The following is a 282,788-nucleotide window of genomic DNA, read 5'->3' as shown; positions in this document are numbered from 1 at the left end:
AATTGAATCATGTTTATAGTACTTCGTTCGTATCGCAATCAGGCCTAAAATTGTAACTTATGTGAGCGTTGAATCACGAAACGTTCCACCAGAGTGATGTATTCTACTGATTTACCACCAAGCAATGGTTACATATCTGGGCTTGTATTGAAGTGCTGAGATGTGAAAAACCCTTTGCGAAAACCGTTTTGCAAGATTTTGAGTTGTTTTCAAGAAATACATCGTTTTATCCCTTTTGATTTGGCTATTTTAAACAAGCAGCTATCCCTACATTAGCCCCAGGATAGCTGACGCAATAAAACTCATCTTATTGTTATCGATGGGCATCTAGCAAGTTTCTTCAGTAAGATATGTGAAGACTGAAGACTAGTTCTGAACTTTGCTTGTTCATAAATTGTCAGTGTTTGATTTTGATAAAAATATACTTTACCGCATCTAAGACTTTGTTGGTGTCGTTTGTATTGTTGCTGTTTTTAAAGAAAATCTACAAAGGGCTTATAATGATTGTCATGATGTTGCTGTCGTCATGAATGCTTTTTTAACACTGGTTAAACATTAAAAGACAAAAAAACACTGTTTTAGAAGGATGACACGTAGGCCATTTGTTTCAACTTTTCCATGGGCTGCCAATATATTAGTGATAAAACCAATATATTCTGCAGATACATATTGATATGCGGGTGGTGCATACAGTTGCATTATACAGAGAACCAACACATCATTCATGATTAGAAATGAGAGGTGTTAATTGGCTCTTGCAGCTGTTGCAACACATTTTTGTTACTGTATGGTTTCGGAATTATTTTTCCACGATGTGTCGTTTAAAGTTTAGTGTCCAATATATTTTGTTTTTGAAAGTAATGCATTCACTGAAAGCGAGTTTGTAACGTTTTATGTAGTCGGTACTGTCTATTTATCTCAGATCTTGCTTGCTCAAGGCGTTTAGTGTTCAATTTGCAGACAATTTACAAAACTTGGAACGTGTAAAATTGTAGCATTGAAATGCTTGTGTTTGTGTAACGAATTAACAGATATGTATTATTCTAGTAAAACACGTTCAGCTTAATATTGAGAAATGTACCTTCGAGAGTATCGAGCCAGTAGAAGATGACTGGTCATACGCTTAGCTGAATATTGCAGAATGTATGTTCGAGCTATTTAGGTCTGTGGTAGATGAGTTGCCATGCATCTACTCTTCTCTTTTATAATAGCACTTACGACAAAAGCTTACAAATAGCCAAGCAAGAAACACACACTCCATCGAAGGCAGAACATAGGCTGACTAATAAAAGAAGAAGAAAAAGAATACACAAGATGTATGCATTTTAGTTATTGTGAAGACAAACATGATTGTATTTATTTGCAGTATATAACTTGTTTATTCCATGATGTTGCGCAAATGTAGTCCTTACTAGGAAAGGGGTACGCTTACAATCATCACAGTTCAAGACAGTTTCTATTTTCGTTTTGGGTCGTGGTCCTACACCGAATAAAGTTAAAAGGCATTAATGGGATTCTCAAGGTAACGTTCTCATGATGTGAGGCCAACAAGGGACTCCAACTCGACCAAAAAGCTAATATAAAGGGTAATGTTAATGTCACTGAAAGTCAGAATCCGCTAGTCATTTGGGTAGTATAAAATATTGAAAAAATCTCGGTCAATCAAAAGATTCTTCGTTTGGTCACGATGGTTTAAATGGAAAAAAACATGGTCGAAGAATTGTAGTTAGCTCGGTGTTTAGCGTACCTACCTAATAAAACACTGGTCATTGATTCAAGCCCATATGCACCAAGCGCATTTGCTATACCCCAATCTATGGGGAATGTGGGCATATGTAGTTGACTATGTCCATTCAACCGTCGCTCTATTCGTCCGTCCGCCCGTTCTTCGCAATAGCTTGTGTCGGGCGTTACTTTGATGAATATTAACCGAGTGTTAATACTTTACAGGAGGGTTATACAGTTTCTGAAGTTGTGCATAGGTATACAATAATACAATGGGACAAGCCCAGTAGTCGAAAATTAAAACAAATCCCTGTTTATGGGCACAAGGCAAGGGCCAAAACGACAATAAACTATAGACACAAACATATTAACATTACATACACAACTAAAACACCCATAACAAACTTACATCACACACCCAAATACAAACACCACAAACAAACCATAACCTCATCAAAATTGCTTTACGGCAAATCTATTTTAGATTTGATTGCATGTGAAGATGCGCACCTAGGAGTCAAGGTCATTGTCACTGTTACTTAAATAGAAAAATGCGATTTTTACGTTATAACTTGCTTGAATTTAAATTAAACAATATTTGAAAAGGTAGTATTTAGGTATATATTTGAGATAGAACGTTCATTATTGCCTGTTTATGCCCCATGTCTTTTGTTTTGCTACTGGTATTAATATTTTGATGCAAATTCAATAATGAACCTTGCTTTTATGACAAAAGTGGGAAGTGGATACGTCTGCGTCCTATTGTTAAAGTTCTTGGTTGAAGCTATGTACTATCGTCCCTCAGGAATCACGTTTTCTTAGACAACTTATGCATGTAGACTGACAACCAAGACTACATGTACATGTTCTTTATATTCAAAGAAGTCTGAGACATGGCATAGCTCAAACATCGAGACGCTGTTTAAAGGGTCATACTCGGATTTGACGAGTTCATTAGTTATATTCAAAAATAAAACAAAAAAACATTTGGCTTCACAAACACTTTTAGCCAACTAGCTTTGTTTAAACGTATTTTCAAATCAAAAAGAAAAAAGCACACACATTCAAGTGTGCACATATTCCGCTACAATTATGATTATAATTTAATTCCTTATTTTTGTTTCTTATATATATATATATATATATTATACTATTTATTCAGGTTATACTCTTAGGAATTTGTTAAAATGACATTTTATTAATTTTAATTATTTTTTGTTAATTTTTGAACAATATTAATGGACTGAAGGGCAACATTTAAAAAAAAAATATATCATAGGACTGATGAGCCATATTTCAGTGACCAAGCTATGTGACGATCACCTGTGGTTGAATGCTGCACAGTTTCCAGCATTTGCTGGTTGGGTAAGATTTTCACATCACATGTTGATGTTCAGGTCGATTGTTTTGCCAGTGTCATTATTATTCATAATGATGCGACTTTATGGGCGAGTGATTGTTGTGGTCGGCTGTTGGTGATCTATTGATAAGATACTGAAACAGTTTTTGTGCTTTTCCTCTGGCATTGCAGAATATAGAAAAGAAATTCGTTTTCGCGCTCACATGACCACCTGACTGTAGATAAAAATCACGTGGTCTACTATCCTAATAAACCAAAATTTACACGGCACCTTGTTATTGGGCCGATTTGTATGCAAGTGACAGGATAAATTACATTATATATCAAAGTGGTATTCGTCTTTCAATTAATTGCATGCTATAAACATCCTTTCTTCACAAGGGATACAGCTTTGACGCTCTGCCGGTTTCAATAGACAGCTAATAAGATGAAAGAAGTAACCTAGACATTTAAACAGTTAATTACATAGGTTACAATTTAGAATACTGGAAAACAAAGGAAACAATATATTTAAAGAAAGTGCTGTATGGTGAATTTTCAATTTTCAATTCTGAATCACACAAACGTTGTTTAAAAATACAAACAAAACCATTTACGTTACCAACACCCTAGGCTAGCCATACTTCATAAAATCCTAATGATGACAATAAATGTTGAAATAATGTTACCAACGACTTTTTATGTGAAAGCAAATCCGCATCAGATTTTTAAAAACGTCGAAAATAATATTACAATATTTCATGTCGTCACTAGTTGCAATCTTTAACCATTACTCTACAATTCTGATATATCTGTTGTAAGATAAATCAAAACTACTGAGTACACCATAAACACAATCATTTTGTGAACAAATTTTAATCTTAAAAATGCGTTTGCAATACTGTGTATGAACACGTTCGATGTTATTTGCTGTTTACATTTAGATAAGTTTACATTCATAAGACAACCCCAAACTTTACTAGAGTAATTCAAAATGGGTAAAATCAGCTCGTCAAAAAGATCGAGGCGATGATTTACGCTAACATTAGCAAAATTGTATAAATATTTGTTAAGTTTTAAAACAGTTTTTTTGTGCTTGACCAGCACAGAGTTACTTCTGTATTATTTAAAGAACCAAACGAGAAAAATACCCCACCTAAATATGACAGAGATCTGACGTTCCTCGTTAAAGGTAAACTTTAGATTCCTTGGCAAAATACAACCCTTTCTGAAAACAATTATATTAGTTTTCTGAACATTTATTTTGAGTTTACATCTACGCCAATAATTATATAATTATAAATACATGTAGGAATGATATATACATATTTAATAGTTGGAATAATTTTTAAGCGACGTTTTATGGTCGAACATTTTGGTGGAATCACCAATATATTGCCCTCCACAGTAAAGATGAAACAAATCAATTTGTCTTATATTTTGTGATGTACTGTTACAATGTTGTAAGAAGTACGCGGGTAATTTTTATAATGCGTTTACGGTTAGATTACACAAAATTTTAAATGCAATGTTATCCTTGTTGTGAAACTGACTTTTAGTTATTTGCATTACTCACCCCCCCCCCCCCAAAAAAAAACAAAACAACAACAAGAGCTTTGCATGCAGACACCAATAGTCGACTGTTAGTAAAATCATTTTCGGCCTCATAACTTAAGAGTAAGAATAAGTGTTACTTTTTGAATTCAGTTATAGCAATAGACTTTAACTGTTTTAATCAGTATTCAAAATATTGTCCTGACGCCACCAACACCACCATAGCTACAATGCATGAAGGGCAAGCCCTTGGGATATTTTTTGTTAGAAAAGGCAACAAAACAAAAAAACAACAACACAGTCTTAAATCCGGGGAAGTATTTTTTTTATCCCAAACCTTATTTCAATTGCAATTTATTTCAGCTTAACAAACAAAAAAGAATACAATATGTCAACACTAGACATGCTGCAACGACACAACATGCCTACATGTCTTCATATTACTTCAGTTTCTTACGCGTACGTTTTTCAGAGATAGGGGCGAAAACATGCTCTATTCAAAGGGGCGTGCCTTGTAAGTAAACACAACTGAGTTTTACTTCAATAAACGTTATCCTTTATTTGGAAATCTTTCTGAAAATTGATAATTTAATTTCCATAAAAAAACTCTAAATAAACAAAAGCATATACATATTTACAAATGTAAGAATAAAAATGAGTGTCTTTTGTCTTCCAATACTTATGTGAAAAAATACAGAAACAATCTCAGTAGCCAAAAGTTTAAACATAAACCCCGTTTAATGGCACTGGGTAAACGCCACAGACATACAACACAAAAACAAAAATACAAACAAGAAAGATCAACAGCACAAAACTCCACAAACAGCACAGTGCATATATACTATATAAAAAGACTAGGTATGTTTATGAAGGATTGTTAGCGCCTTGGAACGGTCAGTGAAATGTAAATTTACGCGTATTTAAATTAGGCAAGCGAAGTATTAATGAATTGACGTGTGTTGTTATTAAATGCATTTGTTGGATGCCCAACGATTTCGGTATAGGAATCATTTTTATTGCGAACGCTATGATGAAAATCTTAATGGTAGCCTAAAAACATTTTTGTTCTTTCTTAAACTTGAAAAACAGGTGCGATAAATCAATAGAAACATCAACTTGGTTTGACCTTTATTTTCTATATTTTGAATATTGACTGAATTGAGTGCCATGAATGTAGAAATACAAAAATAATAGGAACACTTCGTGAGCAATTTCATTTATTTTATTAAAATCTTTGATGAACAATACATGTTATTGTAAGTGTTACACACAAAGCCTTGCAAACACTATACGTTTCTTCAAAGTGGTCCGTCAAGAGCGTTCATGTTTTTCCCGCAAGTTCGTTTTAGAACCTGGCCTGTCTCCCGAATCCACTTGTTGGATACTGAAAATATAAAGCTAAGATCTTAAGTCCTTAACTATTTAGTATTTAAAATATTACATTTGAGGATTTTTTCATATACTTCGATTAGAAGTAATTTATGTATAATATACAGAAGATGTGTGACAAAAAAAAAACGAAATCCTTTTTTATTTTATTTTTATGATATCATTATATTAAATGCGCAACCCTACTCCATTTAGACCCAATAAGGACCGGGCATCCCGCGTGTTCGGTCCAATGGTCGTGCACTCCAGCTCTGTCAATGTTGTACCAGAACGCCGCGCCTCCCTGGTAAGAACCAACTCAGTTGTAAACAGAAGGTAAGACTTTAGGTTTATCTGAGTTTGCTATGCATATTTTCAAAGTACAATATTAATTTTTATGATTTGTCATTTGCTTTTTTCATCGACAAATATATAGAGGATACAGAACATGTACTTTCTCTGACGATAATTTAAATGCATCAATCTGGTTCATTTACGAAAAAAACAATATTTTATAATAGTCAGTGCTTATACTGCATCAGCACTGACAACATATTCAAATTGCAAGAAAGGGAAAAGGTACACAGTATTTGTAAAAAAAATATATCGTCTGTACGTTATGTTGTCTCCAAATGTTACCTTGACAACTGGAACTGTAATATTAAGCAACGTAAAAACCGTGTTCCCTCCAGCTTGCACATTGCTTAGCTAAAATTGAAAAATATGTACACCAACTGTAGCTGTCCTAGCATACCTTATGATGATTTAAAAATATGAATTATTGAAAAATGTGTTATAAACATGTATAACCATTATCAAATTAAATATCGCCCTTTGATGCTTTTATTCAATGTTCATATCAATTTATGGGAACAGCTCGAAGAATATAGAAATGCCATGATTTAGTAGTAAACTTGATCATCAATGACGTGTTTGTTTTATTTCCGATATTTATTTTTACATAGTATATCCATGTAGCAGTTCTTTCCCCACACAAGAGGTCGTACAGCGGGTAGCCCTTACTCTGTTCCTCGGGAAGGGGGCCGAAAGACAGCAGGGGCGTCTCCTGTTACATGTGAATATGAGTGTGAACACACATAATAAATACAATATGCAATGTCCGTCCAGTGTACATAGTGACACAGATTGACATGATATAAAATAACAGAGATGCGCTCTGTTACCATCTGCGATAACACACATACAATACAAGACAATATGTCCGTAAAATATACGAAGTGTCTCCTGTTTCATGTAGACATGATAGTGATTAACAGGAAAACGCCCTGGCCACACGTCAGTCATGACGGTTGCAAATGCCCTACATTATTTCTAACGACTGTACAGTATATTATAAATGCTAATGTGGTTAAAATTCTAATTTATGTCATAATGTTATTTTTAGTCTCAATGTTTTTTCTGATCATATTAAATTGTATTATAAATGATTCGCACACTTACAAGATAATCGTGATGATCAGTGTACATGCCACCTATTCCATAATTCAGAACCTGCAAAAGGCAATTATCAGTATTCATGGATATGCCAGTGATTTCTAACTGAATACCTATGTGAAAAACTACAGAAACAAGCTCAGTAGCAAAAAAATGGACATAAACCCGGTTTAATGAACTCAACAGACCGGATCGAGAGTGATGTACTAAGACAGAGGACCTTGGCAGCCACAAACACTTGGTAAACATGCGGCGAAACTTTTCTTAGACATCGCGAATAATTTGTCTATTGTCAATTTACCCATTTTTTTATCATTGTCACTTAACTTTTACCAGCCTTGGCTGTTGGGTCAGATAAATGCCATGATTTCGCTCACTTTTTTAATCACAACCGTTGACTGTACATACTATTTAAACATAAAACTGATTTTATGTAAATGTCAAGTTCTAATTTCAGGCAAGAAAAGGCAAACGAATATCAAGTTAAACTTTAAATCAAAACTAAAGTTAATCATGACTTACAGGCTCATACATTTCTAAAGCTGTAAATGGTTAATAAAATACTTATAAACTTGTTTCATGATTACAATAGCTTTAAAAATGCACCTTTCTTTGCAACGGTTGTTTTTGGAATGCCTAATGCACGAGCCAGGTGAGGAGCAGGGTATACGCTTTCATTAATTAATCACTAGTTTAGATGTTAAACATTCATGCAAAGCCTCGGGGCATACGGACCAGATGCATATGTAGCCATCCCGACCTTCTCGTAGCCAGGTTTTCGGTAATATTGCGTTCAATTACAATTCACTAGCGTTAGCCGGCGTTTAACATGCATGGAACGCATCGGTTCATACGGGCCAAGAGTTCCTGCGATCATTTGGACATTCTCGTAGCAAGGATCGGAACGTCATTGCTTTTAATTGCAATTCCATGTCGTTAACGGACATTTACAATACCTGGAATGACTCGGAGTCGGCACACGGGAGCAAGTGCTGCATGACGTTGAGGCCTGTTATCATCTGTATCCGCATACCGAGACGCTTGATAAGAGGATCCACTGTGTCCGCCATCCACGCCCTTTGCCATAGAAGCAAAAGTCTTGATTAACACTTTCCAAGTATAAATTAGTCTTAAATTATAAAGTACTTGTTAATTTTCATCAATCTGAAGAGTCATCTGACTTTTTTAGTAAATACATGACTTTCTTCTTCAAAGAACTCTTCACATTAGATGTTTAAACTGTTTATTTTATGTTTCGGAATTGTGTTGTGCAATGCAAAAGCGGGTTTGAAGGACAAAGAACCTAATGTGTCAAAATACCGATCGATTTATCTGCTTGTTCATGCTCAGATGTTTTTAAGAGCTTTGGGATTTTACGAATGTAGAGTAAAGTTCAAAACGATTTTGCATTCAAACACAAATGTAATACAAGAACAAAAATGCGTCTAGGCGCCAAAATAGTTGAAATATAAACAGCAACAGCGTATTGTGGCTTTATAAGGGTGTAACCCTTCTTTCAGTACCAAATATTCCTTTATTTTACATCCGAAATATGCGAAACAACTACTATTGAACGATTTTGGCTGTGGGCGTACAGAATAAAAGGATTTTGAGTTTCTCCAGGTAGCAAGGTCGATCATGATTCCAGCATACTTCGTCAAAGATTCCTGAATACCAAGTAGCAAAAATAAATATTTTAGCCTATATTGTTGTTTCTATTTTAATAAATATATTTTTGCATCCACGAAATTAAACTCTTTTTTGAAGTCCTTCTTATTCCAAAATATATCACCAAAAAGACATTGTTTTTTTAACAGCCAGACGCACATTATATTCATATTGTTTAACAATTAATTCGTAAAATGTTCATGCATTATGCTACCCAAGCTAGCAGACCCATGAGTTGCATTTGTGACTGGATCCGATTTCCAAGACGTAGTTTCAAAAACATAGATAGCGTTGTTAAGTTCGGAAACTTCAAAAGCTATGCTTACGTTTCACTGACTCGTACATCTCGCACTGTGCTCATAGACGATGAGACACGCGACTCTTTCATCTGAATTGAAAGTAACATATTCAAAATCATTTAAAACAACAGGCGCAAGTCTGAATAGCCTAAAATGTTATCAATGTCCCGTTAAATGGCACAAGGATCGAGGCAAATCAAACACACTGAAAACAAGTAACCAAACCTTGATGTAAAGGACTACACAACTTGAAATTATGTTTAAAGGCATTAGCGTCAAGGCCACAAAGACACTAAACGAGAAACATACAACACACAAATTACATGAATATCAACATATCGTTATTGGTGGATGTTGGGGCAACAAACTAAGTTAAACATGCAGTCATTTTTTTCATAACTGCAATATTTACTATAAGAAACTAAAAGCAAGCGTGGTGATATAGAGAGACGTGCCTTCATCAACAAACTGGTTCGAGTTTTGTTTATCACATAGATGGCTAAATAAGAACTGCACTAAATAATCTCAATTTTTTTTAAAAAATGGCAGCTATATATATATATATATATATATATATATATATATATATACACACACACACACACACAGGAGACAGGTATGTAGTTTGTCAGCGGTTAGTCAACTTCTTTCAACTATTGTTACATACCCTGATGACAGCAAGCTCTTTGAACTGTTCGATTTCTTCGTCAGATATCAAGTTGTAAAGGAGCGAAATGCGTGGTTTTAAATTAAGAATCTCTTCCTTGACACGGTGATAGGGCGTGGTTACCTGCCTGTAAAGACAGTACAACCTGGATGTAACACTCACGTCCTGGAAACAACGATGAAAAGTATGTTACTTTTATTCATTTATTTTTTTACAGCAATCTAGACATGAAGGCTATAAAGAATCTCTGATTTTATTAAACGCACCATTTGTTTGCATTGATAAGTATTAATGAGTTCCCCTTTCTTAATTGCTGCAATGGTAATTGTGAATGTGTTCCCCTTTCTTAATTGCTGCAATGGTAATTGTGAATGTGTTTCCGTTTCTTAATTGCTGCAATGGTAATTGTGAATGTGGTTCCGTTTCTTAATTGCTGCAATGGTAATTGTGAATGTGTTCCCCTTTCTTAATTGCTGCAATGGTAATTGTGAATGTGTTCCCTTTCTTAATTGCTGCAATGGTAATTGTGGATGTGTTCCCGTTTCCTAATTGCTGCAATGATAATTGTGAATGTGGTTCCGTTTCTTAATTGTTGCAATGGTAATTGTGAATGTGTTCCCCATTCTTAATTGCTGCAATTGTAATTGTGAATGTTGTTCCGTTTCTTGTTTGCTGCAATGGTAATTGTGAATGTGGTTCCGTTTCTTGTACCGATCGTCGGTAAGTTTCACTATTACACCGACAGAGAAAAGATACGACAAAAATCGTACGACGAAGGCGTAAAAAAACAACTCAAAGAGGCCAGGCAGGGGGTCGGTGTTCAGAGACCGCAACAGACCAGGGATGCCAGGAAAGCGTTATTTGATATCATCAAAGCCGAAGAATCAAACGGAAAAAATGTAAGGCTTGCTGGAAATAAACTTTACGTAAACGGCAACCTCTTCAAGACATACGTCAACGGGAAAGTATGCGATCCTCCACGTTACAACGCACAGGGCCAGAACTAGGGATGTCAGGAGAGTGATTTAAAGATCCTGTCATGGAATATTAATGGACATTCACGAAAATTAGCAGACCCAGACTTTCTTAATATATATTATTTATTTGAAACTTGGTTAGCGAATAACAACAAGATTAATTTAAACATTAAAGGATATCAAAGTGAACATTTATATGGTAATAAATCATTTAATACAAGGAAAGGAAAAGGAAAGGTAGATATAGCGGTGGTATTTCAATTTACTATAAAGACTGTTTAAGGAGTAAAATAAGCATTGTGAAGAAACATCAGTGCGGTATAATATGGGTTAAATTATGCAGTTCATTGTTTAAGTTTGATCATGATGTATACTTCTGTAACACATATATTTAACCGCAAGGTTCCACTGTTTTAAACCAAAATGATATAGATTTTTTCGATATTATTGAATCTGATATTGAAAGTTTTAAATCTCTTGGCAAAATATTTATTTCAGGTGATATGAACTCAAGAACAGCGGATTTATCCGACATATTAGATTTTGACAAATACATTGATTACGATGACAGCTATATGTCAAATATTGTTGATATTAAACCACGTGTCAATAGGGATCAAGTGATCGATTCGCACGGGCAACGTTTGATCGAGCTTTGTAAATCTACCTCGCTTCTTATTGGTAATGGTCGGTTACACAATGATAACGGCGACTTTACATTTCATTCACTAAATGGCTCGAGCACAGTGGATTTTTTTTAGATAAACATGATTTTGAATACATAAGTGACTTTAAGGTATTAGAACCGAATGAATTCTCGGATCATAATGGAATTAAAATACATTTACAACGTTATATTTACCAGCAGCCCGCGACTAATGTAAAAAATGCGGAACGAATTATTAAATGGGATGAGTCTAAGATAAATGCTTTCCACGATCTTCTTTTAAATAGAGAAAATGTCGAATCTATGCAAACTCTTACAGAGCGTATTGAAAACTACACTCCAGACGAAAATTTAGATAATATTGTTATACAGTTTACTGATCTCTTGCAAGAAAATGCATTGAATATTTTCGGTAAAACTCGTCGTAATTTTGATAAGAACATAACTAATCATGCAAAAAAGAAAAAAATGGTTTAACGAAGAATGTTACAGCGCTAGAAAACAATATACGATTGCAAGAAATGTGTTTTTAAAAAATAAAACAAACGAAAATAGACAACATTTTGTAAACACTAAAGCTAATTATAACCGAGTTAAGCGAAGAGAAAAGAATAAATTTAAAACTAGAGAAAAGAATACACTACGTAATTTAGCAACAAAACAACCAAGACAATTCTGGAAAAAGATCAAACAGCAATACAAAAGCAATAATAGTAATGCCGAAAATCTGAGTGTTGACGACTTATACTCTCATTTTGAGACCTTGTATGGTACTGAATCATATACTAATGCTGACAATGATACCCATAATCCGATTATTAATTATGACGACGAATTGGACATAGATATAAACTACGTTGAACTTAAACACGCCGTTTTTTCACAAAATAATAATAAAAGTTCGGGCAATGATAACTTAATCGCAGAAATTTTTAAACATTCTTTCGATCAAACATCTGGATTTCTACTCAAACTGTTTAATACTCTATTTAATAACGGCGAATATCCAAACTCATGGGGACTGGGCATAATTGTACCAATCTTCAAAGGGGGGGACATAGAGGATCCCAAAAACTACAGAGGAATCACTCTGATAAATATTATAGGAAAAATATATTCACAGGTACTATTAAATAGGCTCACAAAATGGTCAAAAGAACATGAAAAAAATGATAACGAATCAGTTTGGTTTTCAAAAGGGAAAGTCTACAGATGATTGTATTTTCATTTTACAGTCAATTATTTCTAAAACACTTAGCTCGAAAAAGAAATTGTATTGTGCGTTTTTAGATTATGAAAAATGTTTCGATAAAATAGATAGATTACATCTATGGCAAAAACTAATAAACGAAAATGTGAGTTCAAAAATGGTAAAGGCGCTTCAAGCTATGTATAGCGTTGTCAAATCTTGTGTACGGTATAATTCGAACACATCACGGTATTTTGAATCAAATATCGGTGTTAAACAAGGGGATCCAAGTTCCAGTCTAATGTTTTTATTTTTCGTGAACGACATTATAAATAATATTAACGCTGATATAGCTGGTATTTTTACAGCAAATGAAATCAAGATATTTTTGTTACTCTTTGCAGATGATGCGGTGTTATTCGCTCAAACACCAGAAGCATTACAGTCTATGTTAAATGACCTGGAAAATCCTTCAAATATTTGGGCATCCACTTCTTTAAAAATGGCAATTGGTTTAGAACACAAAAGCGACTAGCACAGCACGCTTCATACGCACTCCATAACTTATTTATCGTTTTCAACCAAATCGAGTTACGTTCAATTGATAAATGCAAACTATTCGACAGTCTTGTTTCACCAATTATTAACTATAGTGCAGAGGTATGGGGAAATCACGAATCTAAAAATATAGAAATAATCCATTGTAAATTTCTCCGAAAAATTTTAAACGTAAAAAAGTCGACCAATTTAGACGGATTATACGGTGAACTTGGGCGCTTCCCTATGATAATAGCTAGGCGATTAATAATGATAAAATATTGGATTAAAATATTAAAATCAAATAATGCGTTATTGGTAAATGCATATACATTTCTCAAGACTGACGCTGATAACAATAACATATATGGAGGCAAAAATTGGGCTAATCAAATTAAAGTAATATTAAACCAAATAGGTATGACAAACATCTGGCAAAATCAATACACTGCTGATATCAGCTTTGAATTAATTAAACAACGCATCGTCGATATATATAAGCAAACTTGGTAAATTGTTACTGTGTCTTTTTGTAACATGACACCTACTTACTTTCTTGAATGTTTGACCTCTCTGTAAATAATCTGTGTCTTCATTGTTCCATATTGTACTTTATTATATGGCTATAAATGTGCACATGCCGTTTAATGCTGAATAAAGATATGTTATGTTATGTTATGTTATGTTTGCTGCAATGGTAATTGTGAATGTGTTCCCCTTTCTTAATTGCTGCAATGGTAATTGTGAATGTGTTTCCGTTTCTTAATTGCTGCAATGGTAATTGTGAATGTGTTTCCGTTTCTTAATTGCTGCAATGGTAATTGTGAATCTGGTTCCCTTTCTTAATTGCTGCAATGGTAATTATGAATGTGGTTCCGTTTCTTGTTTGCTGCAATGGTAATTGTGAATGTATTCCACTTTCTTAATTGCTGCAATGGTAATTGTGAATGTGTTTCCGTTTCTTAATTGCTGCAATGGTAATTGTGAATGTGTTTCCGTTTCTTAATTGCTGCAATGGTAATTGTGAATGTGTTTCCGTTTCTTAATTGCTGCAATGGTAATTGTGAATGTGTTCCCCTTTCTTAATTGCTGCAATGGTAATTGTGAATGTTTTTCCGTTTCTTAATTGCTGCAATGGTAATTGTGAATGTGGTTCCGTTTCTTGTTTGCTGCAATGGTAATTGTGAATGTGGTTCCGTTTCTTAATTGCTGCAATGGTAATTGTGAATGTGTTCCCCTTTCTTAATTGCTGCAATGGTAATTGTGAATGTGTTTCCGTTTCTTAATTGCTGCAATGGTAATTGTGAATGTGGTTCCGTTTCTTGTTTGCTGCAATGGTAATTGTTACTGTGGTTCCGTTTCTTAATTGCTGCAATGGTAATTGTGAATGTGTTCCCCTTTCTTAATTGCTGCAATGGTAATTGTGAATGTGTTTCCGTTTCATAATTGCTGAATGGTAATTGTGAATGTGGTTCCGTTTCTTGTTTGCTGCAATGGTAATTGTGCATGTGGTTCCGTTTCTTGTTTGCTGCAATGGTAATTGTGAATTTGTTTCCCTCTCTTAATTGCTGCAATGGTAATTGTGAATGTGGTTCCGTTTCTTAATTGCTGCAATGGTAATTGTGAATGTGTTTCCGTTTCTTAATTGCTGCAATGGTAATTGTGAATGTGTTTCCCTTTCTTAATTGCTGCAATGGTAATTGTGAATGTGGTTCCGTTTCTTAATTGCTGCAATGGTAATTGTGAATGTGTTTCCGTTTCTTAATTGCTGCAATGGTAATTGTGAATGGTTTCCCTTTTTTAATTGCTGCAATGGTAATTGTGAATGTGGTTCCGTTTCTTAAATGCTGCAATGGTACTTGTGAATGTGTTTCCGTTTCTTAATTGCTGAATGGTAATTGTGAATGTGGTTCCGTTTCTTGTTTGCTGCAATGGTAATTGTGAATGTGGTTCCGTTTCTTGTTTGCTGCAATGGTAATTGTGAATGTGTTTCCCTTTCTTAATTTCTGCAATGGTAATTGTGAATGTGTTTCCCTTTCTTAATTGCTGCAATGGTAGTTGTGAATGTGGTTCCGTTTCTTAATTGTTGCAATGGTAATTGTGAATGTGTTCCCGTTTCTTAATTGCTGCAATGGTAATTGTGAATGTGTTCCCCTTTCTTAATTGCTGCAATGGTTATTGTGGATGTGTTCCCGTTTCCTAATTGCTGCAATGGTAATTGTGAATATGTTTCCGTTTCTTAATTGCTGCAATGGTAATTGTGAATGTGGTTCCCCTTTCTTAATTGCTGCAATGGTAATTGTGAATGTGTTCCCCTTTCTTAATTGCTGCAATGGTAATTGTGAATGTGTTCCCCTTTCTTAATTGCTGCAATGGTAATTGTGAATGTGGTTTGGTAATTGTGAATGTGGTTCCGTTTCTTAATTGCTGCAATGGTAATTGTGAATGTGGTTCCGTTTCTTAATTGCTGCAATGGTAATTGTGAATGTGTTCCCCTTTCTTAATTGCTGCAATGGTAATTTTGAATGTGTTTCCGTTTCTTAATTGCTGCAATGGCAATTGTGAATGTGGTTCCGTTTCTTAATTGCTGCAATGGTAATTGTGAATGTGGTTCCGTTTCTTGTTTGCTGCAATGGTAATTGTGAATGTGGTTCCGTTTCTTTTTTGCTGCAACAGCCATTGCATTTAGTTATTTAGAAAGTGCTTTCCTCTCTTTTTGAGCGCCATGGTTATTGCAATTAACATTGTTATTGTTAATTGTGGAAATGTTGCCAATTCTTCTTTTATTGCAACGATTATTTCATTGATGTGAAATGTGAATGCGTTGCCATTTTCTGTTGTATTGAAATGGATATGTGAATGTGTTGGCCTTGCGTATTTGTATGTAGTGATCATTGCATAAAATTTGTGTTTATTGTGAATGTGTTTGATTGCACTGAACATTTGAAGTTTCTTGCTTGACAGCAACGGTTATTGCAATGATGTGTATTGTGAATTTGTAAACCTGTCTCCTATGTTTACAGCAGTCATTAATAACATTGATGTTTGTTATGAATGACGTTTACTTTTTGGTTTGTATTGTACTTGTTTAAAGCCACAAAAAATATGTGGATAGACGTTCGGTTGTATACATTTTGAATTTTGACATAAACATATTAAATATATATATAAATATATAAACTGTTTAACCCATATGAATCATCACTCATACAATATGAATAAATATCTATCATCGCAAACCGAATTGTAGTACTTACGCGGAGACCTTCACCTCTGCATAATTTCATTCTATGGCTCTCTCTTGGAGTTATAGAGTCTTGCAGTGTAATATTTTCAGATGACTTCTCGGCCTCTTGAACTTTCATAGAATAATACTTCAGGTCACGTTCTACGCTTTTGCTGTATTCTAAAAATAATGGAAAAAACCCAGTATAGATCATATTTTAAAATATTAATATCTAATAGGTTATTTCCTACAGACAAAGTGTTAAAGTCCATTAATATCTATATTCAATTACATTCAACAAGAGTGAAAGGGTATTGTATAAGTTACCTTTTTGCAATTCGTTGGCAAGAAGGTCAACGGACTTCCATGGCATGCCGTACTAAAATTAATAAAAAGAGATTTAAAGTTAAGCAATACTATAAACCAAACAATGAAAAAGAGGATGACCATGTTTGAAGGCACAATGTCAAAGCCAAAAACTGAACGAGACACAGGGCTAACAAAACATCATAAAAATAGCACATATATAAAGACCATAGTCATTCCGCACATGCATTTAGGTTACCGCATTGGAAAGGTTAGTTAAACATGCAACAACGTTTTATACAAAAATATACACGTATACACAAGTCAGAAAAATATGTTGATCAAAATTAGAATGCAATGGTTAACTATGTAACGGTCCGCTGTAGGCGGCGGATGTGCGTTCATAGTATAACATTCCGTTATGGACGGAAGTACGTTCATAGTACGTATGTTTACTTGGTTGGTAATATGCAAAGCACGGGTTCTGTATGGATTGAGAATTAAATAATTTATTATATATAAAGACCAGCGGACCCCTTCAGGGTCGAGCATGCTTTTATCTGAAGGGTTCTGTTGGCCTTCTTATGCTCGCACGTTACAACTATAACATGGTTTCCCGTAACAGATATATCAATTATTTATGATTGATGTTGACTCAGCTTATTGTGAATATGAATCTATAAAATAATTGCAATGGGACCTTACAACTTGAGTGTTGTCCTCGAGCAAACATTTGATAGAGTAAATGTACATAACAGTAAGCCAACCCTCGAATAAGCAGACGTCAGCATATTCACAGCCCTTCTCCGCAAGACAGTGTCAGACCAAAGGTCTTCGTCCTCCTTTAGTGACGCCATTAACTGTTGAAGCCAAGTTATTTCTGCGTATAAATCCCCTCGTTCGCTTAGAGTGTTTGTTATGAAGAAAATGTCTTCTGCTGCCAAGGGTTGAGTAGTTGTGTTTGAAACACGTCCCCTGAAGAAAAGGAAAATATATCGATAAAATATCAGAGGTAATCTAGTTATTGCTGTAAGTCTATTAAAGAAACACATCACATTGGTTTATCCTGTTTTATCTGGGGGGGTTTCAACACGCACGCGTGCATGATAAAACACACGCACGCGCACACACGATAAATAAAAATAATTGATAACAGTAATCGCGTGACATTCGTAAGTTTGAGTTTCAAGCAATCGTAACTTCTCGATGTGCTCTAAGCACCGCGCCGTTTCGTGAAACAAAACTGAAACGAGTAAATATTTTCCCGGCTAAAATCATATAATACGATTTGACAGTAATACAAATATTCAGGTGGCGGATGCAACTTATTTGTGGAACAAGGCCAGGGAATATATTGTTACCTGAATAATTCTGTTAGGTTGAGATGATATGTCCTCCATAGGCGGACGAGAGCTATGGCCGCATGCTCGGCGTCGTCTTGAGTAACGTTTAACTCTTGCGTTCTTGACATGAGCATCTCCATGTCTTCAATGTACTCTTTCGGTATATGGATTAAAGCATATTGTATTTTCTATCTATTGTATGGTTACATTAATTGAACTGAGCTTTTGGTATATTACAGATCAAACTGTATTCTGATAAGATCTTACATACAATACCAATACATGGTAAGCAAAGTAATAGGTGCCGGAGTGACCATACATTTACTTCGATACCGTGTGCTTAATGACTCAAGCGTCAAATGCCAACACACAGGTAGCAGGCAGGCAAGAAACATGCAAGACAACTCGGGCAGTGAATTGGTTGAATTACATAAGTGGGAAGAAAACTAACCATGTGTAGGTAAAGATAGCTTTTAAGACAATATGTATTGTTCTATGGAATATAAACAGAGGAACTTATAATACTCTTTTCTCATTAATCCACTTAAAATCAGCGTGATATAAGCACGCATCAACAGCAAGATCAGCTTGTTGCTTTTCTTTTGCTGCCAAAAGCTCACTTCACGCACAACAACAAATATGTTCATACCGTGATTAAAACATTGTACAGGCTTGTTACAAAATGATGCGAATTACGCCTTACTCTTGCGGGGAGGGTTAAGCTCACATTCGTCACAGTTCATGATCGTTTCCACCTCCTTCCAGGTCGTGCTCCTACGGCGGATAAAGTCGAAGGCATCAATGGGATTCTCAAGGTAATTTTCCCGTGATGTGAGGTCAACAAGGGAGTCCAACTCGTCCAAAAAGCTACACATAAAAGGCAATGGTTTAGGTTGTAAAGGGTTGGTTTAAGTTGTGTTTTAGTTATATCAATGGTGTTTAAAACAGTATTAGCATGTGAAAAGCAGAATAAGTCAGAATTCTAAATGTCGATAGATAAATTGTTTAAGTATATTCAAAGTAAGGCATCTTTGAACAAATTTAGTTTTTTTGTTCGTCGGATCTTAGGGTGGTCTTTTGAGCGATGAGTGATATTAAAAATCACAAGACTGTTTTTCTACATAGTAATAATTTCCATAACACCCAGGTGCATGAATTTGAGTTTTATTGACTTGACTTTACTTTGTAGTGTATAGTGTGAGGTGTAAATAGATTGATGTCACGTGGCAGTGAAATTTTCGCGCCAAGCTGAACAGTATATGAGGACATTTTTAATCATAACAACTCGATTCTTTCTGAATAACCCTTTAAGTTGTTTTACGTAAAACGCATGTGTGTAAAACTTATCTTAAATTTAAAGTACGGTTAAAATATTGATCATTAAAGTTTCATTGATAAAAGAAAAATCGGGCATGAAAGAAAATGTATATGGATTTATTAACATAGGTGGAAGATTAAAAAATAAGTTTTTATTTTTTTCACGTTTGTATCTATGAATAAACATTTAAGCGTTAAATCCAAACAACTACAGTTTTGTTGATCATGGTGATTACTTTATACATAATACATTTCAAATACAACTATTGCAACAGCTTCAAATGCAATCACATATGCATATAGTTGGCGGATTGGAAATGCGTGAAAAGTAAACGAAAAGCCAAATACAAATATAAAATTATGTACTTAGTATTACATATATTGCATTAAATAAATTAGTTTTAAAGTTTTGGTTATTCTCAAGGCCCATAATTGAGCCCACGATACAAAACAAGAGCTGTCACAGAGACAACGCGCTCGACTATTCCGCCGCTTTTCATTGAAAGAATTGAATAGTTTTGGCGAAACATGCATGGATCATTGTATTACGTCTCAATTCAATAAATTAAGTAGTTGGTGAGACATTAACCTATATGTGCTTACATGCAAAACCTTGATCAAAATTTCTTAGTCGAATAATAAAGGGGCAAAATTATATTATATGCAAGAAAGAGTTATCTTGATTAATTCAGAAGGTAGAATGGCTGGGGGCCCTTGTATAAAGTTTCAATGCAATACATGTTGTATTTGCTGAGATATTAACGTAAATGTGGTTACATGCAAAACCTTACCCAGATTATTTTTTTTCGAATAAAAAGGGGCCATTATTTGAATTTAAGGCAAAATAGATTTATCTGCTTGGTTATATAAGTATATTGGATGGCTGAGTACCATTGTATAAAGTCTCAATGTAATACAGCAAGTAGTCGCTGAGATATTAGCCTATGTGTGCTTACATGAAAAACCTTAACCATAATTTTTAAGTCAAATAATAAAGCCCCATAACTTGCATTATATTCAAAAAAGTGTCATCTAACTTTATTGATTTAGTAGGTTAGATAGTTGGGAATACATATCTAAAGTTTCAATGCAATACATGATTATTTGCTGAGATATTGACTTAAATGTGGTAACATGCAAAACCTTAACCAGAATTTCTTAGTCGAATAATAAAGGGCAATTATTTTGCATTTAATGCAAACTATAGTTATCTCACTTGGTAAGTTTAGTAGGTTCGATGGTTGAGTACCATTGAATAAAGTCTCAAAGCAATACATCAAATGGTTGCTGAGATATTAATCTATGTCTGCTTACATGCAAAACCTTAACCAGAATTTCTAAGTCAAATAATAAAGGCCCATTATTTGCATTATATTTAAATTAGTGTTATCTAACTTTATTTATTAAGCAGGCTGGATAGTTGGGAATACATATCTAAAGTTTCAGTGCAATACATGATGCATTTGCTGAGATAATGACCAAAAGGTGCTTACATGCAAAACCAAAAGGTGTGACGCCAACGCCGATGCCGACACCGACGCGGACGCTTGGGTGAGTAATATAGTTCTCCTTATTATTCGAATAGTCGAGCTAAAAAGGGAAAAGTGCGTGCTGTAATGAAACAGCAAAACTCTCTGTGATGTTAAATGTTGATGTATTGTGATATTAGTATTCAATGTTAATTTATGTAAAGATAGTTACTAATACCATGTTGGATTTTTTTTCACTCAAATAACATCGGAATTTTCTAGAATTTGAATTTAAAATTAGAAGATTCAAGTTTTGTGTTTATATATTAAGAAAATTAACATCATGTATATACAAAAAACTTTCCAATATATCAGATGACATGAGTGTATTGACTATATACTCTGTGTGTTATTTTCATGCACTGAACAGGTCATTTACTTATGACATATTTACTTATCAATTTCACAGAAAACGGCAGTAAAATACAAACTCTTACAGGAACGTGACAAAATTTCCCTGAAAGTTGGACAGATAGCCATAGTAGTAGTTGGGATTTTATGGATACATATTATTTAATATCTAACAGATCTCTCATCCCAAAATCAAAAGTATATGGTTCATCTGTTGATCATGGCCAATCTGCATACCAAGTTTGATCATGGCCAATCTGCATACCAAGTTTGAGGTCTCTGTGCATTAGCGTTCTTTAGTTTTGATCGGAAACCATGGAGACGTACGGACAGACTACATACCGTCAATCGGGGGCCTAATAATCAATAAACAACACCTTCTGATTGAGTCCGGCACTTGCAGCTCCATGACGTCACTTTGCATGACGTAATTTCTCAGCATCTCGCGCATGCTTGCTTCAACTTCCGCCGCTCTCTGCATCCGCCATACAGAAGTGAAAATTGTGGCACACGTGCACGTCAAAAAAACAAGGAACACCTCAAATACGTTGAGAAACATTTTGAAGGAAATAAAAGTGTGAATTAAATATCAACTACAATTTAACTTCTAAAGTAAAATTTGAGAATTAAAATTTGCAAATTTACTGCAATATGTCATTAATTTTGATAAAACATTATCCAAGCTCAACTGTAATATAATAATCCGCAAAATATCATGCATCTAACACTTTGAGCAATTAAAAAAATACACGAAACGATGTATAGGGAGTACCTACATTTCATCCATAAATAACATATGGTGTAAGGACACTTCATCTGGGAAAATCAATATTAAAAAACGTAAGGTTATAATTAAGATTGCAACAGCTTGATCAGTTTATAATGAAACGGCATATTTATCTTTTGACCAAAGTTAGGTTCGAACGAAAATAAACGGGATGAAAGGAAAAATCATACACGTAGATTGAATGGTTAAAAGGCCATCTGTTCACAAATTCCATAAAAAAAGTAATCAAAACAGTATATGCGTGTTATATAATTAAAACCGCCAGGAGAACACCAATATTCCCATTTCGTATCACAGTTTTTGCCCTTCAATAGCGCCACTGCATAAGGTTTGTAGGCAATGTGTAAGCTGTCTGCATCCATCGTCCCTATCCATCGTCCGCATCCGCATTTTAAAACGGAAACTGTATCCATACGCTAATACATTGTTCTTGTACAGATATACTTTTATCCTGACGCTACAGTTTACTTAGAGAAAAAACACTTATTATATGTTTCACATCTGGCAGAATTCTGGTGATCAAATTCATCACCATTGGCTGAATTGTGGAAAAAAATCATCTTATTCAATATGGCCATATATTATATATATATATATATATATATATATATATATATATATATATATATATATATATATATATATATATATATATAATTTCAGCGTTATTGGTTAGAAAATTACCTTTCTGAAGTCGTGTTAACAGCAATAGTTTCTTAGTTCTTAGTCCAAAAATGCATGTAATATGTTATGTTATGATTAAGTTTCTGTGATATATGTTTAAGTGCTGCTTAATGTTAAAGCAGTTGATCTATGGATTAGGTATTACAAAATGTATGGTGAGTTTGTTTTAACTTGAATAATTATCATGTCTACTATTGGTTGAAGTTACAATTTGGCCATAGGGGTGTGGCCATTTTTCAACTGCATTATAACTATTGTTGTTGTTTTCTTTTTACCTCTGTTATTATGAATTCCAAGTGCCTTTTTTATGCCATAGGTATTATCATTGTCCTTGACAATGCGGCCATTGGGGTGTGGCCAACCAACAATGCATAATATTTTATTTAGCTTTCCTTACGTATTGTTCATATTGTTTTGCTAAATTTTTGCCATATTTTGCTTCACTGTTCACCTTTTTTGAAACTATTGTTATGTAGTCTCTACCATCCTGGCCATTGGGGTGTGGCCACGTTTGTTTCCATATTATTCATTCAGCCTTTTGTACATAGTTGGTAACACATCTCTTTTCGGTACTTGCACAGCCTCGCTTCCTTGGTTGGACGTGTTTGTGGGCGATTGCCGTCCAACTTTGTGATCGCTTTTTAAACTCTACAAACCTTTTTCCTAATTTAAAACTTAAAAAATAAATCCGTCTGGCAAAATCTATATCTGCCAGACATTTTCAACCATTTCGGAGTTACTCTTCCTTTTCCCTTTTGCCACAAATGAACTGCGGAAACTTGGCTGTGCAAATATAAAATCATACTTTATAAGCCATTTATAAAGTGGTTTATATTTGTGAGACATAATATTATTATAATTTTCTTCATTGTATGTTGGCCTTGGAGGTTGGAGATATCGCAACATAAATAAGTTTAATGTAACCGCACATTATTTAGTGCAACATAACCTCTGTCATAAATTAGCCTCGTTTTGGATGCGCAGCAGCGAAAACTTTTCAGAGAAGTTTTACAAATTTATTTTATCAACCGCGAACCACCCCTCCACCCTCCATGCTATTTTATCTAGTTCGCTTATATGTTGCATACATTTTATTGGGGGCGATTGCCGTCCAACTTTGTGATCGCTTTTTAAACTCTACAAACCTTTTTCTAATTTAATACTTAAAAAATAAATCCGTCTGGCAAAATCTATATCTGCCAGACATTTTCAACCATTTCGGAGTTACTCTTCCTTTTCCCTTTTGCCACAAATGAACTGCGGAAACTTGGCTGTGCAAATATAAATAATTATCAATCAATTAATCAAATGAGCTGTCGATACTTACGTGGTGCAGCAGTGCCCTGTGTTTACTTCTACACACATGCGTATGATTTCTATTTTATTTGATCATGTTATTAAACAGGCATACTTCGAAAATCGGAAAATGTGGTACAGTGAACACTTTTTACTGCAAGCTGGCTACGATTACGTTTCGATATTGTGCGAACTGTGGCGCCATGAGCTATTCTCCCCGGATCCGAGTCGGACTTCTGCATGTTCTGAGATCTGCTAGCTTTTTAAGTACACATCGTTGCTTTCACTCACACTAAGAACATTTTGGTCCATGGTGGCGCTGTCGAGTACGTTTTGAGGCCGGAGTAACATAAATATTTTGATTTGCAACACACATCTTAATTTGCGAGAATAGTGTTCATTGGAGCTGTATGTCTTTATTAAAGCCATGCACCGAGTTACGCCCGTAACATTTGTGGCATGCCTCCATATTCATTAAAATATACGTTTTTCCTTATATGGCTACCTTCATGTAATTAAAAAGCGTACAATCGTCCCAGGATTTCTTCGATGCACTGTTTTACACTGTGATATACATGCAGTTTAGTATCAGAACATGAACGAAAATTATTGCCATACCGCTGTCCATGCCTTCTGGGAGGTCTAAGGTCGCCATGTGGCGCAGCAATACTGGGCAATGAGGCGAAAATACGCCACATTCAAAAACCTGGCGCGTCTTAACTGCCACATGGAAAAAATCAGCAACGAAAATTTCTCATCAAGTTTACTCGTAGCTTTGCATTCGATATTTTTTATGTTTTATCTACCCAGATATTATCTCTCGGTTTAACTTCAGTACACGCATAATATTTTCATAACGCTTTTAAGGAATTTTGAATAAATGCCCTTTTTTCATTTAATCCACGTGTTAGTGCTTTCCCTTCATCCATACGAGTTCGACTGGAACCTGTTTTTCGTTCCAAGCTAACTTTGGTCAATACATAAATAACATTTCATGGACAAACATAAACTCACGTATAGACTTGGACAAAGTATATAATCTCTTGGAGCGTCACCATTTTAATACGGGATTTACCTTCATATCAATATCTATACTTTCAACCAATCAGTTCACTGCATCTCATCACGTGACGCGTTTAAACCAATGATATTGTTTTCAGTAGCCCATTCTCAGAAAAAACATTGGCTTGGGCGATAGCCTTGCCAAATTTCAAAGATTATTGTTCAACTCCTCCTTCTTGCCTCCACCTTGGTAATTGTATTATGAAGTATTATTATTTTATTTGCCCATGCCATTTTAGTCAAGAAATGTTAAACATATTTTAGTCAACATTGTATAACCTTTTTTATTTATGTCCGAACTCCATGGTTATTTTTATGGTGTACCGAATATGACAAGCATGTAATAAATTGATTTTTTTTTTTTTTGTAAACTTTATTCTCTTTATGGATTACCTTTTGTAACTTGGCGGTTTTATCCACCTAGATATGATATCTCGGTTTAACTGCATAATACGTGTATAATATTCTGATAACACTTTTTTGGAGTTTTTTTAATTAATGCCTTTTTTATTCTATTTTTATTCGAACCTTACTTTGGTCAATACAAAATATGCAAAAGTGTTCAAGCTTAATGAAAACTGTGCGCACGTTTGTCTCAGTAAATTGCACATTTAAAAATGGCTGACGCAGTTGAATTATAATTAGATAACTTGTTTAAACCAGTGAGTTTATCATGATTGTCATAATTGATCGTTATTTAATTCAATAAACCAGCATGAACCACGAACTCAATCACATTAAACTGATTTATTCTTCTTCTGTTCGTGTTTCGTGTTAATGGATCGACCCCCTTGCATCTGTACAAATGTATTGTAAAATATGTTTGCCGAAATTAAAACAGACATCACTCAATGGTTGCGGTACAGAGGCTAGCCAAAAAGGCAACGAGTATTGAAACTAGGAATTATAATTATCAACGACAACAGGACAACGGACGCTCGGTAAAGCTGCTTTTATCCTGGTTCAATGACAGTGTTAGAACTATCATTCATACTGGTCATTGTTGACATATTTGTGTTGACTTAAATGTCATGGACCGATGTATTGGTCAACAGGACGTTTTGTTGGCCATTTCAGGTCTTGTTTATATCACAGTTGAACGTGATGACGATGAATGTTTGAGCAAGTAAAAGTATCGTTGACCGATGTTTTGCTATTAAGTAACAGCTGATTCACACACCGCAAGTGTTCATCGCTCTTCTGATATTGCACATGTAGATCTGTTCATACACGTCGCACAACGCTGGAACATGGCGATGACATTGCAATGAAGTGACTTCACCAATAACACCACGGATAAGGCTAACACGCCGAACTCCACTGCCACGAGGTGCGATATTTTTTGTTTGAAAATTCAATTCGGTGGTCATGTCCAGCTTTCATAACTTTATTATATCCTCATACACAATTGCTGATAAGCCGCTTAAAGGATTCTGCTGAGAGAGCGGCAATGAACATGCAATGTATATCAATTATTGTGAGGAACTATTTCAGTTGACATTATGAACCTTTCCACTGGCGAATATGTCACAACCTTTGAATGGGTCATCCAGTCTCGTTTAGCCGACTTCACAAAACTTTTTTGCATTGCATAGATAATACCTGAAGTACAGTGATGATGTCAGCGATCTTATAGTAGCGTTCCAAAACGACAGGTCATTACCTCCAATCGCGTAAGTGTATGATATGTGCATACGTTGGAGACATTGGCGAGATCAATGAACTATCGAAGATCATGACATAACAAACCCTTGCCATGTTTTTTTATTCAGTAAAGACGATACATGTAATGCCCATTTGACGTCATTCGATAGGGTAATACCAATGCATTGGGGTGTTTTGACTTGACACACTGGTACTTGAACTATACCTATATTTGTATAAGCTCGACTGTTCCTTTTCTGTGAGAAAAGAATTGTTTGGCAGGATTGTAAGATACAAACCAATAATTTGGCCATCTTAAAATGTTTGACAAGTCGTTATTAAGAGCTGAAAAAGCTTCAGTAGTGCCGTCAACAATTGTGTTTTAATTGGTGTCATCAGTAAAGAGGCGACTATTGGCTTGGATTTCGGCATCGATGTCATTAATGTAGATAAGAAAACGAATTGAGGATTGTTCTACGCCGCTGTTGATATATTACCAGCTTGAATAAAAGTTTGAAACATTAACTTGTTGCTTACGGTATGATCGATATGAGACAAACAAGTTAAAACACGTCATTCAATACCAATAAAATAGAGTTTGAAAAGAAGACTTCGAAGCCATACTCTGCCAAAGTCTGTTGATGTTTTACAAAAGGCAGTGTTTTTTTCTTTACCTCCATTCAGTGCTCTACGGATATCGTCGTAAAAGTATGTGATTTGGTTCACGGTACAATAGCCTTTGATAAAGCTAGCCCGGAGATTTGTCAGAATGGTGTTTGAGTTCAGGTAGTTATACATATAACTGTGAACACAGCGTTAAATGAGTTTTCAGAAACAACTGAGAAAAGTGAAAAAGAATAATAATTGGGAGGATTTGATCGAACCGACTTGATTCATCATTTGAGTGTTTCCAAGAGGAGGCATCATGAACTGAACGTTGAACTAGTATTTTTTAGAAAAATGGTTCTGCTAATTCGTCTGCACCTTCTTAAAGTAACCTTAGACTAGCTATATATGGTTCGGTTGCCTTGGGAAGATCAATAAAAGATGTGCGTCATTTACGATGCAGATGTATGTGGTAATAGTAATTGATAAAGGGAGTGGTCGTAAATTGGCAATCAGCATTGGGTCGTGGCTAGTGTTGTTCCTTTAATCACGGTTTTAATCAATGTATGATTAGTTGATGAGTTCTGTTTGTTTATCAGTTATTTCGACAATTGGAATCATGTCTTTCCTTTTATACTGTCTGTGTTGATTTGTTCAATTACTTTATTTTCGTAGTCAGCCATAAAAGTTCGAGATTAAGATGCTCTTTCATTTAGTATTATTCTTGCTTTGATTCTTTGCCGTTTGTAACTTTAACCTTTTGATGCACTTTAGAACGTTTTTTTTTAATCCTTTTTACGAATTTCGTTGTTATTTGGTGTTTGTATTTGATCAGTTTAGGTTAATTAATTTCAGTTGAATCATTTGCCAGCACGCTGATGGATGGGTGAATTGATGGATGGATTGCAGTGATGAACTTCAGAGGAAATTGCAGATAAGGACTCATTAATTTTGTTTTATTACTTGAAAATTTACGATAAAGCCTTTTTCTGAATTAATTTATATATCCATTTATTGACATTATGTTACATGAACTACCAATGTTTTCAAAAATTCGTTGTATGCATTTGGTCCTCTTAGCTTTGTCACAGTGGTGATGGTTAAAACTGCACTCTCATAGATTTATCGTTCCGTCAACTTTTTTAATTTTTTGTCTTAGAATGAGACAATTTTTGCGTAAATATCTGCAAACCAGTGATAAAAGACTGCTGACAAAAGATCAGATTGCAGATTTTCATATTTTCGTTCGTAAATTAATGTTTTATGGCTTAAAGCGTTACTAACGGTTTAGGAAAAATGCAAAAAACATCAATTTTTGAACTTCAATAAAAAAAAATCTGCGATCTATTTTGTCAGCAGTCTTATATGACTGGTATCCATGCATTTCGCATAAATTTGCTCGTTCCAAGACAAAAAATAAAAAAGTTGTCAAAACTTTTAATCTGTCAGAGAGCAGCTTTAAGGGTTTCTGGCAACATGGGGCGGGTGCTATTCCAAGATATCATTATATAAGTAAATACAACGATTTTTACATATCCGAAAGTCAATTACACCATTCCGATTAATACGCCGACTGAAAAGTTTGGTCAACAAATTTCAGAAACTAACTCGCACAAACATCTTGGCTTGGTCCTTTCCAGTGACTGTACATGGCACGAGCACTTTGAGTACATTAGAAGTAAGGCCCTCAAACGCATATGCATCATGCGAAAGCTAAAATTCCGTTTGGACAGAAAATGTCTAGAAATTATCTATTTTTCATACATTCGCCCAATTCTTGAATATGCTGATACAGTGTGGGATAATTGTACAGACTATGAAAATCAAAGCACTGAAAGTGCTGAGGGACGGTACTGCTTAATGCTGGCAGCAGGAGAGTTACATCTGGTTGTATGAATGTCAGATGTGTGGAAAGAGGAGATTGAATCAGACCGTACAACTCTCCTAGTCTGGTATTTTTCTGTAGAAGAAAGATTCTTAAGTGGAAATTCAGGACCCGAGCTATGATTTAAAAAGGGCAGGGTGCAAGGTCAAACTGTGATCTTTTGATGTGCATTGAAAGAGCGCTAATGGGGCATTTGCAAGGGTCAATGTTCAAATATTATTGTGCATGTGTTGTAACTACTCTCAATACCAACACAAATGGTAAGGGTTGCTTTTATCTCAAATAAGTATCACAATTATGTTTCTGTATTATTTTTAAACTTTTTTTGAATTGACATTTAAAAATGATTTTGAATATCAAATAGAATTCATAATTATTGATGAAAGCTCTGCCTAACAAAAGGGCACAGTGGGGAATAGTAATACAGCAGCAAGGAGTCGGAAAATGGAAGCAGGCCTAGCTTAAGCATGGCAATGTTAAAAAAATGAGTAACAACTAATAGGCTATGATAACAACTATTTTGGCTTTGGTAAGAAGGAAACCACAAAACATGAACACTGAAGTACATACGGATATAAATTTTATTGATAGGTTGTAAATGTTTTTATGAATCTAAAAGGAAAAATGTAATACAAAATAGATTTAAATATTATTTATAAATGGCTGCTAATATAAGAGTATAGCTATTGGAGGTTCTTCATTAGCTGTAGCAGTTAAAATGCTGACAGTGGTGTATGCATATGATGTTGTTATCGTAGCTGGTTAAATTGACATATCAACAGTCAACCACACCTGTCATAGACCAATGCCTAAACACCAGCAGTCCAATTTCAGAAAAATAAGAACAAGCTATATGAAAAGGAACATTCTCTTTTGTGTGTTTTTATAGTTGGTCTATGATTTAATAAAAGTTATAATGCAGTTTTTTATTTCATAATCTGAATAGGTCTGAAATTGAGCCCAATTAACATTACATATAAAGTATGTCTTTATTTCTCCATAATTATCAATATTAAACCAGGGTCTATTGGATCAATTGGGGATGAACCAAAAGTACCAAAATCAGCAAGTTCAATTTTTCTTTAAAACAAGACTGAACTTATGAATAAGGGCTAGTACGAGGTCAAAAATGCAATTTTTTAAATGTAAAAATAAATATTTCTATCCCTGTCTCAGCTGTGTGTATACACTAAAGAATAGCATGTGGGGGTCCTGTGATTTTTACAAGACACACAAGCTATTTTCTAAAATAACTGGGATGTACTCGTCCAAAAACTCAATCAAAATGTACACTAAGATATAAATTCCATTAAAGTTTTGGACAGGTTTTTTTTTCATCTTGCAATGGTTTCATCTGGTGTCTAGTCCCTTGAAATGTATTTCAACCATGCCTGAATGACAGAAATCCAAGGTAAAGCTCTAGGAAATAATGGTGTAAGATGAAGGCTATATCAAAGGATGGATTTCTTTTAAAAGAATTGAAAAATAGTTTACCATTACAATTAACCAGTCTGTAGTGTTATATGAATCTATAATGAACTACTTTGGCGAAATGATAATGTACAAGTGATAGTGAAAGTAATGCAATTCATGGAAGATGCCGCAGCTGACAATTATCAAATAACATGAATGACAGGAAGAGTATATCCATTATCACACTCTTTTGAGCAGTCATTATTTACAATTGAACAAGAAGAAATTTACATAAAATGAGATTAGCAATGAATCATGAGTGAAGTAATAATGTGAAAACAATGAATCTAAATGATACACATAAAAACGCGATAACATTGTAGCAGAAAAAACATGCAATGAGTGAAAATGATTACAATATGTCAAAAATCATTTATTTATAGGTTAAGCAGTGCATTTGGTTGGGAGAAAATCTTATTTTTTTAAAGGCTGTAAACTGCAAAAAGGTTTGTCCAAAAATATTTTCATAGCCGTTGAAAAATGTTTGGAATATGTTTCCATAAGGGCATTAGGTTATTGTTATTTTAATTATCAATTTGGACATTCCTAGGCATCCATGAAGTAGAGCCTGTTTTTTAACAGTGATCAGACTTCAAACTTAGAAATGTTAATGAAACATATATAGACAATTGAAAGCACAAATGTCAAAGGCTTATTTTCCGAGTTATTATAAGACATTCGCAGTACCGTCCAAAAATGAATTTCAAAAGATTCAAAATGAGGCCGGTAGAATCGTCTGTGGGGCTACAAAGCTAGTATCTATTTCCGTTCTTCACAAGGAACTGAGCTGGCCTACTCTTTCAGAAAGACGACTCAATCACAAACTATGTCTCTTCTATAAAATGGACAACGGCCTTGTACCTGCGTATTTATCATCCCTTACACCCCAAACTGTTGGTTCTCAGAATTATCCACTACGCAATGCATCTAATACAAGAACGGTTATGTCACGTACTAGTTCTTAGTTTTCCTCTTTCCTTCCTTCTTCTGTACGTGCATGGAATGAACTTTCTCGGGATGTGCGGGACAGCCCTTCTATTGCTTCTTTCAAGAGATCTATTTCAAATCAATCTTCAGTCTGCCCTCCATACTATTACAACGGTAGCCGTCGCTTGCAGGTACTCCACGCTCGACTGCGTACTAGTTGTAGTGCCCTTAACTATCACCTATTTTGCAATCAAAGTGCTTAAAGCACTGATGGACTAGGGCTTCATTCAGGGGAATGTTGACAACCATGTTCTAAGCATTGAAAAAATCGGCTCACATCACAAGGGGTCACTGTTTTATGGGCTAGCTTAAACTTTAGACTAAAACTGCTTGCAAGCTGCAAAGGAAATTTGAAAAATCTAGTTAAGTGTGTGTAGAGTGAGGGGGTGGGGGGGGCTAAAGCGTTTCATCAGATAAAGTTATAGTTCTTTTGAATTTCTCCAAGTCGTTAAATCAGACTTGTACAAATTAATTTACGTGGTTGGCACACATACTTCTTTAATTTGATAAATTCCTTTTATATTTGCAGTTTCAGAGAAGATTTTCAATGATGTAATTATATACTATATAGAAAACCTGTCGCCTCTTTTTCAGGGGAACTTTAAACCACAGGGCCATACTTTAAACAATCTTTGTAAAAGACATCTACATTGTACACCTATGTCATACTGCATACACAATGCTATTAGAAAGTAGTTTTTATTTAAAACGTGAAGAATTAGTTTCTCCCTCTTAATTTGTGCTTGGTATTCAATTCATATAACATGTTACCATGATGACTTAGTGCTGTTGATAAATATTAGGCACTGCCTTCTGTCTCATGCTATTCATATAAATGCTGCAGACTTTTGTACATAGCAAAGCAAGTTGAGTAGACTAAGATGAGATGAATATCGTTTTGTATGAAATATTGAAATGATTTTTTAATACTTTGACCATCAAATTTCATAACATGGTATCAGCAGTTCATCACACTGCTAGTCAGAATGGAATACCAAACATAATTTTATTCTTTATTTTATACCCATCAGTAATCCACATGCAATACATATCACAAAATACTTTAACCCATATTCCGCTCCAGTGCAATACGGTCATATACCACTCTTGTGACGTCGGTACGCCGCTCTTCTATCTGCTGTTGTAGAACCGAGCGTTCACGACGTAAAGCATCCAGAGAGTCGTAAGAGGTCTCCTTCTTCTGAGTCAAATTCACAAGCTCCTATTGTATTTCCTTGTTCTCCTCCACTAGGGACTCAATGGCCTCTTGAACTTTTCGCGAAGCCTTTGTCTTCGGTCGAGCGCCATTTTCTGATGCCGCCATTTTTTTAGTCAAATACTGGATGTCTGGACGGGACGAAATTAAACTGAACAATGACCAGATCGGATTAACACCTAAGCGACTATGGGTGACTGCGCATAAAAGTAGTTCCCATAATTATAACATTTTAGGCTAAAATGTGGTAACTGCGTTTTGATCCGGATATGGCGGAATGTCATATTTGATTCTGGTAGTTTTTTGTAGATTTTGATTTTACTCGGCTTGTGCCTTGTGGTGTACGAATCTGCAAAAATCTACTTGAGTCGAATACAACTTCATGGATCAAAACGCAGTACTTATAACCCTATTATGTACATAGCCTGTTACCCCGTGGACAGAGCATCTTTAAGCCACAGGGCCATTGTAACTTTGAACAATCATTGTAAAAGACAACTACATACATGTACAAGATGCTTAAGGAAGTAGTTTGGAAAAAATTATAATTATTTTCTCCGTCTTAATTTGTATGCATTAGATAACTCAATAAATGCAGCAGTTGGCCATTCTTATATTGTCTTCTGTCACTGTCCTGATAGCTCCCTATCTCAATAGATGCAAAAGGTTGTAGGTTCATGATTCCCTGGTCCAATATGTCATACAAAAAGAAGATGGTGAATGTAGAATCAAGAAGCTTTCTTTTCAGGCACTCCAAATTTAATAGTACTGTAACATTTGGAGTGCCAAGAATTTGTAGGATTCCTAGGCAACAGGTATCAGGTGTTGCAGTACATTTGGCAAATACTTTTCACCCGTCCTTGTAAATCTAAAAAAGCTTTCATTTCGCAAAAGAAGTTCATATTACTAAATTAAGGTTGCTAAATCAGAGTTTGAATAATTCTGAAAACTAGATGTGCCTTTAATTGCAGCAATTTGAACTCCAACTCATAATGTCAATTAAGCTGGTTATGCAATACTGCAGTTCCTTGGTGTTGGGATTGCTTTATTTACTTGAATAAACAAACAGTTCTTGTGTTGGAAAGTACAATTTATTAACATGCATTTTTCTTGCCCTGACTCCATCCAAGCCTTAAATCTTAGATCAACATGTACTTGGGGCTATGTGTAATATCAGTGAGAACTATTAGTTATGTTAATTTTAGTGCCACTTATGATATTTCATTCCACATACAAAAACACTAACATATTCAAATCAATATCCTATGTTATGATAAAACCATTGCCAAGTTGGTAATTTGAAAAGACAAGAAATTATATCTGGTCAGGGTTTGACATAGTCTTTCTAGACAGCTGGGCTTGTTTTGCAGTTACTTTGAAAATCTTCAAAAGCTAAACTGAACAAGACTTGAGCAAAAAACTCACAATACCAAAAGGGGTTTTAAAGACTTATGAGATCATTCTCACATCACCTATACCATTAGCTCTTATCTACAAACTTAAGTCAACATAATAATTGATGTTTTACATAAATATTGCAATGAATAAAACATATTGCAATAAGTGCCAATAACATAGCAATCAAGTATGATCACTATAGGCCTAAACATGAAATTTCAACATTTTCCTGATAAACAATAAATAATTTTACTTAACTTAAATTTTCTCATTTTTTACACAAGCTGAAAAAATGGTCTCTTTTTGAATAGTTCACATATTTCATAGCTTTCATCATTCAAACTAACATTTCGCTTGTTATTTCAATATTCAATGATTTTGTAAACATTCATAAATGATGGTTAAAATTAACATTCATGCTAATCATGCCTACCAAAAGCACCTGACTGACCAATCAGTATCCAATTTTGGCAGGGATTATTGGTGGTTCATTGAAAGCAACCATGACCTCCCACAATCTGCACTGATCAACAGTAGTTAATGAATTTGTTTAATTGTTCTTATTTTCATAAACTTAGAAAACACAACTGCAGTGAATAAAATTTATTCCTCATCATTGAGAGAAAGTTTAGAGAAATGAATGAAGCCGAGTTACATCTAGTAGGATATCAAATCCTACAAATGTATTCATCATTTTTTATAACCATATTTAGTAAATGTTAAATTTTTGTATGTCTAAAAAGTTTCATTTTTTTGGTATATCAAAGAACACTTGTGTGTATAAATTTGATGATATTTTGTGATTCATTTAATTTCATTCCTGTTTCATTTAGTGTTCAATCCCAAGCTTTCTTGTTCACATTTAAGTGCAAGAAAAGTCACTGATCTGAATAAATTCATTATAATGTAAGGTCACATAAAAGATATATTGTGCTTTTTAAAAATAACATTTTTTCGTCTGTTTAAAAATATGTCAAATGAAGTGCATTGACATTTTATTATGAGTTTAAAGCTGCACTCTCATTTTGACAACTTTTTAAATGTTTTTCTTGGAACGACAATACCTAGTAATATTTTTTAATGGAAAAACACGAAATAACTGCTATTAATAAATCATTTGTAAACTATGGGGATCATCAGTAGTAAGTTTCAATGAATTAATTGTACACTTCGATACCAAGTTTATGTCAATTTTCTACAATTTTCTTTAAATTTTTGCTTTTTCATCATTAACTTAGTACAGCCCCTTTAAACTGATTTATCAAATATTTAATAGTAATGGTCTACAACCAATATTTGTTTTAATTATTCAGGTTTCAAACTGCATTGTGTATGCGATTGGAAAGGTAATCTTGAAAGCTCACTTAGTATAATTTTTACAAATAACATTCACCCTGCAAGGTACTCATATTTGGATGATACAAAAAGATTTGCACAGTCATTTATGTATATTTGCATTTATTGATAAAGGATACCTTTTTCAAATCTTTGAATTAGATTACAAAGTATAAGTTATATAAATAAATATTCATTCTTAACTTTATCTGAATACACAGGGTAATGCATCAGTCAATTGTAACCATGGCCCCGCCCCCCGGTCCCGGAAAAGCGGGGACTTTTACTTTCGGTCCAGCCAACCCCAGCTAAAATCCCCGACCTGCGGAGATAATCTGATGGTAAAGTCCCCACCAAATGCCCCGCACCCAAGGGACATTAGGTTAAGCCCCATCCACACTGTATTTTCCGGGAAGACCTGGCACTGCGGGGCCACCTTAAAGGTAAAAACATGGCCCATTTCGCCGGCTATCCCCGGTATACCCCCGGATGTGAGAGCCGTGGTTACAATTGACTGGTGGATAATGATACATAGTGATCCAAGCTCATGCCAAGATGATTTCTGGTCTGACATCGCGAGGTTAGATATTCCTAAGCATAAAAAAGCCTTGACAGCATTTGAGAAAGACTGATGTGAGATTAAATCTTCATTACTTTACTATTCCACAACATAAGGGATCTTTATTGAATATTTTGATTTTGTTCCCTAAACGCCACAAGTCAACTGATTTATTAATACAAATTCAATTATATCTCCACAATTTTCAGCACTGCATTGTTAAATAAAACTCAAAAGTTACACTTGTAAATTATTTAACCAAATACCTTTCCCTCAAATATTTCACAAATTTATATTGATCTATCAACAACAATACATCACCATACTGTATCTCTGACTGATTTTTGATTTTCATTCTTGGCAAAAACAAAAAGTGAGCACAAAGCATCTTCAGAAAAAGAACTTGTAAAGTATGCACCAGACAATTAATTGTAACCACGCCCCCCCCCCCCCGGATTTCCATCCAGCTAATCCCCGGTAAAATCCCTGCCCTGCGAGAACGAACTGGTGGTAAAATCCCGTGAATAACCCCACACCCCGGGGATCTAAGGTAAGAGCAATTTCCTGATATATTTTGAGGGAAGACAAAACCACCGCAATCACCAAGCATTGCGAGGACACTAGTTCTGGCTTCCATAACTGTTATGTTGACATTTATTTTTTTGATGTTTACAACACGTCCAAAAAGGTAATATATAATGTTCGCTGAAGTTATTTACCTGAAAGGTAAAAACACAGCCATTTTCCCTGGTATATCCCCGAGGGGGCCGTGGTAACAATTGACTGGTGCATTATATAAGAGAGGAAATCAAAATTGAGCATGCAAGATTGTTTTATCAATGGCGATGGTTTATCACAATGTCATGTACTTACACTGAGAGTGGCTCCAAGATTTTTCTATGCACATAGGTAAACAATCATCTTATTCACAGAGCTGTGTACATATCCATTCATTTGGCTTCATTTAGAATGAAACTTCATAAATAAGTTTGCGCATATTTGATATGTTTTTATCTCCATTTTGCAAAATTGAAATCACATGATTTTTTCAAACGAACTTGTATTGCTTGAAAATTAACGTGTCAAATTAAAAATGCTACCCACGGTAAGATGAAAATAAATCCGTTTGATGGTGGTAATCATTCAATGGCGGCTTTATTGATAAATTTCCTCAATAAAACACTATGAAATTCACATCATCAGCATCCGGAAGTAGTTATAACATGTCTGAATCATTCGGCCGCTCTGATCAGAGTAAAGTTTGAGGTCAATAAGTAGACTGGTACCCTGATTTACTTTTCCTCCAAAATGTATAGTTTTTAGTTAACATTAATAGTATTTGAACAATAAATACCAAAAATCATGTTGTATTTAAAAAAATTGCTAAGTGCCATGCGATGATTAGTTAAAAAAACTTTGTATCGAAAAGAAAATATCACGGAAACATGCAAATTATGTCGAAAAAAAGATCAGGGACCGACTTCGGAATACCAACATTGTATACAGGATAACACCACTTTTTTAAACCAACTTTCCTGGTTGTTTTCTACTTAGACCGCACGCTTTATTCGCTTTTAAAACGTATGAATTCACAAGACATTTCGAATGCGCGACGGGCACCACGGTTAGCTGATACTAATTTCTTTTCGGATAAAAGAGAAAGAGGGTACCAGTATATCAATACAGAGCATTGAACGGAAAAACTTCGATGCGTACTTTTCCAATATGTTCATATTCTTATTGCATATAATCTGACCGTATGCAAGAACATTCGTATGAATACATTACGTCAATGAACCCTCAGATGCGGCTTGAAAATGCAGACATCGCGGTTATGGCTATGAACTAGGCCACAAGTGCCCTAGTCCAAAAACATAATAATTTCTGCTCTATGCGAATGTGGGGAAGTTGAAAGTAGCACTCACTTCTTCCTGCATTGTCCCTTGTATACGGATATTCGACAAACTTTAATTCGTGATATGTCTAGAATCACACGTGTTGACATTGATATCATTCTCAACGGTGATCCCACCCTTAACAACGAGAGCAACTCAAAAATCTTCAGTTTTGTTCATAACTTCTTACAAAACTCGAAACGCTTTTGATTATGCTATATTCCCAGACTTGACCCTTTCTATCAAACGGTACAGGTACCCAACTATCATCAATCTAACTATCATCAAACTTACATATATTCTCGCTCTGTCTACTTTTGTTTTCTTCCATGCTCTCTTTTCTTCTTTTTGTTACCGAAATCATCATTTTTATACACTATTTCAAACGCATTCTTTCGTTCTCTTAATAATATTCTGCATATTTTCATTAACAACATATATACATGTAATTAAAATTGTCTAACCTTCTCATTACTCTGCATAACGTGTAACTTAATTCTCACGGAGAGAAACTTTATAAGCTATGCTTTCGTTTCAATCCGATTCAATATATTAATGCAAATACTTAAATTAGATTTAACGTGTATTATATGTATATATATATATATATATATATATATATATATATATATATATATATATATATATATATATATATATATATATATATAGATATATAAATATCTTGAATAAAATATGTTTAAATCAAAAGTTTGGTTCAGCTCGTCCATGATAATATTAAGGCAAGAAATGATGAATTTAAAGGCAAAAAATGATGAATTTGTCAGTAGACCATGTCTTAACTATTATAATAAATCGTTGTGAATGATGATCGAGAAGGTCGGTCTAACCAGTGTCAATGTTTTGCAAAACATCTTAAGCGTAACGAGCTTCCATATCTTATTGCAGATAGCTTTATTTCATACATAAACTTCCTTTCTCAAAATAAACAATAGTTAAACGTGATATCTTGAATCTAATTTCCTTTTTCAGTCTCAAAACTCTTTAAAGGGATAATATAACACAATTTATACCAAAACAAAAATAGTATGCTTAGCTTGATCATGTTATAAGGGACATAAGATCGTTAGAAAAAATTTGGCCGATGTATCTAGAAATTGGAGGCAGCTATAAGCATATTTGTGGGTCAGATTCCTTAACATGTATACATGTGTCGATATTAATGCTTGAAGTAACATGGGAATGGTTGGCTTTATCATTATGTGGGACACATGCATGGCGATAATTTTTAATGAAGTCGTATAAGTGATGATATGTCAAGAAAACACCGCTCCTTCTCAAAGTCTGTGTCACGGGTTGACCCGGTACATATACAGATTTCTCTATCAGTTGCATAGCCTGGTTACTGGTATATGAACATAGTTTTCCCACACATTTCGGTGGCTCAGCCGAAATTCCGGTATATGGATTTGTTTCATTCAGACTTTAGTTGTCTCAGCCGCTCAGCCGCTCAGCCGGACATGAGCATGTTTCTCTTTGACTTTACTTGTTTCAGTCGCACAACCGGATCACTGTTATAAAGATATCTTTCTTTCATTCTTTAGTTCTATCTGCCGCTCAGCCGAAACACCGGTACATGCGCATGTTTCTCTCAGACTTTACTTTTCTCAGTCGCTCAGCCAGAGCACCGGATCCTTGATATGTTTCTCTCAGACACTGGCACAGGATTTGAAATCTCAATCATTTAAAATAAAAATAAAAAGAATCTTCTAATTCCCAACTAAAAATTATGACACCAAAAATGTGAAAAAATATTGGATAATATTATTTTATAAATATGCATTGTTGTACAATATAGTATAATAAGTTAGTATCATATACAGTACAAAATGAATATTTATAAAAACAATGTCAATATTGTTTCGACATGTTTGGTTATATGGTATTTCTAGTTGGGAATTATAAGATGTTTTTATGTTAAAAAAATGATTGAGTTTGAAAATCCAGTGCCAGTGTCCAATAAATATATAGTTCAAAACTGTAAGAAAAAGTCATGTTGTATACAATTGATTTAATAATCATCAAAGGCGGCTCTGTCAAACAAGAGGGCACAGCATGGCAATAGAAAAAAGGCAGCAGGGTGTCGTCAAAGGGCAGCAGGGCTACCCCCCCCCCCCCATGAGTACATGAGTATATGTAATTGTAATAACTACCTTGCCACTAAATATATTCATGAGATGAATAAAACATGATTGATAAGAAGCATAATTTGTAAAACGTTCATATAATAATTTCCTGATTTTAACATCCTTATTGGCTGCACGTTTACTTGTTATTAATACGATGTCATGACACTATGACATGTCACATGTCATCAATATCATGTAGAACCTTGACATAATTTGTAAATTGTATTTGTTGGCATTGGATGTTGTTACATGTGAAACCTTTATAAATGTTATGTCATGGCATGTTATGTTTAACTAACACAGCCATTTAATGTGATTAATTTCTGAATTTGACCGATGTTTTTCATCATTTCGTCATTGCCGGTTGAAATATGTGGTGTTATGATTAAGCAACTTTCCCCTGATATGATATTAAGTTCCGTACTGCTTAGTTTTATCATTAAATGTTTTAGCAAGGTTTAATCATTTTCATTTTATCTGTGCTGATGTTGTTGTTGTTGTTGCTGTTGTCCTTGTATAAAATCGACGTATCGCCATGACCTTGTTTTCTGATTCGTCATTCCTCGTGGAAATCGTGCAAATCATATAAAATTTCTGGCTAATTTGAATGATTTTGATTTAAGTTATGCATGACGAAATCGCACAGGCGCTGATATTGTTGTTGTGGTTGTTGTTGCCTTTCGAAAATAATCGATGTACTGCCATAACCTAGTCATTTTATTCGTCATTTCTTTTGGAAAACAAAATGCTTGTCATCATGCAGATGTATTCGCATTCCGTATAGCTAGTAAAATCTCTCTGGTTCAAACATGTGTTGAGTTCTAAGGCAAGTCCCATCACTCTGGTTAAAACATTTGATGAGTTCTAAGGCAAGTCCCATCACTCTGGTTAAAACATTGGATGATTTCTAAGGCAAGTCCTATCTCTATGGTTAAAACATTTGTTGAGTCCTAAGGCAAGTCCTATCTCTCTGGTTCAAACATGTGTTGAGTTCTAAGGCAAGTCCTATCACTCTGGTTAAAACATTTGTTGGGTTCTAAGGCAAGTCCCATCACTCTGGTTAAAACATTTGTTGGGTTCTAAGGCAAGTCCCATCACACTGGTTAAAACATTTGTTGAGTTCTATCAATTTGATTAACCGAAAATACAGGAAATTATTTTGAAGCTAAAGGTTATAATACTACGCGTGGAAATAAAAATGCACTTTCATTTTGAAATGATATCGCTCCAGCGTCTTAAAATGTTTTAAATTGGAATGAGGCGTAAAATGTGTTTGTTTTATGATTCATGCCCCCCCAAAAAAGGAAGGTAAGAAGGATTTTTTTTTTACTTATTTTTCATATTAGGCAAGTTGTCTCTTGAGATCTTTCTGTTATTCAAATTAATAAATTATATGCTTATTATATAATAATTATAACACATATACAATCAGTATTTGCATTACTGATATTGTAAACAGCCGAAAAAGGACAAAAAATGAAACAAATGGGGAAAAAAATATATTCCTCATGATATCAAAAAGGTCGGTTGGGGCAAAGCAATAGGGAAAGTCGGGAAAACTGAAACAAACATTATTGTTTACGCCTAAGTGCATTTGAATAATGGTAGATCATTTGTCTTCATAGATTTCCTACCTGGCAGCAGACAAGGACGAGTTAGTTTCGAGTGTGTGAAATTACAAAGATTTCCTAAGTAACCTAAGTGAAGCTTATGTGTGCGAATGAAAACACGCATTCATGGCCCTTATTTTTAATACATCTTAAGATAAGCGCTAGCCTAAGCCAAGCTCATGTGTGTGAAATAAAACCGAAGAATTTCATGAAAGGTATTCCTGAAATGTTTTGTACTATTTTCTAATTTAAGCTACGTCAATACGGGGAGTGTCTTTGTGGATATATAAAAAAGACACCCATACCGCATTTAAACTTCGAGATAATGGGGTGGGGACTCACGTCCCCAGTGCACATGTATTAAAAACATAGCTTTATGTCTTCGACATTCAGACACTTAATGATATATATGAATATATACGATCGCCTAAGGAACCTTTTTGTGAGCTAGCTGATAGTCAGGAGTTATGATATCTGCGCCAAGAAGTGCATGAGTAATGGAATTGGCCATATCTCAACACAGACGGGGGGATACAGGTATCCGACGGTGCTTGTCAAAATGAAAATGAGGTTTCTACAAACTGATACACACAGACGTTATTCATATTGGAAAAACAAGCCCCACAGGTAAATAGAAGGACGAACAGACGGACACAAGATTGTACCCCCCCCCCCCCACATACGCACACTCGTCGCACCACGCACCCTGCGCACTGCATGCGTATCATCCTCTTGAGTCCAGAGTACTCTTTAAAACTTCATTGAAGAACGGCGTTACTGAATGGATAATATGATAGTTCACGCGAAAAGTAGGGTTAAACCTCTTTTCAATGACGTATTGAATTTCACTACACACACATTTCTCTTCAAGAAAAACAATGTGGTCATGGCCATAACATGGTAAAGTTCCTTTCAAGTTCAACTAGTGAACAAATAATTGTATTGGGTGATTTCATTATTAACCAAATAGCAACAAGTCTTTGTTTTTGTTCGTTCGTATTTTGGAATTCGATAAATTTTTACACCAACGCTTAATCATCGCGGTTTCTTTAAATGATCATTTTCAACATAATTATATAGCCTGGGTTACCTGCCCTTACCATTTCATTACCAATTAGTACTCTTGTTGTGCAGAATACGCTGGGAACCAGATTACATAATTATATTGCTATTGAATGGCCACCAGTCTTTTTACAGAGTCAATTAAAAAGTTGTTTTTGAGTTAAAGAGAGATTACAACTGAAATAAAAAAAGCATTATTTCTCAAATAACTTATTTTGTACGGAAATAATATATGAAAAGGCCAGAAACGGTTCAAATAATGCGCCAGTCAATTGTAACCACGCCCCCCCATGTCCGGGGGTATACCGGGAATAGCCGGGGAAAAGGGCCGTGTTTTTACCTTTCAGGTGTCCCCGCAGTGCCGGATGAATGCGGTGATTTTGTCTTCGCGTAAAATATAGCCGGGAATGGGCCTTGGGTGCGGGGGCATTTGGCGGGGATTTTACCATCAGTTCGTTCCCACAGGGCGGGGATTTTACCCGGGGTTGGCTGGACCGAAAGTCAAAGTCCCCGCTATTCCCCGGACCCGGGGGGGGGGGGGCGTGGTTACAATTGACTGGTGCATAACATCTCCAAAAAAATAGGGTAGGTAGCCAAGGCATAATTTTCGAATGTTCTTTTGAAGAACCGTAATTCTGAAAAAAGCCGACCTACATCAGGGTATAATACTTTGGTCAAATTTTATCATGTACATTCAAATAATTGCACATTTTTTAGGAAATTACAAAAAAACAAAAACAAATACGGTAAAACGTGAAGGGTCGGGAGAAAAAAGAGGAACGGTCGGGTTGGTGGAAGCAAACACTTGTTTTACTCTAAACTAGGAGTCAGTCATCGTTGAGGATATCACGTGATTTCTAATGCACTAGTCAATTGTAACAACGCCCCCCCCCCCAACCCACCGGGGATAGCGGGGGAAATAGGCCGTGTTTTTACCCTCCAGGTGGCCCCGAAGTGCCGAGTGAAAGCGGTGGTTTTGTTTTCGTGCCGAAAATAGCTGGTAATGGGCCTACATTAGGATGTCCCCGGGGATGCGGGGGCTTTTGGCGGGGATTTTACCAGCAGTTTGTCCCCACAGGGCGGAGATTTTACCGGGGAAACGCTGGACACTGGTTACAATTGACTGTTGCATAATGAATTCGATACAACACTGTAGATGTGTTCAACAGTTCTTGAAAGTGTGTGTCGGCAAAACAAAGAATAACACTGGACGAATAAAACTTGACGTTCATTACGTATAACACGCAAGGAATTACGACTCCATTGTTTATTTCAATATTGCGCTCCGATCGGTTTCGCGCGAGGTCATTTAACCAATGAAATACGACGTTACAAAAATCTGCAAGCCTATATTCAATACATTTCTTTAAGAAAAATATTCAATTGCAAAAGATAGCTTTAATTTTTAATCTTTATTAATATTTTAAAGGGACTCGCTCATGTTTGTTTTTTAAATGCCCTTTTCTGTATGACGAAATAAAGTGTGAAAAATCATTAGGATTGTTAAAACTAAGGTACTGACGGCTGGAAGTTTGAACCCTTTATTAAATGTTTAAATATGTTCAAATATTGTCTTTGAAGTCAACGATTTGAATAGCGTTATTAACGCCTTTCCATGGAAGGCTATAAGATTTACTTATCCTACTGCAGCAGCCAAATTTATAAAACGTTGATAGTTTGTCCACAGTTTATCTTTTGGCTATTTGACTCATTCAAACGATGCGATTGGTTAATAGCTATCATTGGATAAATATTGACCAATCAGTAAACATTTTGGATAAGTTTTACCAAACCAAAAACTTAACCGGTTTTATACAACTGAATGTGTATGAGTCTGAGTGGACGTCTGATTTTGTTGTCATTTTTTTTTCCTTGACTGTAAATCGGCGTTGGCTCGCTCCCTACTAAAACCAAATTATTTTTTATACTTTTTTAAGTTTACTTTTTTCTGAGAGAGTAGAATAGTTATAATTTAAGTGTTTTCAGATACGTTACCGGGAAAAAATAATTCTGAAACATGAGCGATTTCCTTTGAAACGTTAATATAGGTATTGATTGCAGTGTTTCTTGTGTTTATTCTGTATGAACGCAGTAGGGCAAGCGAGCAATTGACAAAGAAGCGTTTGCCAAAGCAACGCCTTTCCGCCTATCAAAAGGCCCGCCACTATTTACTTAAAAAGGGTGAAAACACTTAGAGCGTACATAGTACCACGCCCAAACACCCCTCATGGAGGGAATTATTATTACATGATTTAAGCATTATTATAAATTGAATCCTGTTTCTCAATAGTTTTGTGTATGCAAAAACGACAATTACATAGTTCAAACAACTTGTTATCAATTCAGAGTTTATAATTCACACAGAAATTTGTCAAAAGTTGCACTCTCAAATATTGATTGTTTTGGGATTGTTTTAGTTTTGTCTGAATTTTGTTTTTGTTGAATGAGCCATTTTTTTCGTAAATGTCTGAGATCAGTAATATAAAACTTCTGAGAAAAGAAGATCGCAGACCATCATTCATGTTCGAAAATTGATGTTCTGTTAAAAATGCAATTTTCGGCATTTTACCAAACAATTAAGATCTATTCTATTGTGAGTTATCTAACATTACTGAAATAAAGGCATAAGCCGATTCCGAGACAAAAAAGAGAGTCAACACTGTCATTAACTGACAATTTTGAGAGTGCAGCATTAAAGAAAACAATTTTGTTAACGTCACCTTCCTTAAACGTTCAAATATGTTATATTGTTCTGAAAGTTTCACGTACACACTTTAGTCCAAATAATTGTACGTTGACGGAATTTTTTTTAGATTTTTGATATGGCAAATCCTTCACGTACAAATTGTTTAGTATCAAAAGTGGGTAGTTGTTCCGATCGGGATTCCGGGTTAAAACATATAGCGTCTATAAAAAATAATAAAAACAAGAAATATTACCAGATAATGTTATTTTATATTAGTTCCGTACACAAAAATAAATATCAAACTTATAATTATGAGTTTGACGGCTTTTCTTCATTTCATTCTGTCAAATCATAACGATATATACATGAAGGGCACCTGCAAGGCTTCAGGGCACAGTTTTAAATCGCTCGGAACATTTCGGCAATGGCCGAGTTGTTACGATTGTATAAACGAGGTCTCTCTTGAAGCTTTGTCGGAGGAAGCCGAGTTATTACGATTGTATCGAGTTGTTCCCCTTCGCATAATTGCTGTCTGTGTCAGTCAACTTTCGTTTTATTGGAAAGGTAAACAACTTGTTTTAAGGCATTAAATGCTTGTTTAGTGCAAAATAACATGTCACTTACATGGTAAAATATGAATATAACTCTTTATGATCAATTTCAACCATAAAATACTTCACTTAAAACAATTTCAATATTTTTAAAACACCCCCGTTTTTTGCACATTCCCGTTTAGACGTTAGGGATTGGAAGAATCCCGTATAACACGTCTATTATTTTAGACTAGTACACACTTATGCTCTTCAGTTTTTGGATCAATGTTTCAGCTTCACTAGTTTTATTGAATTAAAGGGGCAAACCACGAAAAGTTCACCTTAAAATGTTTTACAACGATGTCGTTAACCGCATTGTTAACTTTAACAGAGTTCTGAACAATCGGCCCAAAGTTGAATTAATACGAATAAAAAAATCATAAGTCACGTGGTTTATTTCTTGATCACGTGCCAAAGTATGACATCTCTATACTCTCCATGTCTTCCTCTGTGATGGACCCGGATGCTAGGGACGTCCGCCTGGACCGGGACGCCACCGACGCGCTGTCGTCGGACATTGTCCGAGAGCGCATGGTACGTGTGAAATCATTGAAGTTCAGTTTGAACATGTTCCCAACACGTGTCGGGGTCATTTGTTTAAACTGGCGTCCCCAATTAATTTCCGACGATAAGAATGACGTTCTAACTTGCACGTAGCTGTCCGTTATTTCATCCTGTCCATCCATGACGACGATAATTTCGTAGTCCCCCTTTTCGAAATCTCGCCTATCAAACTCCCAAAATGGACTTTTATTGTCAATTCGATGTCTGTATATCCTTGGTCTAAAGAACAACCTAGATTTTACATGGCACGCGTCCAACTCCATGTCAAGTCTGCATTTTCCCGATCCATCCGGCAGGTTCATAACGCAGAACGCACTGACTTGAGGACCTATGACTTGTGATCTCTGCATATTTAATATTTGAACCTCGATGTAATAATTTCCGTCATTTTCAAACACACAAGCGACTTTGCTGATCAATACCGTATGTTTTCTTTTCTTTGGTTCTTGAAACTTAAAAAGAACCACTCCTGTTAAAACAGAAAGCAAGAAACTTCCAAGAATTGACTGTATCACTACGAGGGTTATCGCGAGTGGGCATTCCTCAGTGACGTATCGAGTGCCGTAACCAATCGTCGTCTGGGTTTCCATTGAAAACATAAACATCTCGATGAAATCGCTGACGTCATAAACACATGGCGGCATTTCCACGTGGAGTTCATCTTTAAGCATGTCACCGTGGGCTTCTGCCACGAGGAAATAAAATAATGCAAACACCAGCCAACTTAGAAGGAAACACGACAAAAAGATTGCACAAATCCAAACGAAATCCAGCTGCACTATGGAGAGAAAAACGTTCGGATAAAATATTTTTTTCGAGCTTGGGTGATTCAATGTCTTGATGGTTGTATCTCCATTTTTCTTTACAATTCTGTACTCCGACGGATGAGAACCATCGAAAACAGTAAAAAAGTCACGCACAGACTTCTTTCTTGTCCGAACTTTCATTTCTACGTCCTCCATTGTGACCTTTTGTCCGGCTTTTATACGTCCGTGGTGGCCGTATTCAACGTAATATTTATTATCCTGTCACTCGGCGGTATTCGTCATTTGTCATTTTAGCAAGTAAGTCTCGCTATACTGAGAACAATGTATCTGCAGAAGAGGTTACAATCCATCATACACAACTACATGTATTGAAGTGTTTTTGTTTATAAACTTAATTGCCTCTATTCTATATATAATTTATTACATTACATTCAAAATCAAATTTAGTAAATTCCTAGTTAAAGTATATTTTACGGCACGTTTTATCTACGTTTTATGAACGCTGTTTAACGTTTGACATCATTTAAGGTAAAAGTACAACGTTCAAGTGAATATATATAAGTGATCTCATTGTCCTGACTAGCCAGGGGCGTAGCTTCCTATAGGCCGCGCGAGTAGGCCGCGGCCTACACATTTTTCAGAAAAACCGAAAAAATAAAAATGCCAAATCTGCAATCAAAACTGAAGGCATAGGAGGGTGAGGGTCTAAGATATGAAATTCCGACAAATGCGCTTTAATATATTGGAAACCTGGTATTTCAAATATATCGTTTTCCTTTGCTCTAAATTTTCACACGACATTAACGTTCCGTATATAATTTATCGAACGTTGCATACCAGTAGACTGCGCGTTGACGCCTTACATTAAACAATTCCAATCGGCTTAGTATAAGTTTGCAGGCGCTTTATTATTTGAAATTGTAAACGGTCTGGTGCCAATATTGCCGAACATAGTCCTACGTATCCTGATTTAGATAGTCTCACTTTGACTTCAATAGATAAAGATACCATCATACAACATTAACTGCTAGAAGGAACTTGGCAATCATGCCTCCAGTACCAGTTTCCACCCGAGTGTCGAAACTATGATGGACACAGTTCAGGACATTGGATTCTTGTTCAATTTTTCAGCAAATCGTCTAGCAGCGTTTCAGGACGAGCTTTCTAGAGAAGTCGCAACGAAAGAGGAAATGAACCGGCGCACTAAGCTTCGCTCGTTATGTGAGACACGATGAATCAGTCGTGCGGACGCACTCGAAACGTTCCAAAATGCGTTCCTCGTAGTGGTCCACGCACTTGAAACTATTAATGAAGACGGAGACGAGAAGGCCGGCCAGTATTTGTCCGCTGTACTGCGCTTTGAATTCATTATCTCACTTGTAGTGGCGCAACACATTGGGTACTACCGTGAACCTGACAAAACTTCTTCAGAGGAAAGGCAATGATCTACTACACGCTGTTGAAGAAACAAACGTCATTTTCAAATTGTGCAATGACTGGAGGAGGGCTGATCCTGATGTGTAGAATGGACTGTACATGAAAGCAACGGATATAAGCTCAAGCTTCGACCTTCAACCATCAATGCCAAGAAAAGTTGGTCGACAGCAAAACAGGGCAAATCGTGAGGTGCAAACACCATCTGACTACTTCAGATTAACCTTTGTATAATGTCTTCAAAGACGGATACAGTGTACAACATGTATTGCCTCCAAAACTGGAAATTCTGCAGGACGACATGCTGCCATCAATTTATGCTGCTAAGGTCCCTGATCGCCACAAAATATTTGACCTTTTAAAAAAGAATGGAATGTGAGATGGAGCATCGCAGCCGCAAGTTTATCTAGACTACAAGAGACCACGAAGCAGACCAACAAGGACTTGTATCCTAGCATCCTAGAGTTTTGTTAATGATCCCGGAAAGTCAACTATGCTGTAGAAAGCGACATAATATATATATATATATATATATATATATATATATATATATATATATAATACGTACAAAAATAATTTAAGGTAAAGCATAATAATTTTGTTGCTCTCTTTAATGTTTTTACAACAACGAAATATACGCCAAAACGCACCTACAATCACCTAGCTAAGCAAATTTTCGGGGGGTGGGGAGCATGTCCCCGGGCCCCTAAAACGTGGCCTACACATATATATACGCCCCTGCTAGCCATTAGATGTTAATATTGTTTTTTGTCATTACGGACGTATGACTCCAATCTAATAAAAATGTCAGTTTAGACAGATCGTCCTTGGTTATCATGTATGACAAAAGTATATATCAAAATAGCATATCACCATTAAAGCACACGTGTTGTCGTAACGTCTCCGCTGTTACAAGCAAAACTTTCGTAGTGTTTCGCTCAGGTTTGATATACATTGAGTCATAGCTTTACTTGATAAATGCATGTCTAGAATTTGAATACATTTTAGTGTAAATTAAATTTCGAATGCAGGAGACTAATTGAGACTGTTCAATGTTCGATGTCGTTGTTTCGTAAGCGTGAACATTCGGTTAGGAGAACCTGAATCACTTGTAAATAAACTGTCATTTTTCATCAGGCAATAATGGGATGGCAAACGATTAAGGTAAGACTAGGACATACATGTTAATTAGTGTTTGGATGTATGACAAATGCGGTGACTGTTGTTTCATAAGAGTAGGTAAATATATACATTCGTACATATGTTGTCGAAAGTCAAGGGTGCCAGTTTAGTAACAAAGTGGATTTGCAAAAAAACAAAACACAATCATATAACTGAAAAGAGATATATTAATAAGCGTGGAGATAATATTCAATTTAATTCAATTCAATTTTGGTCTCAACAGTTTTAAATCAGGACAGTATTCTAGTGAATGGAAATAGTTGTTAAATAAAAGCCTTCCTGTCTGTTTTTTTCAGCAGGGTCTCTTGACGCTGGTTCATCGCGGCGGTGGCTCAGCGCGGAGCGACGGCACTGCGGGCAAACTGGCGGGAAGAAAGGGTCCGTCGCGTATAGTGAACAGGGAGGGCAAGCTGCAAATATGCCTCAACCAAATCTCCTTTGGCAAGCGTCGGCGGTACCTCCGGAGCCCTTTCACAACGTTACTGGATCTAAAGTGGCGATGGACCATCGTCATATTCATCGTAGGATTTATTATAAACGTGGCTGCTGTTCGCTGTGATTTATTACTTTATAGCAAAGAATAACGGTGACATAGAAAAGCACGGCGACGTAACTCATACACCGTGTCTAAGAAACGTTTATAGTTTCACGTCGGCGTTTCTCTTTTCTCTCGAATCCCAGCACACGATCGGCTACGGTTCACGTAGCCCGACGTCGGAGTGCAGCGGGGCGGTGTTGATGGTCTATGTACAGTTTATTGTCGGGGTGGCCGTGCAGTGTGTAACCGCCGGCCTCGTCGTCGCCAAGTTACAACTCGGCAAGCGAACGTCTAACGCTATCATCTTCAGCAAGCGCGCGTGCGTAGGGAAGTGCAATAACCACGTGTGCGTGATGGTCAGAATAGCTAACGCCGGAACCGCGGAACTCTTGAACGCCAAAGGTTCCGGCGTTATCATTGAAAGACATACTGAGCCGGAGACGGGTGGGGAAATTCTCTCGGAAACTGTCATAGAATTTGTTTCCGATAATGGGAGCAGCAACCTTAATCTCCTATGGCCAACTGTCATACACTGCCAAGTTAAAACGAACGAAGGAGCATTTATAAAAAGGCTCCAAAACGTAAGAACGGAGCTGATACTGATTATAGAAGGCGTCGTAAACGCCACTGGACAGAACGTTCAGCTAAGGACGTCGTACCTGCCCCATGAAATTGATGTCGGAAAACAGTTTATAGATATCAGTCCACAGCTGGTGCAGACCCCGGGAAACGGATCCTTCTATTATTCCGTGGAGTTTGAAGACTTTGATGTTATGGTAGCCGACGAACAGTGGGACTATAGTCTGTGGTCACCTAGAAATGCCTAAATGAATGATGACAATAACTGTCAGTTTATAATTTGTTTTCACTTATTAAAATATCTTGTAATTATAATACCTCTTGTAAGTTTGTAAATTGAATTGTTTTTTATGTTAATGTATATTTATTAACAAAACAATAATAGTAAGATATACAGTGAGTTCGGTATTTACGCTGTATACTGTGACCTCTGTAGAGAATATAATAGCGTATGTACATAAAAAGGCAATTGAAAAAAGTGAATTAAGGCTCTATTTTTCGTTGGATCTTGAATTCGGACATCACCCAAGCCACGAAAACCACGAACATTAATGTCCCACGAACGTTAATGATTTCACAGTACCTGGAATCATTAAAATGTTAACTTTTCCAGAGGAACCCGTGAGAAATTATCATGTGTCGTAGGTTATTTAATTTCATAATATTTTATTGCATGAGAACACATTTCATAATGACAATATCAATACAAATTTCAACACAATATTTAGATCGACATTATAAAATCAAGCATGCAAAGGGATTGGGCCACGAGTAATGCCAACATCAGTTACGGTCCTCTCCCGAAACGTCACATTCTATACCAAGCAAAGGTGTTTTATAAGCAAAACAAAACCAAACAATAAGAGTAATATCTAATGTATATTGCAATGTTTACGTGGAAAAAACCCGCATGATACTACTAGTATAATAGAAGTTGTAGAGAAAGACGTGTGAAAGAGAGATCGAGAGAAGATGAGCTCCTGATACCGATTGTTAAATTAGCTAAAACGTTGGGAAGTCTTAATAAAACGTTGAACTTCACTAAAGATCAGGACGTTGTCCTCTTCTGAAAGGTTGTTTAAACCATATAGCAGTTTATCTGTACTGAGCGGATGGAATTTTCGAGTATTTCTGAAGAGATTAAATCGCTGGTTGGTGAATAGTGAACACCGAAATAAGAAGTGTTCAGCATCTTCTTCTACATTGCAATTAATACATAGTGGAGAGTCTCGAAGGTGGTTGTTAAACAAGTCGGAATTTAGGTCACTGCAAAAGTTTCTAAGTCGCGCATGATATACCGAGAAGCGACGTTCTCCACAAGTATAATAAGATGGGATGGAGGTTTGTTTAAATTGATCTTTTAATTGACGCTTAAACATTGAGAGTGTTGGTGAGTGTCTTGTTTCTATATCTAGTGAATTCCACAATGACAAGGATGACAATGATTTCGAGGCGTCTATTCATTGTATTAAAATTTTCATTGTTTCTCAGATTATAAGGATTAGAATCATTGACAGTTTGTGGAAAGTGTGCTGATAAATACGACGGCAGTTCATCGTGGATACATTTGTAAACTAAAATTAACTTTTGCATTTTTCTTCTATCCGATAATGAAATCCAGCCGATTTCCTTAATTAATCTAGCGATTAAAACTGAACGTGTGAGACCAGTAACAATTCTTGCTGCTTCGTATTGCAGTTTTTCCAAGGGCTCCTTTTCATACATTGTACAACTATCCCAGACAACTGAGGCGTACTCTAGAATTGGGCTTAAATATGATATATAAATTTGATGAAGAGTTTTACGATGAAGTTTATATTTTAGGGCTTGCATAGAACCAAGAATTTTCCGGGCAGAACTAACGATTGAATCTATATGATGGTGCCATGTACCATCAGGACTCAACGCGACTCCTAAATGTTTGTGACAATCGCTAAGTATTAGCGGCGTAGTATCAAACAAGAGAGATGGCCGTTGCTGGTTAGTAAGTGAACAAAATATAGCTTCTGTTTTTAAGGGGTTGAATTGTACCAGCCATTGTCTAGACCAGTCGGAGATTTTCTGTAGATCGGTATTAATAGTAGTTTCTATGTCAGCTGTGTTAGAAGATGAAACGGCGAGAGAGTTGTCATCCGCAAAAGGCCTAGTTGTGCTCTCAAGGGTATCAGCTATATCGTTCACGTAAAGAAGAAAGAGAAGTGGACATAGAACATAGCCCTGTGGGACCCCAGCTGTGACGGGCTTAAAATTAGAGAAGGATGTACCTATGAACACTCTTTGAGACCTATTCAGTAGATAATGAGACAGCCATCTTAGAACATAGCCTGAAATTCCATATTTTTTTAGTTTAAAAATAAGGCCCCTGTGCCAAACCCTGTCAAAAGCCTTCGATATGTCGCAAAAAACAATGCTTGTATATTGTTTGTCGTTGAAAGATTTACAGATTTGGTAATATATATCTATTAGTTGATGAACCGTTGAGTGTCCGGGGATAAAACCCGACTGGTGCTTATAAATAAGATTGTTTTGATGCATATAATTGTAAATGTGTTTGAAAAGAATGCGTTCCATTACCTTTCCAACACAACTTATCAAAAATATCGGTCTATAGTTGGACAAGGATGTCTGATCACCCTTTTTATGCAATGGCATAACATTTGCGAGTTTCCATTTTGTAGGATATATACATTCTCGAATCGATCTATTAAAAAGAATGCAGAGTGAAATACAAACGGAAGGTGAGGTATTCTTTAGCATTCTATGACTAATTTCGTCAGGTCAACTAGCTTTATTAATATCAAGATTATCGAGGATGTCTTTTACTTCGGTTTCAATAATGTTGATGTGGCTTAGTACACTATTTGTCCTTATGTTTAAGTCTGGTAAAGGCACATTATCATCGACGATACTCGAAATTGAAACGGTTATGCTTCCTAAATGTTATTACCTCGTTAAATAATTATTTCTCAGAAATTGTACTTCAGTTTTACGTTACCGAAAAACGTTTAAATACATATTCGGACACCTTCGACAGACCAAATTTGTTACTCTGCATTCATGTTTATTATGCTATCATCCTTTTTCATTACCGGAAAAAAACAGGCAGATGTCCCCAGCAGTAGAGCACGTACCGCATATATATGTGAATGAGTAAAGTGTGATACACTCTTGTTTTTAAATAATCGTATACACGTTTTTCTTTTCAATCATAAATGAGGTTCCACTTCATTTACCAGCTCTTTGAAAACGAATGCATCGATAAAACCCTAATGTCTTTTTATACTTAGCACTAGTTGGAGTGCAATATGTGGCGTCAGTCGGGGTGAATCAGCGACCATGGAACATAAGTTGAACACAGTTGCTGCCACAAAGCAACAAACATTTATTTAAATCTGAATGTATTAACTAACGATCTTCGCTCGCCGATTTTTTTCTTCATTTCGCCAAAAAACATGTTATCCCTATATTATACACTGCAAGGGAAGTAACCGCTGTGTAGTTTGCCACTCTGTGTGTCCGATCGACTCAATTCGTGAATATTTTATTCTTTACCGAAAATTTCCGTGCCAAGGCCAAGGTCAAGGCCGTGACTCACGCTGTCCTTCCCGCGCCTTCACTTACTCTTACGGTCGGCAAGCTCAACCAATACACACTCAAAATGGCTAAACCAAACGTTTTCTTCGATATGTCTATCGGTGGTAAGCCCGCAGGAAGAATAGTCATGGAGGTAAGGCTTAAATTCTTCTCATATGTTTAACCGTCAATGTGAAAAGCTTCATATTATAAGAATAATCTAGAAATGCCGGCCGGCATTGGTCGCCATGTTTTTTTTCATTGATTGAACAAAACAGAAAAACGTGGGTTTTGATGTGACATTATGATACGAAGCAACATCATAAAAATGATAATTGTTTTCGTGTTTTGCTTTTTGTCGCGTAAAAGTATTTCGCTGAACTTGCAACTTCCGTGAAGGCGGAAGTTGAAAATGAATGTTGTATGTTTTCAGCTGATCTAAATTACCCTTCGGTTATTCTATAATGCTCATACGAAGTCTTACTACAGAGATGACAAAGTTTAGGTGAAGATATGGAAATAAAAAATGTAAAATTTGTGCTTTGCTGGACATTTTCATAAAAATAAAAATTAATTACAACATTAATTACATCCCCTTTACGCTGTTTGGGTCCGAAAGACTCACTAAATTTTCATGATTTTCGGTCTTCAAATCACTGATGATTAAATCAAAGAGCAACTGATAACAGCCTCATGGAAGCCAAGCTGGTTGACCATATTGGATACCTATACTTTCTGAAACTTGTATTGATTAAGACAATGGTCTACAGAGTTTTATTAAGTGGTGAAAGCAATCTTTGTCTCATAGTTGATACTTCTAGTTTCCAGGATTGTAGATTTTCACATAACACTAACTGGGCGCAGTATGAAATGCATACAACAAAGAAATAGAGTAATGCATACAACATAGGCAAAGAAGGGTTTTCACATTTGCATACAACATTCACAAAGAAGGATGTTGAGAAACGCATACAATATAGAATATGAGCAAAAATATTGACATTGAAATATAATTGTTTAAATCAATAAATTAGTATGTTTATGAGATTAGTCAAGTGAAAAATAGCTTATTCACTTTATTTTTGAATTTTGCTTTTAAAACTAAAACATAATTGATTTGTTTTTCAAACTTCTTGTTTTGTTTGAATAGGGAAAAGAACCTTATATGAAATCATTAAAATTGGTTTAATAGCTTGAAGGAAACAAAAAGTTTATGAAAACTTTGCAATTGGATGAAATAAAGATTGTATTCATTGTGTATTCTATATAAGCACATTTATGAAACAGAAACATATCATGTCACACTGCATGATTACAATACATCAGATATAAAATAAATAGATATAAATAATTTCTCATAAGTATAGTAAAGCACTTGGTACTTGATAAAAGACATACATGTATTTTCAAGAATTATTGTAAATTATATGTAACAATTATAAATTGTATCCAAAATGAACAACACATTTGCATAAATATATTATATAAAAAATGATAAATACAACAGAGAAGCATGTGGGATGTAAAGAGTTTACACATGATAAATGTACATTTATTTGTTTACTATACTGAGTAATTTTTTACTTAAATATTGCATGAAAAACATAGAAATTCTTTAGTGGTTGTTGAATTATCTGAAGGTGTGTTAACACAATATTTGTTGGTCTTGACGGGTGTGGTGAATTTGACATGCAGGCGAAATTGTTGGGTCCATTTTAAAATTATATTTCCACCGTTCTTCATCCTCATCGAAAAGTGGGAGACATTATATAGTATTACGTACTAAGTAAATGTTTTCTATATAAAATATGTGCTGCTTCCATATGTTTTAAAGAAAGCTTTTTGTAAAGTTTTTGTCATTAACAGTCAAATTAAGGTTGACCAGTAAGAAACATTTCTGAAACTGGTTCATTATAATTTCTTATGTTTTCAAGATATACAAAGCTGTCACATTTTTCTTTTTCTGGTAATGGTTCTATTTAAGGGATTTTATGAATTCAATTTGCCTCATACTTTAAATAAAAAAAATCTTTTTTTCCTGCTTTGGAGTCCTTGATGTTTAATGAGTAATTTTGGCGTTAATGCAGAGTAAAAAAAGGCTTTTTTGCTTTCCCGGAATTTTGTGTTTTAGTTTGGCGTTAAACTTAATGAGTTGTCTAGATTTACAAAATCATCGAAATCAATAAAGATTGAGATCACTTATCCAATAAAATTAAGGGTCACTTGTCCAGTAAAATACCAGTTATTGGAGATTACTTATGTGTATTGTCTGCCATAAGGTGTCCAAATGACATAATCATGATTAATTAATGACATAATCATGATTCATTTTATATTTTTTCATTTGTCACCTAACACCTATCTTTATGGCATCCCTTAAATGAACGATGTGTGAATAAAGAACAAACAAACGATTGCATAGCACCTGCTATCATGGATAATAGGAGTATTGTCTCAGAATTCTGGGGAGTTTATAATAAGGAAGTCAATAAATGAAATCAAAGGATTGTCACAAGACAGCATATAGGTCAATAAAGATTAAGATCAATACACAGAAGCTGAGTAAGATACACAGATCAGAAGAAGATAAAGTCAATAAACGAAATAAAAGTTTCTACAGATTCTACACATATGGGAAACACACAACTTTACGATTTTGAATCATTCATTTTAAATTGCTCCAGAAAATCGTATATTTGTTATTTCTCAACTCATTTTATTGGAAAGAAAACACTATAACACGATTTATCCAAGGACTTTGTCTTTACTTTCCCCGATTTCAAAGTCTTCATAAAAGAAATAATAAATTGTTTCTTTATAAATCTAGATTTAAACCATTAAACCAATTTTAATGATTTGAAATAAGTTTCTTTTCCCTATTCAAACAAAACAAGAAGTTTAAAAAACAATCAATTAGGTTTTTTTTCTAAAAGCAAAATTAAAAAATAAAGTGAATTAACTATTTTTCACTTGACTAAACTCATAAACATAATAATCTGATTTAAACAATAAAATTTCAATGTCAATATTTTTGTTCTTATTCTATGTTGTATGCGTTTCTCAACATCCTTCTTTGTGAATGTTGTATGCAAATGTGAAAACCCTTCTTTGCCTATGTTGTATGCGTTACACTATTTCTTTGTTGTATGCATTTCATACCAACCCCACTAACTGTAACAAGGGTTGAAGGTTGTATGAATGTATACTATTTAAATATGAGCACCAAAGGGAGGCGACCCCCATTTTATGCTTAGTGAGAAGCAGTACCGGGCAAGACTCAATAAAAGGGTTTTGTTTCCTTCTGAACTGACTTCCAGTCCAACTTTGAACATATGTACACAGTGATATTAAAAATTCTGTTTATAAATTTGTTACCATTCCAATGAATAACGGTGAACTTTTTCCGAGGATATTGACTTAAATAAATGATTAAACGTGAGATTCTTCAGAGGATATTGACATTATATTGGAACAAGTATATGCAGACTGCATAGAACTCTGAAATTGATCAAACTGTTCAGATATAGGTAAGTTTTGATTTTTTATATATTTTAATTGCCATTTTTTTGTACGATACATGGTGACATCTTTGTCTGTGTCATGCTTACGCTTCCAATCAATAACTTATTTACAATTTTGTTATCACATTTTGTGATGTCAAAAGTTGGTTTGCACATGGCTGAGGTCAGTAGATGACCTCTATTAATTTTTTAATCAAAGGTCATCAGAGACCTTGACTAAATATTAAATCCTTTCTACAGGCGACACATTAATGATGTGGAATTTTTGTTTGATATGTGTAAATGTAAATAATTTTTCTAATTTTTTCAACAATTCAATTTTCAAGATTTTGACATATATATCCTTTTTTCAAATTATGACACATGAGCACCTTGAAAGCAGAAAAGGTAACATTTAATTTACTCTCCTGACTGACTCAGTCTTTCAGTCTCGCCTTGTTTCTTGCACCTTTAAATTTTAAGATTACACTCGTATTCAAAATCAATACATACACATGTATAACAAACATAAATTTTGAGTGATAAGCATACGTGTGTATGTATTGATTTTGAATAAGAGTGTCACTAACTTTTTACTATATAATGCTTTTATGGAAAATGTTAATTGCTGATAACAAGATTGCAACTGAAAATGCAAAAAATATTATAAATACGAGTATGATTCGTGTGCGCTAAAAGATTGACTGTGTTCTACTACCGACTCTTAAGGTAGAAATTATTATTAGATCATGGATTTCAGAATTTTTAGAGAATAAGGCTGGGTCTCAACTGATTTGTACTAGTTTTACTTATGTGTTGAAAAAAAAGAGTTGTTTTTAGCTCGACTATTCGAAGAATAGGTGGGCTATGCTACTCACCTCGGCATCAGCATCCGGTTTAAGTTTTAGGGCAAGTTGGGATTTTCACTTAGTCCAATACCTTTCATTCAATTGAATAAATACTTCACACAGTTCTTCAGGGCCATCACATGATGAGGTTAGATAACTCCATATTATTCTTTACACAGATTATGGCCCCTGATTAACTATGAAACTTAGGTTAAAGTTTTAGGGCAGGTTAAAGTTTTAGGGCAAGTTGGGATTTTAATAAAAAAAACTTCTATACCTTTCATTCAATGCACTTAATAAAATTCAAAATTATTTACAACCATCTTACAACAAGAAACATAACTCCATTCTAACCCTGAATACAAATTATGTCCCTTGAATATTTTTTTTATTTTTATGCCCCCGAAGGTGGGCATATTAAAATCGCACCGTCTGTCCGTCCGTCCGTCTGGCTCTGTAACTTTCCCTTGTATGGACAGATTTTAAAATAACTTGCCACATGTGTTCCACATACCAAGGCGACGTGTCGCCTACAACGCGTCGCATGCAAAACCCGTGTCCCTACCTCAAAGGTCAAGGTCACACTTAGTTTTTTATTCACAATGGAGTGCTGCATATAAGGACATAGAGTATAGGTTGTCGTGTCCGGGCTGTAACTTTCTCTTGTGTGGACAGATTTTAAAATAACTTGCCACATGTGTTCCACATACGAAGACGACGTGTCGCGTGCAAGACCTGTGTCCCTACCTCAAAGGTCAAGGTCACACTTAGTGTTTATTTACAATGGAGTGCTGCATATAAGGACATAGAGTATAGGTTGTCGTGTCCTGGCTGTAACTTTCCCTTGTATGGACAGATTTTAAAATAACTTTCCACATGTGTTCCACATACCAAGACGACGTGTCGCCTGCAAGACCCGTGTCCCTACCTCAAAGGTCAAGGTCACTCTTAGTGTTTATTCACAATGGAGTGCTGCATTTAAGGACATAGAGTATAGGTTGTCGTGTCCGGGCTGTAACTTTCTCTTGCATGGACAGATTTTAAAATAACTTGCCACATGTGTTCCACATACCAAGGCGACGTGTTGCGTGCAAGACCCGTGTCCCTGCCTCAGAGGTCAAGGTCACACTTAGTGTTTATTCACAATGGAGTGCTGCATATAAGGACATAGAGTATAGGTTGTCGTGTCCGGGCTGAAACTTTCCCTTGTATGGACAGATTTTAGAATAACTTGCCAAATGTGTTCCACATACCAAGACGACGTGTCGCGTGCATAACCCGTGACCCTACCTCAAAGGTCAAGGTCACACTTAGTGTTTATTCACAATGGAGTGCTGCATATAAGGACATAGAGTTTAGGTTGTGGTGTCCGGGCTGTAACTTTCCCTTGTATGGACAGATTTTAAAATAACTTGCCACATGTGTTCCACATACCAAGACAATGTGTCGCGTGCAAGACCCGTGTCCCTACCTCAAAGGTCAAGGTCACACTTAGGTTGTCGTGTCAGGGCTGTTACTTTCCCTTGTATGGACAGATTTTAAAATAACTTGCTACATGTGTTCCACATACGAAGACGACGTGTCGTGTGCAAGACCCATGTCCCTACCTCTAAGGTGAAAGATACACTAAGTGTTTATTCACAAGGGAATTCTGAATATAAGGACATAACAGTGTAGGTATTTTTATATGTTCAGAGGCAATTTAAAATAACTTGCCATATGTATTTGACACGTAAAGGCAAGATCAACTTTTCATGTACTGACCTTGTTCGTAGGTCAATGTCACATTCGGGGGCATTCGTCACATACTGTGACAGCTCTTTTTAAAATTTCTTTTGACAGGCACATTTTTACATTTTTAACCAGTTTTTAACCAAGGGAAAACAAGGAGGGCTATTCTATATGGCCCTTGAATTTCTTTTATTATTTTTTATTTTATTTTAAATTCTTTTGAAAGGCATTTTTGTATACCACATCTTTACCACATTTTAATAATAGGAAATCAAGTTATTTGAATGACTTGCATCATTTTTCGGGTAGTGGAAGGGCAGCATCAAAGTCACCTTATGTATTGAATAATATTAGTAAGGTTTGACATAAATAGACCAAACTTGGTAATATTACATTGTTATTGTATTCACTTTTTAGCCAAAGCGGCGAAGTCGAGCGCGCTGTTTTACGACATCTCTTTTAATTTATGATTGTAGAGTTTGAATCCGATGTGAAAAAAGAATGTTTTGTGATTGTGAACTTTGGCCTTATGTTTCAAAAAAAGTGCTGGAGTTAAGAAAATGCCGACATAGGAATAAAGGTCCTGTTGTGATGAATAAAGAAGGAATGAACCATAGATGTTAGATTTGTTAAAAAAAAATTCAAAAATAGTTCATGAATAACATTTTGTTTTTGTGTTTTATTATTTGGAGGTCATACATCGGACTGGAGGAATTATGGATTCACATGTGGTGTCCACTAAGTTGTCCACACTTAACTTTTAGTAGCTTTTGTCCAATCTCCACACAACATGGACAATTTGTGCATTATTAGGATTATCTGGGCCAAGTTCAAAAACTTCAGAGTTAGAGTCCTTGCATTGCATGAACTACACAAACTTAATTGTTGGCACTACTACTTATGTCTAATGTCTACCAGAGTTGTAGCCCTTAATGGCTTTTATTACACAAACTTGGTTGTTCACGCTGTAATTTGGGCCTTTTTCTGATATCACCAAACTTGGCCTTTGAATTGCTTAAATTACACATACATAAAACTACCATAATTTTGATGGGCATATATTGTAAAAGTTCTTTCATTTGTCTATTTCAGCTGAGGGGTGATGTCTGCCCCAAAACAGCAGGTGAGAACAATTAGCATAATTCAGTGGTTTTTGTTACTGCCAAATTGCCAATGCCAAAAAATTTTAAGTAGAGCTATTTTACTTCTACTTAAATGTACAAATGGCATCTTTCTTGATTGTACTCCTTAGAACAGTGTTTGAAGCCTTAAACAATAATTATTATGCCCCCCCCCCCCCCCCCCCCCCCCCCCCCCCCTTCAAAGAAGAGGGGTACATTGCTTTGCTCATGTCGATGTCGGTCCGTCGGTAGATCAAAGCTTGACAAGTAGTCTAAGTGATAACTCAACAATACCTTGATTAATTGTCTTCAAACTTGACATGAAGATGGGGCCTGATCAGTAGATGACCCCTATTGATTTTAGGGGACATCAGGTCAAGGGTCAAGGTCACAGTGACCTTAAATGGTAAAAGGATTTTAAGCTTGTGATTTATCAACAATGGCTAGACCTATGGTCATCAAACTTGACATGGAGACGGGGCCTGACCAGTAGATGACCCCTATTGATATTAGGGGTCATCATGTCAAGGTCACAGTGAACTTTAATGATAAAATGGTGTCCGATTGGTAATTTGACAATGCCTGCACTCATGGCCCTCAATCTTGACTTGGAGGTTGGGTCTGACCAGTTGATGACCCCTATTGATTTTGGGGTTCATCGGGCCAAAGGTCAAGGTCACATTGACCTTGAATGTTAAAGTCCGAGTTATATCACACGACAATGCCTTCACCCATGGCCCTCAAACTGGACTTGGGAGGTTTGGCCTGACCAGTAGATGACCCCTTTTGATTTTGGGGGTCATCGTGCCAAAGGTCAAGGTCACATTGACCTTGAATCATAAAAGGTTGCCCGAGTGATAACTCGACAATGCCTGCACCTATGACCCTCAAACTTGTTTTGTAGGTTGGGTCTGACCAGTTGATGACCCCAGTTTATTTTGGGGGTCATCAGGTCAAAGGTCAAGGCCACAGTGACCTTTAACATGAAAAAGTTAAAGCATTTCCCAGTGATATCTGAAAGAAGCCTGGACCTATAATCGTCAAACTTGACTAGGGGGGTTGGGCCTGGCCTTTAGATGACCCCTTTTTAATTTAAGGGGTCAAAGGTCAAGGTCACAGTGACCTTGAACGCAAAAAGCTTGTCTGTGTGATAACTTGACACTGCCTGCACCCATGGTCCTAAAACTTGACTTGGTGGTCGATGCATATTTCATTCAATTGTCCAAATAATCCTGACAACATGGCGCTCAAAGGGGGAGGGGGCATAATGTTTGACAAACATCTCTTGTTTCAATAGTGTTACTTATGCTCTTTGGCAAAATAAGGTATGTTTTATTTGAATTTTCATATTAATTGATACATTTTCTCTAATTCGATCATTGATCATGGCTCTTTCGTAGCTCCCAAAGGTCTGACTTTATATACCAATATAGGCAGACCCATTTCCAAAGCCAAATTTACTTCCATTTTCCCCAATTTATCATTAAAAATCTCTATCTCAACCGCTCAAGTAAATTTGACTGGTTTCCAGGGACCCAAATAATGAATGAAACCAAAATACTGCATCCAAATGTCCTCAGATTTCTATGTTGATTTTGACCCAATTTCCATAAAGATTGTTACCAATGTGCAAACACACACCTGGCTAAAGTAATGGTATGTTCATAGTGAATGGAACTATACTAGAAAGAATGTTGCTTAACAGCAAGTATTATTGTGAAAAAGTAAGGTAAAAAAAGTCTGATTCACTGTTTGTCTCTGCAAGAACTAAAGTAGTACAACTCGGCCTCATTTAAATGTTGCCGATGGTGATGTTTCAATCTCTGTTTCTGTTGCAACATTTTCCCCCTGAAAAAATAGTAACACACAGTAGTCTCTTGTGAGAACAAACTCGTTAAGTTAATTCTGACAATCTAAAAAGCACAGAAATTCCATAACATTCAGATTTCCTACTCTTTGAACATTGTTCTTCAAACATTTTTGACTTCTGAAAGGCCAGATAAGTGAAGAAAGTTTTTTATGTATATATCAAAACGTACAAAAGGTTTATGAACATGAATGCCATAAAGTTTTGATGAAATGAGTATGTTCCTCTAATCTTAAAATTTTGAAAAAGTTTGTGTATCAATGAAATTCTGAAATTACTAAATCTACACACACATTTGGTCTATTTATTTGTTAGGCCTAAAAAAATAATACATTTGGTTCGGGTTACCCGACCCTACCTACGGAATAGGCGCCGACCCTAACGTTTTTATAGTCAGTTAGAAAAAAAAAATGAAAAACTAAAAAAAAAACTACAAAAAAATAAAATAAAATAAAAATTCTTTTTTTTTTTGCTTTTCAATATGTAGTTTAAAACCTTAATTGCTTATATAGAAGATAACTTTAACACCATTCTCCAATGATGAAAATGACATTCTTATATAAAGCCTAATAAAAAAAAAAAAAAAAAAGCCTACCTACCCTACCTATTTTTGAAAAGGATGTAACCCTAACCAAACAATTTTTTTTTTGGGCCTTATGAGTCTTTTCCAAAAATAGACAGAAAGGGGCACTGTTAATATTTTATCATTGCAACAAACATAAAGTAATGAGAAATCAAGTATTTTCACATATATATGAGAATATTATTTATTTTATCAATATTCAATAACCAATTGTAAACTAATTCTGAGGCTGAATTCATTAAGCATGTAAGTTTTAATTTAAGTAATATAAGCATTTTGGATAAGTTGAATTCAATGGAAACTAATGTTTTCACACCAAAATATTTGTTGTTTAAAATTCAAAACAATCACATAGTTGATAAATTTCACATATACCCTTATGATTACAGCCACTGATTCTTAACACCTGTTTGGACTGTTGGATGATTGTTGAATTTCAGAAAATTTCCGTGCCCTTTGTACTGGAGAGAAGGGGTTTGGTTTCCAGGGCTCCGCCTTTCACCGTGTGATTCCAGGCTTTATGTGCCAGGGTGGAGATTTCACACGTGGAAATGGCACTGGGGGCAAGAGCATCTATGGAGAAAAATTTGCTGACGAGAACTTCCAACTGAAGCACACTGGTCCAGGTAAGTGCATAAATAATAAAAAAAACTATGACAAGAGTTATCTCCCTTTAATCATAGAAATCACCTTTACCGTATTACACTATGCATAGGAAGCTAGCATAGAAAGGATGCAGGCAAAAAAATGGTGAGAAAACAGCTAAAACCCCTTAATACAGGAGATGGGACGCAGCGGAAAAATGTCAAAATTGGCGCTGAAAAATTTAGGCTGGTTAGGCATCTATAACATATCAGATAAAAAACTAAAGTTTTTTAATATTAGGTGTATTTTGATATCTTTCTTGTGTTCTTTGGTAATTATCTTCGTATTTCGGTGATTTAACTTATTTCGGTTAGACCATATATTTTTTTACTATTTTTGGGGATCTTGAAAATTGCAAAGGTCAATATGATACAAATAATAGCACAGGTAATAAACAACAGTTTCATTCTGTCATCCTGATTCGTCGTTGTCTGATGGTGTATCGTAAACAACAATGATATAAGTCTTATAGTATGCGTAAATGTTCTCAAAATGTCAACATCCTCAGCTAAGTATTAAAACACGTAAAGTGCGAACAAACAACCATACCATCGCAATAGTTCCAAAATGTTCCATAGATGTTTTTCTAATGACAGACAGTGGGTGTTTTTCACACCTTCACACATTTGAAAAAATGACAATAATGCTTCTTTTCGGTATGCACATTCCTTTAGGCCACAACAAATTGATCATTTGTTCAATGGATTTTGCCATATAAGTAGGAACGAGAGAGCGAAAAAAACAAACACTTTTTTTAATTCAGGCAATTCAAAGGTGAGGGCAAAGGGAACATAAATAATACATTTTAAATAAAGTTTATTTCTTACCAAATTTATCATACAATTACGTCAAGAAATGCTTTTTAATTGCAAACATAGGTTCTCAGTTATAAAAATTTATGAAAAGGTATCACATGAAAATCTGTCTCAATATTTAACAAATGGCAATAAGATCCAGTGCTTTACTATTAACTTCAATTTAAACGTGGATATATTGTAAAAACAACATTCCTCATAGTAACGTGCAATTATTGGAGGACCAAAAAGAAAACTATTGTATTCATTCCGTAACTTACTATCACAAAAAACATTTTAGACTAGTAAGAGTAATTTATCATTTGAGCATTTCCAAATATTGGGTCAGGTCTAAATTTGAAGCTCTTGAAGCACATGATAAAATTGTAGTGACCTTGACATTGCAGAAGATCGAAAATGTAAATTCAGAGAACAAGTGGATTTAATTGCTGGACAACATAATTGAAGCAGAATCAAACAAATCTGCAAATGTGGCACTGGTCATTATATTAGAGCAGGTGGTGGAATAAAGATGTTTCCCTTTCAAGAACTGGCCTTTACCACGAACCTATGGTTTATAGGTCTGTGCCTTGAAAAAGAATATCATGACAGCCTCCATAGCTTCAATGCCTGTAAGAAACAGGCCACTTTAATAACAGGCCACTTTACTACAAATCGATCAAAGAAAACAAGTGGATAAGAACTAAGAATTGAGAAAATTAAAACAGTCATTTTACTTTCCTCGTGTCAGTACAGGTTTTATTTTCTGATTTTACTGATAGTTTTTTAGCTCTACTGGCCAAAGGCCAGAAGAGCTTATGCGATTGTAATGTGTACGTAGTATGTGCGTCCGTGCATCTGTAAACAATTGCTTGTGAACACGATACAGTCTTCAGTTTTGATTGTATCTCGATGAAACTTGTACAGTATCTAGATATCCATTTGAGCTCGGTTCCTTTCGAAAACCAGCCAGATCCACCCATGCATGCCTAGATTATGGCCCTTGATAGTATAAAAAAATGCTATTGTGTAAACAATTGCTTGTGAACACGATACAGTCTTCAGTTTTGATTGTATCTCGATGAAACTTGTACCGTATCTAGATATCCATTAGAGCTCGGTTCCTTTCAAAAACCAGCCAGATCCGCCCATGCATGCCTAGATTATGGCCCTTGATAGTATAAAAAAATGCTATTGTGCAAACACTAGCTTGTGAACATGATACAGTCTTCAGTTTGATTGTATCTCGATGAAACTTGTACAGTATTTAGATATCCATTAGAGCTCGGTTCCTTTTGAAAACCAGCCAGATCCGACCATGCATGCCTAGATTATGGGCCTTGAAAGTATTAAAAAATCAGTTCGTTTGTAAACAATTGCTTGTGAACATGATACAGTCTTCAGTTTTGATTGTATCTCGATGAAACTTGTACAGTATTTAGATATCCATTACAACTCTGTTCCTTTTGAAAACCAGCCAGATTTGCCCATGCATGCCTGGATTATGGGTCTTGAAAGTATAAAAAAATGCTATTTTAAGCTATGTCTATTTTTAGCCAAGACTACATGAGCGAAGTCTATTTTTAGCCAAGTGTACATGTAAATGCGCAATTGCTTGTGAAGGTTTGTTCAAGTTATGCCCCTGGGATCATTACTGCCCCTCATTGTCCCTCAAGTGGTTGTTCAAATTATGCCTCTTGGGTCAAAACTGGCACTGCCTTGGGTGTCACAATTTTCCTATAGACTTATTTAAGAAATATTTTCAAAATCTTCTTGTTTCATACCACAAGGCCCATACCTTTGATATTTGTTGTGGAGCATCATATGATGCAATTGAAAACATTTGAAATAATGCCCCTTGGGCAAAAGCTGGCCCCACCCCTTTTGACTTGCTTATTAAGTTTTAAAGCTACAGTAATGAAATTTTGACCATGTGAACAGTTTTGCAAACAAGCATTAATGTTGTTCTCGGATGTCCTTGACTTTGACCTTTGACCGACTTTTTATTTTTAAGGCTACAGAAATGAAATTTTGACGATGAGTACAGTTTTAAAAGCAAATATTTCTTACCCTCAGATTACCTTTACTTGGCACATATTAGAATAGTTCATGCAACTAATCTGCTTACAACACTTCCTGTCCTCAGATGTTGAACGTGCAGCGTTTTCAGCTATCCAAAACACTAAAATGGAACTATATATTTGTTGCCTATTACTCAAATAGCCAGTAGAGCATAGGCCCTTTTGGGCCTCTTGTTTATACTGTACATGTATGTGTGATGTACTAGTTAATTGTAACCACGGCCCCACAAGGTCTGGGGAATATCGGGGACTTTGACTTTCGGACAAGCCAACCCCAGGTAAATCCCAACGCAGCCACCTGGAAGGTAAAAACACGAAACACGGCCCATTTCCCTTGCTATCCCCGATATACTCTTGGACTGGGGGGGGGGGGGGGGGGGTTACAATTGACTGGTGCTTTAATACAGACTGTTTCTAAAACATTTACAAGTCCTACTAATTTTATCTGTTTATTACAATTATATTAAAACTGAGAAATGCATTTTAGAATTTTTAGAATTTAAGAAATAAATCTGGGAGATGTTCAATTGTTGCAAGTCATGTGTCCATATATTTTTATATAATTTTTCTACTGAAAATCTGATTGAGTTATTATTTTACACTAAATTTTGAGTACAAAACAATGAATTACTTAAAAACACATAAATAATTATTGCCTTCGACGCTGTGAAACTGTTGTTGTTTACTGAAGACTATAATCCATTGACTATGACACTGATTTTCATTTAAAACGTGTATTTTACATTACGAAAATTGAAAGTAACCTGAAAATTAATACTGGAAATAAATAATTATGGTGCGTCCTGCAAAATATTCCCGGCAAAAAAGACTGTCAATAAATATTGGCTATTTTGCGGTTCCCCAGACCTGATTTTGTACTGACACGAGGAAAGTTTGCTCGGGAAGAATGTAAAGCATGGAAATGCCTTCAAAAAAAAGCGAAGTTAACGTTGCAGGTTTAAATTCTAAGTAAAAGAACTGAATAGAGGAAATTCAGAAGTAAACAAAAAAAATATGCACTGCTAAAGAGTATGTGCGGGCGCAAAAAAAGTATTTTTTTTTTTCGTTTTTTCGAATTTTAGGTGCTGCAAATCTGATGAACAAATCATCAATTTGTTGTGGCCTTATTATTATTTTAAAACAGTAACATGCAACAAAATATTTTTTTTAAATATCGAAACATTAAAATCGTGGACTTGAAAAAAAAAAATAAACTGATAAATTCCTAATACAATAGACAATATTCTTGGGTAAAAAAAGTGTGTCTTATGCATAGCATAATACGGTAATTGATCTTGATTTAATACTTCAGAAACAAAATTCAGTCAAAATGTGTAATCCATTTATAGATGCACTCTTTCTCTGAAATAAGATTTATCGCAATTAAAACAATTATTTTGATATACCAAAAAGATTGAACAAATGTTGAAAACATTGGTTCTTATGAAGACAGTGTCTGTATACCACTTGATAAATAACGTCATATATGCTACGTCGGAAGGCAAAAATTTGCTTAAAATGAAGACTTAAATTAAAGATAACTTCATTTTCAACACCATTTTAAATGAAACAAAGGGCAGTCTATGCGGCTTAAAGAGCCCTGCATTTGTTTTATTTCCGAAAGTTGATGAGGTCATTAGTTTCATCACTGACACTGACAAACCTGTTTCCAAAATAATGTTTTGACCGTGCTCCGTCAGAAAAGGTTAGTCGGAAGTGTTGTAAAAAACTACACTTGCAATCATATTCTGGTAAAATGCTGAAGGTTGGGCTCCGTAAGCAGTGTGACCTGCGCTATGTTTTATTCATGATGGTGAAGAAATAGTGAAGTCATCTTTGTTTAAAGTCTTTCATCAAATCAAAATATTGCCTTCTGATGTAGCATTTATGACGCAATTTATCACGTGGTATACACACACTGGAAGAAAACTGAGTTTAATTTGAAAGGAAAGTGCAGAAACACGGTTATTCTACCTTGTGAGATGATTGTATGTAAATCTTGAGCACCTGCCAATCAATCAATCTTGTTATTAGTAATTAATATTTTCCACAAATGCATTATTTAGTAAGTGGGTATAGGTTTATTATAAAAATTTGCTTGCTATACAAGTATTTGTATTGATTTTGAACAAGAGGGTCACTTTCAAGAAGAAACTGGGGTATAAATAGCCTGGCCTAAGGGAGCGATGTTATAAATTTCTACACACAATCCACTGGCTTAATCTCTGTAGTTCAGAACTTGTATACCCATGCATCACTAACATCTCCTCCATTTCCACAGGAATCCTGTCCATGGCCAATGCTGGACCAAACACAAATGGTTCCCAGTTTTTCCTGTGTACTGCAGCAACTGCATGGTAAGTAAACGGGAGTTTGAATTGCTTAAAGCTGCACTCTCATAGATTGACTGTTTTGACGAGTTTTTAATATTTTGTCTTGGAATGAGCCAAATTTTGTGTACCGTATTCCCTCGACTATAAGGTGATCCGCTTAATAAGACCACCCCCTAACTCTGCCCATGAAATCTGGTGTTTTTGTCTAGACTTGTTTAGTCGTTTTAATCCGATGTGATCTTATTGGGGGTGTCATCAACAGACAATAGCCTCTCAAAAAGGACACAGTACTGGTTTCTGCCCAGGAGAGTGATTCTATAAGCTATCAGCTTTCGTCACAATTGAGCTTAAATGAATTAGTATATATAAACCAAACAGACAATAGATCGGTCAGTCAAATACTGTATGTTGAATATTCCTGAATCTTTTTTTTCTGATTTTTTTTTCATAGCCCCTACTTTAAGGTACCTAATTTCTCTGTCTTGTAGTCCAGGAAATACGGTTTATTTCCGGGGTCCATTGATTTAAGACTGATGATAAAAGGTCAGATCACAGTTTTTAATATTTATGCTCTAAAAATGATGTTTTGTGATAAAGCTAAGTTTACAAACCTGCAACCAAGGTCCCTTTCAGGATTTTACTCTTTCCGATGTCCAGTTACAAAAAAACCTTGAATAAATTTGGCAGTTTTCCAAACAATTGAGATCTGTTCTATGTGTTATCCTTTATGACTCTTAGAGAGTGCAGCTTTAAAACTAGTTTGCAGTGGTTGGACCAGCCTTTTTAATATTACTCTAAATATTTTTATGATTAAAATAAGCACAAAAAAATCCCTGAAAATTAAGATCTTTCATAACTGTAAACTGGGGACAGGGCTGTAACTCAGCCCTAGGGGGATAGGTGTGCTTCCAAGGAAAAAATTCCCAGAAAAGGGAAATTCAAATACTTGCCGATATGTTTATTTAAAAACAAAACAACAGAGCTGTCACAGAAATGGCAAATACTAGCTCATACCAACTGGACACATGAATGGTAAACTGGTCTTGCATATAATCCTTCGATATGGCATAACTCTGTGGAAAACAATGTTATCTTCACATTTTGGGTTGTCTGTTATCACTGACATGCAATAGCTAACTTGAGCCTCAACTCGAAAACCATCTAAGATTTTCGAAACGAAAATTTGATCTCCATAGTTATGGAGAAATGCGAAATAATGGACCTGCTGCATTTGCGTCTTGAGAATGAAATGAACCAAAGACAATTAAATTGGAAATATTCATTTATTATCTTGTATATAGACACAATGTTTTTATTACAGTACATGTTTTACATGTTTTATTTTATTTGGTTTCTATCTTCTACAGGCTTGATGGCAAGCACGTCGTCTTCGGCCAAGTTACGGACGGCATGGATATCGTGAAGGCAATTGAGAAGGTTGGATCACAGAGTGGAAAAACCTCCCAAAAAGTGGTCATTGATAAATCTGGACAGCTTTAAACACGAACACCCCTTACAGCAGTCATAACAGGAACACATTTGCTGATAAATTCTATTCTCAACATAACCAGGAGCTGACTTGATCATATAGGTTGCAACTAATTAATCTCGATGTGTTCCTAAAATGTTGCACTTTTTATAATACTGTTTTGTCATTTTGTCAGTAAATTTAATATCACAATGACTTAAAGGGCTAAATACTCCACTGGAATTTCCAGTGCCACAGTGATGTGTTTTCATGCGCAATTTACATATTTTGCTTTAAATTGATATAGTCATTGAATCCAATAGTATGGTCGCTTGTTTATTTACATGTTAGACACGCATCCATTTTTTGTCAATGTTTTTTGAATATTTGTTCTTGATTGTGTTCTATCCAGTGCAAAGATCTAACTCTAAGGTTTGTATCATGAAATCTTGTTTTAACATCTTGAAGAAATAAATTGCTTATATAACACGTGTTTGTTTCAACTGCTTATTTTTTTCCAATGTTTTTCTGACCAATTTGGGGGTGGGGGTGAGATTCGGCCCAATTTCCAATGCTTAAAATAACTTTTTATGTCACATACTCGAAATGTGAAAATAAAGTTCCCTATTAATTCATTTATATTAAAAAAGAAATGCATAGCATAACTGTTTTTACATGAAAGTTTGGTATATACTTCAATAATCACACTGAATCAGATAGTTATACTTCATTTATCAAACTTAATCAGATACTGAAACCTTTATACTTTTTAAAGCGTTCTTGATCACTTCTAGGCAAAATTGGAATACCAAGTAATGCATTTACGCAATCAGAAAGACCCCAGACCCTATGCATATATTGCACTGCCAAATGGAGTACTACCTTTCATAAAATGACAAAAAATGGTTACTGTATACTATACAGTACTTTAGAAGGGCAAACCATCCCAACTTTTTCTGGAATATTAGCCTATTGGTCTAGAACTTTAGCCCCTATACCCAGTATTGGTCTAGCACCTTAGCCCCTTGACCCAATATTGGTCTAGCACCTTAGCCCTTTTAACCAGTATTGGTCTAGCAACTTAACCCCCTGACCCGGTATTGGTCTAGAACTTTAGCCCCTATACCCAGTATTGGTCTAGCACCTTAGCCCCTTGACCCAGTATTGGTCTGGATTCTTAGACCGTTTACCAAGTATTGGTCTAGCATCTTAGCCCCTTGACCCAGTATTGGTCTAGCATCTTAGCCCCTTGACCCAGTATTGGTCTAGCACATTAGCCCATTTACCCAGTATTGGTCTAGCACCTTAGCCCTTTTACCCAGTATTGGTCTAGCACCTAAGCCCTTTTTACCCAGTATTGGTCTAGCACCTTAGCCCTTTTACCCAGTATTGGTCTAGCCCTTTTGCCCAGTATTGGTCTAGCACCTTAGCCCTTTTACCCAGTATTGGTCTAGCACCTTGGCCCCATGACCCAGTATTGGTCTAACACCTTAGCCCTTTTACCCAGTATTGGTCTAGCACCTTGGCCCCATGACCCAGTATTGGTCTAGCACCTTAGGCCTTTTACCCAGTATTGGTCTAGCACCTTAGGCCTTTTACCCAGTATTGGTCTAGCACCTTAGGCCTTTTACCCAGTATTGGTCTAGCACCTTGGCCCCATGACCCAGTATTGGTCTAGCACCTTAGCCCTTTTACCCAGTATTGGTCTAGCACCTTGGCCCCATGACCCAGTATTGGTCTAGCACCTTAGCCCTTTTACCCAGTATTGGTCTAGCACCTTAGCCCTTTTTACCCAGTATTGGTCTAGCACCTTAGCCCTTTTACCCAGTATTGGTCTAGCACCTTAGGCCTTTTACCCAGTATTGGTCTAGCACCTTAGGCCTTTTACCCAGTATTGGTCTAGCACCTTTGCCCTTTTACCCAGTATTGGTCTAGCACCTTAGCCCTTTTACCCAGTATTGGTCTAGCACCTTAGCCCTTTTACCCAGTATTGGTCTAGCACCTTAGCCTTTTTACCAAGTATTGGTCTAGCACCTTGGCCCCATGACCCAGTATTGGTCTAACACCTTAGGCCTTTTACCCAGTATTGGTCTAGCACCTTAGCCCTTTTACCAAGTATTGGTCTAGCACCTTAGCCCCTATACCCAATATTGGTCTAGCACCTTGGCCCCATGACCCAGTATTGGTCTAGCACCTTAGCCCTTTTACCCAGTATTGGTCTAGCACCTTAGCCCTTTTATCCAGTATTGGTCTAGCACCTTGACCCCTTTGACAAGCATTGTACCTGAATCCCTTGTACTCCAACAGACTGGCTATTTTACAGGACTGACGATGAGCATTTTGTTGAAACCCCTGTATCCACCATTTTTCATTTTAGATTGAAGATCAAGAAGAGCTATCGCCATCAACTGTTTCATCTTAGTAGTCATGTTTGTGTAAATAGAATTGAAACTATGCTTTATTCTTGAAAAAAGCTTATATGTATGATCTTCGGACTCAAATCATGAACCGCTGCAAGGCATCACCCATCAACAGGGGTAATGTGATGTGTGTATTCACTTGGTTCACTGCAGGTATATGTATTACAATGGTGACCCATTCGTCTTCATCACAGACCAAAGCCATAATTATGGCCACTCCATAATTTCCCATGTCAAATGTGGAACAGATTGACACAAATATTGTGGGAGACATCTGTTATTGGTGCCAAAAAGAACAGTAGTTTTGCTTTTAATGGAATTGCAAACTTAACAGAATTATGAATCGGGCGCTTTCAAAATGTTTATTATTTTTTGCCCTACTCTCAATTATGAAGGCCAAACTGGGAAGTTGTTGGAGCCTGGGACCTTGAAGCAATACAATTGTATTGGAAAGTTGACCTATTCTCACATCTTCAAAGTCAAGGACCACAATTGAACTGAAATTTGGGAATCATTTGTGTAAATTTAGCTTCCTTCAGCATAGCATTCTCTGATAGTATGGACAAAGTTTTGACAAGATGTTGGGCTGATATCGACTCGCTGGTCTGACTGACCTTGAAATCAATGAGAGGGATGATACAATATTTGTCAAACTACAACTATGGATTGTGTTTTGGTCAAAGCAAAGAAATTCTGAATACAATTTCCTGATCGAATGGTGATTTTGATAAATTAAGTTGGTTATATTAAACATACATTATTATAAAGTAAGCTGATGTTTTAGAAATGCTGATCTAAACAGAGCCTCATCTCTTGGCCAGGTGCAAGTATTTTAATGTACTCCATGGGTAGAAAATTACATTCCATGGGTAGAAAATTACATTACATTTATGGGTAGAAAATTACATTACACTCCATGGGTAGAAAATTACATTACACTCCATGGGTAGAAAATTACATTCCATGGGTAGAAAATTACATTACACTCCATGGGTAGAAAATTACATTACATTCCATGGGTAGAAAATTACATTACACTCCATGGGTAGAAAATTACATTCCACTCCATGGGTAGAAAATTACATTCCATGGGTAGAAAATTACATTACATTACATTCCATGGGTAGAAAATTACATTACATTCCATGGGTAGAAAATTACATTTTTTGTGTGTGTTATTTTCACGTACCTCAAAAATTGATACCTCCATCATGCTCAAAGAAATATCCATGTGTTTGATGTAAGAAAATGTACATATCCATTTCCAGGGTGTGAGAAAAGTTAACTATAGTTGACTGGAGTTAACTATGCTGACCATCTTTGTTCCTATTTTTCAGCTTCGAGCTGATGTATGTCCCAGGACAGCTGGTAAGATATTAAAACCTTGTCATTTTCAACGGAACTCCTCGGCCATTTTCCATTGAAAGCAACCTCCCATGTATGCCGGTACATCAGTAAAAGTAGTTTATCCTTACTTTTTGGTTATTGGTCTCTTGAAAGCCTGATTTTGTATATATTCAAGTTTAAAATGATTGCCAGTGAAGTGAACTATTGCATATTAAATAATTAACATTCCCGAGTAAAGTCAATAATTTTAAAAGCTTAATTGAAATTATTCTGGTTCAATAACTCGTAATCCTTATCAATGTGTATGTTCTGTGTATGTTTGAATTTATTAGTGTTATCGTTGTTTTTGGCCATTTTGTTAACTATAACATCTGAACACTTTCGAGTTTGTAAATGACCTCAAAGGGGAAAATTGGTAAAAATTAACTGAACGCAAATAACGAGAGAAAGAAGAATAAAAACTCTCCGGTTGAAGAAATGATTGATAATGACCAAATACAAATGATTGTTGCCAAATTCAGGCCCAACCAATCAATTTCGATTATAATTGATCATCGGAACATATCCACTGATCACAAGTGATACCTTTTCATTGTCTTTGAAGTATTAGATTAACATCACATGTGTAAATGGTATCCTCCTTTTTCAGAGAACTTCCGTGCCCTTTGTACTGGAGAGAAGGGGTTTGGTTTCCAGGGCTCCTCCTTCCACCGTGTGATTCCAGGCTTTATGTGCCAGGGTGGAGATTTCACCAACCATAACGGCACTGGAGGAAAGAGCATCTATGGAAACAAGTTTGAGGATGAGAACTTCCAACTGAAGCACACTGGTCCAGGTAACTGTAGTTGCAAAAAAAAAAAAGAGATAAAAGTCAATCATAGTAATAGTCATTCTTTCAAGTGTTTGCCGTTTAAAATGACCTCCAACTCCACTATAATTGGGTTAATGATATGGTCCTTGTTTCAATAAGATATTTAAAGTGACACTCTTATGACGTCTCATAGGGCAGAAATACCGGTGTTTTCTGCACCTTTCTTTCAAATTAAACTCTGTGTGCTTCATAAGAATCAATTTTTGAAATTTATTAATCCTTTTTGGTTTATTTAAACCATTGTATTAATTGTGGTAAATCTTATTTGGGAGTAAGAGTGCATCTTGAATTCATCAACCCCACTCTGCTGAAGAGTGCTCATCGACACCTGTAAAGCGACACCTGTAAAGCGACACCTGTAAAGCAGATTTTAAGCAATACATGCCCTTACAATGTTTATGGCCCTGACAACTTTTATTGGAGTTACCCTGTGGTGTTACAACAGCAATATACATGTATACGGGTGACATTTGCCAGAAATAGCGCTATTTGCAAGAAAATGGTCTTGACAAAGCATATTCGGAAAAAAATGTAATAAAATTCTTTTTTTTCTTTTTGGGGATTATTACCCTAAAAAAACAATTATTTTTTTAAGGCTCAAGTGGAAATGCAGTGTACAGTAATCTTGGAGTTCTGGTATCTTTTCAAAGAAATATATTGCCATTTCTGTGTTTCTGCAGCATTCTTAGGTATTCATCTCTTGACAACTAAAGTTCTATTTGAAACGCAGTTTGCGCCCAAAATGGGTTTTGCATAGAAATTGATGAACTAAGAGCTTGATTATCTTTATTGAATAGAGGCCAAGATAATTTGTGAAGAAGTGGTTGTAAAAATGTTCAAGATAATTTGACCTAACAACTGTTTTTCCATTTCCACAGGAATCCTCTCCATGGCCAATGCTGGACCAAATACAAATGGTTCCCAGTTTTTCCTGTGTACTGCAGAAACTAACTGGTAAGTAAACAAGTTTTAATTCCTAAAAGATGCACCCACACGGATTGACTGTTTTGACAACTTTTTAATTTTAGGAAAAATATTTTGATTATTGACTACAAGCCGTTTATGAGTGTATCATACATTTTTAGCTCAACAGAGCACAAATAGCTCAAGCTGAGCTATTGTGATTGGTCTTTGTCCGTCGTCCTTCCGCGTGTCCATCCGTCCAACAACAACTGCTTAAAAAAACATCTCCTTTGAAACTTCCAGTCCAAATTCAATGAAACTTTACAGGAAGCTCCCTTGGATGACCCTCTACCAAAATACAACAAGGGGTCATGATTGATCAACAACAACAATAGCAACAACAACAAAATTGCTGACTTCCAGTTTTGCCTTAAAAAAAACATCTCCTCTGAAATGCCACTCCAAATTTTACAGGAAGCTTATTTTGGGCAACCATCTACAAAAATGCAACAAGGGTTCACGATTGATCAACAACAACAACAGCAACAACAACAAAATGGTTGACTTTCTGTTTTGCTTTAAAAAAATCTACTCTGAAACTACTAGTCCAAATTGAATGAAACTTTACAGGAAGCTTCCTTGGGTGACTTTCTACAAAAATGCAACAAGGGGTGACATTGATCAACAACAGCAACAACAACGAAATGGCCAACATCCTGTTTTGCTTTTAGAAAACATCTCCTCTAAAACTATGTGTCCAAAGTCAATGAAACTTTACAGGAAGCTTCCTTGGTGACCTTCTACTAAATACAACAAGGGGTGACGATTGATCAACAGCAACAACAAAAAATGGCCGACTTCCTGTGTTGCTTTAAAAAAACATCTCTTAATGAAACTACCTGTCCAAATACAATGAAACTTTACAGGAAGCTTTCTTGGATGACCCCTTTCAAAAATACTAGGGGGCCTCGATTGATCAACAACAACAGCAACAACAAAATGGCTGACTTCCTGTTTTGCTTGAATAAACATCTCCTCAGAAACTTCCAGGCCAAATTCAATAAAACTTTACAGGTAGCTTCATTACATGACACTTTACACATATAAAACAAGCATCGACATCAGTAAAGATATGTTTAAATTGCAACATTTTTATTAATGCTTTATCACAGAGTTGTGGCTTTTTGCTTAGGTGAGCGTTTTAGGGCCATCATGACCCTCTTGTTTACAATTGTCCTTGTTGATTTGCCACACTTTATTTTATCATACAAAAATAAGTGCATTTAACAAAAACATGAGCGAGTCCATTCAATCTACACATAGGCCATGTTGCTCTATGAAAATTTGGACTGAAAAAAGTTAAAATAATGTTCAGCTGATTGTCATCGCAACCAACATACTTTTTTTTGGGGGGAAAAAATACAGGTAAAATTATGAACGCTGGATAAGCGGTGTAAAATTTGTATTTTTTATCTCATTAAAATGACTTGGTAGCTCGTTTAAACGCAGTTTTTTTTTCGGTATTCTAGTAACATGACCTATTCCCGTGATATTGGGAATTTTCGCGTTCAAGTAATTACAAAGAATATAATGAACAACATTGGTATTTTCAACATAATATACACTGACTCCATTAACACCTTACATTGTTTAGTCCCTTGTTTTAACTCTTTGAAATAGTCAATTGTTTGATTAACAACTTCTCAAAAATTTCAAAGACAATAAAATGGACTTACCTTCCTCTTAAATTGGATAAAGAAATCAGCTATCTATTAAAAATGGTGACTTTCAGACTCGTGGAGAGAAAGGAATGAACAATGAATAAATAATTATTTTTAATTTCTTCCAATTTCCAAATAGTCAAATAAATCAATTAAAGTAAAAAAAGTAAAAACACCATCATTATAATAAATGAATACTTGGTCATTTCACCCAGTTGTCTACTTTCAGTTTCACTTCTCAGTTCTGTCATTTTCCGATATTGGCAATGAAGGTCAATGTCATGTATGTTAACATGTAGGTGAGGCATGACAAAGGACAGCATTGTCTATTAGTTATTTCAATCCCCTTCTGCACCAAATAATTTACTGTCAACTTTAAATAATTAATCTTTTTGTTGACAATGTGAAGAACTCTTAATTTGTTACATGCTCTCTGATTGGACAAAAAATATAGTTCAGCCAATGAAAATCCACCTTTCACCATGACCCGGATATTACATCATTGTATGTCTCTGTGAATAGACGCTTGCATGTAGGGGAAATAACTGATTTATTTATGTTTTCATTGTCTTTTTTTCTTGTCTTTTTTTTTTTTTTAAATCCAGATTGGGAATTTTTATTCAGAAATTGGGAAAAAAACTTGCCATTTGGGAACATGACCATATACAGGCTATAAATATTGCTGAAAAAAAAACCAACCTGTAATGAGGTACGAAGGTCATTTTAACGAGATACTCAAGTCGTCTAACAATAAGGTAATGCATTTAAACAACAATTTGCCAATTAGAGTAATTGCCCTTTAATTATAGAAAATTCATAGAAATTAAATAAAATCGATCTTGTCCGACCAATAACTTTAGGGCTATTCCAGTAAAACATAAAGCCCACGGGGGGAAGGCAATTATTTAAATAGTTTATGGGTGGGTGTCTTTTTTGGTAATTTGGACCCTAAAAGGGTTAATTTGCTTCTGCAGGGAGGTGGTATATTTTAAAAGTGCCTTCCCCCCAGGGGTTATATGTTTAAATGGAATAGCCCTTCGAAGCTTTTTCAAAATAGAAGTTTTTTTCAAATCATCAACAAGAATGTATATGGGAAGAATATCTGGAACAGGTTACATAACCAGCTATGTGGCCTCAGTCATTTAAAAGTTTTGACCCTTTATTGGCAGAAACTGTATTTACATAGTTCTCCCTAAATTAGGCTTAACCTTCCAACTATTTTGCAACAAACACTTTGTCATAAAAATAGATGGGCATGCTTTGTGACAGTTTTCTTTCATTTCTTTAGTTTAAAAAAAATAATATCATGCATTTACATGAAAAAAAGAAAATGTTTTAAAGAAATATCTATAATTTATTATTTGAACAGTAGTATAACTGCATCGTCCTGTCAGATGAAATTGTTAAGAAGTCTTATTTCAAATAATCGATAATAATTGATCATTGCCCCATTAGGTTTGTAAAATTGTCTAGTGGTTGTCTACCAAGTTTGTTCAAATTATGCCCCTGGGGTCAAAATTGGCCCACCCCTTGGGTTACAAGTTCACTATAAATACATTTTGTTAAAATCTGATAGTTATGTGGTTTACTCTTGAAGGAAGGGCAGCAAGTCTTGCTATATGGTCTCCCTTTCTGTTGGAGATGGCATATTGTCTTTTAAGTAACAAGGGAATATATTTTAAATTTTATTTAAGGAATGACTTGCGGGCTTGATGCCATTATCGGGGTATGAACGCAATTGGGCTGGTCAGAGTGTGTGGAGTCCGAAGGACTCCACTCGTACTTTGACCAGTCCAATTGCATTCATATCCCCGATAATGACATCAACCCCGCAATTCATTCCTTATATTTACACCAATAGTTCATTATTTCATTTGATAATTGTTAAAAAAATACTTCATTTCACTTAAAAAAACACTTTAGTTACATAGGTGAAAGTTTTCCGTATTAATACGGAATTCCGTACTTTCGGTCTTCTCAGGGGTCAGTTTTCTAAATCGTGTTAATCCGGGAAGTTTTTCGGGGGGTGGGGTGGAGGGGTTACCCCAAAACCCCATCATCAACATCGCGATCTACTCAAAATCAAGATAAAACAAAGTTAAATTTTCTGGTTTCCCAATTTCGTTCTATAAATAGCGTTGCCATAAGTGGTAAAATTTTGTCGGCGATATCAGCCGAACGTTTCCGAAAATAGTCGTTTCTTTTCGTAAAAAAGTATTGTCATTCCAATGTTCTCCGAATAACCTCGGCAGTTTCCGCTCCAACAAAAACTTAGATGGCGGAAAAAAGCCGGTTTTCGCCGAATATTTACGGTCAGTGGGTATCCTTTACGACTTTTACGACATACTGCAAATTGGAGGCAAAAATAAACAATGAAATCAATCGAAATACTGCTGTCGAAATTGAACAATGAAGTTTGTACCCCCAGGGTATAATACTACTGTAAAGAGCTTGAACAGCCTGCGAAAACAAATGGAGATGGCTATGGCTGTCAAAAGTCGATTCGAAGGGTGTGAAAGTGTCCGATTGGTAACTTGATAAAAATACAAAACACTATTCAATATTAATCTTTAATTGTATTCTGTTTTTCATTTTTTAACTTTTATTGAATGAGTTACAGAGTTAAATGAATTCTTGATTAATGAGCAAGAATTGAAGTATTGAGGGATGTTTCTGTCAGGGGCCTTATGTATATGTATGTTCACAAAAGCTGCCAGAAATATTATAAATATACAACATAGATTTGATTGATTAAAAGACAGGTTCTTTCTTAGCCATTCTGTAAATAGAACGACCCGACTGTAACCGGAAGCATTTTTCAAATGTCGTCACATAATGCGGGAAAAGATCAACCACTTGAAATCACTTTAAACGTAAAATTCAAACACTTATGGCAACAATACATTTAAAAGTTAAAAAATTCATACCTTCTAAAATGTTGATTTATATTTTATGGGACCTTCTGACACAATTGCCGAAAGGCAGTTCATTAAAGGAATGGAAGTTGAGGTGTAAATATAAATTCTTTAAGATAGTCACTTCTAAGGTAACTATTTTTCTTTATAAAGGTTAAAGTAATTATTATTTCTCTTTATTTTCTAGAAGAATTTCATTTTTTCCCAATGATGAATTTAATAACCAGACTTATCCATTGAACTACATGTAGACAATTGTAAGCTACAATCTTATCTTTAGCATTGATAGTGAATACACATTGTACAAGAAAAAATTGATGCATAACATCAAGCCAGCGCAATCAAATTAGAATAAAAACATGCATGTAGATAACCAAAAAATGGTTACTATTTCAATGATAATCTGCTTGGTATACATATCATATGTTCGAAGGACATTATGGTTGATAATATTGTTACATCAGTTTAAGCCTGGAATTATAGATATTATTTTTCTGAGCTAATCCTCTGGTACAAACTAAATTATACCAAAAATATACACACATTACTTGGAAAGAAATAAGAGGCATTGGTCTTAGACTAAAACATGAATTTCAAAAGCATGAAATTCACCTTTTATTTGTTGGCATGGGAAAACCCAGTTATGTGAATTCCGGGCTAAATATATGTTGTATTTTTGTTTTTGTGAACACATTCTACTCTTGAGTAAATAGAACGGGGATAAAAAATACTGAACATTCAGAGGGAATTATCTGGAGTTCATTCTTTCGAAAGACATTTTCAAAACAAACAATTAAGCTCAATGTTAATTTATTAAAAATCGCCTTTTTGCTGTCGCCAAGGGAGATAACTGCGTAGGAGGTTTAGAAACATAAAGGATATTGTAATAGTACCGTGTAACCATCTGTCAGGGGGTGGTATTTATAGAAACACCTCGGCCAGTATCTATTTGGAAGATTGCCGGAGATGGCCAAGTTATTATGATCGAGTTGGTATTTAAAATCAAAATTTTCAAAATGATCAGCAGGGCTATTATGATTTAGGGTTTCATTATCAATTAAAGTATTAAGTTTTATAAAACACACTTAACTTCATATTTTATCATGCAACATGGAAAATGTTGAAAGCATTATTCTGCAATTTATGAACTGGTCCCTAAGTTGGAATAATTCTCAAGTTATATCAAATGTAGTCGGGGCCCTTCTGTGTGCCGACTAATAAACAAGAATTTAATTCAAAGGTGTAGAAGGAATTCTATATTGTGGTAGATGTTATTTGTAGTAGCTATTGGCGTAATTTTATCAGAGTTTAAGGCAGTTTATTGATTTTATTGGATGGTGCAATGTCTGTCGTTTGTGTGTCTGTACTTAACACAATTGCTTGTGAACATCAAATTATGCCCATGAGGTAAAAACTGGCCACACACTGAGGTTTTCTTTGATCTTATATAAGGAATTCAAGAAAACCTTCTTGTCTGAAAGGGCTAGGCCCAGACCTTTGATAAATTGTTACAAATATCATATAGTGGTCCTCTTGTGCGAATTATGGCCCTTGGGTCATAGCCAGTCTCACCCTTTTTGACACACTGTCTGATTTTTGAAGCTACAGCAATAAAATTTGGACCATCTGTAGAGTTTTGAAAACAAATATCAATGTTGTCCTATAATGACCATGTCTGTGACCTTTTGACCTACTTTCTCAGTCTCACCCTTTTTGACACACTGTCTTATTTTTGAAGCTACAGTGATAAAATTTGGACCATCTGTAGAGTTTTGAAAACAAATATCAATGTTGTCCTATAATGACCATGTCTGTGACCTTTTGACCTACTTTTTGTTTTGAAGCTACAGCAAAGAGATTTGGGCCATGTTCACAATTTTGAAAACAAATATCAATGTTTTGTATGGTGGATCTTGACTGTTACCTTTTGATCTACTTACTTCTGAAGCTACAGCAGTGAACTATTGGTTATGTGTAGAGTTTTGAAAACAAATACAAATGTTGTCCTTGGATGACCATGACTGTGATCTTTTGACTTTGTTATTTTTCATGCTGTGGTTATGAAATTTAGACCATGTGTACAGATTTGAAAACAAATATCAATGCTGTGCGTGAATCACCTTAATTATAACTTTTTGAACTACTTTCTTATTTTTGAAGTCTTTGTTATGAATTTTTTACATGTGTACAGTTTTGAAAACAAATATCAATGCTGTGTGTGAATCACCTTCATTATAACTTTTTGAACTACTTTCTTATTTTTAAAGTCTCTGTTATGAAATTTTCAAACATGTGTTCAGTTTTGAAAACAAATATCAATATTGACATTGTCAGCTGATGTTTTTACCTATTTTCTTGTTTTTGAGGCTATAGTTTTGAAAGTTGGACCATATGTACAGCTTTGAGAACAAAATTAATATCAAGCTTTATTGATTACAAAAGTCTTTTTTTGTTTTACTGGAGTGAGTGATTTAGGGCCATCATGGCCCTCTTGTTTCTTTTTTTGATAAAAGGATTTCTGTACCAAACCAATCCATATCAGGGTATATCACTATTTTAGAAATTTCAAATATGAAGTTGTCAAATTTTAACATGTTCACTCCAAAAATGCACATCCTTTAAGAATTACGGAAAAAAAATCTTCACTTCGGCGATAAAACGGAGTAGGGTTGGGAGCAAAGAATAGGGTCGGTCGAGTTAGTCGAAACAAACAATTTCTTTTTTACACCTTACAAATGGAGTCCTTTGACTTCTGCAGTTTATTTGAAGCGGATAATGATAATCTCAAGCAAATAGTCAATGATTAATCATAGATTATACAGTAAAGATATTGGGTATTATACCTGATTGTGTTGATATTGTCAGTCTTTATTGGCAGCTTCTTAGCAATGAACGATGGTGTGCATTCTCTTACCAAAGAAGTCTTTGTCGTTACACATTTATGTTTGAAGTTACAAAATTAAAAATTTAAAAGAAAACCATCAGGCAGAAAATGAAGGGCTCATTCTTTTCTCTTTGCTTATTGACTTCCCTGTTGAATTACGCCAAGGAGAAGTTGATTTCGCTGACTTGAAAGCCCAAAAGAGAATTCTATGTAAATGTTGTGTGCGCATAGGGAACACACTATTCTGTGTGAAATTGTCTCACTTCTGCCCAATTTGACATATCCCTAAAATTTTACCCTAGTGTGAGCCCTTAGGGTAAATGTGTTGAGCATCATATTTGTATCACACTATGTTATCTGTCTTTTTCAGGCTGGATGGCAAGCATGTTGTTTTTGGCAAAGTTATTGAAGGCATGGATGTTGTGAAGAAGATTGAGGGAGTTGGATCGCAGAATGGGACAACCAGTGCAAAAGTGCTGATTCAGAATTCAGGACAGCTGTAAACAGTGTCTTTATATGCTTTGGACAGTACTATTAAATTAAAACATCTCCAATCATTTCCTTAAAAAAATCCTTCTTTAATTTATATTTCTCACTTAGTGTAGTGCTTGATAATGTCCAAAATGTTTAATTTTCATAGACTTGAATTATGATTCATACTTTTACTATTATATAAAAAGACACCTTTAATTATCATATAATTTTTGAACATTTTAAGAATCTCACTCGTAATCTTTTACTCAATTATTCCACAAACCAAGACATTTTCCATGTTTTCTGCTGGTCTTGTACATGACTTAACCTGTATGTTCAAAGCAGTGTTTGAAATATTAATGTACAAAAGTTGCTCTTTCATAATTAAAAAAAAAATGGCTTTAAAAAATTCTCCCTCTTTTTTAACTACTGGATAATTTAATATAGTGAACATCAATGTTGTTACCGATCATTGTTATGTGATATTACTGTTGTAACTGAAGTCCAGTGTTTAGGAAAAGAATATGTTTATTTAAAACGATTGTCAACCATAGTTTCATTTTTATACGCATTTTTTTACCAAAACAGATAATCATAGTTAAAGTTTTGTTCCATATACCATTTTGAGAATTAAAGAAGTTTTAGAACTTTAATTTTAATTGTGTTCTATTAAGTGCAAATGTGTCGAATCCAAGCAATTTGAAATGCTTTTTGTATTGTTTACTCACTGCTTCAAGGAATAAAATTTCTTCTAAACTTGTTGCTTTTATTTTCACTAGAAAGCAAATCTTCCATCTTTTTATCCCCTGCCAAAAGGCAAACAGAATTTTCTGGTAGTAATGAATGGTAGGCATGTGTTTGTGTGTGTGTATGGGCTATCATGTCCCATCATATATACAGATAGATCTTAATAAGAATAAGTGCATTGCAGTATTTTTTAGTTATTACCCTTCGTTGATTTTCATACTGATTTTTTGTTTGGATTTGAACTAGAAGTCTTCGTGGTATTGACTAATCTCCAACCAACAACCTCTAGAATTTTAGCATGCTGGTCAGTCTACCAACTGAGATAACAGTACTAGTTCATACTCTTACTAAGTGCTCAAACTAGGTCGAATCAGATCTTGCCGAGTGTAGAGGCCAGTTATGCACCAACACCGAGTTTTTCACTTCTGGTTAATGGTTACTAGACTGTTACGTAAAACTACAGTCACACTGAAGCTGGACACAACGCAGGGCACTCTAGATTAACACAAAACACCCCGGATTAATAGATATCTTAATCCTTGATGAAACTGAGTCGATTGTCGCTTGACATCGTAACCAGCTTGGACCCAACACAGCACCACAACAGATCAACACAGATAACCCTGGTACCACCACAGCATACATGAACCGTGTAATGTCCGGGGTGATCTGTTTCCCAACATGACATGCCAGATCACCCAGGATCAACACAGTGCCACTTCATACCCTCCCAGAACCAACACGGTCGCAACACAAACCGTCCTGGACTTCCCAGGATTGAAAACCTCCCATACGGAACCAAATGACCACGGCAATTGGATCAGACCCCCAATTCTGACAAATTTATGTCAGGGACGCTCTGCGACAGTCCATGAGGTCAGAGTGACTGGGGTATAAAGACAAATTAAAAAACATTTAAGTTTATTACCGTATATCTGATTTCAAAGCAAAATTAGAAATTATGTAAATTGGGGAGTATATGATGTTTCATGTGGGCCTTATATAGTAATATAAAGATGCTAGATCTACAGTTCTTTTAAATAAAATAGGGATTATACTATTTCAATGAAACAGTATCACTGAGCTGTGTTGCAGAAGACAAACTGAATCTAGTTTACTTTTACCTGTATTATTATGAAATAAACCAATCTCTTAACAATAACAAGTTGAACAAGCGGTCAATATTTCATCAAGGGGTACATCCTGACCAAGTTTAAACATAATCTGACCAATCATTACCATGATATGGTTCCCGACAAGATTTTTCTAAGATTTGACCTAGTGACCTAATCTTTGATCATATGTGACCCAGTTTTATATATATCCCAAGAGTTCATCAAGGAAAACATTTTGATAAAGTTTCATGAATATTTGACCATGTAAAATGCCTCTAGTTTGTTCCAAAGATTTTTCTAAGATTTGACTTAGTGACCTAGTTTTTGACACCATGTGACCCACTTTTACAAGTGGTCGAGATTTGATGAAGGGGAACATTTTCTGATCAATGCCTACCAAGATATGGTTCTGGAAGGACGGAATGACGGACAACGCCAAATAAATATCCCCCTCCTGAAACCTTTGTTTCGGCAGGGGATAATAATTAATCCAATATACTCTGACACAGTATCCTTTAATCTAGTGACCAATCCTCCAGCAATTGATTGCAGCCAGCAGGGGTGGACCTAGAGGGGGAAGGGAGGTCACAAGAGGCGGTGCCCACCCTAGTTGTCCGGCAAATGAACCCTAAAATCACTGAATTTTAATCTTAAATTGATACCCCTTAACATTTGAAATGCTGATTTACAATTATTAACATAGTATGTCCACTTAATAAGATGTATAAATGTAGTATTGAAGGGAATGAATGCATCAATAATTTTATATGTGTCCTTTCAATACCACAGTGAAATAAAGTTTTTAGTGGGTTTGATGGTTGTCCCACCCCCACCCCCACTCCCTGCCACCCCCACTCCCTGCCACCTTCCACCCCCACTCCCTGCCACCTCTACCCCCTGTTATGAATTACAGGACCCATTACTGGCCAGTTCAAATTTATCTTGTTGAAAGTTTTCCCTTGGAGTAGGATTTGTTATTTGTCATAGGTTTTGCCTTATATTTATGTTCCCCTTCATTTAAGACGGCTAAATTAAAAAGTAAACAATTACACTTTATCTTTTTTTATTTCGCAATGACAATACATAGCATGAAAAGTCAATAAATCACATAAAAAACATTTATTTTATAACAAATGTGACACAAGACAGCACAGAACGACAATTCATTACACAAAGTCAAGCACTCTACAACACAATAAACATGAAGTCAAACAATAAAGCACTTTTTCTTACAACATCATGAATTTTATGAGTTCTGGGAATTTGAGACTGTTTCATATACACTCGGTGTCTTTATTTGAACCACAGCAAGCAGATATTGGTCTTTTTGAAAATGTGACAGGAAACAGGAAATAAGACATCATAGCTTCCTGTGACTAAAAATAGAATGGCAGCTTCAGGGTGTAACCTGTTTTTAAGGTTCACAATATTTTTTAGGTCTTTTACGCTTCTTTTTGATGAATATTAGTCATATATTTAATACTATGCCAAAAACTTGTATTTAAGACTTATTCTACTTTCAATGGTTCATTTGTCAAAGTAATCTGCGTGTCACTGTATTTGTGTACAATAAAAAGATAAATGCATTTCCAAAACTTCAGACTTTTTTAGATGTATCTTGTAAATGTAATTCCCGTCAATTTATATGTTGGTATGCTTTTATGTTCTTAATGAGTAAACCTGCCACCACCTTCGAACATTGCAAAATGGGAAATATACACATGCATATTGACAATGTCAACATGTAGATCCAATCATTGAGGATGCGAAACAATACTTGTACGAGTATGTGAGGACTACTTTTTGTGCACTACGTCATCCAGGTTTGATTTCTTTGACAAGTAAAGAGTAGTATTTTTTGGGGGGTGCAATTTATTGCCTTCTAAAATGTCCATTTTTCTCAAAACTTTAAAAAGAATCCCCAATTTCATTAATGTAGATCATGTTAATGAATAAAAAAGCAATGAATTTTTTGAAATATAAACAAAATCTTGACAATTCTTACTCTTTCACAGCATAATGTATGCATATAAAAGTTAGAACTAGTATATTTACCATATATTATCTATTTGGGCCTGATTTTGTGTTTTTCCCAAAGTCAACTTTTTTTTCCCAATTTGCAAGGCACAGGCGGTAAAAATAATTTCCCAAAAAATTCACTGAAGAGCGACATTTACAATAGCAGGAGAAAAGCGGTTTTATACAAGTACCCGCAAGTACAGGTTTAAAATAAAATTTCCCATTTTCTTTAAAAAATCTTCAAATGCAACTTTTATATGTACATGTTGTATCAGCTACATGTACAAGCCATGTTTCGCAACCTCTTCATCATTTCTCTTTTTAAATAACCAATAAATTGTCCATATAGTAAATGCATACCGAGCACAAAATTATTCCACATGAAAAGAACTTATCACAGTTTAGGCATATACATGTATGTAAAATAAGATCTAAAGAATTTACATGAAGGATCAATTGAGAATGACCAAAACTACACATTACAATCCACAAAAATGATTCTAATCGATCACAACCTTGAATAAAGTGAAATGGGCTGCAAAAATGGTTCCTCCGGTGCGAATAGTGGACTTATAAGGTATTCGATATACAAATTAGACTTTGTCTTGCCTGGTCACCCCATGTAATTTTTGCATCTAAACAGGTATTGGTTACTGAATTCTAATAAATATAATAAATGATGAATAAACCCATAACAGATAATGCTATTGCAGTTTGTGTCATTTTTTTCTTTATTTCAACTAAAATGCAGGTCGAAAAAGAAGGGTATAATTTTTAAATACTCTTTTACTGATAAAAGCCTATCAATTTTTACCAAAATATTATGGCGTTACCATAAATCCCAAAATTTCCATAATTGTCATTTGATACGTTTATTCAACAAGTCCTATTAATTTTTAATCAAATTATAATGATGAATCTTGTTTATTTTCAATCACTTAACTGCCTCAACAGGAAATATTTTCGCCACCAAGCTCACATATGTACCATGAGTGTCTATGAAATCACCCTATGTCAAAAATTTACTATGACCAATAATCATGACAACGTCTTTTAATTGAATTTAATCTAAACAATACCGTAGTGCCTTTTTCATGAATTACTTTCGAACTCTGTTGGCTTGAACCTGCTTGGCGTTATTTCCTCATTGGCTCAAACTGGAGGTAAAGGACCAATTCCTTTCTACTGAAGGTAAGCATTCCCGCTCGGCTAGAATTTCTCGAGTGTCAAGGTATTTTTGCCAGCCCCTTGGAAGTTCAAGCCAACGAGGTTCGACTGTATGTGTTGTTTTTAAGTGAGAATTGACGACTGTCATAAAATGTGCAATGCTGATATCAAAGTCAACTTGGTTCTAAAATTAAAAGATCCCAACAAAAAAAATCCATTTACCAGAAATAAGCCAAAGATTACAAATACTTGATATTGCATGATTAAATATTCGTCCACTGTCAAATTATTCTATGGAATGGTTTCAACTAACTGCTCTAAGAAACATGTACATTTGAATACTGTAGATACATATTTGACTGAAATCAATGTGAAACTGATCTTGATACAAATAAAGTATCCGTTTCCAGCCAGAGAAGTTGATTTGAATCTTGTCCTTGTAGCTTACATAGGCTAGCTTAACTCAACAGTCCAAATCATTACACATTTAATGCATTTTTAAAACATAACTTGTATTGTATCAACAATTTAATGTTCACAAATTTGAAGTTTTATAAACCATCCATGATTCAGTATTTTTTGTTGCAAAACTGCAATTTTAATAGACTTGTTACTGGTAGACATAAGTTTTTAACATGCACGTTTCTTACACTAAAATCATATGAATTTCACTGATGTTGCCGAGCAAAGGAAACTACTACAAGCAACAAGCACAACAAGTGATAATGTTTGTGATGACATGAACGTTAGACACACAACGTTAAGCAGCCACATTTCATGGGCAAAATATAATAGAGTCGATCACAACAGGCGAATTGAATCCTTTCTGTATCCTCATTTTCACTGGTGAAATATAACAATTGAATAGAATCAATTGACTTCATCATATTCAGTAAAATGTACACATTGACAAATTAATCACAGCTTTTCATGTACCCCCCTCCACCCCTCTATCACACAGGTTCACAGTTCATAGCCAGTATGTGCAGCGAGCTGAAGCCATTTGGCATAAGAGGGCGTGGCAACGCTCCCTTGTTAGATCGACCATATCCCTCAAGCATGGCCAATCATCTCACACACGAGTACATGTTTCTGAACCATTGTGCACAGAGAGCTGAAGGGGTGTGGCAGCCCCACAACATTTGTGTGGGGCGTGTCCCTCGGGCAGGGCCTGACGTCATCTTAACATGGAGGAGGGTACCCATATGGGCTTCTCCTGCTCCGCGGTTATCACATTCTTGATTTGCTGAGACATTTCTGCTAGGTTACCACCTTGGATTGTAGCTGGAAATAGTTGAAAAACATTCTTCAATGTCACGGCACTTACAGATTTGTTTCTCTATGGAAAACCAAGGCTCTGTTAAAAAACTGTATAACTCAATTTTAAACTTTATTACACATATTAATACAAGCACAATTCTCTCTGGTCAAATTTCAACGAAACAAAAGATGAAGCATTCTCATACAATTTAATTGGGACTGTGGGTACTTACATGTACAATTCATAAATAACTAATTAGACTTGGATTTGTAATAGCAGTTTGTTTTTTCCTGTAGGGTAGGTTGGTTTAGAAATTGAAATCTGTCCCTGAAGATAAAGCATTTTTTGGTATACCCTTATATCTGCCTCCAGCTTTCCAGTGAACCTACCAGTTATGAGAGGTCTGTAGTCCTGTTCTGCCTTCAAGCAGTACTCGTACAGCTCCTTCGAGGACTTAATGCTAAGTTTCTCTGGCAAGAACTGGACATCCTTCACCTCTCTGTAATTCAGAGAATTTGGTTGAAACATAAATGAGAAATACAGTATCAAATTTCACGGGGAGATCATCATTTTTGGACCTGAAAAAATAGTGCTGTTAGAACCATACTTGACAGTTTGTGCACTTCTAGTGCACTGCTAGTTACCTAGGAGTGCACTACAAAGTGCACTAGGGTAATACAAGGGAAACACTAAAGGAACAATGAGTGTAGTTTCAACATAGTTTGATCTTAACAGTACTGTAGCTCAATGAGGTAATGTTGTTGTTTTTTTTGTTATCATATACTGACTTTAAATAAAAGTTTATGTATCTTGTTTCTTGAATTTTAATGTCACAATCAATGAGAGTTATATGTATTTTTGTAGTTACACTTACTATATGTGTAATTATTCAGATACAATTTATCAATATCAATCAAATGAATAATCATCAATCTTCACGAAACAAATGCGAATGGAAAAACTATGTAGTCACAAGAAAGATAACTACAGGTCAAACTTCAGGCAGATATTAATTCTGCTGTACATGTTGTATTAAAATTTACAAGCATGTCATAAAATATTTCAACTTTAAAGTTAAGAAAGATGCAGTTAATCACATTGTAAACTTTCAACAAGATAGCTCTTCACATAAGCTACCTACACACAAAGTTTCAGCAATATCCATCAATCATTACTCAAGTCAAGGGGTGGACATGTTTAACATCTGTCTATCCGCCCGCCCTTCCGCCCAATTACATCCGCATTCTAATAACCCTGTTTTTTGTTGAAAACCTGGTATAAAAAGGTTCTTTACAATAAACCCATGGTTTTATTTCCTACCTAAGGGATTTGTAAGACTTGTGTCTGGCGTAGATAACAATGGGGTATATCTGCTGCCTCTGCAGACGTTCTATTGAAGCTGGGTTCACGTTCAACAGGCAGTGGATGTTCTGAAACAGATAATCATCTTATTAATTTGTTGTATCAGGGTTTTTAACAGTTTTTTTTTCTCTTTTATTTTTCACATCAAGTAAAAATCAACACTTACATAGTCATATATTTACATTGCACTTAATTTTTTTTTCAGTTTCCGAAGAAAGACAAGGGTCATGCATGTGTAAAACAAGAGTTAAAAATTCTTGATAATCTTCATAAATGCAACCAAAATCATAATTACAGCAGAAAAAAGTAATATAAAGGGCAAGATGTAAATGAAACAGTGAAATATCAATTTTATTTCACTGATAAATCTTTATAAACCACCATAATGCATATAATAAATTTTTAATACTTGTAAAGATGGTGTTTTATACATGTGTTATCTATTCAAAGAACAATGTAGGACAATTACCAATTGTGGGATTTAAAATCTTGACAATTCAAAGAAAGCACAGCAAAAATCAAACAAGATGTTTTTATTGGCACTCTAAAAGCAAACTGACTAAATAATGTTGAAGTTTATTCCAGATGTCATTAAAACCCTTAGCACATATACAGTGTGATCTACCCTCCAAAAATATGGATGAAAAAAAGTGCAGAAAAAAATTCAAGGTTTTGTCTTAGTATAGATGTTGATGTTGATGACAGCGCTGTTGTGCACATTTTTCAACCCTGCCCATAACTCAAAAACCGTCAAAGACATATCTAAACCAATAACTCCTGCTGTAACGATTGCCAATGTTATACCCCTTATTTGACGGAAAACAACAACAGATGAGCATTCGCGGAAGTTTCGTGCTACTCTTTGTTTAGTATATTATAAGCGTACCTTATAATTGTCAATGTAATACCCCTTTAAAACAACAGTAATCACGGATGCTTCACGCCACTCTTTGTTTAGTATAAGCGTACCTTATTACACATCTCGGTGACACTCTTGGTGCGTATACAATGGAATCTGTCCTCGACCTGCCAGAAGTCGATGTAGTGGCCGTCCTTCTGCCCTTCATGCATGGCACTCATAGAGGTCTGCATCACAGCTGTAAGATTAAAGGCAAATGAGATCATTTGGGAGACAAATATTCGTGATATGTAAAGGTTCTTTTTATTCATTTATCAATAGTTATTTTGGCTTACTTTAACCAAATCAAAACATTAACTAGATGCAAACTTACTAGGCTGGCAATAGAAGTATTTGTCCGGTGACTCTGCAGACAGCTTCTGTATGAGGGCGTCTGCTAGAGGAGCGATTAACACCACCGGCCTAGTCTTCTTGTCTGTAATAAACATAAAACATGTATGCATTTGCTAACCTTGTCATGTAAAATTTGCGGCTTTTACAATATACATGTAAAACAGGAATGTTTTTAAGAGTAAAAATAATTCCATGTCATTGGGGTTGTGGCATTAAATAAGTATTTATTTAACTTAATAAATTCCACTAAATATTTAAAACTATCCATAGATAATGCAAGGTGCTGATCACTATTCAGTCAACGAAATAAGACATTTTGATGAAAAAGCTCAAATAATATTACCAGTGCTTGGCATTAAAAAAAAATCAACACGCCCTGCTATATAAAATTACGAATTTGAGCAAGCTGGCATATAATTTTACTAGGGCTTTCAGGCTAGAGCTGATAACAACCACTGTTTTCATGTGTTGAATATGGAACGCTTAATGAATTAAGAATGATATCTTTTTACAAATCCAAAGTATCATGGACTTACATTCTAGTCTTTCGACGCTAAGATATGTACTCATGGAATCTGAAATGGAAGAAGACATTATTACAATTTCTTTTAAACTTCATGTATCACATTTGACAAAAACCTAGTTGTTTAATCGTGCCATTTGTAATCATGTTGAATATTTAAGCATAGCCACTCCATATAATTATGGTGTCATTCGAAAGGGTATTTCTTGTTTACTAGTATATAACATAAATGATCGAAAAACATTATAGATAAGTAATTGCTGTTTGTAGTTTCATCTTTTTTTCAACCTATATTGTGTTCCTTTAAGACTTTATTCCTGAGAAAACGATTCATACCATCAAGAACAGGCAGGGAATCACTGTTTAGGGAAACATCCGAGAAGGAATTAAAGTCCCGGCTGTCTTTGGAATTGTTACGCTGGTGTTTCTTGCTGCGTCGCCAGAAGCTACGTCTAGCCGAGCCTGAGCCCCGTCTAGCTGGAACTTTGAACTCCTCAGAGCCGTGCAAGCTCGTGCTGTCTGAAAGGCTACGGTGTAGCGACAGGTCATCCTCCATTCTAAATGAAAGATTTGTTTTAATGTACATGGAAACACTTCACACAATATGTTAAAATGTGGGGGATTCTAAATTTAAACAGAACCAAGGTACTATTCTAGGTATGGCATAACTCTATCATTTTTTTGGCAATCATTAATGTTGAAGGAGCATATAAGTATTATTAAAAAAAATCTTATTCTTTTATGCTTTTCATTTAAATTTTCACTGTTTTAACTTCACTACAGTGAGAATTCACTGCTCTTATAGATACTATTTTCCCATATTGCTCATTAAACATATCACAGCCTTCACCCTCACAGGAAATATTTAAATGAGCTTAAAAAATGTCGCAATGTTTGTATTTCTCTTTTGAATTTTATAATTATAAAACACCAATCAAATTGATATTATTCTTTAATATAAGTATAAAAGAAACATTTTTTTATTATGTAAATAATAATAAGATTGCCTGTTGTGCTCACATGGCGAAATAATTCTTACACCAAAATACAAAAAAAAAAATCCTTTACGTATTGCACTGCACATGACTTTATAATAAATTAACTACCAATGATATTTCTTATACTCCAAACCAGCGTACCTGTCTTTACTAGGAATTGTTCCACCCTTGATCTTCTGTCCCTCGTCGTTGATAAGCCAGGCGTACCAGACGCCCTGCTCCCCGTTGTACATCGTGTCCTCGATATAGAGAAGGTCGTCACGTCGGAAACTCAGCTCTCCCTCACGCTCGGCAGTGTGTTCCATCATCGCTCGCACGTACACCGAGTCACAGCTTTTCTTACTACGGACCTTGTTGTACACTGAAAAGCACATACTTTTCCTATACTACTTCTATTTGCAAAAAGTATCAGTTTTAAAGCTCAGAAAAATTGAATAAGATGTAACGCCAAAAAACATTGTGACCAAGTTTGGTAAGATACAATGGGAATTGCTCCAATTAGTGAGTGAACTTTAAAAAGTGTAACGCTGCAAAAACCACCAAACAACATGACCTTCATATGTCTACAATGCTATGCAGGGGACGTAGTTAAGTTCTACTCACACGATGGATGGTAGCGTAGTTTAAATCTAACAGAGGAGCATGGCTCGTTAAGGTGTCGGAATGCCTGCTCTGCAGTGGCCCGGGTGAAGTCTATACCATTGTACTGAAAACACAAACATAACATTTAGCAATCAAATATTTTAGATATCAAAATCCATCTTCTACGCTTGTAGACAATACCCAGAACAAAAAGAAAACTTATGATCTACATCATATAGATATATGAGTATGCTTGAGCAAGGTGAACATTGATGACGATTTAAAACCATGACGGAAATGTTTATTTGGGAGTCTGTGGTCCTACTGGTTCAAATAAAAAAGGGAGATTCTGCAAACAACACAAAGTGAAACTTTTACTTCAAAAGTTGCTACTTTATGTAAGTAAAAATACAAGTATTGCTTCACAAACCTTTTTATTTTCATCTGTATTACACTCACCTCCAATATTTGGTCCCCTGTATGGATGTTCTGAATGTGAGCGGGGCTGTTCTCTTCTACGTTCTGTATGAAGATTCCTGTCGCGTTCCCACCCGTCAGAGAGATCCCCAGGCTTGCACTCGGGTTAGGCTTCTTGAATGAGATCTTACGGGGATTGTCGTACTTTCCTCCAGAGCTATTATAGGAGAGAATGAATGTGGGCATTAGTTATGAGGGTCGTCACTTCACTTCTGAATAAATGTTGACATTTAATGAGATCTTAAAGGAATTGTCCTATCTGATAACTCATTAATCAGCCCCTGAATACACTTCAACCCTAAGATTTAGTCCCCGGAAGCAAAAAAGTTATATTTCAAATGCAATGCTTCAATTTTGGATTGTTTGAGTGAAGCCAATGTTTCTTGCATAATTATTTGTAGTTAAACAAAGGAGTTAGAAGGAACACTGGTTTCACCCAAACAAGCCAATATTTAAGCATGGCATTTGAAATCTAACTTTTCTACTTCCAGGGACTAAATCTCTTCCATAAAATGCATTTCAGGGGCAGTTGAATGAGTAACTGACAGGACAATTTTCAAGAATGAATTTTGGCAATCACTATGGAACATTTTAAGGATCATATATCATTACGTGAAAATTATAGAGGATAATACATTCTGATCATTGTTTATTTACTTCATAGAATAAAACAGGATTGCTGAAAGACTTTGAACTCACAAAGTCAATAATAGTAAGTCAATGTTATTCAACATAATTTTTTTTGGGTCCAGTTAACACTTAATGAAATGAATAAGATAACCTTATTTTACAACAGTGACTTACTTGTGAGAGGCTACCCGTGCAGGGGGTCGAGTGTGATTAAAGCTGGGAACACGCTGGCTGCCCGTCTGCTTTATCTTGGGCGATGTTTGTGGGGACTGGTCGGGTGTGCTGTGGCCAGATGAACTGTTGTTGTCATTGTACTCTGGGTGGGAAAAAGATAAAACAGTGAAAATCAGGTTTAGTTTAAACAGTAATTATTCTTATGATGTTAATGTCAGCATATTACAAGTATGCAGGAAAAAAGGATTGAAGAGATAGCTTAGAGCTAATATTAGGATTTCTCTCCTATACGACCATCAGGTTTATTATGTCTTACTTTTGAGCCGGGATAAGAATTGTTCAGGTCATAGAAAACCCTTGAAAAACATATGATTTAATCCTTGACATCTTGTAGGGCACCAGGGGCTATCTTACAGAAGCATTAAGTCGAGTTTTTACCTTTTCCTTAAATTTGACATTTTTTTATGTTTTTATCGTAATGGAGAAAAAATTATGGTAAACACATGCTTGTAAAACAAATACAGATATTTTTTGGATTTTTTTTTAAATGATACATTTGATAATGATAATTTAAAGACTTTCTCATAGAAATGCACCATCTAATAATACCACTTAAGATTGAGTATTATAAAATTTATTAAGCTGCTTTTGTATAAAGCTCCAGGATTTATAGGGAAGTATACAGTAATGTTATACCTTACATAAATGTGTCCCTTCTTTGTGTATATAAAGGACGATCGTTCCGTATATCACTGTATTCTTATAAAAACACAGTTTTATGATGTCAGCGGTCCATATCATATTTTTGGCCGGTCCAGACCTCGCCAAAAAATGTAATATGGACCGGTGACGTCATACAACTGGTAAGTGCAGCTTGCTTTTTTCACAAAGGCGAAAATTTGTCGCAAGTAAACATTATTAGCTTTGTTCAGTAAAACACATCGAAAGCGCTTTAAAAATAATGAATGGTAATACAAAATGTTTGGTATAATATAAGAAATATTTACACACCACATCGGCCATATGACATTATAAGGACCGGCCAGTCAGCCCCCGAAGGTGACACTTTCGGTGGCTGACTGGCTGGTCCTTATAATGTCATATGACCCTCAGTGATGTGTAATATTTCATAATTAAGTATGCTAGTGCTGTGAAACTCACTTTCTGGGTTATACTGTACGAGCATGGTAAGGTTGTTCCCACACTGCTGCAGGACGCGAGCGGCCAGGTCGTACGTTGCGTTACGCATGTTGATGGCACAGATCTGGAAAACAGAAAACAATGCTTATCAGTATAGCAGTCTTCATATCCACATATTTATTCTATTTTGCTTTCACACCCAACTAGGCTTGGATTCAAAGGCTTAAATTCAATCGCATCTTTATCTCACAAGTGAACAGCCTGTTCGGCTTGGTAAGAAATAAATACAGTCCAAACTTGTGATGTTGAATTCTGGTATCTCGATATTCTGGTTTTGGCAAACTTTTTGATTTTCTCTGTTAAGTTTGATTTTCTTGGTTTAATTATACACTCATATATATTATGGTTATATCGGATGTTTGTTATCTCTAAGTATCTTAAAGCTGCACTCTCACAGATTGAATGTTTTGACAACTTTTTTTTTTTTTGTCTTGCAACTAGCCAATGTTTGCGAAATTCCATAGAAATCATTTATATAAGACTGCTGACAAAAAATTAGATCGCAGATTTTTATATTTCAGTTCAAAAATTGATGTTTTATGCATTTTTCTTAAACCGTTAGTAACGGTTTAAGCCATAAAACATTAATTTTTGAACGGAAAAAAATCTACGATCTGATTTCTTGTCAGCAATCTTATATCATTAGTTTACAGATATTTACGCAAAAATATGCTCTTTCCAAGACAAAAAATAAAAAAGTTGTAAAAATGGTATGTCTGTGAGAGTGCAGCTTTAAGAGGCCTTAATAACTTCAATATAGTGAGTTTTGACTGTATATTGATCTTTGATTAAAATCAATTTAAACAATTTACATTAAGAATATGAATGTTGTCTTATAAATTCTGATCTATCAATGATCTATTTTACCTCCAATAGTTGGTCCCCGATGACCAGTCCGGCCTGCGCGGCGAGGCTGTTCTCGTTAACAGAGCTCACAAAGATCCCCCCACTCACTGGTCCCATCTCGATCTGGAAGCCCACGGGCTTAGAAGTCTTCTCAATACTGATCTTTCTCGTCTCACCAGGCTTTGGTCTAGTAGTAAAATTCACAGTGTAAGAATGACAGACATACCATTACATTACCAATACAAATACCAATACATTTTTAACTGTAATTACAGGGCAATATTATTTCCCATAATTGAAAAGGAAAAGGAAAGTCATGATTGGGAATTTCTTACAAGAGCATACCAAACATTAATTTTGTCCACCTTTCTCAGTCAATCAAGGGCAAAAGTCAAGAAATATTGTGCTAGTTGCATCAACAGCACAATTTACTCTTTGGTTCAAGTTTTTTCCTTGAATGAACGGTAAAGGCAAGTCAGGAATGATTTCTTTTACAAGAGAATCGCGAACATGTTCCTCAGTCAATCAGTCGGCAAAAGTCAAGAAATAATTTTGCTAAAGTTATGGGACATGATAACAGTGGTCAAAATTAACACAAGCCCGCAAGCCCTGCACTGGCAATATGCTTGCCCGGCTTGCTAATAAAGTCGGGCTTGTTAAAAAAATTGCTGCAAAACATTAATATAAAAATTCGGGCTTGTTCATCCAAAAGTCTAATTTCGATCACTGCGATAATCTTATGCCGATGGTCATTGTACTTAAAGTTCTTCTCAATATCCTTAACATTTAGGAATTTATGGCCCAATCTATTATACTTATACATTTTTACTCCAATGTAAAGTGGGTACCTTTCTGGGTCAAAAACGGTACTGCATTCAAATGTATAAAACTGTATATAATTTGGTTTTGTCAGTTAGCCAAATTGTTTACTGATTGGTCAATATATATCCAATAATTACTACTAACCAATCATATCATTTGAATGTGCAACCTAGACTGAAAATAACCAGTGGATAACTTATCCAAGTTGTATACAACTGGCTCCTGGTGCCTATCTTGAGAGAGCAAGAGAACATTCCCCTGTCATGGCTTGAACCATCGACCTAATGGGTGAGAGCTGGACACTTCCATTACTAGACTACTCTCACCCTCAAGTTTTTACACAAAGCCAATGACATCAAGGCTATGAAAAACCTTTCTTTTTGCATCTATACCTAAAAATAGGATAAATAGGGAATGTTGAATATTCAAAGCAGATGGTAAATAACTCACTGTTTGCGCCCATGCCCCAGCTCTGCATGAGGCGAGTATGAGGGCAGCATCTTGCTAATGCTGATTTCTGGGAATGGTGAAATTGGGCTGTCTATGTCTGACACTGAAATCAGAAAGTAATCATATTTACTGTGGAAAAAGCCAAATGAAATAATTCTTAAATAATCCTATCATGAAATAAACTAGTTTTATGATAGATCCATTAAGTTAAGGTGTTGGTTTGTGTTTTTTTCTTGACTTGATCCGCGTGGGTTCACATCCCACTAAAACCAAAATATTTCTTTATACTCAAATTTTATTGGTTTCTGAAATTTCAATGTTACAGAGTAAAATATTAATAAAAATAGTGTTTTTAGATGCATTATCGGGAGAACTAATATTTGGTCCAAAAACATAAGCAAGTCCCTTTAAGCAGATATCAATACCTATTTCAACAGATCCTGATGTGTCTGTTGCAGTCGCACTTTGTATTGATGGAATATGCATTCTGTTGTGGTATGAATAAATATAGTGTCCGTCAACGTGGGTGGGCGTGAACCGGCTCTCTGACACAATCGACGGGCTCGGGGAGCTGACATCCGACATCCCGCAAGGGTAGGCCGGCAAATCGTCGAGTTCGGTCAGGTTCTCAGGAAGGAATGCATTGCGAGGAGTCGGAGTGGCGTGGGCGGGGTAAGGTAAGACGGTCTTTGTTGCCTGATGGACGTCGTGCTGACGTGACAACACTGGTTGGGACGCAGTTGGCAATGAACTACTGCTGTAAACGATATAAGAAAACTTTTAAAGTGAAGTACCAAAACACATCAGCAAAATGATAAGCTATTTCATTTTATGTCAGGAATCTTATGAACAGAAATGAGAATATTACATGGTCACAATTTCGCGCAACTTCATAAGCTTAACAGGCTTGAGTGACTCAATTTAATTAGCCAAAATACATACTTAAAATGGATTTTGATAAATGAAAATTGGTTTTTTGTGATTATCATACAGGTAATTCCTATCTAACGTCTAAAACTTTTTTAAGAAGTAAATAAAACGCATATTATGGAAAAACAAAAATAGTTAGCTTAGCTTAATCCTGTTATAAGGGACTTAAGAAGTTTTAAGAAATTTGGGCCTGGTAACCTTGTATTATTTCGGTATCATTTGAAAGGTTTCTATGTATTGAGATAGAATATGACAGTTTACATATTCTAACTTTTATGGCAGTGAAAATTAACTAAATAAATAATTTCCTGCACCATTTCGGTGAAAAAAAAGAACAGACATACAATCTGCAATTATTGGATTGAAGTTGTCTGTTTGGTAATTTTCTTACAAATTAAAGGGACAAGACACCAGATGGTCCCAAAATCAGCAAATACATTATTTTTTCAAACAAGCTTAGAATTGGCAAAGCTAGTAGGAGGCTTAAGATAATAAACACAACAATCATGTTGCTGTCTTATCTGTGTTTCCAAGTTTTAAAATGGTTTCCCAGTTTAAATTGTATAAGTTTATGAGTACAGATAAATATACTGACTCTATTTCAAAACTTTTATGGATTTATGTGGTAGACAACCCGAGTAAATTTTGAATTGGAAAAATGCGCAAAAACTGCAAAAGATGCGTGTGTTGTACACAACAACGTCAATTTTAAGTACGTTTTTGACAATTTTCTTTTATAATCACCAGGCATAACCCGCTTAAATGGTTCCAACATTATATGGAGGTCACTAGGCAGAAAAATTTAATATCATTGTCAATGACGAAATGAAAGGATAAACGCATTTGTTCATCAGGTGCTTCAATTTAAAGTCAATATGCATACTTCAGTACTTTCAGTAATATCAGTTTTAACTTCAGTAGTCTCTTGTACTCATTAGTGTTAAAAACTTATGTAGTGTTTTTTTATAATTTTTTGCACATTTTTTATATTTCTTTTTAAATAAACATTTCATATAAAAAATTTTTATATATTTTATCAGAATCATAGAAACATGTTTTGTTATTTATTTTTTTCTTGAACAGATTGTGCGAGTTAAAATAACATTATATTTTCATACCTGTGGGAGCCCGGACTGGGTATTGGGTAGTGTCTGCCTCCTGGAGGTCGATCAATGAATTCTATTGGCCGACTGAGGGGCTCCGGCGTCGTGTTGCGGCTGCCTACAAAGTAGTTGGGTGGGGCTTGCCCTTGACTAGATGGGTACAAAAGTTGCACATTCGAGCTGGAATTTCTCTGATCGTGTGATGGTCCACTGGTTGGGCGTCGCCTTGCCAGTGGCTGTCCATTGGATGGTTTTAAATTATACTGATTTGTGGCGACTTGACTGTGAATTGGGGGCATTCGCGGTGGGCTCTTGGGGTTGATTTTTCCCCTTTGGACTAGATAGCTAGGTTGACTACCGGTACCCATTTGGTACCCACTGTGACTAGTCAGACTTGTGGCGTCCTGGGACTCCTGACTGTAAGAATGTCTGGGGGTCAGAGCCGGAGACTTATTAAAGTATGAACTTGAGCTAGCGTTGCTCGGCTGCGGTGAAAGAGATGGTGAAGGTGGCGAGCTGAAAGTTATCGTGGAATCAGAGTTCTGTGGGGTATGACGAACGGCTGAAAATGATGAGTTACTCCTCTGTGGGGGCAAAGGAGGTACTCTTGCAGTGGGAATTCCTACACCTTGGTCCTCTGAATGGCTTATCACAGCATCAATGGTTGGGCGTTTATGGTGGTTTTTCTGGGTCTGAATAACAGTTCCATTCACAGTATTAACTGTGTTAATGTTTCTCATTTTCGGCCAAGTCCCTGTCCCACTCATTTCTGGGTCCAGGTTTTCCGGCCTTTCCTGCTTTTGACGTCCGCTACTCCGGTTTGTATTGGACGAATTGGAATTTTCACGATGATGGGTAGGAAATGCAAACTGCGCAATGTCTTCCGTATCTCTATCCTCAATCATAGTTCTCGGACGACCTACGGGTAAGCTCAACATTCCCTTCTCGGAATCCATCCTCTCTGTGGACTTATTTCTCGGCCCAAAGAATTTATCCACAGCTTCAATTGCCCTATCAAATATATGAACACTATGCCTCGTTTTATGGTCAATATCCTTATCACTGCCCTTCTTATCCTTTTTTCGCCTCGGAACAACGGGACTATCCAAACTGTCTGTCTGAGATCCACTACTCTTAATATTTTTCATGCTTCCTTTGCTACTCTCGCTCGCTGATTCCCACGGTTTCAAACCCTCATTCTTCAGCGGCGATACCAGAAGCGGGTCCTGCATATTGGCTGTCAGGGGCAGGGGAGAGGAGCCTGCTGAGGATAGGGGCGTGGTCTGACGAGCGATGTCCAATACGATGGTGTCCCCTCCATACTGGTACAATATCTTCTGAAGGTCGTCAGGTGACATGTTTTCAACACTTCTTCCATTTACCTGCAAAGAAAGAAAAAATCAAATATAACTCAATAAGTATATAAGCCTGAGTGATGGGATTTGCTATACAAGTCAATATTTTTCTGGTAACATGACTTTTTATATAACCAGCTTCATACTTTGGACTGTGTTTGAGTTATGGCCACCGGGATTGCGAAAGGGAGTGGCTAAAAATATTATACCATTTTGTTACACAGTGAAAAGATTGTCGAAATCTAAATTATTCATGAAGACAGCTATGAGTTCATTAAGATCCTTAATCTTATATTATTGCTTAAGGATACACTTTGACACTTTCTTCATTAATACCGTGGCAAGAATTTTAATTTATTTGCAATTGTAAACCAAAACTGTATCATTCTATTTATATATTTTTTTTTTATTTGAACATGGCAATATCTTGCAATTATCTTCAACTTTGCAGGTTTTCCGGTTTGCGCAGTGGTTAGCACACTCGGTTCTCACCTAGGCCATCCGGGTTCGATTCCCAGCGTGGGCCCATGTGGGTTTGGTTAGTTGTCACAAAAGCGGATAAGTGGGTTTCCTCAGGGTACTCCAGTTTCCTCCATAAAACAAGACCACACTCTAGCATCGAATTGTTTCAACGAGAGTGATTAACATAATGTTGTAATAACTACATTCACAATCATTGTAAAATAAATATATTCAAACTAAATTAGTTCACATTCATATCGTTTAAAAAATCTGCAACATACACTGATGATGCGGTCTCCAATAGTAATAAGCCCCTCCTTGGCGGAGTACGACCCTGGGTTGACCCTCGTGACATACAGGCCATTCTCCAGCTGTATTCCAATATCTGAAATATACAGAACACACAACAATAAGCTTTTAAAGTAATTATGAAGGAGCACTTGGAATACTGAAAGCATCACTTCTAAAATGCCACAGATATACTTTTAAAGACGCACTCTTACTTCCAAAAAAGATGTACCACAATAAGTACAATTGCTTTAATTTACCAAAAAGGTTGGAAAAATATCACAGACAATAGTTCCTATGAAGACAAATACAAACAAATGATACAACACACAGAATATCAAGACAATGCACAACAATCAACAAAAGTGTCATGTTGATTATCTCCAATAAAATTTCCAGAGCAGCGTACCTTTGCCTGCTGGAATGGTCAGCTGTATGGCCTGCCAAGACCGGGACGGAGATATCTTCCTTCTACGCATTACTTGCTGTAAAACAAAAGTGGTGTGTACATTTCATTTTTACTTGAAACAAACATACAACAAACCTAAAATAAAAAATAAATCTCAAATGACCTCTTTGAGTATCATTCTGGAAAAGCTAGAGAGTCTGATAGTAACGTTTAAATATTCAACAGTGTATACTTTGGTAAAAACAATACATTTAAAAAAAACACACCAAAAAACAACAAAACAATACATTTAAAAAAAAAAGAAAAAAAACAAAGAATACAACTCTAATAATGATATTTCATATAAAAATAGATAAATAACAATCCCCTGAGCTAATGTCAAATACCCCAGTTTTCTGGGCAATATCCCCTGGGCTAATTTTAAACTCCCCTAGTTTTCTAAACAAAATCCCTTGGGCAAAAGTTAAAATCCCCTTGTTTTCTGAACAAAATCTCTTGAAGAGGTCTCCCAAGAAAAATAGAATGTATGTATCACCTTATAGCTTTCTTCAAAACTGAGCTCAAATTAACTTGTATTAACTAAAGAGCTTATAACTATAGAGTTCCGTACCATGTTGACGATGCCAGATCTATTCCGGAGCAGACTGTAGGCGAACCTCTTCTCGACATTGCTCACCTCTTTATTGCTGATCCGCATTATCTGGTCATTCACTCTGAAGTCAAAAACAAGTTCAGGGTGATAAATAAAACTTTTTACAACTAGTTTTATAAAGGTCACTTTGTTTGCACACTGGCTAGTGCACTTGTGTTTCAGACATCCAAGGTTTGAAACCCGGCCCAGCCATGTGAATGAATAACGTTTCTAACAGGGGGTTTCATGAATAATGTTTCTAACAGGGGGATTCATGAATAATGTTTCTAACAGGGGGATTCATGAATAATGTTTCTAACAGGGGGATTCATGAATAATGTTTCTAACAGGGGGATTCATGAATAATGTTTCTAACAGGGGGATTCATGAATAATGTTTCTAACAGGGGGATTCATGAATAATGTTTCTAACAGGGGGATTCATGAATAATGTTTCTAACATGGGGATTCATGAATAATGTTTCTAACACGGGGATTCATGAATAATGTTTCTAACACGGGGATTCATGAATAATGTTTCTAACAGGGGGATTCATGAATAATGTTTCTAACACGGGGATTCATGAATAATGTTTCTAACACGGGGATTCATGAATAATGTTTCTAACACGGGGATTCATGAATAATGTTTCTAACAGGGGGATTCATGAATAATGTTTCTAACACGGGTATTCATGAATAATGTTTCTAACAGGGGGATTCATGAATAATGTTTCTAACACGGGTATTCATGAATAATGTTTCTAACACGGGGATTCATGAATAATGTTTCTAACACGGGGATTCATGAATAATGTTTCTAACACGGGTATTCATGAATAATGTTTCTAACACGGGTATTCATGAATAATGTTTCTAACAGGGGTATTCATGAATAATGTTTCTAATAGGGGGTTTCGTGAATAGAGTTTCTAACTGGGATATTCATGAATAAATTTTCAAATGGGGATTCATGAGTAAGGTTTCTAACAGGGGGATTCATGAGTAAGGTTTCTAACAGGGGGATTCATGAATAAGGTTTCTAACAGGGGGATTCATGAATAAGGTTTCTAACAGGGGGATTCATGAATAACGTTTATAACAGGGGATTTCATGAATAAGGTTTCAAACAATGGGATTGATAACTTATGTTCCTAACACTTTTTAGTATATCTATAATTTATGATGTTTATTTTCAATCCCTGTATCTGACTGATTGAAGGGTTACGTTTATAACTGTATTTGTTAAAGCCGATCAACTTTTCTTACTTTCTTGATAAAACTGAAACAGGCATCTGAGTTGAATTCCTTTTTTCCATCTGATTTTTAGCATTCTTGAAAATACATACCTGCCAACTTAATTCAATTTCAGAAATCTTAAAAATTCTTCCCGAGATGAATTAAGTTTATTTTAGTTTTACTAGATATCAAAACATTTAGGTTAAATATAGAAACAGGATTATAATCTTGATATATTTATGATGTAAAGCATATAGTTTTAATTATGGATATCAGACAAGTATCTTTGATATTCAAATATATTCAATTTCACTGTCAGATTCATATCTAAAAATACTTGTTATTAATCAATTCCATTTTATGCAATGGACATTTACTGTTAAATTATTAAAACATTGCAATATTTCAATTTATATCTATGATTATTTCCTGCAATATATTATCAATTTTGATGAATTTGGATCTAAGGCTTCCCCAAAAAAATGATGTTGAAGATACTGTCACCTTCTGACTGACATGTATTTTAAAAGCTGCACTCTCACATATATTGACCGTGTTGACAGCTTTTTTTTATTTTTTGGCTTGGAATGAGCAATTTTTTGTATTAATGTGAGAAACCAGCGATATAAGACTGATGACAAAATATCAGATGGCAGTTTGTAGGAAAATTGATGTTTTATGTCTATAAGTGTTACTAAGAAAAAATAAATTTTCGGCAGTTTTTCAAACAATTAAGAAATGTTAGTTATTTTACATGACTAAATTGCAGGCATTGATGTCGAACAAAGCTGATTCTGAAACCATTTTTTTTAATGTTAAAGTTGTCAATCTGTGAGAGTGCAGCTTTAAGTACCAATCCTAATTATTGTTTTCTGTAAAAACAAATGTAATTTATTATTATTTGAAATGTTACCTATGTGGAGCTATTACTTGTACAAGGTGACACATGTAATTGTGTTATTTGCCTGGCAGCATTAGTGTTGGAATGGATATATGTATGTACACAATACGATAGGGTTATTAGTACTGCAATTTGATCCGGGGTGTCGTAATTTGACTCGAGCTTTTTTTTTTGCAGATTCAGATTTCATGAGGCACAAGCAGAGTGAAATCAATATCAGTAAAATTCCACAAGCAACAATATACATGTTATGACGTACCCTGGATCAGAAACTGCGCGATATCGGTGAAACAATAGCAAATAATAATTTATGTGAAATAATAATAATAATAATCATAATAATCGGTGGACCTCTCCAAAATAATCACATGGATAAGATCTCGGATGAAATTGTGCTGCTTTTGATAGTATGAACTATCTTTATAGACATAGAAGGAAGTGTAAAGAATAAAATAATTATTATATGCTTTCTAGAGGTTTATAGAAATTAATCAGTGAAATAAAATTGATATTTCACTGTTTCAAGCAGTGAAAATATCAATTTGATATTTTTCACTGTTTTAAATATAAGCCCGCTCTCAGTTCCAAATCAAACTTCAGCACGCACAGGGCTGGGACACATTTTTATCAATGTCAATCTGAAACAATGTAATGTTAACATACAAATTCGCATGCTTTTCTAAAGATTACTTTTTTTGGCCTTGTGGACAGTTAAAATTCAATCCAGAAAGTGATTTCCCATGGCATGTCGCCATACAATCAAAGTTAAAAGGATGTTATCAACATTACTCCAAGAGGGAGGAAAAAACATTTTTCAATTTTAGATTCCGATCTAACCACTCAGCTTTTAATTGACGATAGGCCATGCCCCATTTACACGACACTTTTTGTCATACAGCTATTCAATTGACCAATAAAAGCATTATATTTCATCAGTTTATAGTAGCACATAATTGTATAATTCAATGAATTACTTAGACCATCCCTGTCAAACAGCCTCTGACAAATGATAAAACAGAGCTGAGGTTCCATTTGCCTCCCTTAAATTAATTCCATGTTTAGCCTCATCAAGCAGGAAGGTTTTCAGGATTGGGTATAAAAAAACATTTAACCAAATCTTAATTAACATGTTTTTTCTAGAGGCTGAGGAACTAAAATAACAGCTATCTGAGTCAAGAAATATGTTGTGTACAGGGAATAGTTTTATTTTCTGTATGTATGGAACAGTAAATGTATAAGATATTTCCAAGTATATAAATTTCATTGGTGAAATCAACTTTCAAGGTCATTTAATGTAAAATGGATCAGAATCTGTTATTATCTATCGCACAGGTAGCTAGGTTTTGAAACTGGAACCCGATGATAAACCAAAATCAACTTCGAATGGCCTTATTATAGAAGCCACTCGAGTCATTTCATTATTAAAGAAAAAAAAAAAGAATAAAGAAGGAAAAATTTGCTTGAAACAAAATCTATGTTCATCAAGTTCAACTAATTAATACAAGCTTTACTGAAAACAAAAGCACTTTTAAGGAGCTTCAATGTAAAGCAGAAATAAGTATTGAAATCTTCGAGTTCATAATTGCATTGTACTGTTAAAAAAGAATACCATATTCATTTGATTATTCGAAAAGCGTTCTAAAATTTGCAGGGTTTTAATTTTCACAGAAAGTTATAATATCGAGGTCTTTGCGTTCGTAATTACATTTTACTGTTTGAAAGAATACCATATTCATTTGATTATTCTAAAAGCGTTCTAAAATTTGCAGGGTTTTAATTTTCACGGAAAATTATAAAATTGAGGGCTTTGCGTTCGTAATTACATTTTACTGTTTAAAAGAATACCATATTTATGTCACTATACTAAAAGCACTCTTAAATTTGTAGGATTTTAGTTTTACGAAAAGTTATAAAGTATCAAGCGCTTTGAGTTCATAATTAAATTGTACTGTTTTAAAAGAATACCATATGTATTTAATTATTCTTAAATTACCGTTTAATTATTCTTAAATTACCGTTAAAATTGCAGAGTTTTAATTTTCACAGAAAGTTATATAATATTGAAGGCTTTGAGTTCATAATTCCATTGTACTGTTTTGAAAGGAATACTATTTATTTGAGTATCCTAAAAGCACTTTTAAGTTTGCAGAGCTTAAATTTTCATGGAAACAAATAAATAAAATTGTTCATATTTACTCTGTGCTTATTTAAAGGAATACTATACTTATTAAATAGTTTAACAGAAACAAACAATGCACCTATTTCTGCAATCTCTGATTGGCACATTTTGACATTATACCAGGAGAAACTGTATGGTCAATAATTGCACAGTAATAGTTGTCCTGTTTTTTTTGCATAGTTTTTAACAAACCTAAAAATGAACACCAGTGGATAACCGCCTCAATTTCTCAAAACAGTTAAGTCTGTTATGACAGGATCAAGCTCAGCACTATTTGATTGGGGAATTGGGTATAAAATGTGAAATATTCTCTTTTTAAAGAGTTTTGAGGATTTTAAAGGCAAAAATAATCGAAATAAATAAGATTAACTACTTTTTGTTTTATAAAATCATATTTTAGTAAGTATTTTTGCTAAATGAAATACGATGCTTAAATAAGTTATGCTAAGAATTTTTGAGAAATATGGGCCAGTATGAAAGCCATGGATCTACCTGAGTTTCCCGTCTGCAGGACTGCCCTTGGTGACGTGGCTGACGAAGATTGACGTGTCGTTGGGGTACTGGGGATCATCCTTGCCTCCGACCAGCTCAAAACCAAGGTCATCCTTGTTCAGGCCAGTCTGTGAGAGAAATTTGAAATCATGAGTAATTGTTATGGTTCACCAGCTGTTATGAACAAAGGCTATTTTTTCTACTGTTGTTAAAATGACATAAAGTATTACATTAAATGCAATGTGAATATGGTATGAAGTATAATGTTAAATGCATGAAATGCAATGTGAATATGGTATGAAGTATAATGTTAAATGCAATGTAAATTTATCAGGCAGACAGGTCTATAAAATCTTTAAGACCTAAATCAGTCCTTGACCAATCTGTCTGTGTATTTTTTAATCAAAAAAGGGGGCTTCACTCTACAAATATTAAAGCCAGAGTTAGAGGCTGTGCTGTACATGTGTGTAATGTCTCTGGCCAACATGTTTACTAAGTTTTAATATCTTGAAGAGTTTAAGAGTTAAATCACCAAGGTTAAAGTTATTGCACACCGCCAACAACACCAAGGCTATGAAAATACCTACACCTATTTTCTTTAAAAAAAACAGACAAGCCTAACATCAATGACTTAATTGTACAATCTGTCTGACTGGACAAAGATTAAGGCGGAGTGAAAGTGAATGAGGAAAGGCGACAAAAATGGGGTTTTACAAAAAAATTTGCAATTCTCTAAGCTATGAGAAAAGCATTTCAGATTGCAACGTGTATAAAATGTGCCAGAATTCTTATTTCTACATTTACAATGGTTATAATTCCTGCGCCAATTACCAGTTCAATATCGAGAGTTTCTGTCTCAAACTCCTGTAGATCAGCATCGATGGCGGAGTCCCGACTGTTGTTATGGCCGACGGAGTTCAGCTGGGATTTCCGACACTCCTTTTCGCTCACCATGTCAAACTTGTCTCTGCAGGAGGAATAAACTATAGTGTTATGTTTGCTATAAAACTTAACAAAAGTACCCAAAGCTGCTGCCAGTGATAACAGTCAATCTGTACGAGTGCAGCTTTAAGATGTTTGTTTTGGTAGTTCCTTATCACTAAGAAACAAAATATTTGAGTTGGCAAATTTGTGATCAATCAATGAAGAAACATAGCCAAGTATTAAAAAGCAAGGCAAAATACATTAAGCGTTTTTCTATCCTTAAAGGGACTAGTTCATGTTTTTCAGGGTCAGATATCAAACGAACTAATTTTGTGTGAAATGTGGCTAAAATGCTTCATTCTTTGATAAAACATCTTCAAAAGTATTAAATAGAGCCCTTATGTTAATATTTATTTAAAAAATAAAACATTCTTTTTTTTGCCAAAAAAGTTAGTAACGCTACTGAAAATTGAATCAATCTTAGCCTTGATTTACAAAATTCTGTTCAAAGGACGTTCTGCGAGCTGCTGTTTTGAATTTATTCTTTAAAGTAAGTTAAATAACCCATTTTATCAAAGTTTTAAACAAATCATTAATGTTTTTGATCAAGTCCCTTTAATATTCATGTAATACAATTTTGTTATAACAAGCTTTTGATTTTTATCCAGTTTTATCTTGAATTATCAGTTGGACATCTCCCAATTAACTGCATCTTAATTCAAGAGCAGATTTCCTCTGTTTTTTACTAATTTCAAGTTTCAAAATCTATCATTCATAAGTAGTGTTATACACTGTTTTTCAAAAGCTGATAACTGCTGATAGCAAGCACTTGAACTCGTTATTAAGTTGTCAAAAATTGAGAAGTTGGAGTACCACAACTCAATAACTCTTAATGTATTTTGTATTCAACATAAGATTTTAAGTTAATCTAACGTAAAATCTGTCAAGAGCTTAATCTTACTTTATATATCGTCCAAGGCCATAATTTACACTTTGGGTATTCATTTCTTCCTTCATAAATTTTTTTAAAATTTTAGCTTCAGAAAAACTGAAAGTAAACTCTTCCAAGTATACATATTAAAAAAATATCAATTTAAAAATGAAACTTAAAGAGAAATGTCTATGCACAAATTATAAGCAACGAGTTTAAAAGTGGTATGATTTATCTTGCCACCGACACTAAAAACGAACAAATTATGATGTGGTCTCACTTAAATTCAACTTGAGGAGCGGTCCCTTAGGACACTCAACTTCTTACTCAAGTGTTTACGAGCCAATGAAAAATATGTCAGACTCATATGCAAATTAGACACTTGACAATAGTGACCAATGAAAACATAGCTGTAAAAATTCAAGAACAAAGAAATTGACCTCATTTGGAACGGAATAAAACAAATATCAAAGATATTGGATATATTTAAGTACACATGACATATATAGCTTTGACATATAGTTTTTATGACATATATTGCTTTGCACCTAAAGCATTTCTTTCATGAAATCTTGGAAAATGTTTTAAAACAGGAGTAATACAGATGGTTAAAAAGTGCAAGACTCAGCAATTACTAAAGCAAGAGGTACGGGTCTTGATACGCATGTTTTATCTCGGGTGTACCAAATTTCATTCCTATATCTTGAACGCTTATTAAGTTATGGCCAAACGTTAAAGTTTTTGCCAAACAGTGCCAACTACGATGACAACAACACCAAGACTATGACAACAACAACACCAAGACTATGACAACAACAACACCAAGACTACGACATCAACAACACCAAGACTACGACAACAACAACACCCAGACTATGACAACAACAACACCAAGACTATGACAGAACCTTAAATACTTTTTTTTTAAAGATAGACAAGCTGACAGGGTTTCCATTAAGAATTTGGAGCTGGAAGAATCAACTTCCCAACAATCAATATTGGAAGTTTTTTTTACTGAAATATGGAAAATTTAAGTCCCTCAAACAAGTTACAAATTGTTCCCCCTTTTTACAACTATAATGTTTAAAATCAAATTATTCGCAACTAAAACTTGCTTACTTAACAAATTTATCTAATAATAATTCATTTGACTTCAAACTAATCTAAAAAGAGACAACAAAAGTAACATTTATACCAGGGTTTTGATATTTTGAACTTCCAAGCCTTCAACTTAAAAAGTGTTGTTTTTTCAAAAATGAAGGAAGTTTTTGGACTTCCAAGGAATCAATTTTGGAAGTTTAATCCCGCTTCTAGGCCGTAATATTTTTCCAAACTTCCTTAAATGGCCGCTCTGAGCTGATATGAAAAATACTTAAATTAAACAGACACATAGATAGCTGATCACATATCATAAATGCTTTTAAATGTCAACTTGGTCAAATAAGTAAACAGATTGTTGTCAAACATGTTATGTCAGATCAAAACTTATTCTAATACGACATCCCTTACATTATTTGAGACAGACTTTAATACAGACTGAATGGCGAATATGGCTCATTCATTTAACACTTTACACTTTCCCCACAAACAACTACTGTTTCCTGTTTAGTGGCTTCTGTTCGCGAATATTACAAGATGTGATTATCATCTCCCACTTATGATAAGGGGGCCTTAAAAAACTGTGCAGTACTTGAAAACATGATTTTTGAAGTAATAACGAATGATTCTTTCTAGATCTTAAAATCATATTTCATATATTGAGTGTATAAGGGTGTTAGCTTAAGGGTAGCGGAAGGGTGCTGCATCCTGTCCCTTTTTCAGGATCACCCTTTTGCCCTCAAGACCAGCATGGGTACCCCTCTTCATAGCCCGATTCATTGAGCCCTTTTTAACCTTAGCACCCTGTCCCTTTTCTGCAGCGCCCTGTCCTTTTTAAATCCTGGCTAAAACCCTAATGTGAATGGTCTTAAACAATAAAACTTAAGCACAAGAGATGACTGCAAAATAGTTAGGTACATTTAACATATACAAAATGATTAAGAAGGGCGAAGCAAGGAAAGTCATCCTTTCTTAGTCATCAAGATTTTACTTAACATGTTCTGATTGTCTTCGATAATAATCTGTTTTCAACAGGCCCCGGAGAACCAAATTATGACATCATGGCTGTTAAGTGGTAAACCTACCTCTTAAAAACCGAGCATGGCACTTATTCAAGGCCAATAGGCGAATTTTTATTGGCTGGAAATATAGGTTATAATCTAATTGCCAGATTTCTTCTTTAACTAGGGTAAATTTAATGAAAACATGCTTCCTAAAAGTGACGTATTGATTAAATGTAAATTGAACAATGATGCATTTCCTTGTTTCAAAATTGCTAACAAAACATAATGGAAAGTCTGCTCTCTTTTTTTACAGTAATGTTTACTCGAGACATCAGAGCTTCGTGGATTTTTAAAAAAATAATTTGAGACAAATATCAACTGTTTTACGATTATTTAATTTTGACACAGACTAGTAATTAACTGGGACTAAACAAAAGCTAAAAAACAAACTCTCCAATAATTAAGAAATACCAAAAGTTAAATTGAATTGTTCCACTTTATATTCTCTTGTGTTACGTTAATCAAACCCGTACTTATAATCCTTCAGTTCCCGAACAGCGTCTGATTTCTGTTTCTTCATGTCGTCATAGTCCCTGAGGGCCTGGGCAAGGTCGCTGACTGCCCGATCCCGGTCTCTTCGTAGACTGTCACACAATGTCCGCATGCTGTCGCGTTCCTGCACGATCTTGTCACGTTCGCTCATAGCCCAGTCTCGACGATTTTTGTATATTTCTGCTTCATGCATGCCATCTGAAAGAAATCCGCTCGATTTTTAGTTTGTCCAATTCTTTTTCCAAATTATTCATGATTTTTTTACGGAGTGATCAAAATTAATCACAAAACAAAAAGTCAAAACTCGCTATGTCGAAGTGGCTGGGACCTCAGAATATATCTCGAAATATCAAACATTCAATATATTTGAGGTTAAAAAAGTGTATTACTAAACCCAAAACATTCGAAAAAAGTTTGACACAACCAAACATTGAGAAAAGCGAGTTTCGTCTGTATTAGTAAAGATCATTATTTTTAAAATTGTCTACTTATATTTTCAGTATGTTCATACAATCAAAAGAAAATCATCACACCAAATGTTTGCATTACATAACAGTTTTGACAGTGGGTCAAATTTCTCAAAGTTTTAGTACATCTGAAGTATCGGGGTGAATCCCCCCTTTGGCCTAAAAATTATGATTCAGTCCCACTTGAGGATGTGACGGGGTCAAGCCATAATGACGGCACTGGGCGCGGGCAGACCTTTATAAACACAATAACAACAACATCACATATCTTAATACTTCATAAAAAGAATAGTTTTAGGTGAATAACAAACAATACAGGTAATGCTAATAACATTAGCTTTAATGCTGCACTCTCACAGATTGACCGTTTTGACAACTTTTATATTTTTTGTCTTGGAATGAGCAAATTTTCATGGAATGTCTGGAAACCAGTGACATGAGGCTGCAGACAAAAAATCAGGTTGCAGTTTTTCATATGTACGGTTGAAAATTGATGTTTTATGGTTAAAAGCTTTACTAAAGAAAAATGGCATAAAACATCAATTTTCAACCATACGCAAAAATGGCTTATTCCAAGACAAAAAATAAAAAACAAGTTGTCAAAGCAGTCAATCTGTGAGAGTGCAGGTTTAAGCTTTTTTCCTCCATCCTTATCATGATAAATTAGTTATTGATGAAGTCTAATATGCGGTGTCTTAATTTGTTTTCATGAGTAATAAATGCTTACCGACTAAACAATACATCTAATGTCTAATTGTATCATTAGATGAATCAGAATATATTTATAGAAACAAAAACTTTGACAGACTCAAGGACATCATGGCATTAAAATAAGATTATTTAGAAAACTTTTTCACATCAAAAGGGGTTAAAAAAAATAAATAAATGCCAGATGAAACATAACCACCTCTTTTTTGTGTTCTATTTTTGTTAAGAAAATTTCTCTGATAAAGCCGGATTTAGAGGGTTTTCCCATCAAATGTCATTCTAAACCGTACCACGCTGGCTTATCATCATGCACAAAATTAAACACATACAGTCTCTTTGATACAGGCCGGAAAACAACAATCACCAGTTGTGCAATTTCTCATTTTAACCAATTATTCCCCGCAAATTATAGGCTGAAATTATTATCTGATGTTGTTTGAAATCGCTGTTTATTCCATTTTCGCAACAGGCCCGCGAAGAATTGCTTCCATATGTCGCTGCTTTGTTACAATAACAACAATACCAATCATATGTTGTTTTTATTTACTTGTTAAGGAAAGCAGATCCTCTTCACATGCTTAGAGAAAATCGGTCAAAATTTGTTTCGGTAAGTAGCGAGATTTAACCCAAGTTTTGCACTTTTATAAGTTACTTTCAGGTCATAATTCTGAACTTATATTTTACTCCCATCTTTATACAACTAAGTCTACTCCCATCTTTATACAACTAAGTCTACTCCAATCTTTATACAACTAAGTCTCATATACACCTCTCTTTTAAGTTGTCTTTAAGTTATCTAAGAAAAGATATTACTTAACATAACATCCAGTAAGATGTAAATAAAAGCAGATAACAATGCCAACCATCATGCATTTAGAGAAAATCGGTCAAATTTAGTTTTGATAAGCAGCGAGATAAAACCCTTGTTTTGCACTTTTGTAAGTTCATTTCAGGTTAAAATTCTGTAATTTCACTCACATCTTTATACAACTAAGTCTAATGCACACTTCTTTTTTCAGTTCCCTTTAAGTAATCTAACAAGACATAACAATACTTAACAGAACATCTAGTATGATGTAAACAAAAGCAGATAGTGATGCCATCATATCAGTTTTCCTCCATAAACACATTGGCATTAAGGCCAGAGTTTTTTTATCTTTAGATTTACGGGAGATTTTTCAAAAAGTTGGGTAAGGAGGAGGAAATAAAAATAAAAATAAAATGCATAAAATGTCCCAAAGGAGAAATAAATAAAAATAAAACGGATTTTTCTCCGATTTTTTTTTATTTTTTTAAATCTTATATCATGAAGACAAAACACACCTTGCTTGTGTCAGCTATTTCATAGGCTGAAAAAAGGGTGATAGATCACCATAAAGTTTCAAAAGCATAATTAAAAGATCCTTTTAATGACTGAAAATATTGACCTCAACACTGTGAGTTCAAGTGCTCATTGAAATTAATTGTATATTTGTTTGAATGCATCTATGCATATGAGGTGCATATATTATCAATCCATGGATTTTATGAAACATGTCAGTGTAATAAAGAAGTTTAAATGGCCAATTCTAACATTTTGCCCACAATATAAGCATATCCTTTCCATTGTGAAGTAATCAAACATTGAACAGTTTCAGACACGGTATAATAAGGACGTCAAATGTGTTTTTCTGTCTTTAACGAAATAGCACCGTGACAATTTACCGTGATGTGGTATATATAGAAAATATAATCAAAAAAAGTAGAAGCCCTGATGGAAATTCCTCTTCACTTCAAAGTTTGACAGGGCTTACGGATACACAGACAGTCAAAATCTACATTTATGTACTTCACCAAAGAAAATTCGGGAGCATTAAGATAAATTTTACAAGTGTTATATGTTTCAAAAAACCAGGTCTAAGAACTGATTTTAGAATCAGTCCTGAAAAATATCCTTCTAATTCCAGCTATGCCCGTTGGCAATAAGTTTGACTTCCTGCACTGATTGCAAGATATCGTATATGTTCAGATTTGTTCTGTTTTATCGGAAACACACACCACATGTATGTTATTATTACATCATTTTCAGTATTCTATAACGATTTAAATCATTATTAAACTAATTAACAACTACGAATATCACGATACCTTGTGTTTTTCTCTTCAAATATGTGATCGTGAAGCAGTGTGTTCAATGCTCCTCAGAGTCAAATTCAGAAAAAATATCCATTTTGACTATGATGAACACGATATCATTTTGCAGTTTGTGTTTGTCAGAAGCTATACATTTTTGCGCTGTAATCCAATTCATCCTTGTTAATATACGACGTGCGCCAACGACTTTTAATAGACAATACAACCCACGAATTTCTGTCTCCTTATTTTGACCGGAAGTTTCGCAATCATTCCACGAAACGCGAACAACATACTAAATCTACAAAAAATCACAATAAACACGCTCTAAGTTCACCACGGTTTGATTTAAATAATGAAACATAAACATCGGAACGTTTTTGTAGTAAAACATTTCTATATAGCTGCAGAAATTGTGAGAAATAAGGGACATGACAAAAAGTACTTTCACTTTTGACAGGACGTTGTTATGGTAACGGGTACCTGTTCTGTTTCCCCGCGTATTTCCGACTGGTTTACGTGGTTTGTGAGGTATAACATGGGTAAAAAGACCGATAATAAATGACAATTGGTACACCAGTTGGTTCTGAGATATGGGTTATAGAACACTAATTTTATTTTTTTCTTAACATTGGAGCAACGTTCGTCGGAAAAAATAAAAATAAAACTACGAAAATGAATTTTATTTTTATTTGGGTTTTGCAATATTTAGGTACGGCGCTCCCGTAAATCTAAAGATATAAAAACTCTGGCCTAACTCAGGAAAGATTTTAGCCAGACTGATTGGTCTTGCAAATATTTTGTGGTTGCCCATTTAGTTATTGCTTATCACATTAATGATGATAACAGCAAGGCTTCAACAATACCAAGACTTTTTTGACCAATGAGATAAATGCTAAAATTGTCCAAGCCAGTTTCTCAAAGGATTCAGGTAAAAGTACTGTACTTTGAAACACAGAATAATATATCCATTATCTACCAGCAAAATGATTTTTTTGTATTGGTCACATAAACAAGTAATTGGCAGCAGCTGTAGAGTGATATTGATTAATATAAATGTGTATTTTAAAGTTCCCAGTCCTACAGTACCTGCCTTCCAGTACTCTAGGTTTCTACATTAATTATCTGCCCCTGGGTACTCAGTTTTCCAGGAATCTCCGTCTCTACCTTGATTATCTGCTCTTAGGTACTCAGTCTTCAAGAAACCTCAGTATTTACCTGAATTATCTGCCCCTTGAAACTCAGTTTTCCAGGAATCTCTGTCTCGTAATCTTAATTACCTACTCCTTGAAACTCAGTCTTTCAGTACTCTCAGTCTTTACCTGACTTATCTGCCCCTTGAAACTCAGTCTTCCAGTACCCTCAGTCTCTACCTGACTTATCTGCCCCTTGAAACTCAGTTTCCCAGGAATCACCGTCTCTTCCTTAATTATCTGCCCCTTGAAACTCAGTCTTCCAGTATTCTCAGTCACTACCTGAATTATCTGCCCCTTGAAAGTCAGTCTTCCAGGAATCTCAGACTCTACCTGAATAATCTGTCACTTGGTACTCACCCTTTAAGCACTCTCAGTCTCTACCTGAATTACCTGCCCCTGGGTACTCACTCTTGAAGTAGTCTCTGTCTTTTTTTTTGCACCAAGGTACTCAGTCCTCTAGTACTCACCATAAAGTTTCTGTTGTAGAAGTTCAATCTGTTTGGTACTCAGTCCTCTAGTACTCACCATAAAGTTTCTGTTGTAGTAGTTCAATCTGTTTCTTGAGCTGTTCTGTCTCCCGGTTGAACTGGTCCATCTTGTCAGCATTCTCCTTCTGAAACTGTAAAAAAAGCAGGGCTTATCAGTTTCTGGCTGGTCTTGTGTATTTTCATTTAAAACATGTTTTTTTCCACTCAACAGACAACACTCAATGTAGTTATGGGGTACTTTTATCAGTAGAACCAGCTTAATTACCAAAAGAAAGTTAATTAAAATCTGAGATGTAAGCAACAGTTATCTAAACTAGTGAAGGCCGGCAAGCCCGGTACTGGTAAAACCTGATTGCTATTAAGTCAAAAGTTTGCTAAAATCTATTCCGCCAAGTACTTTTTTTAAGTAAAATACAAATTCAAGCTTGTTAATCTTAAGCTAATTTGAATGACTGATGTGATTAAGCCAAAAAAAATAAATCTACTTTTATTACATTAATTTTATCATTAATGAAAGTGACACAAGTAAAAATTGATCTAGTCTTGCTCATAGATTCAAAACCATTGAAACTATCTATGCAAACATTTTTTTTCCAACTGACAGAAAAAGCAACAATGTAACGAATCTACATCAAACTTAAAACAAGAGGGCCATGATGGCCCTGTATCGCTCACCTGTAGCTTTGCTAAATAAAGTGAACATTCTGACCTATTATCATAAAGATCCAATGAAAAGTATGGCCCCTAGAGGCCACTCTTTTATTTGTCCCACTGACCTAGTTTTTTACCCCACATGACCCTATCAGTAGGCAATGCTTCAAACCAAATATTTAAGACCTAGTCCTTGTGGCTTCAGACAAGAAAATTTTAAAGTTTTTTCCTATATAAGCCTATGTAAAACTTGTGACACCCAGGGTGAGGCCTCTTTTCACCACAGGTGCACAAATTGAACAATCTTGGTAGCGGGCCACTAGGTTATGCCACATATAAAATGCCAATGTCTTGTTGGTTTAGACAAGAAGTTTTTTGTTCTATATAAGCCTATGCAAAACTTGTGACTCCCCCCAGGATAGGGCCTCTTCCCCCCAGGGGCATAAATTGAACAATCTTGGTAGAGGACCACTTGGTTATGATACATACCAAATATTGAATGCGTAGGCCTTGCATTTTCAGACAAGAAGATTTTTAAACACTTTCCTTATATAAGCCTATGTAAAACTTGTGACCCCCTAGGTGGGGCCTCTTATCACTTCAGGGGCATAATTTGAATAATCTCGGTAGAGAACCACAAGGTAAAGCTACATACCATATATCAAATGCCTAGGCCTTGTGGTTTTAGACAAGATTTTAAGTTTTCACTAAATAAGCCTATGTAAAACTTGCGACTCCAGAGGCATAATTAGAACAATCTTGGTAGATGTCCATAAAGTAATTATACATGCCAAATATCAAAGCCCTAGGACTTCTAGTTTTGGAGAAGATTTGTTAAGTTTTCCATATCTAAGTCTATGTAAACCACGTGACCCGGGTGGGGTCATTTTTGACCCCAGGGGCATAATTTGAACAATCTTGGTAGAGGTCCATTAGGTGATGCTACATATCAAATATCACAGCTCTAGGCCTTGTGGTTTTGGAGGAGAATTTTTTTTAAGTTTTTCTTATCGGTTACCATGGCAACCAGAGTTTCGCATGGAATCCATGTCTTTGAACAACTTTGGTAGAGCTTCATGCAAGGAACATCCCTGCCAAGTTTCATCATGATTGGCCAAGGGGTTAAGGAGATGTTGTTCGAAGCAAAATGTTGACGAACGACGTACATCAAGTGGTCACAAAAGCTCATTATGTCACTGCGTGACAGGTGAGCTAACCATAGGGCCATGGTGGCCCTGTATCGCTTACCTGCCATCGATCCATACTATTGGGACTTTCAGGATTGCAATGCATCAATATTTTGAGTTACTGGTTCTTCCTTAATTGTTAGTAATTAATGGATGCCACCAGGCGACAAGTTTACTTTGTTGTTAACAATCATGAATGAATGGAAGTTGTCATAGTATATTAATGAGCAAACAAAATACAAACAACATCTTCAAAGGGTTTTATTAAGAGATGATCATTCTGACCAAGTTGAATTGAGTTAAGCCTAAAATTGTGACCTCTATTGTGTTCACAAGGTTTTTCTACTAATTGACCTAGTGACCTAGTTTTTGACCTGGGTTGACCCAATATGGAACTTGACCTAGCTTATGTTAAGATGATCAGTCTGACCAAGTTTCATTAAGATAAGGCTAAAATTGTGACCTCTATTTTGTTCACAAGGTTTTTCTAATAATTGACCTAGTGACCTAGTTATTGACTGCGTATGACCCAATATCGAACTTGACCCAGATTTTATAGAGATGATCATTCTGACCAAGTTGCATTAAGATTAGCCTAAAATTGTGACCTCTATTGTGTTCACAAGGTTTTTGTACTAATTGACCTAGTGACCTAGTTATTGACCGCAGATGACCCAATATCGAACTTGACCTAGATTTTATAGAGATGATCATTCTGACCAAGTTGCATTGAGATTAGGCTAAAATTGTGACCTCTATTATGTTCACAAGGTTTTTCTACTAATTGACCTAGTGACCTAGTTTTTGACCCCAGATGACCCAATATCGAACTTGACCTAGATTTTATAGAGATGATCAGTCTGACCAAGTTTCATAAAGATTAGGTCAAAATTGTGACCTCTATTGTGTTCACAAGCAATTGTGAACGGACGGACGGACGGACGGACGCATACGGACGAAGAGTGATCACAAAAGCTCACCTTGTCACTACGTGACAGGTGAGCTAAAAATCAATGAATAGGGTATTACCCACTCACTTTTCAGCAGTCATTGAAATAAGACTTTTGTATGAACAAGCCCGAATTCTTATATTATTCTTTGGCATCAAATTTTTGAAAGGCCCTGATATATAAAATCCAGAATTTGAGCAAGCCCGGAATGCATTTTACCAGTGTAGGGCTTGGGGGCTTGTGCTAAAATCGACCACTGCTTTTGGCATTTGGTTATTTCAGCTTTTACTTTTGGTAAGTATTATTTTTACTCAGTAATTTGGAAGCCAGTTTGGTAAAACAAAATGAAAACTTGAAAAGTTCATAAATAAGGATTTATTTAAATTTTAAATGGTTAAATTTTTAACCTTCATAATTGGAAAAGGCATGTTTGGAACGAGTATTTCTGCCATACAATATAAATCAATGTGATAAGCTTGTGTAGTCGTATATTCATTATTTTCTGGCATTTTGATAGATAAAATGACTTAATTATTCGTAGAACTTGGGCTTAACGCATAAAACGTGATACACCATGACTTCTGTGTGTTTTTCTGTGTGATTTTATACACTTTTAAATAAGATTAATTGCGTTTTCTGTGATTTTAATCGCATAATTACGCAAATACAAATCTTATCTGAAGCTCCGTAAATTACTAAACAAATTTGCATCATAATGCAATCAATTCCAACCAATACCATCTTTTTTATTCTTTTGATGCTAAACTCAGTATGCCATTATAAAATAATTAAGCCAACTTCACTAAGCAAATAATGTTAAAAACTCAAACAGACAATTAATTCTCTCCTGGAAAATCATCAAAACAAACAACGTCTTTCATATTTTGTTTCCAATAACCTACCTGCTCTCGTTCGTATTTCTCCCGGAGAATTCGGTCTCGATCTTGCATGGCTTCTTGCCGCTCTTTCCTCGCGATGTCTCGTTGCTGAATGGACATCTCCACCTCCTTTTTAAAATCCTCCTTTTGTTTTTCTATAGCACTATGTTTACTCAGTAGTTCATTGCACTTGTCGTTGAATTCATTCCGTTCCTTCACAGATTTGTCTCTATCCTGTAGAGCTGCCGTGATTTCACGCTTCAGAGTCTCGGCTTCATCTTGTGAAGCTTTCTTCTCTTTCATAAGTGTCTCGATCTTGTTAGCACCTTGAGCAAGCTTTTCATTAAGCTGCTCGATTTCCTTATGCACTTGGTCTCGTTCCGACATAATTAGGTTGTACTCCTTGTATACAGCTTCCTTATCCTTTGAGACGACTTCCAGCTCTTTCTTTGCTCTCAGTTGAGCAGCCAGAGCTTGATTCATATCTTTCATAATGTCATCTCTTTGTTGGGTGATTTTCGTTATTTTCTCATTCATGTCATTTCGTTCATGTAAAACTTGGTCCCAGTTTCTGATTGCCGCTGTACATTGCTGTTTTAGGCCATTCCTTTCCAGAATAGCTGCATCACGTTCCGTGCACAACGCTTGATTTTGTTTCTTCAACTGAGTATTTTCCTCTTGGGCACTTTCAAACTTGGTTTGTAAGGAACTATGTGTAGTGACTAGGTCAGAATATCGCACTCTAAGAGTGTCATAATCCTGTTTTATACGATCATACATGTCTAACGCGTTTAGCACTTCGGTAGAACCGCTTTTACTCACAATTTCACGTTGGTGTTTCCGTAGTTCATCCATTTCTCTGAGATCTTCTTCGCGTAATTTCAGCACATTTTTCACTTCCTGTTCGATACGTTTATTCTCGACTCGTAAGTCATGGTTCTGCCCCCTGATTGCCTCAGCGTCTTCACGAGCCTGCTGAAGCTGACTTAGGGTGGACATGTAACTTTGACGGTACGAATCTGACTCCTTTATCACAGCATCGTAACGTTTTGTATTATCAGACTGCTGCATTTTTAATGCTTGTAGTTCTGTCATGGCGCGTTCACACTGAGATTTCAGCCAATCGTAATCCCGGCTGTGACTACTATGTCTATGTTCACCGTTTAGTGAGTGTTTATAACGACCTGAGCGGTGTTTGTGTTTGGCCCCGCTGATCTGGGCGTCGCCGAGCGATCCTTCCAGTGATGAGCCCAGGTCTTGAAAATCATCGTACTCGTATGATGGGATTTTTCGCGTATATGTCTTCAGATCCTGTGATCTTGCGTCACCTGTAAATATATGAGAAAACATCAGTGAAAGCAACCTCCAGCATAAAAAATTGTTTCCACTTATCAGACAGACCCTATTTTTCCTCCCGACCCTACACTTGTTTTGCCGTGGTGTGGATTTTTTTTCCGTAATTTCCTAAAAAATGTGCATTTTTGTGTGAACATGTTAGAAATTGACCATTTTAAATATAAAATTTTACACAATAGTGTAATTTCCTGATAAAGGTCGGTTTGGCACAAAATCGTGATTCTCAAAAAAGAAAGTTATGCCTACCTACCAACTCTATTTATTTTTTTTTCAGATGTAAGTGGAAACAAAAAACCTCTTTTTTGGCCTAATGATGACAGTATTATATTTATCGGAATAACGTTTTCCATTGCTAATTGAATCAATATTAAAACCAGAGACAGAATATCATTTTGTTTACTCCAGACAATGTAATTCCATAGTTTGCTCTATCGATTTTTCACAAACAAGCTACAAATTTATAGAAAATATAATATGCATTTATGCACAAAGATGTATAGTAATGGAGAATATAAAAAAATAAAAAAATATATCAAAGGTTGTGGAAATAGTAAATTACTCCATACTCTTTAAGCAGACATTAATGTTATACTCCAGAGTGTATAAATAACTATACATTATTCAGATCAACTAGAAAGGTAATAAAACTTGCTAAAGATCAAATGTCAAGGGTCATAAAAAAGTGTTCGCTCAATATAACAATGTTTTAGGCCCTCTTTATTTGTTTGTATAAAGATCATAAATTATCTTCTACCTGACCTTAACAACAAAGTACACATTAAAATGTAGCGCAAAAAAGTCTTTGAAATATACGCATCCCTTAGGTTTATAGAATTAATAGCGTAGAATTTTATTTAAAATTATACTTTGCTAGCGCAAGCTTTTGTCACCAAATCAGCACAAGCTTTTGTCACCAAATCAGCACAAGCTTTTGTCACCAAATCAGCAAAAGCTTTTGTCACCAAATCAGCACAAGCTTTTGTCATCAAATCAGCACAAGCTTTTGTCATCAAATCAGCACAAGCTTTTGTCACCAAGTCAGCACAAGCTTTTGTCACCAATCCCTTAACTATTAAAAACCTAGGGGCTGTTATAGCACCTATGAGGGATTTCGACCCAGAAGCGATGTACTGAACTACTCTTTAAAGCTGTTCTAGGTAAGAATATGCTCCTATTTTAGGATCCTTCATGTAACAGCCCCTGGGAGCATTGCTATCAACACAGACATTATAAAGTACATAAGTAACATCAGTTGCAAATGTGGGAGAAAAGTATTGCATTAAATGCAAATCTGGTGACCAAAAAAAAAAGGACAGAAAAGGGGTAAGGCCATTGGCTCAAAAGATGGTGCATTACTCATCACTATTGGCACTAATTACACCTCCGCAATTTTAACTTATAATATTTTATGACTGCAAATCAGTTCTGACATCTTTATGCAAGCTAAATTGAATGTATTATTATTATTAATATTTAAGGTTGTCTGGTTGGCGCACTGGTTAGTGCACTTGCTTCTCACCAAGCTAACACCTTGAATCCCCGCCTGGGCACATGGGTTTGGTTGTTGGACACCAATCCAGAAAACTGGACTTTCTCTGGGTATTCCAATTTAAATCATACCACATGATCACACTCTTGCATAACATCGTGCCAATGGGAGTGATTAATATAATGCTGTTTAACTTGTTTCATTAATGTGGTAAAACAAGTTTACAACTAAACCAGTACATTTTAAGGGGACCAAATTAGTAACAATTATATATTACAACTAGAACTGTCACAGATACGTGACGAGTCCCCCTTAAAGGCCTTGTTGGACTGTGAGATAGCCATTTAAAAGATAGTCTTCAGTATGTGACATATTTTCAGGATAACTTACTCTACCTTCCCATGAAGTTTGGAAATATATTCCTTAAACATTTTAAAAGAGTCAGAAATATACATGGATATGACAAGTCAATGCTAAGTGGAGTGGATGTCAACTGCTTTCTGGGCTAAATTAAGCATTCTTCAGTTATTTATCGGAAATGGCTTGACTTGAGGTCACCATGACCTTGACCTTTGACACACTGACCTCAATATGGTTCCTTTGCAGGTCATAACTAACTTGCCTACCTAGATTGAGGTCCCTGGGCCTGAGCATTCTAGTTATTAGTTGGAAAAGGATTTTCAGTTTGAGGTCACCACGACCATGACCTTTGACCTTATGACCTCAAAATCAATAGGGCTCATTTGCTAGAAATTACACACCTGCATACAAAATTTGAGGTATTTGGGCTTAAACATTCATCAGTTATTGATCAGAATCGGATTTTCAGCTGGAGGTCACCACAACCTTGACCTTTGATCCACTGACCTCAAAATCAATCAATCAATCAAGAGTTCATCTGCTGGTCATTACCAATATGCCTACATAATTTTAAGGTCACTGGGCTTTAGTGTTCTTCAGTCAGATTTTCAGCTTAAGGTCACCATGAACTTGACCTTTGACCAACTGAAAACAATAGAGTTCCTCTACCAAGTCTGAGGTCTCTGGGTCATCATGTTCTCCTGTTATTGATCAGAAACAGATTTTCTGAGCTTGAGGTTACCACAACCTTGACCTTTGATTTACATTTCAGTCCTATCAAAATTGCACTCTCACAGATAGATAGTTTTGACCTCTTTATAGTTTTTGTCTCAGAATCAGCTGATTTTGATATCAATGCCTTTAATTCAGTCATATAAGATAACTCATAGATCCCTGTTTGAAAAAAGCTGAAAATTTAAATTTTCATACAGTGTTTTAGCCGTTAAACATCAATTTTCAGTCATAAATATGAAAAACTGGGATCTGATCTTTAGACAGCCTTTTTAAAACACTGGTGTACATACATTCAAGCAAAAAATTGGCTCGTTCCAAGAAAAAAAATAGTCAAAACAGTCAATCTGTGAGAGTGCAGCCTTAAGCTAACATCTATAAGTTATAAAACTGTGAATTGTTCTAATTAAATCTCTCAGAGTTGAAGGTTACAAAACAAAACATGAACCAACATTAATTTCATGAAAACAACCAGGTTCAAGAACTATAAAAGGCCTAATAAAAACCAGAAGAACAGTGGAAAACAGGCGAACATGTGGCAATACCCTGATATACCCTTCCAACACTTAACCAGCCACGAACGATCACACTAACAAATAATGATGTCATGAAATATATCATAAAAAATCTATGAAATATAGGTGCAAAACTCGTAACCCATTTATTACCAAGTAAGAACCACATACATTGTTATAGTAGTTATTTTGGGATTTTGTTTACATTTCAATATTTATTTTATATTCACATGGAAATGTACTGAGCATACAGTGTTTTTTTACACAGAAAAATAGTAAATTAAGCTATTTATTTCAAAGCAAGAATCTGCATTAATTCTTATATTAGTTTGTTTTGTTTTTTGTGCCGTTTGTATATTCACAATGCACAAGGTAGTGCTGAGGGGGATATATTAATTGAATGAAAAACGCTGTTTTTGACATGGAAAAAAGTTTATATAAAAGCAACAGTTACTGGCTTCTGTGTTCTATCAAAGCTAGCCTACATCAGCGCAAACATGATGGACAATTATTCACATCTTCAAAGCATCTAGCTAAAAGCAACATCATAACAACTAACTTTCCCTGTATAGATCTTGGACATGTTCACATCTTCAAAGTATCGATTTAGCATTTATTAAAGCAACATCTTTACAACTTAAACTTTCCCTGTATGGAATGTGCACATTTTCACATCTTCAAAGCATCTAGCAAAAAGCAACATTTTTAATACAACTAACTTTCCCCGTATAGAACGTAGAAGCAACATGTATTTACACAAAACTAGCGTTGCCCCCAGCTATGTTTTACTTACATGAAGTATATCCTCTCCACTGTAAACGACTACTGATATAGTCTAAAAAAACACATATAATTTATTATGTCTGCATGTTATATATCATATCCATAATTTTGATTAAATCCACCGTCAATGAAATAACATTTTGCTTCGCTATCCAAGTATCAATTTTACTTCATACATGTAACACACATTTTTTCTCTCAATAAAACAATGTTTATTATAAGAATTACGGTTCTTATTGATTGCAGCATTGTATATAGTATAATAATAAATTATGTATACAGCCAAGACACATCATGCAACAATTAATTCCGAAATACTCCAAAGAAAATTATAGCTGTATGATCATACCATTTTCACAAGGTAAGATATATACATATATTTGTTACAGTGAACAGCTGTAGTTCCTTGTTGTAAATTTTCAGCTAGTCTACCATCTGGGTCAAATTTAGCTTTATACATCAATTCATTAGTAATTCACATCATTGAAAGCCAGCTGACGGTTTAAAGATACAGAAGTACAATATATAACTGAAAAAGGAAAAATCGAGAGTACTTTTGTATCATCTGTTGGAAAAATCACATCAATCAATACCCATAAATTCTGTTGCAGGTGACTAATTGTTTGATTTTAAAGTTAACAGAAAGCGAAAACATAAGTTTTGCATTTGTGGAAATTCGATAGAATCAATAAGAACTTAACAGTGCACAGTACCTTTGCAACCGAGCAAATAATAACAAATCAATCAATGTGCATCCATTGATTTGCACAGTACCTTTTGAAACAGAGCAAATACAAAACCAATCGATCAATTTGCATGTATTGATATAACCTAGGAATTGATTATTAAGGAGATAAGAACTAACATCAAAATAAAGCAAAAGAATTAATTTACCTTTCCATGCAATCCATGATGCCAATCAAGAAGCTAGTATCCGCATTAAAAATAAGTCCCTGAGCATCGCAATACTCAATAGAATGAAACAGGATCAGCGCAAGAAAATATCGACTACGAAATATACAACTGCACTTGTTAATCCATCACAGAACAAGGTATCGGTGGCATCTGTTAATCCACTCAAAGAAATATACACCACATCACTTAAACCCTTATCATCACTGAATTAAGTGGGGTCGCAAAAATCCAACCGCAAATAAAGACGGCGCATCTAAATATAGTCCTCTCTACGAGACACCATAGCACCCGCTCAACTTTAATATCAGCCTGCTAGTTCGATTTATCAAGTCAAGGCTTACAGAAGAAAAAGTAAACAAACTGGATAAATTAGGTCTATGTGTACACTGTTTTTACAGGTATATATAGGTAGTGAACAGCTGATCTGTACAAGCTATGGTATAGGTAACGGAACAGCTGATCCCGAGAAGCAAGGAAGACTAGAAGACCAGGTGTAGCGAGATATGAGTTCCCCTGATTGGGTCTGTCAGTCTGCCCATCTCCCGACACCTTCAGAGCATCCCGCAAACAGCGGGCCAATTGCTATCAGCCTTTATTTCTCCCCAACTTATGGCAATCATAAACTCTGGCACCATACTGTTAGAAACATTGTCTACTTGTTTGTCAATTATAAAAGTGTGGGTTAAAAGGTAAATGGTTTTATGTGTTTCTTTATTTCATGTAACTAACAATTTTTCGCTGTCACGATTCGATTATTAATATTATAATTGAAAGCAAGCTTTTAGGACTAGATGATGTAATTGTTTATTAGCATTTATGTCTAAATTTGTAACTTTTTGTATGACTAAGTCAAGGATGAAGTAAAATAGAATCAAAGATACCCCTATCGGATCCAGAGGAGAGCGCACACTTCTCCACTCAAATTGTCATGTCCATAAAAAATTATGGTAGAAAAAATAAATGTAGCATACACAATAATGCACAATTTTAAACGAAATGTGGTATGCCTTTTTTCTATGGGGAGTCCCCCTAACCCCACATTCAATATTAACTGCCTATATGTTTGAGATGTGGTGAACACATAAACTTCACAGGTACACCCTAACTCACACCCCCTCTAATGTAAAAATCCAGGAGCCGCCCCTGGATACAGACTTAGAGCATGATCCACATTATATTATAATTATTGAACAACAAAAAGGCTGCCAAAGAAAGAAACTTTGTTTCCCAGAAATACATTTTGACATGTCTTTGACATCCTTGTGTTCGCGCTTCTAATTTCTGATGTTGGTTTTATATAAAACTTACAACAAAGTGTGTAAAATCTTAATGATAAAGAATGGAAGAGTGAGCTTGGTTTACACAGTATGTTCTAACTGACTTTATTCATAGATTATAAATTTTTTCCACCAGGCAGGGAGTCTAATAATTACATCATTTCTGTTTAGGTCTTAACGCATGGTACTTATCGCATGGTACTTACTGAATGATGACAGGTGATTTCATACTGGCTGGAATTACAGGTTATAATCTAGGTTACCTGATATTTGACCTTTGTGTATCACAATCAAGTGAATCATCACTAAAAATGCCTAAATAAAGTATATATTTTAAGATCAGGAAATATGTTGACAAATATCATTTCATGTAACTTAATACACATGACAAGAAAGTCGTCTAAACTTTTGGCAGACTTTATAGGCTAAATAAAAGTCAAACCCAGTGCAGGTTTCAGGAAAGAAAAGTTATTGAAAAGTCAGTAGTCTTATGTTGGAAATAAAAGTCAGCCTCAATCATGGTTAGCAACCTGTATGCCCTGAAAGTAACCCAGATCAAAGCCCAATTGGTACACCTCAGCCATTATCTGGAGATGGCCGAGTTGATCAAAGCCTATTGAAGGGTGGGAATTACCATTCGGAACACCTCGGCCATTTTCCTTAACAATTTCAGTTGTATGCAGGTGCATCAGTAGAGGTAGTTGTAAAATTTTAAATGATAGTATTTATTAATTGAAGTGTTTTAACGTGTTTATTTTGTATTGCTAACACGTGTAAGTTTAAATGGATTGCCAGCGAAGTGTATAATTGCGTAAATAGAGATTAAGACTCCCAAGAGTAAAGTCATTCAGTTCAACAGCTAAATTGAAATTACTATGCAATCTACTTGCAGCTTACTTAAATGTAAAGATTTCTGACATTGTAAACCATCCATATACATCTGAGGTTGATTTCCATGGAAAATGGCCGAGGTGTTCCAAATGCCGAATGATATCTTCTTCCTTTTTCTGTAACAACTCAGATCGCTGTTTCAGTTTTCAAAGGTAACTCCGTTTAGCCAACTTAAGGTCCCAATTTCTCGAAACTTGTCTGACTATTTTTGGTTTGGTATAAATTGTGTATAGTGTTTACTTCTTTAATGGTTTTTCGACTACAATAAAGAATTATCTTTATGATATTCACAATAAACCATTTTTCATTTATCAAAATCCATTTTAAATATGAATTTTGGCTAATTGAAATAAGCTACTTAAGAAGTTTTGAGTAATTGGGGCCCGAGCTTGACACAGTTGCAACAAATCTTAGAAATTACAGACAGCATAACACACTTTCCGATGTACCTGTATATAAACTGTGGCCTACTTGCATTTTTTTCTAAGAAGATTCTTCAAAGAGAAAATATTTTTTCAACACTTTCTCTCACATCTCAACCACCAGGAGTAATGTATTAGTACTGTGAGTTCAAAGTTTTAATCAAATGCATGTCTAAATATAGCTTTTTTTAAGTAAAGAGAAATTTACCAAATATTTTTAATAGGAACTTTAAATATCAATATATCCAATAAAACTCATTTTTTATCAGAATAATATCAGGTTCAAAAAAACTTGTATTAAATACATCAGTGTTCGAAATTATATTTCATCCAATTATTCATGCAATTATTTTTTATTTATTTTTCGTACATAATTATTTCAGTTAAATCAGCATTAATTCGTCATTAAAACATTAACCTTGAAATTCAACTGTTTCAAAATGTTTCGTTATTTCGTGCTTATGGGGATGCACGGAGAGGCATTTCAGAGTCAAGTTTTCTGTCGTTTTCAATAAATATTAATTAAAATCTATAATCAATGTTTACTTACCTTATATTTAATTCCATGTACATTTCAACAACACTGTACAAAATCAGTTGGCAACTATCAGAAAATAATAGCCCTTTAAAAAAATATTCAGCCAATTATTTTTTGAATGCGATATACCTTAATTAATTATAATACAAACAAAAAAATGTACAAATACTATATAGGTCACAAAAGATATTTGCAAGAGCAATAAACAATGTATATGAGGTTTTACAAATAAACAGACAGAGGCAATAATAAGTATCTGGGTATTCAGTATGCCCAGGCAGAGTTACAAATGATTATGGGTCCGGTATGTCACATCGTGAATGGGCAATTTAGATAGTAAATGTCTCTCTTTTGTCATAAAACAATGATTACTGGCTTTTTGTAGCAAGTTTAGTGGCGACTTTTGTTATTATGTTTGTTTTTGGTCAATTTGGAGGCGTCATGTTCAGATTTAAATAATCTCAATTAGTCCCACGACCATTTAGGAGTGCCTTGATTATCTAGTGGTCTGCAAAATAATTCAATGACTTGGATAAAAACATCAAAAAAAAAAAAATCTGAAGAAAAAAAAAAACTGAAATAAATGAACACTACTTTCTTTTTGCAAATGAACTTAACATTTCAACTCTTTGAAGCATTATGAATTTTTTATGGCTTTTAACTTCAGTGAATTTTTTATTAAGTACACATCTACATAGCCTGTCTATCAACTTCACACATTGAAGAAACAGAACGCAACAGGAGAAGGAAAGTCACAATGATATAAAGATTTGCTACTTAGCAACTCTAGTCTGAACTCAGACTTGAGACTAGCTGTTCGTAATCATAGCCTTGAGCATCTCAACATGTACAACACTAAATTTATGGCAAATTTGAGACAAACTTTATATTATTATTTTGGATGAAAGTCATACCACAAAACACATGCATTGTGTCTTAAGACGTTTAATTCTATAAGCCACAACTCTTACATTTCCATTCGTTAATTTATCTTAATTACAACGAAACCTTCTTTTCTAAGGATCAATTACATTTATGTATGGAAAATGATCTTATGCCAAGTTTCATGTACATAATTTATGTCGACATGTTCCTTGTGTTTTAGTTTATAGTAAACATGTTTTCTATAAGCTTTATGATATATCATTAACTTTTATTAGAAATAATTGTTTGTTACAATTAAAAAAACACATTTTTCATTTTAAAAGCTCTGAAATACTTAAGAAAAACCTTCTTCTATGATATTTTACTGATAAATCAGCTATAATGTGAGGCAGCAGTGTATGTTCATTGCTGAGATGTTTACATTTAAAGTGAGAAGTATCCAATTTCATACAGAAGATATGAATATTGATAATATTTTATCAAAAGTGCTGAGTCATGCTCATCTCCATGAAGAGTACTTTATCAGATAAGGGAGATAACGCCAGCATGCCTGCAGGATCACATGACAATATCACATGACCTTATCAAGCTCATGTGGGGCCAACTCCATTGACCAAATTTCATTTTCACCAGCATCTGGCTTTTTTTTCTTGTTTTTATCAGTGAAAGCATTTTTTTCTAACAGATACTGGAGAGCAGACTCAGATATTTTGTAAACATGCATTTTGCATCAAAACACTGCATCCGAAATGCACTAAAAACACCTAAAATGCCTTTGAAACTGGACACAGAAGAATTTCAAGCTTAATGTGCAACTATCTGACAAGATATCTAAGGCAACATGGCAAATCTATCCATATTATAGAGTCAAACTATTTAAACAAGAGTGCCGCTGAGCAAAAGCCAATGCTGCTATGTTATTTTCAGTCGAAAAAGGGGCTCAACTCCACCAGTACTAAAGCCAGATTTAGAGACCTTGCCGTACATGTGTGTATTGCCTCTGGTTGCATGTGTACCAAGTTCCATTTGAATATCTTGCATTGGTTTTTGAGTAACAGTACCAAAAGTTCAAGTTCTTCAAAAGTTCTTCAAAATCAGACAAGCAATAGCAACACAACCAGTTAATACCCTGGATTTTTAGTGTCTTGATCAAGGATTGTAAGAGCACTTACACTACCAATGATTATCTTTTTTCTCCCTGTGCCAGACGACCTCTTCAACCATGCTTGTTAACCAACTGAAGCATGCCCCCCCAACACAAACGGGGCTTATCAGATCAGTTCTCAACACCTGTACCAGCTCAGATACAGGCAAGCAGAAACTCAAGCAAAACAGAAGCAAAGAAACAAGGTCTGTGACTGACTTAGGATGGTGCATGGAGATCATTTTAGTCCTTTTGTCAAGTCAGCAGTGAAATAGAGTTGCACTTACAAGATACAAGAATCTTTATTTAATGCTGCACTCTCACAGATTTACCATTTACAGATTCAACTTTTTTTATATTTTGTCTTGGAATGAGCAAATTTTTGCGTATTTAACTGCAAACCAGTGATATAAGACTGCTGACAAAAGATCAATTAGCAGATTTTGATATTTCCATTCAAAAATTAATGTTTTATGGCTAAAAGCCTTATTATATTACTAACGATGTAAGAAAAATGCATAAAACATCAATTTTTGAACTAAAATATGAAAATCTGCGATCTGATTTTTTGTCAGCAGTCTTATATATCACTGGTTTGCAGGTATTTACGCAAACAATTGCTCAATCAAAGACAAACAATTAATTTTTTTGTCAAAACGGTAAATCTGTGAGAGTGCAGCTTTAAAATTGGGTATTTTTTCAAACAAACATTAGCTCAATGAGCTATTTTCCGACATGTTTTGAGATCAAAACTTGATCCGTCTGATCTTAACTGTGAATGAATGAGACTGAAATGGGTCAATAAACGCTTTTAAGTTAGATGTAATTTTTATATGACTTCATGTACCCTTCAAAAAATAGTAACAAGAGCATCATGTGCAAATTTTGGCGCTCATATTTGCAAGTTATGACTGACACGAAAGATTTCTCCATACAGCCAATCTTGCCAACAACAATGATGACAGAAATGCAAACCCAAATTTCTGCAGAAATAAAAACAATACCTACAATATAATATTTTTGGACTGGTACAACGTTTTTTAAAAATGCAGACAGCTAACATTGAGTAACATAGACCTAGCTAGCTTTCTGAAGCCTGGGAGATGAGAAATAAATACAAGAATCAGGTTTAAATGAAATCGAAACTTGAATAACCATTACTCATGAAATTGACATAATGCACATTTGTATGAAATAGTATGTCTGAGTTGAATATATGTTTGTAATAAAAACATCATAAAAAAGAAACGTATGACACACGATTCACGTCTGTACCATGTGATAAGAGATGAAAAACACCTCTATCACGATTTTTTTAATACTTTAAATGATAATCTAACAAAGATTGTATAAAATCTCGGAGAAAATCTTGATATTTTAGCCAGATAAACTGCACAAAATAAATTCAACATTGAGTTTTTTCCATGGGAAATGAAATATAAAACTTTAAGAGCAAACCTGTTTTCCGTTGCGCATTAAATGCTGGTCCAGGTTTTGCGAATCTACTCGCCATGCCGACGAAATATAACAATGCCGTCAAAACACAAGAACTCTCTTATCCAGTAATCTGTATCGAAACAGTAGCATCTAAACAGTAGCAACGCAACACTTCAAACTGCAAACACAGCGTTAATGATGAGACTATTTATCTTTTTTCTTTGTCACGAAAAACTCAATATTCATGATACAGAAGCCTTAAAGCGCCGACGTTATGTCACAGTGCAACAAAACAGATCTGGTTCCGAAAAACACATTTCTTCCTAAATCCTGACAAATGCTCCAATAATTTATTTCTCTCTCTCTTATTTTACACACAATTATCCCCAGAAAGCGAGATACTGTAAAGTACTCCAATTTCAAGAGGCTGATAGTTTGTGACACTTTGTGTGTATCATACTTGACGTAAGTCCATTGATTACCAACAAACAACTAATCAGTGTCCATGACCAGCATCTCGTTTTTATCATCAAGCCGGATTTTAACAAGAATAAATTATCATGTTTGCATAGCACTTCAAATAACGCCTGTTTGTTTCAAATAGAACTCTTCATTTGAGAAGGATATAGAAAAAATCTCCAAGTAGCAAATGATAAAATAAATAAAAGGAACAAACGCTATCAGCTTAACTTTTTTTAACCGCAAAAATATCAAGGATAATAGGTTTTCTGAAAAGCACTGAAAATGCCAGACACAAAATTATGGCCAGGAAAAGCACTGACATTTCAATAAATGGGCTATCTCCAACCATTATTGAATTTCATTGTTCAAAACAGGAAAAAAGGCTAACAGATGAAGATGAAAACGGAAATAACGTTTTTGACAAGAAATGACAGCAGAGGATTAAGCACGTAGGTCGTCTACGGCCATACAAAACAGAGATTATAATAAAGACACACTCACACATACAAAAATATTCTGTAAAACAACGAAGTTGCAACATGTACAGACTAACATTTCATGAAATGAAAAACAAAATGGTAATAAAACTGTGCAAATCTTTTAGCGAAACTCATATATTACAGTGTTGTTTCTCTAACTAATATGGGGCTGAAATTGTGCCCTTTTAATTTACTACAAAATGTCATCATTTTCCTGTAAATTCCTTCATATATGTGTATTTGGCTACAGAATTCAAATAATCTTTTAATTAGTCCCATGTCCAGCAATGTTTCCATAATCATATGATTTTTTACAATATACAGAAGTGCGCTTTTCCACAATTCAAAGGTACCTGGCCCCACTCTAAAAAGGTGATAAAAAAACAAACACTGTGTAACATTTAGAATAATTTTTTACAAGTTAAAAGACCCTTTCATGAAATCGGCATACCTGAACTGTGAGATCTTCTAAGAACATCGTCCTCCGAATCTGATGTCCGCACATCTGAAAATACATAAAGAAAATATGTCGTTAATACACAAGCATAGAGTCCATAGATGTTCTGCAACCATGTGTATGCGAAAAAGCATGGAGGGCATAAAGTGGGCATTAAGATGTATGGTGAATCGCCCCAACCCCCCACCCCTAACCTCACCCTGTGACAATGGCAGGCAAGCAAGGTTTACAAAACCCATTGGTGGTTGTCTTAAACACTGTAAAGTTGTAAATCTCATGCATTTTATACAAGCTACACCTTTAATTTGACAGCAGAGATTTAAGCAAAGTTCCTGCCTCAAGGTTGGAATCCAAACAGCTGGAAAAAAAACTTTGACAGATTCTTTATTGGCAAAAATAGATATTCTAAGCAATGCACCAATCAATTGCAAAGGACTAGCAGTATAGCCTAACTGACTCTGGATCAGAGAGTCCATGGTTCGAACCCTAATCAGAGCTTCGTCAATGATCAGTACGGGTAATCACCTAATAATAATCATTGTAAAAGGTTCTTTTAATCAGAAGTACATAGCAGATTTTAAGACGGTACAGTGTTGGACCTGTAAAAGACCTTCAGAGCTGATGTTACGCACAAAGTCTCATCAATCTTACCATTACATATACAATTTTTTCAATGAGTTCTAAAACCTGACCTTTCAGTAGCTAAACCAAAAGGAAAAAGTAACACTATCAGTATACATTACAGTAACCAATTTAAAACCCTGAAATATCACTTACATGAGACATGAGTACCCATTACCCAATTTGTATAGCACTTAGAAGCCGAGCCCATCAACTTCTCCGAAATCACAACAAGAAGACAGAAATCAGGCACATGCCAAAACAACGGAGGTTCTGAACTTTCAATTAACCTTTCCAGCAGCTTCTATGCCAAAACCTACATCAAATATAATAGAGCACTCTTAATATCTATCACACACCTCGTTAGGTGTTTGTGAAAATAAAGTGTTTTTTTTAAGTCCTCAGTGCAGATTTTGTCTGCTTAGTGCTTGCTCATCCTTAAGCTGCACTCTCACAGATATACCAATTTTACGACTTGGATTTTCATGGATTTTTGTATAACTTGGCTCGTTCCAAGACAAAAAATAAAAAAGTTGTCAAAACGTTCAATCTGTGAGAGAAGAGCTTTAAAGGTTTCAGTTTGAGATTTCAAAACTCTTTTTTCGACATTTGTTGCCTGCAACAGAAATATTCTGTCATAGGGGAGACAATCAAATTCTGGACTCATATTCGATGCTTTGCCAAATTAAGAATAAATGTATGAAGTTTCCATTCTAATAAGGGCGAAATACAATTAGTATGATTTTGGTGATAAAAAACAAATAATAAATATAATAAAAGTATAAATTGGGTACAAAGTAAAACAAATAATAAATGTATAGTAATTAAGTTAAAACGAATAACATTTTGATAATGTTATTTGTTTGCACATAAATAAAGAATTTTTGAAATAACAAAAGCTTCTTTTGTTCTAAATAACTTAAAAGCTGCAATGCAAAATTATTTTAGTTTTGAAATTTGTCGAAATATTTGAATCAAAATATAATTTTTAATATTAATATGTAATATTTTTGCTAAAAAATGTCCAAAATTACTTTACTAGTCACTACATAAATCAAGTTTAAAGACTGCACATTTATCAAAAATAAATGTAAACTACCAACTTGACCTACCATCCTAAATCACACAGAAAAGTCAGACACACCTGTACATAAACCAACTGCGTAATCCTTGCTTAACCCTCAATTTTCGGTACATCAAAGCTAATACTTACTTTCATATATAAAAATTTATATCATAAAATTAGTCCACAACTTTGCAAAAAGTCACAAATTTGGCCATAAATTGATAAATTAGTCCACTTTTGACAGCCGTATAATCACAGTTAAAGTGACAGTACCTGGCTTGTTAAATAGAGCGAGTGTCTAACAACCGTTTCACGCCTCAGAAACTGTGGTTTTATCAAGATCGACACTGTCATATTATATTTACAAACAAATATGGGTTAAGGAGTGGACCGAGAAGCATTTACCTGTTTCAAAATGAGCTTAAGATAACTTAAAATAAATTAAATCCAAACAGAGAATTTTGTTAGCTTTCTAAAATTTTATGAATAAATTTTAGCTGTTTTTTTTTATTTCTTAAAAAAAATCAGGAACACAAATCCCCAGTTAACATGAATATATAACTTAATAAATATTTATTGAAAATAGGTATACATATTCTAATAATTATCTATGTTATAAAATTAATATAATTATACCTTAAATTATTTCACTTGAGCACTTAACGTTTTACAATTGAATATAAAGTTTTTCTGCCGTCCTTTCACATTTGGTACTGGACACAATCCACAAATATTAACTAACGAAATAAAGAGCTGGACACAATCCACAAATATTAACTAACGAAATAAAGAAACTGTGTTGATGCACAAGTATACCAGATCTGAAATAACCCCAGAAACAGCAAGATTTAAAAATAACTTTATTAAAAACTTGTCACAAGCTTTGAGGTAATACCTCCTTGCATCACTGTCACAATGATGTCGCAAATAGTTGAGGTAAACATTATGTAATCATCGAAAGGCTTACCTCATTTAAGAAAAAAATGTATTGGGCGCTTTCAAATTTCTTTTTTTCCGTTAGTATAGTTTAAACATATTTATTCAGTTCATATTTACAAAAATAAAAGTACAACAACAGTAAATTGAAATGGATTTATCGGGAAAACAAGCGTTGTTATTGCTTAGTCTATTCATTTCCGTGCAGAAGTGTTACAACCTTTACAACATCCACTAGTATAATAATAAATTATGTCCCTATGAGATGATATAAGGTTTTCATTAAAAGCACATATCTCTTGTAAGGCACTTTTTCTTGTTTAATAAATATATTCCTAAGAGATGACATGAGGTTTTCATTAAAAGCACGTACATCATTTTATCACAAATTCAAATACAGACTGAAAGATAATTAAAGCTGAAATTGCAGAAATATCAATTTAAATTGACTTTTGAAATATCTAGAGGAAAATCTAATGATAATAATGAAATATTTCTAAAGTTGACCTGGTCAATGTTTCCCTCTGTTTACACAATTGTTGCATAATGTATTAATAATGGTCACTGAGTGTTATTATATCGAGGTCAGGGACATTCAAAATTCCTTACTGTTGAGCCAGGAGTTCAAAACAGAGAAAGTTGTAATATAGTAGTTATATCAATATCATTTAAGTCAAAAGTATCTGTTCATTTAACTAAGGCATAAACAAAAAAAAGCTTTGTTTCGGGTAACCCAACCCTACCTAATAAAATACGCCAACCAAAGTATTTTTTTGGAAAAAAAATAAACAAATTTTTTTTTAAACATAAACTGTCATTAATTTTTTACAAAATAAAGCCCCATAACAACAGCAATATATGAGTGACATTTGGAAGAATTAGAGCTATTTGCGAGAAAATGATTTTGAAAAAGCATATTTGAATAAAAAAAGAAATAAAAAAGCGAAAAAATTCCCTACCAACCCCATCTACCAATTGTTGGAATGTTACCTTAAACAAATATTATTTTTTTTAGGCCTAATACAAAATTTGTCATCCAGACATCAGCACCGAAACTATAATTTAAAACAAATTACAACTTATCAGATACTTAATTATCAATAATGGACATAGTATATGCGTAGTCAGTTATCTTAGTTATATAACTTAATTACTAATTGGATCATTATTGCTGGTATCCATCCACCTGAGGGTATACATTCTTTTTCAAATCAACATATTAATTAAAGCTATGTCAATTCTTAGTGAAATTGTTACACTTACAGTTATATTAGGGCTGTCTTTCTATTAAGATAATAATTCGCCAGCTTAAAAAGTTTACATTTTTCCCCATTTTTGTGTAAAAATTCCATTTAGGGTTGTCCTTGTTTGTGACAACAAAAAAATCAATAAAAATCATACAAAAAAGATTGTCTATTATGATACAGCAATTCATTTAAACTAGATTTTATTTCAGAAAAAGAATTATTTGCGTTCATTCAAAATTCCCTTTTACTGGAAAATATCATCTTCCGCAGAGCACAGAGACTCAAAGTCAGTCCTTGTATAAAAAGGCCCTGTTTATGAACTCAAAAGAAGGCGATTACGCACCTAGATATCAACCTTATATTCCACATATCTGATAAAATTGTCCCTACTCATTTCAAACACTTATTATTAGATCGATATTCAAACTTATATTTACCCTTATTCAAGCTATGATAAAAATATATACATGTTTTAACACTTAAACTTATTCAGCCTTTCATGTCTTGCATCAAAATTTGTCTTGTGTATTTGGTTATATCATATTGAATTCAGAATGGGATTTTGAGCTATAAGTTCAAGTGACATTATACTTTATACCTGCCGTCCACTAGGCCCCCGAAGGGTTCCGAAAGCAGAATTTGCAAAATTGGGATGATTCGGCATGTCTTCGCAATGTTCTGGAACCCTTCTATGTCCTTCCTTAACACATCTGGCCAAATCAGGATCGAAAAAAGTTGGGCATCCACATTTTAAAAGTTTTAAAATTTGGACGCCGAAGGTTTTATTCAGGACGGCTTCGTGATCTTCGAAAAACCATCGGGAACCATTCGCTACATTCGGGAACCCATCGCCATTAACTCGGCATCTTCGGAAAGCCTTCTGCGAGGCATCCTAATCTTTTAGCCATACATTCCTTCAATTCAGAATCATTAAAGATCTGGAAGTCTGACATGAAGCCCATGCCCCCAGGTCACACCAGATAACTTTTAGTTTGCATCGACTAACGCCAGAAGGATTATGCTAAAGAAGCCATTGTAATTGTGATACAAACTTTCCGAACCCGGTGGCTTCTTGATTTCCACATGTTTGCCATTGAGGGCACCAAGAGTATGAGGCATGTTCCACCTTCTCTTAAATTGGGCCGCCACTTCACGTTAGGCCTCTGGAGTATTGGGAATGGCCAGAACGGCATCCTTATACTCCTGAAGCAGAGCAGTAAACACTTCTGGGGCGAAATGGCATAGACTTTCCACAGTAACACTGAAGTAATATGCCAAGGAGGTGTACGTGTCCCCAGATGCCATGTACCTCAGCGTCATTGCAAGCTTTAGGCTAGCAGGAATGGCATTACGGAACCTAGTGTCCTTTTTCTGAATGCGAGGCATTAGATGCTGGAGTATGACGTCAAAGATTGTTGGCGTGATCCTTAAATACTGTTTGAAGGATCTTCATCTCGGAGTTCTTGCATCAATGTATTGTACGGTCCGTACTGAAGCCTCCTGTTGTCAGGGGTGGACCCACCATCGATGATGTCTTCTTCTTCTCTGTCTCAAAAACAATGCCTTGGCAAGCATGGCATCCACTTCAGCTTGGATTTGAAGTACAAAGTGAAGGCCTCAAACATCCATGCCCCATGGTGTCCCACTAGCAACTGATAACAAAATAGTAGTTCGGCATTGTTTATATACCCAGACTTTCAACTCCTCAACATTTCAGCATTCTATCGCCAACGATTCGGCATGATCTGCAATGTTACCGCAACCATTCAGCACGATCAGGAAACATTTGGGAGCCGATTCCGGAACTGTCGTTATTCTTCGGCATCCCATTCGGCTGCTTCGGGCAGGTTTTGGCGTTTATACCACATCCTTTCGTATGCTGCTCCGTGAATACATGCCGAACGGGCCCGACTGATCCCGAAACTAGCAAAATTTTATCAACCACCCTTCTGCAAAGCATCGGGGCTGTAGTGGATGGCAGCTATAGGGCAGAAGAAAAAAATATTTCCACAAACCTAACTTACCTTTTTTTTTCTCCTGACCCTATATGTTGTTTTTTTTCCATTTGTAATTCCCTAAAAAATGTGCATTTTTAATCTAACATGTTAAAATTTGACCATATTAGCTTTTTAAATTTCTACAATAGTGATACAGTTTGGTTTGGTAAGAATCCTGGTTTTCTTCCAAAAAAAATGGATAACTGTCCTTAGCAAATATTCTGAACATAAGCATTTAACTTTCAAAAGTTCATGAAATGAGCATATTTTTTTCTCACGAGATTTTGAGTTTACAACATTGTACTCTATTTGTTTACCACTTCTTCAACCAATCCAAAAAGGTTAAACAACACCGATAGTGTGAGAAAATCAAACAAACGATGAAGGTAATTGTTATAATTACACTCTATCAGTCCCGATTTGTTGAGAATTTATTGGGAATACAGACATACTCTTGGCGAAACTAAGATACTTTACCCCTTTCATTAAGAAGTGCAGCAGGTTCAAAAGGAATATGGAACATTTAAAGGTATGCCATCCATAAGTTTGATGCATAGATGTGCAGTAGTCCATTGTAGATATAAATTATTACCAGGTAACATTTTTCTCTATGTTATACCATACATGTGATAACGTCCCGGACGTCCGGGATTGTCCCGGAAATCGTATCTCTGTCACGGAGTCACGGAGGGTGCATGTTTGTCCCGGAAAGTCATAAAAAAAAAAACGAAAAAAAAAATCTCGAAATCGGAATCGATTATCCTATTTTACCAATGTAAGTCAGCTATTTTGCCTGTCCGGGACACTGGTCGTAAAACACAGGACATGTTGACACTAATCCGTTAATTGGTACGTGTGTCGTCGAGGTCATCGTCAATCACCCGATAATTGATCTATCGGCCTATTGTTGTGCTTAACGAGTGGGGGAGGGTTCTTGTATACAAATTCATTGTTTTCATATGGATTTGTTTGGTCTTATGAATGATAGCTTTAAATTGATGAATTGATATTTTTCACACATTTTACTGACAAACGAGCATGAAGGTAAGTTCAAAGAAAGTGACAAAATGAGTAAAAAAAACAAAATTAAAACACGGAAAACATCCCATATTCCTTTCAAATTTCAAAGTCGATACATCGTTATACTTTAAACAACTTACGCGTTCATAAGGAATTTTAGTGTTTTGACATTTTTTTCCGAACTATCGTGTGTATTTTTACGCCGAAATAAAACTGACGATATGGGGTTTACAGGTGGTTATATAGAATGCTTTAATCACGTGACCATGGTAAGTCACGTGATCGCTTTATACAGCCGATTGTTGACACGTCTCTATCAAAATTATATGCATCTCCAAACGGAAAAAAGCTCATCGACTGGAAAATCTTTTTTATCGTCTGGAAAATATTGTGTGTCATAAATTGCAAACGTTTTAAATGTGATGAAAAAATAAATATTTTGTAACGCATGATCTCAAAAGCGCGGGAAAACAGGTGCCCGTATAGTTGTTTATTTCCTGTTTTGATGAAACCGAAAGTAGACTGCATATCCTCCTGGTTAGCACTTCTTTTAAAGCCTGGGAAAATATCTGGTGGTTTTATTTTTTCAAGAAAATGCAGAAAAAAAACAACCATGTCAAGTAAAAAATACGTCTTGGCAGTCAAAATAGGTACATTTTCCCGACGTTAAAAACGACTAAAATAGCCCCAGATATGCTCTAGAATGCACCACAGACGTTCCCCATTTAAAAAAAAATCAGGGGGGGCATGCCCCCGGACCCCCCTAGTGTGCGTTGACATAACGACGAGTGTCCCGGAATCGACCAAAGAAATTATCACATGTATGGTTATACATATTGATTAACTGTTATATTTTTTTTGGATGGATTACATTTTGTAAAAACACCATAATAATGCACCAGTCAATTGTAACCAAGGCCCCCCAAGGTCCAGGGGGTATACCGGGAATAGCGGGAAAATGGGCCCTTTCTTTTTTCCTTCCAGGTGGCCCCGCAGTGGCTGTTGAATGCAGTGGTTTTGTCTTCGCGCCAAAAATAGCGGGGATTGGGCCTTACCTAGGGTCCCTGGGGTGTGGGGGCATTTGGCGGGGATTTTACCAGCAGTTTGTCTCCGCAGGGAGGGGATTTTAACCGGCTTGGCTGGGGGGGTGGGGGCCGTGACCACAATTGACTGGTGCATAATGCTACTATTATATGATATATTAAAGGGAGGTTACAGAACAAAATTTTACTATGATTATACGACAATTTTGTTTATTGGTTTCTTTAATAATTTAATGTCTAAATAAATAAGCTCTCAGTAAAAAATTGGCATTTAAAAGGTAGTACTTGGAAAATGGTGTACTCAGTACTGGTTTAACCCAGGAAATTTGTATCCCCTGTATCAATGCTTTACACTGAGCGCGTTAAAGAACCAAGAGGTCTCTTCTCAAAGAGCTACGGTAGCACACTAGGATCTCTTGTATCTGACTCTGTTTCTTGAAGTCTTCCAATGTCTGGATTTGACTGCGAATTTCTGTCACTTCTATCTCATGTCACTTATGGCTTTAAACACAATTTAGGTCGTGATGTTGTCACGGCGGGGTCAAGCCATAATACAGCCAATGGGTGCAGACTGACCTTTATAAACCCAAATAAACAAAACAGCATTTTTTTTATATCAATGATGGATGAATTACCTTAAAAAGATACCAAAATGAAATTATAGGCTTTTAAAAGTAAGTGGTAGAGAACATTGCACTTTATCTACAGAAAAGATGGCACAAAGAACAAAACAATCAGCTATCAAATCTAAAGTACTTCGTTTCACAAGAACTTTGTTTGAATTAATATTAATTATCATCTCAGCATGCTTTATGCATTCAAGCTTCAGTTCAAGAAGTAAGGCAAGTTTTGCTTTCCAGTTTTCACGAACATAATAAAATCAACAGGAACTTTTTTTAATTGATAATTAAATAATGATTATCTCAGCACGGCTGTTATATAATAATAAACTATAGTGCAATGGGGGATATCCTTAATCTTGGGGGGTAGGCATTATGGTACCTATTTTTAAACGGGGGAATCCAGACGAAACCCGCAGAAAACTATCTTGGCATTACGCTTATACACATAATTGCAAAAAATATACTCAACTCTATTGTTTATGCATTTACGCTTTAGTACATGAAGTAAGGCAACAAAGTTTTGTTTTCCAGTTTTTGCTGACATAATATAATCAACAGGAACTTTGTCATCTCAAGAAGTACGGCAAGGTGTTTTCCAGGTTTCCTAGCATGATATCATCATGAATGTTTTAAGATTTGTCAAAGAGGCGCTTAATAGAATATTCTTACTGAAACAAGAAAAGACGGCGTTAAAGGGAAGCGGTCAAGGTCAGACAATTAAGTAAGGCAAGTTTTTGTTTTGTTTTCCAGGTTTCCGCACATTATATAACCATGTATGTTGTAAGTTGTCAAAAAAGCGCTTAGAATATTCTTACGGAAACAAGAAAAGACGGCATTAAAGGGAAGCTGTCAATGTCAGACTATTGACAAAATTATTGTGAGTGAAATGTGAACAAAATGCTTATAACCAAGATCTAAAAAAGAAAACTTTTGGTTCGGGTACCTGACCCAGCCTACAAAATTGGCACTGACCCTACCGTTTTTATATTCAGTAAGTAAAAAAAATATATAAAAATATATAAAAAAAATAATATATATATATTTTATTTTTAATTATGTGTTTTAAAATGTAGTTTAAAACATTTAAAGCTATATATTTTTTGGCCCAAAATTAAACATCATCGAATTTTCAAAGAGCTCTTATAACTACGGTTCAACATTAAATATATCGACTCTCAGTTTATAGCGCACCCGTCTAGCGTTGAATGTATGATTAGCCCTTCAAAAGTAAGTAACTGATAATGAAAATGAGTTTGTAATACTATATTTTGCCGAAAAGCATTACTAACAGTATTGAAAATTGAATTATAAATCTTAATTAAGCTTGGATTAACAAAATTCTGTTGAATTTACTGTTTGTTCATTAAGTAATTTTCATAATTCATTTTCAACGAAGGTTAAAAAAAATGTCCCCAACATAGAAATCTTTGCATGAGTCCCCTAATATCACTTACAAGAAAACAATGATCACTTACATTGTAATTAAAGTCCACACCCTAACCTTAATATGGAAGTTTTGCAAATTGACAATCACGTCCCGATCAGGCGCTGACAAGGTGTAACGAATGGAGTATTTAAATGCAAGAACATGTTAATTAAATGGCCATGTTAAACATTTGACAGCTTCAGAGGCATTCTGTATTACATGGAGGATCAAGGTGAATAATTTATATACGAACATTTACATTGCCCTTCATTAAACAAGCTTGACGTAGACCTTGACGTAGACCTTCAATTGTTAACTTATTCAAGGGCAATAAAAAACATATGCAGTGCAGACAAACAAACTTGTTAAGTCTCAAACTTACATGACTTCGTTAATATTCTATTTGTTGACCCATAAAACATTTGAAAACACTTAAAGCTGCACTCTCACAATTTTCACCTTTTTTATTTTTTTTGGTCTCAGAATCAGCTCAGTTTGGCAGCAGTACCTTTAATTCAGTCAAATAAGATAGCACACAGTAGAATAGATCTCAATTGATTGGTAAACTGCCGATAATTTAATTTTTCTTAAAGCGTTAATAACACGTTTATACATAAATCAATTTTCAAACGTAAATATGAAAACTGCGATCTGCTCTTTTGTCAGCAGTCTTTTATCACTGGTATTCAGACATTAACACCAAAATTGGCTCATTCGAAGACAAAAAATAAAAAAGTTGTCAAAACAATCAATCTATGTGAGTGCAGCTTTATTAGGGCCATAAATCTGTACTGAACTATTGTTGAGTTATCCATCTTGTTGAACATGTGCTCAACTTGTTGATGTTCATAAATGTTATCAGGGCTTTTTGGCTTTTTCACTTTCTTTAGCAGCTTAATAATTGAAATAATTTTTTTCACAATTTATCAACACTCAAAATTAATAAACTTCTCTTTATTTAATCATCGATTATGACAGTTTTGTTTGTTTCGTAATAATTGATGACATAAATTAAAATCTTAATGAAAAAGAATGGGTGGAGTGAATGTAGCGAACAAGCCCTTCTTAATCATTTAGATCTTAATATAGGTAATCTAACTGACTCAACCTCATTGGCTGACACATTGTCAAAATCTGACCCAGGGATTGTGTATCGGAGGATTGGCAGTAGGCCGACCTTAAAGCCCAGAAAGTTGAAACTTCTTATGATAAAGCCTAGTTAAAAATGATTGCATATCTGCAAGTATATTGGCTGTAAATGTAGATTGTATTCTAATTATTGTTGGTCAATCTTACATAAATTTCACAAAAAAGAAGCTTGCAGCTAGCATTTGTAAACGTGAAACAATGTTAAAATTTGACAATTTGAAGCATTTACATGTTAAAATTTCCTATAATGAAAATGTTACAGGCCTCTGCCAAGTTTGTGCCGGAAAAAGCCCTAGTAATTATAATCATTGTTATAATCATTATTGTATCTGATGACAGAGCCAACAAGACCCACAGTGCAAACCTCTGTTGGTGGCATATAAAAAGCTTCTTTTTTTTTAATCAAACTATATCCATCCAAATAACAAGACAAAATCTTTCAATTTCTTCATGAAACAAAGTTCCAATTCCATCGAAAAGCTCAATAAAGCTCATTTATCAGATTTTCTCCAAAACGGTAGCCTAATAACCCAGATCAGGGTAACGATCTCGATTCGCTAGCATCTGGAAGACACTGATTACTTCTCTCAAGTCTTGGAGAATCAGGAACAGCCAGTTATAGAGCCATAATTAATTAAATGAATAGTGTGTGTTGTCTTTTATTCATGTATCATTCATACCTTCAATTGAACAACTAAATGAAATTGATCATTCAAGCAACGAATTGTGATACTTAGGGTTTAGCTAAAGGGTTATGGAAAGATGTTGTACACTGTTCTTTTTGGTAGCACCCTGCCCTTTTGGACACTAGCGTTGGTACCCTCCTGCCTTCATAGAATTTGATATGCTTAAGATAATAAAATATTTCTTTTTCCAGCTTACACAACTAGATATATCATTTTCTTGGGGTGTCAACCTCTTGCTGTATAACTCATGGGTTTGAGCCCAAGGAGCATGTTCTAGAGCATTATTTTGCATATAGATGTCTTTACAATCAAGCTAAATTTTTAAGTAAAAGTTTATTAACTAGAGTTCCACAAATTTAGTATGTTGCAGGCTTGAAAAACACTGACAATTCAAGCACCATTACTCTCAAATGAATGATGCCATCTAGCTGCCTACCACACTTGGCCGAAATAATATGCCCATAAACATTGTGACTTAGTTTCGGAAAAACTTCGTCAAACATGATATACTTTACAATGCTCGTGAAGGAAATTATAACCTAAACTAAGTCACTCTTGTTGGCACAATGCTGTGCCGCCGTGTGGTCTTGTGTTGTGGGGGAAACCGGAGTACCCTGAGGAAACCCACTTGTCTGAAACCGGAGTACCCTGAGGAAACCCACTTGTCTGTCTTGGTGAAACAAAACTCACATGCCACCAGGCCAGGAATTGAACCGGAGTCGCCTTGGTGAGAAGGGAGTGCATTAACCATTGCACTAACTGGAAGACTTAACGAGTAATGTCAAGTTTGACAGTAGACATGAAAGTATGACGCCCCAGCATCGTGATCCTTATAAGTCTGCAATGCACGAAAGGCAAAATGATACACATAAGGGTGCTTCTGCACTGCCTGTTGTTGATAGAGTTGACTGATGGAATAAAAAGTCAAACGTTCAAGAATATGTCTGCATTACGTCTGCAATATCAGATAGACCACTTTTTCATTATCTAAGACAGTTTATGAGTACATAAAAAACCAACAACTTGTCATCGCTTGTCAGAAAACATCTTGTAAAGTCATTTCGCCTCCAATCCTAGAAAACAGAGCATTAATCCTGCACTTTCTCTTCAAAGTTCAGTAGCTGAGGTTGTATGCCCAACATCGTCTAAGCTTTAAAGACAGCCTATCAAAATAATGGTGATAAACCATTTGCAACAATGGATTCACACCCGGTGAAACTTATAAATAATGGACTCTTTACAACTGTAACTACAGGAAACTCTTGTTATCATATCATGGGTGTTTCTCTAATTTTCCTTGAAAACCAGGCAAGCCTGTCTCAGCTTATCATATTATATTTTTTTCCCTTTAGCCATAAAATTCAATGTTTCTGCATTGTTTTCTAATGATTTACTTTTGCTGCAGCCAAGAACCAAAGAAAGACAACCCATACAACACTTTATTTTTAATTCAAATAATATAACCGAGTTGCCTCCCTTGTATCAACAATTAAAATACTGTTAATTTGAATTTTTCTCATGGAATAACAACATGTTATTACATAGATCTGTAAACTTCATACAAAGTTTCTGTTTTCCAATTTTGGGATCTTTGTTGTCCAATTTTAAGCGGACAAATAACAGCTGCAAAAAGACTGTACTAACTAAACTGTGGAGCGCCACAGAGCGAATGCCAAACATTCATCTGTGTTATGGGTCTTGATATACTTGTGCGTATAGCCTCTAGCAACATGTGTACCAAGTTTCAATTAAATATCTTGAATGGTTCCTAGTTATGGCCAAGATTATAAAATGTTTGCACTATGCTAAGGGTGCTGATTGACAATACCTCGATATCTTTTTCTTCGAAGAACAAACACGTTAAAAAGGTAACAAGACTGCTTTAAAAAAATATTTGATAACATTGTGTTGTTGTTTTTTAATGTACTCATATCTAGTAAAAGTGCAGGACAGCAGATTGCACAAAATGCTCTGTGCATCTCGTGGCATTATCAAACTCACCACCCCAATTCTCTACAGCCATCCACTCTACCGCATCGCCATTAAAACTAGCTCAACATGCCTATTGCGTATCTGGTAAAACACAATACATATACTTTCTCAGATAAATAACTAAATAGTAAAAAAATAAGTCACTCCTTTGATCGTATCTTCCGGTCCTCAAATCTTTACATCAGTCCATTATAACAAATTGGTTTCTCTTGGAAGCAAGCTATTAGTGTAACACCAGGAGGGGTTCATCCGACAAAGTGAACTAGCAAACATCAAAACAGAACACTGTTCTCAATTACCCTTTATTACATTCATATTCTTCATATCCGGCCATGTCTAATGAATTCTTGTACTAGTGAAAAAGTAGGTGTCAAGAAAACTGTGAGAGCAAAATCTTCATGAAACTTATAACGGATTCGATAACACAGGAAAAAACTCCAAAAACATTTATTTTAACAAAATTGGTGTGGATTGAATGCTTATTCTTATTTGTTTTATTTAAAAAAAGATGCATAAAACAAAATTTATTTCAGCAAGAGTTATGGGCCTTGTTGTGCATGTGCATCTTGTCTATTTCAACATGTGTACCAAGTTTCATTTCAGTTTCATGAAGTCAATGCTCATGTTATATTTTAGGCCTATGTACCACACTAAATTGTTAAGAACATAATTATATTGTTTACACTTCGGTACATTTTACACCTTAAAAAGCTAAAGAAGAAAGCACACAGAAAAGAAACTCATAATTCAAAACAAATTGCCCAAAACACTCCAATAATTAAATGTATCGAGGTAAAAATCAACAAAAGTATATATACACCGTTTAAAATAAACACTAGACAATTTAAGTTAAAACTTAGCAATTTAATTTGCTGAATTGTTTCTTATTTGCATTACCATTCTTTATTATTGTAAAATGTTTACAATTCACAAACAGAAGTTTGAAACCTAAATCGGTGCATATATATCAAAATCAAATTTAAATGAGTCAGTGTTTTCAAACACTTGCACATGAAAATAAAACAAATTACAATGTCACAGTGATAAGAATGATAAAGATAAATCAATTTAGATGTTGAAACCAGAGTTAACTAGAGCTTAGGACAGGTAACCATGAAAATACTGATCAAACTTATACCACAATAACATTGTGAAAGAGTGTTTCTTTAACTTATTTCAGGCAGAAAAAGTAATTTGGCTGACAATTTTGTTCACAACAAGATACCAGATGTAAAGAATAGGTTATAGTTCATGAGTTACGAATTAGAAAACTATATTCTAAGGAAGTAATTAACCGACTGAAGTTTATCTTTAAAACTCAGGTAAGTAGATCATAAAGTATGACATCAAGGCATCTATGCCAATAAACAAAATAGAGTGCATAAAATACCGCTTGATTGGCTTAATTAAAGTGAAGATTTATAAGTAATATTAAGATTATAAATGTTATTACCTCCCTCTATCATAGGATCAAAATTATTATGGAGGATTATAAAATGTATTAGGTCAGAACGAACACCCATTTTCGAAACATTTAACATATTGATATTAAAACTCATAAAATTAACAGTAAAAAATCAATCAGAGATTCTGTGATTTACAATCATTGCTTGCCTGACAAACATACCGTTTGATGCAGGGTTTGATTGTTTTAAACCTATTTTCACGGTATTTTGGCATTAGCTCTATGAATAAGATCTCACAGACAGGCCCTGAGGAATTAATTCTACTCCATTTATCCTCTGATCAAAAAAACAAAAGATCATGTCAACCATACACTATAAACATTGTCTGAGCAGTCAAAACTTTGAGAAAATGGTAAACATTATAGGACAACCTTTTATGAACAGCTGAAGTTTGTAGTTTAATGGCTTAATCCGATGAGCACTGAGGTCATTGCACTAAGAAATGGGTCAAAATCTATAAACAAACACAATGTCTCAAGTAATAGATGTTACTTTGACAAGTATGATTAAATGACCCATTTACATGGATGTGACTGACCTGGCAGCTGAAGGGCTGAAACTATTTCAGTCATTGTTTTTTTGGGGGGGAGGCGCTTAAGGCCCCCAATCAGTGCCAACGGGGGTGCAAAACTGGCCTTTTTTTATTTTTTGTCTTGGAACTAGCCAATTTTTGCAAAAATCCATGGGAACAAGTAATATAAGACTGCTGACAAAAAATTAGATCGCAGACTTTTATATTGAAGTTCAAAAATTAACGTTTTATGCATTTTTCTTAAAACGTTAGTAATGATTTAAGCCATTAAACATTAATTTTCGAACGGAAATATTCAAATCTGCAATCTGATCTTTTGGCAGCAATCTTTTATTATTGGTTTGCAGATATTTACACAAAAATTTGCTCTTTCCAAGACAAAAAATAAAAAAAGTTGTAAAAACGGTAAATCTGTGAGAGTGCAGCTTAAATGCAACTTGTGAAACTTTATTTTAATAAATTGGTTCCTGGAGCCTTCAGATCCGCGGACAATTCACATCCCTGCTTTTTCCCATTTCGTACATATAAAATATTTATTACTGAATGTAAATTATGAACTAATTAGAAGAAACTTTTAGCTTGGCAAAGAAAAAATAAGAATATCTGTAAATTTATCATTCATTGATCAAATTGATACAATATCGGTCAAAAAGCTCATAACATATATTGTTGGTTACACTACCGTATATACTATACTAAATGAGTCAGGCATGATCCTTTTTAAGGCCACAGTACTAAGAACCGCAATATTTTTTTTAATTCTTTTTGGCTTGTGCCGATTAATGTAAAAGATGTCACGAGAAGCATTGTAAACAAGAAGTGTGCAGAGAAAAATGGCGTAAAATTCAACATGCCTGGGAATATAAGCTGCGATTTGTTGTTTTGAGGCAAGTGAAACAATATTCAAGTCCCAGAATCAGACAGAATACCAATTAAACAAGGCTCACAATCAAAACAGGAGCACATGTTTAACCAGCGGTCATCAAAATTTGACTTTTGGAAAAACAAGTTCGAATTCAACACTAGTGCTTAGCATCAAACAATCAAACAAGCCCTACTATATAAAATAATCAAGAATTTGAGCAAGCCTGGATAGCATTTTACCAGTAAAGGGCTTGGTGGCTTGTGCTAATTTCAACCAATGATTACTGGAAAAATATTAAAATCAGAGTTATGGACCTTCCTATATACATGTGCAACTTTCCTATAGAGACATGTGTAAAATGTTTCATTTTAATAATTTAAAGTGACACTCTTATTCAAAATCAAGACATACACATGTATAACGAACATCAATTTTGACTGATATACCTTTAACTACTTATAAAATAATGCATTTATGGAAAATATTAATTACTAAAAGCAAGATGGTAACCGTGTAATTAATAGCAGAAAGCGCAAACATATTAAATGATTGGTGAATGCTAAAAGATTTACTGTGGTCTACTATAGTCTCATAAGGTCGAAATATCGTGTTTTATGCTCATTTCTGTCAAATTAAACTCGATATATTTCATAAGAACCATTGTTTTCGATATGTATTCATCCTTTTTTGAATATTAAAACAATATTTTTAATTGTGGTAAATCTTATTTGGGAGTAAGAGTGCATCTTTAAACAATTTTTAAGTTATGAGCATGGTTAAAGTTTTTTAACTCAAGAGATAATGCTGCTAACAACAACACCAAAACAATGACAATAACTTGCCTTGCAGACGAGCTAAAAAAAGCTCCGCCAGTAGGTGTTTTAGAGCATGTACGGTGTAGGGGTACATATACACAAGTGATTGAGAGAGGTCAATATCCTCTATATTGCAAAGGTAAGAACTAGGATAATGCAATAAGTATACAATTAACATACATCAGAGGACCAGGAGTACAAATCCATTTACATTAACTTAGTGAAATGTAGCAAACGTAAATTATATTGCAAAGACCATACATAACACTTCTGAAATAAATAAAAACTGACTTTGAAGTCAAGCAATTTGGGTTTATCATGCTGTTCTAAAATTTATTACAAAACTTTGAGTTGAAAATAGATTCTCAGTGATAATATTGAGAGAAAAAAATAATTTCAAATGATGAAAGAATTTTCCTTTATAGGAAATGTTCAAAAGTTATATTCTTCTACCACTGACAACTGGACACAGTGTCACATAACATTTAACTCGTATTTGAACATGCCTTGCATTAAAAACAAAATACACACAGGCAAACTCTCCACAGCATGCTTAAAGAGTATTGCAAGTGGATTCCATGGCTTGTTGGGTCTATTTTAAATAGCCAAGGGGAATAACTAAATAACTGATTTTAACTAGAGTAATGCCCCTTGCTCCAAGTATGCTATGCAGTGTGTCAGTAGCATGCAAATTTTTTTTCAAAAGTACCAGGACTAAAGCTTTTCTTAGAACGAAATACATTGAAAATTGAAGGAAGAAAATGTCAAGCAACTCCAAAAATACAAAGAAGTTCAATGATAAAAGATCATGCTATGAGTCATAACTCTTAGAAGTACATATGAAACTTGAAACCTTTTGTATCTGACTCTAACAAAAATGTCACATTTTAGATTTTAACTGTAAGTGCGTTTTTTATAATTTACGTCAAAAACATCCATTTAAACTTCAGACACGCAATTAAGCTATATAAGACAGTTGATCCTGCCATAAGTTCGCATGACCTCGAGTAGAAGCTCCTCCGATCTTCATTTCACGAACACACACAGTGATTAGACATTATATCCTGGTTCAAAACAAGACCATTAAAAGTAAAATCATGTTCGTCTACTTCTACAAACCATGCTTTAACGACACATGTCTAAATTTGCAGTTAGAGGGGCAAAAATATGATAAAAAACATCAGTTTTATGATTATCTTCAAAACATGATATCAATAACATAGACACACTAAGTTTTATGGTTGAATAATTTCATTGGCTTTTTTTGCGATGTCATAACAACTTTGATGTCTGAGAAATATGAATTGATTACTTATTGTGGTTTGTTTTGTTAATACTAATTTATTTTAGCTGGATTATGCTGATTGCTTAAAGCTGAAATAAACTGAGACTTTTTTTACCTTGGTAGAAACTAGTAATGGTGTCTTTTTTTAGCACAGGGGCAAGATGCTTTGTTATGCAACACCCCTATAACCACTCCCCCCCCCAAACCACAGCCCCTCCCCTTAAAACAAATAAATAAATAAATATTCCCAGGCTTATTAATAATGTTGGGGGGACTGTAACAAGTAATAACTAACAAGGATGATACTATTATTCTAAAATCTTTGTAAAGGGACTTGCCCCGCCTGAGTGTTTCCCTATATTTGCAGAGATGACCATGCTCTGAATTTAGAGTTTAGGAGGACACCCATATCACTACACCTGATTGACACCCTGGTTGGTATCGAACCCATAAACTCTTGGATGAGTGGCCGTGCAGTTTATGGCACAAGTCAATTCTCACCCTGATTGGCAGTTAACCAGCAAACTCTTGGGTGCATAGCTGACATCTTTACCGCAAGACCATTCTCACCCTGGTGGGGATTGAACCCACAACCTCTTGGCTGCGAGACGGATACCTAAACCACTAGACTGCTCTAACCCTCATGTAACATTTGTGGGTTGTAAAATATATGATATAACAAAAGAAGAAAAACAAGGAAAAACAAAAATCATAATGGAGAAAAATAAATATTCAAATATAAAGTATGATTGATTAAAAATAAAAAAATAAAAACATTTATGATTGTCAGTTACAGCCTGAAAAAGTGTGTTTCTGGTTATTTCCTGGTACAAAGGTTTTTTGTTAGGTTGGTTTTGCATTGCAAACAGTTCCTTCTAATTATATTTATTTTCCTGAAATCAGTTTAGATAAATGTTCAAGTTTAATTTATGGACTGCATCCTTTCAGATAACCGAATATTTCTAAAAATATTTGATGTTTTCTTTTAAGTGAATATTTCATTATTTTCAACCTCATTTGTATTTTTAGAAATAAGAACTAGTTTCTTTTTATTTACGTTACCATTATATAGGTATAAGCCAGGCACGTAGCTGCCTATATGCAAGTACACGGCTGAATCCATATGATTCGGACCAGGGCTTCTAATTTGGAAACTTTGGAACCTCAATCGGTCCGGACCCGGCGACGACCAGCCCCCCCCCCCCCCCCCCTCAAAAAAGAAAGACCTGTTCAATAATCCGATTTTGTAGAAATGTCATACATTTTCGCGACGTCTTTTCTGTCAATATTTTTTGCGATCTGGCAATTCGTAAGAGGGCTCTAGAGCCAGCATAGCCGATTCGGATAGTCATTGATACAAGTTTAATTCAAATGAGATTCTCATCGAGTTCTGCGGCATTTCTAACAAGAAAGACTGTGATCATAATTAACTGTGGCTGTCGGGAGGCGGTCAGACGACAAAAAATGAAACAGTATGATGATTTATTTGCTTACTGCTTCTTTAGTGGGTCAACATTCAACTGATAATCTTGAATAATAGTATGTATATATATATATATCTAGATTTATAATCGGGGCAACAAGCTTAAAGTGTGATATCGACAACGATTTTTTTATTACTCCGAATAAATATGACGTAAGCGGCAGACTCAGCTGTCAGACTATGTAGTTAATCAAGCGTATTGCTGTTGATATCCTATATATTATTACGTTAATTAATTCGGTATTTTAATGCTTTCACGGATTAAGAATGACATGCATTTATCTTTAAAGCCGTTTTTAACCAGCAATGGTTCTTTATAACAATTTAAATTTAACCGTTTTGTAATCAACAAACGGATATCATGTGATGATCGACGACGTCATAGCATATTGCCATGTGAAAATATGGACCGATTTTAACACTTAATCAGGAAAGCTGCAAGCAGATAATTAACACATAGAGCTAGTTTGTTTAATTGTGTCTTCTGCTTATACCAAAACACGTGATTGGACCGACTGCAAGCGTCTGCTAATTAACAGATAGGCTATAGAGTGATCAGCGTAGCGGAAAAAGCAGCTGGTCGCATCGGTCTCATGGTAACCAAGACACTTTTATGACCTATTGGATGTAGTTTTGAATGTGTGAATGACCCATGAATGTTTGTGTATTACAATTTCTACATCTTTTACTGACTTAGTCGTTTTGGACCGAAATTATAAAAAAAAAATTGAAAATTTCGGACCGATTTTTTTTACACTTTTTGAAACTGAAATCGGTCTGCCTTGGTCAAAATCGGTCCAGACCGGCAATTTGCCGGTTTTTAGAAGCCCTGATTCGGACAAAAAAAAAATCAGTTGCAGTATGCATACTTGACTAAATGAACCAAATCTTGTCCGTTTTCCAGAACTAAATAAAGCACCTCAAAACGCCAAGAATGCACCAGTATGCAACATGGTTTACAAAGTTTTCTGAGGGGGCATGCCTCCGGACCCCCATAGCACAATTATGAATCCACATGAATAATGGGCTAGCTATGCCCCTGTTAGCTTGAATTAATAAGGTTATATTGCCAGATATTTATAAGAACATTCCAAGACTTTCCTGGTCATGCAAGTTCGTCAATAATATTTGTTTTTTTCTTGAAAAAACAATTGACAGTCAACAAAATTAAATTCTATTTTAAATGTTGGTGTAATGTAACCTCATACAGAAGTAATCATCTAGTCAAGGAAGCCAAGGTCACTATCTATCTAATATCGTAAATGTCCTATTAAATGCACCCTGCATGTGTCTTTTTGAGAACCCTGCGTGCTAAGAAAGAACCATTTCCCTATTTGGCAACTTTTTAAGATCTGCTACATTGGAGTCAAAAACATAAAATAGTTATCAGTTTCAGGGCTTTTTCTATAGTACCCACCAGTACCCACCAGTCCAACTATCCGACCCTGAATTCCCAAAACAACATATATGATATCTTTCCCAATCTTCAGAAAAAAATCCCAATCAATAGCAAATGTTTTGGGAATAATTGAATTCAGAAAACATTGATTTCATAACATTCAGAGATCTATCAGTATGAAATATTATCTATCATGATTTATTGCAATATATGTTTACATGCACCCCAAGGATTGATATTTCACCCATTTAAGGTCTTTTGAAAGGGAAAACAAACTAATATTTAATCATTTCCTCATTCGCAGGAGACTGAAAAGACTGTTCTTTTAACTGTAAAATTTCCCTACTTAAGCATATTCGGAACTGAAAATTTCCAAAATGTCTAAGGTCTTTTTCCCAAAATTTGCAGAAAAAGCCCCGAGTGGTGCCAAAAAATGGTGGCTGTAGGAATGCTTTTCATTGGAATTTTATGTATTATTTGGAGTTTAAGGTAAAGGTATTCATTGTTCAATTGTCACAGAATCGGAAAAAGACCCGAGAAAAGACCCCCAGCACGTCTGTAAGGGCATGCACGTTTAATAGGACATGCTGTTTCCAACAACATTTACACAGAAATCCCCTCATCCAGCCTTTCAACCAACATTTGCAGAAAAATCTCACAATCTGTGCCATCTCTGGGTTTCATTAAATAATTTCAGGCCACTTGCAATAACACAATCGTGACGCTTTTAATCCTGATCCAGCAAAATCCTACGGACAGAATTGTTAAAAGAATCTCCTACAGACTGAGAGACAACAATAACTTATGCCAAGGCAATGTTCTTCCCAGAGGCAAATAGGCAGGGGCCGGCAATCACTTTTTCAGACAATTCTAACGAATTATGATGATATTAATGAATCAAGGCGGCAAGCTCTATTCAGACAATTCTAACGAATTATGATGATATTCATAAATCCAATCTTGGTTACTCAAAAGACAAAACATTTCAGATTCATGAAAGTTTGCATGACATAAAAATATATCATTGTACATATGTACAATATTTCTTGGCCATAAAATGGTTCCAGGAGAAAACAAGTTTTTTTGTGTGGAACAAAAAGAAGGAGAACTTCAGGTGTTTTATCTCAGGCAAAAAAAATGGTTTGGCAACATTTTCCAGTGCAGGGCTTGTGGGGCTGTGCTAATTTCAACCACTGACTGTACTGGGTTCCTCACACATGGCTTTGCAGCGCTTTCCACATTCAAGATAACTCATGAAACAAGCATCATATAACTGTTTATATGAGCTAACATTGATCTGGTGCTAATCTCGACCACTGTATTGGGCTCATAAGGGCTTGGCAGCATTTTCCACAATTTCAAGATAACCAGTGGTTGAAATTAGCACAAGCCCACAAGCCCTGCACTGGTAAAATGTCTTCTGGGCTTGCTCAAATTTTGAATTTTATATAGCAGGGCTTGTTCAAAAATCTGATTCCAAGCAATTGTATAAGAATTTGGGCATGTTCATTCAAAAGTCTAATTTTGATGACTGGATAACCCATGAAATAAACATTATATTACTGTTAATATGAGCTGATATTGATCTGGTGCCAGCTTTACCATATTTGTATGTTTTTATACACTCCACTGCTTTTATTCCTGTTTGGAAATGCTGAATGTTGCTGAGCCACTGTTTCTGTACAAACATGGACATGTATTTAATGATGTAATAGTCACTTTGTGTGAAATTAAAATATACAATGAACGTTACAATCATCAGGCTAAAATCTGTATTAGTTTGGTTAGAGTTATATCCTGTTTTAAACAGGTAGTGTAGGAACGTAGGCCTTTTTTATGTTCTCCCATTATTGAAGTAATCTTCTGTATAAAGCTTTAAAGATTTTAATCTTCATATTAAAACACACACTTACCGGTAAAAAAAATAAAAAATAAAAATTGGATTCTTTTGCCAACAATTGCAATTTAAAAAATATAAAAAAAGGACCGAACCAAATGTTGTTGTTTTTTAGGCCAAGTCAATCAATGTTCTCAAACAGACATTAGTTTTAGTTTTAAGTTTTTGTTGTTGTTTTTTAAGAAAATAAAATGCCCGCTGGGGGAGAAAAACAAATCAAATTGCGGTAGGTTTACTCTTTGATTCAATAAAAATGTTGTAGTGAGTTATTTTGTTATTAATGGCAAAACAATCATCACTTTGTAATTCCAAGTTGGATTTTTTTTTTCAATATTTTTTCCCTTCAAAAATAGTCAAAAATTGGGTCAACATAACCAATTCAAGTATAGCAAAAAAGTAAACAAAAAATGCCTTACGATAAAAATATAAGCATAATGCATTATATAATCATAATTACAATACTTTGTTAACAACAGCATTAATTGTGAAGCTTTTGAGATTCCTTAAAGCAGAAAAATCAGGGTACTCAAGTTTATACATCTGAGTAAGCTTAAGGTCATTCTTAAAGAAGCGCTTACTTAAATTCAAATAAAATCATTGAAGTCTTTCAAGCAATGAAAAACGAGCTACTGTACTTAATTACCTGACCATTTACCCCCATTTTGTAGTCAAACCTTTAAAGGCACATAATCTATTTTAAATAGAGTATTTGTTTATTCTTACAAAAAAAAATATCGTTTCATTAAGCCTATCGAACATTTCTTATCAAAATTCTGACTTACATGTTTACAAAATGGAGAACCTTGTTTAAAAGTACATTAGAGCAACCTGCAGTACATAAACATTAATATTTGAATGTAAACATCTTTACTCGCTCTCTCGAATGTTTACAAGTTCTTCTAAAATTACAAATTGTGATGATATGTTCCATAAAACCGTATAAATGCAGTCATCATTCATCATGGTCTGGTGGATACCCCTGCGCTTCAGCTGGCCGGATAGCAGGGTAGGGCGACCCGCTGCCCTTTTCCAGCACCATGCTGCCTTTTAAAGATGCACTCTTACTTCCAAAAAATATTTAACACATTTAATACAATTGTTTTAATATAACAAAAAAGATGAACAAATGTTGAAATCAATGGTTCTTATGAAGGATACCATGTTTAATTTAAAAGAAATGTGCAGAAAACACGGTATTGCTACCTTATGAGACCAAAGTAAATCGCAGTAAATCTTTTAGCATTCACCAATCATTTAATATTTTTACGCTTTTTGATATTAAATACATGGTTATAATATTGTTAATAGTAATAAATATTTTCCATAAATCCATTTTTTAATAAGCAGTTGAGGGTGTATCACTCAAAATTTATGTTTGTTTTAAATGTGTATTTATTGATTTTGAATAAGAGTGTCACTTTAACAACACCTTGCTATGCCCTTTAGTTTGATAGTCAATTTTTAGAAATGTCAATAATTTTCTATTTTTTATACCTTTTCGCATCTATATTCAAATTGTACAGTACTTTATATAGTAAAACTTTAAAAACGATGTGCTGATTCGCTTCAGGTTTTTTCTCCATACAGACTTATTAAAAAAGATGCACCAAAAATAAATATCAAATCTCACATTTTTTTATCAAATTTGAAATAATTTCCTACAAAAAGTACTACAAATTCGAAAGAGAAAAAATGCCATAAATTAAAAACAAATGTGGTGTTTTTTTTCTTGGGCAATTAATAAGGCGAGGTTCAAGATCGCAATGGCCCTAATAGGATTCCGTATATCTGATATTTGCTTAGTTATATTTGCTTATTTGATATTTTGCTTGCATCAAAAATACAATCTATGGGCCTTTAAGCTATGAGAATCACTTTGTAACATATTGCATAACAGTCTGTCAACTAAAATCTGTACTCAATGGCTTTAACATATTACAAATAGTGAAAAGCTCTACATTACAATTCATAATAAAAAAAACATATAAAAACATTTAAAAATTGTCATCATAAAAATTCCTAGGTATTCACTCATGATATTATATCATTAAAAAATCTTTATGTATATATTTCAAATGAAATCCATTGTATTTCATCAATAATAAATTCAGTTTTCACTTAACTGAATAAAATTGATTTAAATACAATGACACATACCCATTTTGCTTTCTCACTTATATTATAACATCTTTACTTAATTTTGCAGAAACATTTTGTTTTTTGCATTTTTGACAGGCCAATGAAAATCAAGTCATCAGGGATTTTTCAATATTTCTGTTCATTAATTATACGTACGGTATATCAATTCAGACAAATGCACCCACAATTTTTCATAGAGAATATTTCAGTCAGTCTATTTTTCCACAAAAGCTTACTTGTTAGTTAAACTAGTGTTGGTAGTAAAAGGTAGCATATACTTGGTGTTTACATTTGTGTGTGAGCCAATGACAATCAAGGATTTTTCAAATTATCTGCTCATTAACATAACGTAGATCGATTCGGATGAATGCATTAAAAGAAATACACGAAATAAGTTAGAGTCCAATTTTGACAATCTACAGTAAAATAGAGCAGGCTACCTCTGCCGAAGTGCGCCCGCTCTATTTTCTGTAGATTGCAAAAATTGAACTCTTGCATAAACTTGGCTCCTAAAATAATGGATTACTTTTATCAGTAAAATCTGGTCACATTTTTTTCTCTACAAGTGATAGACCATGAAAAAAACTGAAGTTAAAATTCAATGTATACAGGATTTGTGAACATTATTCATTCAGTTCTTAAAACTAGATGTAGAGATAAGGTAGTTTAGGTTTAAACAAGACTGTATTGTAAAAGAAAAAAACAAATGTGTTTACAAATAAAGCGAACAGAATAATTAGTGTGTAAAAATGATAAAATCACAAAACTTTAAAATCATTTGATGGCAAAGACAATCTAATAACGGATCTTTGTTTAATTTCACTGTTATGCAAACATGCTAAATTTAAAAAAAAAAACTTGTACTAGACGCAAATAGAGAACTGTCTATACTTAAGGAAAAATACCCACTGATTATTGTGTAACATTTTCATTGAAATTTAATAATACAAACATTGTGAAATGAAGTACTGCAGTATTAACTGCATGACAAATTGTTATAAATAGTACATGTATAATAATATTGGTTTTAACTAAACGTCAATATGTTATGTATGCACCTACCAATACTTCAACTGCATCAGGGAAGGGCTTGATATATAAAACAAACTGCAACAAACAAGCTCTCTAAAATTGACTACTGAGAGAAAAACTTCGGACAAGGGCTTTTTTCTATGTATTAGGGGGAAATTACCTCACCCTTTTGAATTGGGAAATTTCACATATTTTTTCACAAAATTGGGCTGTTTTTTTATAATTTAATCTAAGGTTGAAAATCCTCAAATACCCTTTTTAACCATTTTTTGTGTGGGATTTTATACCTTTTAACAACAATAACTTTCATTTTTGGCTACAGAAATTATTCAGTAAAAGAGAAAAATCAACATTTCGGAAAAGAACATATGCGTTTTGGCTTTTGGTTGGGAAAATAGCCAAATATTGGCTATATAAATCGCTGATAAAAAACTCAGGGGTCATTCAATGCATCTCTTGCCAGAGACTGGAAGTCTTACTTTATACAAGAGTGACAATCCAGTCAACAGTAGTCAGTACCTAGAAATATCATACCTCCATACATCATTTCAATCATACATGTCAATATGAGAAATTTTATTTACTCAGTGTCATTCTCAGGATTTCCTTTAAAATCAAAATGCAATGCTGCTTGCATGTTGGCGCTAAGGACTAGCCTAATCACCCAATAGCTACTAAATTTTGAAAATGCTGTGTTTTTTCAAGCTTTTCAAAAAGAAAATTTAAGTCAAAATGACATGGCCTAATTGGAAACTTTATCTAGTTCATTTAATTGCGCCATCCTAGCTTACGTGCAATCCTAAGACTTATGGCAATCATATAAAAAAGATCATTAGATGAAAGTAACATAATGCCATCAGACTTTTTATAGGGTCCTAAACCTGAGTTAGAAGTGGCAAGGTCGGAGTATACGCTAGTTTAGTCTGCACGAAACAAATTTTGAAACACAGGCAATTTGGGCCTATGAAAAATCTTACAAGCCGGAAAGAAAATCTTAAGGCCTATAGGGTCTTGAAATTTAAAACAAATAAAAGCCCTCAGGTCTGTAGCGCTGGAATCTCCACAGACCCAGAAGAGATTCTTCATGCCTCAGGCCTTGTGTATTTTGGGCTGCCTTCTAGTTCTCATCATCACCCCTTGTGCAAATTTAGAAATTAATCATAATCACCATAGAAAGAATTGGTAGACAATCTGGCCAGGGCCAGATATGGCCATGATGAAAGTCAATGATACAGCCCATATAGGATGACCATACAGTGTAGATTGAAAGACAATATGTCCAACATCGAAAGACCATAAGAACTTTATCAGCATTTATTTGTTTATGTATGATACCTTGACAGGGCCAGTGTTGCCAGACAAAAATATAGGTTTTGAAGTCCTTCATCTTCTATATGCATCGGCACAATCATTCTTGAGTATCATGTGCAAAATATGACCAACTTACATTATCAATAAAAACATTTATTATTAATAAATCATAATTACCTGATCCTGAGGCAGAAGTTGATCTTATGGCTGGACTATTTCCAAGGAACATTACAGTCAAAAGATGAGGGTAGGTGCTTTCCAAAGCATGGCACAAACTCTTGAACGCCAAGTTATCCTTATGCAATAGTATGTCTAACACTTTCTCGACTTTCTCCTTGTTTGTGGTTAGTTTATTTATTTCACTAACTTCGGCATTAGTCAATGTTTCTACGTTTTCTAAAATTGGTAACAGCCTTTCTGCGTCAACGACAGCAGAAAATTTATGCCTATGGAGTTCAATCAAATCTTTGAATTTACATTCCATCATTTCTTGATCTCTTTAGCCACTGACTGCTCCATTAAGTACATAAATATTACGTGTTACCCATTTTCTTCGGATTTTCATCGTTGTTATCTTCGACATTCGGCCATCTTGGATTACAAATCAATAAGGTTACGTTCGACTAAATATTTTTGACACAGTGACGCTGAACTACACAATAATGTCCTACTACTCCAAAATGCAAAACACTTCATTTCTTGTCTATATTGTGTAAATGGTGATGAATCTAAATGTAAACGTTCATTATAATACAAACTTTTCAAAATGACCCCGTCCGTGATCAGCTGACTGAGTACATGTATACTGCATAATTGAGGGGAGATAAATCTTAAATAAATTGGACCAAAGAACTAGCACTTGTTAAATGCCCTTGAATGGTTGATGGCGCGAATGGGTACATCGCCTGGATTGGCAAAAGATTAGCCACGGATCCATGAACCATATATAACTATGTGGTGTATAGGTCCGTGGATAATACGACCATGTGATATTGTCTATTGACGAAGTATTCTCCCTGTATGTGTCATGGTTAAATGACAACCGTCGCCGTATTAGTTTCATGAAGGTTCAGTTTCTACTTCAACCAGATACTGGTCGCATTCAACAGGCTGAAAATTATTGCCTGGGGATAGCGCAATAAAGCAAAACAAGACAAGAAGAAAAGTAAGAGTATGTAAAGTTAAAGATAAAATTCAAAGCACATTTAAGAGTCTAGGTAAAGTGGGTGGCTAGCTGGGCCTCAGGCATCAAACGAGCCTGCTGATACGCATGATGTCCGATGGAAGACTGCTCCAATTATTAAAAGTTCGAGGGAAAAAAATATTGTTGCCGGTAGCTTGTAGTACATTGTAGTCTCTCGAAGGAGTGTGTTGATATATGTCGAGAGAGATGAAACTGTGGTATAAGACAGTTGGTTTTGTTGATGGCAACTAGGTCTTTTTAATAATTTATATAAGAGATTATTGCGGGAGATCCTTCTGCGTTCCTGAAGAGGGTTCCATGCCATTTGAGGTATTGGAACATTTCAGTGACGCTTGATTTGTACTGGTACTTCTGTTTGATAAAGCGTGCACCTCGACGTTGTACCATTTACAGTTTGTTAATATCGTTGTTTTTTTTCGCACTGGTCCCAAACGTAGCTAGCACGTTTTCGCGGCGAAAGGTTTGAAAAAATCAAAACAAAAAACGAGCTTTTTAGATTATGTTGTTGTTGTTTTTTTTTAAATTTTAGTAAATGACTTTAATTAGTTCGTTCTGATTGGCAACGAATGTGGGCCATTTCAATCATAAATACTTACGTGCCACTATTTATGTACAGCGCTAAAAACATAAAACGGCGGATCATTTTTCAACGCACGTTATTTATCAATGACGTTACGTCATACTTTTGGAAAGAATAGCACTACGTAGTTATATATCAAACATTTATATTTTGAAATTAGTACATGACGGCTTCTTCATTTATGATATAAAACACATATACACTGATCTATTCATTTTAAGCAAAAAAACAACAACACACAACAAAACAATCAGACAAAGCTATTAACTTCATGACCAGATTTTTTGACTGACTTGACTTGAACAATAGACCAAACATTTAGTAAACGTGAATGAGGTCAGTATATAAACATCACGGTATGGATACACCGTATGAATCATATTTACGATTTATGGTGTTCTGTAAATGAAATGCTTGTAATGCGATATGCAATTCTGACATAATTTCAATTAAAATCAACATCTAGAAAATAGAAATGGTGCAGCGAAGAGCGGGCAGGTTAACTCTCAAGTCATTTCATACTCAGTGCACGGGTATTCCATTGTCAATATGTTGGAATACGTCTGAGTTTAACATCAGTGAACTTTGCTTCAATTAAGGTTCCAATGGTAAGTTCATGTGAATCATTTTTGTTGTCACGATTTTGTGCGTGTGTGTGTGCGTGCCAGTGTGCGGGTTGTTTTGGCATTGGCCTTACAAATTACGGGCCATTAAACTTAACCAAAGTAACTAAGAGCATTGCGCCAATTTTGTTGCTTGTTTTTTATCGATACGTCCAAATAACCACCACAAAACTTATAAATATAAAGATTTTTTCTGACGTCGGATACTACATGCTAAGGGAAAGCACTGCGTAGGAGATTGGTAATTTGGCTTCGTTATTTAAGAAACGAGTTTTACCGTATAAGCACCCGGATGTTGAAAATCGGCACGTCTCTGACATGTTCCTTATGCTGAAGTTCATAATTTGTTTACCTTTTTTGACGATTAGTATGTAAATTTATGGCTTAAAAACGAAACAATAAAGAAAAATGAGCGCAGAGGAAGACTCAGAAGATGTCAAATCTTTAGAAGATCGTCCAGCAAGTAGTAACGCCGAACTTGATTACGAATCGGATGATAGCGGTGAGACGGAAAATTCGGACCGAGAAGAGGTCGCGTCACATTTGACAGTTGGATCTGCGAAACCAGTAAAAGGGGAAGCGTTCTGTGACTGCTATAAAACTGGGAGAGAAAAGGAGTGCGTGTGTGGAGAAGATGATTCTTGTAAGTGTATGTGTCAAGTTCAAAGCCTTTACTTACATCTTCCCAAAGTAGAAAGTTAAAATGTCCACTGATCATGATGGCCAGAGAGGCAGAGTAGAAATGCCCCGGCCAAAATGCTTAAACGTCCCTAATTTTGCCGAAGTATTCCATTATTGGTCTAAGGTCCACACTATAGGCCAGTGGCGGTTTAAACACATTTTTTAAAGCTTAGTGTTTAATTCAAGTCCCCATATTCACTTATCAATTCATTATCAAATTTGCATGATTGTTCCTTTGATTAGGATATGACCCTTTTCTTAAATATGTCATAAATTAAATACTCAAAACTTCTTGACCAATATTTGTAATCTCAAAACTTTTTTATTTGCTTTATATAGCGTTTGCTTACAGTATTTTCCTCATTTGTACGATGTTTAAAAGTAGAACATTCGGCGAGTCACCGCCATTTTGTCATAAGAGAGTTTATTTCTCGATTTTCTAGTTCTATTATGAAGTGTTAGTGAGTTTTTCATGAAGGATAGAGATTTTAAATGTCATTTTGTTTTAAAATGTCACCATATTGAAATTTATTTAACCAAAGACAAGTAAACAACAGCAAAGCTGAATGTGACATCCATACCCTATCCTGATTGTACCAAAACAAGATTCGCTCCCTGCACTTAAATGTTTTTAACAGCTCATATGGCCATTCTGATTGTTTCAAATGGTATTTTTTTTAAATGTCTTTGTTTTTATTTTAGACGCTTTTTGGAGGTAAACTATACATTGCAGAAAGGAGACTCTAGACAAGTACACTTTTGATAGGCCAAAAAAGAACACTTTTTTTTAACATTCCATCTAGTAAAAGCAATCAAAGTAAATGTGAATTTAAAGTTTTGTGACATGGCACAATATTTATCTCAGGTTTTACGATAAGTATCTTTTCTCCTTAAAGTCTCCCCACTTCTCCCTAATTTGACTGATGGGAGAAGTGACTTCTCCCCAATAATCAGCCTTGTGAGAGCCCTGGATACAACAACCCGAGATGTTAAAGAAAGTGTCAGAAGTGAAAATGAACAAGAAAGAAGAATTAAGAGTATTCTGTAGGGATATTACTACAATGTGTGCATGAACATGCATGTACTTTGATAAGGTACATGGTCGTTTTACAACAATACAAAGCTAATATTGTGCGCATTGTTTTCCCATTTAAGAAAGCACCATGCCCCTATTTTGGCCCACCCTGCCCTTTTTTGGCCCACCCTGCCCTTTTTAATTCCTGGCTAAAACACTAATGAAGACAATAGCATGTTTCTTATGAAAATTATAATGGAACAACTCTGTGAACATATTTTGTCAAAAGAATAAACAAACAAAAAGAATGTGAAAAAAAAAATAATAGCAAAAGTATTCGCCTTCATCAGGTTTCACTACTGATATATGCACAGACATTAAAATTGTGCTTTTTTACCTCCATTTGAAAAGGTGAAAGGAGAAACTAGTTCAAAACAAACGGTCCCTTTTATTTGCATGTATGTACCCCTGACATTACAAAATACATCCTGCAGATGCATTCACTTTAGAATAATATAAAAGGGGTATTAGTACTGTGTTTTGATCCAGGAGGTTGTATTCGACTCGAGTGGATTTTTCAGATTCGGATTTCACGAGAGGAGAGTACAACATTCCGGATCAAAACGCAGCCGGACCCTTTTATTATATACATTGCTGGTTAGATCACTTCAAAGCCACATGTTTTCATAATAAATGTAATTTTAACGACGCACTTTTTGGTTTTATGACATCATTTTAACATCGCGCAACAAAACTTATTATGACATGATGTCACAAGAGTGAAATACGGCCGTATTGCACTGGAGAGGAATACGGACTACTGTTTTTTGCGATATGTATTGCGTGTGGATTTGTGATGAGCATATAATAAATGTAGTTATAATGTCGCTGACTCTGAATTAATGTCCCTTATGAACGGCCCCAATAAAAAATAATACAAAATGCTCAAAAGTCAACATACAATATTGGGACAAAAGTTTTTGAGTTGGTGTTGTTTTGACTATAAATCCTTTTCAAATGATCATAAATGCGTTATTATATTCTGTATTGTTTGCCTTCAAGACCTGATGACTGGTATTTAATATTGTATGATTCTCTAATGCTGATTTCTTTTACCATTTTATGCTTTAACCATCTATATATATTTTGTAATGTGCATTATTTTGAGTACAATTTTGAGACCCAATCCTCTTCCCACTTCCTAAATTCAGAATTTTAGCAAGCCTAGAAGACATTTTATCAGTGCAGGGTTTTCGGGCTTGTGTTAATTCTGACCACTGTAAATATAATTTTCAGGATCAAAAATTGACGTTGATGAATAATTGTTGATTAATCTGGTCCCTTTAATATCATCATAAATTTCAGATTTTGAATGGACCTGGGACAGTGGTTCAAAATCTGCCGCAAGCTTTCTGAAACACGACCAGCGTGAGGTAGTGTTCCATGTTGACTACAGTTGTGGTACAGCTGCTGTGAGAGGCAGTCAGCCAATGTGTGATGACCAGTACTACTGGGAAGTGAAGATGACCACTCCTGTGTATGGCACTGACATGGTATGTAGATACAATATGTCATCCATTTGTAATAAAATAAATCAGCAGCAAATTGTAATAAAAACTATAAGCAAACAATTATATTGAAATATATCAGCAGCCAATTGTAACTGGTTAATTCATTGGCTTGGTTATAGTTAGCCAAAATGTTTATCAATTGGTCAATATTTATTAAAAATTAAAATAAACCACCAAATGATTTATAAATAATGCTTAAGGAAAACCTGTGGATAACTTATCCAAGTTTTTTTTAGAGGGCACTGGTCTAATTTGATCCCATTCCCAAAATGCTTGCTGTATTTTGGGACAGAGACATATTTCAAAGATTTCATATTTACTAAATGGGAATAAATCTTGTTCGAAGTTTTATATAATTTTATAATATCAATATATCATCTGAGTTTTATTTTAAATGAAACAGTGCCAATATAAAATATATTTATTATATTTTAAGTTAAGTAGATATCATTTTAAGGCTTTTATGTATTTTTAATACAGACAACCATTTCAATAATATAGTAGTCGTAGAACTTACTCTGCTTAAGTGTGCTCAGGGACACCCATAAGATAACAGGCTGAATCTATACGATAAATTCCAATATTTTTGTTGAAACACAGTTACGTCAAAAATTGAGTTGTGCATAGAAAGAGCCTTACGATCTTAATTGAAACAGGGCCCTCTACCTGAATAAAAATGTTTTGTTGATATGGTGATGATTATCAAAACTTAATTTCACTCCCAAATATACAATGTGGTATTTACATGTATAGCAATTACACCATTAACTGTTTCCTTGCTTGCAGATGGTCGGTGTTGGAACTGTTGATCTAGACCTGAACAAGTATCGACACAAGTTCTGCAGCCTTGTGGGCAGGGATGCAGAAAGCTGGGGCATGTCATACACTGGCATGCTGCACCACAAGGGACTCAAACAGATGTATGCCAGCAAGTTCGGCCAAGGAACAATTATTGGTGTCCACTTGGATATGTGGCATGGGACCTTATCATTTTATAAAAACAGAAAACCACTTGGTAAGTTGCACAAGCCATCAAGCCCTGCACTGGTAAAATGCTATCCGGGCTTGCTCAAATTCTGGGTTTTAAAAAGCAGTGTTTGTTCAAAATGTAATGTCAAGCAGTAGCATATGAATTCGGGCTTGTTCATCCAAAAGAGTAATTTAAATGACTGCTAGTGCCAGGCCCTGATTTCTTGAGACTTATTTTAGCTTAACAGACTTTAGTAGCTTATATTAAATAACCCAAATATATTCTTTAATTTGGGAAATGAAAATTTTGTTTGTTGTGATTGTCAGAAAGATAATTCCTATTTCAAGTCTAAAAATTCAATAAAAAGCGAACATATTACGGAAATTAAAAAACAAAATGGTGAGCTTAGCTGGATCCTGTTATTAAGAAATTGTGGCCAGGCTATTTTCTGGGTATCTCAAAGTTCAGGTGTCTGCCTCATTGTCTGTGACAGTGGTGTCACACTTTAATTATTGCTGAACTTGGACATTTTATGGCATTGATTTTCCATTTTTTTCTTTTCTGGCATTCTGGCACCAATTTTTTATTTGCATAATACATTGGTTTATACTTATGACATGAATCACTCTCATGTTGATTGTCTTGGCAGAAACCACTACTTTGTCATTATTGAGAGGCAACCAGTGTCATTCTAGAGTTATGACCCTTGATTTGTGAAAATGACGGACAACAAATCTGATTCACGGAAAGCTAGTGTTTACTTAGTGGCTCTTATTAAAGCTAGTACTTATTTAATGCGACAGGTTTCATTATAATATATAATTAAATATACAATAGGGAAATTCAACTTCAAATACAGAGCATTAAATTTTGGAGGTCATGTAGTACTTAAGAAGAATATACTTTAGTAGGCCATCCACCATTTTTACAAAAATGTGACTAAGTTTTATACTTAAGTTACAAGATGTAAGTTTGAATATTTTTAAAGTTTTTACAGAAAGCTTTTTTATGCCCTCAAAGGACAGTTTTTTGTGTCCAGGCTGTAACTTTGTCATGCACAGAGGAATTTCAAAATTATTTAGTACATGTATTCAGTACAAAAAGACGACAAGATGCGCAAAACCTACGTCCCTACAACCTCAAGGGTCCGGGTCACACTGACAGCTTTATCATAGTGGAATGCTGCTTATATGAATATACATTGTAGTTGGTCATGTCCAGGCTGTAATTTTGTGATGCACAGAGGGATTAAAAAAAAATGGCATTAACATGGAAACATTATTTCAGGTATAGCCTACAGGGGCCTTCAAGGGAAGAAGCTTTACCCGGTCGTCTCCTCGACAGCGGCGCGCAGTGGAATGAAAGTGATTAAGTGCAGATCGTTTAAGACTTCTCTCCAGTTTATGTGTTGTCAAGTACTACGGACTGTTATACCCCGACATTTAGATGTACTCAAAGTCATAGACATGCCGCCCGGGCTCCGGGAATTCCTTGAAAATAACATGAGCTGGCTTCTGCAGCCAAACCCCATTGAGAGCCCCACTCCGTCATATTCTGAAATGTTCATGAGGGGGCAGGGAGTGAAGCGCAAGTTTTCAAGTTCGGACGACGACTGTGATGGATCTTCTACGAGTAGTAAAAATGCGAGATAACTAAATTAGTGGATTCATACTAGGAGAGTCATATCTGAATTGTTTAACAAAAATAAACTGTTCATGTTATTCTGTCATATTCATGTTGTATAGGACACACATGCATTGTGTATTATTTTGGAACTCTCACTTCAAGTTTTTAAAAATATTATCTAGAAAATGTGAGAAAACTTAATTACCGTAGAGGATTCATACTAGGATTATCATATCTAAATTGTTTAACAAAAATTAAATGTTCATGTTATTCTGACATATTCATGTTGTAAAGGAAACACATACATCATGTATTATTTTGAAATTCTCACTTTAAGTTTTTGGAAAAAAAATATCCCAAAAACGTGAGATAACTAAATTAGTTGATTCATACTAGGAATACATGTATCGTATCTGAATTGTTTAACAAAATAAACTGTTCATGTTATTCTGTCATATTCATGTTGTATAGGACACAACAAATACATTATGTATTATTTTGAAACTCTCACTTTCAGTTTTTGAAAAAATTATCTCAAAAATGCGAGATAACTAAATTACCGTAGATGATTCATACTAGGATTATCATATCTGAATTGTTTAACAAAAATAAACTGAACAAGTTGTTCTGTCATATTCATGTTCTATAGGACACACATACATTATGTATTATTTTGAAACTCTCATTTATAAGTTTTTGAAAAAATTATCTAAAAAATGAGAGATAACTTAATTTTTGGATTCGTACTAGGAAAATCATTTCTGAATTGTTTAACAAAACAAACTGTTCATGTTATTCTGTCATACTCATGTTGTATAGGACACACAGACATTATGTATTATTTTGAAACTCTCACTTTAAGATTTTGAAAAAAATATATTTCAAAATCACTTTTAACTGAGGCTGGAAATGGGAATAAGGACCTCTTTCCTATTTAGGTATTAACTGTATTAATTTTACACTGAAAGCATTTTTTTGCATTGGTTGAAATTAGCACAAGCTTTGCACTGGTTAAGTGCTTCGTGGGCTTGCTTTCATTCCGGATTTTATACAGCAGGGCTAGTTTTGTTTTTTTTAATTCAAGTAAAAGTGTAAGAAATTAGGTTTGTTCGTTCTAAAGTCTAGATTCAATGACTGTTTTGGACATTTTTTTAAGTCAAAGACACTCATTGAAATTGTGATATTTTTTTTCAAGTAAACCCAAATACTTTTTATTCATACTATTTAAAAATCATAACCTACACGACTCTGACTGGAAATTTGTTGATATATGTATATAAATAAAATACACACATAAATATATAGAAATAGTGGATAAACAGTCGAAATTTGTTGGGTCAATATTGTTTGGCTCAATTTCATTTTTATCTCAACTGGATGTAAAGGAACAATTCTTTTTTTACTCTATGTAAGCCTTCCGCTTGGCTCAAAATTTGTGAGGCTCAGAAGTATTTTGCAGGTCCTTGGGATATCGGGCCAACTAGGCTTTTTTAAAAGACCTGACTTGATTTAAGCTTGCGGGCTTGTGTTAAGTTCATTCACTGTTTTCCATACTTAATTACATGTTTAATTCATTACTTAAAATAAAAGTATATACAATTGTTCTGATTCAAATTATTTTATTGTTTCATGTGTCTTAGGTAATGAAAGTTTGATCTGATAAAGATATTATTGTTTTCATTTCTTGGCCTTTTTAAAGATATTGACATAAATGTTAACATATAAATGTTTATACATTTAAGCTTATTTTGACAGTGTTTCGGTGATATGTTGCATTGCATTTTCAAATACACATTATACTTTTAATATTCTCTATTCGTCTAAATTTTCAAAAAAACATGTACCGGGGTATTATCAATTAAATTTTCAGAGGAATTCTGAGCAATGCTCTTCATAGTGTAGGTTTTATCTTGTAGAAAATAGAAGCATTTAAGAAAAAATGTCAAGTTATTGTTATAGCTTTAACATTGTTGTTGTCATCAAGGTCAGGAAACTTTGGCCTTAACCAATATATAAAATGTTACTGGTAGCTTGTGGTTGTTGCTTTATCATTATTGACACTCCGGTTTTGTTCAAATTTGAAGTAAGGGGAGCCGTTTTGATAACATCCCTTTGACCCCAATTTTGGGCCCCCGGGAACTAATCGCGGAAATGGTTTCAGCCCTTCAGCTGCCAAGTCAATCTAATCCATGAAGATATTAACATAAAATGTTGTCCACATGCTTTAAGTGATAATAAGAATACGTAGAAACAAGGTCCATAACTAGTAATTGTTGATTTATCTGTCCTTACTTGAATGCAAAGAAACAGATGATCATTATTATCCTCTTGTTGAGCTCTTGTTTAATTTTCTTTTAAACAACTAGTACTGTTTCCAGTATTGACTTTCTTAATTTTAAAGATGCACTCTAACTCCCAAATAAGCAGTACCGCAATTAATACAATTGTTTTTATTTATTGAAAACATGAAAAAAATATCGAAAACAGTGGTTCTTATGAAGGATACATCACTCAAAATGTATTTTTGTTATACATGTATGTATTGACTTTAAATACTAGTATCACTTTCAGCAGCACAACTCAATTGATTATTAATGCAGATACCAGGGGGCATGATTAATGAACAATCTCATGTCTGAGTTCAGACTCAAGTGGCAAAACTGCAAATCTTCATTATATTTAACTTTTATTCTTGTTGAGTATTGATGATGACATTTCCTGAATTTTATAACTATTTGATATTGTACAGTTCTTAACAAAACAGGTGGAAAAGGATGATTGTTTGTAATTTAATTAAAGTGCTTTTCTCAATCTGAGACTGTTCTTAATTATGAGTCAAGTTCTAACAAATGTACATGTATGAGTTGTTAATTCTGTCGAACTGTCTTGGGTGTAATAGTTAATTTCTGGTCATATCAGACACAGCCAGCTTGAATTTGTAAATAACGCTTTCAATTTATACAGTGATCTTTTTAAAGGCAAAATTAAACTAAAATTCCTGATCTTACGATATTCGATCGTACGCTCATTGACAAAATGGCCATTATGTTTGAAAAGCATATTACCGGTAGGTATATGCAAGTTTATGTGGATTTAAAGATTAACAAATACTTTTTGGTGCAATGACTTTATAATTTGGTCAGTAGGTATATCATTGTATGTATGTATATATACATGTATATATTTATTCAAATAAATAATTAACGACATCACATTAGTTTATCCTATTTTGTTTACAAATAAAATAGAACAAACCCATATGATGTTGTTTATTTTTTATTTTTTTGAACCTGCACACCTTCATATGTGTAAAGTTTTGTTTCATTTGAAAAAAAATGTCACTGTTACTATATATCAGTATTTAGTGTAAAGTATGTTTCAGATTGTCTGTTTTTAAGAAGATAAGTTGGGAAATTGTCCTAGCCTTGATGTTGTTGGCATTGTGTAAAAACATCAAACTTGGCCTTAACCTTTCAAGATATTCAAATGAAATTTGGTACACATGTTGCTAGAGGCATAACACATTATGATAACCAAGGTATATAACTCTTGCTTTAATATTTTTCGAGTTATGCCCGCTTTTAGACTGAAACAACATCAACAGTTGGTGTTTGCTCCAAGGTGCTCTTGTATTCTTATGTTTAATAACCTTTTAATACTTACTTATAAGTGAGAAGTTTATTTCTAAACTATTGACTAATGCCTAATTATTTATTTGATTACCGCTTTTCCTTAAAGTTTATTTTTAAACTGTTGACTAATGTATAATTATTTATTGGAGATTACCGCTTTTCCTTAAAAAATGACAAAGATGAACAATTTAATGAGTATAGCCAAACAGATTAATATGTTTGTTTGTTCTGTTTTGTACTTAAAATGAAAAATGTTTGGGTATTGCCATATGTATTTGTTCCTGCCGTCATCGAGTCATGGAAAAACTTACTGCAGTCAGTCAAGTAAGGCAATCATTAAACTTCAGGCATACTGTTTCTCACTGTTGACATTTAATTAAAGAGTGTTTTATTTGTTTCATTCGTGCGTTAAGTTCAATGTTAAAATGGTAACCAATGGGCACAGCTCTTACCATGCAATAAGTAGCGTGTATATAAGTTACAGTAATTCAATATATGCATGCTACTAATTACACAGTAAGCTTGACAATATGCTATAACACAGTTCCTTCACCCACTTCACTCATCATTGAAAATATACATAACTTATGATTTTTCAATTTGTGTATAAATTAAATAATTCTGTTACAGGATGCAGTTACTATAACTTGTAACAAGACCATCACTCTGATTAAATTGAATGCCATAATCTTTGGCAGACTTGGAAAGTACAAAAGTGTGGCATCCAATCTCAGTGTACTAGTGTCTTTCTCATTATACATGCAAAAAACATAATAATTTCTTATCATAAATTCTACATATTCTGCACAAATCCATCCCATGAATTAAAGCTGATCTCACATGGATTGAGTGTTACTAAGGCTTTAAGAAAAATATGTTTTGGGGCAGTTTACCAAACAATTGAGATCTGTTCTATTGTGTGTTATCTATTATGACTGATGCCTAATTGAGCTGATTCTAAAACAAACAAAAAAGAAATAAAAAAGGTCAAAACTGTCAATTTGTGAGAGTGCAGCTTTAATTGGTGTATGTTACAAACAGTTGAATATGTCTTGGGATTTTTTCCCTTTGAACAAGCATTGTGTGATTGTAAATAGTAGAACATTTTTTCATGGCATTCAATAATGCTATGGGTTTGATCATTGAAAGTGGGTTTGTTCCCTTTGAAATTGATGGTATCAATAATAATTCCTGACACATACTGTTACTTGATCATGGTAGCCAAAAAGTCCTCATTTGTAATATTGTCTGGCCAAAAAATATCAACATGGGAACAGGTTATGATTAATAGATTATCTTAACACCCACTATATAATCATTTGTGGTGCCCTGACATTTAGAGTAAAGTCCCATTTCATCAGAGTTATTAGGGTGATTAGGAAAAGTGTTATTCACACTGTATCAAAAAAGGTCACCGGCACTTTCTAACAAAATTACTAGGGTATTATTCATGTGGTGGCAAAAAAAATAAAAAAAAAAATTCTTCATTGCAAAAACTCAATAAGTGCTTTTATAAATACAGGAAGATATTAAATCAGCCGCTTGTTCAGAACCTTGTTATAGTTAACAACATAATTGGCAACATAATTGTTAACTCATTGTTAACTTTTGAACCTAAAATATTTGATGATATGCCAATATATATAAATAAATCAAGAGCAGTAAAGACTTGAAAGTTAACAAAGATGACGTTAACAACGCTGTTAACTTTAACAAAGTTCTACACAATTGGCCATTGAGTTATTGTAATTTAGGTGACGATTGGTATGTCTTTGAATTGTTTGCCTAATGTTTACTGCTTTAAGATTTTTTTGTACTTACGATAGGAATTATGTTTATGATAATCTCAATAAACCATTTTTCATTTATCAAAATTCAATTCAAGTATGATTTTTGGCTTATTTAAATAAGCTACTTAAGCCTGTTAAGCTTATGAAGTTTTGCGAAATTTGGGCTTGATATGTTCCTCTTTAGATTTGAAGAAAATATCCTAAAAAGATTGTTATCACCTTCATTATTGATATGTTTCTGCAAACAAAAAGTTAGGGTCATTTTTCAAATTAAAATTCTTATTTTTTATAAAAAATTATAACACTCATTTGTAAAAAAATCATCTTTTTAAGAACTCTTAAGACCACATCAATTATCGTTGCATTTCATTTTTGTATCATTGCTTTGGGGGCGAAGGTTTTATAATGTACAAACTGTTCTGGTAAAGCCTCATTTTGTGAATATCTTGAATTTGCCATTTTTAGCTCATCTTTTGAACAAAGGATGCGTGTAATTGTCTTAGCCTTTGCGTCCTTGTCCGCGTGGTCATTGTGCAAAATCTTTGATTTTGTCTGTAACTCAAAAGTAAACATGTTCAAATTTATTTTGAGCTTTACAATATGCAGTTTTAGTATTCAAAAACATGTTTGGTTTCAAGATTTTCAAATGCAGATTGATGCACATGTTGCCTGAGACAATTTGCACATGCATATGAAGGCCCATTACTCTGATTTAAATAATTGCTGAGTCGTTTCTTTTGATTGACTAAAAAACAGACCAGCGATGGTGTTCGCTCCGGGGGATTCTTGTCGACAATTTTGTTATTTGATTCATTGTTCAGTTGTAGACTAGTATTGCATTGAAACTGATGGTCCATTTTGATTTGTTAAAGAGAATATGTGAAATAAACTGTTTATACATGTTGAACTGTTTGTTATACCTTACCTTGGTTTTGAGCTCTACTGGCCAAAAGCCAGAAGAGATTATGCTATTGCGCGTGGTCCGTCGTCCATGTGTTTTGCTCATGAACACATTAAAGTCTTCAGTTTTGATTGTATCTCAATCAAACGTATACAGGAATTAGATATCCATTAGAGCTCGGTACCTTTTGAAAACCAGCCAAATCTGCCCATGCATGGCTGGGTTATGGCCTTTGAAATTGTCAACAGTGTTGATTGATGAGTCCAAGATTATTTATTTATTCAAAGATTCGTGTTACCACTTACTAAGTGACAAAAAGATTCGCAAATCATAAGTAGATAACCAGTTTTGTAAATCTAGTTAACCAGTTAGTATGTTACTAAGTGGAATTCACAAATGATTAATAGATAACCAGTTACTGATAGAAGCCAGAAATGCATTTATAGATATGTGGTAACACGAATTTTATCTAGTTAACCAGTTCGGATGTTACTAAGTGGAATTCGCAAACAATAACTATTCAACCTGTTAGTGTTGTATAGCTAAAAGGGTAATAAATGGAAGTTCTGGGAACAATCAAGCCTGTTTTTAGTCTAATGATATTTATCTTACCAAAAAAGTATCGCGAATATTAACTAGATAGCTAGATAATTATCGCGAAAATTAAGCGGTGAACACGAAACAATTCCGAACGTTAACCGGTTACCTTACGGTTGTAATATGCCAACATAAATATGCAACCATAGTTCTACCTTGACATATTAACCAATTATATTGAGAAAGTCATACCATTGATTATACCAAGATTGAAAAGTTTGAAAGTTTTGCGATCTATTGAGACTAAGCCTCTCGACTAGGAGATTTGTCCGCGTACAAGACGGGCACTTCTTTGAAAGAAGGGGATCGTAGCGTGTGTACGGTTTGCGTGAATGTAATGTAATGTATTGTTACAACAAATTATTTCAATTAGATTGATACTGTTTCTTTGGAACTATGAAAAACAAACCATATCATAACATTGTATAATCTTTTGGCCAGACATAATGGTTTGATTGATTATTTTCTTTGACCATGCACAGACCATGTTATCTGCCAATGTTCATTTAACTGAACCATTAAAGCTGCACTCTCATGAATTGACAGTTTTGACATTTTCTGGTCTCTGAAGAAGCTGATTTTGGTATCAATGTTTTCAATTCAATCATATAAGATAACTCACAATATAACTAACTGTTGTAAGAAACACTACCGGATATTTTTCTTAAAGCGTTAGTAACGATTTTAGCCATAAAACATCAATATTTGAATATTATTCCATCTGATCTTTTGTCAGCAGTTATATATCACTGGTTTCCAGACATTTATGTAAACATTGGCTCATTCTAAGACAAAACAATAAACAATGTTGTGAAAACGGTGAAGTTGTGAGGGTTAAGCTTTAAGTTAACACGGATGAGTTTTTGAACACGAGTACATCAAAATGTCTCCAACTTACCATATACCCGACATCGATATATTGTGATTGTGGACGTCCAATGTTCAAAACTTGTACAGCTCTTACTTTCGCTTATAACTGTCAAATTGCCTACAGTTTTATTATTTTCAACAACAGACACTTAAAATAATGTTGAAAACATATTTATATATTTATAAACATGAAATATAACTATCTATTACCACAACTATATATTAACATACATGTAATTAAGGTAATGGCGGCCATTTTGGATTTTGGCAGCCATACTAAATGGATCTAGAGTGGGTCCTGAGCTTTTAAAAATCATATTTACATTTCTGCATGTATACCATGTTTCAAGATTTTAACCCAATGTGCCCTTTTTCACAATATGGCTGGACTATTTGTTTAACGTTATGATTTATAACTCGCTTAATGTATAAAAATTGCATAAAACAAACAGCGGCGTTTTTGTATGCTTTCCAGAGGTTAATAGTGATTTATAAGTGAAATAGAATTGATACTTTATTGTTTCAAACAATGAAAGCATCGCTTTGATATTTCACTGTTTTGAAGTTTCAGCTCCCTCTCAGTTTCAAATCAAACGTCAGCGCGCATTGCCATTGGGGCTGGGCACAATTTCGACGACGTCATTTCCGAAATGACATTACGTTTGATTCCAAATTGTCGTAATTTCTTAAATTATTATTAATTGTAATTTTATATTATTTTAAGGCATAACTAAAAAATAAAAAAAAAATGTTGATTTCAGAGTAAGATCGCAATGAGTATGAGGTCAAAATAGTTATACACTTAAGTAAAATACCAGCTAAGGGGTTCATAACAAACTATAGGTATTGGAAGCCGTTACAACACATACACACTATTAATTGAACTTGATTGCCCTTTGCAGGTGCCCCTTTTAGGCTCATTCAATGCACATCAAACGGGCCCTTTCTGAGCACCCTTTCTCATTCATCAGAGGTTTGATCAATAATGATAAACCTAACTGTGGTACGCATAGCTTCATTACTTTGGTGAACGAGAATGTGCGGACCCTGCCCTTTTCAAATCCTGGCTGGAGCGCTGCCATTCGGTCTACTTTTACCATCACAAACAAGTGTCTCGTGATAATTCCGTAAAAAACGGACATTTTAGCCTAAAACACTACTAGAACAAGCCATCATATTACCATCAACTCTATCAATTAAAAGAATTTGGGCTATCGCTGATCATGTTTCCATTATAGTTCATTACATTGATGATCCCGCAATTTTTGTAATTGTTCGACTCTGCGGTACATCAGCACTATAACTCATTAAAAACGAATTAAGCAAGTACTCCTGCTATTTGAATGAGCTCTGGGAAAAAAATGTTTTATCATTAAATGCCTTTACTTAATTGACCATTTTTATGATTGCTTATCAACTGTTTCAGCTTATCGAATGTATCTGGGTTATCATGGAACAATTGATATCGTTTCCCAAACGTCCTTCTCCAAATGCTCTACTTATTAATTTCCGTCAAATTGACTAGCAATCGGAACACCTCGGCAATTATCCAACATAATTGACTACCTCGAACCTTGCTGGAGATGGCCGAGTTGTTACGATTGTTTCAATAAGTTCTATCAATCGGAACACCTCGGCCAGTATCCAACAGAATTGAAACCTATCTCGAAGGTTGCCGGAGATGGCCGAGTTGTTACGATTGATTGACTAGGTTCTATGGCATGCGGGGATTTAATAATCTTGCAAGTTCTACATTCTTCAGCGTTTCATGAACAGACATTGAAGCGTAAATGAAGCAAAGTCTTCCGCGTAATCGTCCTAAAGTATTAAAACGAGTTTCGAGAAATTCAGTTTTTACACTTTTTATCAAAACAAAAAACACATGATTTTGTAAAGATAAATTACATTAGCCTTTATACATGGTTCTTCAATTAAAAGTCACGTGGCAGTATATGTTTTTACGGTTTAGATAATAAAAGTCAAATGAGTAAACCTTCATTGCGCCCCCTTTAAATTTAACTTCTTAAACATCCAGATTCTTTATTGGTAAACATCAATCTTTGTTCAAATTTAGTAATTTTACTTACTTTTATCACGGACCTATAACATTTATCTCGAAGCTTGCCAGAGATGGCCGAGTTGTTCAGATTTGAGACTTGAGCATTTTCTTGTAAATCTAAGCCTAAAGTAATTTAAGTTTTTATGGCATTACTAACGCATTTTTGGCAGTCAAAAGCTTTTTCTGTAACATTTTAAATATCTTTGTACAACAGAGCTGTTATTTGAACGTTTGATAATGTTTAATTATAAAAAAAGTAATTTGCTTACATTTCATGTTTTTCGATTTTTGACCAGATGTCTACAATTTTAGTCCCCTTTGTTTCGTTTTGTTTATTTCGACTTTAATTACAACTTATGATAATCACTTCAACTACAACAATTTACATAATATAAATTACTTCTATGGAAACACAGCTATGGATATATAATGTTATATCATTCAAAATAGCAGTATGGTGTGCAAAACAATAGCTAAACAATATTGGACAGTCTTTACTGAACATAAACAAATCAATATAAAGCACTGAAACGATCTACCAAGTGAAACTTTTCTAAATAAACATGTAGGTATACAGTCCTGTGAAAATATACCCAAAACTATATTTCACTACTTTCAATATACATGTGGGTATACAGTCCTGTGTAAATATACTCAAAACCTATATTTCACTACTTTGAATATACATGTAGGTATACAGTCCTGTGAAATTATATTCAAAACCTATGATTTGTTATGGCCCGGGTTTTGTTGTTCATGTATTTTTCATGTGTCAGTTATAGTATCTTGGTATTTAAACTCCATATGAATCACAGGCATAACACATCTGTTTGCTTTTTTCATAGACGTTGGTGTCTACCTTTTCATCGAGTTCTTGTTAATATTGTTCAAGCGGTCCACAATGGCGTCATTGAAGCCATCCAGTCGCAGGTAGCGACACTCCTTCATCTCGTGGAAGATGCGCGTGATCCGCTGCACCTCGCGGTCCACATCTGCATCCGTCCAAGTCGGCTTCCGGCCGCCTGACGTCTGGTTCCACATGACGCCGCTGCCGACAAATGGGCCTCCATAAACGAAGTCATAGTCGCTTTCATCGCTGGTATCACTTCCGGCGCTGTCTGAGCCGCAATTGCTTCCTCCCTCCTGCTCGGACGGCGGCCTGTCTATCATCTGGACCGGCGACAGCCGAATCTGCTGTTGCTTCCTTCGTTGCCGTATAAACTTCCGACGCAGGATCTGTATTTTTATATCTTTAGCTGGAAAATCAATGCCCTTCAGCAAGTCTTCCAGTTCAATCGGCCTTTTATTTGTAAGATTTCCCAGACTGTATGTCCTCATAAGCCCCGCGGTTTCAACTTTGATAGTTTTTACCTTGCGCCTTTTAGCTTCTGGCTGATGCGAACATTTGGAGTTCATTTGCATATGAGAGGACGGCCTACTTTCAGTCAGACGTTTGTGTCTAAGGCAGCTGCAGGAGGGCACCGGCGGTGACTTAAACCTTTTCACCTCTTTGGGTTTGCTCATGCTTGCCCGATCTCGCCGTCGGCGTGACTTTTCCGGGACTTCAACCAGAAACTCCGTCGGTTTTATCGATACTGGGATACTGTGACGACGACGCCTTGTTTTATGTTTACGACGCCTTTTCTTCTTTTTCGGTCCATCCATTTTATTCAAATCTTTTAAAGTAACCTTTTTCAATTCCTTTGCAAATTTAGATTCTCGAGTTATCTTGATTTCCTCGTAAGCGGTTCCATTGCTTTCCTTTCTGGCATCATTATTGCTTTCTTTTCTGATTTCTTTGTTGTTTTCTTTCCTGACTTCTTTGTTGTTTTCTCTTCTGACTTCCTTGTTGTTTTCTCTCCGATTCTCAGACTTTCTTTCTTCTCCTTCTTTCGGTTGACCATCTTCGGCTTCTTCTTCAAATTCGCTTTCGTCAGATTCGCTTATATTAAGCCTCCCAACATCATATATCAGCTTCAGTCCCATCTCCTGCATAAACATTTCCCTCAACGCTGGTTTCGGGGTTTCATTTCTTTCATCTGTGTCTTCTTCCTTTTCCATTTGTTTCTGTTGGGCTTTTAGCCTCTTTGCAACCATCTGAGCTATCTTCTTCTCCCTGCTTTTGATAATCATTTTCTTGCGTTTTCTTATATTCGTCAATATGTTCTTGAAAATAACACTCACATAAACAACGTTAACAATCTGTTTGAACTTGCGTTTTCCTTTCAGATTATTTCCCTTTTCTTTATTTCTCAGGTTCAACCGAAGTGCACGGATTTCTTGATCCGTCAGTGGTACAGCGGCATCTGGAGTCTTTATTTTCTGGTTAACCGTACCCGTTTCTTGTGGCATGAATGCCCTGTAACGCTCCAATTGACGCTGACGTTTCTTTCTCAACTTATGCTTCGTTTTTCTCTGGATCAGTTGGTTGTCTTTCAAAATAATTTCAATATCAGACCCAGATGAGTCGACAACATCGCTACCTCCATCGTCCTCTTCCAAATGCGGTTCCAGCGATGTCTGGTTCCTTAGCGACGGTCGGTTCTTTCGATTAGCTCGCGCTCGACGCTCCCCGGTCATTGTTGAGAACGCGCCACATTGCATGCTTGCGTCATCACCGTCTGCGAACATGGCGTCGTCTCCAGCTTCAAATTCGCCCTCGAGTTCCTCGTCAGACTGCGGTTCGGGACTGTAAAATATGTCCAGCCGAAGGTCGTAACCTGTAGACGGCATATTCTGTTCGTTTGCCTTGTTCTTGTTTCCCGTCTGTTTCTTCATGTAATGGTTCATGAACCAATTCTTCTCAATATTCTTGCCATACTCATGTCTGAGTTTGTAACCACCTGTCGAAGTCTTCTGACCTTCTCGTGGTATTTGCTTAATGGCTGAATCAATGGCACTGCTAGACAGTAGCAGAGATGTGCTGTCGGTGTTTTGTACGGATTGGTTTTCAACTGCTTTGTTGGGATCCTGACGAAGTGCAGCTCGAAACTGGTCTCGAATCGATTCCGTCAACATTCCGACGGAATCCTTTCTTCCTATCTTCGCCACAGAACTTCTCCTGCTGTTGTCATTGTAGCCTTTGGCAAGCCCTTCCTCATACCGTTTTGTTTTGCCTTCGCTGGAGTCATCAGAATTGGCTGGTTTTAGTCTGTACCTGTGGCTGAAGCTCTGTCTTCGTTTGTAAATTCCATTCACCCAGTTGGCGTTCGGCGGTGGCAGGTCTGAGAAATGGTCGCTGGTCATTGCGCTTCCCTGACGGCCTATATACGGCAACGAATCATCGTCTTCAGAATCTTCCTGCTCGAATATAACATTTGAGGATCTGTTTTCGTCGTTGCGCTTTGCATTGACCACCTTGGCTACAGTTTCTATTTGCTTTGCTTTATTCAGCGACATTCTGCGCCGCAATGGCGGAAGTCGCAAACTCGTTGACGTCTGTTTCTTCAAATGCTCGCCAAGGAATTCGTCTTTTTGTATCTGCGAAATAGGTGGTGCCACTTCATTTCTCATAATTGGTCCGGTGATCTGCGACAGCGGCTCTTTTCTCTGATCGTCTGACATACTGAGTACTACTCGCAACTGACTGACGTTCCGGTTGTGCAGTTGGCGCGCGGGCGCTTCACGTGCGGTTCTTTGTCCGAGATACTTTTGGCTAAGGTACTGGTTAGTGACGTCAGCGCTCGAGACTCCATGTTGTCGGAGGACGCGGCCATCGTGATCGACCTTGTGGACCGGATATGTCTCCACCCCAAGTGAGACGGACATCGTAAGCCTCTTATAGTATTCATTATTTAACGACTGTGCAGGTTTCTGTGTATTTATAAAATATCCACTCGCGTTGCTTCCAGATAGCTGCAGCGATGGCTTACCGTTGTTAAACACCGTTTTCTTTCCGTACGGCCACATTCCCAGTTTGTCTTTGTTCACAGACTAAATGACAGAATAACGGAATGCGAAAATGTCCATATTTGCTTCATTCCAGACAACTTAAAACTGGTTTTTATGTTCCACGTTTAATTTTCTCAAATGCTCTACCAGAACCCCGACTTTATTTCAAGTAATACTATTTCAACTGGTGGAACATTTCAAATGTCCTTACAGAATTGCGGGACAAACAACGATTAGTTTCAAAGCTGGCCGAGACTGCATGTAATAAGTTTATAATATACTGCGAACAACAATTGCCTGCAATATTAGGAAAGACCAGTGTTGTCGTCAACCTTCTTGTGTGCGTGCATGTTTGGTCTAGAGTATCTCCAGTTGACTTAATCGATCTATTTTACTTCATTCGGAACTCCTCAGCCATGTTCCATCGAAAACAACCTCGGATCTATTTGGACGGTTTACAATGTCAGAAATATTTACATTTGACTACCCTGCAAGAAGATCGCGTAGTATTTTCATTTTAGCAGTTAAACTTTATGACTTTACTCTTGGGAATCTTAATTATTTATGCAATAGTACACTTTACTGGCAATCAATTTAAACTTAGATATACAAAATACACGTTAAAAGACTACATTTAATTATTACTATTATATAAAATTTTACGAACTTCTTTTGCCGATGTACCGCCATACATCCGATGTTGATTTCGATGGAAAATGGCCGAGGAATTCTGAACTATTTTACTCAATCTTAAGATATCCACTGTACACATTAGCTTGTCGTATTATTGAGTAATTGTCAATAATTAAGAAATATTACACACCACTGAGGGTCATATGACATTATAAGGACCGGCCAGTCAGCCCCTGAAGGTGTATATGGACCGAGGCGTTAGCCGAGTGACTTTATATATAATTTTGTTATCATTTGAAAGTGTATTGCTGACTTCTTGCTAATATGTAAGATAAATGATTGAGAAAGGTATAATCAAAGTTACTTTTTTTCAAGTAATAGTTAGATGACATGAAGTAAATTCTTATTGATTAAGAATGAACGGAGTGATCGTAGCAAACGCACTCTTCTTAATCATTAAGATATTACTTCAGTCAACAAACTGACTTAAAATACAACCTCATTGGCTGACGCATTGTCAACGCAAACTCTGACGCAGGGAATGTGTATCGGATGAGTGGTAGTAGGCGGACCTTTAAACACCCGCGAAAGGTGAATTTTTAATGATTAACCCAGAACTTAATTTGCCTATTTGTAATTTTATTGGCTGAAATTGTAAGTAATATTCTAATGACACCGGACGTGAAATTACACATTTTTAAGTTATAGTTTGATGACATGACTTAAAATCTAAATGATTAAGAATGGGCGGAGTGAGCGTAGCGAAATATTTCAATGCCAAAAAATGCGTGTTTGTCATATTGTTTTTAATATCTGTTAACAAATGCTTTTTCTATCCATATAACCGTTGTAACTGATACCAATTAAGTATGGGTTTACCAGGAATCCAATATAGCATCATTTTACATCGGATGCCTTAAAGCTGCACTCTCACAGATTAAAAGTTTTTACTTTTTTGCTGTTTTGTATGTATAAATCCAGAATTCGAGCAGTCCTGAAATCAGTAACATGTCATAAGGGCTTGTGCTAATTTCGGCCACAGTCGGCCACAATTTCTCGAACAATCTTTAGAATCGAAACCTAAGTGTGTTGGGTTAGCCATTTAGCCATCTTCACCTGATTACAACCAATGAGGTAGCTATGCATTTCTCCTTCTTATTTATGTGCCAGGGTATATACCATATGCTTTTAGGTTTTCCAAGAATACCATTAAGGCCCTAAATCGCTCACCTATTCACAAACCACTCTAATCAAGCTATATGGACGCGATGACCTCGCCTAACTTTCACTCAGCGCATGTGCATATATGGAATCTAGTTTGTCATTTATGAAAAGCGTCCTAATGACACCTTTTTAGCCATACAACTAAATCGAGCACCGTTAAAAACCTTTTAGCTGCATTTAAGTGAGTGATTTATCTTCTCATTATTATACTTTTCATCAACTCGAACTCGCATTATGATAAGCAAATATGGGTAAATCTTTTTCGATACATCAACACATCGAGACAGCGGAATTCCATTGTTATTCTGGTGAAAAATCTCATATCATGTTCTTCCTTCCGTCGTTAAGTAACTTTTTTGATGCGCCGTTATTTATCTTCCTTAGATGTCATTAGAAACGTATATTTAATGAAATATTTGGTCTTAAATGTTTCCCACACCCAATTTTTGCATTTAATAAAATGTATAGAATTTTCATTCCGATTCCGAAGTAGTTTCTCTCACTGAAATTGGCAAAATATTCAATCTTAAATTTGTTTTCGGCAATGAAATGGGTTGTTAGAAATTTCCCTCTCGAAATTCTTTTGAGTTGTGAAAAACAATACAATCAATACCTAATTTGTCGTTTAATTAAAACATGCATATCTGAATGGCGCACTCTAACAAATGAATTTTATCAAATGAATAAATTTAAACGAAAGTTAAACATTTAAGATGCTAAAATTCAGAAATACGGGATTCTGTTGATATAAGGGATAAAAACGAAAAATTATGAACAATGTCTCTCCGTTCGAGTAAAGTGCGAAAACCGGATTTTATGCTTGGAAGTGAGCGGATGTTGCGGGCTCATCATAAAAATGCTGTATTTCACAAGTCATTGGAAGACAGGAAGAGTCGATTCGACGAATCATGCAACAAGAAATTGAGTAAAGTTCAGCAGGACATTTATGACGTTTATTTTAACGAATATATTCCACTAAAGGAAGAATCGGACAAGATCCGGCAATTTCTGCCCCGGATATCCAATCATCAGTTAGATTCAAGATGGCGGAAGCTCGCGACGATTCCCGGAAACAGTGGCGGATCCAGAGTGAGGCTACCGCAAATTTACGCGCTCTCGTTAATGTCGTCTGGTGTAAAAGACGCAGACGACACGAAAGGGAAGACGGATAGTGTGTTAGAGTTACTAAGGCAACAAGAACTGGAGCGAACGAACAAGAAAACGAACTGTGGTAGGAAGAAAATAAATGACAAGCGCTTTACAAAAAGCCCGGCCCCGTACTGGGATAATTCTGACGACGATGAACCACCAAGTGAGTTTGATGAAAAACGTTTGCAAATAATTAAGGCCGCAATCGCGTTAACGTCGCAGCCTCCGAAACCACCAGAGCCGAAGAAACCAAAACGTTTACGTAGGAGCTTTCTGATAAGCCTCAGACGAGACAGTATACTGGTTCTTCAGAATGACTTGCTCAATCGTATACCTGTCACTGGCAGCAAGAAAATTGTGGGGAATCCAACTGAGTCGCCAATACCGGAAGCGGATTCGCGCCAAAGCGAAATAGATCCTTTAAACGACGCCTCGCCTACAGCCGACAAAGGCGAGCAGAATCATAAAACAGACGCTTCTAAACAAAGCAGAGAGGATGTCAAAAGTGAAGACGAGACAAAAGGAAACGACGCGCTTAATTTCAACGACAACATACGATCAGTGACGTCCATGACGTCAGACGCTGAACACCCAAGCGGAACAGGACGTTCTTTAATCTCCGGGCGAACGGACGTACCGCTACACGACATTGAGAACGACTTATACATGCCAGACTCAAGTCCAGACCTTTTTTCGATGGTTAGCGAGGGTTCGGGAAGTTACACGTCAGACTCAGACTCGGAGTTGACCGGAAGTGAGCTAGGTTCAGACAGTATGTACAGTTACTATAGTGATGACAACTGAGTGTTTTATTAGACGGAACGTTCCGGGGGGTATTTCAAACCTCGTTATATCAACATATTTTCAAGGCAAATCGAAATGCTATTAAAAAATAAATACGAAATTGAATATTTTTTATTTATTTTTTTAAGATTTATGAAAATTTATAAGTCCATGAAGTGCGCACATATTTGCGTTAAGATTAGAGTCGACGGGTTATCCACTCACCATGCAGCATTATTAATTCCTCAGTCACATTTTCCAACTGTCACATATTTCTACTGTCACATAATGTATTAGTCGTCAACGTTGGGTATTCACACGGCGTATTTTAAATTTGAGACAGAAAAACTGAGGCTTTGAAGTGATAACCCACCGACGCCAAAGAGAGTCCTTGCATCAATACCAAGGCAGACGCAATGTATACATACCTGCTCTACACACCACACTCCACTCCACGGTTTGCTGGCGGTGAGCGTACATGAGCCGTGCGTGGACCTTACGTAGCACACAGGGTGTGCAGCATACCGCAAGGCCTACGTACGGACACTGAAGGGACGCCTCAATGCTGTCATAATATAAAGCGCCTTTAAAACTCCTGCGTCCACAGCAATACTTTGGGTGTCCGCAAACGTCAATTGTGATTTATTATACCCTAGTGCACCCACATGAATGAATGTACAAAGCTCACGGTATAGTGCGATATCGTTTTTGGTAAACATGTAGTTCATTTCAGTCAATGGGTTTTGTGATTTAGTTTTTTTTAGATTACTTCGACGATTAACAAATAGTGCTTAGTGGTCACATTATATTTTGTCAAATGAGAAGGCAGTGTTTCTCAAGTTTTCCAATAAATTTATTTCAGTAATTCAGCAGTCAGTCGTTATTGATTTTAATTAGGTGAAGCGGTATATATAAACAGTGACCGGCCCAGTAAGTGGGTAGTTTACACCATGTAATGTAGTTCTCTTAAACTGTTAGTATATTCTTGCAAAAACTAAATGGTTATGGGACTGTGTCGCATCAAACCAATTAATTTAGTAAGTACGTACTAACAATCTTTCAGCATTACCTAAATAGCATACAATGTAATAGTTAGCGAGTATATATATATTTCCAAACTATTAAGTCGAGCGCAGACTTATGGTTTTGTAGACAAAAATAAATGCTTACTCTCTAAGTGTTCAGCGCAAAATGCTGCTCGAATGCCTTTTTATATATTAAGCCAGTGTGCATGTGTGAGCTTCTAAATATTCAATGAATAAAACTAATTAATGACTAAATGAAAATTTAACGGTTGTTTTCGTTACTTAATGGAAATGTTGCGGTTTTGTAATCTGCCAAATGGATTTTCGCTTGTCAGAGCTCCTCTAAATGTTTGATAAGGGTTTTTGTGCAATTTCCTATATAGGCTTACAATCAAAACTATTTTGAAAACTTGATAGAACAATGTCACTTTAAAATTAGCTTTTATCAGATTGGTTGTATTATTGTTACTGAAAACTATTTTCACCATCCCCAACCAACTACCTGTTTTAGTTTGGTGTGTGAAGCTGGCTGAATATACGACATTTGCTGATACCTATATCTGAATATCAAATGTCGTAAGTGTAGCCAACCTCACACAACTGTATTTGAATGTTGTAAATGTTGCTCTGAGCATTAAGATCGAATGCCCCGAATGTCGTTTAATTCCTATATTTGAGTGCCGAGTGTCGTGTGTATATCCAAACCTCACACAGCTTTTTAGACACAATCCAGAGACAAAGGTGGCATTAGCGGATTCAGGGACCCCCCCCCCCCCCTCGGCCCTTAAAATCGTCCAAATTAACTTTTTATGTTAATATGGGATAAAAAAAAAGGAATGAAAGGCGCTCAAAATGCACCAACAAATTGTTAAATTTATCTTAAGGGAGTACCCCCCCCCCCCCCCCCCCCACGTCAGCACTTTAAACCATTTTGGTTCTGATGAAGGGGCTGTTTGTCAAAATGTTGTGCCCCTAGGTTACGCACCCATCTAACGTCAATCATGGACCCGTCCCTGAGGTGTGGTGAAAAAAACAACACCTTTTTGATTGCATACTGTGTATAAGTGTTTATGTTTATTAAATAATATGTATTCATTGAAATCTATTTTTTTAATCATTCCTGACGCTTCAACCTATTAGTCACTCTTTGGTATAATTATGATGTTGTGGCCGTTTTTGTGATCGAATACAACCTCGGATGTCAATCGTAACAACTCGGCCATCTCCGGCAAGCTTCGAGATAGACATATCTTGATACTAGCCGAGGAGTTCCGATTGCCTCGGATGTATGCCGGTACATCAGTAGAAGTAGTTCGTAAAATTTTGAATTATATCAATAATTAAATTGATTGCCAGTGAAGTGTATTATTGCAATCATAATTAAGATTCACAAGAGTTATGTCATTACGTTTAACAGCTAAATTAAATTACTACGCGATCTACTTGCAGCGGACTTATACATACCGGTTTCTGAGTATGTTAACCGCCCATACCGAGGTTGTTTTCGATAGAAATGGTTGAGGATTTCCGAATGAGAATGAGTCACAGATTTATTACTTGAATTAATATAAAATGTCTCTTTTTAACATGAAGGAAATGTATGCTGATTACATATTGTTAAAAAATACCGCGCCCACTTCAAATGTTTTAATTAATAAGCAACACAAGCGTTTTGCAGGAATGGCATTACAAATATGAAGCCCTTTTCTCTTTTATCTGTAAAATCATTTCCCCACGGTCAGGTATGTGATAGAAGCATTTCATGATTATTACGGAAGTATGGGATCATTTGGTTAAATGTATTGATTGTGTAATTCCCAATGAATAAAATATCAAAAAGTAATAATTAAAGAGTTTTTAGTTGTTGGCGATTTCCGTGTCGTGCTGGTGCATTCAAATAACATTTGAAAAAGGAGTGTTAACTATTTATTTGCACTTTTTCCTGGCATGGTCATAAACCATCAATTTTCGAACACAAATATGAAACACTGCAATCTGATCTTTTGTCAGCAGTCTTGTATCACTGGTTTCCAAATATTTACGCAAAAATTAGCTCATTCCAAAACAACAAAAAATAAAAAAGTTGTTAAAACGGTCAATCTGTGAGAGTGCAGCTTGAACCTTCTGGAGCCGATGTGTAGAAACTATTTAAGTCTGTTATAACACGACTAAGCTAAACTTACTATATTTTTGTTATTCTTTAATTTGTGAATTAATTTCTTTTTTGGCAAATTTAGACTGTTTATTGAAGATATCTGTCTGAAAATAACGAAATACATGTTTTAATCAAAATCAAGTTAAAGTAAGAACTATTGTTAAATCAAATAAGCTACCTTAGTCTGTTCAGCCTTAAGAAGTTCAGGGAAAAATCAGGGCCATCCTGACAGAAAAGAGTGCATTTTATAAAATTAAGTTCATGTTTTATCCCAACTTGATAGGTTTTTAAAAATTATAGATATATATTTTCGATTAAATCAAAACTGCATCTAATGAACATTTGAAGTCAAAGTATATGCACCCACACATGTAGGTGCTTTTTTATGTCAATTATTCAAGTCGATGAGAAACCTTAATTCCATAACAACACTCCAATGGGTCGCTTGTTTGAGCACCGCCTGGGGTATGTTCTCTTGGGATCCCAACGAGATTTGTATCCAAAACTTTAATCATCATCTGTTTTTTCATACTACGTATACATATGTTGATGCTCATTGGACGAGAAACACAGGAAGGAGACGGAGTGATCTAAGACTATGTAGTAGTTAGATGGCATGTATTAAATTCTTAATGGTTAGGAAGGGGCGGAGAGACCCCAGCGAACGAGTCCTTCTTAATCATTAAGAAATTACTTCAGGTCATCTAGCTGACTTAGCATACAACCCCATTGGCTGATTCATTGTCAACGACGCAGGGAATAAGAATTCGATGTGTGGCATAAGGAGGACTTTTAAACACCCGCGGAAGTTGAAATCATTAATGATTAAGCCTAGCACTTAATGATTGCTTATCAATTTAATTGACTGAAAATAACAGCTGTATTCTAAATTAAATGTTTTGGAAATCCTTAACAATACTTCTAAAACTTCAACCACCCATTAAGATTAAACACGAATGCATATGAAGTAAATATTTATTAAAAGAGTTTTGATACTCGATAGAAAAGAAAGTTGTACAAGTTTAAGATATATAAGGGAAATATTTGAAACACATAAACGTCAAAGTGTTGTACTGGTACCATATACAGAATATCATTAGTTTATACTCCTTCACAATACGCGCACTCCTGAAAAAAGAAACATATTAAAACGACAAAAGCGTTTATTTCAAAAGTAAAACTTATCATTATTATGCTGAAACAATACTTTCTCTCGCCTTTTCTTGTTCGAGTTTGCTCAAACTTTGCTTGGAAACTTCGCGCGAGACGTCATTCTCACTTCCGCTTCCGTTGGCGACTTTCCGCTTCCGCTCGCAGCAGAGAACCGATAGTCGATAGACCAGGAGCATGACCAGCAGCGCGTTCTTCGCCGTGAAGAAAATTATGCTGTACGTGAGTATCTTCAGGGCGATCATTGCGTATAGGCGGACGGCGAGGAACGGCCCGTCCTGGAACAGGAAGTTGACGCAGATGCTCCAGACCTCCGTCTGAAACACATGTTTCACACAGCCTTCGTCCACTTCCGCTTCTTCATCCTCGTCGTCCCTCGTGAACGCCGCCGCCGCGGCCACAGCCTTCCGTGGACTGTGCGTTGACGTCAGCACGAATGTAAATTGCAAAAGGCTGATTGACCAGATGCATAATATGGCGTAAGTGAGCCCCGTGTTTTTGCGGACCGTGTTCTCTTCAAATAGCGCGAACAACTCCGTGATGTCTGATGCGATTCCGATGAAGACAAAGAGTAGCTGGGACAGTTCGCCCCTAGTGATTTCGCCCCGGGGTAGAGCCCAGCGTCCAAGGATCATCAGGTAGAGGAAGAGCTGCTCCATAATCACCACCCACGTGTCTGTTTCCAGTTCGATTGGCACCTCCAGCTGGAATAGAGTCACATAATTGTTAAAAGCGATATGTTCGATAACTACAAAACTATATATAGATGAGTCGATTTCCGTCAATCTTAGCTTATAGCCAAATTAAAAGCTGGAATAGTGACCTGAAAGTATAAATACACCAATAAAGAACAAACAAAAAGTTCAAAAGTTCCTGAGAGTAAATTACTATTTCGACATTTTATTTTTGTCAAACTGCACATTGGAAGACAACAATATCGAGATATCAAGGTATTGTCATGGGGTTACATTGTTGTTGGCGTAGTCGTTGTACAAACACCTCCAACTCGTGATATGTGCATGCAATTTGGTACACATGTTACCAGTGTCTATACGCACACATGTAACCACAACTATAACTCTGATAATCGTCTATTTCCATCAATCGACCAATTAAACCGGATGTGCATTTACGACCGCTTCCGTGGTCTTTGTCGCTCGGTGTCGTATTTTACAACCTTTTGCATATAAACTAATCATTTCAAGAATGTTCGTATCTTTTGCATCGCTCAAAACCACTAAGCAAATTTCAAATCATATTTGGCCGGTAAACCGACTAATACATCAAAGAAAAGCCATGTATCGTTTCCATGATGTATTTTTTGTTCGAATTCATTCATAAAACTTTCGACTGCAAATGTAAGTATTGTCATGTAGTGCTATTCTATAACAACAGACCGAAAAAAAAGTTGCAATACATTGTTGGCATTTATTTGTAATAGATACAGACGTAACAGCATGCATAAACTACTGACATGAAACAAAAGAAAACATACAGTAAAGCACAGAAACTGATGAAGCCATATTTGAGAGAGAGAGAGAGAGAGAGAGAGGGAGGGAGAGAGAGAGAGAGAAAATACGTTTAGCTCAATTCTTGTAAAGTACAACTTAGTAAGAGTCGAGTCTTGACATCATGAAACTGTCCATTTCTTCATCTTCTGACGTCACACAGTTTCGATGACAACCAAATAGTTCTTTAATGAACTCGTCGTTAGATATGTTTACTTCCAGTTTGTTCAATTCCGAAAACGAAGCGACACAGGTGGCGTCGCTCTGGTAACTTCCAAACGGAACAGGTGTCGAATTCTCGACGACATGGCTCCCGACGAAAGCTACGTTGAGGTCAACGGAAGTGACACTTCTGACGTCAATTCCTTCATCACTGTCGGAATCACGGGACGTCTTTATAAATGCGTGGTCAAGATCATGTGAGTCGGCGTCAGAATCTACAGTCCATTGGCAACTGTCATCCAGGAAAAATTCGCCCGATGCTTCCGATTCAGAATCGCTATCCGAATCAGTGTTTGTGTCCCAGATATACTGAAAGCGCTCCAACAACCCAGACGACATCCGACTGACGTCAGATACGTCCCCATGTCGCTCAGATACTGGAGTTTCAGATCCATCGCCGCGTTTCCTTGAGAATTTGGAGCTTGAAGATTTTGTTTCTAACATCTTGTTAGAACTTTTGAGATCACTGAAGAACTTCGCTAAGACAAACTGTTTTCCATTTAATCCTTTTTCGGATATTTCGTTCTCATTCTTGAGATGGGCAGTTTCGTCGATGGTCAAAGATACACGTCCATTGTTTCTCTTTATGACAGATTTTCGTGGCGCATTTCTGTCCCTGTTCATGAATAAGGCGTCGATGTGGCCCTCGGCGGTCAATGCTTTTAGTTTTAAACCTCCGCGCGCTCCAGCCGGTTGGGGTGTTTTCCAGTCAACAAGGAAGGAGAAATTGCGACCCTCACAGCCCCATGACCGCCACACCTTCACCACCAGCTCGCGCCCATGGACAGCCCTCAGGTGACCTGGAGTCATCTCGTGCACGGCCAACTGGGAAGGCTTCACACTTAGTCCTTCTTGATGCACGAGCATTTCTATGACGTCATCACATGTTGTGTACTTGGTAACTTTGAGCACGACCTGTTTTTCGTTGAAGTGGAACGGAATTCGGTACTTACAAAAGTCAGTAAACCCCATCTGAAAATGAATATAATTTTTATTATTTTCCACATTTATGAACGTCAATCATATGCTTATATTCTATAAAGCCCTCTAGTTTTTGTTTAATTGAAGCATTTAAGAAATTGTATTCTTGTTTATAAAGATTTAACTACTTAAATATCAGGCATTGTACGTGAAGTTTCTATGGTAAGGGATTGAAGATTTGACAAAATAAAAAAAAATGAAGAAAATATTAAGAAATTAATGTATGCTGTATAAAAATTAAAATTCATACTACTTTCAGAAATTCGAAAATTATCCTCACCTTTTTGCAGTTATCCCGTCCTGTATTTCGAATATAACTTGTGATAAAACTAAATTCAGTTGTTTTTCCGTTCGTTCGTACGTTTGTGTTATCTGACTCAAGATATGTCCTCATGTAATATTTCTGTAAGTTTGATGATCCAAAAGCAGCCCTCTGTATTCTTATACCCATTTCAGAACATTTAATTATGATTGAGTAACATGTAAATTATTGTCGTCTGCTATCAGCGTCCATCGCACGGAAGCGCGTGTTTTGTTGTCACGTGTACAAGTCAGATAAGATGAAACAAGATACTAGCTCGTGCGTTAAATTATTTAGGACAATTAGTGACAATTATCCTGTCCTCTCTTCGCGAATGAATCTTATCTTTGCCAAGGTACATCTGATTTCTGCTCTGATATATATTATGCTGTCTTTATTGCAATCAAAAATGTATGGTACATGTTAATTAAAAAATAATTTACAAAAGCCGAAAACTGCTTATCTATGATTTTCAACAAATTTATGTTTTTATATTTCTTCTTCAAAAAGTATTTGGAGTAGTTTCGTAACAAGATACTAATTTGCCATACGTATATTTTTAAATTAGGTTTTTTAATATGAATTGCAGAAAGTTAAAAAAAATCTACAAAAAACATGCAACACGGAATTCATTATTTTCAAAAGTGCATGCAACATTTGCATACTGCTAATTGGTTGTGTGAAGAAATCATATCTTTACTTGATATGCAATATATAAGCGTAAACACTACTAAAGATGAAATAATTGAATATGAACTTGATGTTCCAACATGTGTTTGTGCATGTGATGCAACAGTACCTGAATATGTATTTCATATATGTCCGTACTTCTACTTGCTTGATGTACTAGTTCTTGTACATGTACCTAATTTACTTGTACGTGCACTTGTGTTTTAAATGTGTATGTGTTTTATGCTAGAAAATAATAAACCCAGAGGTCCCTTAGTAGATGACTTTCAAAAAAAAAAACAATTTGAGAAGAAAAAAAACGTTCTCAAAAGTCGTCATTTAATGTCTATTAAAACAAAAAAATGTTAAAAAAGTATCAAGGTTCTTGTTGTCTATTTCGAAATGATGAATGTATTATATTAACATATTCACTTTTGTGACACTATATTTGCTTCTAGAAATAAATCAAGTACTGTTTACTTTAGCCTTAACGTTGTAACATTATGCATTCAAGATCAAAATATTTCTATTTTTCATAAGAAACTTTGATTATAAAAGATACGAATACTAAATTATATAAGTGACAAAACAATCCATTTCTCAAGAGGCAATATATTTAATCAAAAATACACTTGTACATTATAAATGTATTTTATCGAACAGCAATAAAAGGTGTTTCAGATTGGCTGGACACTGTATTGATGGGTAATAACAATTAAAAAAATATCCAAAGAAACAAAACTTAAGGACAAACATAAATCAAAATGTTGAAAAGAAATTCCACAAAAACGAAGTCGTTGAAGCATGTTCAAGGAATTGTACAGCAATTCTAAATTATCACACACCATACATGTTTCAATTGCAATTATAACAACGTTAAAACATATCAAAATATACATCTGTTGTTATTTCGTACAGATAGCATTCAATCCGCCGGGAGAGGACAAGATAATTGCCACTAATTGTTCTAAATAATTTAATGCACGGGCTAGTATCTTGTTCCATCTTATCTAACTTGTACACGTGTCAACAAAACACGCGCTTCCGTGCGATGGACGCTGATAGCATCAACGCTAATAATTTACAACTAACTTCAGTTAAATTAAAACGAAGGTTCGAAAACTGGGTATAAGAAGGTTGAGAGAAGTCTTCGAAGTATCATACATTCTTGTAGTTTTCAAGGAGAAACATCGAACAAACACAGATCATATTCATTAGTTTTAGGATCAAAGGATACTTCACTAGGATTTCTATTCAAAAAGGTAAGACCTTGATTCAGTCTCGTTATAGTTTTATTGTCTTATAATCAAACTATCGTATGCAAGCTTTAGAAGTTTGTTTCTTTAAATTAACTTATTTATGTATTTCTTTCTTTCTTTCTTCATCCATCAATCATCAATTTATCCATCCTCTATCTATTAATTTTAATTAATTAATTTATTTATTTATTTATTTATTTATTTATTTATTTATTTATTTATTTATTTATTTATTTATTTATTTATCCATCCATCCATCCATCCATCCATCCATCCATCCATCCATCAATTTATTTATGTATTTATTTATTTATTTATTTATATATTTATTTATATATTTATTTATTTATTGATTTATTTGTTTTCAGATGGGGTTTTCTGACTTCTGTAAGTACCGAATTCCGTTCAATTTCAATGGCAAACAGGTCGTGCTAAAGGTCACCAAGTACACAACATGTGATGACGTCATTGAAATGCTTGTCCACTTAGAAGGACTGCGCGTGCAACCCTCCCAGTTTGCTGTATATGAGATGACGTCGAATCACATGAGGGCCGCCCACGGACGCGAGCTGGTGGTGAAGGTGTGGCGGTCATGGGGCTGTGACGGTCGAAACTTCTCCTTCCTCGTCGACCGGAAGGAGGCCCGGTCCTCTGAACCGCGCAAAGGTCTGAACCTGAAAGAACTTTCCGCTGAAGGTCGCATCGACGCTCTATTCATGGCCAGGGAACAAAAGAATCCACAAAATCTTGTTATAAAGCGAAACAATGGACGTGTACCACAGTGCCCTCCTGAAACTGCAAACCTCCAGAATATGGACAAACTCTCCACACAATGTATGAATGGAAAGCAGTTTGTCTTGGCAAAGTTCTTCAGTGATCTCAAAAGTGCCAACACGGTGTTTTTGCGAAAAGCTTCTAAATCCCTTTCCTCAAGAAAACGAGGCGAAGAATCCAAATGTTCTGAGCGTTGTGGGGACGGATCTGACGTTAGTCGAACGAGCTCTGGGTTGTTGGAGCGCTGTCAGTATATCTGGGACACAAACACTGATTCGGATAACGAGTCTGAGTCGGATACATCACGTGAACTTTCCCTGGATGACAGTTGCCAATGGACTGTAGATTCGGACGTTGACACACATGATCTTGACCACGCATTTATAAAGACGTCCCGTGATTCCGACAGTGATGAAGGAATTGACGTCAGAAGTGTCACTTCCGTTGACCTCAACGCAGCTTTTGTCGGAAGCCATGACGTCGAGAATTCGACACCTGTTCCGGATGGACCTCAACGCGACCTCATGTGTAACGATACATTCACAGTCACAAACAAACCGGAAGAAAGAAAATATAGCGACGAGTTCATTAAGGAATTGTTTGGTTGTCATCGAAACCAATGTGTGACGTCAGAGGATGACGATATGAACAGTTTCATGATGTCAAGACTCGACTCTGTATAAGTTCAAGTTTAGAAGTAATGTGCTTAATGTATCTCCGTCTCTCTCTCTCTCTCTCTCTCTCTCTCTCTCTCTCTCTCTCTCTCTCTCTCTCTCTCTCTCTCTCTCTGCATTTTGTTTGACTCGATTACTGTATCCATTTAATGGATTATTATGTTTCTTTGATAACTGTGCTTTCTTATACATGATTGTGTTTCCTTGTAAATAAACACGTGCTTGTTAACGTGTTTTCTTCTTGCAAAAGAATGAGTGAGTGTTAAAACAATTTATTTTGAAAGAAAATAATCAGGGGCGTACCTAGGCATACTACAATACCATGAAATCTTTCTGTAAGATTGGTGATCCAAATGTGGGCTTTCTTACTCTTATACGGTATACCCAATTCTGAACATTTGATTATGATGGAGTTTCGTGTTTAGCATTGTCGTCTGCTATCAGCGTCCATCGTACGGAAGCACATGTTTTTGTTGACACATGTACAAGTCAAAAATGATTGAACATCAAGGACTGTTTAAATTCAGAAAGCAAATATGGTGTCACAAAAAACGAACACAACTACTGATACATCAAGTACACGTACAACTATTGAAACATTAAGTACACGTACAACTACTGATACATCAAGTACACGTACAACTACTGATACATCGAGTACACGTACAACTACTGAAACATCAAGTACACGTACAACTACTGAAACATCAAGTACACGTACAACTACTGATACATCAAGTACACGTTCAACTACTGATACATCAAGTACACGTACAACTACTGAAACATCAAGTACATGTACAACTACTGATACATCAAGTACACGTACAACTACTGATACATCAAGTACACGTACCAATACTTCAAGTGCATGTACAACTTCTGATACATCAAGTACACGTACAACTTCTGATACATCAAGTACATGTACAACTTCTGATACATCAAGTACACGTACAACTACTGATACATCGAGTACACGTACACCTACTGATACATCAAGTACACGTACAACTACTGATACATCAAGTACACGTACAACTTCTGATACATCAAGTACACGTACAACTACTGATACATCAAGTACACGTACAACTACTGATACATCAAGTACACGTACAACTTCTGATACATCAAGTACACGTACAACTTCTGATACATCAAGTACACGTACAACTACTGATACATCAAGTACACGTACACCTACTGATACATCAAGTACACGTACAACTTCTGATACATCAAGTACACGTACAACTTCTGATACATCAAGTACACGTACAACTTCTGATACATCAAGTACACGTACAACTACTGATACATCAAGTACATGTACAACTTCTGATACATCAAGTACACGTACAACTACTGATACATCAAGTACACGTACAACTTCTGATACATCAAGTACACGTACAACTACTGATACATCAAGTACACGTACAACTACTGATACATCAAGTACACGTACAGCTACTGATACATCAAGTACATGTACAACTACTGATACATCAAGTACACGTACAACTACTGATACATCAAGTACACGTACCAATACTTCAAGTGCATGTACAACTTCTGATACATCAAGTACACGTACAACTACTGATACATCAAGTACACGTACTACTACTGATACATTAAGTACATGTACAACTTCTGATACATCAAGTACACGTACAACTTCTGATACATCAAGTACACGTACAACTTCTGATACATCAAGTACACGTACTACTACTGATACATCAAGTACATGTACAACTTCTGATACATCAAGTACACGTACAACTTCTGATACATCAAGTACACGTACTACTACTGATACATCAAGTACATGTACAACTTCTGATACATCAACTACACGTACTACTACTGATACATCAAGTACATGTACAACTTCTGATACATCAACTACACGTACAACTTCTGATACATCAAGTACATGTACAACTTCTGATACATCAAGTACACGTACAACTACTGATACATCAAGTACACGTACAACTACTGATACATCAAGTACACGTACAACTTCTGATACATCAAGTACACGTACAACTACTGATACATCAAGTACACGTACAACTTCTGATACATCAAGTACACGTACAACTTCTGATACATCAAGTACACGTACAACTTCTGATACATCAAGTACACGTACAACTTCTGATACATCAAGTACACGTACAACTTCTGATACATCAAGTACACGTACAACTTCTGATACATCAAGTACACGTACAACTACTGATACATCAAGTACATGTACAACTTCTGATACATCAAGTACACGTACAACTACTGATACATCAAGTACACGTACAACTACTGATACATCAAGTACACGTACACCTACTGATACATCAAGTACATGTACAACTACTGATACATCAAGTACATGTACAACTTCTGATACACCAAGTACACGTACAACTACTGATACATCAAGTACACGTACACCTACTGATACATCAAGTACACGTACAACTACTGATACATCAAGTACACGTACAACTACTGATACATCAAGTACATGTACAACTTCTGATACATCAAGTACACGTACAACTACTGATACATCAAGTACATGTACAACTTCTGATACATCAAGTACACGTACAACTACTGAAACATCAAGTACACGTACAACTACTGATACATCAAGTACACGTACACCTACTGATACATCAAGTACATGTACAACTACTGATACATCAAGTACACGTACAACTACTGATACATCAAGTACACGTACAACTACTGATACATCAAGTACATGTACAACTTCTGATACATCAAGTACACGTACACCTACTGATACATCAAGTACATGTACAACTACTGATACATCAAGTACATGTACAACTACTGATACATCAAGTACACGTACCAATACTTCAAGTGCATGTACAACTTCTGATACATCAAGTACACGTACAACTACTGATACATCAAGTACATGTACAACTTCTGATACATCAAGTACACGTACAACTACTGATACATCAAGTACACGTACAACTACTGATACATCAAGTGCATGTACAACTTCTGATACATCAAGTACATGTACAACTTCTGATACATCAACTACACGTACAACTACTGATACATCAAGTACACGTACAACTACTGATACATCAAGTACACGTACAACTACTGATACATCAAGTACACGTACAACTACTGATACATCAAGTACACGTACAACTACTGATACATCAAGTACACGTACAACTACTGATACATCAAGTACACGTACCAATACTTCAAGTGCATGTACAACTTCTGATACATCAAGTACATGTACAACTTCTGATACATCAAGTACATGTACAACTACTGATACATCAAGTACATGTACAACTTCTGATACATCAAGTACATGTACAACTACTGATACATCAAGTACACGTACAACTTCTGATACATCAAGTACATGTACAACTTCTGATACATCAAGTACATGTACAACTACTGATACATCAAGTACACGTACTACTACTGATACATCAAGTACACGTACAACTACTAATACATCAAGTACACGTACCAATACTTCAAGTGCATGTACAACTTCTGATACATCAAGTACACGTACAACTACTGATACATCAAATACACGTACAACTACTGATACATCAAGTACACGTACCAATACTTCAAGTGCATGTACAACTTCTGATACATCAAGTACATGTACAACTACTGATACATCAAGTACACGTACAACTACTGATACATCGAGTACACGTACTTATACTGCAAGTGCATGTACAACTTCTGATACATCAAGTACACGTACAACTACTGATACATCAAGTACACGTACAACTACTGATACATCAAGTACACGTACAGCTACTGATACATCAAGTACACGTACACCTACTGATACATCAAGTACACGTACTACTACTGATACATCAAGTACACGTACACCTACTGATACATCAAGTACACGTACAACTACTGATACATCAAGTACACGTACAGCTACTGATACATCAAGTACACGTACAACTACTGATACATCAAGTACACGTACAACTACTGATACATCGAGTACACGTACACCTACTGATACATCAAGTACACGTACACCTACTGATACATCAAGTACACGTACTACTACTGATACATCAAGTACACGTACAACTACTGATACATCAAGTACACGTACAACTACTGATACATCAAGTACACGTACACCTACTGATACATCAAGTACACGTACACCTACTGATACATCAAGTACATGTACAACTTCTGATACATCAAGTACACGTACAACTACTGATACATCAACTACACGTACAACTACTGATACATCAAGTACACGTACAGCTACTGATACATCAAGTACACGTACTACTACTGATACATCAAGTACACGTACAACTACTGATACATCAAGTACACGTACAACTACTGATACATCAAGTACACTTACTACTACTGGTTCATCAAGTACACTTACTGCTACTGATACATCAAGTACACGTACCACTACTGAAACATCAAGTACACTTACAACTACTGATACATCAAGTACACTTACAACTACTGATACATCAAGTACACGTACAACTACTGATACATCAAGTACACGTACAACTTGTGATACATCAAGTACACGTACAACTACTGATACATCAAGTACACGTACAACTACTGATACATCAAGCACACTTACAACTACTGATTCATCAAGTACACGTACAACTACTAATACATCAAGTACACGTACAACTACTGATACATCAAGTACACGTACAACTACTGATACATCAAGTACACATACAACTACTGATACATCAAGTACACGTACAACTACTGATACATCAAGTACACGTACAACTACTGATACATCAAGTACACGTACAACTACTGATACATCAAGTACACGTACAACTACTGATACATCAAGTACACGTACAGCTACTGATACATCAAGTACACGTACTACTACTGATACATCAAGTACACGTACAACTACTGATACATCAAGTACACTTACAACTACTGATACATCAAGTACACTTACAACTACTGATACATCAAGTACACGTACAACTACTGATACATCAAGTACACGTACAACTTGTGATACATCAAGTACACGTACAACTACTGATACATCAAGTACACGTACAACTACTGATTCATCAAGTACACGTACAACTACTGATACATCAAGTACACGTACAACTACTGATACATCAAGTACACGTGAAACTACTAATACATCAAGTTCACGTTCAACTTGTGATACATCAGTCATAGTTTTTATTGCGTCTTTTTACATTTTAGTAGTTTAACCATTTTTTTGTATTTCAAATCAACAAATGATGTCTTCACAACTTTATAGAGCCCACAAGTAGCTCATGTGTTTTTTAATAAGTGCCGTATTCTATTATTTTCTTGACATTCCTTCTTAAAGTATTAGCAAACCAAATAAAGAAAATAAAATAATTAAAAACTTTCAAAATTATTATATATGGCACGTTTTTCACAAACTACTCCAAATGTATTTAAAAAAAGACACATCCAAATATAAATTTGTCTAAAATCTTAGTTAAACATGTGTCGGCTCGTTGTCAAAAAACTTGTAAATTAACTTTTAATTAACATGTTCCATTCATTTTCTAATTGCAATAAAGCAAGTAAAATGTATATCAGAACAACAAATCTGATGTACCTTTGTTTTGATAATATTCAGTTCGAAGAGAGGACAGGATAATTGCCACTAATTGTCCTTACTAATTTAAAGCACGAGCTAGTATCTTGTTCCATCTCATCTTATCTTTTACACGTGACAACAAAACTCGCGCTTCAGTACGATGGATGCTGATAGCAGACGACAATAATTTACACGTTACTTCATTATAATTAAAACGAAGGTTCGAAAAAATAGGTATAAAAAGGTTGAGAGAGGTCTTCAAAGTATCATACATTCTAAAAGTTTTCAAGGAGAAACATCGAACAAACAAATATCCTAATTATTACTTTAAGGATCAAAGGATACTTCACAGGCATTTCTATTCAGATAATGTAAGACTGAGTGTGAACTAGTTTCGTTATAGTTTTCTTTTCTTAACGTTACTTAATAAATATGTTTGAATCCTTTAAAATCCAAATATCCTAAACAAGTGTATTTTCCACGGCTTTAATCTTACCAACATTTTTTTTCCAGTTTTCTAATCTATTTATTTTATTTTTTATTTCATCATATTTTTATTTATCTATTTATCTATTTAATCTATTTATATTTACTTTATTTATTTTTATTTTCAGATGGGGTTTTCTGACTTCTGCAAATACCGAATTCCATTCAATTTCAATGGCAAACAGGTTGTGCTAAAGGTCACCAAGTACACAACCTGTGATGACGTCATTGAAATGCTCGTGCACTTAGAAGGACTGCGCGTGCAACCCTCCCAGTTTGCTGTCTATGAGATGACGTCGAATCACATGAGGGCCGTCCACGGACGCGAGCTGGTGGTGAAGGTGTGGCGGTCATGGGGCTGTGAGGGCCGCAACTTTTCCTTCCTCGTCGACCGGAAGGAGGCCCGGTCGTCTGAACCGCGCAGAGGTCTTAAGCTGAAAGAACTTTCCGCTGAAGGTCGCATCGACGATCTATTCATGGCCAGGGAACAGAAAGATCCACAAAATCTTGTTATAAAGCGAAACAATGGACGTGTACCACTGTTCTCTCCTGAAACAGCAAACCTCCAGAATATGGACAAACTCTCCACACAATGTATGAATGGAAAGCAGTTTGTCTTGGCAAAGTTCTTCAGTGATCTCAAAAGTGCCAACACGGTGTTTGCACGAAAGCCTTCTAAATCCATTTCCTCAAGAAAACGCGGCAATCAATCCAAATGTACTGAGCGTTGTGGGGACGGATCTGACGTTAGTCGAACGAGCTCTGGGTTGTTGGTGCGCTGTCAGTATATCTGGGACACAAACACTGATTCGGATAGCGAGTCTGAGTCGGATACATCTGACGAATTTTCCCTGGATGATAGTTGCCAATCGATTGTAAATTCGGACATGGACTCACATGATCTTGACCACGCATTTATGAAGACGTCCCGTGATTCCGACAGTGATGAAGGAATTGACGTCAGAAGTGTCACTTCCGTTGACCTCAACGCAGCTTTTGTCGGAAGCCATGACGTCGAGAATTCGACACCAGTTCCGGTTGGATTTCAACGCGACTTCATTTGTAACGATACATTCACTGTCGCAAACAAACCGGAAGAAAGAAAATATAACGACGAGTTCATTAAAGAAATGTTTGGTTGCCATCGAAACCAATGTGTGACGTCAGAAGATGACGAAATGGACAGTTTCATGATGTCAAGACTCGACTGTGTTTAAGTTGTAGTGTACTAGGAATGTGCTAAATGTATCCCCCGTCTCTCTCTCTCTCTCTCTCTCTCTCTCTCTCTCTCTCTCTCTCTCCCCCCCCCCCCTCTCTCTCTCTCTCTCTCTCTCTCTCTGCTTTTTGTTTGACTCGATTACTGTATTTTCGTATGCATTATTGTATTTCCTTGAAAATAAACATTTGTACCTGTTAACCTGTTTTCTTCTGGTATAATAAGAGAGCGTGCACGCGTTCTCATTTCAAAGAAAATAAATGCAGGGCCTAACCATACTACAATATGCCCGGGCGTACAGATCAAAATCGGTTCCTACGAAATGTCAAAGGCTTAGATATCATGACCAGGCATTCTTTCAGTTATTTATTATATAAAGAAGTCCTAAAGCGTCTCCTCCCACTCGTTCGTGTGTACGTGCGTACAATTCAATATCATACAGGTACGCCTGATCTTACACAAAGTAGACTTTTAACTATTCTTAAAAACTGTCGAAAAACATGATGGCGAACAATGCAACTGCCATGTACATTGTATGTAATTGATGATATGAATTAAAATCTTAATGATTAAGAATGGGTTGAGTGTGCGACGTGATAATTAATAATGATATTTAGGATTATTTAGAATTAAGATTTAATTTAGGTCATCAAACTAACTAAGAATACAACCTCATTGGCTGACATATTGTCAACGCAAAATCTGACACAGCGAGTGTGTATCTGATGAATCGCAGTAAGCGGACTTTTAAACAACCGTGAAAGGTGAAATTCTTCAGGATAAATTCTAGTACTGAACGATTGCCTATCTGCAATTTTATTGGCTGCAAATGTACGTTGTATTTTGCTTATATATCGATACACTGAAAAACCAAGGGCCGTTTTTTACGAGAAAATTTTTACCAATTTTATGAAAGATAAATAGTTCGTATATATACTTGCGAGAACAGTTACACATCTTACCCCCTGAATATCCTCGAGTTTCTGGCGGAGCTGGGATGTTCCGTTGCTTTGGAGACGGTCCTGGTAGTCGTACATCCGGTTAAGCTCGAGGATCCAGATGCCGGGGACCGTGCCCATTAGGTAGAACAGGAAGCAGGGGCAAAACCTGCAGGGAGAGGGGGTTACATGGGGTTTAGTTAGGTTTTTAGTAGTTAGTACACTAGCAATATAAGTAAAGTTTCTTTTACTGGATGCTATATCATCGTAGTTAACAAAAAGAAAGAAAAAAACACACAAAAAAACCATGCTATAATCTACAGAATGATGTCTATTAAAGAAATGGCCATCGTCCAGGGGCGTAGCTAGGCCTTAAAAACTGGTAGGCCCGGTGGTTCTATGTGAGTTTTGGGACTCTTATATGCACATTAAACACACTTAATTATATTTGCAATGATAACAAAGTCAAGCAATACAACCTGCACGTAGTTTAAATAACATCAAACGTGCTTTGGTTAACACAAACCACATACTTTTGTTCAAGTGTTTGAGTAGCTATTAGTTTTTATTCCATTTTTGGGTTGTATGTATGTATGTATGTATGTATGTATGTATATCTTTAGACCTTGCGGTCAAGGATAACCCGTGGAAGTGCAAGCACTTATTTCCAACGGGGTCCTTTGTTTTTGCTGAAGGGACAGCACGCTGACGAGACAGTGGCGGGATACAAGGAAGTCCGGGTGCGATACCCTAGCTCTTTTTCGAAGAGACCCGATGGTTCTTTTTCGTGCTCGGTGTAAAACCAGTACTGAGTACACCACTTTTCCAAGCACAACTCTTTAAATGCCGAGCGCCTGGCAAGGGAGCTACTTGTACCAACTTTTAACGTCTTTTGGTTACTTAAATTTGTCTCTTTTTTTTCAAAAAAGTTGCAGGCTCTGGCCTACAAGGGCTATATGTAGCTACGCCACTGCCGTCAAATACCTCCATACACTTCTGCGCTATGCTCGAAGTGTATAAAGCGTAACGGGAGAAAGCACCGTGGCTGTCCGCCCGGTTACAGTGTGTGTATACCACGTGATAAATTGCGTCATAAATATTTTGCTTCGATTGAAGACTTAAAACAATGATAACCATTTTCTCACTGGCACCGGATTTTCAAAAAAAAATCTTATAATTCCTCACTAAAAATTATAATATAATTAAAATATTTTTTTTTAAATATGCACTTTGTTAGTATAATATACAGTACAAAGTGCATATTTAAAAAAATATCCAATATTTTTTCACATATTCGGTATTATAATTTTTAGTGAGGAATTATAAGATTTTTTTTGATTTTTTAAAAAAATGATTGAGTTTGAAAATCCGGTGCCAGTGCCATTTTCTATACCATTTTAAAGGAAACATAGCGCAGTCCCGCTTACGGAGCCACGCCTTCGGTCTTTTACCAAATTTTGATTGATAGTTTAATTTCTTATAACACTTCAACAAACCATTTTACGATACGGCCGTCTGACGGAGCACTGTCAAAACATTGTTTTGGAAACAGGTTTGTCGAAGTGTTTGATGAAACTAATCACCTTATCAAACTCCGGTTATAAAACAAAGGTGGGACTCTTTAAGCGGCATAGACTGGCCTTTGTTCCATTTAAAATGGTGTAGTGAGCGCAAAGTTATCTTTGATTTAAGTCTTTATTTTAAGCAAAACATTTTGCTTCGTATGAAGACTTTAAACAAAGATACGCAATTTATATAAAAAAACAGTTCTGGAGTGGGAAAATATACAAAGGATGTTTTTATGTGTTGACCTTTGCCTGAACATTGTCCATACCCTAAAAAGGAGATATATAAACCACCTTCTGTTTCCAAAAAAAGATTCGAACGCTTTTGAGTAATTAGAGGAATTTAGGTTAATTAATCGAAATATGTTTTTAAATACCTAGACATCAATATACATGCTCTGAAATATGACCTAAATTTAATTATATCATGAACACCCCTCGTGTATTTAACATTCATAAACTTCTTTTCAAATAATGGCCTGAGGTTTTACATATGTTTAAAGTATGTATTTGCTAGTGTTTTGCGCTAATAAAAAAAAATCTTAGTGTTCAGCACGAAATGCCTTGCGAATGTCTTTAAACAAACCAGTGCGCATGCGGAACCTCCTAAATAACTTATTAAACAATAAATGAATAAATTAGAGTTTTGCGGTTGTTTGCGTTACTTAATGAAAATTTGGCAGTTGTGTTATCTTCTTTGTTAGAGCTCTTCTAAATTATTCAATGTGAATCTGTTGAGCATTCCCATTGACGGAGGCATGAGTCTGAAAACTATTTTTAGATGTAACTGGAAACAAAGGACTTTTTGCCTTACCTAAAATCGGTTGATATCGACATGTTTCAAGTGCATAACATGAATTAAACGTAACAATCAATACAAGATATGATATATTGCTAGCATATGCATGTCATAACAAAATTACATTGGGAGAGTGGCTCTGTGAAGTATGGGTGTTAATGACGTAGAATCTTGTTTATAATCAAATGCAGTACTTGACATCCTAATGAGTTATCTATGCCCCATTTCTTGTTGTTGGGTTTTCAACAATATATTGAAATGACATGGGTATTCGAGACTTTACATTAGGGTGAGGAATCACGTGGCTTAAAGGGGTCACATGGGTCACCACGGGTCACAACCGATGTAAACAAACAAATGTCAAAAGTGACGATATTCCTAAATAGCTTTTTTTGACAGAAAAGATATGAAAATATGTCTTAGCCTATAAAAGACAATGCTATTTTCTGCTTCTACATGTGTGAAATATTTTAGATTTGCTTGTATTTTAATGATGCGTTCAATAAGATAACCAGCAGTAAATGCTATATATAAAAAAGTCAACAGTATTTTTTAAAAGTGTTTATTACAATTTCAAGCGTTTGTCTTTGAACAGTAATTCCAGACACCAAGGCGACCCGGGTTCGATTACCGGCCTGTGGGCTAGGAGTTTGGTTATAATAGTGGTCACCATGACAAGCCGGACAAGTAGGTTTTCTGTGGGTGGTCCGGTTTCCCCACAACACAAGACCTCACTCTCGCGTAAAATCGTGCCAACGAGAGTGATTAATACAATATGTTCGTATTAACTTTTTTAACAATCGTTGTAAATTAAATCAGTTAAAACTAAACTAGTAAACAGCAGACGTACCATTTCCATTCCTGTGCCTTGTTTTTGCCGACGGTAAACACAGCCTCTACGAGCATCCCCAGGTCCACAATCGCCAGCAGCCAGAGCTGCTTCCGGTGGGTGATTGAGGCGGCCAACCAGATGACCAGGAGGCTATGCACGAGTAGCACAAGCCGCACAGCTACCGCCTTTAGAACATCGAACACTAGCTGAGCTTTCATGGCGGAGTTATTCCGAAAACACAGATTTAAAATAATATTAATATATTCTACTGAATTTTTTAGTATTCTAAAACACGTATCGTTGTCCGACTGTTTGAAAATGATTATCAAATACAATAGTACAGAATGTTTTTTTTTAATGTGTTAAGTCCCGGAATAATTTAAGTTCTTCGAGTTCACTTTTCAGTTCCATACATGCGCATCCCTTTTTTGCTATTTTATGATGATAAACATCTGTTGTGTAATTTTTGGCTATTTTAAAGACGTAGAAATAGCTAGAAAACAGTATGTCACTTAACAGCCTTTTGCAGTTGTTCCCTCTTGTTAACTATTTCTAATACTAAGGCAGTGAATTAAGTCAAGTAAAAAATAAACGAGTTTCCGCGACAAAAATCAGGTTAATGTTTCACTTTGTTCTTGTTCCATATGACATAAAACGGGTGATTTCCTCGTACATTTTGGGTAATTAAAACGAATTAACACCTTATTATTCGTAGCATGAAAAAGCTCCAATGAAAAAAAATCCGCCCTCACTGAATGCAGTCCGCACGATAAATACACAGAGTGGATTATTATTCAGCGACAGTTTTGATCAATTATTATCCTATAGCCATGCAATATTAGGAAATATTACTAGCGGATACGAGTGATATTTTTATGACAATACATGGTAAATGATAATGCATAGAGCCAGTTTTTTCCACCAATTTTGAAATGGGGCCGGAGCCTTTCAGATTGGGTCAAATGTGTCATTTCCGACTTAAATTGGGAATTCTAATTTTGCCTAGGAAATGAACAAGAAAGCTTTAAAGCTGTGTTGTGTGCATACTATCGCAGATTGACCGTTTTGACCTTTTATTTTTTTCCCAGAATCAGCTGATTACATATGGCATCAATCTGTTCCACTCAGTCATATAAGATTACTCACAAGAGACGGACAGACAGACATACAGGCAAGGCAGACAGACAGACTGAGTCTCTAATCAGCATTTAAGTTTATGAAGATTTGGCGTTACATATGACCCAGGAGGACATTGATACACCAAGAATTCTAAGAATTTCTTTCAACGATTCTTGGTGAAAAGATTCCAAAAAAGGATTTATTGCAGTCTGCAAGCTTGCTTGTTATTACATATTATTTCTGCTATCAGCTAGATCTAATAGACTAGAGTATCGAATACATTTGAATTTTAATTGATTTTTTTTAATATATATATATATTATTAATTTACCATGGTACGTAGTTCATTTTAAATACGATGACATTATCATTAATGAGATTATTTCATATAGATCTATGTACACAGTTAATATTAAAGACTTCTGTGCAAGGAATTTTTTACATATACTCAAAACATGGCCCTGCGTTGGCAACACATTTTAACTAAGCTGAAAACGACCGCCAACCAACTTTCTTATCCAATCAAAATGTTTTTTTTGTGCGGGACAGCCAATCAAATTGTACAATTGGAAGTCACGTGGTACACAGGAATGTATTTACGTCACAGTAACTGCATAGATACGTCAGTATCGTAGATACAAGCAAAGTGACAAGCCGCGCTTATTTTCAATCTAATATTTATCCAAAATGTAGCTGTCATTTCATGGGAAACACAAAAAGTTTGCCAGTAAAAAGTGAGAAAACAGTCAAGTCGTACATACGTCGACGGTTTGGCGTGCAGTGCGACAAACTTGACGAGAGTTTGGTGAAACTATTGGAAGAAGATTTCACTGAAAACTCAACCAAACGCAAACAACAGAACAACGAGCGAAAGCGAAAGCAGAGTGAGTAGATATATATATTAGAATCATATTGCTTCTAATAACATTTCTTTTAAACTGTTTTTTTTATGTATTTATGTTTTTATTTTATTTTTGGCATTGATTAATTTATTTATTTGATTATTTATCTGTTTATTTATTTTATTTATAAATAGATAAAATTTATTTATTTATTTTTTTCATTTATAAATTTATTTATTTATTTGTATAATGCCATCAACTCATATTCATGTATTTTAGGAGGATTTTTTTATTCATTTATTTTGCATTTGTTTATTACTGTATTCATTGCTTGTTCCATTTATTTATTATTTTTATTTAATATAATCCATATAATTTATACATTTAAAATGTTTATATAATTATACATTTGTCCATGTACTGTTTTCTTTATTATAAACTATTGTCTATCCAGTATATGTTTGCTTTAATTTGCTTGTTTGTTTTATTTAATAAATAATTTAATTCTGTTTCATATTATTTTAAAATCAGATTGTACGAAAAATTCACCAAATGTAATTATCAATAATCATATCCATTATAATTATTTAGGCATTGTACTGCGACTGCGAAAGAAGCTCGGTCAGCGATCAGATGAGAGCAAGTCTGAAGAGTCCATTGCTCTCCTTGCTGAGGATGACACAGACAACTTTGCCTACCACAACGAGGCCTTTTGTGATGATGTCGAAAGCTGTGAGCGTGATGTTGTGCATGTTGAGAACATTGAGACTACTCCATGCAAGCCCATGGTCCTCCATGTAAGTACATATTCAAAGATAAATGTTTCAATTTATTGAATGCATCACCATCACCAATCATCATCATCATCAATTTTCATTCCTCGGTATATACACAAAATTCTAATTTAATGATAAATTGTTCAATAATCAGAGGCGTCAGGATGTTTTGGGGCGGAGGGGCTGGGTTTGGAGGTTTGGAATTTTCCATGGCTACAAAAGTCATGTTACACCTTTTACACTAGGACTTGGGGTCATTTATTGACTTTCGCTTAGTATTCCAGACAAAATTGTTGAAAATTTATCTAATGAATTCGTTACAAACCTTAAAATATTATTGTGATTGAAAAAATGAAATATCCATATATATGCTATGCACACAATCCAAATTGTATTTAATTGCTACAATGCTCACTTATAAAATAAGACACATACTATATATGTTATGATCATTCAAAGAGGAATGTAATTAAAGAAAAAATAGGATTTATGATATATATCTTGAACAAAAAAGACATACTCTAAATTATAAGAGCACTTTGCACTACAGTGTGGGCAACAATGTCCCGCCTTTCCCTGTGTAGTGGAATGACTTCAAAGTTTAACCTGTATGTGTTAGTTGAGCAATTTTTTAGGGAGGTGGGGGGGGAGGGTAACATGGCTAGCTCAGTTGGTAACGTCAGAATTGTTACACTGCTAGGAGTTTGCTGTTTCATGTCTTGGTTGGGACAATTCTTATTACAAAAAAGCAACTGTTGTGGCAAAGTTTTGAAATCTTCAAGGCACATCTTATAATTTTAATCTAGATATAAACACATACACATAATGGTAGGCTATATATAAATGATATTGCACTGAAATGTGGTTTAGTTCTAAATAAAATTAATGTCAATTATGCACACTCCATTCAGTGTGGATGAACTGTCTGTCAGTAAACAGGATTTTGCTTGTTTCATTCAAAAGATACTACTAAATTGCTTGTGAATTCAGCAAAGTGTACTTGTCAATCAGTTGATAAAAAGATGGCAAAATGGCATTACCCTACCAAGAGGCAGTCAATTTGTACATTACCTAAAGTGGTTTTGAACAGTAAATTTTCAGCTTTTCGAAGAAATTCACTTGTAACTATGCCTACCAGTACCGTGTGAGCATAATTTGAAGCTACAATTCATTAAGTCGATTGATACAAAGCAAATGCAAACTGCGCATTAACAGATGTGTTGCGCGGGTATGAACCCGCGTCTTTAGTAGTTTGTTCATGGTGATATGTCAAAGTATATACCAAATCACTGATGTATGCTGTTGTTTTCCTTTGATGTCAGGAAAGTCAATCGATATGTTATAGATGTTGAACTTGATTTGAAACTCACCTTTCGCATTCGGGCGGAGTTAAAGTCATGATCATTAAATTCTTTAAAGACTTGAAATGCTCAGTTCATCTGCAAACAGTTGTAACAGGTCTAGGCAATGAAAACATAATTGAAATGTGCCACTGTTCTTCTGTTGGTAGAAATTGCCTTACAAATAAATGTGGTATGCAGGGGATTCTTAAAAAACTTCATAATATTTGAGAAAATCATAGTAGAATAGTTTATATGATTGTACTGGAAACATAGAAATGTTTATTTTGGCTGACTAACATTCATCAAGATACTATTACTTGCCATACATTCATTACTCCTTAATGGTGTTATTGATGACAAAATCAATATCGATTACACTTTGTTTAAGTGATTAATTGACAAACACCCCTAAAACTGTCAATTCCATATAGACAGAGAGCTTTTGGAAATAATCGTAATGTTACAATTTCTTCAAAAAATGTAGCTTGAGAGAAGTATCATGTGTTGTCATGATAAAGTTATGTTCTAATTTATTCAGAAATTAAAATATTGATAGGCATATACCTATGGTGCCCCAACTCCAGCGCCTCTGATAATGAAAATATATATGTTCTATTTTTTTTTTCCAGTTAATATAAAGACTGAGACATAAATTATTCAAACTTACTAAATACATGTTTATCAAGGAAATTACTGTTAAATTATTAAGTACTATTATACTATTGTATTTCATTATGATACGATATTTTATTAATTTCTGTGTATGGGTGAATATTAATTCAAAATACAGTCGAAACTTGTTATGTCGAACTCCATTATCTGGATCTTCTGGTTATGTCAAACTATTTCCGATTTTTTTGTTTTATTTATTATGTTTTTTTGTATTTTGGTTATATCAAATGTTCGTTTTATCAAAGTATAACTTTCCCTAGGTCCCAACGACTTCGTCATATCAAATTTTGACTGTATGTAAGCCAAATGCTATAAAAATATTTAATTTAAATCATACTTATTTTAAATCAAAGGCCAGAAAAGTTGAAAATGAAGGTGAAACTAAAGATAAAGATTTCACCATTTCCCCTAACTTGGATTCCAAGAATGATGAGATTGCCAGCAAATGGGCCAACCTGAAATTTGAAGCTGGTCAAGGTGATGGCCAGCATGAGGTTATGGTTGAAGATCCTTCCAACATCCAGTTCCCCGCTGATGAACTTGTTGAAACTGATAAAGAAGAAAAGAAGACAATTGAGCATGCTGATCAAGGAACAACAGAAGTGCCTGACAAAATTCAGCCCAATGATGTAAAAGATCAAACAGTTGAGGAAGACAAGAAAACCCCAGAGGATTCTGATGCAGAAACCACAGAAGCAATTCAAATTCAGTTCCCCACTGATGAAATTGTTGAAACTGATGATGAAGAAGAAAAGACAATTGAGCATGCTGATACAGGGACAACAGAAGTGCCTGACAAAATTCAGCCAAATGTTGAAAATGATGAAACAGTTGAGGAAGACAAGAAAACCACTGAGGATTCTGATGCAGAAACCACAGAAGCAAATCAAATCCAGCTTCCTGCTGATGAAATTGTTGAAACTGATGAACAAGAAAACAAGACCATTGAGCATGCTGATACAGGGACAACAGAAGTTCCTGACAAAATTCAGCCCAATGATGAAACAGTTGGAACAGTTGAGGAAGACAAGAAAACCCCAGAGGATTCTGATGCAGAAGCCACAGAAGCAAATCAAATTCAGTTACCCATTGATGAAAAAGATGAATTTGTTGAGGAAGACAAGAAAATCCCAGAAAGTTCTGATGCAGAGACAACAGAAGTTCCTTTCCAAATTAAGTTATCAACTGATGACAAAGATGAGAGAGTTGAGACTGCAGAAGAAAAGAAAATGGTTGAGCGCAATACAGAGACAACAGTAGTTGAAGAGAATATGAACAACTGTTCTGTTGAAAATGCTCCAACACCCATATACAATTCTGACAATAGCAAGACTGGTTACAGAACAGAGAAGGACATGAATGAATATGATGAAGAGGAAGCTGCAGACAATGATGAATATGCAATGACCTACAAAGATGAACATGAAAGGAAAAGGGTTGAGTTTATTGCATCTGTGTGGGACAAACTGCTAATACAACCAGGAAAAGAAAATGAAACTGTTGAGCTTATTGTCTTTCCCAAAATGAAGCAGAGACTTAATTGTTATCCTGTTACCGAGGAAAACGATGAAGATCCAGAGAAAGAAGACGAGGACACTATTGTTGGAAAAGTAATGGAAAAGGCAGTGGAAAGAAATGAAGATGAAACCACCACTGTTGATGGTGACAAACTTGAGATTGCCAATCAAGAACATAGCCAAGATTCAGCTTCACTGCAACCAGACGAGAGTGCAGAGAAAGTCACAGACAGCCAGGTTGTTCCATTTCACATCACTGCGGTGAAAAAGTATGGCGGTATTTCTCACATTCAGCAGATAAAGAAAGAGAACGCCTTGCAGTTAAAGCGGCTTAAAGATATCAAGGCAAGTTCTGTAATCAGAAAGATTAGTGAAACAAGAAAAAGCCCACGAAAAGTGGCTGAGGTTGCAAGCACCATAGCAAAAAATGAGGCCATTAAGAAGTCTGAGAGTTTGCTGTCGTTTGAGGCTCATGAAATGGAGGCCAATGAAGAGGAGGACTTTGGACCTTCAACTAGTCAGCCAGACGATGATGCCTTAAATAATGAAAATGGAATTGAAGATGCAATATATGAGAAGAAATATGCTCCCATGCAATCAAGTGAAAGTTCCAAGACACCAAAGACCTACCAAGCGGTGCCATTCCAAATCACGCCGTTGAAGAAGTATGGAAGTATTTCCCAAATGGAGAAAGTAAAGAAGGAGAATGCCATTCGCTTGAAGCGTCTCAGAAATGTTACGGCCAGCTCTACCTTCAGAGAAACAGTTAAACAGAAAAGTCCTAGGAAGGCAATGATGTCGGCTGCTAGCATTTCTGAGAAAAATGCTGCTGAAAACAAGGACTATGGACCTTCCACTAGCCAACAATGCAATGATGACTTAGGTCCTGAAGATGATGAGGACCAAGGTGAAAAGGAATTTTCAGATGAAGAGACTAAATCTGAAAGAAAGTTGCAAGCATATGAACATTCTGAGATAGTAAAGGAACCTGGTGCCATGCCTTTCCATATCACTTCAGTGAATACACTTGAAAGTATTTCTTATTTGGAGAAGATTGTTAGGGAAAACGATATACAATTGAAACTGCTCAGGAGTGAAAAGGCAAGACGTGATGCGCAGAAGTCATTTGATGTCAAACAAAGCCCAAGGAAGTGTTTGAAATCCTCTGTAAACATAACCAGTCATGAGGCCACTGAAGACCCAGAGAAAGCAAGGTCCTTTGCAGACTATGACAAGAATGCCGCTGAAAACCAGAAATATGGATCTTACACAAGTCAACCATACTATGGCGCCTTCCAGAATGATGCCTACAGTTGTGAAGGTGATAACAGCGGAGACCAGGAAGCAGATGAAACTAGACATGAAAGAAAACTGCCAAAAGCAGATGACCCTGGTCTGATTCCTTTTCACATCACACCATTGAAGAAGTATGGTGGCCTATCACACATGGAGCAAATAAAGAAGGAAAATGCAATTCGGTTGAAGCGGCTGAGAAATGTAAAGGCAAGCTCTACTGTTCAAAGATCAATGAAAGTAAAACAGAGCCCGCGAAAAGTTGCAGTGTCTGCAGAAAACGTATCGAGGAGAATCTCTGAAAGCCCTGAGCGTGCAAAGTCCTTTGCCGTTTACCAGAAGAATGCGGCCGAAAATCAGGACTATGGACCCTCTTATGATGAGAAGGGCAATGAATTTGGCCATGATGAGTTTGATCAAGTAGGAGATGAATTCCAAGATAATGAATCGATGAGCCAATCCTTCTTGCCAATGTCCAATGCAACTGAGTTTGATGAGGATGATAAAATGCCTCGGGCCATGAATCCGTTTACAATTTTACCAAGAATTCAGTACCAGAGGTATGTTGAAGAGGAAGGAAATGAGCCAATGGACTTCAGCCCTAAAAATGAAGAGGACTGCCCAAACTCTCTTGCTGCCTGGAAAACATCTGCAAGGAACTACAATTACAATGAATATGCTGCAGGTAATTCAAAGGAGATAAAATATGGATCTGTGCAGCACTTCAATCAAATGAAGAAACAGAACTCCATGCAGCAAAAGCGTTTGAATAATGTTTCAAACAAAATTGATTCCTGGAAGCCAGAGTCAATGAGAAACATACCAGTGTCGCAGAAATCAATGCAATATGGTTCAGTTGACCACTTCCGAAAGATAAAGGAGGACAATGCAAGGAGAAATCAAAAGCTGACCAAAGTTAAATCAAAACTGGAAACTTGGAATGAGGCTAACCAAGGCAGTATCAATTCTATCCAGAGGAAGGATGATTGGAGACCAGTGGTTAACCCAAAAGAGTTTGGATCAGTTGCGCACTACCATCAGTCGAAGATGAAATATCAGAAACAATCGAAATGTCTCAACCAGGTGAAGTCCAAAATAAGCACCTGGCAACCAAAGGAGAAAATGACGGCGCTAAGGATGCCACGGCAAGTCGTACCGGCAAACAATGAGCATGTCAAGTCACTCAAGATGTCGATTAGAAATGCGACCTCCAAAATCAACTCCAGAAGAGAAATGACGAAGACGGACAAGGGGCAGGCACCGTCCTGGAGTCGTTACATGACACCATCAACAAATGTGAACCAGAACGCCATCATTAGATGCTTGGAAAGAAAGAAGCAGATTGCCAAGGTAACTTTCAATAAATTATTTATTCATTTTTTCATATAATATATTTTAAAAAAAGTTCTGGGGACTTCATTTTAAAATATTGCAATACATGTACTATCAGAAAGATTACACATTTCAATTGTACTCAGGGTTGGAAATGTAAGGAATATTTATATCGTTCTTTAATACAACAAATTTCAACTTGAAAAAGTTATCCTGAAGTTGAAGTTCAATTTATATGATAAAAAGTATTATTCTATTATTATTAACTTAAAAGAAATACAATGATTACTGTATAAACTGTAAGTATAATGCTGTAAAATATAAGGCTACCTAAAAGACTACTGAACTTGAAAAAATCACTTAAACAAATACTAAAAGAATCATTTCTGACAGATGGAGTATCAGAAGGAGTTCAGAAGTTTCAACCTTCCCCCAGGAACCCCAAGACCCACCAACAACATGGGCATCAACCTGATGAGGAGAAAACCTGCTCAATGCTGCAGGTTAGTTAATTGGCAGACTATATTTTTATTCAACAAATGCTGAAAATCGCTGAGTTTATAGAGTTTATTATACTTTATTGTACTCAAAGACAACAATTATTATGCTGAAGAGAGAGAGAGAGAGAGAGAGAGCATGGAAAGATAATACTTTAGTTCTCCTCTAGATTGTCCAAAAAAACAACACTTTATTAAGAGTTTATGAAACAGTAAAAAATTATGTTACTACATATTATTGATAAGCCTTCATGATCCTCAACAGTATCATTATAAAGAAAAAAGTGCTTAAATTGATATTTTAGACTAATAATAAAATAATAATAATAATATTTAAATACATATTAATTTTAAATATCCGTTTATTTTTCAGGTTAGGAATAATAATAATAATAATAATAAAAATAATAATGATAATAAATACATATTAATTTTAAATATCATAATATGTGACGACGCCTGTAGAAAGGGGTACAAAGTCGGCAATTTCAATTTCGAGAAAAACGTGTTTAAAGTTTTGTTGATTTATTTCACTGACTTTAATTGGTATAAGTCACCATTTCTTTGTTAGATTTATAAATTTTAACGTACAACAATTGTTTAAATTGCATCAATAAAATATACATATTCTCCGACAACGATGTTACCGATAGCGACGAGTTATAATAACAACAAGGTTATCTCCCTTATGCATATACGTAATTTCCAGTTGCATTCGGAGCTCCTAGGCCATTTTATCGAAAACATCCTCGGATGTATGCCAGTACATCTGTTGAAGTAGTTCGTAAATTATTGAATTATATCATTAGTTAAATGTAGTGTTTTAGAGTTGTATTTATTGATCTAAGTTTAAATTTATTGTCATTGAATTGTATTATAGCAAACATAATGAAGAATCCCAAGAGTTAAGTCACAAAGTTTAACTGCTAAATAAAATTACTACGCGATCTACTTGCAGCGGACTTAAACGTACCACTTTTTGAGTGTGTAAACCATCCATATACATCCGAGGTTGTTTTCGATAAAATGGCCGAGGAGTTCCGAATGTTCCAGTTGGTAATTGACAAACAAGAAATTTTCAAACAATAACGTTTTTTGTCTTCATTTGCTGCTTTTCGAGGATGCTTCTGTCGAGTTTTGACAGGTAAATATCATTGCAGTTGTATAAATTTAATTTTAAAATTTATTATGTTAAAATAATATAGAAAAAGGCGAAAATATTCGTCAATTGTCATAAACCCGGAAGTAAACAAATGGCTTGAACTGGCGGTTTTATTTAATTTCAATACCACATTGTCCATAACAATGAATGAACTTGTATAATTATATAAATTTATCATCATACCGAGTCATATGTTTTTGTTGTCATGGGAGTAAAGTGTTCCTGATGGACATGTCAACAACACTGATGACATTTTGATAAGGATTTGTGTAACTTATGAATGACCTTCATTTACTAGAAACACTCAACCTGTCCTTGATAACATTGTAGATAATTGAAATCTTTTTATGAGTTTTGATAACAACGATAATGAATTGACAAGAGATCACAGTGCACTACATAACATCATATTGCTATCTTATTTCAGGACAGTATCAATGTTCCCTGCCCGACCCCCTCCATTACAGTTGGGACATTGCCTGCCAGTCTTCTTCCCCAATCATGCCCAACCGACTGGTCCAGTATTGTTCAAAACTTGATGGAAATGCGGTGTCATCGTAGTTTGGAGTATGTGCAGAGCACTCGGGTACATTTTAGTTATTTATAACTTAAAAGTTCACAAATTAATAAACGGTTGTTGATTGACAGCTTTTTCCAAGCAAGGAGAAGAATTTTGGTTGCACACATGACAACCTTGTTATACGTAATCAGAAGACATATTGTGTTATACCGAATAATTAACTGGTTTCCATAATTTATTTTGAAATCATGCAATATTTTAGATAAACAAAATAGCATCTATAAAATAAAGATGTGTATCAAATGTTGCAGGACAAAAAGCTGTTTATTTCTTTGATGAGACTGAATTGCCGGGGAAGGGAGCAGACACTGTTGTGAGCATGATGATCACTTCTTCAAGTACCATTGCTTGGAGAAGAAAAGCTGAAATTTGCTCTTTGGTCTTAGCAGGTAAATACTAAAATGTTCACATTAAACCCTAAAGTAGAGTACTTTAATTTTGAAAATACTTACCTAACAGAATTGAGCCCTAGATTTTTAAGAGTATTCACCTCAGCATTAGCCTTTTAATTGGTGTCAGTTACATGTAAACAAAATAACCTTGACCATAACTCAATAACTGTTGAAATTGATAAAATACATCTTTGCATACCTGTTGCCAGAGGAAGAATGTATATGTTAACTTTCCTGTATGTTATTTCTATATTACATTTCAAATTTTCAACAATGTTAAACAAAAATAAACGCTGTTTAAACTAGCCAAGTAACTCCTGACATTGTCAAAACACTGGCATGATATCTTGATCTTTATATAAGCTTGTTTTTTTGTGTGTTTTTGTGATTTCAAAATATGGCTGAACTAGACATAATTTCTATCAATCCATACTTTCAGCAAACAGGCCTGGCTTTGTGCAGTGCAGGTTTGCTGCATAGGTGATGGTTTAGTTTACCTGAAGAAACCAGAGCAGTTGTGTACCTTGAACTCCTTTCCGAATTCTTCAAGGGGATGGATCTTGAATGGCAGTGGTATTAACATGACAAGAGCAGAGAATACAGCAGATTAGACATTGAAAAAGACAGTGTGCCCTAGACAGTCTCAACCAAAGCATTGAACAAACTGTACAACCTGTTAATTAACTTTTTAGAGCTGTTTGTTTGGACTAGTGTTTGTCATTCAGAAATAAGTAACATTATTTCTCAGTATAAGAAATCTGTAGAAATTAGAAGCTGATATTTACTGTAACTATATAAACAAACCTCTTAGGGGTTTAGCCAGGTTAAAGAAAGACAGGAAGCCACATAAAAGAGACAGGTTTCCATGTGTCAATAAGACACCCTTCATTTAGCTGTGAAGAATTCTAACATTTTGAATGTTACAGAAAATGTTAGGAATATTATATAATGTTTAATTGAAGTACTATTAGGTTTCAAGTGCCAAATATGTAAAGCCTGTGTGTATTTATAATCTTATGAATATTATATAAAGTTGTTATCAAAACAAAATCAATATTTGACAGTCTTAAGCTTTTAATTCTATGATGGCAGGAGTTGCCAATCTTACTCTTCATGACGGGTGCTTCCAAAAAAGAACAAGGTGCAGAAACCTTCCATAACTCTTGCAAGAACCCTAATATCATTGTTTCATTAAATTACAGTAACATTGACAATTATAACAAATGGTGCAGTGATAATTAACAAATCATGCAGTGATAATTTTCTTATGCAAATATGATCAATTTTTATTGTCATTAAGTTTTCTTCTAGAATTGATTTGTACATTAATGTATTGAAAATTGATACTTGTGGTTGCCATGGTTACAACTTGTTTCTTAGTGTAGTATAATGTTTTATATATATAAATACAATATTGCATTATGTAAACTTATAATATTTTAAGAAATAATGATTCAAACACATGTACAGAGACAATAAATACACTACTGTGTATTTTTTAGCTACTATTTTTGTTGCCATGGCAACGTTTCTGTGTATATTTGTTACATTTATTGTTTTTATTACAGGATTGTCCATTAGTGAAATTATAATGTGTATAATAAGCATAGCTACAAAATGCATAGATACATGAAAATACCTATTTATGGGTGTACATTTTCTTCATATTTCGATAATAGAATAGATTTTGTACACTGACCCCACTTGGACTTAAATCACCATAGCAACAAAAGTCTTAAACATTTTGAATAAAAAAAAATAAAAATATATTTGTAAAGTGTCTGCCCATGCTTAGGTTATTTGAGTACTTTTCAAGAGCGGCGTGTGTGATCCCTTTTACGTTTAGTATTAAATTGCATCGTATTGTGGTTGTCATGGTAACATTTTGATTGCCATTTAAAACTTCAATCATAATTTTACAATAATTTTGTCACCAGTTCAATAATATGTTATTTTGTGTAAGATATATAACTACAAATTATATAAAGACAATAAAAAAAAAAATGTGTTGTTTTATTTTTTTATCTAAAAATATGCCACTTTTTGACACTTTCATTGATAAATTGATCGACTCCTGTGCTTCTTTAAATCGTCATAACAACAAAAGTACTTAAGATTTTGACCTCAAATTTTCGCCAAAATGTTTCTAAGGATGTACACTATAAATAACTACCAAAAAGAGCAAATGTCATTTTTGCACCTTTGTATCCCTTTTTACAGGCATTGACACATATTATCTGTTTATTTTCAGGTTAGGAATGGTCACCAGAGCTGAAGTGAGAAGGATGGACTAGTCTACAGATAGACTACTTAGAAATTAAGCTGAAATGTTTTATAAAATTTAGTTAAAATAAAAAAAACACTATAAAATTACTCGAAAGACTTCCGTTTTGTTTTATCTTGTCTAGAATTGAGAGTTTTTGTTAGTGTCATAACCTTCGTGTTGTAGTCAGCTTTGGGTTGTCGACAAAAACTCAAACTTGTCAGTAAGTTGTAATCTGTGCAAGATATTCAGATATGAAACCCGGTTACACACATGTTGTAAGATGTTTAGAAAGGACCATAACTCTGGCTTCAGTAAATGTTGATATAGGCTTCTTGTTCTACTCAATAAACTAGAGCTGTGACAGGAGTAACCAATACCACCAAGTTCTGCCTGCACAATGGAATGGCAAACTATTTCTTTGAAAATAGGCCATAACTCTGAGGTTATTATACACTTCATTTCCACTTACCTTGCTCAAACAATGTGTGTTGTTTAATTAAAATCCATTGAGTTATGTAAAAGTTAAGCTTCTGACCAGAAAAAATAACAAAGGACAATAACTCTGTAGTTAGCTTAAATAGAGTTATGGTTCTTGTACACTGAACTTTCTATTTGTGCTTTACCATTGTATGAAGTTTAATTAAATTTTATCTAGTAGTTTTCAAGTTATGCTCCTGGCAAGAAAAAGTGATGAAGGGCACTTTGTATTAAGTTTGAATAGAGTAATGGTTCTTGTACACTGCACTTCCTCTCATTGTGCTTTACCATTGTATGAAGTTTAATTGAATTATATCCATTAGTTTTCAAGTTATGCTCCTGACAAGAAAAAGTGATGAAGGGCACTTTGTATTAAGCTTGAATAGAGTTATGGTTCTTGTACACTGCACTTCCTCTCATTGTGCTTTACCATTGTATGAAGTTTAATTGAATTATATCCATTAGTTTTCAAGTTATGCTCCTGACAAGAAAAAGTGATGAAGGGCACTTTGTATTAAGCTTGAATAGAGTTATGGTTCTTGTACACTGCACTTCCTCTCATTGTGCTTTTGCAAAGTATAGAGTTTAATGAAATTTGATCAAGTAATTTTCATGTTATGCTCCAGACAAGAAAAAGTGGCAAAGGGTAATAACTCTGTAATAAGATAGAATATAGTTATATTTCTTGTATCCTGCACTTTCTATCATTGTGCTTTACCATTATATGAGTTATTGTGTTTGTACAATGAACTCTCGTTGTGCTTCACCCAAGTATGAAGTTGAATAAATTTCAATCAAGTTGTTTTCAAGTTCTGGTCCGGACAAGGAAAAGTGACAAAGGGCAATAACTCTGTAGTGATGTAGAATAGAGGTATGGTTCTTAAACTGTCACATCATCTCATGTGCTTTACCATTTTATGCAGTTAAATTAAATTCCATCCAGTAATGTTAAAGTCGTGCTACGAACAAGTAAAAATAACAAAGGGCAATAACTCTGTAGTGATGTAGAATAGAGGTATGGTTCTTAAACTGTCACATCATCTCATGTGCTTTACCATTTTATGCAGTTTAATTAAATTCCATCCAGTAATGTTGAAGTCGTGCTCCGAACAAGTAAAAATAACAAAGGGCAATAACTCTGTAGTGATGTAGAATAGAGGTATGGTTCTTAAACTGTCACATCATCTCATGTGCTTTACAATTTTATGCAGTTTAATTAAATTCCATCCAGTAATGTTGAAGTCGTGCTCCGAACAAGAAAAAGTAACAAAGGGCAATAACTCGGTAATAACATAAAATAGAGTTATGGCTCTTGCATATTGCACTTCCTCTCATTATGTTTAATAATTGTATGTTTTATTAATTTCCATTAAGTAGTGTTCATGTTATCAACCTGACAATAAAAAAATTGCAAAGGGCAACAACTCTATAATTAGCTGAAATAGAGTTATACTTCTTATACACTGCACTTCCTCTCATGATGCTTCACCATCGCATGAAGTTGAATTAAATTCCATCAAGAAGTTTTGAAGTTATGCTCAGGACAAGAAAACATAAAGGCAATAACTCTGTAATTAGCTAAAATAGAGTCATGGTATTTGTACACTGAATTTCCTCTCGTTGAACATTACTATCGTACAAAATTTAATAAAAATCCATCCAGTAGTTATGCACCGAACAATAGAAAATAAAGAAGGGAAATAAAGGTCAAGGTTATAATTTCTGAAAAGCCCATCAGTCTACAGCAGTCTAAATAATTAGATATTTCATGATAACCGCTTAAAATGTCATTGATGAGTAATAAAGAATGTGAAACTTCTGCATACTTACTTCACAGAACGTGAAAAAGTTATGAATATGCATAGAAAATAGTGCAGTTAGAAAACCGATCAATTGATGAAAATAATCTTGAAATTATCTTATATAAAGACGATACACTTTGACCTTTATATATGTGTTGTCATGGTGACGTAGTAGCAGGAACTCATCGCAATATTTTTCATAAAGGTCGAGATCTCAATTCCAAAATAGAAAAAAAGAAACAAAACCATTCAAGACAGGAATAATGATAATAAAACTTGACATGAACTTTATAATTGTTGGCACATGCATTGATTTGAAAATGATGTCACACCGCCGCATTGACCAGAGCAAGAAGAACAACACTCGTAGACTTAAAGGGGGTGGTCCCCAAATGTCCGCAAACAAGCAAAGAATTATTAATACGAACTAGTATGCGGCCGATAATACATCATTTATATTATTAAAAGAATATTTCGTCGCTGTCTCAGCTGAGATCACCCTTTTGAACAAGTGCATTATGTTTTTCCAGTTAATAGTATGTATATATTTAGCATGTGGAAATCATTGATTAGTACAGATACAAATACAGACTATTGAAATTCACTGGTATTTACGTGGTAGACAAACCCGGTAAATTTCGAATTGAAAATAAAATACGCGCAAAAACTGCAGAAGATGCATGTGTCGCAGACGATGTGATACACCAGTATGTAAGATTAAATACGATGTGATACACCAGTATGTAAGATTAAATACGATGTGATACACCAGTATGTAAGATTAAATACGATGTGATACACCAGTATGTAAGATTAAATACGATGTGATACACCAGTATGTAAGATTAAATACGATGTGATACACCAGTATGTAAGATTAAATACGATGTGATACACCAGTATGTAAGATTAAATACGATGTGATACACCAGTATGTAAGATTAAATACGATGTGATACACCAGTATGTAAGATTAAATGCGTTGTGCACAACAATATCAAATTCATGTATCTTTTGACAGTTTTCTCTCTTTTTTCTTGCAATGGTATCATTCGATGTCTCGTCCCTAGTCATGGAGGTTACCATTTGATTAGGTTTGGCAGCTATATAGATAGAAAACACGTTTGTAGATATGGGAGTGTATTACGTGCACGTTGTGCACCCATTGACTTGACACTTAATATTTTCAAATTGGATGCGTGAAATAGAAGATGTGTTACAAACCTGTTAAGTCTCACGTATTCAGTGCAAGATCCCCCCACTCCCCAACGCTGACTTGTAACATATGTTGGGGTTGGTCTATGTATGTGTTATCAAGTATTTTTATATACATAAATAAACTATGAAAAAAAGACGAAAATATTTTTCTAGGAATATTTCTATTCACAACATATCAATACGATTTGTAAACTGAAACTGCCTGATCACAGATTGTTACACTATATGATATGATATGAATTGTATCTTTATTTCATAAAGGACCTATCCTTGCATTTAAAATATTTTGTTACCATCATATTCATTACATATTGGCAACGGGTGTTAACAAGGAAGATAAGTTATTAAAGGGGCTAGACACCAGATAGTCCAAAATTCGGCTTAGACATTATTTCCACAAAACAAGCCTAGAATTGTCGATTCGAGCTAATAGGAGGCCCTATATGGTTAAAATGATAAACGCAACAATCATGTTGCTGTCTCATTTGTGTTTCCCCGTTTGAAATAGCGCATAGCGGTTTCCCAGTATAAATCATATCTGCTTATGAGTACAGATACATATAACAACGTTATTTTTAAACTTACTGGGATCTATGTGGTAGACAACTCCAGTAAATTTCAAATTGGAAAAATGCGCAAAAACTGCGAAAGATGCATGTGTCGAAAGCGAGGTGATACATCAGTAAGTAAGTGTGTCAGGTTCCCAGCGTACTCTGCACACCAAGAGTGTGAATTGATAAGGGCAGGTAGCCGTCTCCGTGGCCTAGTGGATAAGCGACCGCCTACGGAGCGGGATGTCGTGGGTTCGATCCCTGGCCGCGTCATACCAAAAGACGTTCAAAGTTGGTACAAGTAGCTCCCTTGCCTGGCGCTTGGCATTTAAAGGGAAGTGCTTGGAAAAGTGGTGTACTCAGTACTGGTTTAACCCAGGAAAGTTGTACCCCGTGTATCGGTGCTTTACACCGAGCACGCAAAAGAACCAAGGGGTCTCTTTGAAAAAGAGCTAGGGTCTCGCACCCGGACTTCCTTGTATCCCACCACTGTCTCTTCAGCGTGCTGTCCCTTCAGCAAAAACAAAGGACCCCGTTGGAAATAAGTGCTTGCACTTTCACGGGTTATCCTTGATCGCAAGGTCTAAAGAAATACATACATACATACAAACCCAGGCTATAAGTAAGTTTCAATGCGTTCTACACAACGATGTCAATTTGAAGTAAGTTTTTAACATTTTTCTTTTTTTCTTGTACAATGTATCATCTGGTGTCTAGCCCCTTAAAATGTACAGGTAAGTAATACTTGCATGTCGAAGTAGAATATCCGATTTTCAGATTTCCACCATGCTTATGTGATAATATATTCAACAACAAATGTTTATGAAATCAACCGTTACTTACAAATAAAATATAGTAACAATAACAACAAAACTTGATATCATCCTATCGACTTAACCATATACTAGTATACAACGGGACTGAAATATGTACTCGGCAAAAAATATCTTGCATCATGGTATATAATGAAGAAATATGTGTAAAATAATTGTGAAGTCCTGGAATATTTCTTGTATTGTTTTAAAATTAAGGAAGATTCTGCGCCAAATTGAAACTCAATGTCATAAACCCATGGATACAAATTACCTAGGGGTGGCTACCTACTCTTTTTCCTAAGTTTTTTTTCTATAATTTTCTTGGGGAATGGTCGAACAACACATGGCACCTCTATTACCCTGACTTTAACCCTAGTTATGTGCTCGGGGAGGTATCTGCGCATAACGTTGTAAATCAAGTTAAACGTAACCATAGTTTATAGGGTTGCGTCTTTTGAGTATACATCCGGGCATTTTACACGCAGTTTCCGCTTGGGAAAACAAAAGTTCTTCACGATACGCAGAAAAGAATAAAATTTGTACTTAAATATAAAATATGGGCCGAAAAAAGAAGAAGCAGCTTAAACCTTGGTGCTGGTATCCTTTGAGTGGAATTTAAGTGATTAGTTGCAATAAATCAGATAATCTCAAAAAGTTGATCCAAAATACACATTATTTGTTGTCCCCAGTTTTTCATGAAACTTATAAACAATGTATATGTGGTTACATCAGTGCACCCGCACAGATGTAACCACATATACATTGTTTATACACTGTCAGTGGGAACAATCATTGAAGGGAAAAACCTTTAGAACAGATGTCCTGCATTAGGGTGTCATGTAACTCAGCAAGTGACATAATGCAGTAATTGGTTGCTTTGTAATTGTTTTACACTGTCGAATAGGATTTGGAAAATTAAGTGGTGTTTACTTCACCTTGATCAAGGCATGTCAGGGTTCTCAAAATGAATTGGCCGTCGGCCTATTTGACCGGTTAAAACCAGAAATTGGCCGGTTAGAATTGTTCTAGAAACCATAAGGTCACATTCTTTTTTTTACATATTTAATACTGATTATCTATTCTTACTTCGGCGTATGTAAGAGTCTTCAGGTTTGAAATCGTATTGGTAAGAATTCTCCGTAATTCGCGCATGCGCAAGCACGCTTTCCTGTTAGAAAAACACATTGCCGATGTCAAAAAAAAAGAACATACCGTAATTCACCTTAAGAGTTCGGACACCCGTAATTATTTTCAAAAATAATTTATTTTGCGTACCTAATTTTTGGGACACCCTAAGGACATCAATCATAACTTTCACAGTTACCAAGTTTCACAGACGAAGATTATTGATTTTTATCTTAACAATGCCTGGCTAGATTACCTAACCACATACACCACTGTGACAAGATAATTAGTTAATACCCATCCTAAACGATTTATTGCCTGTAGAAAGAGGAAGTGTGAACTATTTATTGGAGGATTATAGAAACAAGAAGGGCAATCAAGGGATTAGGAAAACAAAGACATGACATTTTGTAAAACGATCTGCCAATAAACTTTGAAACTTGTACCACACTTTATAATATAGACTGTAAGAAGTAATAATCGTACAGTTATACTTATTGAAACATCAATAAAAGTCAACACATTCAATGATATAGGTTACTAATTAATGTGATGAATTAAAGTTTGAAATGAAATACTTAAGTTACAATCGAAATCACCACTCAGACACATTAATCCTGCATAGCAATGTCCATGCTCTCCACGAGGATCTCCTGGGTATAACTGTGAGTTATGTGACGTCACACAATGTGACTGTTTGATCTGAAGCCAATAGAATGTGCTTATTCATATCAATGCATGTATAAAATGGTGTTTAATGGGATTTTATTTAATTTGATGAAGGATTTACACTTACAGGCATAATAAATAAGTTTATGACCATTGATAACTATGGATAAATTGATAAGTGGTAAAATGCAAACATGAAGAAAAAAGGCAGGTTTAAAATACACGTAGATAAAATGTAAAAATGGTGATTTTGTATGAATTCTGACAGCAAAAAAAAAGACCTGTTGCATAAGTTAGCGTGATATTTCTCTTTTTAGTTTATATATTCGATCGATTCTTATTTTGATTTGTTTGCAGGAAACTTCACGAAAACGAAAAGAAAATGGTTTAAAGAATCGCTCTGAAATGTGTTCTTTTTTCTATTTTCAATCCAAAACGGCTTAGTCAGTGATGATACAGACACTGACAGTGACTTGTCAAGGTCTTTCTCTGAATGTATGCTATGTATGACATTTCTGTATATTGTATGTGAACTTATGTACAAAACAGTATTTTTATTGAAATTTTGCATTGTTGTTCACTTCAAAACTCCTAGAAAAACAGTACCCTAAATGGCTCAGAATGCAGGAAATTGCATTCTTGTTTTAAAAATGTCTGGAGGGGGGCATGACCCCTGACCCCCCTAAAAAGCCTGTTCAACTCAAACATTTTGAGAACCCTGCATGTAGTCGTGACAATTATTTTTGCCTTAAAGGGACTTTACACCAGATTGGCACCCAAAAATGTTTTTTTCTGTAAAGAATCCGAGAACAATTATTTAATAAAATGTTTGATAGTGCGCTACGCCGTAACAGGCCCTGCACCATACCTGAGCAGAAGCAGAAGTTTGACTTTTTGATATCATAATTGTAAAAAAATTGATACCAAAATGTAAAAGAATATATAGTCGGAGACCGGATTCGAATCGTTTAGCCAAAAGCTACATGTAGTACAAATTTTTCTTAACAGTTTATCAGGTACTGTAACAGAGAATTTGATGACGAGAAGATCCTCATCCAGCACCAAAAGGCAAAACACTTCAAATGTCATATATGTCACAAAAAATTGTACACAGGGCCAGGATTGTCAATCCATTGTATGCAGGTAATGATTTAAGAATAAACTGTTTACTCAAAAGTTTTTTTTGCCAATTGATTTGTACGAATGATTGATATAAAAAGCATACTACGTTTTCAGCTTGTCTGTTTTTGAAAGAAGAAAATGTTGAAGTATTGTTGTAGCCTTGATGTTGTTGGCATGTGCAAACTTAAAGCTTTAAACATTTGAGATATTCACATGAAATTGGTGTATGTGTAATGATCCGCTGTAAGCCAAAGTGCGTATATAGTATGTTGGTGTACTTGGTTGGTTATATGCAAATTGGCATATCCAGTTCTACGTGTGGATGGAGAATATACTGTATTTAAAGACTAGTCGACCTCTTCAGGATTGAGCATGCCTTTCTCTGAAGGGATCTGTTGGCCTTGTTGGCCTCGCATGTTACATACGCACGTGTGTAACAAGGCCTGTAATTCTTGCACTATCATTATGATATTGTCGAGTTATGGCCACTTGTTTGACTGGCATTCACTCTTGTCTTCTGAGTCGCTTCTTACATATGATAATTATTGAGTTTGCTAGACTGCTGACATATTGACTGGTTTACAACAAATCTTTCATTAAATTGTATAAAAAATTAATGTATAATTCAGTATTGATTTATTACTTCTTTTCCTAGTGTTTTCCAGTTGTATCAGTGAGGGGAAAGTAATTTTAATCAGAAAAGAGACAGTATGTTGTTCAACTTTTAGCAGGAAGGTTATAATAAAATTACATTCCTGTTGTAGGTACATAAGGAAAAGATGGACAAAGTTCCAAACTCGGTACCAGGAAGGAACAACATAGAGATAGAAATCTATGGCATGGAGGGAATCCCAGATCAAGATTTGCGAGATCATGAACGAGAGAAAAATAAAAAAGGTAAAATGGACCGGATGTCTTGGTAGTTTTAATATGGTTAATGTTGATTGAAATATTTTTTGCAGTGATTAAAAAAAATATGGTTATCATAATAACGCAACTTTGTCAAACCTTATGAAGTATAAACTGGAACATTTTATAAATGTGTTTCCCTGAGATGTCATGTCTTTTAGCTCTTATCTATTTAATTTGAATGCCAGTTTACTACAAATTCAAATAAAAAGGACTGTTAGCGAAAAAGGCTTTCAGAGAATGGGCCGTCTCCAACTAAGGCATGGCATGGCACAGTGATCCAAATGCTAATAATACACTACATGACAATTTATTGTATAAATAGCAAGTTTTTATTCAAAACCAAAACTGAAACACAAAAATTGATCATTTCTTTTTACAGCTAATGCAGCCAAAAACCCTGGAGACAGTGACGATGATTCACAGCCTGGGACTAGCACTACCACATCCACACCATCAGCTCCCCCTTTACCCGGTGGTATGGGGCCTAACATGGGCTTTATGGGCATGCCCCCTATGCCTCCTCCGATGGGTATGGGGCCAATGGGAATGCGGCCTGGCATGGGACCTATGGGTAAGTGAAATGGAAGGGACGATAACATGAATCAGGGCTTTAAAACGGATAAACTCATCTGAGGCAGTGACAAAATATTCTTTTATTTAATCATGTAAAATGCATTGTCTCAAACTGTCACGTAGTTACAAGTCTAGACATATTTTGTGGAAAAAATGTTTTGCCAATTTGGGACCATCTGGTGTCTAGCCTCTGTAGTACTTGTCAAGTTTGTTTTTCCAGATAATTCATGAGTGATTATCATGAATAACAAACTTACACTTGATATCTGCATAATATGTTAATTAATTTCTATTTCTATTTGTCATTCCAGGACCAATGGGACCAATGTAAGTGAACTCAAGGCTTTATTTACTAGGAGTTAAATAAAACTTGTCATCACGTGATTGACTTAGAGACACTTTGTTTTAACTAAATTACTAGTATTAAATACATGTATTTTACATTGAAGACTCATTGCAATAAGTTTGCCAATGTAAATAGTAACTTCATGAGCATCCGTTAATAACAAAATGATCAAAAGTATTTTAATAATCTGCAGACCAACATTTTGAATCGTCTTTTGTAGGATGGGTCCAGGAGGTATGCCAATGCCACCTCGTCCCTTTATGGGTCCAGGAGCGCCCCCGATGCCCCCGATGTCTACCCCACCGATGTCTGCACCACCATCCAAACCTCTTTTCCCAGCTGCTGCTGCTGTAAGTAGTCTTTAAGGGTTTCCAAAGCCCGAAGTTTGGGCCTGAATTCCTTGAACTGGAACTAAATACTGGATATGTGATTCTTGATCAATTTTCTGAATCACTCCTACTCATACTATATAAAGTCCTGAATCCTCATACTTTGAACAATTTTTTCAGGCTTGGGATTTTCATCCAGTTATATTCCTGATATTTGTACATGTATAAAGTGCTGTTACTAACATATTTAGCGATGCCTTAATGTACTTAAAATGTAGGAATGCAGAAAATTGTTCCAATCCTGGTATTTTATGAATATACCACCTAAGCTCAATAAATTTGTAAATTATTCAGTCAAGCAGTGGAAGCTCAGCCCCGCCCACATCAACGTCGATGGCGGGCCCTGTTAAGCCGACGTTCCCAGCAGCAGCAGCCATGTCACCAGATTCCTCGTCTCCCGGGGCAATCATCACGGGCGCCCCACAGATCAAGAAACCAGAGTCAAGTTCAGGTTTGAGTTCCAGGTTGATGCATCCAGATGAGGACATATCATTGGTGAGTTGTGCTGGAAATTTAGCTTTTGTTGCTTAAAGTTAAAGAAGTAAGATTCTGTCAAGGGAAAGCGGAAATGCCAATTTATTATCTGCTTTCTGGTGGTTTATAGAGATTTATCAGTGATATAATACTATAGTTTACTGTTTGAAATAGTAAAAATATCAAATAGATATTTTCCACTCTTAAAATTATAGCCTGCTCTTATTTCCAAATCAAATGTCAGCGTGCACAGGGCTTGGACATGCCATGTCATTTCTGATATGATGTTACCTGTGCATACAAATCGGCACATTTTTTTCTAAAAAAAATGTTATTGAATGACTTTTAACTCTTATTTTAGGCATATAATAAACAGAAAAACTATTGGTTTTTAGTGTAAGAAAGCAATATGTTTCACCCTGTGATCATCATAAGTGAAATAAACAATTATCCTCTATATAAATGTGAGCTTGCTTGTTGTTTATGTACAAGGGGAAATTATTGTTAACAAAAAAACTATTTTTCACATAATTTTATCCCCTTTTTTTGTTTGAAGAATTGTTAAAATCATTATGTCATCTTTGTGCAACAAATTTGACCTTGGCTATAACTGTAAAACCATTCTAGGTATTCAATAAGACTTTGTACAAATGTTGCCAGAGACAATGCACACATGAACAGCAAGGCCCACTACTCTGGCTTGAATACTTATTGATTATGGCCCTTTTCCACTAAAAAAATAGAAGACACACTTGACATAATTATGCATTTTTAATTACTTAGTCAGTTAGTGCACATATAGTTTCAAACTGTTTTGTGATGCTGAAAGTGTATGGAAATGATTTTATAAACGTTTCACAGGTAAGATTAACATTTTAGCCCTGAACACTAACTAACAAATTATATGTAATATTTTGTCTGTTTCTTTTCATTTATACAGGAAGAAAAGCGAGCTACATTACCAAAGTATTCCCATTTTATGAATAAGGGTATGGGAACATCCAAACCCAGCATGATGCCACCAGCTAGTATGAGTATGGGTATGCCTCCTAACTCCATGCCTATGGGTAAGTATGGCTGTTCATACAAAATGCTTAGAGGTCAGCTGGAACACTTTGAGATTAAAAATTGCAAAAAAAAATACATATTTGTGTGATAATATAAATTTTTTATGTGTAAAAAATTGTTACAAATCTAGCTATAGACCTGAATGTGTTGACCTAAGATTTTTATTTATTTTATTCCTGTGTTTTGTTTGTTGTATATACTCATAAAACAACCATTATTAATGACATTGTGGGTTTATCTCTGATCATATGACCTGTATTTGAATCATATGATCAGTGTCTGGCAAATTCATAGCCTGGAGCTGCATGCTCTCAAAGCATTGTCTGACTATCATATTTTAAAACAGTTCCGGTAGTAGTCTGGGTTTTAAAGATGAAAAGTCTGATTAAATTACAATATGAGTTTTATAATTTACAGGTATGGGACCTGGTCCAGGCCCAGGAATGAGGCCTCCTATGCCTCCACAAGGTAAGTACACCTAGTTTCTTGTAGAAATTATTTTTGATGCATTTGAAGATTTTATAAGACCTGTAGTTAATGAAATGACCACATTGTATGTGCGATTTTTTTTTACACAAGCACCTTGTGACTTGTCTTGTTTGAAGGATGATTTGTTTGGAAAGTATTTCACAAATTCTTGTTTGTTTATATTTCACAAACTCTTGTTTTTGGTCCGACATGGTTTGATTTGTGGGGCCAGTATTTTACAAACTCCTATTGGTTTAAATTTTACAAACTCTCTTTTTTGGTCAGACAGGGTTTTATTTATTAGGCCCAATATTTCACAAACTCTTGTTTCTGCTCTGTTAAGGTATGATGGGGATGCCGCCGAATCAGGGAATGCCACCAAACCAGGGAATGTTCAACATGGGTTTCCCAGGCAACCGGCCTATGTACGGGCCAGGGGGTGGGCGATACTGAGGGGGTGGATCTCACAGACAGATGGGCGAACTTTTGAAAACATGGAGCTTCAACGTTAGCCCTTTCACTTTCAGAACCAACAGATAAGTGCAATACTGGTAGTGCACTCCACTTGAATCGTAGGGGTTTTACTTGCATGTGGTTGCAGTAATTTAGTATTCGATTTCTGGAGTGGCGGTTATCATGGCTGCATTGTACCAGTTACTTTTATTTCTTTGAATAGTGAAATAATCTGTACACACATGATTGTCAGAAACATGTACAAGAAAAATTGTGGTAAGTGGAATTAATTGTAAATGTACATTATTTTAAAACACTGCTGTAAATAGCAAAACCATTTTATTTTCGAAGCATGTGAATATTTTGCTGTGTGTAAAAATCTCGTGTACATTTCACTGTCAGTAAATAACAAGGTATGTAAACTTAAGTGTGAAATATATTGTTGGATTATTATATAAATTCAGTTCATATTGTGTAGCCGCTGAGTTTCTGAAGAGGATCTCAAACGAGGTCAGTTTCTCTGCTTAGCTCCTTTCAATTTCATTGGGTAAATGGACAAAAAACCTGTATTAAAACACTCGTTTGATACTTCAGATGCTATTGTGTTAAAGTTTAAATTTGGAAGCTGAATTCCAGTTTTTTTCTTTCAATTTATTTAATATTCAAATTCTTATCAGCAAATGTATTGACTTAACATGGGCAGGATCTATGATGAAAGATAAATTGCAGGCAAGTCTAGATTTAGAACAAAATGTTAAGGGGTAATGGCGACTTCCTGCTGCAAGCTAAAGGCAAGTGGTCACAGTGGCCGCTAAAGCTGCTGTTGGGCTCATTTTAAGCCCCCAACTTAGGTTGGCGACACTTTTCGTATGTTAAGTAGATGTTTGAGGGAAGATTTGAGACATTGGAAGATAGCCAAGTTAAATAAGGCAAGTTGTGTCACAGCATTTCATCTGCTTGTAAAACGTTTACCATTGGTACATTTCCAGTCTTATAGATTTGTTTCCATGAATTCATGAAGACACCATAGTGCTTGGTACTCTAGACCAAGAAAATGTGGTTTAATGACAAATACTGGTCGCTAGTTGTATATTTTGTAAAGAAATATTAGCACATGGTAGCAATTTTCAAACAGTTTACTGTTAAAACCCATCACTAAACAACCGTGAAAATTTGCAGTAATTGCTTTGACAACTGGTCAGTTTTTGTTTGATACAAAAATAAATTATGATAAATGATGTCAATAAAACCAGTCATCGAAATTAAACTAATTAATTTCGACCCCTGTATAACAAATACCCAAAGACCTTATTGTACTGATGGTGAATGTTATCTGGATGGTGCTGTTGGGCCCTTGCCCCCAACAGTTTTCGCTGTTGGTGACTGATTTATTTACATTTTGTTGTATACGATTATGGTTACATGTTTATCGAAAAGATGCAGATGTACTCTTCCGAAAGCAGGCAAGTCGTCACAGCATTTGCTGTTGGGCTTCTGCCCCCAACTTTTGTTGGCGACTTTCTTTTCATCTCCAGTTTTATTGTAAATTTTTGGATTTTTAGTTGTACACCATTCAGTTATGAACTTAATATTAAGATTAGGCTACAATGGATTCTGATTTTTGTGGTGTTTGTTTGCTTTGAACGTTTTCAGACATAGAACACAGTCATACTGGTAGGTGGAAATGCATGGAATTGAACATGTGTTTTAAGTTTAAGTTCAAATTCATTATTCTTGATTACTGTATAGGGCATTTTAATTGGCTGGGTGTGTTTAACTGTTGTTTAATTGCCTTTTTAAAAATCTACGAATTCATCAAGTAGCAAACATGATTTTTTTGTCTGAAGAAAATATTCATCATCTTATGGCTTCCTAATATTTGAAACTTAAAACCACATATCATATTTAATAAAGATATATTGTAACTTGTTAGCAATCTGCTACCTCTGCATGGCAAATACTATTCATCTAGTGTTCAAGATTGACCTTGCGGAGCGCTGGTTTTCCTGAATGTGTGATTCTGCAAGTTATCAGATAAACAAGTGGATCAGATAAAATTTTGCATTTATGGTACGAATTAACAGCAAATTATTTTATTTTTAACATTTTACCGAAATATTGGAATGAAAAACCTGTGATTGACACATTTTTTCGACTCATTTTTTGAATAGGAAAAAAGCGAAATATGTAAAGCCCTATACAGTAGTTTTTAACATGTTCAACGCAATCTAAGATTTTATCACAAATTTCTGAATAGATTTGAACATGATATCTATGGTCACCTTGTGTGATTTTTCAGGACTCAAGATAAAAGCAAAGCTTGATCAGATCTGGATTTGGATTCCGGTCAAGGTATTTACATTGTTGAATGAAGCAAAAATGTCACAACACCTAGTGGGTCAAAATGTGCTTGGCTAAACATGTATGTACATGTTATGATTTTAACCATAGGTGGTAGTAACGGTCAGGGATGGCTAAAGGTTGAAAATGAGATGGGTTTTTTATATGATTTCTTACATAATACAGAGGTACCCAAGAATGAACTCACTCCTTGCCCAAACAGGGCAATTTGTTGGTGGATTGCCTTGAATCTTATAGCTCCAGAGATTAAAAAAACAAACAATATTTTATTCTTCTCAAAACTGATTGAAAAAGGTTAGCTGGTTGCTTTCCGTTGCTACTTCATTTGTTGTTAGTATTGATACTCCATTTTGCTTCAAATTAGAAGTCAGGAGAAACCCTCAAATGGGCTTCTTAAAAGCTAGTTTTGCTGCTGCAGCTGGTTGCTTGACCCCCTTTGACCCTCATTGAGAAACTAAAGGTGCCGCCCAAAGACATCCCCAAAATGGTTTTAGCCTGTCAGCTGCCTGATCAATTTCACTGCTTAAGAACTGGAACTTTTGAAGCATTGTATCAAATAATTCCACCATCTTTTTCTTATACTGCCCCCTATGGTTATGAGCACATTCGGATCTACTAGTGTTGTTGGGTTTCTATGCCCCTAGCTTGTGCTAGTGACAACATTTTAGAATAGCAAGAGATGATCTTACTTAGTAAATGTTATTAAAACCATATGGTCTGTGTCTGCTGTGAATGCTATATTTTCAGAGCTTTTCAAGAACCAGAATTACAATTGACCGAAACTGAAAACCCTCCCGCAATTATGAAATTTAAATCGTAGAAAAAAACAGGCAATTTGAAATGAACATTGAAGCGCATCTATTGGACAGTTTAAATGATAAGTAAAAGAACATTATAAATGGTTTAACAGGGACAAGAAATACAATTCCCTGAAGTGTGCTAAGTTCATATGTATCAGAGATGATATTTATCACAAAGAAGTGTTGCCATAGTTGTACTATACTTCAATTTTATTTGAAAGTTTAGTTGTACAGTCTAAACCTGTTGTCTCGATATCACTTGGCTTAATTCTTGTTGGCTTGAACTGGATGTGAAGGAGCGATTATGTTTTACACTTCATAAGCATTCCTGCTTGGCTCGATATTTGCGAGGCCTGGAAGCAGTTTGAGCAGTCCTTGGGATATCGAGAAAATGGGTTTTGACTGTAAGTTGACCGACATTATTTTTCATTTACATGGTGTCCATATGCTTTATTTTAAATCATGATGCACAGTATACATGTTAACTTTGTAATGTTTAACATTTATTTTCAAACGTTTTATCATCTGTTACTTACATGTATTACTTGTATTTTGTGTGTTTTAAAAACAAAAAAATATTTGTATCCGTTTGTACCAGTCATTAGAATGAATGTTGAAAATAAATGATTTTAATGTGTTTCTTATCTCTTATGAATATTATACATGATGCACCTGCTTAAAATATAATTTTTTGCGCATTTCTGAGGCCACTTGCTTATATAGATTTCTTAGTCACACTTCTGAATCAGCACTTGACATAAAATTCTGCAAGGAACTTAGAATATATGGTTACAGGGGCCATTTTATCTAGTGTCCTTGGAGTGATTTTTCACAGTGCATCAATACTGGTGAAAATCAGTTATATGTATATAATCGCTCATAGGATTCATACTGCAACAGCCGCTTTTATTGTAGTTCATCAGGAGTCAGCGAAAGTTATCAACCAAGGAAATCCTACGGTTTTATTATTAATGTACCGTATATGGCCTAATTTTGTTGACTGCCATCAATATAAACTGGTGCATTTTCTGTGAAATTCTATTTAGTATTTCTGCATGTAAAGATTCATTGTGCTTGTGGAAGGTCGTATGGTGGGCGGGCGGAAAAGTGTCTACAAATTGAGTTCAGGTTGTATCTAGGCTATGCAAAAGGGGAACAACTTGGCCTTGAGGAACACCCATGTCTGTCAGTCCAATGACAAGGTCACACTTAAGGTCTTCGCTCAAAGTTATTTATATGTTTGGTCTATAAATGGGTCATCATATGCATATGGAGCTTATATAAAGAATTTTTTTTCTTCACTAAGTTCATGTGTCAAATATCCATGCCTTTGGGTACCCCCCCCCCCCCCCCCCCCTCCCCCCAATGTATTTTTAATTGTCCAAACTGTAATTTGGCAATGCACACGGGGATTTGAGATAACTTGGCACAAATGTTCACCATGCCCTTGGACCAACCATGAAAACAGTGTGCTAGACATTTAGTAGTAGGTGGCTAAGTATATGATCCGTCTAGTCCAGTGTGTACAACAACTCTGCCTTAGTTAATATTAGTTTACTTTATGCATATGTTTACACTGATAAAAAACCAAGTCCAAGCTAGCTCTTCACATAAGCTACCTACACACCAACTTTTACTACTATCCATCAATTTTAACTCAAGTTATTGGGCAGAAATCAGCGTCTGAAGCCCGCCACTTGACGACATCCCCATTGTAATAACCTGGTTTTCGTTGATAACCTGGTTAAAAAAAGTTAGTCAATGGTCAGATTTACCTATACTTTGGCTTGTTCAACCCAAAAATTTGTTATATATGGAAGGAATTAATCATGGCAAATGTCCATCTGATGAGGTGGTACAATGCATGTAAGAAACAGTCCTGTAGGGTCATGTTAAATTAACCTTGATGACACTGGTGTCATTCTAACTGTTGGTCTTGACTGTTGCCTGGTTATGTGTTTAAGGATTTTAAAGCAAGGACTATCACAGGATTGGTGACTACACATGCTCTGGCTTGACAGGAGATCTTGTCTATGTATTTCTTGAGACAGATGTGAAATAATCAATAAAATGTGACTGAAGGGGTGCACAACACTAATGCTGACCAACATGCCGATGAAGTTTCATGTGCAAGCTGCAGATCTTTAGGAGGTACATGCACCACAAGATTGTAACTGAATGTGACGAACACAACTCAATTGTAACCCCCGGATATTCAGCCCCCGATATGGTAACAGGGTTTTCAATAAGTCTCGGTTGAACTGTATCAAGTACTGAAGTTACCGACCATCACTACTTATTCTACTGAATATTCTTTTATCTTTTAAATTTTTAAATCAACCCATTTGCCATCATTTTCGCCAACAGCGGGTTATTATTAAGAATGCTGAACGAGGACAGTACTGCTAATATATTGCGTCGGGAATCAAATTTGTTGGTGTTTTTTTCTATTTTCATTTTCATATTATGATCATAAAGCATACTTTATGTTCAATGTTGGAGAGTTGGATAATCATCCCGTTTAATTATACTTACCGTATGAAGGAAATAAAGTATACAAAACACTTCAAGATCAATTATTTATTGATAATTTCCATTGGTGATGAACAGTATAATTAACATGTATTGAAAACTTTGACTGGCAGTCAAAATAACAAATGGGCAAAATATATAGGTTTCAGTTCCTTACCACTACTTTACATATCAATAATAATTACCTCCCCTTTACATAACAATAATAATTTCCTCCCCTTTACATAACAATAATAATTACCTCCCCTTTACATATCAATAACAATTACCTCCCCTTTACATATCAATAATAATTACCTCCCCTTTACATATCAATAATAATTACCTCCCCTTTACATAACAATAATAATTACCTCCCCTTTACATAACAATTATATCAATAACAGTATAATTAACAACCAACTGGAAGTATCCTGTACTCCAGCAATGACAACGTGTATACAGTTCTTGTATCGATGTTCATTTGGACAACCATGATTATTTACATGTGTGTACATGTATGTTAATATGCACAATAAATAGTTGTAAAAATAAATACAACCTCATAAATTAGCAATTGGTTATCATGCCAGCAAAGCATCTTTGACAGCATACTGAAAGTTCAAGCCAGATAAACGCATTCTTTCAAATACAAATGTTGTGTAATCAAAGATCAAGTACAATATATGAATTTTCATCAATACAATTGTCCTATATCAAACAATTTTGCAGATCATGCAAGTATTATAACATACATAATTTGAATGAAAAACTATTTAATGTTATATTATCAAGTTCACAAAACTCCTATTAAAATTATTTACACAGATGAACATCTTCCAAGCATGAAGGCGGTTAAATCTGGAAACAGCCATAACAACAACCAAACAAAATAACATGAAATGCATTTTTTTACAAAGCTGCCAATGAATGTTAATGTACAATGAGAGAACAAAAATATATTTAATGATTAATATAATGAGGAAAAACCATGACTAGAGTGAAAAACCATGGGGGAGTGTTGACAATGCTCATCAGTAGCAGAACTACAATCAGGGCCCTTTTACTAGTTATGGAGAAGGCACCCTAGCCTTTTTCGTGAGGAAAAAACTGCTTGTTCCAGTTTGGGGGAAAAATATGTAAGTTGTTATTCAAACAGTTTGGACCATTTAGTTTTACAAATGGAGTTAAATATCAATAATGCAGTAAATATGTCGCACAGAAACATCATTAAATGAATCATGAAATTCTTGTTATATAATTTTTTATTTTTTTTAAATAGTGAGTATCGGAGGCTATTTTGGAAAAAAAAGGTCTGGTCCTTGGGGAAGTAGGCAGGTATCGCCAACACCAAAGACAAGTAAAAAGGCCTCGATAATTATTAAAGCCTGATTTATGGGTCTTACTATATACATGTGCATATTTTCTCTTCTAACATGACCTTGACACAAGTTTCATAACGGTAAATGTAATAAATGAGAAAAAATCTCGTGACTAACACAAGTGTGGCAGAGCATACACCAAGGCTTATCAAGGAGCATAACTACAATAATTAAAGCCAAAGTAATGGGCCTTGCTTTACATGTGCTTATTGTGTCTTGCAACATGTGCACCAAGTTTCATTCATATTAGATTAAATGGTTTAAGGGATGCAGAAGAGATGAAAGGTTTCGCCATATAACGCTACCAATGACGATAAGGACACCAAGGCTAGGACAACACCTTGACTTTTTTTCCATCAGAAAAACTTACAAGATTACAAATGGAAACTAGCAACAACAAGAGTGAGCAGATACATTTACAAGCCTTTGACAAAATATTGAATGTTAATCTCCACTCGAATTGAAACAAAAATTATTTATAATTATGTTAATTCAATCTAGCTGAGTCATGCATGCATGACCAGTCTAACCGTTTGTTTTGGAATAAATAAAACGGCTTCAATGGGGCTTCCATTACGGTAAGAATTTGAAATTGGAAGTATGAACTTCCTTGCTATCAGTTTTGGAAGTTTTTCTCTGAAAGTGGAAGTCTCTCCAAAACACCAATTTGTTCCACTGTTTTCAACTATATGTTAAAAATTACGTAATTAGCAACTCCACAAATTGATATTAAACTATTGAAAATATGACCAAAATAAGTAACACATTGACACCAGGTTTTGATAATTGAACTTCAAAGTCTTCTTGAAAATTATGGAAGCTTTTGTACTTCCAAGAACCCATTTTTGGAAGTTTTAGTCCATTTTTAGGGAGTAATATACTTCCAAACTTCCTTTAATAGAAGCCCGGACTGCTTCATTTGATTACTTACTCAAAAGGTAAGCATATGATGATCTATGATCCTTTTGTTAATAAGATGTTGAAAACATACATGAAAATAGACTGCCATTCATAACGTTGACACAAATAACACATACTGCTTAAATTCACAAACAAATTGTAAAAAATGATCATGTTGTTAAATAAATATCCATCAATCCTCATCACACGGAGAAGAAGATCTTGTGTTGGAAGAGGAAGTAGGCCAACAACACCCACACAGCTGTGTCCAGGCAGTTGATTGGCAGATACAGGTCATGTGATGGGGGTCGTGATCCTAGATTCAAATATCTGGCCACTGGTTGGCTGATAATCTCATGACCCAAGTAGAGTAATATTGCATTCATCCCTGGAATTAAGAAGATATTTTTTGTGATTATATTTTTTTTTTTAATAATTTCATTAAAATGAACATATAATTTTTTATCAATTAATGCTTACAATCAGCGTTCTAAGTGCTTACTTTCAGCGTTCTAAGTGATAAACATGACAGGTCCAAAATCAATCCGAGAGCAACAATTAATTGAAAGTCAATACTTGAATTACTTCAAACACTCTGCAGGGGTTTGATAATTGTGTGCATACGGTATGGCAAATGGTAAATACATGTACATGGTATATTTGCATGGTTGTGCAAGTGGTAAGAACATGTAATGCATGGAAAAAAGTAGGCAGTAGAATGGTTATATTCTTATAAAAATTGCAACCAGTAGAAGACTCTTTCTTCTCATTATATTCATTTGATCAGATCAGATGAGCCACTTGACCTGGCTGTGGACTGCTTTATGAGAAAGAAGCCCCAATTTTAGGAATGCCGTATTTAGGGGCTATTTAAGGCGTATTTTGGGAGCCTAAGTTTACACAAAAGCTAAATAATTTGCATTATTTGGTGTACAGATTTCAAAAATAGTTAATATTAATTTAAAAGTAGTATTCGGCCACAACATGAAGGAGTATCACTTGCAAAGTTTAAGGGGGGAGGGGAATTTACACATGTGAATGGCATGTGTCATTCACAGGAAATCTGTGCTACAAAGGGTCAAAAACAGGTTTAGTACATCAAGTTTCAATCTCAGATGGTGATGAAGACTTTGCGGACGAACATTCCATAAGTGAAAAGGCACCAGAAGGCCGGACCCCACAGATGCATGGCAAGTAGCGCCCAATGAGACGTGTTGTCTACTGCCAGACTGACGGGGAAATATGGTCGAAATACTAGATGGGCCACGTACATGAAGATTGAGTTCATCCCTAGAGGTGTAGCGATTATCAATCAAAAATAATATGTAATACTTTAAACAGCTGATGTAATGATAAAATTTAGCTGATGAAGTGATATTGAGCTAAACAACACCATTATCAGGGATATCCATCCAGTTACTGTTTCAGACTTGTCTATTTTCTAAATACAGCATTTACTTTATTACTACTAAATTTGTAAATAAAACAAAAGAGCAGTAAAACTAGGATTAAACCTAGAGCTATGGAAACTGACCTCATGGAGATCAGAAAATGCACCATCCTGCCTTAAAAGAATTAAGCGTTTAAGACAATAAGATACTTCTTGACATACGATTATAAATTAATTCAAATTTGACATATTTGGTTTTATTTCAATTTAAAAACATTCTTAGAAATTCACAATGTTTAAAGTTTGTGCCCTTTTCTCCTTTGGACCCTGTCCCTACTTTTAGCACCAATTACAGTCGCATTCAAATTACATGGAAGAATACCGAATCTGGTGTTGACCACCGTTATATTGGACCTGATCTGGTCGCCTCGGTCGGGGGGCACGAAATGTCACTCCCGCAGGGTAACGGGGGATATTTTGTATCGTGTGTGGCTAGGGCAATGGGCCACTGGGTGGCCTTCCCAGCATTTAGCACATGAGTGTAAGTATTTGCAGTTCGCCCAGTGACAATGACCCGCATTAAAATAATTGCTCACAAGAGTTTTGCGGGTGGGATTTGCGGTATCACGGACTAACAGACAACGCCACTAGAGATTGTTGTTGATATGTGCTCAAGAGGCTGGTTCAATTGCTTGCCGTATCCTTTTAAAAATCTGGCTAAAACCATACTTATACTTGTCATAATTAAAACAATATGGGATTTATATGGTTGACATTCGGTTTTAAATTACCATTACTAAGAAAATATTATACATATACGTCGTGTATTTTTAAAGCTTTGTTAATTATTTTCTTAAATGTACCTCCATATTACGGTGAATTAGATACATTGTGAATAGGAGCTCCTTCGGAAGGCCAAACTACATCCAGTGAAAATTGCAGTCTGGTTTCATCAAATTGTTTATTGTTGTCAATAAAAAGTGTAAGACAGTCAACACCCTTAGTACTGTCTTAATGGGTTTTGTATTTCCTAGAGTTGTCAAGACATAATTATTGAATGATCCCTAAGACTGGGGGGCAATGATTACAAACAATCTCAAGTTCTCAGTTCAGACTCGACAAGTGGCAAGCTGCAAATCTTCATTGTAACTTTCTTTTTGGTTTGAGTTTTGATTATTTTTTATTCCATTTCAAAATTGTACAGTTATTCACCTTCGTTTTTGTAAAACAACTGAAATTTAGACTCCTTGTTTCCTTTTCATATAATAAAAGGGCTTTTCCAAGGCTGAGTCTAGACTTGGACTTGAGACTGTTTGTTAATATCTAAACTCTTCCAGCGAACCTGGGTAGTAAAATGGCGCCCCTGACCACATCTTGTAGACATCAATCGTTACATAGCAGAATGCAAACAGGAAAAACGCAAAACTTGACAGACATATCACAAATGAGAGTGACCTGAAAATAGAGATGATGAAAAACATTCTCAATTGACCAGTTGTCAATCAATCAATCAGATGACCAATTACGTGATTATATTTTATCAATAAATAAAAGCCCATGGTTGCAATGCCCAATGGCTTATCTGAAACACCGCGCCAAATGATCTGGGAATGTTGCAGTAATTACTTTGGCACCTAGTCAATTGTGTAGTGTGAAAAATTCTACATTTAATTCGAAAAAATCATTGTTTATTCCCTACTTTATATGACTGATATCTATAATTACAATCATGGCAATGCAATGAAACGAGGTGTTCGATTTGGGCTTTCAGACAACTAGTAAATAAAGCCAGTTTTGGGTATGTATATAAAAAAACAAGACAAACCTCAAAAGCAATTCAAATGATATGATATTGCTACTAATACATGTACATGTTCTGAATTATATTCTCTTTTTTAAAAACGACATTTTCTTTTCTTTTTTCGCAATTTTGTGAAATATGTATTATTAACTTAACTCTTTTTGTCATGAATTGTGACACCAGTTATATTTAATAAGCTTGATCAAGCAATTGAGTTGATAAGGCTTACCATAAATTTTTGTTGATGGGAATAAAACCGTCATTTTTCTCTCCTTTGCATAAGATTGTAGCAATGACACCCTGCAAAAGATAATATATTGCAATGAAATGGATATATAGCCAAACCTTGACCACCAAAACAATGAATTTTAATCCAGGGATGTGATTTGTCCAAGGATTCATGGAATTCCGCGGATCTTATGGCCCAAGGGACCCCCCCCCCACCCCCCAAAAAATATTTTATTTGGTTGCTTTCAGTTGTTTAAGTTAATATTCCAGTTTGCTTCAAATTTAAAGTCAGGAGAGCCCTCAAAAGAGCTTCTAAAAAGACATTTTTTCTTCAACAGCAGTGCGCTTTTGACCCAAAGAGCACCCCATAAACCCATGGCCGAAAAAGTTTAAGCCCTCCGGCTGCCAGGTCAATCACATCCCTGTAATCATTGACGAAAGTTTGACAACTTATATGTTTATCTTGAACTGTAATATTATGTTCTTGTTTTGTTTTTCTTTTATGCCTTACAAAAAACAATTCCATATCAAATGAAGTTTTTTTATTTACCATTTTTCATAAAACTTTTAAGTCACTGTACCCATGTGGTAAGGTTGCCTAATAAACATATTTTTTGTCAATATGATTGCCACATTATCTGTAATGAAGTTTTTCCATGACTGTTGCAACATACCGTATTATACTATGTATAGGACGCTAGCATAGATAGGACACAGGCAAAAAAATGGTGAGAAAACAGGCTAAAACCAGAAAAATGATAAAATCGGTGCCGGAAAATTTAGGTTTGGCGAGGCATTTATAACATATATTAAATCAAAAACAATAAATTTGTTTGAATATTAGGCGTATTTCGATATCTTTCTTGTGTAGTTCAGTAATTATCTTCGTATTTCGGTGATTTGATGTATTTCGTTAGGTCCAGTATCAGCGAATGTTCCTGTGACAAAATAAAATGAGGTGTGTGTGGAGATAAACCCTCTTACAACTACGATATAATTTGTTTATAGAGTTATACGTAGATATAAAAGATACAGTATTGTACTACTTAACAAAAGCACCAGTGCTCTAGATACTAAATTATATATTTCTGGGGCCGTATTCATAAAGCTTCTTCGCGAAAAATGTTCAATTTAGTAAAAAAATGCTTTTATTCTTGTTTAATGAAAATTAACAATGGTTTTACACCAAAAATATGAAAATGAGCAAGAAAAAGATCCATATAATAAAGGCATTAAAATAAAAATAAAATTGGTATTTTTTTTTTAAAATTCCACTAAGTTGAAAATATTCACTATTAAGATACTATAGCCCCTGGTCATCCATAAACTTCACCAATAATGACATTAATATTACAGCAAGTTCATAACAGGAGTGCTGCAAGACAAATGCTTGCCTGTGGTTGTTGTTTTTTTTAGCAAAAATTTGGCCATTACTCAATAATTATTACAGCCACAATTATGGGTCTTACTGTAGAGCGAATTTATTTTGGCTACATGTGTACCAAGCTTCATTTGAATTCCTCAAAAAAGTCTCTGAATTATCGCCAAGGTTAATCATTTTGCATGCTGCTGGCAATGACAATCACGCAATTAATCTTTCTTCAGAAAGCAGATGCGCTAAAAACATCATTTCTGTACACAACAACTTACCAGTATGAATCCCCATATAAGGAATCTCTTTACTCGACTTTTCCAGTCTGGAAACATCCTTAGGATTTTACCGGCCTGAAACAACATTATAGATATAATATAACATTCTGCAGTAGGGGGAGATGTGTTCGTAGTACGTTGATATACTTAATTATATGCAAATTGGCATATCCAGGTCTCAGTGTGGATGGAGAACATAATTTATGTATATAAAGACCAGTCAGGGTCGAGCATGCTTTTCTCTGAAGGGATCTATTGGCCTTGTTGGCCTCGCACACTATAAAATAATACATATACAAGTACAAACTACACCAGGTAATTTAAGATCAGTCCAATATTATGACACTTTATCACTCTATGTACAGGACATAATAGACAATTATTATTATTGAAAAGCCCCTTAAAAGATGCTTTGAAACAGGTGAATAATTGAATAAAGTGTTTCAAAAAAAATGCATTGAATATTAATTGTTGCATAAAGTTTAATTAACAGAAGGCAAACATTTCAAAATTTGAACTTGACTAAAGATCATGAAACTTCAGTGGTAGGTTGCCCTTGACCAGCTGATGACCCATATTGTTTTTGAGGTCAAAGATTATGGTCAATATGGTAATATGGCACAAGAGCTGTCACAGTATGTGACTAATGCCCCCGAATGTGACATTGACCTATGAACAAGGTCAGTACATGAAAAGTTGATCTTGCCATTACATGTCAAATACATATGGCAAGTCATTTTAAATTGCCTCTGAACATAAAAAATACCACCCATATTTGACAACCTACACTCTTATGACCTTATATTCAGCAATCCATTGTGAATAAACACTAAGTGTATCTTTCACCTTAGAGGTAGGGACATGGGTCTTGCACGAGACACGTCGTCTTGGTATGTTGAACACATGTGGCAAGTTATTTTAAAATCTGTCCATACAAGAAAAAGTTACAGCCCAGACAAGACAAATTATACTCTATGTGCTTATATGCAGCATTGTGAATAAACACCTAAGTACCTAAGTGTGACCTTGACCTTAGAGGTAAGGACACGGGTCTTGCATGCGACACATCGCCTTTGTATGTCAAACACATGTGGCAATCATTTTAAAATCTGTCCATACAAGAGAAAGAAATATTCCGGACACGACAACCTATACTCTATGTCCTTATATATGCAGCATTCCATTGTGAAAAACAAAAAGTGTGACCTTAGAGGTAAGGACACGGGTCTTGCATGCGACACGTCCTCTTGATATGTCGAACACATGTGGCAAGTTACTTTAAAATATGTCCATACAAGAGAAAGTTAAAGCCCGGACACGACAACCTCTACTCTATGTCCATATACCCAGCATTTCATTGTGAATAAACACCAAAGTGTGAGCTTGACCTTAGAGGGAGGGACACAGGTCTTGCACGCGACACGTCGTCTTGGTATGTGGAACACATGTGGCAAGTTATTTTAAAATCTGTCCATACAGGTGAAAGTTATAGCTCGGACACAACAACCTATACTCTATGTCCTTATATGCAGCACTTCATTGTGAATAAACACTAAGTGTGACCTTGACCTTAGAGTAAGGGACACGGGTCTTGCACGCGACACGTCGTCTTGGTATGAGGGACACATGTGGCAAGTTATTTTAAAATCCTTCCATACAATGGAAAGTTACAGCCCAGACACAAGTTATTGAGCCAGACACACAGACAGACGGGCGGTGCGATTTTTATATGCCCACCTTTGTGGGCATAAAAAGTTTTGCACAATATCTTGAGAGACAGTGTTCCTAAGAGTGGTGATCCTTGACCTACAATAGGGGTCAACTACTAGTCAAGGGCAACCTACCACTGAAGTTTCATAGATCTAGGTCTTTTTGAGTTATTGTGCAAACAAAGATGAAGTCTCAAAATTTAATAGTAGCTGCTTAGTTTTCTTTGAGGTACTTTCATGTGCTTGAACATGGTAAATTTAGAGGCCTACAAATAACAAGAGCTGTCACAGAGACAGCGCGCTGACTATTCCGCCGCTTTTCAATGTAAGGATTGAAAAGTTTTGGCGAATATGCATGGATCACTGTTAGATTAGATTTCAATGCAATACATGGTGTGCTGAGATATTAACATAAATGTGGTTACATGCAAAATTTTAACCAGAATTTCTAAGTCTAATAATAAAGGGCCATTATTTGCATAATACAGTTATCTAACTTGGTTATTCAATTAAGTTGGGTGGTTGAATACCATTGTATAAAGTCTCAATGCAATACATCAAATAGTTGCTGAGATATTATCCTATGTGTGCTAACATGCAAGACGTTAATCAGAATTTCTAAGTCGCATAATAAAGGGGCAAAAATTGTATATTATAAAAGATAGAGTTATCCTACTTGATTAAATAAAAAGGTTAAATAGATGGGAGCCTGTGTGTAAAGTTTCAATGCAATACATGATGTATTCGCTGAGGTATTGACTTAAAAGTGGTTACATGCAAAACCTTAACCAGAATTTCTATGTTGAATAAAAAAGGGGCAATTATTTGCATTTAATGCAAACTAGAGTGATCTTACTTGGTTAATTTAGTAGGTTGGATGTTTGAGTACCATTGTATAAAGTCTCAATGCAATCCATCAAGTAATTGCTGAGATATTAACCTGTGTGTGCTTACACGCAAAACCTTAACCAGAATTTCTAAGTCAAATAATAAAGGCCCATTATTTGCATTATATTAAAAAAAGTGTTATCTGGAAATACATATCTAATGTTTCAATGCAATACATGATATATTTGCTGAGATATTGACTTAAATGTGGTTACATGCAAAACCTTAACCAGAATTTCTAAGTCAAATAATAAAAGGCAATTATTTCGCATTAAATGCAAACTAGAGTTATCCTACTTGGTTAATTAAGTAGGTTGGATGGTTGACTACCATTGTATAAAGTCTCAATGCAATACCTCAAGTAGTTGCTGAGATATTAACCTATGTGTGCTTACATGCAAAACTTTAACCAGAATTTCTAAGTCGAATAATAAAGGGCAATTATTTGCATTAAATGCAAACTAGAGTTATCTAACTTGGTTATATAAGTTGGTTGGATGTTTGAGTACCATTGTATCAAGTATCAATGCAATACCTCAAGTAGTTGCTGAGATATTAACCTATGTGTGCTTACATGCAAAACCTTAACCAGACTTTCCAAGTCGAATAATAAAGGCCTATTATTTGCATTAAATTAAAATAATTGTTCTCTAACTTCATTAATTAAGTATGTAAGATAGTTGGAAATACATATCCAAACTTTCAATGCAATAACTGATGTATTTACTGAGATAATGACTTAAAGGTGCTTACATGCAAAACCTTAACCAAAGTGTGACGCCAACACCGATGCCAGGGTGAGTAGTATAGCTCTCCTTATTCTTCGAATAGTCGAGCTAAAAATGTAGCTTTGTAGTTTCTACTAATTTCTTTGAACTGATTGGGACGTAAGCTGATACAATAGCTTATAAAATCATGTCCAGTCTGTTTGAGAGGCTATGAGAAAGTTTCCCTGGTGGGAATCAAACCCACAACATCTGTGGTGAAAGAAGGACACCTAAACCGCTAGACTACTGTCACCCTGATGGTAGTACCACCCACAACATCTGTGGTGAAAGAAGGACACCTAAACCACTAGACTACTGTCACCCTGATGGTGGTAGCACCCACAACATTTGTGGTAAGGGGCAGACACCACTAGACTACCAGTACTCTCCCACCATCACTTTGTAGCTTTTTGACAAACTTATATTAAAACATCCCACTCACCTGTAAGCCAAGGAAGCACATTAAACAGGAAGTCAGTGTTCCCAGCAGACCTTCAGGGTCATGGGCCACAGTTGTGTTGTAAATCTCCTGTAAAATTAATTGATTTTATTTGTTGAATATATGCATTTAATGCATTAATTTCTTTTACTATGGCAAAAGCTTATAAATTCACACTCTATGAGGTGGTATATTCAATATTTGTTTTATTTGTATCTAAGAACGATGTAGCTAATCGGATTATTGGATACAAATAACAGATCTATTCTATGAATAGAGTCAATGATTCATGTCCGTAAAATTGTCCTTTATTGCATGTATTGAATATAACTCTGGTAAGGTTTCAGCTAAAGAGTTATGTAAGGGTGCTGAACCCTGTCCTTGTGGTAGCCATACCTTCTGCCCAAATGGAGACCAGCAGGGGCACCCTTCTGCCCTCATAAAATGAACTGCTTCAGACATGAAATATTTCTCCTTTTTTTACTAATAAAAATATTTTATTAGCCTAAAATAGGCAACCAAGGACAATTATGTGACTGTAGTAAATATAATATAGAAGTTTATCATTGAGAATGTAGCACTGATTTTAGTTTATGTATCCAAAATATTTCCTTGCCTAAACGGTCAAGGATTTTATTAACAACATCTCATAAAATTGAAATATGATTTTAAAGCATGCTACTCTTAGAGGGGCACCAGATAGGTTTATGTTTTTTTTATTAATTATGTTTACTATCATGTTTAATTTGTTCATTCAAAACAAAAAACATATGAAGTAGGTGCAGATAAACAAAAAATCGTCTTCATAAATGATTTTTTTAATGAATAGCTACGTGGACTAATATTTTTTATATGTACCTAAATCATGCATTTTTTTGTTTTGATCATAAAGGTCAAACAAGTTAAACATGATAATGCATTACGATGAAAATAATAAATCTCGGAATCAACTTATATTGATTTTAAGATTATTGAGAGATTGTGGCCAGAATGCCTACCTTACAAGTTGGATGTTGGTAAATGTGGGCAGTCCCAAATACTTTGTGGTCTATATACATGGCAGCTCCTCCAGTACAGTTGGAAACATTGTGACCCCCTGCATCATTGGCCCACCCTCCTGGGCCAAGGTAACCCCTGAAAGTAAGGTTATGACCTTGTTGATAAATCGCAAAAATTGTGTAAAAAGTAATTCACAAGTTTGGTGAAGATTGGATAAAAAATGCTCAAGTAATTGACCAAACAATGAGAAATTGGGAAAAAAATCAAATTAAGGGCAATTACTGGCTGTTGATTGAAATCAGATATGATTTATGCCAAAGAACATTGTGATCTAGTTCTGTAAAGATTGGATAACAAATACAAAATTTAAAGAGTGGAATTGAAATTGTGCCAATTCAAGGGCAAAAATTCTAGAATTTATCACGCAATAGATATAGAGCTTGGATATGAAAGTGTGACACTGAAGATACCGCCGGACAATATGATCCCTATATGTTTTTGCCAAGCTACACAGGTAACATAAAAGTGCAAAATTCTGTCATGATCCAATGCTTCTGACCATGCTAGTTTCCATAATAATAACTCCTTAATTAATATGGGGACTGACTACTGATTGTAACTTACCGGGTAAGAGCCTACCAAGTTTGAGGACTTTACGCCAAGTCATTCAGAAGTAATTGGATGGGAATAAGTGCAATTATGATGCCAGACTATCTTCCATGGCCGAGAGAGTAAGATAGGTTCATTCCGACCCGAGCGTAGGGTGTTTTGCGGAAACGAGGTTTACTGAGTTTCCACAAAACACCCTGCATGAGGGTCGGGATGAACTTATCTTACACGAGCGGCACCTCAGTTAGACAAAATTAAGTTAAAATGTATTTTTTTGCCGGAATTCTTTTGTGCTTTATAGTGAAAATAATTGCGTACGGATATGCAGTAATTCGTGGTTGTCATGGATATTCGCGCAGTGATTCAGAGTATGTAAATGGTCTGATTGGTCTTTAAATAGTTCTAAGAAGAGTGAAACATTATTTCCTGAAAGGTGCGTGAAAACTGTTTTCTGGTGACATTTGAAGAGAGAAAAAATTAACTCGCGTTCTAAATATTGCCACCAGACAGGATTTCCATGATGCGCTACAGACGACAGTCTTCAACAAGGGAGGTAATAACAATTTGGTGACCATAAAAAGAAGTTCCATACGGGCATTTTATCTTCGCCCGTGGGCAAGATAAGAATTTCTAGCATGGTTAAATTAATGGATCTACTTATCTGAGGTGGGAGAAAAAGTATTCCATACCTGTCAACCAAACTTTGCAGGTGACACAAAATCAAGTGTGAGTAACCAAGATGAAATGCCAACACCTGGCCCCATTTTCTCGAATTTAAGTATCATATTTAATTCACCCAAATTACTTGCTTAAACTTTGAAACCAAACCAAGTTTTTGTTATCGTTAAAATAATATCCTTTAATTTATATTTAATATCTTGAAAGGCAAACATCAATGAGGAAAGACTAATGGATTAGATCTACTTCACCAATCACTGATTCAAATACTTGAGGCCCTCACAGTTGATTTATCCAGCTATCTTTTTATTAATCACTGGTCACTGTCACAGCTAAATGCCTTTAACAAATTAATCGACAAATACATTTTTTCAGGACCTCACAAAGTGTGCTGCAATCATGATCATGGAACTTGTGTATCTGACAGTGAAAACAATGCATACACTGTTTCATTAGATATAGAAGGTTTGTGTGAGTTTGGTTTGTGGTCACCAAGCCAGGCAAGTGGCTTTCCTCTGGGTAGTCTGGTTTCCACCACAACACAAGACCACACTTGTGTAAAATCATGCCAACGATAGTGATTAATATAATATTGTCATAACTTGTTTAACAATCGTTGTAAAATATGTAAGTTTAAACTCATATATAAAAGAAAATCTAACCTCACAAAACTTTGCCTTCAAAGGAGAAAATTACACAATTTATACCAAAACAAACATATTGAGCTTTATAATAGCTGGATTCTGTTATAAGGAGCCTAAAGCATTTGGAAAAATTGGGGCCAGGCTGTGTGCCATAGCAAGTTCTTGGTTGTAGTGTTCAAAGATGACCTCTTATTACAGTTTTAGCACCCTTCTGCACTCATTGAGACCAGTATGTGCGCCCTCCTGCCTTTATAGAATGAAATGCTTAAGTTGATAAAATAGTTCTTATGTTTTGATTAAAATTCAGAGAATGATTACAAATACATGAAAAATTGACATATTTGGCAGATGAAACCTAATATCACTTCCAATTCATTACATTTTCTGTGAAATTCATTCTTCGCAGTCTGAAACAAGGCACCCTTTTCTCCCTAAGCACCGTGTCCATTTTCTGCAGCACCCTGTTCTTTCTAAAACCTGGCTCAAACTCTACCTCCTATGAAACCTTGTGGAAACTTACTTGGGACATCCAGGAACATTGATGGCAAATGTGAGAATACACCAGACCATGACTAGGAAACTATTGAAGACCCACTCTGGCCAGAAGTCAGTCAGGTCACGGATTGCACTCCACCATGTGTACTGTAAAACAGAGGAAACTTGGCAGGTGAAATATCAAGTATATGCATCAAACATATACTAACTTCATATTTTAAAACTTTTCAAATCATATATTAAAGAACTGTTATTCACAGCTCCATTTTCCAAGATTCATATCTAAAATGTCAATTGGCTACCTATTGTAGAGTTTATGCAGTTTAAAGTTTTAAACTTTATTAAAACATGAAAAGTTCATTCAAGTTAAAACACCAGAAGAGGAAAGTGATAAATCCAAATATCATAACATGCATAAAATAAATGGTATTTATATTTTTTCTCTTTAGTACAAAATTGTAGAGTTTGTAAAATCATAAATTTCTTAAAAATTTTTACTTTGTATAATAGAAGTGATATTAGTGGTCAACAGAATATTTTGTCCAATGAAAAGTTGTATTTCTTAAGTTTTCCAATGTATTTATTTTAGTAAACTAGCAGTCAGCTGTAATTGATGACCGGGTAGTTTACACAATATTATGTAGACCACAAAAAATGGTAAAGATTGTTAGTATCCACCAACACACAATCTATGGTAATGACTGTGTCACATCAAACCTTTTTATTTTTGTAAGTACACACTTAAAAAGTTGCCATGATTTTTTTTTTATTAATTTCAAATGATAAATTTTAAGCAAAGAGCATTACAAAAAATAAAAGTTGCCATGAAATTTTTAAGTCTGAAACAAATCATGCGCCCAAAGTCTGAATTACAGACAAAGGACTGATAATGAATATATAATTTCATGGTAAAAAAAGTATTTCTTTGCAGCTTTTGTGGTGAAATTTGCAGTATCATTAGTGAATACCATGTTTTACAATACTTTTTACCTTTATAAACCAAAATAAAGATACAAATTGATTTTCATATGTTAAAAAAAATGTGTTTTTTTTACTGGGCGGGTAGTCTGAAACCTACATTTAAGATTGGTCTCACCTGGTGTGGATCATTTGGTTTGGCGAAGAACATGTGCATGGTAGCTACGATGAGGTATGTACCGGCAAACCTCTGCAGAACCCCAGGAATCCGGAATGTAGAAAACTTCCCAGCTGTTAAAAAGTGATAAAATGTACATGATTTTATTGAACCCTAGGAGTCCATAACATCAAAATCCCCACCCTGGTTGGGATTGACCGATTACCTCTTGGGTAAAAGGCAGACACCTTTACCACTAGAAAAATCCCATCCCTTAAAAGGCTTTTATAGTTTGATTTACTAAAGTTTAAGGAAAAAAAGAAAAATGTATTGATGATTCCAGTCTAATTTAACTTCTTGATGAAAAAAATCAGACAATTTGTACGTCTCGACTGTAAAGATAACATGAAAACTCTCAATCACAGGCAATGTTTACATAACAATGCAATGTAATACATAACAAGAGATGTTTGTCAAATATTATGCCCCCCCCCCCCGAGCACCATGTGGTCAGGATTATTTGGACAATTGAATGAAATATGCATGGACCTCCAAGTCAAGTGTTAGGGCCATGGGTGCAGGCAGTGTCAAGTTATCACACATACAAGCTTTTTGCATTCAAGGTCACTGTGACCTTGACCCTATGACCCCTTAAATTAAAAGGGGTCATCTACAGGCCAACCCCCTAGTCATTTTTTATGATTATAGGTCTAGGCTTTGTTGAGATATCACTGGGAGAAGCTTTGTTACCTTTTTCGTGTTAAAGGTCACTGTGACCTTGACCTTTCACCCGATGAAACCCAACATCAACAGGGGTCATCTGCTGGTCAGGCCCTACCTTCCTGTCAAGTTTGAGGACCATGGGTCCAGGAATTGTCACTGTGACCTTGACCTTTGACCTGATGACCCCAAAATCAATAGGGGTCATCTACTGGTCAGACCCAACCTACAAGTCAATGTGACCTTGACCTTTGGCCTGATCCCCTAAAATCAATAGGGGTCATTTACTTGTCAGGCCGAACCTCCAAGTCAAGTTTGTGGGCCATAGGTAAAGGCATTGTCGAGTTATCACTCGGACAACTTTTTATCATTCAAGGTCAATGTGAACTTGACCTTTGGCCCTATGAACCCCAAAATCAATAGGAGTCATATACTGGTCAGACCCAACCTACAAGTCAAGTTATAAGGCCATGGGTGCAGGAATTGTTGAGTAATCACTCAGACAAAATTTTATCATTCATGGTCAATGTGACCTTGACCTTTGGCTCGATCCCCTAAAATCAATAGGGGTCATTTTCTTGTCAGGCCGACCCTCCAAGTCAAGTTTGTGGGCCATGGGTAAAGGCATTGTCGAGTTATCACACGGACAACATTTTATCATTCAAGGTCAATGAGAACTTGACCTTTGGCCCTATGAACCCCAAAATCAATAGGAGTCATCTACTGGTCAGACCCAACCTACAAGTCAAGTTATAAGGCCATGGGTGCAGGAATTGTTGAGTTATCACTCGGACAGAATTTTATCATTCAAGGTCAATCTGACCTTGACCTTTGGCCCGATGACCCCTAAAATATATGGGGGTCATCTACTTGTCAGGCCGAACCTCCAAGTCAAGTTTGAGGGCTATGGGTAAAGGCATTTTCGAGTTTTCACTCAGACAACTTTTTATCATTCAAGGGCTATGTGTCATTCAAGGTCAATGTGACCTTGACCTTTGGCCCGATGAACCCCAAAATCAATAGGGGTCATCTACTGGTTAGACCCAATCTCCAAGTCAAGATTGAGGGCCATGGGTGCAGGCATTGTCAAATTACCAATCCGACAACCTTTTATCATTCAAGGTCACTGTGACCTTGACCTTTGACCCAATGATCCCTAAAAACAATAGAAGTCATCTTATGGTCAGGCCCAACCTCAATGTCAAGTCTGATGACCATAGGTCTATCCATTGTTGATTAATCACTCAGACAAGCTTTAAAACCCTTTTACCATTTAAGGTCACTGTGACCTTTGATCAGATGACCCCTAAAATCAATAGGGGTCATCTACTGGTCATGCCCTATCTTCAGGTCAAGTTTGGTGACCATCCTGCAAGGAATTGTCGAGCAATCACCCTTACAAGCTTTGATGTACCGACGGACGGATCGACATGTGCAAAGCAATATACCCCTCTTCTTCGAAATGGGGCATAGTAATTCAAATAAACATGTATTTGCTGCAACATGACTAATATATATATTCTAAGATTTTAAATAAATCATCTTACGAGAAAGCCCATCGGAAGAGTTTATCAAAAGCCCGAGAGCAAACAGGATAACTGATCTCTTAAAGATTTTCAAGAACATTTTCTTCTTTGGAGTTGATCTACGCAACTGGGCTTGGAATGAGAAGGCCATTGCCGTTCCCATAATCCACACAAACCTGGAAAGGCAATGATGGTAACTATTGTGTTTCTTTTCTTCATACCTTTTTTCAATACAAATTACATTGTAAAATATTTCAAATCTTCTTGGTCTTTCAAACCTTTTTACAATGTTGAAAAGCTTTGACATTTTTGTTTAACTTTTAAAAGGTTTTATTTATACTTTTTATCTTAAAATTATTATTATTTTATAAATTCTCTGGTTATAATTATAAAATAAAGATAATCTTTTGGTTTTATGCTATTAAAAACAAAAATATATTGATAATACTAATACTTACAACATGAACAAGATTTAACAGTCTAAATGTAAATTGTTATATGCTTTCAAATACAAAGAAATGTAGGAAGCAATGATTAAAGCATAGTCTACATGTATAATGAAACTGCAAGCAAACACAAGAGACTACATGGGATATAATGTCATAACTTTCAACAGAGACTACATAAATTATGTCATAACTTTAAACGGAGACTACATAAATTATGTCATAACTTTAAACGGAGACTACATAAATTATGTCATAACTTTAAACGGAGACTACATAAATTATGTCATAACTTTATACGGAGACTACATAAACTGTGTGATAACTTTAAACGGAGACTACATAAATTATGTCATAACTTTAAACGGAGACTACATAAATTATGTCATAACTTTAAACGGAGACTACATAAATTATGTCATAACTTTAAACGGAGACTACATAAATTATGTCATAACTTTAAACGGAGACTACATAAATTATGTCATAACTTTAAACGGAGACTACATAAATTATGTCATAACTTTAAACGGAGACTACATAAATTATGTCATAACTTTTAACGGAGACTACATAAATTATGTCATAACTTTAAACGGAGACTACATAAACTGTGTGATAACTTTCAACAGAGACTACATGAGCTATGTCATGACTCGCAACAGAGACTACATGCACTATGTCATAACTTTCAACAATGACTACATGAACTATGTCATAACTTTCAACAGAAACTACATGAGCTATGTCATAACTTTCAACAGAGACTACATGAGCTATGTCATAACTTTCAACAGAGACTTCATGAACTATGTCATAACTTTCAACAGAGACTACATGAACTATGTCATAACTTTCAACAGAGACTTCATGAACTATGTCATTAATTGCAACAGAGACTACATGAACTATGTCATAACTTTCAACCGGGACTACATGAGCTTTGTCATATATTGCAACAGAGACTTCATGAACTATGTCAGAACTCGCAACAGAGACTACATGAGCTGTCATAACTTTCAACAGAGACTGTGTGAACTATTTCATTACTTTCAACAGAGACTACATGAACTGTAAGATAACTTTCAACAGAGACTACATGAACTATGTCATAACTTTCAACAGAGACTACATGAACTATGCCATAGTTTTCAACAGAGACTATATGAACTATGTCATAGTTTTCAACAGAGACTACATGAACTATGTCATAACTTTCAACAAAGACTCAGGGATAATTCTAGTAAGCGATTTCCGCGATTTCTCGCATAAAAATCGCTCAGATCGCATCCAAATCACATAAATGCGAGATATTCTCGCGCTTGATCGCAGTTTGTGTATTTTGTGCCTTTTCCCTTTTGTTTTACAAAATAAAGCATCCAAGTCGCCGATGGCTTCTTGTTTATATTAATTGAATTACGGACGAATTGCCTCCCCTACATTGAATGCATTTGTCTTATCGAATGTTTTGATCGATATCGTCCACGCACTAAGTCTTGTTTTCAAGCGTTTTTGCGACCCGGAATAATTTTGTTTACGCGGGTTTCCACTGCATTTTAAAAGCGTCTACAATATCGGAAGCGTCAAAATGTCAAATCAGAAAACGTTGTTTGCATTCCTTGCAAAAAGTTTCTGGACCAAAATAAAATACCAGCTTCAGATGAAAACAAAATTGGAAAGCCTTCATTTCCCCCCAAAAAAGTCAATGCACTTATCAGCAAAAATGGCTAAATCCTATTTTTTGCTCAAGTATGATGAGTATGAATGTTCATGATGTCTGAACTGTTAACGAGTGTTTCCTTCTAGTCAAACAAGTGTATGTATTATAATATTATCTATATATTGTTATTGTGTAAATATATTGATATTTATGAATAAAGTTACTGTTATGCATTGTTTTATCGCTGTGTAATCCAAGTATTATAAAAATCTCACTGAAATTAAAATTCTCTCACCAATTTTGGACAAATGGGAGCAATTTTCTCATTGAAAATTTGACATAGAATTATCGCTAGAGACTACATGAGCTATGTCATAACTTTCAACAAAGACTACATGAGCTATGTGATAACTTTCAACAGAGACTACATGAGCTATGTCATAACTTTCAACAGAGACTACATGAGCTATGTCATAACTTTCAACAGAGACTACATGAACTATGTCATAACTTTCAACAGAGACTATATGAGCTATGTCATAACTTGCAACAGAGACTACATGAACTATGTCATAACTTTCAACAGAGACTACATGAGCTGTCATAACTTTCAACAGAGACTACATGAACTATGTCATAACTTTCAACAGAGACTACATGAGCTATGTCATAACTTTCAACAGAGACTACATGAACTATGTCATAACTTGCAACAGAGACAACATGAGCTGTCATAACTTTCAACAGAGACTGCATGAACTATAAGATAACTTTCAACAGAGACTGCATGAACTATGTCATAACTCGCAACAGAGACTACATGAGCTATGTCATAACTTTCAACAGAGACTAAATGAACTATGTCATAACTTTCAACAAAGACTACATGAACTATGTCATAACTTTCAACAGAGACTACATGAGCTATGTCATAACTTTCAACAGAGACTACATGAACTATGTCATAACTTTCAACAGAGACTACATGAACTATAAGATAACTTTCAACAGAGACTACATGAACTATGTCATAACTTGCAACAGAGACTACATGAACTATGTCATAACTTTCAACAGAGACTACATGAATCATGTCATAACTTTCAACAGAGACTACATGAATCATGTCATAACTTGCAACAGAGACTACATGAACTATGTCATAACTTTCAACAGAGACTACATGAATCATGTCATAACTTTCAACAGAGACTACATGAACTATGTCATAACTTTCAACAGAGACTACATGAACTATGTCATAACTTGCAACAGAGACTACATGAACTATGTCATAACTTGCAACAGAGACTACATGAACTATGTCATAACTTTCAACAGAGACTACATGAACTATGTCATAACTTGCAACAGAGACTACATGAACTATGTGATAACTTTCAACAGAGACTACATGAAGTATGTCATAACTTTCAACAGAGACTACCGGACAATGTTATAACTTTAAACAGAGACTACATGCACTATGGCACATTTTTCAACAAAGACTTGTCTTAACATACATCAATAGAATCAGGGATGTGATTGACCTGGCAGCCGGAGGGCTGAAACATTTTCGGCCATGGGTTTATTGGACGCTCTTGGGGTCAAAAGCGCACTGCTGTAGAAGAAAAAATGGCTTTTTAGAAGCTCTTTTGAGGGCTCTCCTGACTTTTAATTTGAAGCAAACTGGAAAATTAACATAAACAACTGAAAGCAACCAAATATTTTTTTTTCAGGTAAAAAAAAATTGCGAATCCGCGGACAAATCACATCCCTGAGAATACCAACTTTATAATATCAAAACGGTAGATCTTGTTAGTCAAAATTCTATATATTATATGTGAGGGTTATGTTTGCTAGACATTTGGAGAGATAAAAACATTGTTTGGATTTTAGGATACAAGTACATATGCAAAAGAGTTTTGGTTAGGAGAATATTATTGTATGAAATATATACCATTGTGATGTTTGGGTGGACTGGTAAAAATACACTTAATGTTTGTAGTATAGGATGAAAAAGTTCCTGGATATTTGGGATACTGTTTTATTATTTTTTGAGGGGGTTGGGGTCTGTCTGGAATTCATGGGTACCAGGGCATTACGAGGTCAGCGACTGTGATGCCGTTCCAGTCCGAGTGGTCAAAGAACCAGTAGCCTCCTCCACCGTAGTTCACAAAACACATTATCACCAAGCTCAGTCTAAAATGATGCCCAACATTGACAGGAATAGAATTTTCTAATTGCCTCAGTCCACAAGGCTTACACTGCAGAACCCAAATGGTTGCCTCCACAATTGTTCTGAAATCTGGATACTATGTTATCACCAAGCTCTGTCTGAATTAATACTGAACTTGCATTTGTGGATGTTATGTAGATAAGGCCATAATTAACTGTTTCTATATTTAGTGTTTGCGAACAGGTGGGCTTTCCAATCGAAAACCACAGATCACATTTCTATTTGATCAACTATATTGCCAATTAATTTTCTCTTACTGTTTTAAGCACCCAAGTTAGGTTTTAAGTCATTTTGCAGTGGAAACCTATCGGACAATCGAAAAAAGTCTAAAATGGAAAAACGGGGCTCTGGTGTCTTAATTTTACTGAGAATGACACTCATTTGGATGTTTTTTTCAGAATAGCTAGATAGATAGCTCAACCCTAAACATAATTTTTTTTGCATGGCCTAATGCTTGATAAGATAAATCAGGAGCAACTTTGCCCACTTTACCATAGCTTGCAAAACACATTAACACCAAGGTCAGTCTAAAATGTTACCCAACATGCAAAGCAATGTTATGCATAAGCTGAGAAAAAAAGCGTTTATTTTTCATGGATGTAGCTATGAAACATAAGAAAATAGAGAGTGACTACTTTAATCTGGCATAAAAAAACTTCCATCTCATTAATGATGTCATGTATTACACGATTCTTTTGCTGCTGAAAGCACAAAATTTATGGATAGTGAAATGATTTTTTTTGTGCCAGATTACTTTGTGTTATAAAAAACAGACACACAACCGTTGTGTGACCCTACAATATTTTGGTATCATTTGGAAGCATTCTGTTTGCAGAAAAAGAAAATGTAACATGCATATTTTTGGCCTTCAAAATTAGCAAAATATGTTAAACATAAAGAGCAAATATTCAAACTGTTATAACTTTATTTATGACAAACTTTCGCTCATTTACTTAACATATTCGTAATCAGCAAGCAGATACGTTTCAATTGATTCCAAAACTGTAAGGAGTCACTTTGCATCAAAATGAAATATTTAGGTTAATGGAGCTATCATAGAATCAGATTATTTGTTCATTTGGAACTCCTCAGCCATTTTCCATCGAAACAACCTCTGATGTATGCAGGTACGTCAGTAAAAGAAGTGTGTAAAAATTTAAATAATAGTATTATTAAATTGTAGTGTTTTAACATGCATTGAGTATTACTAAGCCTAAATTGATTGCCATTGAAGAGTATTACTGCATAAATAATAATGATTCCCAGAGTCATTAAATTTAACTGCTAAATTGAAATTACTATGCGATCTACTTGCAGCATAGTTATATATGAACATTTCTGACATTGTATATATACAGTGGAAACTCACTAAACCGGATCTCCACAAAACCGGAATCCTCGGGATACCGGACTTTTTTCAGAGTCCCGGTTTTCCCCTTCTATTTTCAATGTAAAATAATCCCTACAAAACCGGAACCTCGGAATTCCGGATACCGGACAAAAAATCGAGAAAATTTGTTAGTTGTCAACGTAATTTTACCTCACAAAACCGGACGTATATTTGTTCAAACATGTCAAAATGATTTTGTGTATTAGGAATTCGCGAATCGCGTGTCACTTTGTCACTTTGTTTTGACAGCCGGTGCGTCGTTCAATATTGCACCTGTGATGTTGTGTTAACTCGATAATCGATAATGATGATTGCGCTGTGGATTGACTGCCGCGCGATAATCAAACGATAATCAAACTTGTGAAAAGAAAATTGATTGAAACATTAATTTGTTTGTTGCAGAAAATAAAGAACTAGAAACGATTATTAAGTGATCATTTTGGAGGGTTGTTTTATCTAAAGACTTCTATGATTGAATCAAATTAGAGCGTTGCGTTAATTAAACTATCAAACATACTTAACAAGCATTAAATTACGCGAGTTGTTTTGTTTATATATGTATATTTTAAGACTTGGAAAAAAGATGATTGTAAAAACGCAGAAATGTTTAATTGTGTTTATCACTTTTGCATGTGCTTTAATCATGTCTCAACCTCCGTCTAAACGTCGACTTCCCTTTAAAGGTTAACTCAGTTAATATTTTGAGTAAACTTACTCCGTACATCAAATCCTCACTAAACCGGAATCCTCACTAAACCGGAAATTTTGCTCAGTCCGGACCTTGTCCGGTTTAGTGAGTTTCCACTGTATATCCAAGGTTGTTTTCGATGGAAAATGGCGAGGAGTTCCGCATGATTATTTGTGGAACAGATTCCTTACAGAGGCATTCTATAGAGGTACACTTGATAGATGAAAACAAACAAAAGGTAATTTTAATGCATTATAAAACATTAATCATTTGACTCTAATGATCATGAGACAAAAAAAGCATTTGATTTGTGTATGGATACAAAATGATTAGCGATGTTTTGGCACTTTTTTAACTGGGAAATTGTAGCCACGTAGCTTTTAATTGAAAAATCCATTCATACCGGTAATATTTTTTTATCTGTACACAAATCATACTCTTTTTTGCTTGTTTTAAACATTAAAGTCAAATGAGTTAAACACGATAATGCATTACTTTTTATCCATTTTTTTACCATCAAACTATATAATGCACCAGTCAATTGTAGCCACGGCCCCCCAGGTGCGGGGGTATACCGGGGATAGCCAGAGAAAGGGGCCGCGTTTTTACCTTCCCATTGGCCCCGCAGTGCAGGGTGAATGCGGTGGTTTTGTATTCACGCCAAATATAGCGGGGAATGTGCCTCACTTAGGGTCCCTGGGGTGCGGGGGCTTTTGGCGCTGACTTTACCATCAGTTCGTCCCCGCAGGACGGGGGTTTTACCCGATCTTGGCTGGACCTAAAGTCCCCGCTATTCCCCAGACCTGGAGGGGCCGTGGTTACAATTGACTGACCAGTGCATAACAAGCCTCTTTAAGGAAAAAGGAGCTATCAAAACTTATTTGTGGATCGAATACCTTAAACAGAAGCATGCATATTAGTAACAGCTACATGTACACATCATGCAAAGGACAAAACATTTCGTTGGCATGCCATTACCATGGAAACACAAGGTCGGCCACAGTGAGGCCATTCCATTTTGAGTGCTTAAAGAACCAGTAGTATCCGCCACGGTAGTTCACAAAGATCATCAATACGATCGAGATGCTGCAAGAATTGCAATGTATGGCGTAATGTAAATGTCTATGTCTATATAGATTTAAGATTTTTGAAGTCACGACTTAAATTCTTAATTCAAATGGACCCCAGCGGCCCAATTCAATTAAAATCTTGTTCTTACACTTAAATTAAAATTAAAATAATGTCGTATTTTTTTTTTGCTACATATTTGTGTGATGATGTTCATCTGTTATTAAAGCTGCCCTCTCACAGATTTACCGTTTTCACATATTTTTTTTTGTCTTGGAATGAATCAATCATTGCATAAATATCTGGATACCAGTGATATAATACTGGTGACAAAATATCAGATCACAGTTTTTAATATTTATGTTAGAAAATTTATGTTTTGTGGCGAACGGCGTTAATAAAGGCTCGCATTTTTATCAAGTTTAGAAATCTTTTTTAATAAATACCATACTTAACAAACACTTTTGCGAGATACTGTATATAATAATTTAAAACCAGCATGTACATAAAAGGTACCCACCCTCTGAAAGTGTCGAGGGACTTAAGCCTCTCCTTGACTGGTCGGTGGTTATCGACATCAGCGGCATTGGTTGGTATTCCTAGGTCCTGCTCTGAGTAACCAGTCTAAAATTTTCAATGATTTATTTCGTTTACCAGTCTGATACAAGAAAAGATTAAGCAATGATATCCTTACAAATTAAAACTATGACGCTGGATTATGAACCAGGGCCCTTGAATTAAAAACTCCTCTGCAGAAACAATAAATCAACAACAAGGCATGGGGCAGCATTCATAAAGCATCTTAAGTCATTTCCTTACTTAAGTTGATTTCTTAAATTTTTCATAGTCAAATTAAAAGAAATGTACTTGACATTAAAGTATTTTTTTTCCAATGAATATTTAAGGTTAATGTAAATATTGTATTTTAAAAATTCTTTATTTTTTATTTCATATGACTAAAGAGATACTTAAGTTAGGAGATGACTTAAGAAGTTTAAGAATACTCCCCCAGTACTCATAAAACATCGATCTTAAGTAATTTCTTAACTTAAGTTGATTTCTCAAAATGTTCAAAGTCAAATAAAAGAAAAGTATAAAAGATTTTAGAAGGTTTATTCAATAACATCAATAAAAATATTTTTCAAACTATGCCAGGGACTTTTTTTCCGGACCCATGGTTGTAAAATATGAGGGTCAAAGGGATTTAAAAACCAACCCATGGTTGTGAAATATGAGTTTTCAAGGGATTTGGAAATTAATGTTTGACTAGATCACTTAGTGGAAATTTAACTTTAACAAGTAAAATTCCTACATTTTTTAAAGGGACTAGACACCAGATGGTCCAAAAATCGGGAAATACAGTATCCCCGTTTAAAAATGGCACAAAATGGTTTCCAGATTTAAATATTATCTGTGATTTAGTATAGATAAATATACCGATGCTATTTTTAAACTTACTTGGATTCATGTGGTAGACAGCCCCAGTTAATTTTGAATTGGAAAAATGCGCAAAAACTGAGAAAGACGTAAGCAATGTGATACATCAGTAAGTAAGATTTAATGCATTGTAAGAAACAATGTCAATTTAATGTTTTAAGTTTTAGACAAAATCATCTGATGTATGGTCCCTTTAATGTAGGTATTGTGCCCCATTTAAGGTGTATGAGCATTTATATTTAAATGCCATATATTCCAGAATGGGATCAAGTATTTTCATTTTCATAGAAAACAGATTTAAAAATGAGGCTCAATACCTTTTCAGTCAGGGAAGAGTCATGCAAGGGCTTTTTTCTTCGACGCAAATTGTAATGATGCTTTGAAGGTGGGGACTCGTTCAAAGAAGTTTTCGCATCAAAGGTTTGTTCTGAATTTACCTGAGAATGTTACAATTTGGCTGATTTAAAATTATACCCAGTCTTACACACTTACACATAACAGCAGAAAATCAAACTGTTTTATTTGATGAGGATACAAGCTACATGTGTTAACATAAAGCGTTATACATGTTATGATGTATAGAGAAAAGAAAGGTAAGTGTACAATATGATTGTGCTTGTTAAAGAAAAATTAAGTGAAGAGGAACTTTGTTGTTCTTAACATATTTGTTGTTCACTTTTAAACCCTTACTACTCTTAAGTTTCATGGAAACTCTTGTGACCTTCAGTACTTCTTAAAGTATCGAGTGTTTCAGCTGTGCTTGTTTTAAAAAAATCTATTCGCACATCATCAAAAAGTTCCCCTTCAAAAGTGTCTAAACTATCAGACAATTGAGTAAAAGACACAAGTTAAATTGAAACATCATTGTTAACTTTTAGATGTGAACTCTTCGATGATGTGTTAATATCTTTAATGTGACACTCTTATTAAAAATCAATACATACACATTTATAACAAACATCAATTTTTCTGATAAACCTTAACTACTTACTAAATAATGCATTTATGGAAAATATTAATAATTGATTACAAAATTGTAACCGTGTATTTAATAGCAGAAAACACATAAAATATTAAATGATTGGTGAATGCTGAAAGATTTACTGTGCTCTACTATAGTCTCATAAGGTAGAAATACCTTGTTTTATGCTCATTTCTGTCAAATTAAACTCGGTATCCTTCATAAGAACCATTGTTTTTGACATTAATTCATCCCTTTTGGAACATTAAAAAAATATTATTAATTGTGGTAAATCTTATTTGGGAATAAGAGTCTATCTTTAAATGAAACAAATGCAGCTGAAACAGTTATAACAAATCTTGTAAGGGAAACAGCAGACCAAAGGTGTATTAATTCAACTTCTAGCACACCGGATAGGCATTTCCGGTGAATTCAGCTGTGCTGGAAAACTCCATCTGGCATCCCCCCATGCCAGATGAGTCACGCACTGTGACGTAATACTTTCATTTTCTTTTATTAAACACTAAATGTAACCATAGTTATGGGATTTCAATAGATGAGTTCGATTAACATTAACTTTACAAAAATATTCTTTAAAAACAAAACAAAATAACACTTAAAAGACGTGATATCGAAGATCCTTATTGACGTATGCGGTGAATACAATTTACTGCGTGTCATGACGTCAGGAAACATCATCGCACACGCTTTTTGGTGAAATGTACAAAAACGCGCTTTCTTATGTATTTTCTTCACAAAAAATGTAATTAAAGGTATGCTAGAAAAAATATCTGTCATGTGTTCCCATTCCGGATAGAAAAATCCGACTCTCGGGCACGCTGCGTAGCCGGTAACTCGGCAAGCCTTGTTACCTGGCAACGCAGGTGCCCTCGGGTCGGATTTTCTATCCGGAACGGGAACACATGACAGATATTATTATTCTTGAGCAATAAAGATTTGAAAGTTAACAATACCAATAACAACGTTGTTAACAAAGTTCTGATAACAACGTTGTTAACAAAGTTCTCAAAACAATAATTAAACAACGTAGTTAATTTTAACAAAGTGCTGAACAATCGGCCAGTATTGAATTAAAAGATATGAAAGTTGAGACTATGACCGTAAAAACCATGTTAACTTTTAAAGCTGCACTCTCACAGATTGAACGTTTTGACAACTTTTTATTTTTTTGTCTTGGAACGAGTAAATTTTTGCGAAAATCCATGGAAAGCACTTATATAAGACTGCTGACAAAAACTTAGATCGCAGATTTTTATACTTAGTTTAAAAAATTGAATTTTTCTTAAACCATTAGTAACCGCTTTCCAAGACAAAAAATTAAAAAGTTGTAAAAATGGTATAACTGTGAGAGTGCAGCTTTAAGAAAGTTGTGAATAATCAGCCCATACATTGTTGAAAGATTGTTTTCTTTATATTTACAAGTATTATACAAGGTGCCTATACAAAGTTCTGAGTGTAAAAAAGCAAAAGTTACAATTATGTGTACAATTAAAGAAGATTTAAATTGAATAACGAAACAACATGGGAACATGCGTCAAAGACATAAATTGGTTTTACTACAGTACTTACATGATCATCAAAAGTCACGGTGCTCGGACAACAGAAGAGTCGAATCCTTTGGAATATGCGTTCTCTGAAATAGCAATTATGTGTTTCAGTAAATTTACAGAGAATCATACTAAAATATTGATTATGGTTTTAGCCAGGTTTTAAAAAGGACAGGGTGCTGGGGGACAGAAGGGCACATTGTATCAGGCAGTGAATAATTAAAACATAATGAATTTCAGGGAAAATGTTAGAAATTTGAAGTACCGGTAATATTAGGTTTTAACTACCAAATATGTAAAATTTGTTTGAATTAATAATCATATTTCAAGTTTTAATCAAAACAAAAGAAATATTTGTTTATCTTAAGCATTTTATACTTTGAGGGCAGGAGGGTGCACTTTCTGGTCTCTATGGGGGCATAAGGGTGCTTCAAAAAACGGACAGGGTGCAGCACCCTCTCAAAGCCCTCTAGCTAAAACCCAAATATATAATTTATTTTCCATAAATAATTATAATAAACACTTGATAAAATGTTTGCCGGAACCTATTTACCGAGAATGCAATATGCCAATGTAAATTTAGTTTATATATTGACTAGGGATAGATTGATGATTGAGTATGTGGAAAATTTATCTTTTATGACTGGGGTCATCGTTAATCATGGCACCGATTACATAATCACAGAATTGACAATCACCATGTGGATATATTTGCTACGAATAGAAACATTTAGTAGAACTTGTTTTTAAAAAAAATAAAATATTATTAATATATAGTTAGTCTTACATACCATTCAATTATGAATTTCATTTCAACTCCATAATTGTTTATTACTCGAAATAGCTCGTCCAATTATATCTGATGATAAATCATGATTTTAGACCAACGCCAACAAAAAATGGCTTGGTCACATCCTTTTCAAAAACAGGTAGGCTTTTCTTCTATCTTTTTTATTTGGCTTTATGTAAAAAGGTTATAGTCATCATTAGGAAAGAGCGTTATAATAACATTCTGTATAAAGCTACTATTAAAACACAGTCTACGGTAATTAATTTTTATTTTTTTTACCAACAGACTATAAAAACAGTAGGGTCAGTGCCTTTTTCATAGGCAGGGTTGGGTTGAACCAAATGATAAATATTTTTATAGGCCCAATTTCCAGTCCATTATATGGACATGACATCTAGCAGGTAGTCTCTTATTAAATTGTTTTCGAGTACATGTATTTTATATCAATGTTATAAGAGTTTAATGAAATCAACTTACCTCAACATCCATTTGAATAAATACCATATAATTGTCAAAAAGACAAACACGCCCATTGCCACATATATAGCTGGAAAAAAAAAAGCAAAAATATTAATAGTTTTTAAATTAAAACATGCAAATGTACAATAATGTGAAGATAATAATTTTTTTGAAATTTTCTTGTTACTTATAAGAGCAAAGTAGCTTTATTAATGCACGCATCAACAAAGTAACTTAATATATGACACAAGTGAACATTTCACAAAAATTGCCTTTGGTTTGGCACATTTTGGTCGTCATATCCAAAACTTTGTTGTGCAAAATTTTGTGTAAGTGAACATGGCGATTCTAGATTAAAAGACATTTTCTTATTTCACAAAATAAACTGTTATATCTTAAATGGAGAAAATGCATTTGACAAAATGTGTTTTTTTGAAAAAAGAGAGTTTAAAAACATCAAATTCTTACTATGAAGAAGTATTCAGAGATTTTGAGTGTGTACCCATGATAAGTATGGTACTTAATTCAAAATAAAAAGAACAAAGCAAGAGTCTTACATTTAAATTTTAACTCTAAGATTTCTTATTCTTCACTCAATTCCTTTAAGTATTGCAAATGCATAAACAAAAGTAATTCTGGAATTGAGCAGAATTTTACCATTAAAAAAATAAAATGCTGTTGAAAATGTAAATACATTTGTACAAATTTTAATTACTAAGTTCAATTTGTAATTATACTTAACGCAGGTCTAATATATCTCTGCATTTGCAAAAAGTTATAGTTTATCATGTTTGATAGCACCATGATTTGTATTTACAAGAAACCTACGTATGTTGCAGTCTCTTGGTGAATTCAGGAGCATTGGTTTTGCACACTTGACCTTGGATGTGGAATCATCAAATGATACCATGACCAGGTAACGTCCACCTTCCTTGAAATGATCACTCAAAGCTGCTTCACTGAAAAAGAAACATTAACAATAATTAGATTTAATACACTGATCAGGGGTTGACACAAGCTAAATTTCCCAGAGATCCCGATAAGACACCACAAGTTGAAATCAAGTGTCCCTTCCTGAAATCAGGCGTTCATTTAATCTCCTATACTAAAAACTAGGGATGGCAACGAGTACCCGAGTACTTGAGTACCAAATCACTACTCGAGTACTCGGAAAAAAAATAAAAAAATCTATAAAAATCACTAAATACACGATTTACAGACAAAATATCAGATCTGGTTAGTTGCCAAGAGGACAATTTACGGCCCCTCTAATCCCCGCTGTGTACACAATTGACCTCAATCAATTAGATGACAGTTGTTGTGATAGTTGCAAACTGTCAACAAAGGACCCCTATTTCAAATTAGCACTGATGTAAATTAGCGAAGTTTTGATAGAGGTACTTTCACCTACACAATTCTATTGTATACCAATTAGAGACCTTTCACCAAACAATGGACGCTAACGAGCGAAAGTGTATCGACCGTTACGAGAATTGATTTCTTAATGGGCGTATTTTAACTATTTTTGCAATGATTATCACAATTGATTGGTTGATATTTTAAATCAAGAATTATGAATATTAATGAGGTAAACAACAATTACACAGTACAAAAAACTATGATTTAAAAAAATAATAATTGGTAGAGTGAACAACTGAACTTTGTATTGAATTTCATTCACTATTTTTATGTATGCTATTATTTTTCGTTCATTGTAATTCTGATTCTTGTTCATTTCTGCAGTGCATACTCGTATAAAATGAAACGAATAAGACAAATTAAAAGCCTGAAACAACATTTGTTTTCTTTTTATATCATTTTTTGTTAAAATATGTAATGAAAGTTTACTTTAAAGCTGAAAGTGACCAATAATACGACCAACACACAATATACGTCATTAACGATACATGTATACACAATCTTGTCTTCATTTTTTCGGAGTAATCGAGTACCCGAGTACTCGATCGAACGATCGTCCGAGTACTCGAGTATTAATTTTACTACTCGTTGCCATCCCTACTAAAAACGCACAAATAAAATATTTTGTACTTTCTCGTTCAACATTACATATATTTTGGGATTAACTTTCTGCTAAAAAATGATGGTGTCCCGATAGGACACCGGACTTTAAAGTTCTGGTGTCCCTCAATAAAATGAGGTGCCCTCAGCATCCCGGGAGTCGAAAGCTGCTGAAAGCTGTTGATTATTTCCTTACAATGTTCAGCCATTCATACATGTACATCAGGTATTTGTTAAAGACTCAGCCTTGTCCAATGATCAAAATCAGCAAAAGCCTTAATTTTAAAACAACTTTGTAAATAAATCAGGGATTTATTATAGCTTGTGAGTCATATTCTTTAATAATGTGAAAACATAGTTTTCAGGCTTGATCGAAAACATTTCAATTTGCTGTCTTCTTGTTACAATCTTCTTCAATTAGAAAACAATCACTAGACTCATATGCAAAATATGAATATATAATTATATGATACCAGAAAATTCACTGAGTACAAATGAATCAAAATGTGAGAAAATGACATGAAATAAGATGAGATGGAACACAGTAAGTCTGCTCAGCCCTGTCCAGAGTCTGGAGACTGAAACTGACAATAGCCGCTAAAAATGCTCTTATGCTACATATGTAATTAAACACATAATATCCCAGTACCTGCAAGTGCTATCCGCATTAGAGCTGGTAATGTTGATTCTCGTTCTCCATCGTGTGTCCACCAACAACGAGACCGTCTTGTCTTCCTCCCTGCACTCACAAACTTCATGCATGGCACACTGTGGCGATGATATTATTATAAACTTTAATGTAAGGATCATTTTCTATGCAACCAATAAATCGAAGCAAAAAACGCTAACTGTCAGCTGTATCTTTTTGTTTTCTGGTTGTTGGTAATTTATGAATGGAATATTGTAGGTAAGTATATCTACAAGTATATATATCTATTGTAAACATTTAACTGGGACTTGAATACCATCCTAAAATTAACCCTCTAATATACATTTTCTACATATAAATGTTTGCACATCTCGCTAAAATAAAAATAATGAGACATAAAGTAAATTATTCATTTAGAACATTACTGTAATTTATATTATTATTTTTTTAAATAATATGTATGCATTTCTTGATAAAAATTATCATAGTTTATGTCTTTTAACTCTTTTATTAGCCATTTTTACTGTGCAAATTGGACCAAAAAAAATCTGTTTTGAGTTGAGTATAATTACTTCAAATTCCTTGAATAATTTTAAAAATAATTCTAATCAAATGCCTGTCTTTAAAACTATTAATACATGTATGTTCATAGTTCAACTTCAGCCCTTTTGCAACAACCTGAACTTATAAGATGAAGAATTCAAAGATGTACTGAATGTTAAGAAAATCCCTGAAAGTGTACTATTATAAAAAAAATACTTCCTGAAGACCTAGTTTAGGTCTCATTGAAGCAAAAATTGAAATTGTACAATTACATTCCAATTGTCCACAATTATTTCCATAAGTAGTGTTCCTAAAACCCCCTAACTCATTTATGTGTTATAGGCTGCATGGAATAGAATCACTTGTATAACAATGTACATACCATGTAGCATTCCCCTGAAACTGAATAGATCTTGAGGCTTTCATTTTGGTGAAGAAGGCCTTTCAGGTTAAACGTTATCCATGCTGTATCAATCTGTTTTGTTGGATAGGTATTGTTTTTGTAGCATGGATGTTTATGGTGATTTCCAGTGCATCCAAGCACAGTGAGACCTGAAACAAGGCAATATTTTTTTTTTCATATACAACTTCAAAAAAGTATTTCTACAAATTATATTGAAATTAATACCAGAATCTCTGATGATTAGTCAATACATATTGTTGGAAGTTATATTTGAACCCTGTTTATTAGATAGGGCATCTCTTTCAGACAAACACAGACATGTGAACTCTACCAGCAGTAGGTAAAATCTACCGCTTTTGAGACCCCCATATTGCTCTATCTCTCACCCTACAAAAACTACCGCTTTTGAAAAAAAATAATCTAAACAATTTTTGGCCTTAAAATTTCATTTGAAAATCCTCAAAATTCTATCAACCATGCTTAAATACCCCATAATCTGTCACTTTAAGGAAATGATCCAATAAACAATCTGTCAAATAACTTGACAGCTTGGCTGAGAATGTTGCTAACTTACAGCACTCAAGACCACCGGCATCCTACTATTCAGCATTCTTTGTTAATTGTCATCCTACTAATCAATAGTCTTAGTTAATCTTAAAGACATATATTTTAATGCTTTGATCAAAACATTACTGCATAGAAATAACATTCCAAAAGTTTTATTTATCTCAATCAATGTATAAAATTTTACGACATTTAAGCGCAAAAATTAACATACTAAATTTTGCAGTTGTCTGCTCTTGACCTGTTTGGCAGTGTGATTGAATTATCAGCAGCTGTACTAAATATAAACTTGAGTTTTCACTTCAGGCGTAATATTCCTTTTGTTTCACATTCAAAAACACCAACATTTGACAAGACCCTGAACCATGACATTTTTTAAACGCGTATTTTTCGAAAATCTAGAAATAGTAACAACCATCAAGTTTTTTGTTTACACTGTATCCATCATTGTTTTTGACTGAAAATGTAAGTAATTTAGAAATTCTACCCCTTCTGAATCCAATTTGAGACCCAAATCTTCCTCTCTGACATTGCCAGAGGTTCACATGTTTGCAAACCTCTTTTTTCCAATATTTTTATTACAATTTAGAACTCTGGGCATAATGTTTTGGGTCACTGGTACCTCAGATTTTTATGATTGTAACAACCTGAACTTTTCAGTGAGTATCTTAAGGAATGAAGCCTTATTGAAGTTCCATTTTTAAACAGGATTCTAAAATTATGCCAATACCCTAGAAGCAATGATTCATAATGAATGATGATCTCTTAAAGGCAATGATAATAAACAAGTCTGCCAATACACAAAATCATAATAACCTGTGTGTAATGTCTACCAGTGTATTTAGACTTCCTTCGCTGACTGTTAATTCAAAATTAATGTTTATGTATAATTTTTAATAGAAGCTTGTAGAATATTTAATTATCTTTTCATTTATGTGCCCTTAAAAAGTATTTCTAAAGTCAATGACCCCCATCAAAATATACGTCTGCATGTACATATTTATAATGCTGCTTACGCAGATTTTTACTCATTTTTCAGTTCAGCAACTTATTATTATTTACAGCAGCACTTTCTCTTTCAATCTACCATGTAAAAATAAAAAAAAATAGTGCCACTGTGCCAGCTTGATCTAACATAGAATAATTTCCTGGCATTTAAAATGGCACTTTTTCACATGCATGCGGACATACAATAAGTTACTGTGAAACTGTAAACAAACTAACCAAATATTAACAATACAATATTTGTTTTCCTTATTCCTCCTTCGTCTGCCATTTTGAATAAGTCACAAGACCACCACGTGACTTATCATATTTATGTTGCTAAAGGTAACAGTCCACTAAATATTTTATTTGCTGGCACAAGACATATCTTCGAGTATTTGAATTTCTAAATAAGTTAAATAACTCAGGGTCGAATCCAGGATTTGACGATACTGTACTGGGAGGGGGCGTTACTTAGGGGCGTAAGCTTAGACTTGCACCCCTTCCTCAGAAG

General features: G+C 35.1%; 10 protein-coding genes and 1 long non-coding RNA gene across 18 annotated transcripts; 6 read left to right on the top strand and 5 right to left on the bottom strand.

Moving 5' to 3' along the window:
- Positions 1-5,835: 5,835 nt before the first annotated feature.
- Positions 5,836-22,308, bottom strand: LOC128221887 (prolyl 4-hydroxylase subunit alpha-1-like). Its single transcript, XM_052930546.1, has 14 exons — positions 21,895-22,308; positions 19,024-19,187; positions 18,339-18,474; positions 17,745-17,952; positions 16,999-17,050; positions 16,703-16,851; positions 10,076-10,240; positions 9,436-9,497; positions 8,398-8,518; positions 7,448-7,498; positions 6,948-7,052; positions 6,626-6,694; positions 6,194-6,290; positions 5,836-6,002 (listed from the first exon to the last, which is right to left on the bottom strand). The coding sequence occupies exons 1-14, from the start codon at positions 22,074-22,076 to the stop codon at positions 5,917-5,919; spliced, it is 1,647 nt and encodes a 548-aa protein (XP_052786506.1). The 5' UTR covers positions 22,077-22,308; the 3' UTR covers positions 5,836-5,916.
- Positions 22,309-46,849: 24,541 nt separating this feature from the next.
- Positions 46,850-47,680, bottom strand: LOC128205976 (G protein-activated inward rectifier potassium channel 2-like). Its single transcript, XM_052908096.1, has one exon. The coding sequence runs from the start codon at positions 47,678-47,680 to the stop codon at positions 46,850-46,852; it is 831 nt and encodes a 276-aa protein (XP_052764056.1).
- Positions 47,681-50,181: 2,501 nt separating this feature from the next.
- Positions 50,182-51,992, top strand: LOC128220173 (ATP-sensitive inward rectifier potassium channel 1-like). Its single transcript, XM_052928454.1, is given in 3 exon segments — positions 50,182-50,374; positions 50,689-50,928; positions 50,930-51,992. Coding segments are annotated over 3 exon segments (1,089 nt in total). The 5' UTR covers positions 50,182-50,353; the 3' UTR covers positions 51,758-51,992.
- A 3,086-nt stretch (positions 51,993-55,078) lies between these two features.
- On the top strand, positions 55,079-86,344 carry LOC128213148 (peptidyl-prolyl cis-trans isomerase-like). Of its 2 annotated transcripts, none has more exons than XM_052918703.1 (5): positions 55,079-55,236; positions 75,811-75,841; positions 76,470-76,655; positions 77,570-77,645; positions 85,485-86,344. In XM_052918703.1, the coding sequence occupies exons 1-5, from the start codon at positions 55,168-55,170 to the stop codon at positions 85,615-85,617; spliced, it is 495 nt and encodes a 164-aa protein (XP_052774663.1). In that variant the 5' UTR covers positions 55,079-55,167; the 3' UTR covers positions 85,618-86,344. The 2 variants fall into 2 exon arrangements, with proteins under 2 accessions (XP_052774663.1, XP_052774655.1); XM_052918695.1 differs by lacking the exons at positions 75,811-75,841; positions 76,470-76,655; positions 77,570-77,645; positions 85,485-86,344 and adding exons at positions 62,254-62,284; positions 65,173-65,358; positions 70,534-70,609; positions 71,953-72,542.
- Positions 86,345-88,496: 2,152 nt separating this feature from the next.
- LOC128208949 (disks large homolog 5-like) lies at positions 88,497-167,218 on the bottom strand. 5 transcript variants are annotated; one of them, XM_052912698.1, is made up of 27 exons: positions 166,697-167,218; positions 138,484-138,537; positions 129,593-129,634; positions 124,372-125,675; positions 120,719-120,812; positions 115,692-115,908; positions 112,033-112,168; positions 111,202-111,329; positions 106,371-106,473; positions 105,761-105,836; positions 105,345-105,448; positions 103,262-104,628; positions 101,639-101,967; positions 101,214-101,316; positions 99,963-100,128; positions 99,057-99,159; positions 97,896-98,037; positions 97,074-97,248; positions 96,636-96,738; positions 96,174-96,393; positions 95,371-95,591; positions 95,048-95,086; positions 94,492-94,593; positions 94,229-94,356; positions 93,218-93,327; positions 92,287-92,396; positions 88,497-91,920 (listed from the first exon to the last, which is right to left on the bottom strand). In XM_052912698.1, the coding sequence occupies exons 1-27, from the start codon at positions 167,004-167,006 to the stop codon at positions 91,814-91,816; spliced, it is 6,093 nt and encodes a 2,030-aa protein (XP_052768658.1). In that variant the 5' UTR covers positions 167,007-167,218; the 3' UTR covers positions 88,497-91,813. The 5 variants fall into 5 exon arrangements, with proteins under 5 accessions (XP_052768658.1, XP_052768649.1, XP_052768668.1 ...); XM_052912689.1 differs by having other exon boundaries at positions 101,639-101,970; positions 166,697-167,217; XM_052912708.1 differs by lacking the exon at positions 129,593-129,634 and having other exon boundaries at positions 101,639-101,970; positions 166,697-167,216.
- Positions 167,219-169,229: 2,011 nt separating this feature from the next.
- LOC128217940 (SPRY domain-containing SOCS box protein 3-like) lies at positions 169,230-181,118 on the top strand. 2 transcript variants are annotated; one of them, XM_052925419.1, is made up of 4 exons: positions 169,230-169,569; positions 171,988-172,175; positions 172,980-173,208; positions 174,451-181,118. In XM_052925419.1, exons 1-4 carry the CDS (start codon positions 169,335-169,337, stop codon positions 174,813-174,815), a joined length of 1,017 nt encoding a protein of 338 aa, XP_052781379.1. In that variant the 5' UTR covers positions 169,230-169,334; the 3' UTR covers positions 174,816-181,118. The 2 variants fall into 2 exon arrangements, with proteins under 2 accessions (XP_052781379.1, XP_052781371.1); XM_052925411.1 differs by having other exon boundaries at positions 169,230-169,575.
- Positions 181,119-196,459: 15,341 nt separating this feature from the next.
- Positions 196,460-215,353, bottom strand: LOC128222841 (transmembrane protein 26-like). Its single transcript, XM_052931984.1, has 3 exons — positions 214,600-215,353; positions 211,410-211,554; positions 196,460-197,372 (listed from the first exon to the last, which is right to left on the bottom strand). The coding sequence occupies exons 1-3, from the start codon at positions 214,797-214,799 to the stop codon at positions 196,689-196,691; spliced, it is 1,029 nt and encodes a 342-aa protein (XP_052787944.1). The 5' UTR covers positions 214,800-215,353; the 3' UTR covers positions 196,460-196,688.
- Positions 215,354-216,403: 1,050 nt separating this feature from the next.
- On the top strand, positions 216,404-228,400 carry LOC128205974 (uncharacterized). Its single transcript, XM_052908081.1, has 5 exons — positions 216,404-216,584; positions 217,134-217,339; positions 219,687-223,493; positions 223,869-223,978; positions 228,358-228,400. Exons 1-5 carry the CDS (start codon positions 216,404-216,406, stop codon positions 228,398-228,400), a joined length of 4,347 nt encoding a protein of 1,448 aa, XP_052764041.1.
- Positions 224,690-228,273, top strand: LOC128219962 (uncharacterized). 2 transcript variants are annotated; one of them, XR_008258692.1, is made up of 5 exons: positions 224,736-224,752; positions 224,931-225,116; positions 225,562-225,720; positions 225,966-226,103; positions 226,546-228,273. It is a non-coding gene; the product is annotated as an uncharacterized LOC128219962 (long non-coding RNA). The 2 variants fall into 2 exon arrangements; XR_008258691.1 differs by having other exon boundaries at positions 224,690-225,116.
- Positions 228,401-233,702: 5,302 nt separating the features above from the next.
- Positions 233,703-244,632, top strand: LOC128217825 (BUB3-interacting and GLEBS motif-containing protein ZNF207-like). The gene is made up of 10 exons (XM_052925232.1): positions 233,703-233,832; positions 236,046-236,172; positions 236,916-237,048; positions 237,443-237,634; positions 237,948-237,963; positions 238,203-238,332; positions 238,666-238,866; positions 239,786-239,912; positions 240,331-240,381; positions 240,725-244,632. Exons 1-10 carry the CDS (start codon positions 233,792-233,794, stop codon positions 240,832-240,834), a joined length of 1,128 nt encoding a protein of 375 aa, XP_052781192.1. The 5' UTR covers positions 233,703-233,791; the 3' UTR covers positions 240,835-244,632.
- Positions 244,633-246,560: 1,928 nt separating this feature from the next.
- Positions 246,561-282,583, bottom strand: LOC128222895 (heparan-alpha-glucosaminide N-acetyltransferase-like). The gene is made up of 17 exons (XM_052932071.1): positions 282,515-282,583; positions 280,706-280,875; positions 279,781-279,899; positions 277,941-278,071; positions 277,131-277,200; positions 275,886-275,949; positions 272,418-272,521; positions 271,808-271,915; positions 264,428-264,582; positions 262,182-262,294; positions 261,111-261,232; positions 258,659-258,794; positions 257,664-257,750; positions 253,858-253,932; positions 252,209-252,279; positions 251,521-251,633; positions 246,561-249,176 (listed from the first exon to the last, which is right to left on the bottom strand). The coding sequence occupies exons 1-17, from the start codon at positions 282,564-282,566 to the stop codon at positions 248,992-248,994; spliced, it is 1,875 nt and encodes a 624-aa protein (XP_052788031.1). The 5' UTR covers positions 282,567-282,583; the 3' UTR covers positions 246,561-248,991.
- Between the last annotated feature and the right edge of the window lie 205 nt (positions 282,584-282,788).

Source organism: Mya arenaria, chromosome 2, assembly GCF_026914265.1.
Source record: "Mya arenaria isolate MELC-2E11 chromosome 2, ASM2691426v1".
NCBI classification, from domain to species: domain Eukaryota; kingdom Metazoa; phylum Mollusca; class Bivalvia; order Myida; family Myidae; genus Mya; species Mya arenaria.
The sequence above is the reverse complement of the archived record's forward strand: the minus strand, read 5'-3'. Positions and strand labels throughout refer to the sequence as shown.

Coding starts and splice junctions, on each gene's coding strand:
- LOC128213148 (XM_052918703.1), top strand. CDS start 55,168: ATGGCTAAACCAAACGTTTTCTTCGATATGTCTATCGGTGGTAAGCCC. Junction 55,237..75,810: donor CAGGAAGAATAGTCATGGAG/GTAAGGCTTAAA, acceptor CCTATTTTTCAG/CTTCGAGCTGATGTATGTCC. Junction 75,842..76,469: donor TGTATGTCCCAGGACAGCTG/GTAAGATATTAA, acceptor CTCCTTTTTCAG/AGAACTTCCGTGCCCTTTGT.
- LOC128222895 (XM_052932071.1), bottom strand. CDS start 282,566: ATGGCAGACGAAGGAGGAATAAGGAAAACAAATATTGTATTGTTAATA. Junction 280,876..282,514: donor TATTGTATTGTTAATATTTG/GTTAGTTTGTTT, acceptor GCCTTGTTTCAG/GTCTCACTGTGCTTGGATGC. Junction 253,933..257,663: donor TGTGCTTCCTTGGCTTACAG/GTGAGTGGGATG, acceptor ATGTTGTTTCAG/GCCGGTAAAATCCTAAGGAT.
- LOC128217825 (XM_052925232.1), top strand. CDS start 233,792: ATGGGCCGAAAAAAGAAGAAGCAGCTTAAACCTTGGTGCTG. Junction 236,173..236,915: donor TGTCAATCCATTGTATGCAG/GTAATGATTTAA, acceptor TTCCTGTTGTAG/GTACATAAGGAAAAGATGGA. Junction 237,049..237,442: donor ACGAGAGAAAAATAAAAAAG/GTAAAATGGACC, acceptor TTCTTTTTACAG/CTAATGCAGCCAAAAACCCT.
- LOC128217940 (XM_052925411.1), top strand. CDS start 169,335: ATGAGCGCAGAGGAAGACTCAGAAGATGTCAAATCTTTAGAAGATCGT. Junction 169,576..171,987: donor AGAAGATGATTCTTGTAAGT/GTATGTGTCAAG, acceptor CATAAATTTCAG/ATTTTGAATGGACCTGGGAC. Junction 173,209..174,450: donor TAAAAACAGAAAACCACTTG/GTAAGTTGCACA, acceptor ACATTATTTCAG/GTATAGCCTACAGGGGCCTT.
- LOC128205976 (XM_052908096.1), bottom strand. CDS start 47,680: ATGCTTAAAGATGAACTCCACGTGGAAATGCCGCCATGTGTTTATGAC.
- LOC128208949 (XM_052912689.1), bottom strand. CDS start 167,006: ATGATGGAATGTAAATTCAAAGATTTGATTGAACTCCATAGGCATAAA. Junction 115,909..120,718: donor ACTACAACAGAAACTTTATG/GTGAGTACTAGA, acceptor GATTTCTTTCAG/ATGGCATGCATGAAGCAGAA. Junction 111,330..112,032: donor AAACTCTCGATATTGAACTG/GTAATTGGCGCA, acceptor TTTCTCTCACAG/ACTGGCCTGAACAAGGATGA.
- LOC128221887 (XM_052930546.1), bottom strand. CDS start 22,076: ATGTTTCTCAACGTATTTGAGGTGTTCCTTGTTTTTTTGACGTGCACG. Junction 6,695..6,947: donor CTGCTACATGGATATACTAT/GTAAAAATAAAT, acceptor TTTCAATTTTAG/CTAAGCAATGTGCAAGCTGG. Junction 6,291..6,625: donor TTACAGTTCCAGTTGTCAAG/GTAACATTTGGA, acceptor GGTTCTTACCAG/GGAGGCGCGGCGTTCTGGTA.
- LOC128222841 (XM_052931984.1), bottom strand. CDS start 214,799: ATGAAAGCTCAGCTAGTGTTCGATGTTCTAAAGGCGGTAGCTGTGCGG. Junction 211,555..214,599: donor AAGGCACAGGAATGGAAATG/GTACGTCTGCTG, acceptor CTCTCCCTGCAG/GTTTTGCCCCTGCTTCCTGT. Junction 197,373..211,409: donor AACTCGAGGATATTCAGGGG/GTAAGATGTGTA, acceptor ACTCTATTCCAG/CTGGAGGTGCCAATCGAACT.
- LOC128205974 (XM_052908081.1), top strand. CDS start 216,404: ATGGGAAACACAAAAAGTTTGCCAGTAAAAAGTGAGAAAACAGTCAAG. Junction 216,585..217,133: donor CGAGCGAAAGCGAAAGCAGA/GTGAGTAGATAT, acceptor ATAATTATTTAG/GCATTGTACTGCGACTGCGA. Junction 223,494..223,868: donor GAAAGAAGCAGATTGCCAAG/GTAACTTTCAAT, acceptor CATTTCTGACAG/ATGGAGTATCAGAAGGAGTT.